At 36.2% G+C, this 260,580-nt stretch overlaps 28 protein-coding genes and 1 long non-coding RNA gene across 51 annotated transcripts; 17 read left to right on the top strand and 12 right to left on the bottom strand.

The window, feature by feature from the left end:
• The first annotated feature begins 17,777 nt into the window (after positions 1-17,777).
• Positions 17,778-27,164, top strand: LOC128679273 (pupal cuticle protein-like). The gene is made up of 2 exons (XM_053761396.2): positions 17,778-17,941; positions 26,138-27,164. Exons 1-2 carry the CDS (start codon positions 17,930-17,932, stop codon positions 26,879-26,881), a joined length of 756 nt encoding a protein of 251 aa, XP_053617371.1. The 5' UTR covers positions 17,778-17,929; the 3' UTR covers positions 26,882-27,164.
• Positions 27,165-28,614: 1,450 nt separating this feature from the next.
• On the top strand, positions 28,615-35,710 carry LOC128679272 (pickpocket protein 28-like). Of its 4 annotated transcripts, none has more exons than XM_053761392.2 (14): positions 28,615-28,973; positions 29,098-29,187; positions 29,744-29,877; positions 30,438-30,644; positions 30,931-31,051; positions 32,198-32,346; positions 32,724-32,836; positions 32,984-33,072; positions 33,493-33,677; positions 33,861-33,946; positions 34,036-34,110; positions 34,383-34,518; positions 35,021-35,112; positions 35,496-35,710. In XM_053761392.2, exons 1-14 carry the CDS (start codon positions 28,914-28,916, stop codon positions 35,621-35,623), a joined length of 1,665 nt encoding a protein of 554 aa, XP_053617367.1. In that variant the 5' UTR covers positions 28,615-28,913; the 3' UTR covers positions 35,624-35,710. The 4 variants fall into 4 exon arrangements, with proteins under 4 accessions (XP_053617367.1, XP_053617368.1, XP_053617370.1 ...); XM_053761393.2 differs by having other exon boundaries at positions 34,386-34,518; positions 35,496-35,709; XM_053761395.1 differs by having other exon boundaries at positions 35,428-35,559.
• Positions 35,711-36,233: 523 nt separating this feature from the next.
• MED31 (Mediator complex subunit 31) lies at positions 36,234-38,932 on the bottom strand. Its single transcript, XM_053761599.2, has 4 exons — positions 38,616-38,932; positions 37,854-37,943; positions 37,188-37,357; positions 36,234-36,483 (listed from the first exon to the last, which is right to left on the bottom strand). The coding sequence occupies exons 1-4, from the start codon at positions 38,629-38,631 to the stop codon at positions 36,340-36,342; spliced, it is 420 nt and encodes a 139-aa protein (XP_053617574.1). The 5' UTR covers positions 38,632-38,932; the 3' UTR covers positions 36,234-36,339.
• A 1,458-nt stretch (positions 38,933-40,390) lies between these two features.
• On the top strand, positions 40,391-41,762 carry Snap29 (Synaptosomal-associated protein 29kDa). Its single transcript, XM_053761548.2, has one exon. The coding sequence runs from the start codon at positions 40,669-40,671 to the stop codon at positions 41,485-41,487; it is 819 nt and encodes a 272-aa protein (XP_053617523.1). The 5' UTR covers positions 40,391-40,668; the 3' UTR covers positions 41,488-41,762.
• Positions 41,763-42,181: 419 nt separating this feature from the next.
• On the bottom strand, positions 42,182-43,844 carry LOC128679361 (zinc finger protein 26-like). The gene is made up of 2 exons (XM_053761537.2): positions 43,502-43,844; positions 42,182-43,416 (listed from the first exon to the last, which is right to left on the bottom strand). The coding sequence occupies exons 1-2, from the start codon at positions 43,655-43,657 to the stop codon at positions 42,325-42,327; spliced, it is 1,248 nt and encodes a 415-aa protein (XP_053617512.1). The 5' UTR covers positions 43,658-43,844; the 3' UTR covers positions 42,182-42,324.
• A 1,508-nt stretch (positions 43,845-45,352) lies between these two features.
• On the top strand, positions 45,353-50,494 carry eIF3c (eukaryotic translation initiation factor 3 subunit c). Its single transcript, XM_053761409.2, has 7 exons — positions 45,353-45,520; positions 45,819-45,935; positions 46,421-46,838; positions 47,415-47,794; positions 47,879-49,162; positions 49,445-49,738; positions 49,940-50,494. The coding sequence occupies exons 2-7, from the start codon at positions 45,843-45,845 to the stop codon at positions 50,111-50,113; spliced, it is 2,643 nt and encodes an 880-aa protein (XP_053617384.1). The 5' UTR covers positions 45,353-45,520; positions 45,819-45,842; the 3' UTR covers positions 50,114-50,494.
• Positions 50,495-52,632: 2,138 nt separating this feature from the next.
• On the top strand, positions 52,633-55,275 carry LOC128679300 (ubiquitin-conjugating enzyme E2 L3). The gene is made up of 4 exons (XM_053761435.2): positions 52,633-52,873; positions 53,379-53,474; positions 53,563-53,749; positions 53,957-55,275. The coding sequence occupies exons 1-4, from the start codon at positions 52,847-52,849 to the stop codon at positions 54,109-54,111; spliced, it is 465 nt and encodes a 154-aa protein (XP_053617410.1). The 5' UTR covers positions 52,633-52,846; the 3' UTR covers positions 54,112-55,275.
• On the bottom strand, positions 54,944-57,938 carry LOC128679299 (histone deacetylase 8-like). 2 transcript variants are annotated; one of them, XM_053761433.2, is made up of 8 exons: positions 57,879-57,938; positions 57,416-57,605; positions 57,193-57,334; positions 56,890-56,996; positions 56,612-56,804; positions 56,015-56,187; positions 55,325-55,525; positions 54,944-55,237 (listed from the first exon to the last, which is right to left on the bottom strand). In XM_053761433.2, exons 2-8 carry the CDS (start codon positions 57,597-57,599, stop codon positions 54,984-54,986), a joined length of 1,254 nt encoding a protein of 417 aa, XP_053617408.1. In that variant the 5' UTR covers positions 57,600-57,605; positions 57,879-57,938; the 3' UTR covers positions 54,944-54,983. The 2 variants fall into 2 exon arrangements, with proteins under 2 accessions (XP_053617408.1, XP_053617407.1); XM_053761432.2 differs by having other exon boundaries at positions 57,695-57,914.
• A 1,462-nt stretch (positions 57,939-59,400) lies between these two features.
• Positions 59,401-67,930, top strand: Set8 (SET domain containing 8). The gene is made up of 6 exons (XM_053761000.1): positions 59,401-59,775; positions 60,809-60,911; positions 61,135-61,558; positions 61,666-61,856; positions 62,192-62,404; positions 62,690-67,930. Exons 1-5 carry the CDS (start codon positions 59,766-59,768, stop codon positions 62,397-62,399), a joined length of 936 nt encoding a protein of 311 aa, XP_053616975.1. The 5' UTR covers positions 59,401-59,765; the 3' UTR covers positions 62,400-62,404; positions 62,690-67,930.
• Positions 67,931-68,317: 387 nt separating this feature from the next.
• On the bottom strand, positions 68,318-74,798 carry Ddx1 (Dead-box-1). The gene is made up of 13 exons (XM_053760999.1): positions 74,214-74,798; positions 73,747-73,864; positions 73,224-73,390; positions 72,810-72,941; positions 72,384-72,573; positions 71,930-72,117; positions 71,555-71,679; positions 70,887-71,024; positions 70,234-70,448; positions 69,803-69,918; positions 69,369-69,476; positions 68,877-69,011; positions 68,318-68,508 (listed from the first exon to the last, which is right to left on the bottom strand). The coding sequence occupies exons 1-13, from the start codon at positions 74,661-74,663 to the stop codon at positions 68,404-68,406; spliced, it is 2,187 nt and encodes a 728-aa protein (XP_053616974.1). The 5' UTR covers positions 74,664-74,798; the 3' UTR covers positions 68,318-68,403.
• A 102-nt stretch (positions 74,799-74,900) lies between these two features.
• Positions 74,901-75,671, top strand: LOC128679055 (uncharacterized protein). The gene has a single exon (XM_053761012.2). The coding sequence runs from the start codon at positions 75,012-75,014 to the stop codon at positions 75,600-75,602; it is 591 nt and encodes a 196-aa protein (XP_053616987.1). The 5' UTR covers positions 74,901-75,011; the 3' UTR covers positions 75,603-75,671.
• Positions 75,608-77,361, bottom strand: LOC128679053 (uncharacterized protein). The gene is made up of 6 exons (XM_053761009.2): positions 77,189-77,361; positions 77,072-77,109; positions 76,775-76,953; positions 76,409-76,602; positions 76,086-76,275; positions 75,608-75,870 (listed from the first exon to the last, which is right to left on the bottom strand). Exons 1-6 carry the CDS (start codon positions 77,225-77,227, stop codon positions 75,680-75,682), a joined length of 831 nt encoding a protein of 276 aa, XP_053616984.1. The 5' UTR covers positions 77,228-77,361; the 3' UTR covers positions 75,608-75,679.
• Positions 77,362-77,892: 531 nt separating this feature from the next.
• On the top strand, positions 77,893-90,888 carry Dna2 (DNA replication helicase/nuclease 2). Of its 2 annotated transcripts, XM_053761005.2 has the most exons (23): positions 77,893-78,051; positions 78,213-78,753; positions 78,979-79,145; positions 79,610-79,746; positions 80,217-80,427; positions 80,571-80,807; positions 81,219-81,348; positions 81,435-81,594; positions 82,013-82,128; positions 82,358-82,478; positions 82,971-83,159; positions 83,641-83,741; positions 84,092-84,209; positions 84,445-84,579; positions 85,066-85,232; positions 85,602-85,707; positions 85,869-86,004; positions 86,293-86,382; positions 86,921-87,024; positions 87,459-87,642; positions 88,450-88,608; positions 89,110-89,310; positions 89,755-90,888. In XM_053761005.2, the coding sequence occupies exons 1-23, from the start codon at positions 78,025-78,027 to the stop codon at positions 89,953-89,955; spliced, it is 3,738 nt and encodes a 1,245-aa protein (XP_053616980.1). In that variant the 5' UTR covers positions 77,893-78,024; the 3' UTR covers positions 89,956-90,888. The 2 variants fall into 2 exon arrangements, with proteins under 2 accessions (XP_053616980.1, XP_053616981.1); XM_053761006.1 differs by lacking the exon at positions 77,893-78,051 and having other exon boundaries at positions 78,561-78,701.
• Positions 88,510-91,234, bottom strand: LOC128679056 (uncharacterized). Its single transcript, XR_008405709.1, has 3 exons — positions 90,999-91,234; positions 89,097-89,337; positions 88,510-88,637 (listed from the first exon to the last, which is right to left on the bottom strand). It is a non-coding gene; the product is annotated as an uncharacterized LOC128679056 (long non-coding RNA).
• Positions 91,235-91,350: 116 nt separating this feature from the next.
• On the top strand, positions 91,351-98,591 carry cin (cinnamon). 2 transcript variants are annotated; one of them, XM_053761008.2, is made up of 10 exons: positions 91,351-91,551; positions 91,867-92,621; positions 93,544-93,698; positions 93,978-94,119; positions 94,568-94,647; positions 95,000-95,106; positions 95,591-95,750; positions 96,252-96,363; positions 96,960-97,165; positions 97,712-98,591. In XM_053761008.2, exons 2-10 carry the CDS (start codon positions 91,874-91,876, stop codon positions 97,850-97,852), a joined length of 1,851 nt encoding a protein of 616 aa, XP_053616983.1. In that variant the 5' UTR covers positions 91,351-91,551; positions 91,867-91,873; the 3' UTR covers positions 97,853-98,591. The 2 variants fall into 2 exon arrangements, with proteins under 2 accessions (XP_053616983.1, XP_053616982.1); XM_053761007.2 differs by lacking the exon at positions 91,351-91,551 and adding an exon at positions 91,575-91,645.
• Positions 98,592-98,766: 175 nt separating this feature from the next.
• On the bottom strand, positions 98,767-100,497 carry CHOp24. The gene is made up of 4 exons (XM_053761010.2): positions 100,236-100,497; positions 99,970-100,151; positions 99,574-99,720; positions 98,767-99,396 (listed from the first exon to the last, which is right to left on the bottom strand). The coding sequence occupies exons 1-4, from the start codon at positions 100,375-100,377 to the stop codon at positions 99,247-99,249; spliced, it is 621 nt and encodes a 206-aa protein (XP_053616985.1). The 5' UTR covers positions 100,378-100,497; the 3' UTR covers positions 98,767-99,246.
• A 2,380-nt stretch (positions 100,498-102,877) lies between these two features.
• On the top strand, positions 102,878-114,749 carry LOC128679306 (alpha-tocopherol transfer protein-like). The gene is made up of 5 exons (XM_053761444.2): positions 102,878-103,136; positions 110,041-110,200; positions 111,625-111,805; positions 113,345-113,536; positions 113,952-114,749. The coding sequence occupies exons 1-5, from the start codon at positions 102,989-102,991 to the stop codon at positions 114,192-114,194; spliced, it is 924 nt and encodes a 307-aa protein (XP_053617419.1). The 5' UTR covers positions 102,878-102,988; the 3' UTR covers positions 114,195-114,749.
• Positions 114,750-119,324: 4,575 nt separating this feature from the next.
• On the top strand, positions 119,325-137,031 carry LOC128679302 (citron rho-interacting kinase-like). Of its 2 annotated transcripts, XM_053761437.2 has the most exons (31): positions 119,325-119,676; positions 119,828-119,925; positions 120,183-120,338; positions 120,908-121,104; positions 121,746-121,920; positions 122,380-122,495; positions 122,616-122,796; positions 123,158-123,293; positions 123,437-123,536; positions 123,873-124,055; positions 124,509-124,752; positions 124,876-124,941; positions 125,262-125,522; positions 125,662-125,778; positions 126,582-126,734; positions 126,931-127,182; positions 127,482-127,550; positions 127,724-127,971; positions 128,367-128,523; positions 130,062-130,163; positions 130,610-130,777; positions 131,083-131,292; positions 131,803-131,919; positions 132,474-132,580; positions 132,894-132,953; positions 133,032-133,085; positions 133,166-133,222; positions 133,474-133,627; positions 133,868-134,069; positions 134,594-134,838; positions 135,103-137,031. In XM_053761437.2, the coding sequence occupies exons 1-31, from the start codon at positions 119,469-119,471 to the stop codon at positions 136,189-136,191; spliced, it is 5,682 nt and encodes a 1,893-aa protein (XP_053617412.1). In that variant the 5' UTR covers positions 119,325-119,468; the 3' UTR covers positions 136,192-137,031. The 2 variants fall into 2 exon arrangements, with proteins under 2 accessions (XP_053617412.1, XP_053617413.1); XM_053761438.2 differs by lacking the exon at positions 124,876-124,941.
• A 1,093-nt stretch (positions 137,032-138,124) lies between these two features.
• Set1 (SET domain containing 1) lies at positions 138,125-156,798 on the bottom strand. Of its 3 annotated transcripts, none has more exons than XM_053761401.1 (29): positions 156,563-156,798; positions 155,861-156,110; positions 155,441-155,632; positions 154,813-154,952; positions 154,001-154,141; positions 153,457-153,619; positions 152,022-152,129; positions 150,602-150,741; positions 150,123-150,280; positions 149,666-149,805; positions 149,192-149,350; positions 148,782-148,917; positions 148,191-148,312; positions 147,587-147,784; positions 147,164-147,373; positions 146,613-146,725; positions 146,220-146,337; positions 145,873-145,957; positions 145,372-145,502; positions 144,829-144,944; positions 144,167-144,404; positions 143,478-143,646; positions 143,072-143,195; positions 142,627-142,746; positions 141,722-141,890; positions 141,076-141,274; positions 140,577-140,683; positions 140,124-140,318; positions 138,125-139,510 (listed from the first exon to the last, which is right to left on the bottom strand). In XM_053761401.1, exons 1-29 carry the CDS (start codon positions 156,796-156,798, stop codon positions 139,337-139,339), a joined length of 4,551 nt encoding a protein of 1,516 aa, XP_053617376.1. In that variant the 3' UTR covers positions 138,125-139,336. The 3 variants fall into 3 exon arrangements, with proteins under 3 accessions (XP_053617376.1, XP_053617378.1, XP_053617379.1); XM_053761403.1 differs by having other exon boundaries at positions 154,813-154,949; XM_053761404.1 differs by lacking the exon at positions 152,022-152,129.
• Positions 156,799-158,878: 2,080 nt separating this feature from the next.
• LOC128679205 (cytochrome b-c1 complex subunit 6, mitochondrial-like) lies at positions 158,879-160,668 on the top strand. Its single transcript, XM_053761281.1, has 3 exons — positions 158,879-159,012; positions 159,114-159,217; positions 160,339-160,668. The coding sequence occupies exons 2-3, from the start codon at positions 159,119-159,121 to the stop codon at positions 160,510-160,512; spliced, it is 273 nt and encodes a 90-aa protein (XP_053617256.1). The 5' UTR covers positions 158,879-159,012; positions 159,114-159,118; the 3' UTR covers positions 160,513-160,668.
• A 112-nt stretch (positions 160,669-160,780) lies between these two features.
• On the bottom strand, positions 160,781-201,755 carry LOC128679199 (uncharacterized protein). 2 transcript variants are annotated; one of them, XM_053761269.2, is made up of 21 exons: positions 201,585-201,755; positions 201,166-201,471; positions 200,653-200,833; positions 200,251-200,351; positions 199,825-199,961; positions 173,245-173,471; positions 172,449-172,592; positions 171,663-172,032; positions 169,789-169,973; positions 169,258-169,445; positions 168,696-168,849; positions 168,048-168,210; positions 167,789-167,865; positions 167,465-167,633; positions 167,021-167,257; positions 166,464-166,681; positions 165,964-166,163; positions 164,942-165,054; positions 164,187-164,309; positions 163,417-163,541; positions 160,781-163,169 (listed from the first exon to the last, which is right to left on the bottom strand). In XM_053761269.2, exons 1-21 carry the CDS (start codon positions 201,586-201,588, stop codon positions 163,040-163,042), a joined length of 3,552 nt encoding a protein of 1,183 aa, XP_053617244.1. In that variant the 5' UTR covers positions 201,589-201,755; the 3' UTR covers positions 160,781-163,039. The 2 variants fall into 2 exon arrangements, with proteins under 2 accessions (XP_053617244.1, XP_053617243.1); XM_053761268.1 differs by lacking the exon at positions 201,585-201,755 and having other exon boundaries at positions 201,166-201,487.
• Positions 177,032-188,657, top strand: LOC128679203 (uncharacterized). The gene is made up of 5 exons (XM_053761278.2): positions 177,032-177,247; positions 181,663-181,817; positions 184,674-184,856; positions 186,247-186,406; positions 187,307-188,657. Exons 2-5 carry the CDS (start codon positions 181,769-181,771, stop codon positions 187,428-187,430), a joined length of 516 nt encoding a protein of 171 aa, XP_053617253.1. The 5' UTR covers positions 177,032-177,247; positions 181,663-181,768; the 3' UTR covers positions 187,431-188,657.
• Positions 181,812-184,093, bottom strand: LOC128679201 (uncharacterized). Its single transcript, XM_053761276.1, has 2 exons — positions 182,884-184,093; positions 181,812-182,777 (listed from the first exon to the last, which is right to left on the bottom strand). The coding sequence occupies exons 1-2, from the start codon at positions 184,083-184,085 to the stop codon at positions 182,006-182,008; spliced, it is 1,974 nt and encodes a 657-aa protein (XP_053617251.1). The 5' UTR covers positions 184,086-184,093; the 3' UTR covers positions 181,812-182,005.
• Positions 191,039-199,229, top strand: LOC128679204 (uncharacterized). Its single transcript, XM_053761280.2, has 3 exons — positions 191,039-191,388; positions 193,390-193,560; positions 197,586-199,229. Exons 1-3 carry the CDS (start codon positions 191,343-191,345, stop codon positions 197,834-197,836), a joined length of 468 nt encoding a protein of 155 aa, XP_053617255.1. The 5' UTR covers positions 191,039-191,342; the 3' UTR covers positions 197,837-199,229.
• Positions 201,756-201,978: 223 nt separating the features above from the next.
• On the top strand, positions 201,979-206,369 carry Nipsnap (nipsnap). The gene is made up of 6 exons (XM_053761277.2): positions 201,979-202,195; positions 202,283-202,465; positions 203,235-203,403; positions 203,634-203,767; positions 204,175-204,308; positions 204,889-206,369. The coding sequence occupies exons 1-6, from the start codon at positions 202,140-202,142 to the stop codon at positions 205,035-205,037; spliced, it is 825 nt and encodes a 274-aa protein (XP_053617252.2). The 5' UTR covers positions 201,979-202,139; the 3' UTR covers positions 205,038-206,369.
• Positions 206,370-206,463: 94 nt separating this feature from the next.
• Tao lies at positions 206,464-229,929 on the bottom strand. Of its 5 annotated transcripts, none has more exons than XM_053761272.1 (20): positions 229,628-229,929; positions 229,185-229,271; positions 225,126-225,368; positions 224,571-224,688; positions 221,711-221,974; positions 221,344-221,466; positions 220,650-220,899; positions 219,498-219,634; positions 219,065-219,150; positions 217,743-218,041; positions 217,108-217,220; positions 215,219-215,389; positions 214,584-214,795; positions 214,058-214,208; positions 213,827-213,939; positions 213,162-213,390; positions 212,803-212,937; positions 212,098-212,256; positions 211,379-211,497; positions 206,464-210,961 (listed from the first exon to the last, which is right to left on the bottom strand). In XM_053761272.1, exons 3-20 carry the CDS (start codon positions 225,347-225,349, stop codon positions 210,841-210,843), a joined length of 3,024 nt encoding a protein of 1,007 aa, XP_053617247.1. In that variant the 5' UTR covers positions 225,350-225,368; positions 229,185-229,271; positions 229,628-229,929; the 3' UTR covers positions 206,464-210,840. The 5 variants fall into 5 exon arrangements, with proteins under 5 accessions (XP_053617247.1, XP_053617246.1, XP_053617249.1 ...); XM_053761271.1 differs by having other exon boundaries at positions 225,126-225,355; XM_053761274.1 differs by having other exon boundaries at positions 217,743-217,996; positions 225,126-225,355.
• A 2,048-nt stretch (positions 229,930-231,977) lies between these two features.
• Positions 231,978-236,434, top strand: LOC128679049 (chromobox protein homolog 1-like). Of its 3 annotated transcripts, none has more exons than XM_053761002.1 (6): positions 231,978-232,095; positions 232,587-232,708; positions 233,060-233,183; positions 233,743-233,889; positions 234,148-234,317; positions 234,405-236,434. In XM_053761002.1, exons 2-5 carry the CDS (start codon positions 232,619-232,621, stop codon positions 234,312-234,314), a joined length of 528 nt encoding a protein of 175 aa, XP_053616977.1. In that variant the 5' UTR covers positions 231,978-232,095; positions 232,587-232,618; the 3' UTR covers positions 234,315-234,317; positions 234,405-236,434. The 3 variants fall into 3 exon arrangements, with proteins under 3 accessions (XP_053616977.1, XP_053616978.1, XP_053616979.1); XM_053761003.2 differs by having other exon boundaries at positions 232,002-232,095; positions 234,551-236,434; XM_053761004.1 differs by lacking the exon at positions 231,978-232,095 and adding an exon at positions 232,440-232,458.
• A 1,552-nt stretch (positions 236,435-237,986) lies between these two features.
• LOC128679048 (uncharacterized) lies at positions 237,987-243,399 on the bottom strand. The gene is made up of 2 exons (XM_053761001.2): positions 243,246-243,399; positions 237,987-241,949 (listed from the first exon to the last, which is right to left on the bottom strand). The coding sequence occupies exon 2, from the start codon at positions 241,947-241,949 to the stop codon at positions 238,449-238,451; it is 3,501 nt and encodes a 1,166-aa protein (XP_053616976.1). The 5' UTR covers positions 243,246-243,399; the 3' UTR covers positions 237,987-238,448.
• Positions 243,400-245,765: 2,366 nt separating this feature from the next.
• LOC128679383 (mucin-17-like) lies at positions 245,766-259,876 on the top strand. Of its 7 annotated transcripts, none has more exons than XM_053761573.2 (9): positions 245,993-246,107; positions 246,847-246,946; positions 248,185-248,232; positions 248,708-248,770; positions 250,202-250,337; positions 251,255-251,409; positions 251,802-252,072; positions 252,841-252,960; positions 253,609-259,876. In XM_053761573.2, the coding sequence occupies exons 4-9, from the start codon at positions 248,732-248,734 to the stop codon at positions 253,983-253,985; spliced, it is 1,098 nt and encodes a 365-aa protein (XP_053617548.1). In that variant the 5' UTR covers positions 245,993-246,107; positions 246,847-246,946; positions 248,185-248,232; positions 248,708-248,731; the 3' UTR covers positions 253,986-259,876. The 7 variants fall into 7 exon arrangements, with proteins under 7 accessions (XP_053617545.1, XP_053617543.1, XP_053617549.1 ...); XM_053761569.2 differs by having other exon boundaries at positions 248,683-248,770; XM_053761570.2 differs by lacking the exon at positions 246,847-246,946 and having other exon boundaries at positions 245,766-246,107; positions 248,683-248,770; positions 251,802-251,976.
• Positions 259,877-260,580: the final 704 nt, after the last annotated feature.

Here is a 260,580-nt window from a genome sequence, read left to right as displayed (position 1 = left end):
CCATGAGGTATGAGTATCAGATTATAACAATGTACACTAATAATAGCCACAACCTTACAATGTAAGGATTTACTGCGATGATAAGAAAATAAATTACCATTCAACCCCCTGATCCGTAAATAGTTTTATTATGGAACGTGTCATTGTAAAATAAAGAAAGAAGGTGAAACAAGCGTTATGTTTCAACTTGAAACATAACCCTTTTTTCCCGAGCAGTCATGTGAAGAGAGATTGTTCTAATACAGCACCTCGCCGGCAACCCTTCCTAGTGAGGTCAATGTCACGACACCACACAAATATAATTACCGCAGCGACTAACAATATCTTTAACTCAATTTCCGTTCTATTATTTAAATAACTTCTCATGAACAAATAGGGTGTGCACACAATGAGTCGCGAACAGACATTGGTGCCTAGAATAAATAGTTTATTCTCTTTTATTGGTATAGTTTTGAGTTGAATAATCACGTTATTTCTTTACATTCACTTTTTTTACAACATACAAACTGCTGGACAAAGGTCTCCCCATCCCCTTCCATGTCTCTCTATCTTGCGCAACGTCCGACCATGAATGTCCTCAGATCGTCGCTTCATCTTGTTCGTGGTCTTCCTCTGTTTCTGTAGTCACCATGTGGATGCCAATTGGTAGCTATAAAGGCCCAGCGGTCATGGTGCATTCGGCAGACGTACATTCACATATGTCATTTAAAATTAACTTGAAGAAGTGCATGTGATCTAATTATAAATTAGATCTAATATTATAAATGCGAAAATATGTCACACATTCACAGCTACACCGCTGTGCTGATTTTGATAAAATTTGGGATAGTGACCGGTCAAACATAAAGAACATAAAGAATTCGATCAAACATAAGAAGCTGATCGCGGGCGGAACTGCGGGCAACATCTAGTTTCTGAAAATATGATTTAAATTGAATGCTTTCTAATAGCTTCTTTTTGGTGTCCCATTACATGTGCATATAGCTTTACAAAACGAGTTCTCTAAAGTTGTGACTCGAGATGCGGATATGGCGTTACACATTAACTATTTAATGTTATGTCTACTATTACCTACAAGAAACCAGGAATAAATACTAATTTACTAAATTAGATTTTTCATATTACATTTTTTTGGCAAGTAGAAATGCCCAGTCTCTGTCTACCTCCATGGAAATCAGATGTGATATTATGTATGTATGTATGTACGTACTTTTATTTTACTTATGCGTTCTGGAGGTTTTTGGTATAAGATGTACCTTTTATAGTATTCTATATTTGTACACTAGAAGCGTAACAAACTAGTTACAATGAACTCCACCCAGAGATTAAAGCATGATTGAGTAAAATATTGATTAATAGTTGGTGATTGAGTAATAAACTTTTACTGGTGAAAAAATAGATTAACCATTTGGATTTAATTTTTGTTTACAATTTCAATTAGACATACATCATATTAATTACATTTTTAATAAATGCAATCAACCAATTGCTCAGTTAGCAAAGTACCTAATAGACGTACAATTATATCATAACCGCCAATAATGGTAAAGTTAACGTCATCCTTTAGTGTGTATACCTACTTTGAATTGGTTATTTTCTACCCTTCTAACGAATTTCGTTGAAACTGCACCCCAGTAGTTTTAACGTGGCTAATTCGCAATATGTAAGTTTTGCATTTATAAAAATAAATTCATAAAAATATGAATAAAATCTGCAGTTCTCAAGAGAAATAGAAAATATCATATATTTTTTCGAATATCTAGATAAGTAACTATAATGTAGGTTTCTGGCTAGTGACTAGACCACAGGAATAGACTCAAACAATAGCACTAATTGCCTGCCGCACCCAGCAGATATATTGTTGGACATGTCATTTGTAACGTAATCCGAAACCCCAGCCTCACTGAAACCACAGCCTCGTAAAGATACCGAATTATGTGATCGTTTCACCTAATTTTACTGCCGAATTGTGTTGTTTGAAACCAAAACATAACATCCGAAATCTACATTAGTTAAGTCTGGGCATTACATTAATTTAGACGTCTACTTATTATAATCAAAAGCTATAAACTACTATAGCGATGCGAGTGCTTACGTGCACGTACCGAAAGTGTTGATTACGTTACAATATTTATTTTCAATAAAATTAATAATATTTATTTTGAGATATTGGAAATGCAAATACACATTTTTGAATGTTTATTTTCTAATCAGTACATTATTTTATACTTTTACTAAACGTTAATATTTAAAAGTATACCAATATAAATGTGAGTCTAGTAGTAGTACTAATGCCTGTGTAGTACTTAGTAGTAGATTTAAATATTCTCAAGATTTTAACAACCTTAATAAAGATGAACTCTGTTTAATCTAGATGTGAACAATTAATATTTAACTTCAAAAAAAAATAAAAGAAACTTAGAAACCAGGCGTTAATGACCCTGACACCTCGCACTTGAGAAATCATAACTATTCAGTTGCGAAACCTTTTGTTTTGCTCCGCTCTCGTTATCTAAGTAATTTATTTATCTACGCGAACGTTTTATGTAAAATATGTTTGTTAATTTGACCCCCGTGGCGAAACTAACTCCGATTCTATAGCCATTTAAATATTGTTTATTTTTTACCTACTGTGTATTACTAGTGATTTCTGAAGTCGTCATCTCTATGGTTTTTTCATGCCGACGATGACCGACGTGGATATAAGAGCGCTACAATTATAAAACCATTGAAAAAACAAACTGAAACACAAAACAACCAGCAGTAGGGACACCCAAGTAGTCAAAGTCGCAGGAAGACGCTAGACGCTAGCCGCCATGCGTCAATAACCGCTTTCAATCAATTTATACGGAACCCAGTGAAAGAGGCACAAGTACTCCCATCTTGTGCCTGAGAAAATAATGATAATCTTTCGAGAAAGTCTTTAAATTTAAAATGTATCTTCGCATTAACAGAATTATGAAATATATCATTGGGCGGGTCCACCGAACTAAACACTAACATACGTTAATATTTGTGATGTTAAAGTACGCACGCACTAAACTTGCAAATTTATTTTTATCCTTATCTATCATCTCTTTTGACTACGAGCCGCGGTAACAATCGTGATCTATCTATCTCATAATGCTATATCTGATGCAGATTAGTGGCTTTAGTCGTGTAATTACCATATTACACGTCATGAATGGGACATGCACCAAGGCGAAAAAAACACTTTCTTGGTTATTTAGTATGTAACTACTAAAGTATTCATGAAAATTATTGAAAAATATGTATAAAATTAAAGTTATGGACTGAATAACAAAGCTATAATGTGAGTCTATAAACAAATTGTGATCAAGGTGTAAAAAATTGTTTGTTAAACATAAAATTCTATAAAATCATGAGAACTACCAAACACCTAGGACTATAAATAAGAAAAATATCTCCTGAAAGACAAGGTGCCAAGCACGTGATAACAATCTTAGTGTCGCCTAAGTATGCAATTAATACGAGCCTGAACTCCATTCGTATTCTCACAAAGAAAAGGGGATACAAATACTAGGCGCAAATCCATATTTAATACCAGATAGCAATACCAGAAGATTTACGCGACCAATTCCACCAATTCCACCAATTCACACGCGCCATACAGTTTCATTACATCTACTTAAGTAAAATCAATACAACCTCGTGAAGTGGCCCATTAGTCTCTAAACTACAAGTACAACTTACTTGGCAACAATACAATAGTTAAAATCAAATACTTAATTGCATTAACTAACGTAATATATATTTATCTATGCTATGATTATAAAGAGGTAAGCGTTTGTGAGTCTGTGGTTTGTATGTTTGAGGCGGGTAATCTCTGAAACTACTGAAACTATATCAAAAATTCCTTCAATTCAAGATTACTATAGGCCATATTTTATCTCAAAGTTCTCACGGGAGCGAAGCCCCGTGCATCGTCTAGTTGTGTTATATTTAGACGAGCTTGATGGCGTGAGGTTTAATGGGATGGGTGGTTAGCGCTTATAAATGGGAAAAAAAATCTTTAATTAATAATTAAATCTTTAACACTGCGCTTTATTTGACTCCCGACGAGACACAAAGACGTGGTTTAAGTTATAATTTTGACACGTACACGTACAGTATTTGTAAATCTGGGGCTCGTAAGTAGCTCCCCAAGAGTGTTTTCTAATTCAATTTCGAGGGTGTTTATTTTTTTTTATAAATCAAGTTCGTATGCGATCAGGTTTGTGGCGCATTAGATATCGCCACATGGTATGTTTGAATATTTAAATCGTGTTATTTAGCCACGATATTGTTTCGGCCATTGTATTCAAATAGTTCGATGTATTTCCTTGACAAGTAGCACTCAATACAAGGGCCGTGATTTTTAACAGCTGCAATCCTGTACTATTTGCTGTTTTAACACTATCAAGACATGACAATACGTGGCAATTATTTAAATAGTATGCCTAGTTATTGCGGATTCTGTTATTCTTCACTTCATCTATTGATAGGTAGGTTTGAGACCTACCAATATATACCAACTATCCCTCATTTATAAGATGCTTGCAATGACATGTTAGCAGTGAAGACTAAGTATTTTATCAGCTCAATGTTTACTTACAGTTATAAAACGATTATATTACTACGTCTTATAACCAACTAGCTTTTCTCACGTTAAAATCTCACGGGAACAGTTTTTTTTTCGAACCAAAAAGTACCCTATGTCCCAAGTATATATGTGTAAAATTTCAAGAAAATTGATTAAGTAGATAATGCATGAATAAACACTAAAATGCCTGTAGACTGGTGTCGAAAAAAATAGGCGCCCCAGAATGAGGAGCTAACCTTAGCCTAGTTTTTGACTCTGTCTACCCCGTAAATAATAACAACTGTAACTTTATCTATTGAGACACTGAATAAGCATTAACTGATCTAGGTCTGCCTTCTTGTCTCCTCTAAATAAGAGAGATATCAGGCCTAATGTGCTATTGAAACCAAATATGCCATAGAGAGAGTGACGAGGCATCGAAATCGTAGGACATACATATGTATGGATAAAAACATATTTATGCATACAAAAAGTAGGAATGATTTATTAATTTCACGAAAATTATGTCTCACGGTCTGTTTTTTTTTGTTTACGAATTATTGTACCTTATTAGGAAAATAATAAAATAATGCATTAAATTTAATTGTTTCGATGGCTGCCCATTAATCTCCTTTATGGAAATAAATTGCGCACATCACTTACCGCGTTCGATGGTCACAGACACAAATACATTATAGTGTCTTATTAAATTAATTTGCTATGGCTAAATTTGGTGGTTTGTTAAACCTCGTTTTATTTTCAGATACGAATTCCATTTTTAATGGTTAATGGGACCAGTAAACTTGGAAATATAATAGTGGCTGTAAATATTTACGTGTATGTTGGTTTTTACAAACAATCTCTGCACTTGGTTTGGCCCGCCCTTTAATTTAAATGGCGAGTAAAACTCTATTTCAAAAGATTATAAATAGTATCTCACCGTAACTAATATCATTGGAACGTTTATATTCATTTTAAAATTGCTGTACTTAGGAGAATAAATTCTTATTTTACAAATTAATAAATTACCTTGAAACTCATACAAAAAAATAAAAGCATACTTTAAGAAACTATATGTTTTATCACTATCGAACTTTCCAATAATGGGCATTAACATGACGAGACAAAACATACTTTAGCTTAAAGTACGCTTCGACTTTCTTATAAATGACCTGCTAATCTACTGTAACTCAATATGGAACTATTAATTAAAAATCGCTATCATTTATCTTAAAGATATATATTTTGACTCGCGTAGAACAAGTGTTTTGGTATTTTGATTAATTTCGATAATCTAGGTATTCGAGGTCAATATCATAGCAAATATAGTGTGTGCTTGGAATACATTAAGGATAATAATAATTTTGACATACGTTTTATATACTTTAGAATAGTAGGTGTTTGGGATTCCGTTGATCTAAAATCATGAAATTTGGCAACAGGCAATGTCTTACAGTACATTCTAAATGGATACCATTTTCAAAATGTTTAGTTGAAGTATTTCAACTAAAGTTAAAATTATATTCATTTAGAAAGATGCAAAATACAAAAATTTTGAAAAATAAAATTCGTATATTAATTATTTAAAATTAAACTTAAAATACTATGTTTCAACCCATTTTAAAATCGCATTCACTTAATAATTTCAGAAAAATAAGAAAAAGAAATGAAGCTTTCTATCAATTCGGTAGTCTTCAAGTAATATCATATAATTACGTATTAAAACCTTATTTCAATTCTAAGCACTAAATAAGACAGGTGTAATTACACGGTCATGTATCATACATGTTTATTTTGGCGTCATATATCTTTTCTGTAATAACGGGCGACCTTCGGCGCCCGGAGCGGACAGGGGCAAAATCTATAACGTTTTCAACTAATAGTTATGAATCTAAATTATTGATATCGAGTGGGACATAATGAACTAATATTTGTTGTTATAATGTCCATGTTTATTAATAGCTGTACTTTTAACATAGAAGTTTTACTACATTTAATACTAGCTTGCTCGCGGCTTCACCCGCGTTTGTTTCGTGCTTCGCCTCGTAACTTATTATTTTCAACATCTCTGGTTCTAAGCAACGTATCACTATGAAACATATACCAGATTTTTAATTAATGAAAACTGCATCGAATTCCATCCAATAGTTTTTGCGTGATGCAGCACAAACATGCAGATAGACAGACAAATATTCTAAAAACATGTTTTGGGTTCTATTAGTCCCATATATAATATATATTTGTTTTATATCTCCTTGTACAGACATAGCCCGCATACAGTTTTATCTTATATATTTCTGAATAATAGTTAATTTCAGTTCAAAGACAAGGTATGTGCATGAATTTTGTCACCGCTTACAAGTAGTAAGTATTACTTACTACAAGCAAACAGCCTCCCATACCATGTCGCTTGTCACACTTGCGCAAGGGTCAAATTATCCATCCGTCGTGTTAAATGAGGGTATTTTCTAATGTAAGTATTTTCATTTTATTTAAATACTCCGCTCGTACGTAAAATATTATCTCTTATTTTATCTTTATTTAGCTCATCATATTTTTGATGTTTTTTTCAAAATAAATTTCTTCTATTAAAACAAAAATGTTCTCTCCTCTAAGCGTTTTCCCGATTACTTCATCAGACGTCGGACACAATAATCATAATTTATTAATTATTATCATCATCTAAACCTCCCTCAGGAATCTTAATACACCCCCGTAGTCACGAAATATCACTAGTTTCCTTAGTGACATTTCGTGATTTTCGCTAAATTCCCTCCACCCACCTTTCAATCCTCACGTGATTAAAGGACGACCCCAAACAATAAAGATATGAATCTGCAAACATAATTGCTTCGCCGCTGTGTGTAGCTGACTAAGTGTTAAATCTTTTTAAATCTTGTTTATCGCTCGGACAATCAGATATAGCATTATTTACGGCCGCAGAACCAGCGACTTTAGGATTACTGCCGCCATCGGAATATCTTCTTGTTTACGCAGGACATGTACCTAATGCCTTATGATAGGATTGTCGGCCGCTGTGGCACAATGGTAAAATCACGTGTCTGAACCACGGTGTTCTGGGTTCGGTTCCCGATCATGTCAGGATAAAAAAATACATATTGTTGAGATTTATTTGGGTCTTATTAGTAGCTGCGTCCCAATTCACTCCTGTGAGAATATTCCAATAAAAAATACAAGTACACTGCTCAGAAACTATGCAACTTTGAACCGTTAAAAGAATTTTGGAAATCGGTTCAGCGGTTGCGACGATTACCCCCTAACCCCCCACCACACATATATTTCCTTTTAAAGATTATAGTTCAGATGTAAATCCCTTAAAAACTATTCAGAGGTTAAATAAAATAAATATATTGTTTTATGTGCCGTTAAACTGAGGCAGCCTTGATAATTTTAGTGGCGATATTAAAATATACCCAAATATGAACGAGATCGTCTGAGGCCAAATATGATTGCTCTCAGATAACAGATACACTTCCAAGCCCACATTATATTGCGAATACCGATCTTAATAACACAGTAGATCGATAAAATTACAACCTTAACTGATTAATTATTAAACTATAATTAAAATTACTGTTATTCCATAATTAAAATTAATGTTTGGAATTCCCTCGCCGCGTCGTTATTTCCCGAATTTTACTTGTAATCTTCAAGCAAGAGTGAATCCTGTTATTGCCTTATCTGATAAATAAATCGCTGATTAACATAATATCTTTTAACATGGAAGAAACTTGTATTGGAAATGGTACAGGAATCCAGGCCACGAGTACCATTTTCAATACAACTTTATTTTCCTCTCAGTCATTATCTCTTCTCCTTCTTTCCCGGTTTTGAGTCTGTGTCGCCGATAAGCCCAGGCAACTGGCCACTTGCTTGACGTCACCCCTCCTTGGGAAAGCTATTATTGCCTATTCGCTGCCTAGGTTGCATGTCTCTTAGTTGCCTCATTCGGCAACGAAGGGAGAATTTGGAATGGTCCTATTTTAAGAGGCGAAACCACACGCCACCAACACAATTTCCTAAGTGATTTTAGAATAGCTCGTTCATGTCTTTTGTATGAGATTCATGACTACCTTAAATTTATTATTATTCATCTGTAACTATTATATACTTTACTTTCATTTAATTAATATTTTTTTAGCTTTTCTTATGCTATCAATAACAAATACAGTAACACAATAGACTAGAAAACAACATTTTCTTAACCAAATTAATGATAACTACTTGAATTAATGACCATTATGAAATATTATATTAGGTTGTATAAATAGTTTCTATTGATTTAAAGTAGTTTGCCTCGGCTTTATTATTAAGTTAGTAGCTTTCGCCCGCGGCGTTGCTATATTCATCTATAGTATATAGCAACGCCGCGTATAGTGTAGTACTTACAGCTATATGCGAACTATATAACGCAAAACAATGGCAAAACGGAGTCAAGATAAAATATAATTGAATTTCTTTTTTTTTAACGACGAGCTCGATTGCCAGTAATTCATTGCTCGTACGATAGTGGTTAAACAAATTCGACAATAATCGTCGCGCGATGGGTGACCAAAATATGATAAATTGTACAACTAAAAAAATAATTGTTTCTAAGTTACTTATAAGTAAATAATATTCGCACTGTCATACACAGCTGACCCGGCGACCTTGCGACCAGTCACGTCAGTCTACAGGGAGCCAATTCTACTGACTTGAAGTCAACATCGTGTGTCAATATCAATAATCTTTCAATAGTAGTGCTTAATTACGCTATGGTCACGCCCTAAAATAGTACCACTCTATATAATCCCGTGATTGTCGCACGAGGCAATTAAGAGGCGATTAAGACAACAACAGCTTTCCCAAACAGGGTTGACGTCAAGCAGCCCGGTCGTAAAATCATAGACAAATCTTCAATAAGCAATGGTTTTTCTTACGCGAGCCTAGCGCTTTGCGTCATCACAGCTCTGAATGTAGCCGGTAACGCGAAGATAAGAGAGAGTAGTTCTAATTTACATGTAATACGAACTATTGAAAATCGATTAAGATACTATCATGAGCGAATGATAGCAGAATAGACACTCAGGTCTGGAGAATAGATTTTTAGACCTTTCTGCAAAGGCATGCGGCCGCGACTTGCCTTCTCCAACTAATTACGCACGTCAATCAATTTGGCGACCTGACAAACTTCCTACTTAACTATTTTTCTACAAATATTATAAATTTCATCCAAATTTATACTGTCATTTCTACTTAATTCATTTTCTTTTTATATCTATTTATGGATGCAGGCTTCCTCCATTTAACGTTAACGTTTCATTTATGAATCCTGTGGTTATAGAACCTGTATACCAAGACTTGAGTGGTATTCTTACACTTTATATGTTTACTACGTTTAGAATTCAGGTGGAGTAGGAAAGAAGTAGAAATATAAGAATAACAATACTCTTACAAGTTTCTAATAGGCCAACTATATCAATAATAAAATATTACAAGAAAAAAATATTTTCTTAGATGTATTTTAAAGACCTAGTTTTCGTAGACAAAAATTGCCATTTACACGAATTCTAAAAGCTGCAATATTTAGTCGACCTGAAAAATGATTGCAGTTACTCTATTACAAAATAAATCAGTGTCTATGAAAGTGCTAACAATAATATGGAACAGAATAAAAAATGCGATATAATTCATATAATATCAGAGGTACATGACAAATAATCACGATTATATCAAGAATGACACCTCATTCTTATCTACAAGTCGGCGGCTGTCAGTCACAGAGAACACGTCTCGTCAGTCACACGACCAGCACACCGCCACCTCCCACGGAACGACAACACCTGGAGATTGTACACAAAATCATTACCAATTACTGTTTCCTCGTTTCACTGAATGTATTACAGTCGTCGTAATATCAACAATAATTAATCTTTTGTGATGAAAACACGTGTAAAGTAAAAGTTTAATTTCGAACAATTAAGATGAGCCGCAAAAGATCCATCATTAATCTCCATGATAAATGAATTTAACATAATAATTAAAATAAAACTGTATCCTCGGGGCAACAGTCGATATTTTAATTCGCCTTGATCTTATATCGACACCTACATTTCAGGCGGGTCAACTTCTGTATAAATTAATGAGGAAACGAATATAAGCATCCATTATCATCATCATCAAAATATTGTTGATGCTTTTATAACAATATAATTCATAAAAACACATAAATTACAGTCAAAATTAGACAATCTACAAGTTCTATGTATAAATAAATCTGTATTTAAACTAAACTTCTCTAAATTAAACTATTATTATATATAATAATAATAGTTTAGTATAATATATTATTCTCTAAATAAAAACCAAAAGAATTATATATATATATATATATATATATATATATATATATATATATATATATATATATATATTATTCTCTAAATAAAAACCAAACAAAAACATAAAAACCATTCAAGATTACATGTTACAGATTATTTGTATCGAAACTAACAAGAATCTAAACAAGAAAGAGAACATGTAAATCCGATTGTTATTAACAAAGGTTCCCACACTAGGCTTAGCCTGTCTCGTGGATAACCTTATAATTAGAATTAACAACAAGAGTTAATGCGGACTAAAACGAACATGATGACAAGTTTGGCATATTTAAAATAGCATGCAATACAAATTTACGAGAAAAATAATATTTACAAGAAGTATCTTGTGAAATAAAAAGTATTTTATGAAAGCTTCAGTGGTGATGTAGGACCAATTTAATAACACGGTTTTAATTTTAAGTGTGGCTTTTGTAACAGTAAATTTAAGAATTTTACAGATCCTATTAAATTTATTATACATGAAGGGCGATGTTTCTTCATCATCACTTTTAGTACACTACGTTGAGCTCTCTCCCTCTTCAAGAAGAATACAGTCAAAGTCAACCTAATGTTGACTTTGACTGTATTCACTCAGGTTGATGTGCTCAGAATCATTATAAATTCACGCTTATTATCGTTGTATATATATATATATGCAATTCCATGCAAGGTAACTATAACATGCGATTGACTGTTTTATTATCATAACTTTTTTAAAATATTTTAACGTTAGCTGTCTTTCTGCAACATAATTAATTTGTCCATTGCGGTGGCTACCCGAGATGTGTATCGGACTCGTATTTACCTTAACTGGAAAGGGATTCCTTGGTAACCGAACCCGTCCACCAAATGATATTGACGCATGAATTGCTAACTAAACTGTAAGGGTTCCTGCAATACTGTACTTTACAGATTTTTACTAAATCAATTTCATTGCTCATAGAGACATCTCTGTATGAAATCTTTATATTCATAGTTAATGGCTGTAATCGTAGATAGGTACATCTAACATGAAAATTTCGAGATAAAAATTACTTTGTGCTCTATCCGTTAACGTACTAAATTTCATCGAAATCTGTCTAACAGAATTTGCGACAAACACCCTCACTTACGAATAGAAAATACGAGTAGATATAGTTGAAAACCCCTATCAGTCATCAAGAGTATACTCTATAATTATTAAAATTACGGCTTTTAAAATGCTAAGTTTCAACAATAGCGAAGAAAATAAATTTTGAAACTTAGGAAAAACTTCACTCTGGATTTTGTGATTACAGACTATAAATTGTGTAGTTCAATTGGGCGCCAGTACATACTCGTAGATAGGCATTCACCTTACACTCACACATCACCGTGTGTCGCCCGCCTAAGGTTAACCACAGAGCGATACAGATCACGAACTATATGTCATACTCGCATAACATAGTATCTACTTGATATATCCCTGACATTTACCAATATTCCTCCATGTATTAGGTAAATACAATAAGTCCCCGCGTCACGGTTGAAATTTTAACAAGGGCCAATTTTTCATGTCATAATAAATATGTTGCATGAGTCAAACTGGTTACGAAAACTCGTCCAGTTAAATACTACTGTTGATTTTAAGTAAATTATAAAAAGTATAAATTGACATAATACATTCACATAAATCCTTAATGACAAATATGGCTACTGATATATTTCTAAATAATCTGAAATTTCGCCCAATTTTATAATAACATTGTTGTATGATCTGTTTTTCTTAGTTTTCCTTTCATTACCGGACTGTAAGGAAAGAGCTGTTTGATTAATCATATTTGTAACTGGGGTTTGATCCCTATAATTAATCATGTCGATATTGTAATTTTTTTTAATGTAATTATTTTTTTTTAAATAAACGTAGGTTACTTATTTAAAAATGAAGTATTAATTTCGACAACGAATGAATGAAAACGAACGATGAGGTATGCTGTCGGAATATGTATATGTAGCTACTCAAGGTTGCCTACAATCAGTTTAAATATCGATTAAACCTTATTGCATTGATTACAATTCTGCTTTACTATGAACATTAGACACCAGCTACATGTAAAATGAGCAAGGAACATTGAAATTAAATCAATAATACGAATGCACTTTTTTCTTAGCATGGGGTTAAAAAGTTTAATAAAACGAGAACAGATTTATACTCTATTTATTTGCTTTATAGAAGTAGGTACTTATTAAACAAAATTACAATTCGGTTCAGTTATTTTAATTGCTTGTATAATACCATTTTTGGTCACTTACGAGTTTTACGGACAAAATGTACCATTTGTATAAGAATTAAGAATACTTTAAAGATATTGTAACTACTAATAAGATAATAAATGGAGATTAAATTATTGTGAGTATTCATTAATGTACTAACCACTCATAGCCACCATATTAAATCGTATTAAAAAAAAATAACTAAAACCCTGAATACTTCCATTTATGTAATTACAGGCGAGAGCAAAATTATAAATTACCAATAATTTAAAATAATTATGGGTAAGTATCAAGTTTTAATCAAGATATAAATAAAATTTGGGTAAGAGCTTAAAAATACGGTTAAAAAAGTGTTTCATGCTGATGTCGCAATGGAGGCTTAATAGCATGTTTCGAAAAAATATATGATTTAAACAACAATTATTGTAATTACTGAAGAAACAAAGTACCAATGTGAAAATTCCTTCCCATAGCGCTTCGGATCCTGGTCTTCGAGGACAGCAAAAAAGAAAAGTAGTATGACAAGGTGTGATCCTAAAAATTTAAGGCAGGAAAGTTTTTCGTAATCACTAAAAGGCAGGAATGGGAATTTCGAGAAGAGAAGATTCGGTTATGATTATCTCCTGGAACTCCAATATTACCTATTAGCTGTAAAGACAGGATATTTGTATTAATATCGGCTCCATATTGTCGTCGAAGAGTTTGGCAAACTTTGGCTGATGCGGTATACATTGCTGGTTTTTCGTTGCAGTAAATAAAAGCACTCATACTAACTACGCAATGTTCACGTATTCGTCTCGTCATTTGTGTGAGTTCGGCGACTGTGTTAACACCAACAACGTGTTAGATCGTTAGTAGATAAAACGATACTCGCTACAAAGTTGTTTTATTGATAAATTTGATCCAAAATAAAATAAATGTCAATTGATTTAGTAATAAAATATTAAAATAAGGGTTAAAAACTTCATTGAAAACTTAAAAGTTCCATATTAAATAAGGAAATAAAAACCAGCGCAATAGTTACTTTATGATCCTTTATCAATTTAAGAAATGATAAATGAATCTTCTGGTGATTCAGCAGGATAATGCCACATTAAATCGTAAGTATGTTTCCTCAAGGGTACGAAATAAAATGCATTTATCTTTACAGATGATGTGTCGATTTCTGTAAGGATCTCCACGTGTGGTCTACAAGTAGGCACCATAAATACGGGAGACGTACCCCCGTTTACCTATTCGATCGAACGTCACCCTGCACGGCTCCATTATCTTTACATAATTATACTTTGACATATAAATATTTTGGCGTATACTTTTTTGGTATAACGGTAATTTCTGAATATTATAATTTCTAACATGAGTCTGATTTACTTAACTAGTTGTGAATGTGCCTCATTCTGGCAGTGGCGGCTGTACCAATAGTCCAAGGGGTTTGCTACACATAGAGCTTTAGCTGTAACGCTTCGCACGGAACCTGCCAATATAAAAATAAAGTGGGCACATAGAAACTACTATTATTTTTTGTAAAATGTAGAAACGTTACTTTATAAAATGTGCAGAATGTTTGACACCTACGTCGTTTATATTTATAAATACTTGATTCAATCATTAACTAAAATATAAATTAACTTAATGTACATTAGGTTGTCATCGTAATGCGTCCGGATTTCCTCGATGCCCTCATTACGGGTGATTATTGGCAAAATTACGAAATACTCGAATTCTGATGGACTAAGCAAGGATTGTTGTGGCCGGTTCGGTATCAACTTTGTAAAAATATCGTTGGAATTGATTACGCTCCCACGCGAACGTGTCTGCAAAGGTGAGTACGAATACGTATGTATAATACTCGAATTATAATTGGGAGTAAAAGTTACAGAGTATAGTTAACAGACATATTCTTTTAAATTCTATTTTATTACATAACTAGTTATTGCTCGCTGCCCCGTATATTAACATATAAGTAATATATTTAGCAAACGGACGGAACGGTCTTAGTAAAAGACTTAGTAGTTCGGCGTTTGTACTATTTAAACTCTCAAATGAATTAAACATAAAAGCGCTTCTTACAGCTTATCATGGTTTAGTGGAATCAATACTTAGATATGGAATAATTTTTTGGGGAAATTCGACGGATAAGGATATAGCTTTTAAAATGCAAAAACGCTGTATTCGCGCAATGTTTATACTCCAAAGCACTGATAGTTGTCAGCCGTTTTTTAAAGAACATAAAATTCTTACACTTCCGTCACTTTACATACTTTGCAAACAAAATTCCAAATCAATATAAAATCTTCAATTTAAATCTATTTAAAAAGCACCTCAAGTCTTTATTAACTGATAAATGTTATTATACTTTAAATGATTTCTTTAATGATAAACTCGGATAGAATATAGTGGTAGTATACATTATAATTCTTTTTTTTTTGTTATTTGTAGTGGATATCATGCTCCTCTTTATTTATTTATATTTGTATACCTATATTCGGTAAAACATGTAGGTTTATTTCATTTTGACACCAATTTGTATATTTGTACTCATGTTTTTGGCAAATAAATGTTTTCTTTCTTTCTTTAAACCTATAAAATAATACCATATGATATAATAATCGGGAGAAAAACAAAGTGTTCTCTCCCTCATGAGGTGTAGGAGAGGAACATCAGAGGGCTGAGTGAAAGACATGATGAAACTATAAGTAAAATAATGTGGGTATTTATAATCACAGTAAAGTGATAGCAACTTACATTTTGGCGTTTTAATGACCACTAAATACTTATTTTTGGCTTAGGTCAAAATATTTACACCTTGAGACTTATTAGAAAATTATGATAACACCTAGCACCTAGTAACCTTTTAGCAATCATAATATTATAACAACGTTCAATATAATGCTCATTCAAAGGGTGTGTAAATAGTTTTGTAATGTATTTTATTGAGCTGTTCGCCCCGTACACATTACTCGCGCAACGACTTGCGCATAAGTAACATTTATATTTAAATAAATTAGCGATGTCTTTATCTGTAACAAGTAATAAACCGATAAAATGATAAGAAAATTATTACATTGTAATATGTACTTTGCGTTCAAAATTGTAAATAGATAGATTAAAACGTATAATTTGTGACTGAGCCATAACCTATACCTATGCATTGATTTCTATTTATTATTGATTAATAATAATTAATCCTATCTCTTACTAATACTACTAATTATATCCTTACATAAAAATACAATTTGTCCATCTGTCGCGTCTGTCTGTATAAACGCGATAAACTCAAAAACTACCGGACGGATTTTTGTACGGTTCCACCTTTAAATAGTGTAATATCTGAGAAAGGTTTAGGTATATAATTTATTATGGTTTTACCCGTGCGAAGCCGGGGCGGGCCGCTTGTAATATTAATAAATGCGAAAGTATGGATGTGAGGGAGAATATTTGTTACTTAACCAAGCGAAATGTAACTACTGAACGAATTTCGATGACATCATATTATAAACTTGCAGCGAATTATATCAAAGTAGGTAAAGTGGATGAGACATTATATTATAAACTTGCAGCGAATTATATCAAAGTAGGTAAAGTGGAATGGCACAAAGGATACCTGTTATCCTGAAATTTTATGTATATATGGATTGAGCAGCCACTTCAAATTTTAAAACAAAACTTACCGCCATTTAATACATGATAAAAGTCATTTTGTATCACATATATGGGTGTAAGTTTCCTTCTAAATTCTAAAATAGCCATCCATGTATCCATATCATCCATATCCATCCATAAGTACATGAAATTCTCAGTCTGGAGCCCGGGGCAGTACTAGTAAACAGGACACAGATTACAATTTTGGATATAAATAGTGTGAAAAAAAAGTTACTATGTTGTTAAAAAAATAATTAATATTTTAAACTTTCTTTTAAACCTATCTACTCAATAAAAAAAGATCTTATTTTACCCTTAATCTTATGGAATTTCGTTTCGAAATCGTCCATTTGCGTCATAAAAAAGTCTCATAAATCGAATATCAATCAAACATTACATATCATATATAACACAATTTCTCCTAAACATCATAAAGTCATAAATTTCATGAAAGCAAACGTGGAAGAAGACTATATCACTGCACTGTCACATAAACAACTATATATAAATAACGAACAATTAATTCCAATTAAAACAAATGGTAACACAAAATTTAATGGCATCACTGACACCTCGTAAATTTACATCGGCCGAGAACTGATTTATTGATCTCCTCGAAAAAGTAGAACACCTATGTTGCTATGCTATGATTATCTCGTATATAGTAACCATATACAATTTAGCGATATTACAATATGTAACTTTGAATTGAGAGATCACTGCTGAAACGGCGATTGACACTGAAAAATAAAATGCATCAATGATGCGTGCAAGTTGTAATAAAACCACATCAGCGTCACACGCTGCCACACAGCCGATTGCCATTGAAATGTTATGATATTTGCTTGTTTTATCAATGGCATGTCCCAAGACTTTCACGTTCGCGGCGGGTCCAAGCGCGCGCACCCCCTCTGCGCGCGCGCAGACGTATATAACCTAGCTCCCGCCCTCATTTCCACCAGACGCAAGTTGCACTTCAACATAGCGAATCCTGGAAGACACTTCAGTCTTCCATCAGCGCTATAAATCGATCTAACAAAAACAAATTTCATTCTTTTCTTCTCTTTCACTTTCGTGCTAACTTCTTTCCAAAATGAACTCCATGGTAAGTACTTTTCTTATAAAAATATCACATCATCTGAAGGGACAGTAACTTTTTCTTTGCATTTAAATTTTTCAAATTGATAAGAGTTATCGGTTTCGGTCGATCAAATGATACGTTGGAGATTTATGGAAATGTTACTGTGCCGTTCGTTTGATAAACGGTGCGCCCGCGCCGGTCATAGCTCTAGATAGCTTAATTTATTGTTGTTAAATCTGATATCGGTGAGCAGTACTTTGTGTCGAGCCCTGCCTTGCCCAACATCCTGAGCTCTGTGGGACACCTGACCTCTATAACGCATAACAACTCAGCAACAGTGGGTGTCTTTCACAATACTAAACACAATATGAATTTAATAGAACACGAGATTAGATCCGTAAAAGATATATTTTAATTTAATAACGTGTGTTGGCGCAGTCAGGTGTTCCGCGGCTGGAATGTGTAACAAACAGCAATTAAGGATATTTACATATTTCGGTGCTATGATTTAATAATTAAGCAATTGAAAATTATAGAGTGTGATATGCAAATTGAAAGATAATATCAGTTCTCTTTTTTTATTGTTTTTCGTTAAATCAATCAAAAAATTTGTACATAAGACTAAACATTATTTTATATGAAGAGAATACATTAGACATTAGATTTACCATACTTGTGCTTTGTGATATACTGGTCTAATCCAGTAATAAATGAACTGGACTTCAAATGTCCAGGTCATTGTCAGACGACGCACTGGCGATGTCTAACGACTTTGCGCTCTATTTAGCAAATTCCTAACATTTTGCTACTAATTATACAAAAAGGAAAAATGCAGTTGCCTCAGCCTTGCCACACTCACGGCGGAAATCCGCCGGAGTTAACGTTATATCAAGTCCTCAAACCCTAATTACTGCACGGGTTATGTCAATAAATAATAACAAATTAACGTTAAATGCAAATCAGTAGCGATTTTATAATACAACTTCAAATAAACAATTTTTAGGCTGTATTTTATCTCGTGTGCATTAGGATCAATGGCTCTTTGTTTGAATCTATGTGAAATTAAATAAGACTCTTACGAAAATTTGTGAAAATAGTTATTACATACAAAGTACAGTCTAAGTAAATAAAGATATAAATTTAAACCGGAGCAATTGTCAAATTTAGTTTACTCCGCGAAGTTCTTTTGTTTCAGCGACTTAATTAAATCTATCGATCGCTTTCCATTTGTACAACGAAAATATTTTTCCCGGTAATTTTTACAAACTAGATTTTAGTTTACGGTCGCGTGCTCTTTAGCATTCCCAACTTTTTTTATAACTACTAAAAACTTGTAACTATCTTTTATCACATTGCGTAAAATTCACGCCAAATTACGCATCACGTGGTTGTTTCGGTCACGACACACGGCCCTTCACTTGTTTCCATTTTATTTTACAACTAATTAGCATTCATCATCCATCTAGCTTTTACCCTCGGCTTCACCTGCGTGAATATGTTTTTTCATTCAGTTCATCTCTTAGCCTTCCTTCGTCCTCAATTACGTTTTAAAAGAACCCCTCCTGAATTTTTATATTGGTATTTAGTTAAGAAATATTTAAATTCTACACTCAAAAAGTACTTTCTGTCGTTGTTACGTGGTTTGTGTTTATATTTTTTACGTTGTTATTTACAACATAAATAAGTGTATCGTTTACTTCCTTAGAAGTTCATGTAAGTAAACAAATAAAATACATACTAGACGTGAATCGTTGGTTACGTGTTGTTAGTAGATTAACTCCATATAGGCACTTATAACTGGGGACAAAAAAGAAATTCTTAACACCACGTATTCAGAATATTATGTATGTTTTTCTTATCATATTGTGTCGTATTGTCTTATCATTCTATTGTATTGTCTTATACATTTACTTGCTTTTTCCATATTGTATGATTTAATTGAGTCAGATATATGACTATATACCTAGATATTCCTCAATTAGCAGAATTTATTTCAAAAATCGTAGATGTGCGTGTAAAAAATGATATGCAAAACTCATTGTTAACGCTGAAAGCCAATTGCGTGTTAATGACCTCGCGAAGCCGGAAAACTCGATATTAAAATGAAATGTAACGATTTGGTTTTTTTGCAATAACTATAAACCATTGCGGTTAAGGTCCGCGGCTACGAATCAGAGCACGAGCGCCGACCGCCCCATGTCAATGTCACTGAAAGTTGACTTGCCTCACCGGCGGGCTGTCCTTAGCCCTACGCATTGTGCTTTGTTTTACTTGTGTCTACGAACTAAACAAAGACGTGGACTGAGCGGATGGAATATCACCCTTACTAGAATCCCCACTTGATCAAAATCAAAATCAAATCATTTATTCAGAAATTAGGCCTTCACAGGCACTTTTTCACGTCATATTCTAAAATAAATGATGTTTACCAAAGCTACAAACTACTAGCATTTCGGAACGACCACTGCTGAGAAGAAATGCCGAAAGAAACTCATTCAGTGTTGGTCCCTATTATGCCAGAAGGGCCATATATATACCATTTTTAAAAAAATATAGGTCTCCCTAGGGAATGAGGCTTGAGGGTTTCTGTCTGGTTGACAAACATTTTTTTGTGCTGAAGTTCGATAGTAGGTACTATATCTTTAGCTAACTTATTCGTATAAAACCAGGCACTAGTGTTGTCAACCCATCTTCTTCGGTTTTTATGTTTCAATTTAAAATATTATTAATTTGAATTTGTGAAGATGTGGAGTAAAAGCATTATACCTATATATATAATTTAAATATTCTCGTTGCACATCAATCCAAATAGCATAAACCTCGTTGAAAGGCCACTAGCCGCAGGGAAATCTACTGGATCAGTTCATAAACTGAAATGATAATCACGTTGCTTCAAACCCAAAGGTCTCATAAGCTACTAGTTTTAATTAATTATTCATTAATTTAAACTATTTTTACTCTTATAGACGAGCCCGTAGCATGAACAGTCTTCCTTTCAACCCTTCACATGATTTAAAGTCTTCTGACCATCTCCATTTGATATTCAGTCTATAAAGGACAAACGAAATTCATTCCATCGATCGTCACACCTGTACAATCCATTCATCATGTACCTACCCACCAAAACCCTTCAATCATAATAATGAAATGATAATTAAATCTAGATTAGATCAGCTGGAATTATTGATTGGCCAACGCTAAGTCTCGGCTGAAGCCGTCGCTGTAATTACTGCCGCGGGACGGTCACAGTCGACTTGCTATAATTTTCGTTGGAACGTGAGAATATGCTGATAAATTGGTCCTTCTATATTTCATTTAGGTATATTCCTTAATTATTTGATTAGGTGTTAATTTTATGTAGTAGCTTATTTTATGTTATTTGGTTAGTATAGGTAACTCTTTATTTCATTATTTTTCAATGCATACTTTGATTTACTTCGTATATTTTAGGACTTTAGGATTTCTACATCGAAAAATCGATATGATTGCTCTAACTCAGTACAGTTGTGATTTTAAGAAACAAAACCTAAATTATTATTTACTGTTTCGTTAAACGATTTTTCATTTTCATTCTTAATTGTCTTCAAATCCATATAAATAACTAATGCCTTTCTTCCTCCGTTGACAAGTGACCTTCTCCGCATGCAAAGGTCGATCGTTATATCACGTCACCCACATCCTAACATAGCGCTGTCACCTATCTAGTAAGTTGTGCTCCATTTATGACTGCAATGTCAACCGGTGAATTAACCACATGTACCTATACCACATATCTTGCGAAAATAGAAATATGTATATACACATTTAAGTATTCTCATCTCAGCATTAATAAAATAACAATGTTAGGGGCTTTTATTTCTTTGCAGTATGTCATACCTTAGTACATACACTTTATGACATTCTAGATGTTACCCGCGGCTCCACTCGCGATAATCTATGCACTCTCCAACTATATCCATTCATAGCAAAAACTAAATCCAATGCATTTGATGATTGAATCCGGAGCATTAGATTTTGACGTGAAAGGAGGACTTAAACACACTTCACTAAAATACTACATCAAATCGGTGGATCCAATACATAGGTCTACCTCAAGAAATCCTAGTGGGTATAGACACATCAAACTGTTGTCTGCAACCACACGAAGCCCACTCTTCTTGTGTCATGAATGCATGACATAGGTCTTGATACGTACTAATTTTTATGGAGTCTTCTTTTCATTTTGCCAACTCGTCAAGTATTGTATGCTATCTTTTTGTAATTTAACAGTGACACTAATAGATTCAAGTAAATTTTGCTTCGTTTAGATACAGCAACAAATTGTTTACAGAAATTTGTTTGTGACAGCTTAGTAATGCTCTCATCACGACTTTACTTTAACTCTATGTAATAAGACATATCTACTACTTATTTAGTACAAGTCAAAGTTTATGGATTATTTTACCATAGCAGATAAATGGGATAATTATAGATTCAGTAATTTGAGTGCCCAGTGCAATTAAAAATTAAATATGTACGCTAAATCTTTTTCAAAGACGTCGGCCACCTTTGTCAACTATTGTTTTAACAGCTATTGTTTAAATTAATTATTATCAGTGTTATATTTATCGATACGTTCATCCCTAATTGATCAGATCACATCGTGATCAGTCAGTGAGGGCACGCCTAGCAGCCGTGTCCACGGTGTCGCCGGCCGCCGCTCACCCAGGCTTTTTGTCTGCATTCCTTCGCGCACCAATTTAGAAGGGCATACCCACTATTTGCCACAGTGCCCACGCGCATGCCCGAGGCACTTCAATCGATACCGATACCCTAATTATAATATGGAGCACTCCACTAGCGACACAAAATTCACTAAATTCAATCGATGCATTCTTATAATGGTAACAAGGTAGTCACTTGTTCATGACTCCACGCGTAGGCGAGTTGCATCAGCCATAATGTTTAAACTTCAGAAGGTCAGTATTAAATTAATCGCCAATAAAAATTCTGACTATCGAGCAGAAGTATACGAGGTAGGTTTTAACTTTTAAAATTTTAAATTATTGTTTCCTCAGTGGCAATACTCGACAATCAGGGGCAAAATCAATGTAATGAGGATGGAAGGTGTCAGCGGCGAGATGATTTACCGGGCTATTAACACTTACGTGTCGGTTTTATTCATAAAGAAATAAAATGTTGACTGGATATGTGTCATGTGGAAATAGCTGTGGGTTCAAGTAATTTATTTATTGATTGTTTTGTTCGCTTCACTTGTTTATTGTTTTTCTCCATGTAATGATATTTAATCCTGGTAATTTTGCTGATTTTCGTCATCTCCATCAAACAATATAAGTATTCATCATTTTTAACGTATGATCTTCAGCACAGACATTTTACGCAAATATAATTTCATGGACACTTGATATGGTCCTTACGACCACAATATCGTCGATTTGGAAAAAAATCTTGACTGACTTGACTCTTTCAGTCGCCACGCTGCTTAGTTTCGCTATAGCTAGGTACTTTCATTCCGTCTCACGCACTAGATTCCATAACAGTCGGGGAAAAAAAAAGTGGAACTGCACTAGTGGTTGACAATCGAGGGTAACCAGTCTCAGAATGTGACGGTGGGCAGGTCCGGAAGGTTCACTTCCTGCTCCGCGACCTTCAAGTGGCCTTCAGACCTTGGCGCCGTTCACTCAATGACCGACTTGCTTTATTCGGATGGATATCAATTTGCTGAAATTGGAAACCAGAGAATCGATTTGTTCTGTGCGTGATTGACGATTTACTGAGAGATACGAATAGATTTGACGTTAAATCGTTACAAGTTATTCTGTGGTATTTGTAACTTCCAATTCGAATTCTAAATGGGGATTTATTATACTATTTAGGTACAACTACAACAAAATATTTAATTATGCACTGCTTCTTCTCCATGCTTAGTTATTCTACTGGAAATCAATCTGCAAAATGTAAGAAAACAAAACGGCAAAATAGTTGTGCACAGTTGCATACCTACCTGCAATGAATAATAAGAACTACGATGAGCCGTCCGAAGGGCCGGCGAGGTGATCCGCCAAGCCCTGTCGGCCGGGCCCTGACACGGTTCAAGTCGCCGCAAATTCCGAGACCATGCACTCATCTCGCTGCGTCTCCATCAATTTACTGCGCTCCATTTTACGGCACTTCTTGAATATTCTAAAGAGTGCCATCACAATGTGAAAATAAAAAAGCAATTCAGAATCACTTGTGTCTAGTAATGGACCATTAACTCTTTTCGTTACATATGTAAGAATAGTTAGGAACCCTTTGAATATAATAAATATTGACGTTCTCTGCGAAAAATCTGTTACGGTTAAAATGATTGCCCATTACCGTCGCGTCAGCATGAATGAGAAATTTACCCAAACCCAAGTGTAACTACAATTTATGATCACTTCGTTAACATTTAAATAGCTTATAATGGTACATTTAATGCGATTTATATCATAATTCGATTAGGATTATCTACATAACTTCATAATCTAGTTAACGTAAGGCGTAAATTGTGAAATTAATTTGTAAATAAGAGTACTTACCTATATGAATTTTATGTGGAAGTGTAAACAAAACAAACCAATTAATTCAGACGTGTAGCTTAAAATACATTGAAAAGCTAAAATATGTAACATTAATGGAATTTGTACCAGTGTACATGACGAGTGTCGAAAACATTAATTAAAGACAAAGAGCTGTAGATGTGATGTCATCGGCCGACAGGTTTCTCCTTAACATTATGTCCTGTCCGTAAAAGGGCAGTTTCAGAATGGTTACATTGACAATGACTTTAACTGACCAGCCCTGCATTCTTTGTCTCTGTTGTCACTTGCTCCGCTAACTTACCGTTATTTTATCTACATAAACGAGACAATAAAGAATTTAAAGCGAAAATATTACAAGTCCTCATACCCATGCAAAACGTTTAGACTGACTTAAATCATATCTTTATTTGTAAATGATAATGGTATATACCATTTGCATCAGAATTAAGATAATATATAACAACATTTATTAAAGAACTTACAAAAGAGACAGGTCGCAACTACCTTGTATCAATAAATAGCTTGCTGCTTTAAATATTGTCTATAAGCGAATTAGTGTTATCATAAATAGTATTACAGTCGGTGCGGCTAAAGCAGTTTAGTGCCAAATACAACGGATCAGGGTGTAGATTCTGCTGACGTTATTATCGTGTCTCAATTGTAGTTCTTATTTACACGTAATAAGATCTAGTATTGAAACGCGATATTATCTCAACATTAGCAGAATCGACTCCCAGCCCACAACCAATGCAAACCAAACCTCGTGGGTGTCTGGACGACTTATTTGTGAAATACTCGTACATTTGCTAAAGTTAGCTCTTGTTAATGCATCTAATATTTTATCCATTTCTATATCCGTTGTCTATCAGTCTTGTCTATCAACGCGTATCAGAATTACGACTTTACAATTTGTTTTATATTTTATTGGTCATGTCGAATGAACCATTAAGAAACCAATTTCGCATTTAAATAACAATATTCGTTTAATGATTTTTATCGTTCACTTGCACTAGAAACGAGACAAATCATGTTATTTATACGCTGTTCATAATCTGATCTGCACACGACACGACAATTCTGTCTTACTCAATGTCGGTCAATGCTTACTTCTTACTTGCAATTGTCGTAGCACTAGCACAAAGTCCCGCCACCTGACTAAACGAGGGCGACTTATCATCGACAACTGGAATTATAAATATTGTATCGACTTGTAACAGCCATAATGAAGGGCTACGAACAAGAAACGCGGCAATTACTCGCAAATATTGTACCTTTACCAGCAATAACTATGAATATTATCTGGTTAGCGCGGGATATGCAAAACGTTGAATACAACTGGTTCTGTTAGATCAGATACAACTGAACACATTTTCTGATATATATCAGAGCGCCTTTGATAGCGAATTGCATATATATGCAATTCGCTATCAAAGGCAATTCTAACATGATACAACATTAACAACAGTTTCTAGATTCTGTGTTATGACACGGAATCTCGAAACTGTGCTAGTCGTCGAATTTAAAAAAATAATATCAATGCTTCTCTATATATATCAAGTCTTTCTCTGTCTGATATCAACCAAACGTCGTTGCGTCTTGCATACGAAAAAGTACGTGAAAACGAAAGATGAATGAACTTATTTGTTTGTTGCAGATCGTTGTAGCGTGTTTAGCGTTGGCGTGCGGCGCACACGCAAACGGCGGCTGGGCCGGCCCGCCCGCTAACATCGCGCTGTCGCAGGACGGTCGCAACATCCTCGACACGCCCGAGGTTGCGCAGGCGCGCGCCGCCCACCTCTCCGCCCTTCAGCAGGCCGCCCAGAACAACCCCAACCCACAAGACGACGGCTCCTACAACCCCGCTTGGGACAACGAGGAGTACTGGCAGCGCGCTGAACAGCCCAAGTGGAATGCCGCCCCCGCTCAACAGTGGAACGCCGCCCCCGCCCAACAATGGAACGCCGCCCCCGCCCAACAATGGAACGCCGCTCCCGCCTGGAACGCTGCCCCCGCCGCCCCCGCGTGGAACGCCGCCGGCCAAGCCCCCGCCCCCGTGGCTGAAACCCCTGAAGTAGCTCAGGCCCGTGCCGCTCACCTCGCCGCCTTGTCTGCCGCCAAATCTGCCGCTCCTGCGCAACAGCAGTGGAACGCTCCCGCCCAACAGCAGTGGAACGCTCCCGCCCAGCAGCAGCAATGGAGCGCGCCCGCCCAGCAATGGAACGGTGCTCCCTCATGGCAAGGCAACGCCGCCCACCAGGCCGCTAACATCAGACTGGCGCAGGACGGCTCCGGCATCCTGGACACGCCCGAGGTGGCGGCCGCGCGCGCCGCGCACCTGGCCGCGCACTCGCAGGCCGCACACGCCGCGCCCGCCCACGCGCCCCAACAGCACTGGTGAAGCTCTTCCTCTTCTTCCCCGCGGCCGGCTGGACGCAGCCCTAGCCCGTAGCTCGCGGTCGCGTCGGCCGCGTCTGTGCCATTACGCTCTAGGTCTACGTCTAGAAGGTTGTTTCTTCCTCCGATCTCCTCTTCTTTTAGGAACTTTTCAAAGTGCAAGTGCGTCAGCCTATTCTATCCTTGTGGCTTTTTGTTACTTTTATAAGGAAATTCTATTGAACGAACATTTTGTACATAATAATTGTATGTATGCGTAATAAACGAATTATATGAAACGGAAAACATTCCAGTGTTTGAGTTACTCACCCGACACATAAATAAAACAAGGCCATCTGGTAAAATGCGTTTAACAGAGATGGTTTTAGCTGATAATAAAATTGCAAAATAACGTGCGATAGCGTCGCTTGAATTAACTTGATTACTAAACAAATGTAAGCACAATGGTCTGATTAATTGGTTCTAGACTGGTAGACTTTTGAGACAGATTATATGTAAAGTCATAGGAACAAAACGAGCAGAACACTAAACTGATGATTTCCTTTATGTATTTATACCTAAAAAAATAGCCATTTATATAAATACATCATTTCCGCATTTTTCGATTTTGCGTTAAAAAACCAAGACAAATTAACGGGCTTATTAGTTTTGATTAACTACTGCGTTTCTTCAATATAATTCTGTCCCACAATTCGCTAAATAAGTATAGATAGGCATGATCCAAAAAACAATGGTTCTGTCCATCCTATATAAGATAAATTTGGATAAAAATGTTAATGTACAAATCCTGTTTGCATTAATCATGTTCATCAAAATACAGTAAATAACAGGATAGCGTTAATACAAACTAAATTGCAATTAATTTCCATATCTAGATTTTCATTGATGAATCAGAACCAAAAACCTCATTAAATACGTTATGATTAAATCAGATAATTTGTAAACAGTGAGTTAAATTAAAACGTGCATCAATTATGTTGTGGTGTGCATGACCATCGGCGTGCAGTCTCGCAACCGTGGCGTGACAATGGCGATAACGCTGCGATCTCCAGAATAGATACCGAACGGGGCAGGCACGGCGCAAAACATCGATAATGTAGAAATCAAACATTAGAACCTAAACTAGTCGTGTGAGGTGATTAAGGGACACATAGCCTAGGTAAATGATAAGCAACAATAACTTTTCCATATAGGGATTTCACAGCTCTCTCCCTCTTCCAAGCATCTATATTATACAGAGGTGTAGAATAGTTCCAGTAGTTATATATCATCCTTAGTCAGTGTTCTGATACCACATTGTAAAGACTGTTAAAATCAAAAAAACTCGCAAATTAGTGCAGCAGGCCATAAATATCGATGCAAATGCATTTTATATTTCAGGAAACAAATCGCATTAACATTAAAATTAATTTGATGATATGAACTTGCGATGAATATCAGTTTAGGCTTTAAACTGATGATAACTGGTACCTAAGCTCCAGATCTAGATAAAGCAAGGAACGTTGGCTCTAGACGTTTGGACTGGGAACTGGGAAAAATATATCCAGTGAATAACAACATTTTGTAAAATACGAGACACGAAGTCTGTTCTCTGTATATAGGCTGCGAAACATTTTGTGTGATGATTTTGATCTTTATAACATTAGCCATTATTTAATAGGTAAACAAAAAACTTTGCTACTGATTTCAACGAATGAAACACTTTTTATCTAATCACCAATGAATATCTAAAAAAAATTCAGTACTAATTGACATAATAATGTACTCGGCAACACTTCAAAGTTATTACTTTCAAGTGTCGCCGAACACATTGTGATTACGATAAATTGGAATAAAAAGTGACCCGAAAGCGTATAATTTTCCATGGAAAGCCAGCAGAGGCGGCGAATTGTCAATCCATCACTGAAAAGTCGCAATCAAACAATTACTGGGCAAACAGCAATAATGTGAAATTGGGTTAGCGATCGAGTTTACATTTTCGATCGGTTTGTTGGGACAATCGGTCTTTACGTGCGCACTATGACTCAGTCCTAATTATGGTCTATCCTCTCTTCGGTATGCCTACGAAAAAAAAGACCGCTGAAACTTTTCGCAAGGTTAGTAATTCTATTAAAAATGAAAATATGTTCAAAAATATATTCGTGATCCAATACATTCTATTAATCATTTTGGCTTGAGTAGACCAAAGAAAATGTATAATTTATGTTTGTGATTTCATAGCAAAATTATTGGACAACCAACCCCATCCGTGAGCCTCCTCCATGGTATGTTTGGGAATCTAAACTGCCAATACCTAGAAATAGGAGTGAAGTAAGTTCTCCCTGCCTGACTCAGCAGTTACTTTTTTTTAAAATTCCATCTTAAAGTAAAAAATCAGGAATGTTTGCAGAGGCCTGTATATAGGGTTGCCAACCTTGGTACCTATATAATATAGTATCCTACTATATAGGTGTCTATAGTATATAAAACAATATAGTATCAGCATTAATAAGCGCTCCTAAAAATAATATTTAAAGCTGAACACAATAAAAAATATTTATTAATGTATAATAATGTACGAGTATAATATTTTATTGATAGATACTATATTTTTTAATTAATTCCCGTTATATTTTATGTTTTTTTTTTGGCTATTGTTCGTAAAGAATAAACTCATAAACTATTGGTCCGCTTTTGGTGAAATTTGGCCTATAAATAGAGGAAACCTTCTGGATTAACATAGGCGAAGCCGGGGCGGCGGTCTCTAGTTCACTTCAAAGTTGGCAACTCTACCCATATAGATGGTTTTTGTCTAATAGTCACGGAGGTCAATGTTGCTAACAATTATGGATTTATTCGAAATACATATTTTATTTACTTATTATAGGAAAGACCTCCTCGGCATGCCAAAGAGGAATATAACTTGAAATCACTCGGCAACGATGTTAGGGAGTATCTATTGACTTCGACGCTGCACGGTCTTCGATATATTGGAGACAAAAAATTGACATGGTTCGAAAGGCAAGTATTTATGAGAAGTATACTTACAAAATGTAACAAAATGTAGCTAAAGAGTTAAATGCTATTAATACAGGGCGCGTAAAAGTGTGTTATTTAGTATGTAAATTATAAATAAACTATACAGTACAGATAAGGGCAGGAGCCCCTTATGCAGTTAATAGATACCGTCTCTTCGTGCAGTTATTATGTACGATTGTCATGAGATGTGTGGCACCAAACACAGGCCTTTTCCACTTCCCTCTATTCTAGAACTTAGTGAAATACGCAATACGATAATTTTTGACCTTACAAAAATACCTTTCATTATTATCTTCCTAATTGACAATATTTAACAATATTTTCTTTGTACATATACATATAATTCGGCCAAATGGTTATCGGATGGAAAATAAAGCTCGATACGATAGACAGAAGACTACTGTTCCGGATAGGCAATAGGCGTGGGTTCGATTACCGATCGGGTTCATATTTTTTTAACTCTCTAAACTTACATATTATGAGATTACCATAGACAGATAGAATCATTTAAACCAAGTGATGACTACAAAAAGGTTTCTCAGATTCTTTTGGCTGACTGCGTTCGGCTGCTCGCTGGTCTGCGCGGCATTCTTCATCCTAAACGTGTACGCCAAATGGCGATCATCGCCCATGATCGTGAGCATCAACCCGCGGAACATGCAGCTGGAGGAGCTGCCCTTCCCGGCCCTCACCATCTGCAACGTCAACCAGGCGAAGAAATCTGTGGCGCAAAGCTATTTGAAGCATGGGTATGATTGGTATTCGTTTGGAGTTCAGGCACATAATCTATTTTATTCACCAAAACATAAAACAAGCTAAATACCGAAGTCCTAAAGTGACCAAGGTGTTAAATAGCCTTTTGAAAAACAACTAGGTACGAACTCAGCCTGTTGCCAAAATCGCTTGGAAGTTAATAAATGATTTAGTTCTAACTAAATCATTTATTAACTTCCAAGCGATTTCGACTTTTAACTTGCAAGCTTTTCTTATATATTATATTTTCTCATAGGCACCTTGCTATAATTACATTTTTAGAGATTCAGTCGACAAGAAGCTACTACAAAGTCTATGTGTGCCGCAAACTGACGCTGATATATTTGAGGACGAGATCGCAGGGGGCGCAGACTGGGACCGCACCAGATCATTCCTTATAAATGTGAGTATGACATACCATGTTATTAGGTTACTATGTTATGAAAACTATCAGATAACCGTAAGACCCGAGACTTAGCAGGTTCTGATGAAACCATACTATTGAAGTGATCAGGCAGCTACCATATTTGCCCTCAACACGCAAAGATGAAGACATTAAGAAGAATAGGTAGACTAGGCTGAGAGATGACGTGACGATATCGATAAATTTTTACCGAAATGGCCAGAGTAAGAGCAATAAATGGAGACGAATGGAAGAAAAATGAGGACGTTTTTTTAGCAGTGGGACACAAAATCTACAGGTTAGACGGTGTGAGGGAGGGCCATTTATTGCAAAATTTGTATTAGTCAACACATTGCGAAAAGCTTAAAAAATATTGAAAACTGCCGGTATAAGTATTAAAGACTACCCTACTTTTATAAATAAAGCTGTCCTGTCGTAGGAAATTAGTGCAATAACTCTAGATGTCAAGTGGCCGGGGCGTCAACATCCGATGTCGAAAAGATCTCTCGCACTCCGAGTATAATAAATACGCCTGCGCAGGCGCCTAAGGAAAACTGGCTTTGCGCACACTGTAGACGCCAATAGCTATAGTTTCTAGTTGTGAAAGAAATGGTATAAATATATATAATAAGGTAAAATATGTATATGTTAATAGCTGTTACTATAAATAGGTGGAACTAGTATAGTAGGTAGTAGGTTTTTAGTGTTCCGTACCTAAAAGTTGCCAGACAAACCTCATTTACTAAGTTTTCGCAATCAAACCCATGGCGGCGCGAGGTACAGCAGATATCTCGTACAGTATATAGTTGAAATTTACACAAAGTATCTCCCTATATTCATTTTGTATAATAATTAATATTGACGTCCAAATCACATCATCATTTGGAATTCTGAACATTTCTGGAATTCAACATTACTGGAATTCCACATTTTTGGAATTCAACATAATGGTCCGGAAGGATCATATCGAGTGTGTTATTGGTAACACTGGTGTCAGATTTTATTTAAGTCGCCTAAAGGTATCTGACATGACTTTTACCCCGCCATTATATTGTAGGCACTTTATTTTTTATGTATATTGTACTTGTAGAATCATTGCTACTTCATCTACTTAATGAAATCAATGAGCATTGCACCTGATCCCAGGTAACCCAGCCGTGCACGGAGATGATCCCGCTCTGTAAGTGGAACTCGGAGATGAAGAGCTGCCAGGACCTGTTCAACGCGCAGCTGACCGACGAAGGCCTCTGCTGCACCTTCAACGTCGTGCATCGCGAGATGATGTTCCGTAACCCGTAAGATTATTTGTTATTTAGAATTTCGTCTGTCTGTAGGTTTCTTCGCGCATCACGCTAAAACTAATTTGATTTGGAATTTGATGCGGTTTTGACAATTATATAGGAGATGGTCTAACTTAAAATCTGGCACATGTTTCATTGCGTTACGTGGTATTGACAATAATTAGCGAAAACTAAATAAGTAAATTTGTCCAAGACGGAGAGCAAGAATAATCATAACAAAACCCAATCTTTATGGAGGTATGAAAAGAGCCCTTGAGCTGTGTCGAATCTTTCATAACCAGATGGGATCAAAGACTTTATCGTCCTTGTTCGTGACCAGTTGAGGTCCATATTTTTGAAGAAAATTAAACTCTTAGTCTTCTTTCCACCAGCAAATCCCTGAACGACCTGAACTTGACGTTTCCGCTGCCAGCGGTGGACTGGACTCCCGAAAATGGGTACCCGCCTAATTCTCCTGAAAATGGCTTTCCTTGGCGGCCGAAAGGTACTACTATTGTTAGAGAAGAGTATGAAAAACACAGCACCATCAACTATCGTTATATTTCCTATTTTAGCACATTTGTTCTATCTCGATTAATATTCTAATTCTATTACATATTCTAACTTAAACTGAAGTTTTGTTATTTGATAGGTGTGGGGACTAACCATGGCCTCTCTTTGGTACTGGATGCTAATATTGAAGAATACTATTGCTCCTCCACGAAGAGCACAGGATTTAAGGTACACGAAAACATATGATGATGCTGTATCTAGAAATATGTGCAGTAAAACTTTTAAAAATATAATAAAAACTAGCTTTTGCCCACCGTTGCACCATCCGTTGCTCGTGGGAATTTCAGGAAATCCCTTCTTAGTGCTCCCTCCCCTACACTCCCCAGGGAACCCACATGCCAAATTTCAGCTTCCTACGCCCAGTAGTTTCAGCTGTATGTTGTCTGTCAATCAGTCAGTCATTCAGTCACTCAGTAACGGAAGAGTTTTATATTTATTGATAAATTAATAAGATACATGCATTACTGTGAACGTTTGTCGGACGGTGACGGATTCCGGACGCTCTGAATTGCGACATTAGCGAATCCATGAACGAAAATAATAAATATTTCAGGATTTTAACATGGTAAATTGTTTTTACTTTTACAGATATTGCTCCACAATCCGACTGAAACACCCAAGATGGCGAACTTGGGCGAGATCTATGGGAGCGGCATCGAGGCGCGAGTGACCATCCAGCCGCGGATCCTGGACGCCTACGACGCCCTCAAGTCTATCGACGTCACCAAGCGCCTCTGTCTGTTCTCCAGCGAAAAGGAACTGGTATTTTACAGGTATTTCGAAACTAGTATATTGTCATCATCTTTTACGACACACGAAGTTTCCTCACGCGGTGTTCCTTCACCGGAAGCAAATGGTGGTCTATGACAACTACTATAGGTACATGAGGATGTCACTTATCCATTGCATTGATTACTCCGCTCCATTTTCTGTCTATATCAATATTAATCTTACAGGACGTACACTTTGAAGAACTGTGAAATGGAATGTGAAGCCCAAGGCATGTTGGATTTGTGCGACTGTGTTTATTATTATATGCCGAGTAAGTAAATTCTACTTATATCTCGCGATTTTTATCGAAATAGCGATGATTCTTCTCATTCTCATTTTTCCCTTTTTAATGTATTCCAGAGAACAAAACGACTCGCGTTTGTGGCAAAGCGGACGCAAAATGTTACAGCAACACTTCAATTATAACGCCTAAAAGTGAGTACCTACAACCATAGTTAAACGAATTCATGAAACGAACAAGAATTCTATCAGAACATGAACATTTTACTGCGAAATTATAAGCTGGCCATGCCAGAGAAGGTTGCTGTAGGCGGACTTGACGGATTGTTATGAAATTTGGTGCACGGGTAGAATATAACCTGGAATAACACATAGGGTACTTTTTATTCCGAAATTCCCACGGGATCGAAGCCCGGGACGCAGCTAGTAGTTGTTTGTAGTTTAGTTAGTTAAATATATGTTTAAAGCAGGACAGGAATGTGAAAAATGCCTGCCAGCGTGCACAGAGATCGCTTATTTCGAGCGCATGAGCACTGCGCCGCTGAACAAGGCGCTGGTGCAGGGTCTGGCCAAGCTGGTCGCCAAACCCATTGACTACTTCACGTGAGTACATTATATATATTCTGCCTCACGTCTTTATACCTTACGGGGTGGATAGAGCCAAGAGTTGCGGTACAAAGGCTTATTGGTGGAATTGAGATTAAATAGTGACAGATTGCTAGCCCATCGCAGGCGGGCAGAATCTCTCCCTTGATTGATTTTGTCAATTTGCGCGAGAAGAGAAACAGCTGTATTTTTATTTCGCTCCCAGACCAACATGGAAAACACGCACTTTAATAAAGCGGACCCTGCGATCAAACCACCCTGCGATCAAACCACAAATGAGAGAGAAATTGCAATGTGAAGTGAGAGAAAAGAGATAACACAAAAAATAATACAAAAAACTAAATGCTTCTTGGGTGAACAAGATTACCAAAACTATACTAATGTCGAATCATAGATAAAAGAATAATATATTATTTTATCTATGTGGCGAATCCTATTTACTGAGCCAAAACCATTGGACCGGTTATGATGGGTTATAATAATAATTTCTCGTTTTCAGGGAAAATATGCTCGTGGTTCACTTTTACTTCGAAGATGACACGTTCATGAGATTGACCAAAGGGGAGATATTCGGCCTAACTGAATTCCTGTGTAAGTATTCCTGTGTATGCCTCATAAGAAAGATCACGGCCGGGCCTTTATAAGGGGCTATTGGACAGTAGCCTAGAGACAACCATTTTCAGGGCTTTTGAAAGAATCATTATTTCTTACTTTAGACCCAAACCTAGCATAAAGTGACACATCAATGTTCAAAAGTTCACATCATCCACATTTCTTACTCACATCCTCACTCACATCCAAACTTTGGCATCTATAAATATTAGTTTAGATCTCCTCTGAAAAGAAAGTGAAAAAATGAAAGAGGTTTCACAATCTCATCTGAGCGTTTTTATTCTAATGTATTAGTTGCGACTTTTCTGCGAACTTTTCCGCGATGATGTGCAACCGGCGTGAGATAAGTTTTGTAACTCCAGCGAACACGGGCGGCCTGCTAGGCCTGTGCATGGGGTTCAGCGTGATGAGCGCGGTGGAGCTGCTCTACTTCATCACACTCCGCGCGCTCTGCATAGCACGCCACAGGCCACACCCCTTCACTAAATAAAGGACTGCTCAAATATCCAAGATTTTATTTGACCCCGACCCGAAAAGAGGAACTATAAGGGTCGTAAAAAGTAGAAAATAAATGAGGGCTAAAAAAATTCGTTCAAAATCCTTTGATGTACTCCTTATGGACAGATCTAGTGTATTTTGCTAACAATGGTATCGCATTTTATTAAATTTGCCTAAAGGCGTCTGATATTACTTTTATGACTACCCCCATCTGACTCCTCTTAGATGTTTCTCTAAACAAGCAACTTATTTGGAAGTATAAATGAGAATATATTTTTTAATTTGTTTAACTTTTATTAAAAACTTAATATCTACAGTATGTTACAATCAGTCTATGCACAAGATTCAGTGAGAACTATAATGACTGTCGGAGAATTTTCAAAATGTAAAAGACAACAGTTTTTACTATATAATAACGCTCCAAATGTGACCTGCACAAGAAGAGACTTAATAGTACTGTGGCGCCCTCATTTAATATATATATATATATATATATATATTATTTATATCAGGACAAATCACACAGATTTTATTGGTTTTAGATTTAATAATATATTTTAAATGAGGGCGCCATATATATATATATATATATATATATAAGAGACTTAATAGTATATACTATTAAGTCTCTTATATATGAGCGAAACGAAATATTAACTAAGTCTATAGTTTTCTCTATCTACATATTGTAACAAGAGAGGGTAGTATTTACGACTGCTGTCGTGGTGCGGCGTGCGGCGGCGCGGGGGGCGCGGGCGGCGCGGGCGCGTCGGGCGGCTGCAGGATGCGCGTGCGCCGCCGCGTGTAGTGCTGCCACAGCAGGATTGCTTGGTCGTCCATGAATTTGCATACCTGTATGCAGAATAAAATTGCATTTATGAACCAGCAAATCCATACTAATCAGGTAAATGCGTAAATCTGTCCGAGCATCATGCTTTCACGGCTAAACCGCTATGGCAGTTTTGATGTTTTTTTTTATCGATTTCGTTAATGCTACAAAAATTTTATGAGCTACATACACTCATAAAATTTTTGTCAGTTTATTTACGATTACTATTCGTAAATAGAAGAAACTGACAAAATAAACTTAAACCATACTACACTATTTGTCACAGTCACAGTTTACTACATGGATTTTGATAATCACTGTCATCCGTTAAATAATCTGTGATTATATTTTATCTAGTATAGCATAATTGTATTTTTTTTAATAAATATTATTCTAATGCTATTCTATTCAATGTCAATGATTATTATGAAGTGTGAGTGACAAAACATATTTTAGTTTAAAGAATGTATTAAATTTGTAAGATTAACAAGGTTACTGACTCAATGTCAAACATAGGCAACCGCGGGCAGCGTTGTGGGCAACAAATAATAGAAACATGAGGCAAAAAATAAATTTTGTATTGCAGTTAATACTCTTCTCCTGAGAGAATTTCCTGGTATTCTCTGGGCTAAACATTATGTGATCAACCAAATTTTATCAAAATTACTCCAGTAAATTTTATGTGTTTGGTAAAAATATAATAAACATATTCTACAAAAAAGTTTACCTGTGCTGAAACACACTCTCTCCTGAATGCCTCATGCTGCAGAAGCTCCAGGAAGTGCAAGCACATTGGATACTTAAGATATCGGGCATATTCTGGTTCCCTCCAATATTGTAAGTATCTGAGGTAGTTGACAAATGTCTGCTCCTTCAGGTAGCCACGTTGAGCCAAAACTGTAAAATCAAAATTTCAATTTTTCAAGTTTTATGCTATACTTTTGATCTTTTAGAATAGCTTATAATTTTACGGTTGACTTTCTGACGTCTTTATTAGGTTTTTCTTTGCTTTATGTTTGTCTCTAATAATATCATTAATTTTCAAACTATAAAATAATATAATTTAATATAATATAATAATAAAAAATTACTACAAGATTAGGTCCTCAATGCCTCTTGAATATTTTGACTGAATTTTGTTGTCTTATCACAAAAGACACACAACAATGATTATCTAGTAGGCAGGTACCTACTGAGGAGTAGGCAAATGGTTAATTTTAAAATGAAGTTATTCAAAAATTAGGCAAATGGTTAATTTTAAATTTAAGTTATTCAAAAATGTTTCTAAGTTCTCTATCTTTATATCATCAATGGCTTTCTAAGATTATGGTACCAAACTTATCAATTAGGAAAAAACTTATCAACTTTTTGCATCAGAAAGAATATAACTCACAGTGTATGTAGTTTGGGTTTGCCAGACACTGTACAAATTCCAGCTCCACTTGAAATCTTATTCGGTTCTGATCTTCTGTCTCGGGCATTACTGTAAAATAAACACTTTATTTAGTTCGCACTTTCATTACTTTGTTTGGTCTGACAACTAGGGATGCAGACAACCATACAAAATGGAGACAAAAAGTAAGGCAGCAGACACTCAAATGAGATAAACTTACATAAAATTTGTATTCAGTGTTGAAATAAAAATCAGTTACATGTAAATTATATTAATATTAAGATACACATTTGCTAATTGACTTTGTTGGAGAAAAGGCTGCAGTGAAGTTTGTAGCTCCGCTTCTTCTGCATTTGCTCTTTGAAAGTCAGCGATAGACTTAATTTTGAGTCAATTTTACATGACATCTATAAGTGATGTATATCCATGGATTTAGATGTAAGTACTTAGATGGAGTACCTACTAATTCCATATGTATATCATCCTAACTTGAATAACTGAATAAGCATGCATACCTATAAATGTACTAAGTTCAAAAATGTAGAAGGAAATAAGTTGGTAACTTACCCTGTTATTCATAAAAAAATTAATATGTACTGTAAGCTAAAATATGTTTTGTCATAATCGCACTTTATAATATTTACAATTTACAGAACAGAATAAACATATTTTAACTTAGAGTATGTTTTAACTTTTTTATGAATAACATGGTTTGACTTTACCGTACTCTAAGATTGGTAATGAACTATAGTATTTACATACCTTTACCAGCCATCATTTTTGGAGTTCAGTAGTAAATGTGTAGTTTAAATTTATTAAATTACCTATTTAAAACAGATACGCAATCGAAATTTCGAAGAACAACAGTCCATGAATAGGGACTATGTATTCATGTGTGCAAGGTACAAGTGTAATAGGAATACACCAGATTGTATCAATTTTGACTAAACTGTACGTCAACAATAGATGAAAATCAAAGAAAAAGGCCAATGAAATTATTAATCTCAACCTTAAACTCCAACCAACAACAAGCAACAACGAACGAAACCCGAAACGAACGAAGATATAAACATTGACACAATGACATTGACAACATTGGTGAGTACAACCCTTAGAATTGCCTTCAAGTATAACCCATGGAATTAGTAGGTCATCGTTGTAGTACAACCTGTACAACCCCAGTAGTACCTACTTACTTACATCCATAGTAGGTATTCTGTCCGTACAATGGAGTACCTACTAATTCCTGTGCAAAGCATGAATCAATACGAATGCTAATACTTAAGTGGTGTTCCAAGCAAAAGGGTACCTACTAGTACCTACCACTGAGCATACATAGTTTGACTTGTTTCCGAGATATTTGAGATGAAAAAGAAAAAAGTGGAAAATTGATTTTTTTTTTATTTTAATGCAACATGCAAAGGGCTACGTTTTCATAAAATAACCGTATCTATGTCATATACCCAACGTGAGAAAATTGTAATTGTATGTTTAGTATGTGGCGACCACGCCACATGCACTTACAACGTTGCAGATGTAAAAAGCCGACAAAACGCAACAATTAACAAGCCACACAAGTTATCCACAACATCTACAGACAGATACGGTCGACTCACTACCAGATCCTAACAAGCCTAGACCGCGCAGACAGTGCGTTTTCGATTGGAAGCATAATCACCTAGCTCCCGCTACAAGTAAATAGAATTCTAGCTATTACATTTTCAATTCAATGTACCTAATGTTCTTATATCTGTGAGTTAATTAAGCTAAAAGGGCGTTATTTTCTCTTGACTTGCAACACCCCGAGTTGTGTTTAGCGCAGCCGCACACGTTATGCCACATTTACACAAGTTTGAGAACTTTCTCCTAATTCAGTATCCCGTGCTTGTTTGGCGACCACAGCGGACGAGTAGGCCAACGCTGTATCTTTGTTGATGAGATTAGGTAGTATATTATTTGATCTTAGGTTTTTTCCGTTCTGACTCGGGAAACTTGACGTTAGATATTTTACCCTTCGGAAAAGCACATATATCAACAATGTAATGTTCTCATGGACGTATAAAATTTTTTTTTTAATACGTCCATGAATGTTCTAATATCTATAGGAAATATGAAGGAACATTTTGAATGAAAGAAGAGCATTCAGGTTTTCTGATTCCGTATTTGGAAACATATTAATTTCCAAAATCTGCTGGCAACATTCTTATGGCAAATGTAAGGATGCAAGTTTGTTGTAACATCGATAAATTTATATCGAGGTAACGAAATTATCGATAGTTCATAATATCGAATATTTATTTAAAATTAAATTAAAAAATAGGTAGTTCACTGAATATAAGTTCTCCTCTCTTGAATTTACAAAACATATACAGCAATACATCCTTCTGTTTGGAAGTAACTCCATAGCTTACTTCTTTTTATCTTATTATGAAATAATACGCAGTGATCAAAAATAAAATCAAGAATATCTATGTTTTCTTAGGATATGATATCGATATTATCATATATCGGTTATCGATATTAACATTTATCGGTTTGGCGATATATCATTGCGAACTTAGGCGGATGGAAGTAAAGTAGGTACCTACCTAGGTGGCTTGGTTTATCGGGTTTATTAGTCAGTTCAATCATCCTGCCTGTCATCCATCATCACCATCAATCAGTCAGAGGCGAAGTGAAAGAAAAAAGAAAAGAAATTCAATTACAAATACATGTGTAAAGTTATATGTATTATCCGTGTTATATTTTTATAGCTGCTGAATGTGTGACTCCTTTTAAAACGTGTTTATCTTTGTTGGATAATTGAGCAGAGGAAATGTCTGGACACAAAAGCACTATCAATGCCACCAATTTGTTCGAAGATGATGTGGACGACAATACCTTTGTCAACAGTTATAGATCAAGATTTCCTCCACCTCAGCCGACACCTTCATCAACAAGCTATGGAGGGCACATCGCGGAACTTGAACGTCAAAGACAAATGATGTTGCAGAAACAAAAGGAAATAGAACAACGTACACTTGACTCATCGTGTCGTAGCATAGGACTGCTGCGTGAATCAGAGCAAATTGGTATCGCGACGGCAGAAGAGCTTACTCGTCAACGAGAACAACTTCAAAATACCAATAAGAGGCTAGATGAGATTAACACTAACTTAAATTACAGCCAGAAACATTTGAACGGTATCAAGTCAGTATTTTACGGACTTAAAAACTATATATCTGGAAAAAGTGACAAAACACCTCCTCGTAGTCAAACTTCTCCTGACACTGGCAGCATAGGAGGTCCGAGCAGCAGTAGATTAACAGATACTTTAGATAATCTTCAGCCAGCTTCTGAGGCATATGAACAGCCTTCTCGTTTTGATTCCCATCCTTCAACAAGACTCCGAGGCCTGGATCAGCAAACAGTGTCACAGCCAGTGACAGACAGTCAGCGTGTGAATGAAATGCTTGATGCAAATTTGGATGAGATGGTAAATGCAATATCAAGACTCAAGGGTCTTGGCACTGCTTTGGGTGAAGAAATAGAGCAGCAGAATCATCTCATAGATACTATACACGATAAAGTTGAAGGCACTGACATAAAGATTGGAAAACAAAACAAACAGATGAATAAACTTCTTGGAAAATAAGACAGGTGCAATACCTACATACTTTTGTAACATTTCCATATATTTTGTTGATTACACTCAGGCAATATTAGAATTATATTAAATAAATGTACATATTGTAAAGTACTCTTTTAAAGTTTTATTTTTCTTTTTTTATGATATTAATAACGATTATAATTAATTAGTTATAATTTTAGCAGTGTTTGCCAGACTACCTTATCAAAATTATGACCTTGTGCTGTTATTGGTAAAATACACATACTATTTTGTATCTTAATAAAAATATGTATATTGCATGTTATATTTTTATTTCATTTAGTGAAAAACTAAATTATATATAAATAAAATAAATATATTAGGACAAATGACACAGATTGAGCTAGCCCCAAAGTAAGTTTGAGACTTGTGTTATGGCATACTAACTCAACGATACTATATTTTATAACAAATACATATATAAACGTCCAAGACCCAGATCAAGCATTTTCCATCATGACCCGACCAGGGATCGAACCCAGGACCTGTCGGTTCAGTGGCAAGAATTTTACCACTGCGCCACCGAGGTCGTCAAATCATAAGTAAAATTATACATCTAAATTTTTACTAATCCTAAGACAAATTAATCTTTTAAACCTAAAACACTGATTATATAAAATATGTATAGTTGATACTGTGTAGTAAGCTCATAGGTGATAGGACAATAATAGAACATTCATTTCAATTACTTTTTATTTGTTTACAAACTTACTGTTACACATTGGTGGACTCACAAAATATTCTATTTTCAGTAATGAATACAATATGCAACCCTACACTAATTCAATCAATGATCTCAAATATCACAAAATTGGATGTATTCTAATCAAAGAATACAGAATCGACTACAGTTTCTAGTATCATGTCATCAGTTTCAAGCACAATTTCATCAGCTGCGGCATCATGCAACTTCATGTGCTTTTGCATAACTCTTCTGTTTGTAAATTTCTTTTCGCATATACTGCAGCAAAGCTCCTTGCTGTTATGGGTCTCTTTGTGCACCTTCAAACCATGTGCTGTAGGGAACCCCTTGTTACAAGCTTCACATTTGAATGGCCTCTCAGAACTATGGGTATGTGCCAAATGAACCAGCAAAGAATGTTTGGTTGAGAATCTTCTCTCACATCCATCTCGGTCACATAAAAATGGCTTTGGTCTCTCCTGACCACTATGGGTAAGAATATGAATCTTCAAATATGCAGCTCTAGTGTAAGCCTTAGGACAATGTGGACAAGAGTATTTTTTTTCTCCTGTGTGACTTCTCATATGACATTTTAGAGTTGATTTTGCGGTGAACCTTTTACCACATGTAACACACACAAATAGTTTACTGTTACTGGAGTGTGCCAGTCTGAAATGCTCTTTCAAATATTGCCTAGACCTATAGGTTTTATTACAAAATCCACACTTGAATGGGGCAACATCTTGATGGGAAATTAAATGACGCTTCAAACCACTTGAAAGATGAAATTTTTTTCCACACTTAGGGCATAAGTGCCTCCTCACATTTGAATGTCTGGCCATGTGGTACTTCAGCCCATATATCCTGGTAAAAGATTTGGAACACAAACCACATGCATACTTCTTTTCACCTTCTTGTCTTGGAAGTTGTTCAGTAGCTGTAATCTCGGTAACTGGTGGCAATGGAGCCACTTCCTTATTGGAAGTTACACTAGGCTCAAAATCCAATGCTGGATTACTAAAGAGAGGAACATCATATTCATGATCTTGGTATACAACACTAATATCTATAGCATCTATATCAGGTTGCAAATTAACAGATGTCTGGATAGAAAGTATTTGTGTGAGTGCAGCATTTGCCTTCAAACAATCTAACTTGAAGTTATATGCTACCAAAGCAGTTGAAACACAAGAAGAGCACATTCCCTGAGGCCAATTTTCTTCATCATTGTTCTGAAAAGTAAAGATTAGAAGGTAAGAATATTCATTTTAGGTTTGACTTTAAACTAAAGAAACTAAAACAATTTTGTAAAAATACCTCCAAACAGTTTAAAAACACCAGAATGTCTATAAGCTTGATTTTATTCATATCATGTTCGACTAAATCTTGTATACATGTGAACATATTGGCATCGGATTCTACAAGGCAAGTACGACATATATTTTGAGGTAATATCAGACTGCTAAACTCCATGTTCCTTTATCGAGCTCTAGTTCATGAACCATTTTTGTACATTTTCAATTTATATCAAAACCATATTGCTCTCGGCTGAACATGTGAACATGAAAATCTCAATAAAACTTAAGATACTGAGAGCACTGAGGCATGAATTCATTGATAATAATGAAAAACACATTCGTACGACATTTTCTATCAAGACAATTTTTTTTTGTTTATTCCCTCGTTTTATTGAGGAGGCAAAGGGTTCCAACCCATACAGCCAAGTCCTTTGTGATTTTTTTTTTTAAATAAAAGTGGCTATAGTCCACTGAAGAATAAAGAAGGCATAAACCATGCCTATATTGGATATAAAACAGTTAAGGCTAGTCTTTAGTAATACAAAATTTTTGAAATATAAATTCTTAGAATATGTTAAGACCATGTAAATCATAATCAAATTATATATTTGACAACCATCTGAACCATCAAATCAACACATCACAACACCAACTAAGAACACACAGTAAAGTAGTAAAATTACACACTTTTCAAGTGCGTATGTTTGCTGGTTGCAGGCTCTCTCCCGCCAAGGCGAACTTTGTCTGCAGATCCAATCCAAAAAGCCTACGGCTTTGCCACTTTTCTCGTTTACTCGTACTTCTATTCTTTAGGTTTCGTAGCGATGGAAAGAAAGCAATAATTTTGTACCGTACCCATAGATTTAATGTAATGTTTTTATATATGTAACCGTATACTACAGTCAGAGAAAGTTATAGACCCCGTACTATTATAATATCATGAAGTTTTAGTTAGTTACACGATCTTCTGTAAATAATAAAAAAATTAAAACTTACTTTACCTATGCTAAAATAGCTAGCATGGAATAGGAAGTATTACCTAGGTACAGCACTGTATGTTAGAGGTACACAAAAGCTTTGCCGCCTTTTGCTAATGTCGAATAAAACATTTATTTTAGAGTGCTTTATTAATCCTTTCATTATGTAAGCATTTGTTTGTGAAAATATAAAAAACATGTTGCATATTCGGGTGCCGAAATATTGAGAAAAATCGTTTTCCATAAGATAGAAAACTTCGAAAACTATGGGATACTCCTCACGTTGTAAAATTTTCGAGCCAGTAAACGGTCGAAAAGAAGCTCGGAACACTTCACACGTGACACGTGTCTTCAGACTTATTAAGATATGGACTTCATACAGGTTAAATCTTCAGTCAAAATCAAGTTTATATTAGTTTATGACCACAGTTGACCAAATAATGCAGAACATAACCTGAAATAGTCTTATTATTTTCAGGATAATCCACTAAATCCATGCTTTTCCTTTAAACTCGCACCATGATTGCGTAGAAGGTATTTTTGGTCGTAAATCTGCAACAATATTGAAAATTGGCGCTTTTTGCCTCCATTGGCAATGTTTGTGTACCTTAGTTGTACCAGTAGTGCCATCTGCGCTGAGTTTTGCATAATATGCCCTATTAGTAGGTACTACGTAATACATAATGTTTTATCTCTTTTGTCAATGACACATATTATAAAGAGCTATGGTGACTAGAATTGCGAAGTATATGCATCTATAATAAGGAATTATGGAAAGAACAGAATAAGTACTAGGTAGGTACCTACTAAGTACTTACCAGTACTTACTAAATCCATGATAATATGATTACGAATGACAGTGACATTCACGACAGAAAAAAAGCCCAAAGTACAGAATAAAAATCTTTTTCCTTACCATTTTACGTGATTTTACGTGGGGAGTGTGTCGTAGGCAAAATTTGATTTTGCCCTGGATTTACAAATTTTCATATTGCTTTCATGAATAAAGAATTTGATTGTACTTTCCATAGTTCTATAAATATCTGTTTTTGTTACAAAAGGTATGTTATATTGTTTAATGGATTATATGAATTGTATAACCTTAAAATCGAAGGTAGCACGGCATTCTTTTCGATTTTTTCATCAACATCAACACTCACGATGATACCTAGTGAAAATATGTTTCTTTTTCATATTTAAGTTCATTTAAAGTTATCATTTTGTACATGATATCAATTTCTTATAATGACCAGAATCATAACCTGTGCATATGGAGTAAATAAGGGAATCTATTTTACTAATAAATATTTCAGCGTGTAATTGCTACAGCAATATTTCTAAATTTCGTATAATCAACAGGTAAAGTCGTGAAATAACGCAATCATGAGTAGATTCTTTGCTACGGGTACAGATTCTGAATCTGAGAGTGTCACTGATGAGGAGCCGATCGTTCGCACTCAGGCACCCGTCTATACAGTAAGTATTTAATTTATTAATTCAACAGTAGATGAAAACATTCACTGCAACTAGCTCTATTTAAACAATTTGGTTGTAATGTTCCTTTATGAAACATATATGAAAATTTAAACTCTCCACTCATAGCCTCAGCAGATATATATAATGTGGTCAACCCAAGGGCAGCACAAAAAATATACCCCTTAATTTTAAAGATTTGACTGTGATTTTTCAACTGAAACCTAGTTACTTAATTTTGACCTTCTTTTGGAATGTTTTTGTTGCCTAAGAGCTGCCCCTTGTATGATGTATTTATTGTGTTGAGCCCACATCTATTATAAAGATATTGTCCATGAAGTAATAATTTCATAATAAGTAAAGTTTCATCTGGAAAACATGACAGATTACAATTTCAATCAAGGAGGTAGAATTCCATTTCGGCAAATTTAAAACTTAAATAACTATCTTAAGTCATATAAGATTATACTCATGCTTTTTGTCAACAGTTTAGTGATGATGAAGAGGAGACAAAACGTGTTGTGCGTTCTATGAAAGAAAAGCGGTATGAAGAATTAGAAGGAATTATCCATTCATTGCGCAATCATCGCAAAATAAAAGACTTCTCATCAGCATTAGCTTCATTTGAAGAACTGCAGAAAGCATACACTCGTGCTTTACCAGTTGTTACCAAGGAAGAGAATGGAATTGCGCCAAGGTTCTTTATCAGAGCTCTTGTGGAACTTGATGACTGGGTAGTTGGAGCTTGGTCAGACAGAGATGGCAGGAAAACCCTGTCAAAAGGAAACAGCAAAGCATTGACATCTTTGCGTCAAAAACTAAGGAAGTACACAAAGGACTTTGAAGCTGAGATATCTAAGTTCCGTGAAGATCCTGATTTGCCTGATGATGATGATGAACACAAAGGTAAAGTAACCCAAATTAAAAAAATATATATTCAGAGATATGGTAAAGTAAACTAATCCAGATGTTACATATAATTTTTTAAAAGACCTTGTAAGTTTTTGTGCAACTGTTAAAATATTTGCCAAGTAAACCCAACTTCCCAACTATTATAAATGCAAAAGTAAGTTTGTTTATTTGTTACCTCTACATCATCATCTTCAGCCCTCCATGACCCACTGCTGGGCATAGGCCTCCTTCCGTTTATGCCAACCATCTCTGTCCTGAGCCATCCCCATCCAGTTGTTGCCAGCAATTTCCTTTACATCATCGACCCATCTAGCTGCCAGATGTCCTATGCTTCGTTTTACTCCACTCAGTTACAGCTTTACTCCACCTTCCATCATTGCATCCAGCCCAATTCCATTTTAATGTCACAACTCTGGAGACCACGTTTTGAACTCTTACCTCTACACGCATTTTCTACTCAACCAATCTTATTGAAATATTGCATATAATATTATTTAGATAATAATTTAATATTGAGATATATGATCTTTAGGATAAAGAGAAAAAATTGTGTGATTGGTTTATTTGCAGATACCTCATCCTCTGATGAGTCTGAAGAGGAAGACAAAGTAAAGGAGAAAGTGAGGCCACGCCCCGCTGAAATACGCGCGCGGCCGCCACCACAAGACGATGAATCCTCAGACTCGATGGACTGGGGCTCCAGCTCTTCTGAATCTAGTTCTGAGTCTGATTTCGAGGAACGCGGTGCTACAACTCTTAGGGAGAAATTCCTTAAGAGAAACACTGAAAGAGATGAAGATGAAGACCGGGATAAGAGAAAGGAGAAAAAACGTGCCGACAGGCAGGGAAGAGGCAAGGTCAGCAAGAAAGATCAAGCTGATGATGGTGGCGAATGGGAAACTGTCAGGAAAGGAGCAGCTACCTCTGACAAACCTAAGATGTTTGCTAAAGTATGTTTTGACTATATTTTGTTACAAATAATTATGTATTACTACTTGATAATATAATATTGACAATATTACAATATTTTACAGGATAGTGACATTGATACAGCTCTTGTAGTGAAAAAACTTGGCGAAATTAGCGCCGCTCGTGGCCGCAAACGTACAGACCGGCGCGCGCAGCTTGAACTTCTCCATGAGCTGAGAACGGTCGCCGCACAGCACAATCTTGGTGACGCTCTACAACTGAAACTGCGTGCTGCCACTGTTGCAGCCCTCTTTGACTACAACCCTAAAGTATCAGACGCCATGAAACCAGAATATTGGTCTAAACTTGTTGAGAATGTTGACCACATGGTCACTTTACTCTTGAGCCACGAAGACATGGTTTTAAGTGAACAAATCACTGAAGATAATGAGCAGCTTATCACCCCCCCGTACCGAGTTCGAGGATGTTTACTGACAGCTTTGGAGCGACTTGACGACGAGTTCACCAAACTTCTCAAAGAGTGTGATCCCCACTCTAATGAATATGTGGAGAGACTAAAGGACGAGGTTCGAGTTTCAGCGCTCATCGATCGTGTTTGTCAAGTTGTAGAACGAGATGGAACCCCTCAGGAAATCTGCCGCGCTTATCTACGTAAGATCGATCACTTGTACTACAAGTTTGATCCCCGCGCAGTGAAAAAGGATTTACCACCTGGCGAAGAAACCACTATTAAAAAGATGGAGCGTCTATGTAAATATATTTACGCCCATGATGAGTCCGACCGACTGAGGACTCGTGCCATTTTATCCCACATTTACCATCACGCTTTACACGACAACTGGTTCCAGGCTCGAGATCTCTTGCTCATGTCTCATCTCCAAGAGACCGTGCAGCATTCCGACCCTAGCACGCAGATATTGTACAATCGTACGATGGCGAACCTAGGCCTGTGCGCGTTCCGCCGCGGGAACGTGAAGGAAGCTCACGGTTGTTTAGCAGAGTTGATGATGACAGGAAAGCCTAAGGAGCTGCTGGCGCAAGGCTTGTTACCTCAGCGTCAGCACGAGAGGTCTAAGGAACAAGAGAAGATCGAGAAACAGCGTCAGATGCCGTTCCATATGCATATTAATTTGGAGTTGCTCGAGTGCGTGTATTTGGTGTCGGCTATGTTAATCGAGATCCCGTACATGGCGGCGCACGAGTTCGACGCGCGCCGACGCATGATCAGTAAGACTTTCTACCAGAACCTCCGCGCGAGCGAGCGGCAGGCTCTAGTGGGTCCGCCTGAGTCCATGCGCGAGCACGCGGTGGCGGCCGCGAGGGCCATGAGACGCGGCGACTGGCGCGCCTGCCTCAACTTCATTGTCAACGAGAAGATGAATGCTAAGGTGGGTCCTAATCACTTGGTGGGTACAAGTTTCATTGAGAGAGTAAAAATATGTTGTTATGCCTTTAGAATTTGCTTCACTTTTGGATTTATAACACTAGCGACTAATTATGCTGACGCATGTGTGTCCTGAAGTTGACGATTTTATTTCATCTGTTTTTAAAACTGTTGACTCAAGGTGCAAAATCGACATCCTCATTGAGTTTATTTCAATCTCGAACTTAACTTATTTTCAGTTTCCTCTTAGACGGTGTAAAAAAAACATAATATAATGACGTTTCAGGTATGGGATCTGATGGTGGGCGCCGACAACGTCCGCGCAATGCTGGGCCGACTCATCCGCGAGGAGTCCGTGCGCACGTACCTGTTCACGTACGCGCACGTGTACGCGTCGCTGTCCCTGCGCTCGCTGGCGGACATGTTTGAGTTGCCCCGGCAACGCGTCCACTCCCTCGTCTCCAAGATGATCATTAATGAAGAACTGCTAGCATCGCTCGACGACCCCAGCGAATGTGCTATCTTACATCGCTCAGAGCCAACAAGGATGCAAGCATTGGCGTTGCAGTTGGCTGATAAGGTAATATATTTGTCAGTTCCTATATTGGAATATTATTTCGTTATTAAATTGAAAATATACAATATGCTTATAGAAAAAAGGGGCTATTTAAAAAAAAGATCATTTTCCATCTTGGCATCATTGGCTAATTTTTATTGTAAAACTTTGCCATGTAAGTTATTAAAACAAAGAATTTTATTCATATCATGTATTTTTCTTTAGGTCGGCAACGTAGTTGATTCCAACGAGCGTATTTTCGAGAAGCAAGGCTCTTTCTTCCAGCGAGGAGGCGCGGGTCGCGGAGAGGGCCGGCAGCGGGGGGAGAGACCCCGCGAGGGCTGGAACCGGCGCACCAGGAACCGCCGTCGTGACGACGAACGCTCTCACGATGATTAAAATGATTTACTCTTTTTTCCCCCCTTCTACCATCTCGGTAGACCCTATTACAGTGACTTCGGTAAAGGCCTGAGCACACTAGATACGATGAGTGCACATAAAACATCTCGTGACAAAAATGCCAGTTCATTTATTACATGTACATTCGGTGTGCTCAGGCCTAAATTAACGGAGAAAATACAAACGTAAATACTACATAACTTTTCTTTCATACCCAGACCATCTGAAAATAATCAAGTAGTCATTCAATACATGTTTCATTAATATTCTTTTCTAAAAGGTAGTTAATCAATGCTGTATTTACACTTTTTATTGGATAATAAAATATTATGATTTGGTTTCCATTTTAAACTCAAGGTAATAAAAATCCTATATTTGTCACTTGTTATTTTCGTTAACCTTCTATGATGTTCCAATCGACATAATATCACATGAGCAGGGAATCTAACTTTGGAGTCAATTCAATGCACATTCAATTTACCATTTCGGTTTTTATACGTATGAGGACAACATTAAAATTCTTTATGCGACGTAATAAGTCCGACATTTCTTTATTCCGTCCTAGTAGGGAAAAAATATACCTATAATTTTTTTTATTTTTTTATTTTTTTATTTTTTTTTATAAATAAATAAATAAATATATTAGGACAAACCACACAGATTGAGCTAGCCCCAAAGTAAGTTCGAAACTTGTGTTATGGGATGCTAACTCAACGGTACTATATTTTATAACAAATACATATATAGATAAACATCCAAGACCCGGGCCAATCAGAAAAAGATCGTTTTCCATCATGACCCGACCGGGGATCGAACCCGGGACCTCTCGGTTCAGTGGCAAGAACTTTACCACTGCGCCACCGAGGTCGTCAAATAAATACCTATAATAAATTTAAAGTAGGTGTTTGTGTATGGAAAATGATCTTTTTCTGATTGGCTTGGGTCTTGTATGTTTATCTATATATGTATTAGTTATAAAATATAGTATCGTTGAGTTAGTATCCCATAACACAAGTCTCGAACTTTGGGGCTTGCTCAATCTGTGTGATTTGTCCTAATATATTTATTATTTAAAGTCTGTTATTATTAATCTAAGCTGTACAATAATACGATTTTTAGTAGTTTACAGCTTTGGTAAATGTAAATCAACTTAGGACATTTTTACTATTCATAGTTATGTACCTATATCTCAATTAAAATATTACTCTTGAAACAAACAACGCATGGGCATTCCAAATGCAATGAAAGCCAAACAAGACGTCATACATGACAATGGTGTTGTAGAGCAATAAATAGGTAGTTATTTTATCGATGTTTGAATGCAAATTTCCATTTGAAAGAAGAATAGAAAAACGTGTATTTGTTCAAACTTAAAGAACCTACATTAATTAATTTCTATACAATTTTCCTTCCATCTTATATTTCAAATGTATCGTCTTAACAAAAGAATCAATCACTGACAGCCAGCCAACCTTTTACATTCAGGGATATTCACACATGATCCTCAAAGTTTTTACCCGGGAAGATTAAATCCTTTAAGTTTCTTCCCGGTTCCTTTTCCCTTTCCTACCAAAATATTAGGAAGATTAAATGTGTTTGGGCATTGATTATATAAATTATACTATGATATACTTCGTAAAACCGGGCACAGGATAAGGAACGAGTAATACGAGTATATTAGTGTTCGTCCTGTTTCCCATATGTATTTCTGAATACACCTTTTTTATTTTATGAGCGAAACGAAAAATATTTATGTGTCTATAGTTTTTCTGTTTACAATGCACCCGAGATGAGCAGGATAGGGAGTATTACTGCACATTTATCCCGTCAGAGTACAGCACTGTATAAAAAACCAGGTACACAAAAGCTTTGCCGCCTTTTCCTATGTCGATTAAAACGTTTATTTTAGAGTACTTTATTAATCCTTTCATTATGTAAGCATTCGTTTGTGAAAATCTACAACAATGTAGCATATTCGGGTGCCGAAATATTATGAAAAACCAAGCTAAAAAAACTTCGAAAACTATGGGATACGCCTCACGCTGTAAAATTTTCAAGCCAGTAAACGGTCGAAAAGAAGTACGTGAACACTTATTAAAATATGGACTTCTTACACGTAAGATCTTCAGTCAAAATCAAGTTTATAACAGTTTATGACCACAGTTGACCAAATAATGCAGAACATAACCTAAAATAGTGCTATTATTTTCAGGATAATCCACTAAATCCTTCCTTTTTCCTTTAAACTCGCACCACGATTGCGTAGAAGGTATTTTTGGTCGTAAATCTGCAACAATATTGAAAATTTTTGCATTGCATCTATTGGCAATGTTTGTGTACTTTAGTTGTACCAGTAGCGCCATCTGCGCTGAGCTTTGCGTAATATGCCCTATTAGATTGTTTATAAATCTCATTATTTGTGTTACGCCCAACTCAGAATGCATCTTAACAAAAATCGATAGTCGACTATCGACTATACGTGTACGTAGGTACTTTCCATCCTCCAGTAGCACAACACTACAATACAATAGAGAAAGATCAGCAATTTTGTAATGGTGGTCGTTTTGACGGTGTTGAAGAATTTGCATTTTTTTCCTGCTAAATCCCATTCCTTTTACTAATCACAAGGCTGTGGAAAATAATTATGTTGTTTGTGATCTTTAAATAAGAAATTTGTGTAATTCTGTAAAGCAAATAGTTTCTTTTAGGTTGTCTTGACATTTTTTCCATACAATGGCTGCAACAAGGAGACTTCAAAAGGTAAGATATTTTATACGCTTAGCCAAATGCTTTATTATTCCGTTCATAGTAACCAACATAGTTAACCTATTCTGCATGCACCTGCATATGATATTGATCTAATCAATTTGTTTCCTTTAATGATTTTTTCCGTGTGATTAAAACGGCGACAAAAACTGTTACAGTTTTATGGCAGAATCGTTTATTTGTAAAACACGGATAAGTACAACTATTTACGAGGAATTAATTTGTTAAGTGTATTTATTTGGTTTATTTTAACTTTCAATTAATAGCTATATTCAACAAAAAAGTACCGGTATCACAAAAAATAATAAAACTCAAGAAGATGAGTCATATAATTATTTTGTCATAGAAAGATGAACTCAATTTTTTTCTTCAAGTTAGGATAGTTTATCTTATATATAATTTCTGTTTTGCAACCTGAGCACAAATTCTTTAAAAGAAAAATAGTGGTACATCTTAATGCAACATTTTTTTAAATGTTATCCTTTTTCTTTTTTTGCAGGAATTGAATGATATCCGACAATCAGGAATGAAGTCATTCAGGGACATCCAAGTGGATGAGTCTAATATACTTACATGGCAAGGATTGATTGTTCCAGTATGTGCAACTTTTATTTATTTGCTACAGCCTAATATTCGTAGCTACAGACAATATAGTATTCTAAATTATAATTACTATGTTACAGGATAACCCACCATACAATAAAGGAGCATTCAGAATTGAAATCAATTTTCCTGCAGAATATCCATTCAAGCCACCAAAAATTAGCTTCAAAACAAAGATCTACCACCCTAACATTGATGAAAAGGGACAGGTTTGCTTACCAATCATAAGTGCTGAAAATTGGAAGCCTGCAACTAAGACTGATCAAGGTATACCTACTTTAGTTTTATCATTTAAAAAATATTTGTGTGAAGTTATGTCCACAACAATATTTATAATCTATCATCATTGTGTCATCTATATCACTGATTAATAGCAGCTGCAGTAGCTGGATTTATTACAACTATTTGTATGATGAGAAAAAACTATTCCAAATGGCCTTATTTGTGTCTAACTACATGTACTTTATTTTTCAGTTATACAAGCATTAGTAGCTCTTGTCAATGATCCCGAACCAGAACATCCATTGCGAGCAGATCTTGCTGAAGAGTTTTTGAAAGATAGGAAGAAGTTTACCAAGAATGCTGAGGAATTCACCAAAAAGAATAGTGAAAAGCGGCCTACTGATTAAATAGATATTAGGATATAATTACTTATTCAAATGGATTTACAGTAGTTGGTAATTTTCCTATTGTCTCCCAGCTTGTGTTACAGTGTTTATATTTCATATCTTATTTCTACTTAAATTGCATTTATACTTATGTATGATCTTAATATTTGAATTAAAATTGACAACTGTTGTAAGTCCATTTTGTAATTGCCACTGCTCTGGTATAAGAACTGCTTTGTCTATCACCATACTGCTTGCAACAATAATGAGCACGGAATTAGTAACATTAGTTGTTGGCATGTGGTATCATGCTTGAGTTTATTTTTAATACCAATTTTTTTTACCTAGGGGGTGTCACATTGATTCGGAAATGAAAATCTATAAATCATATTAACTACAGTATTTTATCTTAAATAACTAGTGTGTGGGTTTAAATATTATAGATGTGATAAGGGATTCCTTTGTTTTTAAATCATATTTCCAAATAGCCTTTTCTCACTCAATGTTGTTATATCTGCCACATGTATATAGTTACTTGGCTGATGTTAATTTAACTTGGCTGAAGTGAAGTCAAAGGCCTAGAAATTGTTGGAGCCTTACAAAGAGAACTGTGCTCAATATTTAAAATCATGGAGCCATTTTTAGATCAAATTATATAACAGTTTGGTGGTGATTGGTAACCCTAATATGGATTAAATGATAATATTTTTATTTTTCTCTTTGTAAGTCAATGTGTTACTTGGTAACTGTATGCTGAACAGTTCAGTGAAAGAACTTAAAAATATATTTTTTTCAATTAAAATTTTGTTTCTATCTTTCAATTCAAGTAAACCAAGTACTTAGTAAATTACCATTATTCTATGTAACAAAATAATTTATTAATGTGTATGCCATTAGTCAATAAAATCATATACATCAGTAGAGGTAATATTATCATTACTATTATTTTTTTTAACTGTATAATTTCCTTGGTTTTGTGTAGATGCACTTGCTACAATCTTCATATCGATATCTTTTGCTAGATAATCTTTATATGTACTTGCATTTTCTTTCTTGGTTAAACCTTTACTAGAGTTCATATTAATCTTCAGCCTTTTAACCGCTGGTTCCTCACTTGTATGTCTTATTAAATATTTATTTATATTATCTGTAAATATAAACTTTGAATTACATACTTTATCTTTAGTTTTGTCACTATTATTTATAAAGTAGTGCATGTAAAATTAAACTTCACCTTTAATAGTTCTTATACAGTTATCCAGATAGTCATTTTTGTTGATATCCTTTACTAAGGTAGGTTCAGTATGCAGCATATATCCTGGTCTATACTCTGGCCAATATTTATGTTCAGGTATATTTTCATCTAATGATATATCAAGCACCAAAGCTGTTATAGATGTCCAAAGTCTTGCAGTGTTAGGATGGTCATATCCTCCTTGAAAACAAAAATAGAGTGCTCTCTTTTAACTCATAAGTTTTAACTTCCATATGTGAAAGTACTACTGCTTAGTAGAACAATAGGGATCAAGCCTGAGAGAGGCAGTGGGATACTGTGGCAAAAGACCCTAGGCTACAAAGTTTGCACCTCTTCCCATTATGGGCTGCATGCCTGTTTCCCTACTTGGTATTAAAAAAAAGGTATTTATCAAAAGTTATTGCAAAATATATACAATTACTTTTATTACGTTCTTAAAAACTGCTGAAATACTTTATACTAATAATAGAGAGAAAAAATTAGTAATTGTTTTTTTGTTTCCAATGAATAAACTCAACAACTAGGTACTGAGCTGATTTTGATGAAATTTGGCACAGAGAGATAGACAAAACATTCAGGTATAACATAAGCTACTTTTAAAATTACGGTTTTACCCAAGTAAAGCCGGGGCTGCGATGCTAGTCGCTTATAAGTAATATATGTATATACCTCCACCTAGTAGCATCGTAGGTTTTCTTTTATCCAATATCATCTGTACACAGGAACAATAGCCTTTAGATGTGAGTGAGGCTCCACCATGGGGGTCCCGTGCCAATGCATCTGCTCCACATTGCACAACAATAGCATCTGGGATAAATTTTGTACACACTTCATTTAATATCCTGAAAATAAATATTAGTATTACATTGAACAAGTACAAGTGTTATAATAAAAAGACAGCTTACACAGAGAACTACATTATGTCATGATGAGTCAGATTTGTCAAGGTCCTTCCAAGCAAATATTGGAATGTTTGTTACACTACCCTCTTTTTTCATATGAATCCTCACTATAAAAGATCTCTCACAGTACCTACTTATTGTTGTGAAAATAAATTGAATATTAGTTCAAACCTATACATTCTAAAGTAAAACATTTGTTGTTAACCATGAAAGTAATTTCTTAAAAGTCAAATTTATATTGCTGTAAGTAAACTCATAAAAATACATAGTAAGATTGTTTACTTCTTGTAAGATAAAATGGTGTTTGCAACTGTTTACATTTTCATTGACTTTCAAAATATATAAGTCAGAAAATATTACTTACGGTTTAAAAGCATACTGCATACTTTCATCCGAGTAAGTGCCATGTAGTGGAAAATTAGCAGAGTACCCTTTACCAGTGAGAGTCCCAACATCTTCTATACTCCCAGTGCCAGGATAGAAGCCCGGCTCAAATTTGTGAAATGATAGTGTAAACACTGTCTTGCTTAGTTCAAATGCATCTTGGACTCCATTGCCTATTGATAATTTATAACTACTATAATAACACTTATTTTAAACTATATTATTTTACAATAATACTAGTTATGTGTGTGAGGTTACCATGGTGGACATCTAGATCAATGTATAAAACTTTGGGAAACTTCTGCTTCAATGTATCTATTGCCAAAACAATATCATTTACATAGCAAAATCCATCAGCAGAAAATCTGTAATCATGAAATATATGGTAAAAGTAAAAAAAGAAGTAAAAACCAAATCTGTGTGACTAATAATAGTGATAAATTAATAAAATTTAGGTATAAAGTTGAATGTTTTGTTCCTATAAAATGGACTCTGAACATGATAAGATAAAAGGGCTAAATGTATATGTATAATTGAATTTAATGATGATACAGGTGTTACCTCTGTGCATGGTGCCATCCTCCACACCAATTAATAGCTATATCAGCTATACCCAAAATTAAACACTTGGCTGCTGTTATAGATGCTCCAGCTACAGTTGATACTAACTGTAGCATGTGAGACACAGGAGGGCAATCATATCCTTAAAAAAGAGTAAAAATCGAAGATTGAATATAATGCTAAGTAACAAAAAAAATCTATGACACAAATTGAAAGAAACTACCTATGCCAAACTCTTCATCCTGTGCATTGGTCATATATTCTTCATCAATATCCACAAAGGTCTTGAGGTGATCTAAGTATAAATCTGAATGAAATTTTCTAAGTTCATTGTACGATGCGGGTCTTGAACGGACTACCTTCATACTTTGGTGAAGACCATATGCTGTTATTAAATCGTGTACCATGGACGCCTAAAAATATAGTTGACAATTTAAGTTGTTTTACTTGCCAACTTTCCAGTGTCTTGAAGCAAAACTCTTTAAAACAAACTTTTACTTACACGACCTAAAACGGCGGGTAAACGGTCACATTCAGTTATTAAATTTTCGTCCCAAACGTAAGAACATTGTAACAAACTCATGGTAATTCTTATGTTTCCTTTATTATACAAACGCTGAATAAAGTAGGTAGGTAACTGGTTTTCTGTTTTGTAATAAAATGTAGTTATTTACCAATATATTTACCTTTTTCTCGTCTCAACAGTCGGTTATATTTCTGACATACACTTACTGTTGACAATGACAATCATTCCAACCAAAGACATTTTTTTTATTTTATTCCAACCCCCAAACTTCTAGCGTAAAATAGCTGAAAGTTCCCAAAACGAGAAATGCACCAAAAACATTGTCAAAAATTCTTCAGAAAATAATAAAGTATCTGTGATAGTTCTTCAAACCACATAGTATAGCTTAATAGTATAGAGATGCACGGTAACAATCAGAATAACAATTGTCGGATATTCCCATGTATTTAGTACTTCGTGGAGTACCTAGTACCTACTAATTCCATGGTGGATATTCCTGAATAAGGCATAATACGCAAAGCTCAGCGCAGATGGTACAACTAAGGTAGGTACAAAAACATTGCTAATGGAGGCAAAAGGCGTCAATTTTCATTATTGTTGCAGTTTTACGGCCAAAAATACTTCTACGCAATCGTGGTTTACGCAAAGTTTAAAGAAAAAAGGAAGGATTTAGTGGATTATTCTGAATAATAACACTATTTTAGGTTACGTTCCGCATATTTGGTCAACTATTGTCATAAACTGATATAAACTTGATTTTGACTGAAGATCTTACCTGTATGAAGTCCGTCCTTCACGTTTCAAGTGTTCCGAGCTTTTTTCGACCGTTAACTAGCTTGAAAATTTTACAGCGTGAGGAGTCTGTATCCCATAGTTTTCGAAGTTTTTTTATTACTTACGGAAAACGATTTTTCCCAATATATCGGCACCCGAATATATATGCTACATTGTTGTATATTTTCACAAACGAATGCTTACATAATGAAAGGATTAATAAAGTACTCTAAAAAAGCAAAAGGCGGCAAAGCTTTTGTGTACCTAACATACAGTGTTGTAGTTTGGCGGGATAAGTGTGCAGTAATACTCCCTATTTCCTAAAACCTTCGGTGTTTTTCCAAAAATATCAATTATTGGTGGGATAGTACTATCCATTATCTTCTCATAGTCTCATAACGAAACTTTGATCACGTGTTCTGTCGCACAATTATGGCAAACTAACGATAGGTTTTGTACAAAGTACTTACTAAATTCATGAACACCTTTTAAATTTCATCAAAATCATGCCAACGGTTCAAAAGTTATCGCGTTACTAAGAACACACATCCATACATACATACAAATAATGTTTTTGCCCCAAGTAGAATCGATAAGTTTTTTTTTTATATAGTATGGCTTTACTCAGAGAGTATTTAGCGTGAAACAAGTTCGGAGAATAAAACGCAGGAAACTATCTAGGTAGGACGCGTAAATGTGAGGTATTATTTTCTTTTTACAACGTGGCGCTTAGTGTCAGTTTAGTTCAGTTTAGTCAGTGTATAATTTGATCATACGGATGTTTGATCCGTATGATGTATATAACCCTCAACGCCTAGTGCCTTTTATAACATTGTTTTAAAAGTTATAATTCTAGTCGATGGTAAAATAATTTAAATTCATTGGTTGGCATTTAGAGCAAATAACCAATAAGAGATTTGTTAGAAAAGAAAAACAAGCGTCCATTTTCTACAGAAGTCACCATTCAGTTCAGTCAATCATGACATTTTATAGAATTGTGTGGAAATGTACTCAATTTTCTAATATCTAAATGTAATAGTGATTGAATATTACATATTCTGCGAAAAAACTATTTATAAGCATAGTTGCAATAGTTACTGACGCCGATTCGGTGCGTCACATGATAGTTTCTTACAATCCTAATATGACAAGGTCTATTACAAAACATAGGTAACTCGAGCCTTGCTAGTCAAGCTCGTTTTATTTGATCTGGTTAGACTACTTAGATGGTGTTCCATGGTTTTATTTCAGTGATCAACAAGTTCAAGTAGCAATGGTTCGAGGTTAGTATAGCTTATTTAAATAACTATACATAATGTCATGTTAGCGGTGGTATAATGGTATTCTGTCCTTTGTCTGCGGTGCGTACCCTCTTCAAATATTTTTATCAAAGTACTATTATAGTGCGGAAACAATTTTGGCACTGTTTATATATAATATAAATCTGAGCATAAGTAACATGTGACTCAGACCTCAGCAAAGTTTTCTAACCAGTTAGGTGCTTTTATTGATTGCATGTGTTTTATGAACAATGTTATATGGCGCAAAATAGCAGGTCTCTTTTTAAAACCTAAAATATAATTACTACTTATTACATAAAAAATGTAATATAATTTGACAAACACTTCTTTGATATGTCAAGGTATACAAATATGGCTTGTGTGCCAGCTACTAACAAGCCTGTATGTATGTGCTAGCTAGTAGAGCTCAAGTACCTTTAGTACTATTGGGATTAAAATAATAAATTCATGTCTGTAAAAATAAGCCTAGTTAAAACAGTAGAGAATAGATCTACTGAGTAGAGTAATCCCTCAAGTTCAGATATTCTTGGTCTCTCGACTTCTTTTTTTATAAATTTTATTTTTAATATAAGATATTGAAATAACTCACTATAATAATACTCTTTAAAATTTACAATATAGTAAAATGCTGAGTTATATTTTATAGAATTTGTTTATAACAATATGGAATATATAACAAATAGTTCATACAATTAATGATAAAGCAGAATACTTTTTTATACGGATAAAGATCATGGATGAATACATATAGATGTGGTGAGAATTTATTATTTATTCTCACATAGGTTAGTGTTTTTGTGCATTGTTAAGCAGATGGTCTAAACTTGTGTTTATTCATTTTCACTGAGCTGTACTAAATTGCAAGTTGTAGTGAAAATATCATATATATTTATCCACTTCTTAAACTTTTTTCTTGGTAATATAGAAAATATAAGACTTTGTTTAAGCCATATTTTTGCATCTAATTTGAGACAAAGTTTGAATGAAAATAACTTGAGAATAAAACTGGTTACAGCCAGTAGCTTGATGGCGGGTCAAGAGGGCGTGAAGACCCCACACCGCATTGAGCTCTGTGAGGAGAAGCCTGTCAGGGCTACACGCAATTATAGGAAGCGCAGGTAACTGCGGCCTGCTATGTTTATCAATTCCAATCTATAGCTTAATATTAGTATCATATATATTTTGTCCTTATACATGTAATCATATTATGGGTTATTCTTCTAACATTATTATATTATTATTTGTATTTCTGTAAATTTATACATTAACTATAAAACTATAATTTATCATTGAGAATTGATAAAATATATGGGTCATGTTAACAATATACAATGTTTGCAGGATTATAACCGCAGCAACACCAAAGACTGAAAATGCTGAATTGAAGCAGGAGCCTCCTGTAAAAAAAATTGAATTGAGATCGAAGCCTTTAAAGACAAGTAACGGAATTACAAATATGACGAATGGACACACGGCGCGCTCTCGTGCGGCTCGCGCTGCCGCCCGCGCGGCCGAGAGCCACAAACTGACTGAATATTTTAAAGAAGAGCTCAAGAGTCCTAAAGTAGAGCCCCCTCAGTCCCCCCCATCCATAGAAAAGACTGTGACAGTTGAACCAAAAGTGGTGAATGGAAACAGCAATCATAAACTGACTGAGTACTTTCCTGTTAGGCGTAGTGTAAGAAAAACTTCAAAATGTGTGATGGCTGAGAAGATGAGGGATTTGGAAAGAGCTATCAGAGAGCAGCGGGAGGATGGTTTGCAGGTGCGAATTATAAATGTTTATTCCTCAACAAGCTAATGAGGACTTGTTGGTTATATACCTCAATATTTTCAAGTTAAGTCAAAAGTAATATATTGTTTCTGTGTCAGGTGGCATATTTCGAGGGCAAAGGCCGGGGTGTTATCGCTACTCGGCCGTTCGGACGTGGCCAATTCGTGGTGGAGTACTCTGGAGAACTCGTGGGAGTGGCTGAAGCGAGGGAACGCGAGCACAAGTACGCACAAGATCCGAACGCTGGCTGCTATATGTACTACTTCAGACATGGAGACCAACAGTATTGGTGAGTTACGTAATCTGTTTTTATTCTTATAAATATTCTCTCTATAATGGTAAATGTTAAGTAATCAGGTTATTTTATTGCATTAATAACTAATAAAATATCTATTGTAATTTTACATATAAACTAACTGCTAGTTACTTGTGCTTGAGTTGATTTGTAAGTGAACCCTTAATTTCCCAAATACTAATATTTTTTATATATGTTCACTTTATATACATTCTTTGTATGACCCAATGGAGATAATGCTTTTGGCATGAAGCCAAAATGATATTTCGTGCCATAAAGTTTAATAAAATAAATAAATACCTACCTAAAAGCTTATGTTGTATCGACAGTATCGACGCGACATCAGAATCGGGTCGTCTCGGGCGGCTGGTGAACCACTCGCGGAACGGCAACCTGCTGACGAAGGCGGTGTGGGTGGACGGGCCGCGGCTGGTGCTGCTGGCGGCGCACGACATCCGCCCCGGCGAGGAGCTCACCTACGACTACGGCGACCGCTCCAAGGAGTCGCTGCAGCACCATCCCTGGCTCGCGCTCTGACCTGGGTAAGTCCACACCACAAACATAGACCTTATTTATATAGATCACTCCATATTCAACTGATTGCCAGGCACCTGCCGGCTAATAATAAAAATAAAAAAGGATAAATAACAGACTTAATAGCGAAGGTTATAAAAAAAAACCGTATGTTATAGTGGTAGTATATAGATTAGGATGAAGCATTTATTTTAACTGATGCAAAATAAGCATATTAAAGCAATTTCCATATTTCTGAAGAGTTGGCACAACCAACAAGTCTCTAAACTAACACATGTTGTCTCTTGTTTCAGGTGCACATCCAAAAATCTCAATTGGACTTCTAAGCATTATTTATTAATTTAGCCTTAGTTATTATGAAGTTGTTGCTAACATTTTGTTTGAGGTTGGACATATTTTGTATTGTTAAGTAGTGAGACAAGTGGCCTAACACTAGTTATGTGAACAGGGTGGAGAGTTCATAAAAAGAGTAAAACTGCCTTATGCCACTCGTAATAAGGATGACAGTCCGACGATTGCACCATTCGCCTTAGGTATCGTTAAGGTTGAAAGGACAAGAGCACTCCAGTTTTGTTTCTTGTCTTTGGAAACTATCTACATTTTCAATATTTATTAGCAAGAAATTATGACAAGAAACAAAATGGCCGCTCTGCGTTTTGTTATCTTGAATGTGGTATACGAGAGTTATTGTTTTTGTAGCAACTTTTGTATTTGTATGAGTATGAGCATGTAACTGTATTTGAATTTCAATGCAATGTTGCTGTAATGACGACCTGTTAAGGTGATATTCAAAGAAAGTAAACATTTAATTTGAAATTTGCGCGGTAGTTATATAAGTGTTGTCAAATCAAGCTTTCGTGCAAAAATCACGACTTAGTTGCAAGAAAACTAGCTCAATTTGGTACCATTTAGAAAGACCCTGTGAGAAAAGACAAAATCCTATTCCCGGATTAATCTGGATTATAACTATATAGCGAGGCCTGGTAAGACTAGCACAATACGAAGCCACAAACATTCACAAAGGCTAAGCCAGAGACGCTGATCACATGGTACAAATATTACAACCTACTGGTTGTATTATGACAAATTCCAACTACCTATGTTAAATGTCATTAGTTATGCCTAAATTACACATAGCAAGCAAAGGTCGCATTAAGTGTACAGTACATGGGTACATTTCAATAAAAAAGTATGTCGGTAAAACAGTATTCCTACATGTGAATCCAGTTCTGTTTTATCGATTGTGCTTGCGACCAAGGTACTAATTCTTTCATGATGAACTTGTTTAGTGTATTTTAAGACATTATTTATTGAAGAGGTAAAAACAAGACTTATTCCCGATCACGACACCAACTCGAATAGTTTTCGTTATTGATAGCTTTAGCTTTATGTTAAGTAATTTTGAAAAACGTGAGGTTGTAATTGTAAGTTGCTCACTGCGTAAACATGATAATTATGATTCCTAATAATTGATCCTAAATTTTGTTTTATTTGTTACATAGTTTCGTTTCTGATAAATAGAAAATTGTTTATGAAAATGACGCTTTAGACTCGTGCCGTAGTATTGAATAGATAAATTAATTACGAATAATAAATTTGCCCACCGAAAGTAGATAAAATCGGGTAGTTTCATATCATTCATTATTTTGATTTGAAGTAAGGCTTATTTAAATCTAATCTATGAATCGAATTAAATTTTGATTAAAGTTTAAAGCCTATTTAAAACAAGGGTAACACCAAACGTACAGTAAAATCGTGGGTGGGCAAAAACCTTGATTGACGTCCAAAGTTGTTGAAATAAGCGCCACTGACGGTAGTGGAGCCCTATAGTATAGATCTCCTTGCATTCTCATTGTATCGATTGAGCCGAGAGGAGTAGAGGTTAAAAGCGTATGTGTGATAGACTGTATCCCCAGGTAGAACTGCAAGGGCGAATATATTACAAGATATTGTAATGCGCGACCGGCCCTGGCGATATTATGCTTAATACCTTTGTTATTTAGGGTTAATTTTGTGAGGACATGATGGTCATCTTGATATTCAAGACAGATACATTTAGTTTGCAAAGACATTTCATCATAACGATGGAACGAATGTACTAACTTCAAGCTAACAGAAACTGGGTATGATGATTCCAACGCGAAGTCAACTTCGCGTTTAATAAGTATCGCGATGGTACGAATGTTTAGTACATTCGAGTCAAACTTCTTCAAGTTAAATTGATTTACTAAATTAAAGAAACACAGATGCAACGAACGGCTCTCACATAGCCTAAATCCTGCAAAGGAAAGAGACAAATAGACTTCACTGGCGCTGTGTGAATATAGCGTTCATGTAATTAGTAGGTACGAAGTACTTATTAAATCCATGATAGCATTACATTTCTTGATAATCATGTTCGATGTATAAATAGTTTCGCATTTTGTCAATGGGCTGGAGCGTATATTTTGGTATATGTCAAAGTAGAATGGTTTTTTACGGTAATATAATTTTGTATGTAAACATATAAAAAATAAATTATAGAATAAGCTGGTGGGGTTAGCCGTGTTCACCAAAAGAGTAATTATTAATTTCTAATTGACGTTGTTATTGTATGTGTAGATGTGAGCCAGTCGTTAATTACGTAATGATTTTTTAAAATCTATGTGAAGAATAATATTTTAAATTTGTTTCTATTTTAATTTGAATTGATTACTATTATTAATCAATATAAAAATTCTTACAAATGAATTAGAATGATTTATAAAAGTTCAGATTTTTTTTTCAAGAACAATGACTGGTGAACTTCGCGTGTAATTTATTGTACCGATTGTGCACTTGTTTGTAACTTTCTACTTAATTGTACTGTAGATTCATGTGGCTGGGTTCCAATTTATCGGCAAAACATTCATTTTGTTTTATTAAACTATATGTATTTGCATTTCGAAAATAATAATATAATTGTAATTTATGGCAATTGACATAACTAAGAATTTATACTTATAATTAGTATTATTTTGTTATATGAATGAGAAAGAATCCAGCTTCATTATTGCGCTTTAAATAGTATTGCTTTGGTAGTTCCTACACCTACGACGCCTCGTGTGGTATCCTAACCTTCCTAACCTACTAAATCTATTACGGAGTGGCATCGCCACATAGGCTAGTATTTAATACAGTTCCACTGTGTAGGAGTACTTATACGGTCGTTGTTGTTACGTACTGTAATATTTTGGCCACAGTTGAGAACATTTTGCCTGCAGATTTATTTATGCAGAATTTTTGGCTCGCTTCTGTTCCATCAATTCTTGTGAGCGTTACGTAAAGTGTGTGATTGAGACCGGGCGGGAATACGACATTAATTCGCGTTAATATCAGTTATGGTTTATGCCGAGTTTACACCTGGGATTTAACTTATCTCTCTCTCTCTCTTATCACGCGTCACATAGCAAGTACATTGTTACTCTTTTATTAATATTTTTCCTTTAGGCTTTTCTGGGCCTGAAGGCCTACCACGAAATATATAAACACATACCACGTAACTAACGTCCACATGCTAACTCTTTTCCCATGTACGCATCGTGTAAGTTAAAACGTGTGGACGCAATGACGTGCTACGTGATTTATGTTTTATGCTAGCTAATAATCAGGAGTATTCTACTCTACCATTCTTCATGACACGACATGAATTTAGTGCAAAATAATAAAAGCAAATGTACCGATGTGGCCGAGCCATTACATGTACAAAATAGTATAAATTATGATTATATTTTAATATAGAATAATATATTTCTACAATATAGGTTTTGCATTTCATGAACTAAACAATTTAAATGGTATTCATGTTTTGTTTTATAGGTACATCATGTTATTTGATTTATAAATTGTGACTGTGTGCACTGTAGTTAGATTGTGCATTTACTGTTAATTTCCAAAGCAAATCCATTAGGTTTAGAAATATTTTTTGAAAGAATGGTGTCGGGAATTGCAGGAAATGCTTAATTGTTTTGTTTATTTTGTTTATATGTAGCACACGACTACACTGTGATTATTCAGTGCTTATTTAGTCAGATTATATAATGGTCCTAAAAGACCGACCCTAATATTTAGATTAGTCAGTACATAAAATTGTTAGGTACGTAATAAATACAATTTGCAATAAAAATGGTCGAGTGTCTATAATATAGACAAAATAGACAGTGAGAGTTAAAAGTTAACTATTATAGTGCGCACAAATCACTGCAAGTGATGTAGTTAAAATTAACTGGGATAGCGCTGAACGGCGCTTAGACTGTTGACAATGTTTTCACTTAAATGTAATAAGCTTAACTAGTAGACTAGATAAATCAAATACTTATTATTAAATGAATAATCTACTAGCTGTATGTTCACGTGTCACTTTGCACCAATGATGTTTAGAATTTATTTGTTTATGAATCATTAGATCTGCAGTGGGAGTCTGTAAGTTTTTTATTTATATTTCTTAGAAGATTCAACGCACGTCAATGTTAAAAACTATGGAAAACAACGGAGGGCATCGTGCTAAATCGACCACGTCAAGGCTCCTTCCAAAATACTATAATGACAAGATAACGACTTATCATTAGTAGAATTGTCTTCTAATTTATGTCTACCGAAATCTTGCCACTATGGAATGTTTTGCAGTGAGATACGAGCATCCAATCACATTCGATAGTTGTTGTCGCGGTCACGCTGCGATTGGTTGACTGTGTCTTGAGTGCAAAAATATTTGATAGTGAAAAGTGAATTGGAAACCATCACATCATTTTGTCGCTATAATATTACAGACTTTCTCGGCTGGTGTTAACCGAAGTTCAGAGATTAGTCTTATTTAACCTTTGAGTTTTTTCAACCTGATTTCTGAGCTTTGTTAGACATCTATCCTTAGGTTTTTGTTTGAGATGAATCAGCATTTTATCTTGGTAAAATAAAATCCAGTGGAGTTTTGTCTCGAACAAAATAGGGTAGTTATACAGATTTTGTTGAACAATATTGCGGTTAATATAATTCTAGGACATAATTTGTAAGATAAAGGTAATTTTGAATTTGATTGACCAAGATCATCTTTGATATCTATTTTATGCTAAACAAACATGTTGCTAATTTGCTACATGAACACTCTAACAGCTTTACTTTGTACTTTTTTATTTCGAATTGTAGACTAAAGTAACTTAAAAATTTTAGCCCTTTTATGGTCACAGATATATCCTTACCTTGATCTGTTGCAATTTATTGATTCTGTTTTAAAACGGTCAATAATTTCAAAAAAGGAAACAATATTTTTATAAAACCATCATAATTTTTTCATCAGATATTTTTAGAATTAAGACTTGAAAAATCCATAAAGAATAGAGGATGACAGTTGTTTGGAACTATTTGTAATACTTACACATATTTTAATGGCTATTTTCCTACATAGCAAAAGTTTTGAGACTTAATAATTTATTTTAAAAACGCGGGCCGTCTTGCACTGCCCTAAATATTAATATAAACAGTAGAATTGAGAATGAGTGAAAATAAAAATAATAATTTTATTTTTTGTTTTACTATATAGGTATACATTATACCTGCTACCCCTCATGCTGAGACATTCAACAAAAATGAAGTAAAAAGCTGGGAATGACAACTTGCTAAAATAATATGTAAGTCGATTGTATTGTGATATGTAGTAGTTATAGGTGAATATTTTTAGGGTTATTTTCTTGCTAGGGTTTAGTTCTATTGAGAAAAAAGTACCATTACTTCTACCGTAGGACTATTCAATCGAACAGAACAGATGGGAACAAAGGTAACGTACACCGCAATACACAAGCCAAGCGAGCATGTGCTCCCACATGGCTAACATAACCTTTCATACATTTCGGTAAGCAAACTATGATAATTAACTTATCGCATGAAGGGACAATAAAAACAATACAACATTCTCAGACTTATATAATTTATTAAATTATGTTAGTATTGCATACATTATGTAAGTAAAAGATCAAGGGGGACTATTCAGTGTAGATCACGCTATGGTGGCATTATGATGCATTTTGAGATAGCATAATTGCGCCTGCGACTCTAGTTCCTGTAGCGACCGGACTACGGGCGCCATTTGACTCACGTGATCCTAGAAAAAAATATTTTGAACATAAACAAAAATGTATTTGATTACTTGCTTATTATAGGCTCAATCATCGTAGAGGTTGTGATCAACATGAAATAACTTTATTTAATACTTTGTTTTGAGATAAAATATAGCCTATTGCAATCTTTGATAATGTACCTTTCTAATGGTGAAATAATTTTTGAAATCGTTTCGGTAGTTTTGGAGATTACCCACCTCAAACATACAAACTACAAACGCTTACCTCTTTATAATAATAGTATAGATTTTAACATTGGACATTGTGGGTTACCAAACAGTGTGACGTACGTTTTGGAAAATTGGCATTTCGTCGCTTGTGATCAGTAAATACCAGATCAAATAAGAGTTACCTGGTATCCAGTGCCAATCTGCTTCCTCTTCTCTCCGTATACCACCTTCCCGTCGAACTCGTTGCTGGGCACCTTCATGTCGCTCTCCACTTGCTGAATAGTGATGTTCAGGTGGTCTTCGATGTCGGCCAAGTACTGGAAATTATAACTATTACTAGAGAATACCATGTCCACGTTTGTTATCAATACTATAATGTGTTGATTACGAACGAATGATGAATTAAAAATCTAAAACTTGGGAATGTACGTTTTCTTTGCTGTTTCTCGCTTTTTTAATTTTTTCCCAGTTTGCATTTTGATTAGTGTTAAGTGGGTACATAATTTATTCATAAATACATTTATTTATTAATTTATTGTAAATAATGTATCGTTTAAATAAATAATCTAGACAGGAACTCATTAGTGCGATTTCAAGTATTTATTTCTTAAAACAACACCTACACTTAACACTCGCATATGCAACAATGAAAATGCGAACCGGGCTTATCTTACCTGTGGTTCGTTGTACCACATGCAGCAGCCTTTGGGCCGGTCGTCGATGAGGTTGGTGTTCCAGCAGTTGCGACCTCGGGAGGAACACCACTCGCCGTGGTACCACACCTTGATATAGTAATTACTAAATAAGCTTTATTTATCACTAGATGTTGCCCGGGGCTTCGCTCCCGTGGTAATTTTGAGATAAAATATTACCTATAACAATCTTGGATAATGTACCTTTTTAATGATTGAAGAATTTTTGAAATTGTTTCGGTAGTTTCGGAGATTACCCGCCTCAAACATACAAACTCATAAAAGGTTAACTATCATCTGACCGGATAATTGGTCTAGATCGAATTCGGTCAGTTTTCATTCGAGTCTGGATTTTTTATATAATAGGCACCACCAAATGTGAAGACAAATTAAAAAACAGTATATCATCTTGTTACCTTCTCTGGCACCGTGGACACGAGCGAGATGGCTAGACCCATGCGCTCGGCGCGACCGACGCGGCCGATCCTGTGCACGTAGTTGGACTTCTCATCAGGTAGGGTCATGTTGATCACTGAGGACAAAAACATTTGAATATCCGAAGATATTTTAAGTACCTACGTACTTATAAATCATATAGTGCATATTTAATTAGTATTGTATACAGATTTGATTTTTTCTGAGTTGGTTTCTAATTCAATATATCATAAAATGTGACGTTTTTGTTCTCTTATATATACTTGCCTGTATAACTACATCAACTAAGACGTGATGATTACATCGCTTCGTCACAAAATGCCTCCGTCGAAAAATGTTCCGTGGTTGCATGGTCGCATATATCATTCGCAGGTTTGCATGACTATTATAAAAAAATATTAAGTCTACTCACTGAAAGGCAGTCCGGATATATCAATGCCCCTGGCGGCGACGTCGGTGCAGATGAGGAACTTGACCTGACTCTGCTTGAACTTCTCCAAGTTGCCCTTCCTCTCCTGCGGCTTGCGGTCGCCGTGGAGGCACACGCACGTGTACTCGTTGCCGTAGGACTTCAGGTAGCGCTCCAAGTTGTCGCAGTCCAGTTTGGTGCGGCAGAAGATTATTGCCCTGGAAAATGTAGATTCTAGTAGTAAAAAAATTGCTGAGAAACATATGGAATATTAGTATGCCATGTTTCTCAGCCATGATTTTTTTTAACAGGTAACCAGTGTCGATCTTTACTGCACGGACATGTTTTTTTTGTCCCGCGATGTAACAAAGAACTTACCAACTACAATAAAAGCTTGTGTCAAAAAAATATTTTTTATTTAAACTTAATTTCCTTGTAAAATATACAACATACATTGAACCAGAACATAGTTTGTAATATCATGTAGGTACTTACATCGTCGACCCATCTACCCGACCGTCGATGATATAAAGGAAATTGCTGACAACAACTGGATGGGGATGGCCCAGGACAGAGATGGTTGGCGGAGACGGAAGGAGCCTATGCCCAGCAGTGGGTCACGGAGGGCTGCAGATGGTGATGATGTAGGTACTTACCTATCCATCTTGTGTTCCCTGATGGCCCGGAGACAGTACTCCCCTTTGAGAATCTTGATCGCCTCAGACAAGGTCTCTGGCGTGGTGTTGCCACTTCGGATATTGTCTTTGGCGTGCACGCTGTCTGTCTGCACGTGTCTGAAACATAACTATAACTGAAAAAGTGCTAACAGTAAGGGGTTGTCGTATGGTTCGTGAAGTGTCCTTCGTAATATCTAAACATAACTGACACGAACTTCACTGTATAGTCAACAGCACATCAAGCAAGAACCTTTATGGCGCGGTAATAGTGGCCAGTTTGCAATGAATTTGGGTAGGTAGGTTGATGCGCTGTTAACTGTACGTCTATACGACAACGATTGACGAATCAAGGAAAACGACGTGTCGATATTTTTATCAAATTGACGAATAATGGAAACTGGCTATTTAACGAAAATGACGAAAAAATTTAAATTTAATGTAAAAGTACCTGTGTCGGTCTAATTTGTGGTTGTTCCGAAATGCCAGTAGTTTGTGCGATATTTTGAGAAATACAATTTATTTTAAAATTTAACGGAATAAAGTAGTTCCTAATCGGAATAAAATTGCCTAATTTCTGAATTGTATTTTTCGGCAACGCGTCACGTCTATCCAATGGAGCAATGAAGCCGGGCCGTAACAAGCCATACTTGCGCAGAGTCTCCCAGCTCCTGTCCCGCTGCGGGTCCACCATCACGACCACGTGGTGCACGGTCTCAGGCACCGCGTCCTCGCCCTTCAGGTCCACCCACGTGGGGAAATGCATCAGCTTCTCCTGGAAATATATACGGAGTTACCAAGATATTTCATAAAAAATACAATTGTTATTTGTTTTTTTTTCCTCATATATGAGCATGAACTCAGATATTCCGATTCAGATTAGAAAAGAAACCAGCTTTTTTATTGGTTTTCTCTTCTGTCTGGCAGCTTGCACATAGTATGGTAAAATTTTGTATGTTAATTTTGAATGCAGTAAGCGAACAAAATAAATATATGAAATTAAAAAATAAATTAAAACAACTGACCGCCATCTTTTTGACCTCGAACGCGTGCAACGTGGCCGAACAGACGACCATCTGCAGCCGGCGGCCGTCGGACGTGATCTTGGGTATCTGGCGGTGAAGGCGCTCCACCAGCTCGCCGTAGCCCGCCTTCAGCAGCCCGTCCGCCTCGTCCAGCACGAAGAAACGGCAGTGCGTCAGAGCTAGGTACCCTGACGATATAAATATATTGTAAGAAGTATTTTTTTCTATAGTAAATCTTGTGATTAGTTTGGCTATGAGCAGATAATACTAACCCAACATGTATTGAACTCCAAAAATTGAGAGAAAAGATTTTTATTTGTAATGAATAAACTCAAAAACTAGTGGGCCGATGTTGACAAACTTGGCAGAGTAATAACATAGGCTACTTTTTTATTATGGTTTAATCCGAGCGAAGCCAGGACAGACTAGTAAATTATACCATGACCCAACCCACCTCCTTGAATAAGGTCCTCTAACCGGCCAGGAGTACCAACAACTATATCAATGCCAGCATTGAGTTGATTGATCTGGTCCTTCACATTGACTCCGCCAACCACTAGCAGCTCCCGCACTTTAGGATTTTCCAAATACTTCTTAAATTTAGTGATCTGATTGCAAGTCTGTTCTGCCAACTCTCGCGAAGGCTGGAGAAAAAATGAATGTGAGTGAAGAAAGAAAAATTTATGTATAAAACTTAGTTTTTTCTTAAGTGTCCTGCAAACAATCTTCGCAGTTTCAGTTGTTTAATTTTTTTGAAAATATTAGTCCAAACATATTATGTATTTTAAAGTAAAATATTTATTAACCATGAAAGTAATTTCCTAAAAAGTTTTAATAAAGGAGTGTTTTGATTTTACTATGAACATACAAAGAAGTTTACCTCAATGATGATAGCCTGTGGGGCGTTATTGACAGGTTTGCTCTCTGCCATTGCACCCGCTGCCACGACATTGTTTTTCAAAAACTCTTTTGGCACTTGTTTCACTGCTACATATTCTGCAGGTGGTGTGTACTGTAAAAAAAATAAATGTCAACAAAAGAATTTGGGATGATCTAATATATAAAATTCTTGTGTCACAGTTTTAGTTTACATTTACATACATAACTATTTTTTATACCCTAAGGGTTATCCAATCCAGGTTACACAAGCGAAGCCGGGATGGCCCTCTGATATAGTTGTATTCTTATGATTATAAGTGACAGTATTGTGTGTACATCAGGTGTTGGTGAGTAGTTGCCGTACTTTGCTGCAGTACATAATAAATACTATTTAAAAAATCATGTTTTGTTCAACCTTGAAGGGCATAGCACCAAAGTTAAAGCTCATTTCTGCATTCTTCAACACTACTGCTGGGAAGTAGCAATCAGATTTCCGTGACTGATCCAGTTTGAAGGCCACTCCCAGATCTTCTCCATTTTTTGTGTATCTTATTTCACCATTGTTCAGATTAAGCAGGCAACCTAAAATTGAATTGATAAAAAAAAATTAATTGTTATTAAAGTTCTTTAGTTCTTCACTTCTTAACTCAGGCTTTAGAATTATGAATAAGGTTCAAAATGTTTTTTGGGCATTATTTACAAAACATGACTAATAGAGGAAAACCAAACAACAGGTATTCACCTATTCTTTGCTATTCATTCCTTTTTCACAATCCATCCAGATTGTGTTAGAGAAATTATGAATGGTAAAAGAGTCAAATGATAAAGCTAAATGGAAGAACTTAACATAATGTGCCAATCCCATATGAGTGAGAAAAAGTGCAAGGAGAAGATTTACAAAACAACTTTTTTAAAAAGTTATCTTCAAGTTATCTTACCAATAACATCATTAATTCCAAAAGCACTGCCATAATCATCAAACTGCTTGGCATTTGATTTCTTGCCTGTGCCACCAAAGCCAAACCCCAGTCTGTCTGTACCAAGATCAAGCCTTGCCTGAAATAAGTCAAAACATCTGTTCATTTATTGCTATTGTTATAGAAAAACTGACTTTAAAAGTGAACAATTAACAAGAGTGATGTGACTTTAGACAGTGAATTTACTACAGCATTTTCAACAAATTTACTACAGCATTTTCAACAAATTTACTACAGCACTTTCCTTTGTCTTATTTTATTTTAAATCCTAATTTAGATCTATTGTATAACTTTTATTTAAGTAACATGAATAAAAATGTAAAACAAAGAGCTTCAAAGGTCAATAAATAAATGTTAACTAGTTCAATGGGCAGCAATAATTACAATCACTATTGAGTGTAGTAATAGTAGTAATGAGGTGGACTTACTGCCTGTGTAGACCATCCCACACGGCACAGTCCTTCATCAGTGACTGTAGCTTCATAATAATAGGCCCCTTTCGTGTGAACTCCTTTAGTGGCTCGACAGCCATGCCAGCCCTGCGGATCGCGAGACTGGCAGCGTAAACCATCCGGCGTAACCGCCAGCGCGTCTGTCCGATCGAAAAACGACATCGTCCACTCTGATGAAGTTGTTTGTATCACTTTACTTGTCTTCCCCTCTTGTATATCTTTCAATGTCTCCCACACTATCTGTAATATCGGCAAACAGAAAGCACCGGTCTTTCCACTGCCCGTCTCAGCAGCCATCAGGACGTCTCCTCCGCCGAGGATTAGAGGTATAGCTTCAGCTTGGACATCCGTGGGCAGTGTCCAGTCCATTTCTTCAATGGCTTTCCCCAGTTCTGGCAATACACCGAACTCTTCAAAAGCGGTCATATTGTAATATGCTAAATTAATTCTATAAATACCAACTAGAAATAGAAAAAATATCGCCTAAATCACTCAAGGCAGCCGCAACCGGTATGTTCAACAACAATCATATCATCGACCGACAACCATGACGGGACGACGACAGACAGAGACCGATTAAAAAAAAATTGACATTGACAATTCCAGTGTACAATGTTGCCCTAGAATATATTTTTTTTTTCATATCATATCGTGCATCATTGGTTATATATGGAAAAACATTGTCTATTGTCTGTCAACTACTAATTAACCTAAAAATTGGTTTCTAATTTTCTATTTCTATTACCTATATAAAACAAATAACAACGAAATGCAATGGAGCAAATATTTCAAGAAACTGAATTGAAGCCACCCAAAAAGCTATCACCTTTTGGTAAAACTTTAATATATGTTACGGGTGGTTTAGCCGCTGGTGTTAGCATTGTTTGTATCCCATTTGTATCGCCTGCCTTGAGGAAAATTTGTTTACCTTATGTGCCTGCTACTACTGAACAATTAGCTGGAGTTACTAAAGCTTTATCGGGTCGAAGCGGCAGGTTATTAGACGTAGGCTCAGGAGATGGTAGGATTGTTTTTACAGCTGCGAAATTGGGCTTCAAAGCTGAAGGGGTTGAACTTAATCCATGGTTAGTATACTATTCAAGAATAGCAGCTCTATTAACTCCTCAATATCGTGATACTAAGTTTTATAGGAGAAACTTGTGGAAATTTGACTTGAAGCCTTATGAGAACATAGTCATATTTGGAGTTGAACAGATGATGAATGAATTTGAAAAGAAATTGCTTAAAGAGACAAGCAGTGGAACAGTGGTGGTTGCATGTAGATTTCCTCTTCCCAATATGATACCAATAGAAACAATAGGACATGGAATTGACACTGTATGGAAATATGTAGTAAAAAGATAGCAAGGTTATCATTTTGTAAAAATAATTTAATCTTAGTAATAATAGTAGTTACATATTGTACACACAAAATGTTTTATTTAAAATCTCCCACTTCTCTTCCTGCCTGTGTATTTTGTGTCAGGTTTTGTGTTTTTGCCTTGTTTTCTTCTTCTTTCTTTTTTCTCTAGCAACCAGGCTCTTGTATTTTTAAGAGGTTTACCACGCGCATTCTTAGTTGCTTCTCGTCTGGCATATTTCACTTGAAGACTATCATCTGATTCATCAGTACCTAAAGTACAGCTTGATTATTTACAGATTTAGACAAAAACCAATATAGTAACTAAAATTAATTCAATCCCAATCATTTTAAATACTCTTAAAATGTTAATTAATTAGTAGATATGGACTTATTATGTCCTTATACCTGAAGTATCGACAACATTTAGACATTATAGATAATATTAAGAATCCTAAACTTAAATTTTGTTAAAAAGTATATATTACCTAAAGCTTGTGGCAATGGGCTTGCACCACCAGTCATGAGTACCAAGTAGAATTTCTTGGCCTTGGCTGAATTTGGATAATCTATGACTACACCTCCATAAAAACCCGCTTTCATTGCTTGCCCTGTGAGCAATTCTATCTGACTTTCATTTTCAGGGTAAAACTGAAACACTGCTCTAGCTGATCTTGACTGTAACAGAAAAAAAAAATTTCACTAATTCCTATTCTATAAAATATAAACTAATCATGAACTATTCTTATAAAAACCAATGACCCAGGATTATTCTTAAATTTAACTAGGATTTCAATTGATAACTTCTCACCAATGCAGCATACAAAGTGCTGAAAAATGTGTGCAGTCTTTTGACAGGTTTATGTGATTTCTTGTCGGCATTGAATAGCCACTGGAGGGCAGAGACTGAAACCGCTCCATCAAAACAGCCAGCTCTAAATGGCACTCCCTCTCCCATGTCAGCTAGCACCAGATCTCCTTCTGTTTCACGTTCCACAGCAACATCTTTGAAAAACAATTTAACATAAGTATACAGATACTCAGTATTTCAAGAATTCAATCATTTAGTGGTTCAAAATTCATTCCTGTCATAGAATAAAAATTAAATAAATAACTTTAAAATGGGCAAATGTAAAATTAAGGAATGTTGGCTGTAGACACAGTTCGTGTTAGACACCTAGCATAGCTGGAGAAATGTCCATTCCAATCCATAAGTGTCCATTTTCTTCAAGTACTGCTCCTGAAAGCCCAGATCCACATCCAACATCTAAGAGAAGGCAAGGAGAATCTTCAGGTAATAAGAGCAGTTCTAAGCATCTTTCTGTCATCTGTGCTTGAATGTCAATGATCCTTGAGCTGCAATGTAAGAAAATTATAATACTTAGTTTAATTTTCCCACATGTAGGTATGCAGAAATAGCATAATGATAAATTTGTTATTTTATAATTATTTGTGGTAGTTTTGGACTACTTACTTTTGAGTATATTTTCTGGCTTCATCTTCATTATAAAACTGAAAAATGATTGTAGTAGTAATTATTTTGTTGGCAAAAATAGTATCAAAAAGTAACTGGAAATAAATATATGTTTACCACTTCTGGCGGTGCTTGATGCTCCGGTCTTTTGGACATGTTCTTATTTTAGTATTTTTTAGCTCCGCAAGTAATAGAACGGGTAGATAGGTAATTAATTAGGTATACTACTAACTGAAAGTTATCCAAACATAGGTACCTAACCTAAAAACAAATGTGTTTATGACAGTGACAGCTCTTTTGATGTTTTTTTTTTTCAAAGTTACTTATCTAGATAGTATAGAATGGGTAGGTAGGTAGGTAATTAATTAGGTATACTACTAACTGAAAGTTATCCAAACATAGGTACCTAACCTAAAAACAATATAAATGTGTTTATGATAGTGACAGCTCTTTTGATGTTTTTTTTTCAGTTTCTTATCAAGGAACCAAATTCCTAATTCTCGGGTGGACAAAGCATTGGCTTTGTGTGCTTCTATTCGACCGTTTATCTGCTCGAAAATTTTACAGCGTCAGGCGTATTCTATAGTTTTCGAAGTTTTTTATCTTATGGAGAACGATTTTTCCCAATATTTCGGCACCCGAATATGCTACATTGTTGTATATTTTCACAAACTAATGTTTACATAATGAAAGGATTAATAAAGTACTCTAAAATAAACGTAATCGACATAGCAAAAGGCGGCAAAGCTAACATACAGTGTTGTACTCTGGCGGGATAAATGTGCAGTAATACTCCCTATTTGTGCGGAGAAGCCAATACTATGGAAAAAAAAGTAAATTGAATTGTCAACTTTGACAGTGACGCAACTGGCGATATGCGCGGGAGGCTGAATGTTTTGTTTTGGTGTAGATGAACCAATCTTTGTGTGTTTTAATATTTTTATCAAATTAGAATGCCTAAAGTACTTAGTTTAAAAAAGGTAAGGACAATTTTTTGTTTAATCTATTTATAAAACAAAAATGAATAAGTTTTAGGTCCGAGAGCTTATGCCAGTCATTTACCCTTTCTAGATCTATGAATTTACCAATAGGTACTATAACTTAGTTATATATAAAATAAATTGTAATATGTATGTTTCAGACGCAGACACAGTCAACTAATCAGAAACAGAAATCTATTACACAGTTTTTTATAAAAAATAATTCCATCCCCTTGTTACAAAAACCGTCCCAACCCGCACAAAGCTCTGGTGTAACCACAAAACGGAAGGCTACTTCGCCTGTTCAAGTAGACACCTCAGAAGTTTTGGCTGGTTCATGCTGTAGTGGTACACCAAACAATGTTTCAATTAAAGATAAACCAACTTCAGAACCAGTATTCAAGAAAGCCAAGATACAAACCTCACCTTTTAAAGTCAATGGCCAGTTATGTAAGAAACAGAATAATGAAAATGAAATTGATAATTATACTAAGTCAATATCAGACATAGAGAAATCGGGAGGACATGTAAAAATAAGATCACCGCTCAGTCCTAAGAAGTTACAAAATGGAAATTGTATATATAATTCTGTTAATGATGAAGTAAATGGAAATCATGATAGTGTTTTTACACCTAAGAAACAAATAATTGTAAGTGAGCATTTCAGCCCCAGTGGTACATCAAAGAGAAGTCCTTTGGATGGTAAAGTGTAATTAATATGTATTATTTTTAGAATATATTGATGTAAAACAAAATTATGATCCTGTTCCAAATTGCTGTGGAAATCCAATGTAATAATGTTTAAATATTACTTGTTTACAGCCAAAAAAAATAAATCTGTCCAAAATCATTGCAAATTCAAATGGTATTGACTGTACCCACTTTCCATACAAGATACATATAACAAATATGAGATTTTAATTACAGCACTTTGCCGGTCTCCCCACATTAGGAAATTACTAACACCAGAGAAGTTGAGCCAAGTAGAGCTATCTCCATCAAAGTCTGGGTCCACAGTAAAGTCGCTAGAGTTCTATGAACAAGATGTTGGGGATATGTTTGGTGAAGAATGGGACATGGGTGATGTTGATGTGGTTTGTATTTGATAATCAGTTTTTTCCTTTGCAGAAATAAAAAATATCTAAAAATTGGTCAAGAAAATCATCAATATAGATATCTACATTGCAAATTTACTGGGTGTGGTGTATGGATAGATCCATACACCTATTCTGATGATGGAATGATTCTCATTCCATATTCACACTGGTATGTTGCAAAAGGCAAGTTACATAGCCCTGGCAGCTGATAGGCTACAATAGCATTTTCATGTAGGACTGATCTTGGGGCAGGTGGCTGATTTCATAAAATCACACCCAAATCTCATAGTATAAAGTTTATTTTTCATGCCGAATCATGGCTTTGCTATATCAAAGCCCATAATGGATGCATGATTGAGAGGAAGATGACACAGAAACATATTTTTTCTATCTCTGAAATATGTACATGTATCTTAAAATAGAAAGTTTTTAATGAATTAAATTTATTAAATATTTCATAGGATATACAAGAGGACTTAGATCTTACCATGATTCAGCGCTGTGAAGTTATATCTGTGCAACGTCATGCTACCAGATTGGAATTAAGGTTGAAAAATACCAATAATAACAGAGGCACCTGTTATGTTGAAGGCATATGGTGAGCTTTATTTAAAGTTGTAGCAAAATGTACATTATACTATAACTATACAATCTAATAATAATTTTACTTTATACTTATATTTAAGACTGGTTTTGGTTGCACACTGTGTCTATCATTATAAATGGTAACAATTTGATGAAAGTAAAATTTGAATGAAAATATTATCCTACAAAATAGACCATTTGTGTTATGAAAGCTTTCATTTGTAAAAGTGTTCACAGTGGAGTAGTGGACTAAAATTTAATATGTAAATAGGTTTATACAAACCATGAAATATATATACAGATGCAAACTAAACTATATAAATTTCTGTGGGAATTTTTGGGAAAATATCTCTTTGAGCTACCCTATATTTCCCGAAGAATGAATTCCCTGAATGTTTAACAACAGCTTCCATACTCACTTCACTCAGATTTGGTTTGGTATAGTTTTATCACAGTTTTATAGTATATTGATTATGATTTTAGGATCGACACCCCACTATTTCCAGGGGAAATAATCAGCATAATGGCTACTCGAGATTCTTCAAATCAGTTTTATATAGGCAACTCCTCAGGTCTCCTAGTGTTGCGACCTGATCACCTCATATCAAGCACGAGTGTTGTGGGCGGAGTGTTCTGTAGACGGAAAGCAATCTTACAGGAACGGTGGAGGGGCATAGACTCTGCCAACACAGCTGTACGTTTTGAACTTTCTATAATGTTTTAATTATTAATTTATGTAACTTTTATTGTTAAAAATACTACCAGTAAACACACAATAGGCGGACTTATGCTACAAGCATTCAGCTATATTTTAATCCAAAATATCCCACTTGACAGATGACAATTGGTATACTAATCCATGAACTGGTACAAAAAGCACTCACCCAACTAATAATGAATGTAAAACAACTGACTGCTGAAGCAGATTTGATCATCAAGGCGTCTCTGCAAAGGCTATATGATGCGGGATTAACCGAGGAGGAAGCGCGAAGTAATATACAGATATACATTGGTCCTTTATCTGAATTTATGGTGAATTATGTCAGTCCTACTCCTCCTACTGTTGTTCAAAAGGTAATTTATAATTTTTATGATGGTATTTTATAATTTTTTTCTTTTAAGAGAAGATATTTATTTTATTATTAGGTAAAGAAACCATAATTATTACTCAGATACAGGCTGTTATAAAGAAAAATAAATATGGGCTCTGTGTCCATTTGGGTGGCAACACTGGCTGTTTATCTACCAATGTTGACCATTTGATTTGGTATTGCAATGACAAAAAAATGGATCATCGTAAATCTGTTTTCTACTCTATAGAAAGATACCATACTCCTTTATTTATTCAAAACTTATTGCACGAAATTACAAAAAAATATGTACAAATGGTGGACTTAACGCCATATGGCATTCTCTATCCACAATACGAACAAATAGAGATAGCATATTTGTTAGAGCACGTTCCAATTATTGTTTTTATTTTAGCAAACAAAAGACAAATGGAATGGCCACATAGATAAAGTTTTAGATATAGAAGAAAACTTATGCTGTCCTCAATTGGGATTGAAAGGGAAAATTGACGCAACATTGCAAGTCACGATTCACGATAGGAAAGGTATTAGAACAATTTCATGTAATCTATGTTTCTGATTGTTTATTATTCTGATTCTGACAGCTTATGTATTATGTATTTTAAAATAGGTCGAGAAAAGGCAATAGTTCCTCTAGAGCTGAAAAGTGGAAAAGCGTCCGTGTCGGCGGAACATCGCGGGCAACTGGTGCTGTACGGCATGATGCTGAGTGTGCAGGAGGCGCGGGACCCCACCACCGCGCTGCAGCGAGGGCTGCTGCTGTACCTCAAGTAAGTGTCTGCTAGAGTCACAACTCCGTGTCGGCACAGCATCCGGGCTACTGGTGCGGTACGGTATGATGCTGAGTGTGCAGGCGGTCCGGGACTAATTGAGTGTATTCGATCAAACATGAATTTGTGGTCCAAGAAAACTCATTGTTTCTGTGCTTCAGTTGTAATGCGAGAAACTATAGTATAGAATGTATATATATAGTAAAGAATACATAAAGTAACATGTATTGCGCCTTCTTGTAAAAACTCGCAGGTGATAAGGGACTAAAGATTTTGCGCACTTGAACCGTTTCTATTCGTGTATTTCTAGTTATGTTGATTTCTTTTATGAGTGGTGTCTAGTTCTCTTGGCTTCAAATATACATATATTTTAACGGTATTGTTTGATTTCGATAAAGTATATTGAAATTTTTACCAGAGAACGCGTGGAACTACGTGAAGTAAGTTGCGGGCACCCAGAACGGCGCGACCTGATAATGTTGAGAAACCAACTTGTGCAACATTTGGCTGCTTCGCCGCTAGATGGCGACGTTGGTAAGGAGCCCAGTGGCGCCCTAATTTTAAATTATATAATCCATACTATGAAAAATAATATAAATGAAAATATAAAAAGTCTGTTTGTCGTACTTTCACGACTTAAACAACTGGGGCGACCTTGATGAAATTAGGAATGGTATAGCTTATGGCCCTAGGTCACGAGGAGTAAACCTACCTATAGTAACTTATCCTGTTTATAACATAAGAAAAAAAATATTTCTTGCAGAGAAAATAGCTGATATTGAAGAAGCATCAGCTCTGCTCCAGCAAAAGTTACCAGATCCTATACATCATGAGAACGCGTGCACCAAATGTCCGTACCTCACTCTCTGCTCGTTACATTTATGGTGAGAAACTGCGAGAAACGATACTTATTTCTTATTTGCAACATTTCCACTTAACCTGCGTGATTTTGGATCAAGTTGTCTGAGCTACTTTAAATGTAATGATTTAGTATTGAAATTGTAGACTTCCTGTGCTCTTACCTCGCTTGCTGAAAAACTCTTACCTCGTATTTCGAACATATAGCGTTAAAAATAGTTTTATCACCACATCACGCAGATTAATCTAGCGGTTAGTTGTGTCAGATTATGATATTTTATCAGAAAGTGGTGAAGATTATAAAACCTTCATATTATAAAACTAAAGTCCTCTGCGTCCGCGTCTGTCTGTTCGCGATACATTGAAAAACTACTGCACGAATTTCCATGCGGTTTCATCAATAGAATAGTATTATTCCTGCGTTTAGGTGTATAGTTTTTATTATGTTTTTGCCCGAGCGGTTTTTAATCTGAATGGGCCCTAGTACACTCATAACTTAAATACATCCCCTCTTTAAGGCATTGCGACGGCCCATCCGTACCTGAAACACATCCGCTATCAAAACTACGCGACGTATCCCTAGGTCACCTGTCACAAGAGCACATTAAGTACTTCCAGCGTTGGACCGCATTGCTGAAGATAGAGGAGAAATCTCAACAATCCACTGCACCTTTACATTCTCTGTGGACTGACAGTGCTGCGAAGAGGTATGCCTGCGTTATAACTGCTAGTTATTGCTCGCGACTTGGTATGTGCATAAAAACTCTGTTTCAAGACCAAAAGGCATTACACTACACGTTTTGATTCCCATAAAAAATTGCAAATCATGCTATATAATTGTCATTTGAGTGGTTTTCTTATGTACATATCACACATGGTTATGCGAAAGCGTGTGTTCTATTCCCGCACATTATTGTTTTTAGAATGGTCAAAATCTTTTGATCGTGCTGACTCAAACATTTTATTCTTTCACAACTAAAAAATACCTTAGACCATAGTGTTTGATACCATGGAATTAGTAGGTACTTACTAGATAATTTAAGCGTTCCTCCAAAAAGAAAAAAGTTTTGACGAACAGCCAATAATAGTCCATAATTATTGCATGTTTACCTTTTGTTTACGTATGTAACTTTAAAAACGATATATATAACGTTTTGTGAGCTCTATTGCAATTACATTTACAAACAGGGCTATGCGAGGCAGCTGCGCTCCGAATCTAACATTGAAGTCTGTAGTTGGATCAGATGACAGATATTTACATATTTTTGAAAAAAGCCAAGACAATGCAGGTAAAAGTAACTTTCGTTGACTTTAAAATATACGATTTTAATAAATATTTTGTAAATGGTGAAATACAATTTTAGATAATCTTCATAATTTCGAATTCAAGGGCGATTTTGGCACAACTTATTGAAAGAAAAAAAAACAATAAAAACGAAAGTTACTATTTGAATTCGGAATTTGAATTGAAAGCAATAACAGGATTGCATGGAGCAAAGAAATCCGGTTTCTGTATGAAATACAGACATCTAATTTCTTCATCCATCGGATCCAGCAAGCTATCGGAAACGGAAATGTTAAATTTCTAATCGAAAATAAAATTTATAGTTTAATTTTTTTTATGTTTTTCTTATTTTAGACAGCAAAGGTCCTCAAGAAGGAGAGTTTTCAATAGTGAGTCGCGACAAACGCCCGTGGATTGCCGCTGGTGTCGTAACTGTAGCTAAAGTGAACGAAATACACATACTGTTGGAGAGGTAACGAATACCTACTTATGAAAAAGAAAAATATATAAAAAACGTCCATCATCATGTTTTAATGAAATAATATAGCTAGCCACATAATATTGTTAATCCCAAGAAAATACATGAGGGTGCTGTCTTCTATTGGCTGGGCTGGCAACATTGCATATTAATCAAACAAACTTTTTTGGTATTGTAATGGCAAAAAAAATCGTTAATAATCCACTTATTAAGAAATCATACTTTCCAGAGACCTAAGCCGTCGTCTGCCCAAATCTACAATGTTCCACATAGACACATACGAATCCTACGCCACCGCCGTCCACAACCTCACTAACTTAGGAGTTCTCATGGAGGACAGCGATCGAGCTCTGAGATTAAGAAAGTGAGTATATTTCGTAAAAAAAAATCATGAGTCCCAGAGAGCGTTAGTCGAAAAATAAAGTTCATTGTGAAATGAGCTTTAAAGCTTAGTCTGTAGATATAAATTACATTAACAACATAAAAGCCGTACGCGAGCTAAGGAGAGTAGTTGGGCTAATTTGTTGCCAATGCAAATTCTGTCTTAAACGGACGCTTTAAAGATTATTTTTGTAGGGTAAACCATAAGCCAACATAAGGTAAAGTTTTTCTTTCACTTCAAATTGGTCAATGGATTAAAGTTATTTTTGTATAGTTTATGCTACTATCCTTACAGTTAATATTATACAAGTTTAACGTCTAGTTCTTAACCGATTTTGCATTGCGGAGAAGAATATAGGGTATCTTTCATCCCGGAAAAATGTACCCATTGTAAAATCACGCGGGCGAACACGCGAGCAAAAGCTAGTAATTTATAATTGCCGACAACAAATCGTAACCACATATACAGGTTGATCATAGACAAGGAAGAGCCGCAATTCGACAAGAAACTGCCACGCGACGTCGGCCGCCTCGGCTCCAAGCTGATGAGGAGCCTCAACATCCAGCAGCAGAGAGCGGTGCTCAAAGCTTTGGCCGCTCAGGATTATGCACTTTTGCAAGGGTTGCCTGGCACCGGTTGGTATTCAATCAACGAATATAACATTAATTAAGTAATATGTATTATATAATTAAGTAATATATATATATATATTTTCAAAATTTTCTCGACTTGAACACATCCTTATCCTTACATATTCTGTCAAAAAACAAACAAAAGTCCTCTGCCACATCTGTCTGTCTGTTCGCAATAAACTCAAAAACTACTACACGGATTTTTATGCGGGTTTCACCAGTAGATAATGTGGTAGTAGGAAGGTTTAGATGTATAATTTGTTATATTTTTTACCCGAGCGAAGTCGGGACGGGGCGCTAGTCTTTACAAATAATATTTATTATAACATCGACTCCTTCCGGTTCCGGTAACTTATTTTTTTCTAATTCCAGGAAAAACCCAAACCATAAGCGTGCTCATACAGATGCTCGTCGGTCTGAAGCTTCGTGTGCTGGTCACCGCTCATACTCACTCAGCTGTCGATAATGTATTATGCAGGTACGAGTACATGGTTTCTTTCTTAGATAAGTATTTTTATTATGCAATATTAGGCCTTTCAAATTAATATTGTATTGCAATAAAGATATACACTGCAATAAGGTAAGATACTAATATTTGCAAAGTTTCAATAATAATAAGAAATTTATTTATTTTTTCAGGCTACCAGAGTCGATGTCAGTGATGCGATTAGGTGCCGAAGGGCGAGTGGCCGACAACGTCGCTCGTCGCTGCGAACAACGACTCGCGGACCACTGCCGGACTACAACTGAATTGGAAACGTTATATAACTCTATGGTAACACACTCGATAAGTACTCCTACCTCTAGCATGAATATTTGCGAAAACTTATAGCGATTGTCAGATGTCACGTCACTAATCTGATGAATTAAATTGACATTTAATTATCGTCTAAGAATATAATTGAATGTCCATTTAATTAATCAGTTTTATTAATTACGCGATTTTAGCTATTATTATACAATTAGAGCTATTTCATTAATACGTATCGAGTGTGTTATTGATAACATTGGTACTACTAACACTGCTGCAATATAAATAACCAATGAAAGTTTTTAATCACAGGAAGTGGTGGGTGTGACATGTTTGGGGGCGGCGCACGCGCTGCTGACGCGAACGACATTCGACGTCTGCATCGTGGACGAAGCAACACAGGTATTAGCTGTTATTAGCTGTTGTCAATGGCTCTACCCGGATAAAAAATATCTTTACTCCGAATTTCGCGGATCAATATCTTCGGTTTGAGATTTTTACAGATAAAATAATGTATTTATCCCATATGCTATACCCATACTCTCTACCCAGATAGAGTCAAAAGTTGCGAAACTCAAAGGCTACATTGAACTGATATTAAATTGTGTTGGATTAAATAGGTTCTAGTATATTTAGCCGTTTCATAGGCTAAATATACTAGAACCTATTTAATCCATATTTAGCCTATGAAACTTTTTCCCATGATCAACTTTTACACTCTGCTTCTAGACCATGCAGACCTGCTCATAGAACATGGAAGACTTCGAGTTTATTTCACCGCTTGTAGATAAAGTATCTGATAGCCTATATGTAACATATCAATCAGTCACCGTTAATAATATAACTAGCTAGTTAGTTTATCTGTCAGATTAAAATATAATAGTGGTGAAACAGGCCCTTAAACTTTGCACAAGTAAATTCAGAGTATTTGTATTATTAGGTTCTGCAGTGTACAGTGCTCCGGCCACTGTTTGCCGCGAAGCGATTCGTGCTTGTGGGCGACCCCGAACAACTGCCGCCCGTCGTCAGGAGTCGAGCTGCTAGGTAAATGTCGACTTTACTCCTATAATAATAAAATTTATTTTCATGAGCTAATAAAGTAATGTCTCGTTTTGGAGGTCAAGAGTGCCAAGACCCATTGAGCCAGGAGAGTAATAAAAAAAACAATATAATAATGTGTACTTGACGTTAGGAATTTGCGATGCATATCAGTTTATATGGCGTGTGGTTCCGTCCTAGAATAGGATCACTCCCTATCCTCCCGTGGATGTCGAACGAGGCGAATAAGGGACACACAGTCTATGCAGCTGACAGGCAACAATAACATTCCCGTGGAATCCTCCACGGGAATGTTATTGTCGTCAGGCCGGCGGCCGCTTGTAAAATCACCGGGAATATAGATAACACATGATAGTAAACCCCCAGATGACCCCAAACACAGGTGTGCTTTTGTAGTTATCAAAATTAATTATTTACAGACGTCTAGGTATGGAAGAAAGTTTGTTCCACCGTCTCATGAGAGAAGAAGCGACCTCTACGCTACAACTACAATATAGAATGAACCAAGCACTAGTAGACGTCGCTAATAAAGTCGCGTATAACTCACGTCTCAAATGCGCAGATGAGAAGATCGCGCAAGCTAAACTGAACCTTGATATACAGGTAATAAGAGTTACTATATACACTTTTACTTCTAGATAATTGTACCTGTATTTATTGGCCATATCCAAATTACTTTCAGTTACAATATGGATTAAGGCCATCGATATTCGTTCTTGATTATGTAATAATTATGCTGGATCTTTTTACTCCTTATTTTACCAAAATTACTTGTGGCATTAAACTAGTTCCTTTTGATCCATATAATCCGGAAATAGGAAATACACATTTTTAATTAAGGCGATTACTCTCTGCCCACTAGCGCAACCTCACATTTTTATTAATTTCTTATGAACAAATATTTTAACATTATGCCACGCTAGATAAAGCATTTTAGTAGGAAGTATTATAGCTTTCCATTGCATTTATTTGTTTATTTTATTTCGGAAAAATAAACAATTACATAATAGAGCTTAAGTATAATATACATAGTTGTAATAATCATAATTATTAGGCAACCCACAGCGTTTTTCTCAGCTTAACAAGTTCCATTTAGCAGTGATGTTGCCACTAGAGGTAAAGTAATTAAAATATATTTATGATTATGTGGGTACTTATCAATTTTTTGTTCCATTTCCATTGACCACATTGTATTATAAGAAACTAGAATACTTTTTACTTTCTAAAATTCTTTATTCTTTGTGTATCTGTTAAAATATATTTTTTAATTTTAGCTAATATGTGAGGTGGCGCTAGTGTGCTCGGAGTTTTCGCACTCATTGTGTGAGGAATAGGTCTTGAGGAATAAATTTTTCGCATGGATACCATTCCTAATCATAATGATTTATCTCTACATTTCCTTCTGCACAGAAAATATCATGGAAATCAGAATGGCTGACACAAGCGTGCAGTGTAGAACCTAAAATGGCGGTAGTGTTCCTCGATGTGACAGCCACAGAGAGCAGTAAGAAGTGTACCAATGATACCGAGGCTTGTGTGGTGCTGGCTTTAGCCGAAGCGTTGATACAGGTTAGTGATGCACCAGTGAGACCTGATTTCTGAAAAATATGCTAACAATACATAACTACATAGTTTTTATAAAGTCACATAAAGTTTGGTTTTACACGACCACGCTAATAGTAACGTTGTTAAAACCAAGGTTCGTGCTAAGTACCGTTAATATATATTAGTTACGTGTTCAAAGCGCGAATGTTTAGCACTAAAAACTTATTCGTTTTCTCAGTTTGAATAAATCTTATTAATATTATAAATGCGAAAGTTTGTGAGTGTATGTTTGTGTCTCTCACACAAAATCTACTGATTGTTATGAAATTTGGTACATGGGTAAAATATAACCTGAAATATTCCGAAATTTCCACGAGAGCGAAACCCCGGGGGCGCAGTTAGTTATAATAAATTTTGCCAAAACTTTCACGGTAAAACATTTTATGGAATACTGATACATTAATTTCATTCCCTATTCTGCTCAACAAAAGTTTAGGAAAATGTTCATTTACCATATCTGTACAGGGTGGCGTGAGCAGCTCAGACATAGGCGTCATAGCTCCGTACCGCGAGCAAGCGGCGCGGCTGCGGAGGGCGCTGGCGCGGGCGCGGGCGCGGCTGTCGGCGCCCGCCAGCACTGTGGACCAGTTCCAGGGCAGGGACAAGCCCGTTATCCTCTACTCCTGCACCAGGACCGATGTCACTGATCACCACTCTAAACTTAGGGTTAGTTACTCCTTGTTATAGGACTCCCTGTGAACAAAACAACATTTGAAAGTTGAGACACACCATTGTCTAACACGGACAGATGCCGACGCGAATGTACGAACATTGCATACTTAGTACGAGTGCTTTTATTTATAGCAATAAAAAGCCAGCATTGTATGCCGAATCCGCCAATTTTGGCGAACAGAGTTCCGCGTGTAGTGTGGAACTTGCATTGCGTGCCAGAAAGATTGACAGAATCACTTCACAGTCGTGACACACTTTATTTAAGGGTGGTCTAGATTAATATAGTTAAATAACGTATTCTTTTTTTTATTTAACTATAGGTACTAATTTTATAGTAAAACCACATACTTGTGCTGTTGATTTTTATTGAAAAGATTGATTTCATTAAATTATTGGTATTATAAATCTTCGACTAGATAAAGTTTATTTATATTTTAGGAGGGCGAAGTCTTAAACGACCAGCGTCGTTTAGCCGTCAGCGTGACTCGAGCCAAGCACAAGTTCATCGTTATCGGAAACTCAAAGGCCCTGAAGAGATATGCCCCACTACAAAGACTTATAGAAGTCAGCGTACAAGTGCCTTTGAGTAAAGAAATCGTTAGTGAAATTGAGGGTAGATACAAAAAATTCGTCACGTAATATTCTTTTTTGAAAGGATAAACTCCTAAAAACGTGTAGCTGCCCTTGTAAAAAGATATCGCTCTGTCCCGATTTTCCTCATGTATTTTCATACACTATTCTCTTTCTTATATGAAACGTTGATCAAATGGTACTTCGCCTCAGATGATGTATTGCCACATGTATTTCCAAATGCTAAATTGACTTTTTCAGCGGTTTCTAAAGTAATCGCTTTTTAACAGCTTCGTCCAGCCTAAATAAAATTTTCCAAAAGTCTTTGATGTATGACGTCTTTGAATTTACACTGTGATAGTATTTTCAATTTTCTAATTTATTCATAAAATGATTTGTCTGGTTGTTTTTTACGCTTCTAAAAACATGGCTTGCATTGATTTGGTTCTTCTGTATAATCTAATATTCTTTGTAACTTTCATAATTTTGAACTATGGTGAGAGCGGAAGGAGACAGGTGATTATTAAAATTTTATATTTTATTTTCTATGTCTCCTTCTTCGCACATGAAATTATTAGTGGAAAGCCAGCGCGTCCATTCCAAACTATATTGTATTATACAAGCCTTTGTAAAATAAATATTTATTAACCGACTGCCCAGACATAAGTGAAACGCGTGTATTTTTTAATTTGATTAGTATCATCATAAGTACCTATTTATTAACATTAGCATTAGATTCAATTTGTTTTTATGTTGATAACACCAATCGTGAAATTCGAATAAGTAGGTAAGTACAATAAATGTTTTTTTACTACTAGTTTAATACTTCTTGATTAGGTATTTTAAGTTGAATGGAAGAAATTATGTGATTTTATTTTTTAGTTTGAAATAGAAATTGTTTTTTTTTTTCTAACGTTTACATTTTAAAGAAGAGTATAATCGTGTTTGATATTATAATTTATTTCGAATATTGTAAAATTTTGAACGTAATAAACTAATGTAATTAAGATTTTATTTTATTATTTTTTGTAGAACATTTAATCTTTTATATTCTTTATACATAGTACCTATATAAATATGGTTATTTGAACTTGTATTATAAAACATACAACCTTCCTGCAAAGAGTTGCTTAAATTTCAATTTATCCACAGATATAAGAACATGATAGGTTATTATTGTATATGTATACAAGAACATTATATTGAAGTAATATTCTTATAATCTGTGATTTAACCTTGTATATATGTATAGAGGTCAGTGGATTTAACTCACAGATATATGAACATCAATGTGATGTTCATATATCTGTGATTTAACTATGGGATCTCTTTGGAATTAGTAGGTACTCCGGGGATCTCTCAATAGACGCATAGACAAACTTCAACTAAAAATAACTGTAGGTACCATGAATGAAGTTATAGGTAGGTACAACTGATCTGTCAAACGTTGTACCTAGACGTCAGTGTCACACAGTTAATACTTCAGAAATCGTTTGTATTTTGCCGGCGCGACTGCACAGCAACTTGTTTATCAATTTTCGTTATTTTTACCACGTTGTTTTTATCAGTGACGTAAAAAGGCCTTCGTAATTAGCCAATTCTCGGCGCGAGCGCGTATAGGACGGTTGTGTTATTCAGGTGCATCACACGCAACATCGCGAATACGTAAGTGCATTTTATGTGGGTACTTCTCTCTGAGTTATCTATTGTTTATTACTAACATAATTTTCTGAATTTATTTAATCAGTAGACTGAGTATGTAAGTACTTTATATATTTATTCTTTCCTCAACGAAATAACTGAACCGATTTGACCTAAACTACATAATGATGTTACATCAATCAATGTCCTCAAACTAGTTATCTTATACTTACTATAAGTTAAACAAGTTTCTTATCTACTGCACAGTCTACTGCAAAAATTATTGTTAAATATCATTAATTTTTAAACATTTTAATTATTAACATTTTCTCATCACAGGCTGAATATGGTGAAAGGTGTAGCCATCATCACAGTCAGTGATACTTGTTTCAAAGATAATTCAAAAGATGCCTCCGGACCATGTCTGGCGGAGTTGGCCCGAGAATTATTTCCAAAAGCAAACCTACACACTATTATCATCCCGGATGAAAAAGAAATCATAGAGAAAGAACTCAAATACTTCTGTGATTCGAATTTGGATTTGGTGTTGACTACAGGTGGAACAGGGTTGAGTTTTAGGGATGTCACTCCTGAAGCAACAAAAGCTGTTATACACAGAGAAGTTCCAGCTATTCCTATAGCCATTACAGTAGAAAGTTTGAAGAAAACACCTATGGCTATGTTGTCCAGATCTGTCTGTGGAGTCAGAGACAAGACTTTAATTATCAATTTTCCTGGAAGCAAGAAGGCTGTGATAGAATGTTTTGAAGTGGTTCGCTCTGTGTTACCTCATGCTATATCTTTAATTAATAATGAGTTAGCAGAGGTGAGGACAATTCATGATTCTTTACAGTTTGGTCATTCATGTCCAAATTTAAGCTCAGTAGATGTTTCAAAAGTAGCTTTAAGGCCCCGCGAGTCACCGTTCCCTATGCTGGAGATGGCTGAAGCTTGGAAGATAGTGGATAGTGTGATGTCTCAATGGAAAGAGAGATTAGAAATAATACCAATAGAGGATGGTGTTGGCAGAGTAGTCGCTCAATCATTGCATGCTAAAGAGCCCATGCCACCATTTCCTGCTTCTATGAAAGATGGTAAGTGGTTTTTTTTAGTTACTGTACAGAAAAGCAACTACTATTACATATTAAAAAAACATATACTTATCCATATAAATTAAAGAGATAATAGAAATTTATCTTCAGGACACAACTAGCATTCTCTATTCAAATTAGGCATTATTATTCTGAGAAATATATAGTCATAATATGTTTAGCTAGACTGAGTGCAGATTGCCATAATTGTTAATATGATTATATAATTGGATTGATACTTTTTTACGTGGGTCCTAGTAGCAGCCACATAATATATATAATATTTGTTCTTTTCTGTACTTTCATTAAACTGAAACACTGTAATTTATACTGCATCATGTAATTCGTTACGCGTAGTTGCGTCGTCGTGTAATCATCCACAATTTAAAAAACTTGCTTCTACTGTCGTCTTGTCGTCTACAAAATAGTTATCTGTTTTTCGGTGAATATCTATACTGAAAAAATAAACTAGCAAGATCATACAATTTGCTGCATGTATTTAGTTAATGATAAATTTTGAAGGCATTATCCGTAATATAAAAATAGATTGCAAAAATAGATAATAACAGAAACTGAAGTAGGTAGAATAAGAAATAGTGGATAATGGTAATGATAACATATCTTTCACATGTTAACTTTTTGAGACAACTCCGTTTGATGTGTTGCACTGAAGCCGGGCCCATAAAGAATTATTTAGTAAACATTATGACGACCTCTGTGGCTGTGGTCATCATGCCAGATTTCAGGTTCGAACCCCAATCATAATAAGATGGAAAATGATCTTCTTCAGATTGACCTCTGTCTTGGATATTTATCTATATAGGTATAAGTTATAAAAATATATTATCGTTGAGCGTACTTCACACTTGATCAATCTGTGAGATTTGTCCATGTAGGTACCTATATTTATTTGATGCAACGTTAGGTTACGCGTGCATGAGTATGGACGGCGCAGGAGTGCGGCAGGTGCGCAGTGCGCTGGGCGCAGGTGACGCACCCACCGCGCCGCTGCTCTCGGGGCAGTGCGCACGCGTCAACACCGGCGCGGCGTTGCCTGCGGGCGCCGACTGCGTCGTACAGGTACACTATTAATGCCGGCTATACAGTTCGCCGAACTTTGGCTAATCCGACATACATTGCTAGCCATGATGCCGAATTAATAACCATTCATTGAGGCAAAAAAGCTTTCACACAAACTAGGCAATGTTCATTCATTCCCGTCGGCATCAGTCTGAGTTCGTCGATAGAGTGTAGCTTAAGCTAAATGCGATTAATAAAAATAATCGGGATCCACTCGTCAAAAGCAGGACTAAATTTAAAAAAAACTTATTTAGTGGTAATAATAAGATCGTTGTGCAGGTAGAAGACACGAGACTAGTATCGGCAACGGAGGACGGGCAAACTGAGTTAGAGGTGGAGATGTTGGTGGCGCCGACGCCGCAGCAAGACGTGCGGCCCGTCGGCTTTGATATACCGATGGGGACTGTGCTGGCTAATAAAGGTCGCTATCACTACATACCTACATTATATAATGTTTACATGTGTATATAATTTTAACGAGAATGCTAACGAAAGTATAGTAAGATAACAAAGGACCCAAAGCGAAGAGAGAAAAACATATCAGTATTTTCGCATAAATTACCCCATATTCTTCTCTGTAATTCCAACTACATGTATTTATGCAATATTTAAAGAAGATTGGTTAAGCACATAAGAGAAGAAGAGGTAATAAAAATAAACAAAATTATCTTTTTTCGCAGTTATAATATTAGTTAGGAAGTTAGGATTAGGATAATTCGGTAATTGCTTAATTATTTAAATAGCTATAGCATGTCCTAGTGCTGGGTAAAGACTTCCCAACTATCTTTCCCTGTATCCCTGTCCCTGTTCTTTTCCATCTATCTCCTGTCGAAATCCCTAAGTTCATCAGAAAATACATTTTTTTACAGGAGACGTTCTTGACTCTGCTTTGATTGGACTTCTCGCTGGCGCTGGATATCAGAACGTTGCCGTTCGAGCTCACCCCAAGGTTCGTGTAGAAAACTAAATAAATATAAACACACTTTTTTCTAATATAATATCAACAATAGTTGGTTGACTGGAAGTAATCCCTTTACACTTATTAGCCTTCATTTCTAGGCCCTTTCTGCTAAGGAGTCTGCGCTGTTTAGTCTCGCCAGCCCAGCTCCTTCAGGAAGCGAAGCACCGTCGACGGTTTTTAGGCAGGACTCCCTCTTGGTCCCTGGGTGTCCCATGAACTCTTCTCTTATTGTCTTGTTGACGATATTTTTTTTTGTATATTTTTTATGCAATAGTTAAGTTTAAGATATAGTTTACAAACATGAACGGTCGCGTCATTCAAGGCTTTTGTTTCTCTATAGGTGGCGCTACTTTCCACTGGTAACGAACTACAAGAGCCATCTGAATCGAAACTTCGGCCGGCGCATATCCGCGACTCCAACAGGACTATGTTGAAGACTTTGCTCAGGTAAGTTTGTTTTGGGCTGTCCCAAAACCTTCATCGACTCGAATCGATTAGATAAGTACACCCTAACTAGTATTATAAAGGCGAAAGTAAGTTTGATTATTTGATTGTTTGTTACCTCTTCACGCTTATCCACTCGACCAATCTTCTTGATTGATGATTTTTTTTTGACGTACAGATTTTTGATGCGAAACGTACGTTTTTTGATGTCCGTCGACATAGGGTACTTTTGTCCGGAATTTCCCACGGGAGTGAAGCCCCGGTGGCGCAGCTAAGACATTATAGAAATACAAATGGATAAATACATAGCTCATATTTTATTATGTAACTCTCCAGCTCTTCAACTATCTCTACACCAAAAACCTAATTCCAATGCTCCGTTTCAACATGAAAAAGGGACAAACATATTTTCACATTTATATTAGTACGGATGGTCCATTGAGTGTATCAATTCACAGGATAGATAAATATTAGAATGTTTTATCAGAGAACACGGCTACGATAGCATTGATTGCGGCATCGCCCGCGACACTCCCGACGCGCTGGTGGCGGCCGTCTCCGAGGCGCTGCGGCGCGCGGACGTGCTGGTGTGTACTGGCGGAGTCTCCATGGGGGAGAGGGACCTGCTCAAACCTGTGCTGCTGAAGGTAAGCCTTGTTTATGATATCAATACATTAATAATGCCAGTGGGCTGTCTGTACGATGTACATATAAGACATTAAAGATAACTAATTATAGGAGGGGACTAATAGAAGCCATTATTTTTAAATTCTTGTTTGTCTGTCTGTCTGTATGTTTGTTCGCGAATCACGCAAAATTGACTGGATGAAATTTGATGCTGTTTTTAAATTTGTAAAGCGGAAGCCTAACTTAAATTCTGGCATAGGTTTCATCGCGATACTTTGCTTAACGAAACAAACGCGGCAAAGCCGCGTGCTAGTACAATATAAAAACTATAGTGTAGTTAATTGATAAGTGTTTTCGTAAATAACATCAAGCTATGCAAAGTTATTGCAAAATTGCCGCTATTGCCGTTGTATAGAGTTCTATGTGGGGTAACTTGGAGGTGCTCGTGACTGTTGTTAAAATTTGAAGATTCTTCTGAAACTCTTCCAAAGATTAAGTTAACATTTACACATTATTTCCAGGACTTTGGTGCCACACTCCACTTCGGGCGCGTGCGCATGAAACCAGGCAAACCCACTACATTCGCCACCTGTCAGTTCGAGGGCAAGACCAAGTATATTTTTGCTTTACCTGGTAATTTATTTTTGATTATATTCAATGGTAATTTGATGAAATTTGGAATTGATATAGAAGAAGAAGAAATCGGAAATAGGCTTAGAGGAGAAAGAGATAGTTAATGACCTGAGGTCAAATATAGGTTACCGTGGGCGAATCTTCAGGTAGTATTACATACGTATTACGTAGTTTGACATGAATAAAGTAAAAAAATATTTTAAATCCTATAAATTTTTGGCAAAAGCTTATATTTTTGTTACTTCACTTAGATTTACACATAGGTTAGTTTCATCCCAAAAGTTCCGGTTCCCGTAGACATAAAAAGTAGTGAATTGCGTTTTATAAAGTAGATGGCGCTGCTGTGCACAAAAACGTGATGCCAGTTCCACATTATCGCGGAACAGTTCGCTGAACTTTGACGGATTCGGCATACATTGGCGGGTTTTTCATAACGGCAAATAAAAGCATTCATCAACCGTGAAATGTTCCTGAATTCGCGTCGGCATATCTGAGTTCGACGACAGAGCATAAGTATTTTTTGTTGAATAATCGCTCGAGTAACACCGCGTTTAGCAGTCAGTTTAGAATAAATTCTTGGACATGGACACATCCAGGTAACCCAGTGTCAGCGTACGTGTGCAGCCTGGTGTTCGTGGTGCGCGCGCTGCGCGTGAGCGCGGGGCGCGCGGCGGAGTGGGCGCGCCTGCGCGTGCGGCTGGCGCGCGCTGCGGCGCTGGACGCGCGTCCGCAGTACGCGCGCGCCGCGCTGCGCGCCGTCGTCGGCGACGACCTGCCCGCCGCCATCGTGCTGGGCGACCAGGTATCGACATTTTTATTTTATTTTCATCATTTTTTTTGATGACCGCCGTAGCCGTTGGACTAATTCAACCTGTGTCATTTGTCCCTATATATTTATTTATTTCAAAATTCGTAACCGATGCTGAATAGTCATTATACTGAAGCTCAAAAATCTGAAGTAGATTCGGAGTGTCTAACAAGCAATGGAGCGATAAAATCGAGACGTGCCATAATTGCTAAGCTGAAATTGTGGCAATGGTCAACGGTGGGCTAAATTGGCCACTTTTTGGGTACCTAAGGACCGGAAAAGTAAAGATGGCAGGACGACCTCAACTATTTTTTGAACGAATGACCGAACCTTGCTTTGGACCAAGATGGGTGGAAAAATACGGGGGTGACTTTTGCCCAAAAAACGTCATAAAAAAGTTAAGAAAAATTTTAATTTTATGACGTTGATAATTTCTATTTATATATATAAATAGTTAGAGAAATTTCCCGTAGGGTGCATTTCCCGTCGCGAACGAAGCCGTGGGTATAAACTGTAGTATAAAATAAAATATCGTTTCAGTGCAGCAGTCGTTTGCTGAGCGCGTGCGGCACCCAAGTGCTGCTGGAGCTGGCGGGGCGCACGGACTCAACGCCGCGGCTGCCCGCCGGCACCGTCCTCTCCGCGCTCGTGGTCGGCCGCCTGGACCTGGCCTACAACTAGCGCGGCACCTTTATCCCCAACCAGTGTAGCCGGTCGATAGTCGACAGACACAGATAGGATCGATAGTCTAATCGTCGTCAATGTTCGTTTCGTACTATCAATTGCAATTTACCTATAGTATTGCTCCTAAATAGCTATCGATAGTATAGCCTTTTTCGATTAAAACTATCGGCAAGGGTATCTCTAAAACCAATCATTGTGATTGAAATCTCACTTCGCTGCAGTATACTTGTGCTGCTTTGTCGCAGAAAATGGTATAGTTTCGACGTATGTCAGTGTCAAAACTTATGGAAAACAACGGCGCATTAAGCGCAACGCGCTACGTTGATACAACGGAGCAATGGAGCCAGGCCCTTACACGTGATAAACATTATGCTCGTGCACTGTCATACTTATTATATATAGTCTAGGGACTCATGATAAATATACAAAGTATCTTTATGATATGTTTTTCTTCATCCCAGTAAATAGTGAACGTTATCGTCAGTGAGACGGCGATTTGAAAAGCATATAATGCTTTCTTCAAGCTATGAATGTGTTTAAAAAATTGAAATTATATTCGCAGAGCGATAATAAATCTCATTCACTTAAAATCATTATCTTATATTCATATTCTAGTGAAAAAAGTTTATCATTATAATGTATAATTTTCTTCCATAAATAAAATATAGTATATTTTAGTACTTCATGAAGGCTGTTTTGTAGTATATTTGTTGTTAATAAATGTGAATCTAAATGTCTTCCATCTCGTCATTAGCATTATTAGCTGCATTTAGTGTAGCTGTAATAATAGATTCCTATCTCTGTATTAAGCATAGACCATAATTATTGAAATCTCAATAAATTATTTTGTTGTTATATATCTCTAATAATTGAATAGAATGTGTTGATTGAATTATAAAAATAATATGCAATTTTATAAACATCGTTAATTTATTACAATTTGTAACCACTAGCATACACCATACACTCATGCCCACTCCCTTCAGATCGGAGAGGAAGTACTAATTCTGGCCTCCAAAATTATAATACTTTATAAATTACATTAGTGACACATACATAAATCTATGAGACATTGCGCTATTGACAGTTATGTACCATACAAAAATTCAATTCTTAACAAAACTATTGTGTAAGTTTAAATAATACAGTTGTCACAATGTTTGCACAAGTGTTGCATTTACATTTTATAATTGTGAAATAAATAGATATGAAATGGGAGCAAGATATTATAATTTTAAAGACTGGTTGTATTTCTTAACACAAAGAGATCTATTCATAGCAAAATCAAATTGTACAACCTAGTTAAGAAACAACCACTGTCACTCTGTTTTATACAAATATTGATCTCATTTGTACAGTCTGATGATTATAATATAGTATATAGAACAATGTTACACTACACGTTGGACTTCGAAAAACCTCTTAAGATAGTACACTTGTCCCAGGGTCATGACAAGGAGTACTCCCGCCTCAAATATAGACCACAAGACTACTTTGGAGTTTGTGCTTTCATTGATTGAGCGATGGATGCGATCTCTGACCTGGAAATAACACAAGATTTATTATTTCATTACTGAACATAAACCCTTGAAATTATTCTGAGTCAAATTTTCATTTACAAACAGTAATTATAATAATAAAGTTTGATTTTAGAGATTTTGGTAAAATGGCTGGAAGTTGTTAGCTGAACATGTATTTTGTTAGATCCGGTGAATTACCTGCATATATTCCTGCTCATGCTTGACTATCTTGAGAGTGGAGGCTAGCTCCTTGATCATGTCCTCCAGCTTGTTGTGGTCCACCTCACTGCCTTTCTGCTCTTCCTTGTTTGGAACATCTCCCATCTCCAAGTTGAACATTACCACCTGGATTCAAATTGCATTTCATAAAGTCGGTGAGTAAAATAGAGAGGCCTTAATTTCATGTAATATTTGAATTATATATTAATTCTTAATGCTACAAATGACAAGTCTTAAGCCTGATTTTACCAATATATTCTTAGGTCAGGCATCCAAAACACATTTGTCACTTGGATCTATGGCGGACTTTATGGGATAAAAATAGAAATGCATTAAGTTTGTGTCTGTATTTCATAGAAACGAGAGAATGCTAACCTTTGGTGTCATAGTAGACATCTTATTGCTGAAGCAGTAGGTGTATCGTCCTGATGTAGGTGCCGAGAATGTGTACATGCCGGATGATTCTCTCTCACCACGATATAGTTCTGAACCATCTGGAGCAGTTATAGTCACGTCTATGTCTAGGAATCCACCTTCTGCTATCTCGAAAGTTAAACCTGAAAAATTAAGAAAAAAATAAAATATTAAATGTTTAAGTAATCCGTGATGTAGTGAAGTGTTTTGGTTTCTCAAATACTAACCCATTTTAGTATTTGCTTCTACTTTTTCGAAAAAGCACTCTTCAGCGTGAGCGTCGACTGTGATAGTGTAACATTTGGCTGTACTAAATGAGATGGCAATTACGAATGCCACAAGCCACGAGTTTTGCCAAGAATACTTCATTGTGTATTTATTTATATAATTCGAAATAATATTAAATTAGGGATATTACTAAAAATAAAAGATTGTTTTTCGTTTTGGTCCGGCCTGCAGATCAGTCGGAGCCACGTAATGACAACTGTCTGAAATTTGATAGATGATAAATTGACAGTGACACATCTTAAAAAAAAAACTAAAAATGACGCTGGTATTCTCATTTCTATTTTTTCATTTGAAGTTTGTGAATGGGTTATTTACACACTTTTGCTTTTGCTATTAGCTAATAGATGGCGTTGGTTCATATTTATAAGAATAAGGAACCATGTGTACAAGCGGTAATCCTTTTTAAAAATAGAACCGGTGAAAAGGTAATATAATACCTATGCATAAATCCATACCTATTATAGCTTTTGTCCGGCCACTGTACCCCCGCATACTAGCGCCATCACAGTTTTATATTTTTTTACCTACAAAATGACAACAACAATATCAGTATTCCCTCCCAATAATGACGAGAAGGATGGAGTTCCGAACTGAATAATATGAAACCATATCCAATCTTGAAAATTTTGAGGAGCAGAAAAGCGTAGGTACAGACAGCTGAACTGTCCTGCCCCTAGCTCAATAATTTATATTAGGCTTCTGATTTAAACACGGTGGACATAAAAAAGATTTAATTTAAAATAATCCAATAATTCAATCCTGAAAAGAGAGAGTTACCTATTTTTGACACAATAAGTTTATGGATTGTTTGTTTTGTACTTATGCATATTTGAGGAAGTAGGTACCTACCTACTTCCTCAATCCACTTGTACCTAAGTATCTAACTGAGCACCTTATTTACTGAAACGTATTTACTTAATAAATGTTTCTTTAAACAAATATACCTAGGTACAATGCGGACAATTTAAAAGGTCGACAAATATAGAACATCATTTTTATTTACTGCGTAATGGATTGTATGTAGCCCCATATCGTGCCAATATTATTTAATGAATTATTAAAAAAAGAGAGATGACTCACTCTAGATGGCGATTCATAAAAGATTTATCAAATGCATCTGGGCGAATTAAATGCCAGCTCTGTCGCCGAACTTAGACACATGCCGACGCGAATGCTTTTGAACATTGCGTGGGTGCTTTGTTTACCGCAATAAAAAAAACAGCAATGTACATGTACCGAATCCGCCAAAGTTTGGCAAACTGTTCGACGACAGTGTGGAGCCGGAATAATAAAACGATCCGGAATAGCAACAAAGAATGAACTAAACATGGACATTATAAAATAATATATTTTTTTATACGCCCATGATGCTAAAGATAACATCAATGTCGTGTCGACACCCTGAAGAGCTCAAGATGATTCAGTCGTTCTAATCTAATTTATAATTTGTCATTGACAAGTCACAGCGTGGCTATCGTGTCAGTGTTACTCATCACTACAGACAGATATGATAAGAGCCGTAGTAATAGTAACTAGTGCATTTAATCGACACCAGACAATGCAACAAAATCAATCAGATCAATATTATAAATGCGAAAGTTTGTGAGCATGTATGTTGATTGCATGCGTGAATTTACTGGACGGATTGTTATGAAATTTTGTACACGGGTACACATGTTTCCCGAAATTCGCACGGGAGCGAAGCCCCAGGACGTAGCTAGTTAATTACCTATTATATAAAAATGCCTAAGTATAGGACGTAATCAGATAAGTAGGTGCAAATGAATAAAGAAAAATATTTTCATTAAATACATGAGTTTTCTGTGCTCTTTCTGTTTGGTTCTCATTATTGCCCTCGGTATTGTATTGTTTATAGGATTGCAATCACATAATTACCTAAGTATTTAGAATATTTGTAAATGTTGAAGACATATGATTAGTTACCTTAAATTTCCAGGTAAATTTTAAAGTTTAAGACTCGTCATAAATATGTAACGAACCTAAGGTACACATCCGCGAATAATAAATAATAGTTTTTAAAATAATTTTAATTACTTAAATCTGCCTTATGTATATAGGGACGGATGCGGAGTAGGTACCTTCTTAGGAAGTATATTTTATCAAAATTATTATGTATCTCTAATCCAGGTCACATCCATAGCGTTAATGAAAATAGGTACTTTTTTAAAATGAATCAAGAACTAAGAAAGATAGAGTTGATCGCTCTGAAGTATTATGGCTGTATCGCAGTATGGACAGAAGTTTTCGCCAGTCAACCATCGTGACAGTGCCCAGGGCGATGGATATAAAGGGGCGCGGAATGAGCCTAATTTTTTATGTAGCGAAACATGGCTGCCCTAAAAACCTAGAATTATAGATAGGCTGAACAAAAATGGCGTTTAGGCGTAATCACGTTGGTTTTTGTGAATGAGCTATTTTTATTCACATAAAACACGACCTACCTCGGTTACAGACAAGGGCGCCGTGTAGACATTTTACCTAGAGCATTCGTGGTGCTTAAACCGACACCGTTAACCGTCCTTACCTTTTCTAATGATCGCATGTTTATAAAAGAGGTTGAACGTGATTCGCGCGCAGTTGTATCCTTTCCCAGACCGAGTCGATACGCAGACGCGTTATTTTTTTTCATTTGAAACAGTTCGCTGCATCGACGTTATAGTGTAGTGCAGCAATGGCCTTCCTCCAGGGTCCCTCGGTGAAGCAGGCGGAGATGATGAAGCAGGACCTGGGGGAGCAGCCGGGAGATCTGGAGAGGTGCATACGCGACCTCAGGAGCATGCTGGCCGCTTCGCCGTATCTACCTGATCCGGAGGACGTAGGTAAGGTTATCAAGGGTCGCTGGATTTTAGGTATCACTTAATTATTTTTCTTTAAGCAATACTTCGAACATTAATAAACCCAACAAATTATTATGAATGAATTTAACATAAACATCTATAACGATCGAAGTAGATTTTGATTTTTGAAAATAAGGTCAATTTATAAAAATCTGTAAACAAATAATTTATTTAATTCAGGTCATTCCACTATCGCATCATCAAATACCTAAGCAGTTGTGCTAGTTCAAGTAACTTCATCTTGTTAGATACAGGTATATTTAGATACACTAGGCCATAGATGACTATACATGTGCATTCCTTAGCCGTCATGCGTTTATTGCAGGCTTGGTGCATGTCTCACGGCTCCACATCCACCTGGGTATCGATTCTGACCTGAAGTCAAAATCGTGTCTCAATAGATTTTTAATATTAGTTGGTTTATAGGTGCTATAAAAAAATCATTGAGTCACGATTACGGATTGGCATTAACAGAATCGACACCCCGGTCGAGCGCGACTCAGCAATACGTGATTTATCAGCAAAACCGCTTTAACACATTAATTCAATATTAAACATAAATACGTAACGCTTTTACGTGAAGAGGTAATCCTACCTTTTATAAAATAACAAATATTTGTAACACATTGTGCTGGCTTGACGCTGTCAAGAGGACCTGCGTGCCAATGGTTTGACCACTACGGATGCCGAAGACCACGCGAAATGGAGAAAAATGTAGGAAAGCGGACTCAGGGCTCCTTCGCCTGTCGGCTGTGAAAGAAACCAGGAACACGCGCTCAGATGAGAGATATTTGAAACATATTTATTGACTACAAGATGTTGCCCGGGGCTTCGCTTCGTGCAATAGCAATCTTTGATAATGAACTTTTCAAATGGAGAAAGAATTTTTGAAATCTGTTCGGTAGTTTCGAAAATTACCCGCCTCAAACATACAAACTCACAAACGCTTACCTCTTTATAATAATAGTACGGCCCGGCTTCGTTCGGGTAAAATCATAATAAAATTATACATTATACAAAGATCTTCCTAGCTTCCTCTACATTTCAACCATTAATTCATTCTTTAATTTATACGCAGAGCTAAATAAAACAATTGATTGTGCCATGTGATTTTTTGTTTATGATACTTTATACCTACTCGGTTTCACGTGGAATAATTCAATAGAGGTCAATATTAAAAGGTCTTCACCATTAACGTCGGCAGCACGAGGGTTGCGCGTTGGAGTTATCTTTCTATCTTGACATAGCAGCCGGGATCAATGATAAGTATACAGGTACCTGTTTGAACACATTTTGCCATAATTTACTCCGGATCTCGCACAGACTATCGGACAGTATCGATACCAGGCTTATTTCAGGGAAGACCCACTCTTTTATATGGACTATTACACAATCATGTAAAACAGTAGATTAACTTGTTACTTTGCCCATATTTATTGTTTTTGTGTTCTACCACTTAGTGGCCAGTGTTACTAATGAAATGAAAATAGTAAAAACAAAGCAAATATGTTATTTAATACTCGTTAGTTATTAGTTACTAATTTTCAAGATTTCAGTCCTTCAACAGCAAACACACTGGAACATTGCATCTCCTAAAATTTCACGTTAAAAAGACATCAACGTCCCGGAAAATTTTACATTTTAGCAGATGGTTCTTTTCTCAACCGGCTAACATACTTATAGATTAAAATTTACGGTTTATGTCCCTGTGGCTATTACAGCTTATATATGATTTGAATTTCCTGTTTTAATATAATATATTGATCTAATCACAAGGCCTCATTAACATAGCAACATACGATAGTATATACAAATTTTACCATACATATTGCTGGTTTTTTTGGCGTTTGATCGAATATAATATTATGGAGATTTGCGATTCAATGACCATTGGTGGGCCACCTGTTTACGGGTATAGGACCCGGATGACAGTAAGAATGTGGTTAGATGACACCTGGTCTGACTGAAACCGGTACCAATCACAGACGATAAAACAATGTTGTAAAAGTTGAACCAATGCCATAAATTTTAATTTGATGTAAATATTATAATGTACCATTTTACCGTAGCGTAGTGGGATCTATAAAAGTAGGTATAGATAACTGGCCCCAGGCCTCGCCAATTTGTTATGATTGATGATGCGCCCTTCCATGGCCGCTCAAATATTTTCAGTTCGTCAGCACATTTGTAAGCACAGTTTTGGTATTTTGCCGCAGTTCAGTTCAGTATATGAAGTAATATCATCCTTGTATGACCTTTACGTAATTCATAGAGTTAAAGCTAGATCAATAGCCTGCGAGGACCGATTCCAGCGTCGCCTGGTCCCCGCCCTATGCGGCACTATCAGCCTAAGGCTATCTAAACAGTTTCTCAATAACTACTTGGAATCGAACCGGTTTCACACAAATTAAGTATATTACTTACTTTAGGTTATGTACCACCTGTATAGCTTCTTGAATCCAACACGTGTTTACATTTGATTTTAAGGAAAATAGACCGAATACAAGCTGAACTTTGATTTCCGGAGTTGTCGCCACCCAATTGATTGGCGGGTCCAAATCGTCGCTTGTTTGCCTTGAACAAATCGATATTAGTTCCTCGACCAGTTTTGTACATTACATTCCTTTTAGAGTTAGATAATATAACATAACATTAAGATTATTTCATAATGGTATTGAAAAAAATAGAAAACAAACTAAGTTGTGCTGTACGTACGCAGTATGTTTTTATTTAACTTTGAGCTTAATTATCATAACCTATATCACGTGCTATATAATACAATTTTAAATTAAAATAAAAGATGCGATTACATAAAAGCTTTGTCTTGCCTAAAATAATGCCTTAAAATTACTTAAGTAAGTTTGTACCGTGTTTTGTTGTTGTAATATGTCCATATTATTCTTATCTGTTCTTCAGTTAGCACGGACCTACAGTAGGACCTGCTGCTGCTACTAGTTAAGTAAGTACTAAAGAAACAAATAGGTGTAGTAGACCATGACACTTAAAAATGTAATTAGACAGAAAAATATTTTGTTTTTTCTTTATTAAATTAGCAATTAAAAATTGGAAAGGATTTTCAATGATATCTATTTCAATCGTGTATTTAAATTGCCATTACCGAATACTGCGGAAGGAACAATGGCCGAAACTTGGCCCGCTGCCGCTACCGGCTACGGCTAGCCTTCGAAATAACTATAGATTACTAACGATGTGAGAATTATAACTACTATTAGCCAAATACTTAATATTAATCATGGAGTGATCAACATTTCATAGTCAGCTATGATTATTGTTTTGGTTGTGTGACCATATTTTATAACTTTATCTTTATATAATCACATGAATATATGGAACTATTTTGATGGCTAGTTTGTACAGATCAAACTTATAGCCCACCATCAACAATTAAAATGACCTGGCCAAAACTTTCTATATCGAAATCATCAATATTTGAATTGACAGACTTGACGAATTTTTTAACAACGATTTTTTAATGTATCATTGACTTAGGATACCCAGTAGACTCTATTCATCAGTTTATAAAGTTTATAAGCGGAATAGTTCGTGTTAAGGTTATATTCCCTTTCGAAACGTTATTCAAACTTGCAAGTTGTTTAGGATTTCAATTCCAGTCGTGGTCTGTTTCGCAACCTCGGCGGTAACCCTATGCACGTCGCTATTTATATTCTGAGCCAGGGACATTTTCGCAAACCAACCTCAACTTATCCTTTTCTTAATTTAGTGTATCATGTAATTACTTTTTAAAAGTGTGAATTGAATTACTTTTCCGCCGGTGATCGTCAAACGTCAGAAATTGAAATAATCTTGTTATAGATATGTATACGTAGCATGCCACGTTCTGACTATGTACGTCACAGTATGTTTTCTTGTCGTGTCTTCCATAAAAGACCAGTAATAATTACTAACCGTGGTTTTTTGAGATAACTAAATTACAACGTACGAAATCTATTTTTGGCAAAACTGAATAAAATTATAATTGGAGGTCGAGTATAGTTGCGGTATAAGCGGGTACCAGGAAATGTGGAATTAGAATCTGTGAGTTATCATCATCAAGATAGAAGTTTCCTTACGAGACGTATTACGAAATCATTTGGCAAATTATTTAACGACTAAATAGGAATCAATGTTATTTTATTTATAATTTATGCACACAACACAACATGACAGTGTAAATATGAAACTTACAAATAGGACTCTAAGCACTTCCAGTAGACCCGCGAAAGAAAAATAGAAAAATGAGTAATTTAACTGTCATTAAAGAGGTTTTATATGCATTTTAAAAGTAATTAATTTACAAAGATAATCAATATGGTGTTTGTTCCTTTAGATTTTCTGTCGCCTTAAACGGCGAACGCAATGGAGTCAGACCCTGACCGGTTCGTGTCCATTCACGTCTACATGGAAACCAGGCTCTAATCTGAAGGATTATTGGACAGCACCATTTCCTAGTAGAGTATCAAAACAACTCATTTATCATGCAAAAATAACTTTTTTTTCTCTAATTGGTTCGGTATTTGAATTTATTTAGCTGGTTAGGTAGGTATGATGTATATAAATGCAAATTTATAACCGCTAACTTTAAATTTAACGCGTTTGTATGTCTATACATCAAACGGATATTTGAATCCATGTACATTTAGTTTTGAGATGTAACATTGTTCTGTTTGTTTGATGATTTGTTCGAAATTGTTATTTCTTAGCCATGATTCATCATCTTGGGAGATTTTCAGTTTTATATTTTCTTATTTGTACGAACTAGCATACAAACTTTAACAGGTACAAATAAGCATGATTGCCTAGAAAATACACAATAAATAAAAAATACAAATAAGAAAACAAATTATGAAGACGAATGTCGGGATCTAGCTTCTTCATTGGGCTAACAACCAAAACCTTAGACCACTTTTTGGTCATATCGAAAGAACTCATTTTTTAATGTAAACATTTATATGCAAGTATTAGGGGTAATAATAGGGCTCTCAAACTGTGTCAGTGTCACTATCACACGGCCCACGTCACAGCGAACGTTTAACGCATTGTAAATCGTAATTTAGGTAATTATGTGACATTCGACACGTAACAACTGCATGCACCTTGACCAACATGGCGTAATGTAACCAAATCGCAAAACAAAAGTGCATACAATCGTTGATGACAACGGTTGGTATGACCGGCCCTCCATTGTCCATTGGGCCCTAACCCTAGAAACCTTAGTGCTACGCGTTACCACGTAAATGCAAAGCAAAGCTTCCTGTGACAGCAGCATGCAATAAGCCTAACCGTGCCATTCTAATGATAAAAAATAAATACATATTATACATAAGTACATATCTGGGACGTGAAAATGTAGATTCCATTCTATCAATTAGTTTTGCAAAACTAAACGCAACTATCTAGCCTGTAACCTATACTGGAACTGTGCTTCAATGTAACATTAGTATATTTGCCAGAACGTCTCATAGCAGAAACGTCTTTTTTTAATTTATATATTGAAAAATATTAGTTAATCTAACGTCCCATACGTTAGATTAATTATTATTATCTTTACAATAGAGGCGCTATAAGTAAATTGTATCGTTGTCAATACAATTACGAGTTCTCATATCATAATGGATAGTTTTCACGAAAACACGTGCTTTTTTCCGGCACTTCCCAAACGTTTTTGATGAATATTTAAAATCAGTATTATACATATGTAGAAGATATTTTTTGCGAAGAATTCTCATGGCGCTACTAAACCTAACTGTCACGAGATTTCACATAAATTATTAGTATATAAGTACCATAATGAAATTTCTTTCCGTAAAAGTAAGAAAAATACACGAATATCTGCCTAGTTTAATTGGGATATATTGAGAAAACGACATGTACAATGAACCTTTTTTAAAATAAGCGTACTCATCCACTTCGATCCAATTAATTCCAATTAAAAAAAATCCTATATATATATTCTCATCGTATGAAATTTATCAAAAAGGTGATTGAAAACATCTCGTGAAAATTAACACATTACTCATATATGGTTGCTAGAGCTAATCATATAATGTTGCTAGGGGCTTGAGTAGTTATGAATTAGATTATTTAGTTTTTGTATTGCTTATATTCTTGTACCTCTTTTAAAATAATTAATTTTAATTTTTATCATATAGATTAAAATCTAAGCAGGTTCCTGATTATGACTGCAATTTTCAGTTTGTTTTGTTTTAATTATAATGAATAATATTATAGTTATTGAATATGTCGTCAGGTGGTTAAAAATTATACCTACCTAGTAACATATCATATCCAGGTGACTTGCTGTAAGTATTTTAGAATTATAATAATTGTTCTAATTACACCTTATGTAATGTAAAAAATGGGTACAGCACGCGAACGTTGACGCCGACGCGACGGTGATTGACGCAGATTTGAATAGTTATTTAGGTACGATTTATACGTGCTTATAGTAGAAACCGTCTATCACATTTCACAAGTGTATTAGCACAAATATCCCTGTATATCAAAATTATAAAATTACGTATTAATCATAACTGAAGCTTTGGGATGAAAATTTTTGATTTTTCCTATTAATTATTTAATTTTCTTATCATCATGAATATATGTTTTACTAACAAATAGGTATTTATATTTAGTCGTCTATATATTACATATAACGTCATCCTCCTTAGGTATAATTGGGTTTGGGTTTACCTGTTATAAAACGAGACTTCAAAATTAAAAAAATATCAAAGTTTATTTTTTGAGCAGTACGGGAACAAGAACACGCTCAGATGAGAGATCTATACCTATATACGTTCCACAATCTGTAATCTAAAGGTTACGTTAACATTTACCAAAATTAATTGTAGCCTCATTTCTTCCCCAGATCAGAAGTTCCTGGAGCTGTACGTGCGCGGCTGCCGCATGGATATGGACCGCGCGCGCTCCAAGCTGGAATCCTTCTACCTCTGTCGCTCGCGCTACAGAGACCTGTACGAGCACAGGTCGCTCAACGAGCCACCACTCCATGACTCCTGCAAGTTCCTGTAAGAATCACATTATGATGTCTTTGCTAAATTTGGTGTCATAATAAACCCAATATAACAATTATAGCAAACCTTTTTCTCGTCTAAAAGTAAACTAAAAATTTAAATAAAAAGCTAGATACGAATTTAGTCGTTAGCGAGTTACGTTCGTTCGGGGTGAAAAATCTACTTAAAACATTTAAAAAATTCGAATGATTCATAAGCAATTTGGAAATAGCAAAATATAATCATGTGAGCAGACCTAGCTAACAAGTTTTCATGGCTTCCAGACCAGTATGCTAAGTGTGCAAGGAAGGTGCACCTTGCACCCGCAGAACTACGGCCTATTTAATAAATTAAATTAGAAGAATAATCTAATTCTATTCTAAAAAAGTGTTTGTACGAGTATGTTGTGTTACAAAAATAACATATGTTTGACACAAGCATGAAAGCTTATTGTCTTTTTTAATGCGTGACAAAAAATCATGTCCGTATCATGTCCGAGCATAAACCTTTGAGGAATTCCGTTGTTGGCGGCCGTTCCTGTACACCATCAGGTCAAGCTTATCAATAGTATAATGCATTGTCATCCAAATGAAACGTGTGTATGTAATATTCGCTCAATCGGTTGAAGAGATCTGCTCCAAAATTGAGTTACAAGACTCCATCAGATGAACATGCAAACATTGCAAGTTAAATAAAAGCTTGGAAAGTAAGTAGATATATATATTACAACATATATTACAACTGTAAATGTTTGAGCTTTCCAAATAAACCTTTGTTTCGGTTTGTGATTTACGTATTAAACCACAAATAAACATTAATAACTACTCTGAGAAATACACGTATACAGATTAGACAGAAGTACGTGCCGCATTCAAGATCCCAAACAAACAAAGGCAATCAAACGGTCGTAAACATCAAAATGTTTGCATAAGTTTCATTGTTTTAGGCGTAATTTAGATCGCTTGTCTGTACGTGTTTCGGGTAAATTCGATATACTCATACTGTCAGAATAGTAATTTCTTCCTTGTTCATTCAGCTGAGGGATAGTGCTTGACGTGACGGCAAATTATAGTGGAACGGTTGTGGTGTAGGTCAAGTTACACGATGCCCGCGCGTCGCATATGTCGCATACATCCTTCATACTATCAGGTGAAAACCTAAGAGGATACAGTGCCGTAGATAATACTTATATTAATATATTTACATTACATATACATTTATATAAAGGTATCATAAAACAGCACAGTGCAACTAAAAGGTGCATCTAAAATAAAAATTTCTCAAAAATATAACTACTCTCGTCTTTTCTGTGCTTATATACTTTGATTTCAATATTATATGTTCCAATAAGAAAACTCAGTAACAAAAGATTCTGTAAGAAAAGAACACTGGCAAAAGGTCTTCTGAAATCAAATTAGGTAATTTTATTGTTTTCTCAGGGACATAGTACCGCTCCCTAAAGTGACAGACGAGGGGTACCGAGTGACGATCATGCGCGTGCGCCCCAACTACCCCGAGAGCTCGGCCGACATCGCCGATGTGGCCAGGGCTATCCTTCTGGTCAGCGACGCCAGGATACACGACGAAACCCTCATCGCTGGCGACGTCTTCATTTGGGAGGTTTGTGAGAACTATATTGTGGGAAATTACGGAAAGAATTGATACGGTTTCTCTGCTAGACAGCATTATGCAAACAGCTTATATTTATAAGGAAACCAGACCCGTGTTCACCTAGGATCCCAATTTTTCTCATTCATTCAAGGCAGTTATAAGAAAGTTACTTTAAATGACTTAAATTTCTTTTAGGGCATCGTTTATTTTGCTGTTCTTTGCGTCTCTACGGCAATATTATGATATTGCTACATGCTTGGTTTTTTTTTGCAACTTGGCTAAGTTTGTCATCAAGTTCACCCGATATTTTGTTCTAATAAATAATATGAAGAAAAAGAAGAAAAAAAACAACAAACAATACAAAAAATAACCTTGTCATTGTAGAGGTGCAGGTAGATTCCACTAACTGATACATGGCTCACTTGTTTTTTTATTGGTCTGATCATCATTTTTTAACATATTAATTAGTACAAAATAAGTTAGATCCTAAAACTAAGTACATCCTTGTACGGAATTGCCTATCTAATGTACGTGTAGATACAATGTTGGACTTAAACTATATAGAGTGGAGCAAAAATAACATATACAAATGTACAAATCTATTAGCACATTATCCACATCCTTGTCTTGATTCTTGATAAAATGATGCGTAACACGTAAACCGTATTTGTCAAGTCTTAATAACCAAAAATATGATCGTTGCTAATTTCTTATAGACATCGAAGGTAACACGGACGGCAATGAAGTTGCTAATGTAGTGGATACATTGACATAAATTGGTCTCCAAATTTGTTTTGTTTACAAAAAATGATAAAGATATGTATGATACGTAATGCAAATCTCATGAATAATTAATTTGTTGACATTGACGTCACACTTGCTCATATTACTATATACCTTTGTACAACCTGCTTTTTTTTAGCCCGTCCGGCTTCTTTTTGATCACAGTTTTTGATAAAACCATAATAAAGTTTACACTTAAACTATCTATTGGTGAAAACCGTATAAAATCCGTTCGGTAGTTTTTTAGTTTATCGTGCTTATACGGACAGATAAATAAGAGATATAATAAGATAGAAATTAAAAATTAAGAAAACTTATGCTTGATTAAAGGACAATTTTGCCATCAAATGAATAAATAGATTTAAATATTTTAATAACATATATATAAAATTTAGATAATAATATATAGATATTTAATAATATATAGATAAAAATAATATATATATATAAAATTTATACATAATAATATATAGATAAAAATATTTTACTTTACTTTATTATCAATTAGCTGCGCCCCGGGTCTTCGCTCCCGTGGGAATTTCGGGATAAATAGAAGAAGATAAGAAGATATTTTCCTCTAGGTTATTCTACCGGTGTACAAAATTTCATAACAATCCGTCCAGTAGATTTTGCGTGAAAAAGTAACAAACATACGCACATTACATCCTTACAGACTTTCGCATTTATAATATTAGTAGGATTCAGTCAGATACGAAGTCTACCGAATCAACCTAATTTAAGGATGACGACAGTAATTTGTATCAGGTGACACACGTGCGAGCATCTCTAGTGGCGCGCGTGATGGCGGCGACCAACGCCGTGCGGCGCAGCATCCACCTGGCGCACGCGGCCTACCCGCAGCGCATGAAGAGGATCCACGTGGTGGGCGCGCGGCCCTTCCTCGCCTCCTCGCTGCAGCTCATAAGGTCTTGCGTCAACGAGAAGATCAGGTCACGGGTAAATACCATGTTTATAAATAGCGAGTTTTTGTTATTTATTTATTGAGTTGATCGTTACATCATAAATGCTAATGTACTTCGATAAAAAAGCGATCATAACATAGCAAAAAAATAAATAATCTAGTATTTACCACGTGCCATGCCGGCCACACGGTGCGGGTTGTGGCGATGTCGTCACAAATATAATTGCCTTCGATCTCCTGCAATGGGCCGCACCGTACCTTGTAACTGGTTAGACGCCAACGGGAACTATTTCATTTCGTAGGCATTAACGTTGCACCACTCCATTTTATTTTAAAGGTGCACTTGCTTTAACGCGCTAAGCTAAATGAAACGTTAAACAACTAAAGATCCATCAATTTTTATAGCTACCCATGTACTAATTTTAATTGGTTATGATTTTCTTGTTTCAGTATTACATTCATTCACAAGTCGAGGAATTGTTGGAGCACATTCCTGCGAGAGTATTGCCGGCAGAATGGGGCGGAGAGGAAGAATCTATTGAAGTACTCGCAAAAAAATGGATAAATCGAGTGGACGAGCTCCGAGACTACCTCAGAAACCTCAGCGTTCTATGCAATACAGCACCAGCTCCAATATTGGATAATGATATTTACGGCACAGTAGGCGCATTTAGAAAACTCGATATCGATTAAGTTAACTACGCCCAACACTAGAAGATGCTACAACCAAACAGCACACAGCTCTTGTTGTAGCGGGGGTTGATGTTATATATCCTCCTTATAGACCGGAGGGATGCATGTTACACTGAAGTTGATAAGATAAGGAATGACACACGATGGGCGTACCAAAGATTGCACAACACTAATAAATGTCATTCAAATCTGTGATGTTACTTACGAACGGAAAGCAAATTAGAAGCTCATAACCCAGCAGATACAGTGATTGGGAGAGGAGAATTTCGCTTAATTTAAAATAAGAAGGAAAACTAGATAGTAAGTCTCATTAGAGGAATGTTGCGTAGATGCTATAAGCAGCTGATTTTTAATAAAATGATTAAGTGTGAATGCGAAGTGGGTGTCGATATGTTTAATGAACATTTTACGTAGGTAGAAATAAGTTTACAGCGTCCGGTTATTTGTGTAATAGCGATACCAATTACGTGGTGCAAGAAGATACCTATTTGAGTTTACTGTATCTAGGTATAAGTAATTTAATATGAACTATAAGGAAATATAAATTTAACAAAATTTTCTGTATTTTAATTGACTTGAATCCCATAATTAGTGGCCAAATCTCAAAAATATATACATATATATTCATTTGAAAAAAAAATTATCAGTTCAATAGCAAGATACTATCTTACTATTGAACTGGTATTTTTTTTTAAATTTATTTATCATAGAATCAACAGCACTTGAACAAAATTACATTTTATCTTACAGGGTTAATCTTAATGCCAATTACAGATTCTTGTTTTGTAAATTAAAAAGTTATAAAAGGCTTAGAACAGAAAGGAAAGAAAACAATAGACAAACATGCATGTTGCCTAGTGTGGGACCAATTATATAAGCAATGTAGCAAAGTTTTGTTTATTTAATAAATATCATTTCATTTTATTTCAAACAGGGACGCATCACGTTATGTGTGTAATGGGTATACTAATCAATTAGACCAATGAAATTATCTGTTACGTAGGATGGAAGAAATAAGTTTTTTAAATGCCGCTTTGGAATGAAAGAAAATGTTTACAGATGATGATATATTATTATAATTATCTGAAGTGCGTAAAATAGTTGAATGACTTGCGTAACTACAGTGGCAGATAGGAACATAGAAAAGATTGGTTTTTCTTGTGCGTTTTACGGGTGTTCTAAATTGTAAGAATAAAGTTACCAATTCTTGTGAGTCAATGTTATTGTTGCAAACATTATGCATGAATAGCATTTGAAGAAGCTCACGCCTGTCTGATAAGGCTATCAAGCCATGATGTTTGCAGGAATCCTCATAAGCAGACTGTTGTATTGTGGATCTGGTGCGATAATTTAAAGCATTGACGAACTTCCTTTGAATCTTTTCTATTTCTTGAATATAACACCAATAACTAGGACTCCGCACAATACAACAATACTCCAGAATACTTCGTACATAAGAGAAATATAACACTTTAATGCACTCAATATCAGAAAAAGGACGACTGGTACGCAAAACAAAGCCTAGATTCTTATAAGCTTTAGATTCTTATAATTTGATTAGTCTTATTAGAAAATAAATAAGGGCGATGTGTCCTGTCAGCCGACAACACGAGTGTTTATCAATAAATAAATTTATTTGGTGTTGCAATTTCATAAAATAGATCGTTAAAAATGCGTTTTCTACTCTTTATAGACAAACCAAATACATGCCTATTTAAATTATATGTAAGTAGGTGTATACCACAATTCCCAAAAAGACGTTAAAATACCACTAAGATACCTAACTTACTTATTACACTAATTTACCTAATTACGTAAATTTATTTTTTTGTGAAGCTGAAACATAGAGGAAATAATTAAGTAGTTATTTTTACTTCATTTTTAATTAAGTATTTAAAATAACTTAAAAAAGCTTAGTTAGTACTCTTTCAAAGTATACAAAACTGTGCATGGAGTTAGAGAACTAATATCAGTCAGATTATATTCGACTGAGGTAGTTCCCTACATTGATAAGATATCACGCTTCTTGTGGACTGTATCACTACACCACTCTTACTCTTACCTCTTCAATGGAAGATGATCCTATAAAATACTCACTGGAATAGTTTCTTACAGACGTTACATATTGAGCAAGCCCCTTGCCGACAAAATATGATTAATCAAAGCTTAAAAACATCCTATTAAAACGTTATAAATTACAACTACGTACGTCAGAATGACGAGAACGTTTTTTGTCAGTATAAAAACTGACGCAATTTTCCATTATCAAAAAATATGTTTATAGAGAACACCGTTCATTAATAAAATTTATTCAGAAAAAATTTGCTCAGAAACCGTAATTAGATTATAGATAGACTACCTTTTTTTAGTAGTGTTTATAATTTTATACTTTCCGGATCTCAACACAACAATAAAAAACTGCTTATACAATTCGTTACCATAAGTTGATTAATTACGTCCCTACCTATGATTACGTTCTTATTCATAGTCGTATTTCTTATGGCTGAGGGTCGTGGTCATTATGTGGAATGAAATACACACAACATCTTTCTTGGCATTATTAATGGAGTGGTTTGCCATTGCCTTCTCCATGTCACACACAAGTTAATAATAATCAACCAGGTTTCCTCACGATGTTGTCCTTCACCGGAAGCAAGTGGTGGTCTATGAAAACTACATGAGTCAGATTAGTATACAAACTCATGTGACACTTAGTAGGATTTGAACCTGGGACCTTTCGATCCACAGGTGGGCGTCTTAACTTTTACACCACCACCACCATAATTACGTTACCTATGAGTTTTTATTGGTTTTAACTATGGTTGTTCCTGATAAGGTGTATTATACACCAAACTTAGAGCAAGAGCATTGTCTCATTCGAGCGATTAGCGTTTTCATACGATAGACACAGAACAGTAAAGTGTCGAATATGGCCGTTATACATAAAAATATGGGTCTTATTTCAAAAAGTAGTAATCTACTAGTAGCCAACATGTACGCGTTGGAGAAAATAATTCTGACTGATTATATGACGTGTCTACCTAAATTGTGTGAATATCCCATGACTATCCCTGGCATATTCACTTATCTATATAAGTAAGTAGGTATGTAGTACACACACAATACCTTTTTCATATCTCTGAAAGCGGGTAGATCTATTTAAAATTCTGACGTACACTCCATTTATCTATTTATACATTACATTTATGTTGATGTTAGATATTATGTTAACAGCTTAATAACATGCAAGTGGAACCGAAACGAGACCAATCTCGTGACGCAGACGTTGTCGAAAACTACTCCGTGTCCTCGGTTTTTTATACACTTTGTTATAATAAAAACATTCATAACAAAAACAAGTTATAGTTAGTTAAGTACTCCAGAATATTCCGACACCGCTCTCTGATATTACAAAAACGATTAAAAGACAAATGAAATGTAACGCACGTTTAGAACCGGCGCAAGGGTCATGCTTTTAGAAGCGCCTTTCTTCAATGTAGCATTGTTGTTAGTTTTTTCTTTGCCGTATTTGTCCTTATATGTAACCAGTAATAAGGATACGATAAGACTAAATGGAACAAATAAGACTTTTTGCCTAGCGGTGGTTCAATAAATAGCTAAATAATAAATATATCAATGTCGCTTTTAATAAATCGCAGATGTCTTGGATAAATGAGTTCAGAGATTGGTTTAAATTTAGCCAAATTATATTTTTCTAAACAAAGAATAATCTGTTTACTTACTATTTATTATTTTCGTAAAATTTTAGGCTACATTTTTAAATCTAGCGAAACCGAGCTGGTACATTAGAATTTATTTATTATGCTACAACCAAATTAATTATTGTCGTTTCCGTAATATCAATTAACTCATCCGCGGCCAATATTTCAATGTATAAGTTTTTGCACTATAGATAGGTACAATCAATATTCTATATTGCTAAAAATAACTAGCAGCATGATTACCTACATTTTTTTACAGAAATAATATTACGTAAATATCTAAACAACAGTATAATTGGCAAATCAAATCAGCCCATCGTTGCCTGAATCAATAAGGGGTTATTCTGCTAACGTTAGGTAAGTCATAGTCGTATACCACACCGTCGCCGAACTCTGACAAATTTTGACGCTATGCGTGAACATTGCGTAGTTAGTTTGAATGCTTTTATTTACTAAAATGAAAAACCAGCAATGTATGTGGAGCGACACAATAAAACACGTAAAACACCAGCTTGAGAAGGAAGTGCTGTCGGTCCGTCGAACTTAGCAGGAGTTTGACCTTATTGCGTTGTTTTGTTACATAAAATTACTTTGTTTTGTCGACATAATAATACCTACAGCAATTAGTAGACAAGGATGGAAACTTTTCATGAGAACCATATAAGGAAAAATTCCACACAGGATTTCGATTAAGTGTTAATGAAACTCTGATGTAATTTAGTTTTATACATATTTTTTTATAAAACTAACCTATGTTTCTGTATCTGTGTCAAAAATTTTATCAAAAATTGTCCAGTAGTTCTTGAGTTTATTGATTACGAAGAAAAATACGAATCTTTTTTCTTTTTATAACTTTAGGATGGTATCTATGGATATAATACTTAGCCTTATTAGTAGGTAACTGAACACATATAATTAGTACGGGTAGTAAACATTTTTTTATAAGTAAACACCAGCTGTATTGGTATTAATTAGTTATTTACCTATCGACCTAATTCAACATTCCGAGCAAAAATAGTTTTAGTTTTTTTCTTATCATTACTCCCAATTTACTTTTCTTTATTTTTTGTATGTTTAACACTTTCGCTGTCGAGCATCCACGACTGTTAAATAGTACGAGCTCTCTTAAAATTGTTTAAAAAAAATACACTATTGTTTCCAGCGCCATCTAGTGTCTAATAGAACATTTGCATCTAAATATTATTTTCAACGCCATCTAGTGTTACATAGAATATCTTTTAATTGTTGCAATAAAGGAACCCGTGCACTATCCTGTATCTTCAAGCGTGCAGCCCTAATTATGAAGCAGGTTATGGCCGATTTGAGAATACCATTTTTGATATATTTAAGTATGGTAACCCTATTTTTGTATTTATATAGTAACACTTATAACACTAATGTCAAACAAACAATTCAATTTTCAAAATAACGGTTTAAATACGAGGCGGTCGTTCGTATTGTTTCACATACGTAAAAATTAAATAAAAACAAACCAAAAGCATGGATAGACCAGATAATCATTAATTTTTAGTTCATAATATAGTGAAATACAATGGAGCCTTCAAAAGAAGCTATAGCAGTGCGCGTCACGCGATTAAACCGCCAAATCCTTGGCAAGGTGATTGGGGCCACAAGTAAACTGAATAAAAGGATTTTAGATCGCGAGACTTTACTGGATGCTCTCACGGTTCTTTATGATGATTGCAACGATGATCCAGTCAAGAAAAGCGATGAATTGGTCAGGTCTTTTGTCGATAAATGTAAGTTTGTCATGTTTACATTTGCTTGATATCAACAAAGAACTTCCTTATCCTGCTTTATTAAATATTTTTATAATGGCTGAGCTTGAGTTGATTTTCCTATTACTAATAATCAAAGTTAAAAGATTAACTATTACTATAACAATTTCAGACCGTAGCACGCTGGCTGATCTACGGCGTACGCGTGTATGTTTGTCTGATTTTGATATCCTTCAGTCTATTGGCCGTGGACACTTTGGAGAAGTACATGTAAGTAAGTTATAGACTCTCCCACATAAAGCACTACTACAACAAAATTCAGCATAAAAATATTTTCAGATTCATTCATTCTTCATAAAGTAAATGTATTTGTCATTTATAGGTATATTGCTCAACAAACTATAATGATAAATATTTTTTACATCGTAAATCTGAAGTAAAATTTTAGAACAGTTTGCACATATAATCACAAATGCACAAAAATAATGTTATATATTAAAAAGATAGAAAACATTTAAATATTCCAGATGGTGCGGGAAAAAGAAACTGGTGATGTTTATGCAATGAAGACATTGCGCAAGGAGCAGTCCCGCAAGCACAGGGCTGGAGCAGCTGAGGATGAACGAGATGTACTGGCTAATGCCAACAGTCCATGGATACCTCGACTACAGTACGCTTTTCAGGTGATATGTTATATAAATTTTAAATATAATATTATGATTTCATAACTTTGCTGGTCATTCAATAGTTACAATACAAAACCTATTTTTGTACAAAAAACAAAACATGTAGATACAAATATAAAAATTAAATTATATGACATGATAATTATCATGTCACCAAATAATAACTAGTCAAAAATTATACTTTTCAATGTGTAAAATATGTAAGTTTGTATACCAATCTGACCTATGTATAGTAGTTTATCAACTATCACTTGCTTCCGGTGAAGGAAAACATTGTGAGGAAATCTGCACTTTTGTTGATTTAACAATCAAGTTAACACTTGTGTGTAAAATGTAGAAGGCAATTGCAAACTACGAGAAAGTCTAGTGTATGTTTTCCACACTATGAACCCAACCCTCAGCTATGAGTAATTATGAATATGTAGAGAAAGACTCCTTATAGATACTACAACTAGAACAAGTTTTGAAGCAAAACTATGACTGAAACTAGATATTAAGTATTAATTAAGACACTTGAATAATGAACCTTTTGGATGTTGAAATATAAAAATGCAAGTATGGTCCAGGACAACAGCCACCTGTACCTGGTGATGGAGCTGTGCGCAGGCGGCGCGCTGGCGGGGCTGCTGGCGCGGCGCGGGGCTCCGCTGGCCGAGCGCGACGCCGCCTTCTACGTGGCCGAGGTCGCGCACGCGCTCAAGGCGCTCCACGCCATGGGATACGTGCACAGGGATGTCAATCCTAACAACATTTTGCTGGACCGGTATGTGTTAGCTATTCAAATTCTATTCTAATTGAAAATTGTTTATTGAACTTACTATAATAGATGTCAATTATTTACACCAAAAATTTACTTGAAACTATTACTTAAGATGAATACTTGAATTTTCAATATTAAATTGTTGGAAGATAGTTCGCATCTTTGGCATCAAATTGTGCACTATTTATAAAAATTAGTTCTTCAAAAGTCAGAATGATGTAGATCAAAGTAGAGATTACACTGTGACACCATTTCAATCCCTTTCTGCTGAAGAAGAAACTGGGTTAACCATTAATGTATAGATGAGAGAGAAAGAATCATTTCTTTTCCACACCATCGCCATATATTGTCGGTATTAAAGGTTTACCCTTTAATACCGACAATATAAGGTGTTAAAAATATTTATGTTTTATATTATGTTTTTGTACTAATTACAAAGGTATCTGAAATTAATTAGAAAGGTATCTGATATGTAAAGAAAGTAGATATGTGAACTCTTTATTGAACTATTTACAAAGGAGTCATAAGGTATTCAGTCATAAATTTGCGGAAAGTCGTGACTTATCGCAAATGCAATTTCTTCCAGCCAACCTTTGAGTGGAAAAAGAAGTGTACGAAGTGTATTTATTGTATAATACTGGTAGTTGCGGGCACGTGAAGCTGGGCGACCTGGGGTCGTGCGGGCGGCTGAGCGGCGAGGGCGGCGGCGCGGGCGGCGTCACGCCAGACTACGTGGCGCCCGAGCTGCTGGCGCCCGACTGTCGCGGGTCGCACGCCGGCTGTCTGCTGTACTGCCGCGGCGTCCTCTCCGCCTCCATTGTGGGTTCGCACGGCTATGTAGCTGGAAATATTGTTATGTCATTGAAATTGTTGTGTGCACACTACAATACTACAATAACAACCCACTACAATACTAGGCCCACGCTAAGCACGAAGCTTGTATTGCGAATCCACTGGACACAAAGAAAAGGATGTAATTGAACCAAAACCGCAGATATAGTTAGTAAAATAAGTATAAAGGTATAATTTTTCCCTTTATGTCTTCAAGTGGCTTGCGAGCTACTGCAGTCTATGTTCGAAAAAGAACCACCAAACAGTGCCACTTGGAAAAAACAATAATGTTGTCAGGCAAACAAATTTTCAAGAAGATCTCTTACTTTCACAAATTCTATACTATCCGTCTAGTAATCGTCTTCAAGTTTTTCTGAATGGACCATATTTTTATCATAGTGTTCATCTAACATGACATACTTATAACATTGTTGTCTGTTCGTACAGTCAGCGGTGGACTACTGGTCGCTGGGCGTGGTCGCGTTCGAGCTGGTGACGCTACGGCGACCCTTCTCGTCCGGGGATGACGACTCTGTTACGCAGGTGCTCAACAATATACAGAAGTAAGTAAATGCTTAAATAATTTATTCAGAGATTAGACCTTCACAGGCACTTTCTCACAGACAAATTTTTCTCACAATTTTTTTTTTGTCTCCATTATTCCATAATTCCACTGTGTTCAGATACGAGCGCGACCCCGATTCCACGCCGCCATTCGAACCCTTGCCCGCGGGCCCTTCGGCCGAATGGCGCTCCCTAGTGGCGGGGCTGCTGCGAGTGCAGCCAGCCCAGCGGTACACCTACCTCGACACCCTGCGGCACCCCGCGCTGCAGCATACGGCCCCCATCAACATTCGCGACCAGGTATTTAGGGGTGGAGATTTACAATTTCACATCCAGGGAGATATCCCTTAGTAATGATAGATGGAATGGAGACATGTGATTCCCGCCTTAATATTGAGTCTTTCCATATTCTCTACTGGGCTTCGGAGTTTCACAGCCAGGAATGTAACTGGAAACACATAATCAACTCAATCATCAAACTGCAATATCAGTACACTAAAGAATGAAATGTTACACACGAGTTGAGAACAGTACTTTCTTCCAAGTATTACATAGAGTTTTTAAATTTTACCACCCCTGTTTCAATTTTTCAGCCAGCATTTGTGTTTTTGTTTTTTTTTTTTTTTCATTTATTGATGCATAAAAAAAATGTGATCGTTAGGTGCCGCCGTGGGTGCCGTGTGTGCGGGGCCCAGAGGACGCGGCGTACCTGCCCCGGGCGCCGCGTGAGCCGCGCGCCCCCGACGCCGCGCCCTTCCGCGCCCGCCCGCCCTTTGCTGGGCAACTGCCCTTTATTGGTAAGATTTCTATAATGTTTACTGCTTTATATAGCAAACACCGCCTGTTTACTAAATTTAAATTATATTTAGAAGCTTTCTTGTTGATCATAGTTACAACAAAACAGGTGAACAAAAAGAAGTGAATGCCAACATTTTTGCAGGATACTCGTATGTGGCTCCTGAAGAGAGTGAAGAGTCTACGATGAGCAGCGGCTTCAATGCGTCGCACGACTGCACGGCCATCGACATGGCTACTTTCAAGTTAGTTCTAAAGTTGTAATTGCAGTGATTCCTTTTTTAGGGTGCTTTACTTCAATTGGAAACAGGAACCCTTGTATTTATTGGTTTGTATGTCTTTTTAGAGGCATGAAGTAAAAACTTATATAGATAGTAACATTTTAGATAATAACATGTGTTTTGTAAACTTTTTAACCATGTACTTTGATACAGAAAAAAAAAGTAAAAAAATATTAATGGTAAGTTTCTTCTCAGCAGTGGTAATGTAGTTTATAGAGTGATGAGATAATCTCAAAAATTAAAAATGTGACCTGGATTACATAGTGTCGACTGAAGCAAAAGCATATGATTTTGACTCAGGTCTGCCGAGAAGCTGGCAGCGATGCGAGGCCGCGAAGTGGTCTCCCTGCAGCACAAGCTGGCGACGGCCGAGGCGGCGGCGGCCGACGCGGTCTCTCGTGCGCGCCGCGACGCCGACGCCGAGGCCGAGCGCACGCGCGCCCGGCTGCAGGCCGAGATCACTGCGCTCACGCTGCAACTCAGGTTAGTTCACGAGGGCCCGTGGTGCCGTTGCAGTAACAGTAAGGCTAATGCCGCTACACATTAGTGCAGTGCAGTTTGGACGCGAACTTTGCTGATTCGGTATACATTGCTGGTTTTTCATTACGGTAAAAAGAAGCTGTCATTGTACTATCTGTCTATGTTCGGTGATAGTGTGTAGTCGGCATAAAGTTTAAAATAGCAGACCTTCGACTGCGTTAGGGTTTTGTTAAGTATGTCAAACATGCTTTAGCAATTTATATCAACTAAACGTTTTCGTGCTTGTAAATCCGGAGTAAACCCTTGCGGCTCATTGTCCGCAACAGTTCACGTTTATCTTGTTTTCGTTTAGATGTGAATAAAAATTAAATGCATACTTTGAACTTCAGATTATAGTTTCCTATTGTTTTTAGAGACGAGACGAGACTTCAGATTATAGTTTCCTATTGTTTTTAGACGTCTAGAACGCCAAGTAGAAGTGGAAAAGGAAGAGCGCATGGCTCTCCAGCGCACCAACCAAGAGCTGAACTCTCGTATAAGCGAGCGCAATAACGCGGCTTTAGCCGAAATGGAGCGAGAGAGAGACGTGTTGAAGGAGGAAGTGGGGCGGATGGAGAGTCAGATACAACAGCTGCATGCGGAGTGTGCGCGTGCGCAGACTGCGGCTGATGCGGCCAAAATGACCCAGCAGCATTATAAGGTATGACGTCGTGTCTTATTTCAGAAATTACATACATACAAAAACAAACTAATGCAATGCTTTCAATTTTACTTTTTTTTTGGGTCAACCAATATGTACTAATACGTTTACCTATACATATAGGATATTATTACACAAGTGCATGATTTGCGACATAGAAGGCTAACAGAAATCAACGTGCGTCCGATTGTGAGTGAATTCTGGTTGAAATTTATACTTGACACCCAATCACCATTCATAGTAGATAGATACCTAAATAATAAGAATAAATAAATTTAGTAGACTGATAGTACAGTAGATATTAGTAGAGCTACTCACCTTCGTGCATGCGATTTTTATTGAAATTACAGTATACTACATAACTTATCTTCATCTCATCACAATTAGTAATAAAAACAAACATAGACTTCTGAGAAAACGATATTTGTATATTTTATCCTTTTAAATAGTATATTTGAATATATTCAAATATATTGTGTTCCTGTAATGTATGGTCAAATTTTTATCAGGATACAATAGCAAAAGAGCGAGCGTTACGTCGACAAACCCTTAGCGGTGGGGACGAAACCCGCGAGGTGGCGGCGCGCCTCGCCTCGGCCGAGGCGGCTGTAGCCAGGGAGACGCGAGGCAAGGCCGAGGCCGAGGCGCGGCTGGTCGGCCTCGACGCGGACAACACTACGCTGCGCGCGGAGAACGAAGCGCTCAAGGTTGACAACGCCACGCTCCAGAGAGATCTGGATGCTACGAGGAAAGAGCTGTTGGAGTATAAGGTTTGTGTAATACCTCGAATATCGAAATAGCTATTGCCCACGGTTTCGCCCGCGTTAATTTCTCACAGGAACAGTATAAAATTTTCAAACATTTTTTGTTGCTTTTAGATTCATTTGTTGTTATGTTATTTTTGCGCAGAATTCCTATTTGGAGAAGCAGCGAGTGGTTGACACGTCTTCGGAACAACTGAAAATCGCTCAACAAGATTTGGCTCAGGAGCGGGTTCGCGTCACTGCGCTCAACGCTCAGGTTCAGGTGAGACTTAAAATGAGAAATTAGCTTGTGCACTTATAACTGCGCACGTATTATGTAACGTAGAAAAGTGTTAGATAAATGGATAACAATAAATAGACAACACTCAATGGGCCACATTAAGCATGAATTGCAGATTCAATGTAGACAAATATTTGTGAACACAGGTAAATATATTATTTGATTTTGCCCACGTTGGGGGTTGAACCCATGACCTCTAGATAGTGGACGGGCTTGGTGATTAATACACCGCGGAGGTCATGTCATGATATGTTATCTATACAGAGTGGCTGCGCAACTGACAGGGTGGAGTGAGCGATTGTTGAACACTAAAATATGCAAAAAATTATAACAATATTTCATTGGTTTTGATGGTATTAGGTACCATTAAAAGATGGTATTTTAAAATTCGTCTATACTTCTGCATGTTCTCGGTTCGATTTCGATGCTCGGGACATTGACCTTGCCCAAATTCGCCGCTATTAACTCTGCACAAAGGTCAATTCAGGGTAAATGATATGAGGTGTGTACATAGATAACATACATTCTTGATCTGCGCTTAAGAAGTCGGTAGTCATAAGTATTTTTTTGTTGCTGAGTTATACTAACTAATATTATAAATGAGATAGCTTATCTACTCAACCAGTCTTTTTGAAATTGTGCAAACATTTAGTCGAAGAAGGAGAAGGACATACTTTTTATCCCGGAAACATAACTATGCCCGTGGGAAATTCACGCAGACAAAATCCAGTGTGCTATATATCATCCTAAGTTTAGTAAATAATGTAAAACTTAATACGAAACAGGAATTAGAACGCAGTATTGAGGAGGCGGCGCGGCGGGAGACATCGCTGGAGGAGCAGTGCGCGCGCACGGAGGCGCGGCTGCTGCGTCGCCTGGACGATGCGCAGGCGCAGGCCGCCGCTGCGCTGCAGGACCACGACCGACATCGGGAGAAGGTCAATATTTTGTTTTTATTTATACCGCCATTTTTATTTTAGTCATAAGTTTATTTTTATATATCTCACAATATTACAATATTAAAACCACAGAGGTTGTGTACACTTGGTATCAAGGTTAAACTAAATGTTATTAATATAATTTGTGTTTAAGGCTTTACATATTGTTCAGAGTACCATCCTTTTGAAATCACAGGTGAAAACACTAGAGCAACTAGTTCGCCGTCTGGAAAGCGAAGTGAGCGCTCTAGAGCGGCGGGTGTGCCCCGAGTGTGTGTCGCGAACGAGCGCCGAGCGCGAGCACACGCCGCGAACCAAGCACGAGCGGGACAAGATGGCGGCGGACGGGTACAGCGACACGGAGAGTGTGGACGACGGGCCGCACGTCGCTAACGCTCAGCTGACTGTACTCAAAGAACAGCTTGAAAGGGCAGAGGCTACATTGCAGGTTAGTGCGATTGCTGTCTAACAAAAATTGCATGTGGGCGCCTTAAAACTCATATCCTCCCGATAATGTCGTACGAGGTAACTAAGGGACACGTAGTCTTGATAGCTAACAGGACAACAACAATAGCATTCCCACGGACGGTTGACTTCAGGTAGACCAGGAAACACGGGAAGTTGAGTGAATTTATTTTTTTTCTACTGGAAAAAAAAATGAAATGTAGTAAAATTTTGCTTTTCGTGTAAGTATTTTTTTATGAATTTAGTTTTATTGTTTTTTCTCAAACTGGAAATAACTTACAGGCTCGCGCCGATGAGATTGCTTCTCTGAAACAAGAGGCTCGAAGTGCTAATTTAGCAAGATGGAGAAAAGTAAGTTCATATAATTTTAACGAATTTTAATATGTCTTTTATTAACATAGTGCTAATGCTAGTCTTATTAATCGAGATTAAAAGTCTGCACTTGCCATTTTATTTGTAATCACTTTGACCTGCCTTAAATTGAGCTTATTTACCAGTGTCAGAAATCGAAAATATTTTTTAAGGAGAAAGAATACAACGAACTGTCTCTAGAAGCAAAATCATCAGCGCGAGAATTGAAGCGACTAGAAGAGCGTCTCTCAGCAGTGTTGGAAGCTAAGAAGACTGCCGAGCAGAAAGCGTTGGAGCTGCAGAAAGAGATAGCGACACTGCGGCCGGAACATGAGCGAGCGAGCAAGGAAGCGACGCGGCTGCGGGAACAGATGGATAAGATGCAGAAGACGCTCGCTACTGCGCAGGCTGAAGTGGACCGGTGAGAAAAAAAAACATTAATTTATTAAAAAGCTTGTCAAGTTCAATGAACCTTTACCTTGTAGTAGAATTCCAAAACGTCATTTTTCTATCCAATCACTAAAAATATGGAAGGTGAAAACACATAGATGAATTCTTTATTGCACCATTAACAGAAAAAACATAAGTCAAAAGTAGGTCTTTAAACATAAATGGCGGACTTATCGCAAAAGCAATTTCTTTTAGCCACCCGACATGGGTAAAAAACTGAAAACGGGTAAAAACCTGAAAACGCGTAAAAACCTGAAAACGGGTAAAAACTTGAAAACGGGTAAAAACCGGAAAACGGGTAAAAATCTGAATGAGAACATAGTACCTACATGGGTGGCAGTAATATTTTTTTCTTCTAAATCGTAGTTCCCGAAACGACATCCGCAAGCTGAAGAGCGAATTGACATACAGCGAGAGACGTCGCCTGCACGCGGAGGAGCAAGAGGAGCTGTCGAGCCGCGAGCGCGCGCTCGTGAGGGAGGAGCTGCAGCAGCTGAGGGCCCGGGCTGACGACCTGGAACAGGTACTACTGTTAAGGGGCTACGTACCCACACTAGGTAGTGTCACGAACACATTTTTATCAATTTATTTTATTGATTTATTATTAGCGAAAACTATTCCTATGGTTGGCCATAGTGACATAGAAAAGGAACTGGTATACTGCTTTCTGATTGGTTTGGGTGAAGTTTGATGAAATAAATACACTCATACTTTGAAGAAACTTGCTCATGATAACGTAACAATTCTAGCTATCGAACACACAACTATTTCGGTGAGGAGAAAAGTCTTACAAAAACAAATGTATTAATCTCCCTAGTAGTTAGAGCTGTATTTTATTTATATAAAAAATGTAGTTAAATTAATAGCATTGTTTATGTATTGTAAACAATAGTTTGATTGAACAATAGGTACATTCGTTTACTTACATACCAAGCCCTCAAGAATGTAAAGCAATACCTTTACAAATGCTTCGTAAATAATGGCAGTGTATATAACTATTGAGCATCTGCTCTATACCACCTAATAAAGTAGAAATGTGTGTGCGCAATCCCATTTTTACGATGTGCATACCAAAAAATGATGAGAATGATCTGTACTGAAAATAGCTCTCTCTTAACTTAGTAAAAATATAGAAATATTGCGACGATTTAATGTTCCCTTAGTTTAGTGCAACTTGGTAATGTGCAGTCAGCCCGTAAAAACTAATACCGCTGTAGATTAACAATAGTCAACATGTTTATAATAGCAAAAAAATAACAGAACAATCAACAAACAGTGACATCAGGCTGAGTTCTCCGCATCGCAACACTATGCAACAATTATAATTGTTTATATATCGCGACTACAGCATGTTTATATTGCGAGAGAATTGTTTTTATTGCAGTATTAAACATCATTGTCTTACTTTCACGTGTTTAACTGCAGTACATTCTCGCCAATCGAGATGTGAGCTTCCGATGAATTTGTGTGAGACCTTATTTTCGCTCGCCAACTCAGTTACTATAAAGAGTTTGTAACGTTCGCGTGTCTAAGACAAGAGTACTCCGCGTTTATTTTTCGTGTCAATGACAGGGGTGAAATTTGGGACGAATTCGTTATACCACAGGCGCGAGAGACTCCGACTGTGGTTTCAGAGGTTGGCTGGGTGTGTTCAATGTGCGTTCGTATGTTTAGTGTACGCGGGGGATATAGTGGTATATGCGATGATGAGTAGGAACACGGTGGTGAATCAGAAGCGTTTGGGGTCGGGGAAGGAGTCGCCGGTGTGGGTGATAGTGGCGCGAGCGCGCCAGAAGCCGGCGCCGCTGCCGAAGCCGGCGCACCTGCGCTGGGCGCCGGGCTCCGCCCCCGCGCGCTGCACGCACCCCTGGGCGCGCCGCATCCGGTTCGCGCTGGTCGCCGACCTGCTGCAGGGCCGCTGCAACTCCGCCAATAGAGTCATGATCGCTTTGGACTCGCACTTCGCGACGGTTATTATGATTCATTTTGTGATTCTTGAGTTTTCTCGAGAAGTTTAAAGAAGTCTCATGGAATTAATGTGGTTTATATATTTTTGTTCAGAATAACAAGGCGTTGCAAGAGGCCTGTAGTCTGCTGGAAGAGCAGCTCACCGACTTGGAGAAATTGGCTGATCATCATGAACTGAAAAATAAAGATCTTGAGGTATAGAAATTCATCTACTACATTCTTATTGAGTTAACTTTTAAAAGTTGTACCAGTATATACTTCCGTCTGATGCACAAAATTTAAAGGAAGGAATACGATTTTGAGGAAGGAATGTATTCTTCATGGGTAAGGATCTTTCCACGATGTGGAATGTAATACACAAGACTTTATTGGCAATATCAATGGAGAGGTTTAACATTGCCTTCTCTACTTCACACATTAGATGACTTATTTTCAACGCCCCACGATGTTTTCCTTTACCGGAAGCAAGTTGTGGTCGATGAAATCTACTTTACACGAGTCATGTCGGTATACAAATTCATGATTTCAGGTTCTCAGACGTCTTCGCCACAGGAGCACTACCGCTTTAAATTATTGATTAAATCAGGTCAAAATAGTTAGAATGTCGAGTTCAATGCTTCAATCCTATTAAACAATTCCAGAGCGAACTGCAGCGACTCCGCAGCGATTTAACGCTAAGTCGCTCGAAGCTAGCGGAAGCGGAGCGGCAGTCGTCGCAGGCGGCGGGCGAGCTGAACAACGTCGCGCGACAACACGAGGAGGCGCGCGACGAGGCTGCGCATGCGCACTGTCAAATCAAACTGCTGCAGGTAACGTTACGCTGACGTCCGTATTTGTTTATCTAACTAGCTATTGCCAACTGCTTGAATTTTTCACGGGAACAGGTCATTTCGCTTAGTCATTCGTTCATTCGAATATTAGTTCGTGTTTCCGTCAATGTCAAAGATTGTAAAGTGCGATAATGACAAAAAACTACTTTAGCTTAAAGTATGCTTTAACTTTTTAATAAATAAATAAATGGTAAAACTATATTCTACATGTATACATAGGATCTGTAATTTTTCCTTTAGATAACTAAACTCACTTCTGAATTCACCAATTTGTTTATGCCCAGGAACGATTGCAAAATCGCGAACAGCGCGTGTCGGAGCTGGAAGCTCGATACGCGGAGTTAGAGAGCTCCCACTTGGCGCGTGAAGCTGCACTGAGCGCGGCGGCGCGGCGCGTGCGCGAACTGCAGGAGGAGGCGGCCACGCTGCGTACTACCGCGCACCAGCACCACGCCGCTGCGTTGCAGCTGCAGGCCTCGCTGGCTGAGACACAGGTACTAGTGCACTGTATCATACTGTTTTTATTTTTATTTATTCTCTTGTTGTTGACCATAGATTACCCATGTCATTCTCTACATAAAATCATTGCTGGGTTTTGACGTAAAAGACACTCATATAAACATTTATAAACACAGTGTGTGTTTTAAATATTAGTACGAATTTTATTTCTATTTATCTGACTTTTGGATCTTATGCACCAATTATAATATTATAAGGGCTAAAAGAGGTCCTTCTCATATAAGAATTTTTACTTAGACAAGTACAATCTCTTCCAATGTAAAAAAGAAATACAATTTCAGAATTTAGAAAGTACATATCATGTGTGGCATACGCAGTCGCAATCATAGGTGGGTTTACTCCCAGTTGTTTCCAAACAGTCCGGCACAAACCTAGTAGGGTTTGCGCCCGACTTTGGGAAGAGACTGGGAGTAAACCCATCTGTGGTATCAATGCATCACATCTGCGACTATTTTTGGCCTTAAACAATAAAATGTAATGTTCAGGAGGAGTTGTCGTGCGCCCGCGAGTCCGCGGCGGCGGCGGCGGCGTGGTGGCGCACGCGCGAGACCAAGGCCGACGCCACGCTGCGACAGCAGGCCAAGCTCATCGACTTCCTGCAGGTTTGCCTAGCCCCGTCGTGTTATTAGTGCCGTTCAATACCAGAAATAGTACTACTGCTTAGTGTCGCTAGTACCATTGATGAATGCATCTAGAAACCAATACTATATGTCCTTTATTTGCTTGTAAGCTTAATAGCATCTTTAATATTATATACTATTTTAGGTCCTTAAATATGTTGGTATCCTCGTTTGAATTTTATTTTTATCACGTTATACAATCTTATGGCGGCTACACACTAATGCCAAACTCGGACAGATGTACGCGAATGCACAAACTGCGTAGTTTGTATGAGATATTTTATTTCCAGCAATGAATCCGACAAAGTTCGACAAACTGCCCCACTCGTAATGTAATAACTGGTATAAAAAAATAATGTTTAGACACTACAAAGCCAAAAATAACATTCCTTGCCTTTTTAATAATTACGCAAATATTTAGGTAATAAAATAAAAATTTTTCATCAATCAATCATATGTCGATTCTCATGTTGACAAACGTGGTGTATTCTAACTATAGCCGAATTTAAAATAAAATAGAAGCACGATATCCCCAGGCGAAGGTGGAGGAGGCGACGCGCAAGAAGTGTTCGCTGAGCAACAAGCTGTTCGGGCGCTCGGGGCGGCGCTCGCCCGCGTCGCCGCCGCTGCGCCGCGCCAACCGGTGCGGAACGTCATTCTATAACGAGTCACACATTCCACATTCCAAATTCTTTATCCAACTTTGGATCATATGTTTGTTTTATTTCTTATATCTCATGAACTTCTGCAATTATAAACTCCCTATAAACTATAAATTTGTAAAATATCTATAAATTTGGAGTCCTCTGACAGACGTCAAATAGTATGAAAATAATAAATCTGTCTGTGTTGCTCTCCTGTCGATCGAATGTTCATCTTGCTGTGATATCAAGTTATATTTTACAAAGTATATTTTTCTCAAATAATGTATATGCAATGCTTTGGTCTTTTCACAGAGAGTTGCGTGAGGAGGTCGAAAAATTGCGATCGAAATTGTCAGCACTGAACGGAGAAGAGTAAGTATAACAAATACAGATAATTCGTTTTTATAAATTAAATTTGGCAATATTTTTACTATATTTTTGTTCATACAGTTGTCCGCCAACGCCAAAAAGAGAAAAACCGAAACAGAAACGCAGTATTAATGGGTATGTTTTTTTATATATGTATATCTATGTACCAAATTGCTTTTAAATTATTTCTACTCAATTATATTAATTTTTCGTAGACGTAGGAGCAATGAGTTTGCAAATGGTGATGGAGACGACTTCGTTACAATTGTGTGGTATGTAAAAAATTTAATTAAGTTAACCTAAATTAAGTTTTATATAGCTTACGTAACCTTCCTCATGATCATGACCCATTTAGAAAGAACACTTGGTGGTTTATGAATTTATCGCGATCAGTCGTTTTACATAACCCGTAAAGAGCTAACGAACTCACATTCGAATTAATAATATTAGTTGGGATAATGGTTAGTTACGTAGTGAAATTACACTTCAATAATTCATTTTAGTGATTGTTATGTGTCGGCAGGTCGGACGGCGGTCGCGAGCAAATGCGTGCGTCCTTGTCTGACGGCAACATCTCGCTTCACTCTCTCAACACCAGCGGCAGGACTTTCAAGGGCAGACTACTGTCCACGCAGGCCCCTCATCTCTCGCACGGGGACTCCAACAGAGCCTTCATGGTGAGTGTCTGTGACGTCAAAACATCTCTCTTCACTCGAACTTCAGATACACAACAGCACAATCTGTCTCCAACGGAGCCTGATATGTAACACGGCCTTATATCTTTATATAAATCATTGCTTGCATTACTCATGTTGTGTGCCATAGACTTTTATATAAACTAATTTACTTATCGGAAGGGAAGGAAAGGTTTATTACCAAAACAGTAAAAATAATATATTCGTGTTCTATACCCGCAGGTAAAGTTAGAAGAGTCTCCGCGTGACAACGAAGTGGCCGTTGTATGCAAATCCGTTACGGCCCGCGCGGATTGGATCGCCAAGCTGAATGTTGTCTCCCCGTCTAAAGAATTGGGCGCGGGCTACGTGGGCCGTACGCTGTGTTCACTCCGCGTCCCGCCCAACACCGCGTTATATCTTGCTGAAGACGCAGTCTTGATTGGTATGTAATTATCAAAGTTTGTTTTTCTTACAAGTCTTATTATTTAAACAATCTTGAAATATATGGAAATTAGTAGTTAATAATTCTTTAATTTAAGTATAGGTTTGAACCAATATTTCATTTATTTTCAAAGAAATTCAACTTACTGTAAAGGTTGTTTATATATGTCGTGATTTTAGATTTTATGGAAATAAGTATTAGTTTTTGAAGTTATTTATTTAGGCGTGTGGACTCTTTTGTCTTTCTCTTTGTCTCATCTACGTTTATTTGTGTTCACAAACTATTTCGTCGTATTGAAAAAAAATTTTACCTAACTGCCATGGGAAGGGTATTGTTTTTCGCGCGTATCTTATTTAAAAAGTAATATAATTCTTTATTACCTCATATCTCCAAAATCACTGATCGAATTTATATTCGTACATTTATCTTAGTTGCCATAGTGCTTTTAGGTGACGTAAAAAACAAATATAGCGGCTGTGCAACGCCATTTTCTTTTTCGAATACTACAATATAATTGTTCGCAGGTGGTCCGGACGGCCTGCACTCTCTCCGCGGCCCCATCCAGCTGTGCGGGCCGACTGAGCCCGAGCGTGCGCTGGCGGCGCTGGCGCTGTGCGGCGCGCGCGTGGCCGTGAGCGGCGCCGCGGGGCTGCGGCACGCGGCGCTGCGGCCGCTGGCGTCCGCCGCGCGCCGCGACCCGCAGCTGCGCGCCGCCGTCGCGCTGCAGCCGGTGTCGCTGCCCGACAACACCGCGCCGCATCGACTAGTGGTTTGTTCAAACAGTTCAGCTTCTTTGAATGATTACGCTTTTTCTACATTAGAGGTATAGTAACTTTGTAATATGTGCTTTGTGTTTTACTGTGTCCCAAGAACACAAGTCAATGCATCTAGATGTATTAGATGTTTTGTTGTCGTTTTTACAAATGGAGTGGTCCTATTCTAAATAGATACCAATTTCAGTATATTGAACAAAAATTTTGTAATTTTCAACTTATTTGCATACTTCAAACGACATGATTTTGTTTACCGCCAGGCCCTGACCGGAGACGACAAAGAGGCGGCGGTGGCGGTGGCGGCGGCGGCGTGCGGACGCCGCGTGTTCGTGCTGCGCGCGGCGGACGCGGAGCTGCGTGCGGCGCGCGCGCTCACTGTGGACCGCGCGCCGCACGCGCTCCTGCTCACCGCGCGCGCGCTCTACGTCGCCGGCGACAAGCCTCTCAAGATCCCCCTCCCCGCCGGCGCACTCGAGGCCTTCGCCATGGACGAACCCATCATAGCTGCCGCCGCCCGAAAACATTCACCGCCCAAGGAAATATTACTGATCCGAGAAAACCCCCTCGAAATACTCCTTTGCTACTCGGAGCTGGGCGTGTTCCTCGACGAGAACGGCAAGCGCACGCGTCACGAGGACCCCAAGTGGAGCGCGGCCGTGCACGCCTGGGCGTTTGTACATCCCTTCTTGTACGTGATCGGGGAGGACAGGGTCACCATCGTCTACCTCACGGAGGAGGTCTACAGGTCCCCGCCCTGCACCTGTGACACCACATCTCTAGCCTCCACCGCGTCCGACTGCTATCTGCCCCAAATATTCAACTTGAAAATAAATGAACCCTATTTGCTCGGTACGGCGCCGAACGGAGTGATAATCCGATCAAAAGACGGTGAAAAATATAATGTCTCCATTCTGGAAGGGATGGCCGCGTTCAGAAGTGTCGGCGCATCCATAGAATCCTTATCGACGAATTCAGACATTAAAGGATCTTCGACAGATTTGGCGCAGTCCATGACGGATCTAAGCGACAGACGGGCGCCGCAAGATGTCTCACAGGAGAGCATCGAGGAGACGACAGGATTTCTTGCCGATATTAGAAAGAGAGCGCAACAACTTCGCAACAAAAATCGCAAAGAGCACACTTCACAAGTGTCTTCGGACGACGTTATAAAAAAGATTTTGATGACTGAAGTAGGGATTAAGCGCATGTCAAACGGAAGGAAATCTCCTGAAACTTCGTCGGAATTCGACTCTGACTCCACTGAAGCGGACGAGCATAGGTCGGCCTCTACCAAAGACACGGCGGAAGTGTGCGCGGAGATGTTTACGCGACAAGTGCGCTTCGAATAACAGCTTTGTTCAGGCTACGAACGATGCAAACATAATAATTAGCCTAATTTCTGTGCCCACAATATTTATCATACAAGCCGTAGATTGCCGCGATAATGACAATGAAAGGCGCCAAATACATGTATGCGCGAATCGCGACGCGAAAAAGAGAGCGAGAGGTTTTGAAAATTTAACAAAAGTTTTATCTAGGCACACCCCTTATTACAAAAGATTCACAATTCGGTTGTCAATTTACATTGGCAAACTGGGGCTATTCATTTCTTTAGATTGATTTCCCAAACTAGAAATAGAGAATGCGAACGGAAGGCCTGAAATCATCTTCGGTTATCGCGGTGTTCGCGAGCGACTCGCGCAAGAATCTATTTGGCGCTTTATACTTCAGTATCTTGCCTGTTATTAATAAGAATTTTATGACATATTCGACTGCGAATGTTTATTAATTGCTCAATTATTGTGTAATTTCCATTGACAAAATACAATGTAATTATTCGTAGTACTACGTTTTATGTACTTACAATACATTCTTATAAAGTGTTCTTAAATATAAAGTTTCATGATGTTTCATATTTTATATACCAGTAAATTTTACCATCTAATATGGGCCATTTACCTTGTAAGCTGTGCTTGTAAGTATTGTTATGTTGTAATGATTACAACACTTTTACTGTGATTTGATACTTAATTTTGTGTTTAGATTTAGTTTAGTTGATAGACGTATTTATTTTAGTTATTATTTAGGTGCAAAGTCGGGCACATTGTCACTATTAATAGTGCAGATAACATAAGTGATGTTTTTAAGTTGTATGACATGTTAAGATTTATTATATTTTCTGATGCAAATTATGTTTTATTTCTACTTTGAAGCAAAAACATAGAAGATTCCACACATCAACAAAGAAAATAAATACACCGCGGAATTGGGGGTTTGAAAATCTTTTTTGTTTAAATATTTCTGCCAATTTTTGCGGGGGGAATATCATACTAGAGATACACTTCCATACTAATATTATAAAAACTAAAGCTTTGACCACTAAACCGCTGGACCTATTAGCGCACATATAGGGTATAGCGCATAGCGTAACATAGGGTATAGCGCATAGCGTAACATATAGGGTATAGCGCATAGCGTAACATATAGGGTAAAAAAAATCTGAAAATGGACAACTATCTTCCTCCCGATGAGATACTGTTTCCCAGTAACAATAATTAATACAAACAACTAGTACTTTAATCTTTACGGATTAAAGATGTAAGTGAAGAGTACCTTGTTATAAATGTACTACTACCCGTGTACTAAATTTCATAAGAATCCATACAATAGATTTGACTATGTATGTAATTGGATTAAAAGTGCTTGTAGCACATTTGGAGCTCGTCAACAATAGGATGCATCGTAACCAGTAAAGTGCGCCACGCTAACGGCTGTAATTTTTTCTATAGGACTAAAAAGTACATGTCATTTCGCTACTTAGGCTGTATCTCGTTTTCGCAGAGTACTCGCGTCTTTGATTTCAAATCAAAAAATGTACTACTCTGTGTTTCAAATTTAACTACAACGATTTCGTTGCTATACAGTATACACGTGTATTGTGCTGAAAATACTATATACTAATCCCCCAAAGTTTTCGAGGGACATAAAAGAAAGTTTTTTGATGTATTGCGACACAATATTTTGGAAACTGGAACAGGTGTTCCAGCTTTTCGCTTGCACTCGTAGGTGCGAGCCCTATAGACCTTATAAAATAGTAATGACGCCATAACCAAACACACGTTTTTCGGCAGGTGATTATTTTCTGTTCATTTATATGACGTCAGTTGCCATGAGGGGGAGAAAGTTAGTATGAAAAATACAAGATATATTTTTGTTTCAAATATTCGAGTTGAATATATCCAATGTGAACACAAACTATATACACAGAAATAAGAGAAAATGTCAAAATTGTTGGAATTTTTATTTACAAACTTATACATTTTACATTACATTATATGAAATGAAGTGTGATTAGGAAGTCCGCAACAGACTTAATTTATAACATTCTCCATCACAATTTCGCGACGTCATGTCCGAATGGAAACAAAATGATCGCCAATATGGACTTCATAACAAGGCATGTACTTGAGACGTGTACTACATAGTCTGACGTAGCAGCAGAGATCTTTTTATTCACAAATAATGTACAACACAAATAATTATACAGCACGTTTCTCTGATAACCTACGTCTAATCTATCATATTTAGACTCAGTCAAAACAGTATATTACAATACATGGATCGTTTATTATTATACGATGCTCTGGGCATACATTAAATACAAAGAGATAAAACACCTTCAGATTCACACATCACACAAATTATTACTTTATACAAGATTACATAAATTTGAGGCAGTTTATTCTGCTTTGACAAGCGTAGATTCGGTGCGCATACTCTTAAGACGCTAATGTCATACGCAATCAGTCCATCGTACAGAGCATTACAAGATTTTTCCATCGATTCGATTTCTTTTATAATAATGAATTGAGGTATTAGAAAGTTTCGTTTTATTTATTTCATCAATGAGATAGAGGAACACAATAGTCGAAATCAAAGTGTTTGCAACCAAAAGTGTAAAAACGGGCATTATTAAAAGAAAGCAAATCTGAAACGGCTAATTTCGACATTACAAAATAAATGATGATCGGTTTTATTGTCTTCAAAGCATATTTCATCAGCTTTGGCTACAGCCAATAGTTTTAAAAAGCAATCACTCGTTCGTTCACGACACCTAAATAGTTGGAATAAAGCCATAATATGCAACTTTTATCCTGACAGCACTAGATTATAAAAGCATTTGAGTTGTGTCAATTACTTATAGTAGAAAGTGTCGTTGCATAATTTAAATTTTCGCAATCCGTTAGTGGGATTCAAGGCCATGATTTCTAATCAATTACAGGAATATGTATCTTGATGATTATGTAATATATTACAAACAGTATAGTTATGACTTCGAGATCCCCTTAGGAGTCAATTATGGTGATTTTTAGATCAGCTGGAGCAATTTTGTTTTTAACAACATTAAAGGCCATAGAAAGCATAGTATGCAACAAATCACAACGGAATTCGAACCGTTTTTCCATTTCAATAGAGACTAAATTCGTAAACACGTTAATTGAGGAAACCGCGACACTGCGGCGCGCCACACAAACACGGAATCTTCTCGTCTTCGAGCGGGAACTTGTAATCGTACGTGATCTCCTCGTCCACTCCTATTGGCTGCTTCGAGTATATCACAATTTTCTTCTGAGACTCTATTGTTATGATCTTCGCGTAGCAGTTTGGCTGCAATAGAAGATATATTTTGAAATGACTCACACGTAGACAGAGAAAGCATATCTTCATAGCCACTCTTCATATAATAGTCCGCATTTCGCTCATACAAGAAAAAGAAATGCATATTAGAAATACACGAGAAGAAAAAGGACAGAACGCTAATAATTTTGTCTCAGTGTAGTTGATTTTATAATGCCCAATTTGCCGCTTCTCCTTCTAAGTAAGTATTCAATCTCATTTGGCTACACTAGCTCGTTGTTGCTCGTTTAGTTTTTAAACAAGTTAATTATTATTTAATTTTATTATTATTATTAAACAACCTTATTCCTAAACAAGTTAAAAAACATATTTTACCTAAAAAACCAATCGGTTGATCGGTTTATTAGGTAAAATGTGTTTCGTAAAATTTGAATTTGCTTCGTATGATTTCGTAAAATTTGCTATTTTTGTTACTTATAATTATTGTTTGTTTTAATTAATTATAAATAATTTAATGAATAAATGGCCTAATCTTTTGATCGCATTGACTTAAAAGTTTGACTTGGCGGCTGAAAGAGACAGTATCATCGAGTGGGCCCAGGTTACGCAAAATATCACGAAATATAATCGTATGAGCACTCACATTGCAGCTGTGGTTGATGAACCTCGCCAAATTCCCACATTTGGTCGCGTCTATGATGGTGTCGAGGTCGATGCGGAACAGATAGGAGCTGCCGATGCCGGTCGCCTCGTACTGCGCCTCTCGCACGTCCGCCACGATCGGCCGGATCATCTGGCCCACATACTCGATCACCATCTCGTCCGCTGCTATTGGCTCCTGAAGATAGAGTAAAGAAATAATATCATCATAAGGTAGGCACCCTCGGTGCAGCAGTCAGTTTCCTCCACTTGTCCATGTCTGATGTTAACCGACCTATTATATTCCTCTTCCTGTGAAACGCACATCATCTATCTCTTCCCCCACTTCTTTTTCGCAACAAAAGTCACCGCCAGCTTTTCTTCTAAGCCGGTTAACAAACTTATAAAATATAATATTATATAAAAATATGATTAGTCGATGTGTATGTTTGTTTACCTGCGCGAAGAGACCCCAGTCGTGGATGCCGGACTTGGCGAACTTGAGCTGCTTCTTCCTGAACTTGAGCTGGTTGAACTTCAGCAGGTCCGAGTCCGTGTCCGTGCCTGCCAGGTTCAATATTATCTGATTATTATTTGCAAATAATGTAAAAGTAAAAAAAAACAATCGACAAATAAATAATCTTTATGTATAAAGATTAACAATACGAGTGATGAAAACGCACGCTGAATATTTACATAATATTGACATTTTGTTTGAAAACTACATCAGCGCTCCTAAATTGTATTATGATTTTAATATAATAAATTAATAATATAATAATGTATATATTTTAATATAATGTATGATTTAATATATAATTAAATTTAATTGTATTATTGATTCTATCAGAAAATTCTGAAACGGGCCCTAAATATTGTATTTTCTTTCTTGTCTTTGATATTTGATTAAATGGTTTTTCAAATTAATTTAATAGAAATCAGCGTTGTGTCCTTACCAAAGGCGGTGAGCAATCTCCTCTGGTTGGATCGGGCTTCCCTGGACAGCAGCTGCATCTTCTTGGCCTTGTCGTCGTTGGCTGCGGAGCCCAGCGGCTGCGCGGCGGCGGTGCGACCGTGGTGGTACTTGTACTTGGCCTTCAGCCGCGCGTCCATTTTGTAGTAGCCCTCCGTTCGCGCCGCGCCACTCGAGTGCGCCTGCGCATTATTGGACAACGGTAAATACGTCATGTTATCATCTACTTTAAGAGGCGAAGGCTGTTGTGGATGGAGTTAATTCCATTCAAACACAAAAAAAAATTAAACGACGCTAGCGTGCCTAAATGAGATAGAAGATTTTCACACACAAAAAAACATACAAGAAAGTCGCTCGTACAACAGACACACGAGAAGAAACGGAACAGACCGCTAATATTTTTCGTCCATCTTGTGTTGTCATATGTTCATCATTAGACGCAAACCGACAGAGCATAGGGTCCACTCGGGACGTCATAGAATAGTAATATTCTAGTCTTACAAGTTCCATATCAATTATTATTTTTGACATTTACACAGAGTATCAAATTTGACTATTACTTAAAAACGAGCAACCAACCTAGAAATCTTCATGAACATGATTATTAGACATGAAATCGAGGTACCGACCTGCAAATCATCGTAAACATGATTGTGCCGCTTGGACTTCTTCCTGGGCGGCGCGTAGCAGACGTCGGTGGGCGGGTGCTCCACCCAGTGCGTGTCATTGAGCCAGTAGCCCTGCGCGTCCTCCGCCAGCAGCGACTCGTACGCGCGCCGCAGGAACTCCACGTCCTCTCTGGGGACCACATGGTGGGACTGTTTCACCACTCCTTGATACTGTACTGTTGACACTTATACCAATGCTACGTGCCACGCTACTTTATTATTTTGGACAATATGGTAAGAATTGACGTCCTTGGAGAAAAGGCTGCGGTGAAGTTTGTTGCGCCGCTTCTTCTTCACCTGCGCTTTGGAAGCCGGCAGTAGACTTAATTTAAGTAATTTTTTTACGTCAATAAGTGATGTATATATCATACTAAATTGAATAAAGAATTTTGAATTTGAATAGATTGCTTCACCGCTTGTTGATAGTGTAGTGTTCATATTTTATACCAATGTTCTACATAATTATTTTTTATTTGTATTCTTTTTTTATGTTTTGAATACGATTGTAAATTGTTTTATGAGATGGTTGATTATGTGATAGACTTTATTCTATACCCTATCTAACATTTGTGAAACATATATTGAACTAAATGTGGTAAAACAGACCTTCAAGAATGAGACACGAGAGACACAGAACTGATATTCTGTTAATCATCAGCTGTAAACCGATGGAGCATAGGGTTCACTCGGAACGTCATAGAATAACAGTAAACTTAACTTTTACATGTCACACTTTTAACAAACTACATGATAGAAAATTTATGCAAATAAATATTGATACGATGATTATTTATACTGGTTGATTAAAATGTGTGTGTGGCAAGACGAGATTTATTATTGCCTTATATGGCTGTGTGTGGTATTACCTGTCGATGCCCCGGGTGAGGAACTCGTACATGACCTGCATCTCGCTCATGATGTCCCGCGGCTTGAACACCACGCGCGAGTGCGCGGGCGCAGGCGCCGCGGACGACGACTCGAACAACCTGCAATTATTGCACATTTAACTAGTGTTCTGTTGGAACTTTCTTCATTATCACACTATCATAATTCATACAAAATTAAAAAAAAAGAACGAATGTTTTGCCTTTTGGCATTTTACATAGTTCTTGAAAAAATAATACTAATTTTAAACACAGAATTGATCATGTTGGTGTCCCATTTGTGCTGTTGCAGACTCGATTATAAATATAGCCGGTGAAACACGTGACTTTTCTTTTAACACTACCGAACATTGTAAATAATGTTAAAGTTTTTACAAATAAAAAATTTATTGTTTTTTCTTTGAAAACAACAATGCGCTGAACTCACTTGTTCTGTATCTCCGCGAGTTTCTTTGTCTCGTATTTTCTCTTGTACGGCCGCTTGGTCTCCTTCTTGGGCTTGCCGATTTCTGTTTGAGACTCGCTTTCCGGTTCCGCCATCCATGTGTATCCTATAACGAATTAGATTTAGATTTTATTTTCAAACTGAATTTTTTACTTGTAACTAAGTCTACTGCCGATTTTCAAAGTGCGCGTGAAGAAGTCGCGCAACAAACTTCACAGGACCCTTTAGTCCAAAGACGTATTTATTTTTGTCTAGCCTGTCGATGTGTCCCACTGCTGGGCAAAGGCTTCCCCTTCCATTTTCCACAAATCTCTGTCGAGGGCAGCCTGTTACCGCAGGAACAAATAAAATAAATATCGATTCGAATGTTTTCTATTATAATATTTACCGTGATCGTGCTGCAGATGGTTGGTGTTGGGCGTCTCGGGGCGGGGGTCGGGGGGTGGCCGGCAGTAGCAGTGGTCGAGCGCCACCTGCGACGCCTGCGACGCCTGCGACATCTGCGACGCCTGCGACACCGGCGACGACGGCTCCGACGCTGCTTCCGTGCTGTGGCTCTGGTGATCATTACTCAATTGTTACCAAAACCTGAATAGCTAGCCATACAGACACAGATATCTATCCGATAGACGCCTAATGGAAGAAACCGTGCGTGTATAAAACATTGATTTGCCCGCCGCATGCACAGAGGCTAGTGAATCGGAATGTTCGATGTTGTAGAGCATAATAACCAGCACTTCATTTGCTACCATCACTCAATGAGGGCTAACACAAGTGAATTTAAATATAAAAGAACACCGTGGCGTTGCAACTTGTGCACCGCTACAATTAAAGGTGCTCAGACGTAACGTAAAGTGCTTATTTCGTTTTCCTTTTGAACCCCTTATCCCACTCGTCTGCTTCAGCCCACCACATAAATTTTGTTGGAGAAATAGCGTCAGGCCTTTTTGCATCGTGGTAAACCCGCAACAGTCTCCAAAATACCATTTTGGACTCCGAGGCATCGCAGTAACAGACACTCTTAGATGAAAGAGTGAGAAAGAGGATATCAAAAGTGCCTATAAATGAATTACTCACTTCTTTAACTCCGTTAAGGCTGAGCGGAGCATCAGCCGCGCTGTCGCTGCCGGACACGATCCGCTTCCGCTTTTCGCTCCGCTTCCGCGACCGCCTGTCTTTGCGGCGAGTGTCTTCTTCGTCGGACGTGATCTCTCCTTCTTCCACTTCTTCTGGTTTCTCTCTCTTCTCGGGAGATTTGAGGTGGTTTTTAACGGGGCTTGTGCGGGATTCCTCGGATTTGCTCTCCGGTAGACTACTGTGGAATCACATGAACAATATATCAAACTTTTCCGTAGTTAACTGACCGACAACGCACAGCCGTTCTACTGGGCATTCAAAGCTGAAATGTTCCTTAAGAACTTCAGGATATCCTTAGTAATTCTTCACCTTTTTCTTGTCAAAAGTTACTCTGCTATTACGAAAGCAGAATCCTTTTTTAGCCATTTGAACTAGATGAAATTGTCCTAGAATGGACTGTCTGATTTGGCGTTGACTTCCCCAATCAGAAAATAAAGAAATTTACCTCTTCTCTTCACCTAGTCAACCAATCTTTTTGAAATTTCTCTGTATGTATGAGAATATGGAGAAGTATATAGACTACCTTTAATTCCGGGAAAAAGTACTGTCCCCCGTGAGAAATACAATGAGCGAAACGGCCAGCAACGTATAGGTCTACTCACGTATCAGGAGGTTTATCCGGCTGCGGCCGCGAGTTCGTCTCCATAGTCTTCCTCTGCTCCTCCAGGAACTCCCTCTCGATCTGTTCCATGTATTCCGTGTTCCTTCTTCGCCTTTCCTGAGTACACAAATATTTTTTAGTAAGATACGAAAATAGTAGCAATTGACAATAATACTAGACCTTGCTCTACAATTCTACTCTCTGAAATAACCGTAGACAATTCTATAAATTCGCGATTCCTTCTCGTAAAAATATTATTTATAGTTTTTTTTTGTATAATACGCCGCTTTTTCTTCAACCGCGTTTTGAGTAGGGAGTAGTTTTAAGTTTTTTTTTTTTTTACCAGAGGAAGAGATCGACCGGAGAAATGGGTGGACGACATCATAAAACATGTCAGTCATAACTGGCTCAGACAGGGAGTCAGACAGGGAGGAAGATGGAGCAGGCCTGTCCGAAGACAGACGAAGAAATAGCTGTAATGAAGCTGATGATGAAGTGATGTAAAGCATCAAAATGAATTTAAGTTAAGAGACAGGCTATGTACTTGATATTCCCGCTCCTCCTCGGAGTCCGAGTACACGCGGTCGAAGAGGTCCCGCGGCTGCTCCGGAGACAAGATGGGAGACCCCAGGCGGGACTCCGTCCAGGGCTCCGCCTCCGGGATTGGGGTTTTCTCTGGAACACACCAGAAAATTCAAATTATCCATACTTCCATACCAATATCATAAAGAAAAAGATTTGTATTTTTGTTTATCATGAATAAACTCAAAAATTACTAGATCGGTTTTTATGAAATTTACCATAGAGATAAGACAAAACCTTCAGGAGTAACACAGGCTACTTTTAAAATTATGGTTTTATCCAAGCGAAGCCGGTGCGGACCACCGCTGAGAAGTGTGTTTGTCACAGTGCAAAGTTATCAATTCCATATAAACGTATAAATATGTTTACGGAACTTGGCTAACAATGTACTATTTCGTGATACATTTTATATTAGTACAAGAAACACTTGCTATTTCATAATAATTAGTTGGGTGAGCATTACCTCGCAACCTCGACTGCTCCTCTTCGCTGTCGGAGGACGAGGAGTACACCCTCCGTAGCCTCTCCTTGTTCGACACCACCTTGAACTGAAACACAATTACATCAATTAATTACCCACATAATTACAAGCCATTTACGACATTAATCAACCTAGTGTGCAGGTTTTGCCGGAAGCAGGTGGTGGTGGATGTAAACTACACTATACATGAGTCAGATTGGTATACAAACTTACAAGTAGGACTGGAACCTGGGACCTTTAGATCCACAGGCGGGCGTCTTATCCATTACACCACCACCGCTTGATATTCATACAAACACATTAGCGAAGAAAGAAGTAAGAGTATATACCTCGGACTCATCGATTTCGGTGTCGTCCTCAGTATCGGAGTAGATCCGCGGCGCCGCGCCCTTGCGCTCCGACTCCGACTCCGATGACGACGACCGACTCGACGACGATGAGGATGACCTGAAAATAAACACGTATTAAAGAAAGAAATAATTATTTATTTGTGAAACATGATGTTTTATATTTCACAAATAAATAATTATTTCTTTACATAAACATTGTTTTGCAGATGGAATACAGCATATGTGACGCACTTTGTATGAGATGAGTCAGGAAGTCATATGGAAATCTTCTATCTCATGTTACCCCCTCGTCTTTAGTTTTCTCTGTCTTAGTGTTGATAACTAACTTGTGTCATACAATGAGAACACAAAAGCAATATCTCAGAAACACACCTGGAGTCAGTGGAGTCGCTGCGGCGGCGCCGCGACAGGTAGGAGCCGGTGGTGCGGCTGCGAGGGCTGGCCCCCACTTCTTTCTCGGAGTCCGAGTGCTGCACCATCTCCTCCTGAGGACACATGTTTGGTAATACAACTATTTCTTTTTTTTGTGGCCTGACAGTCTACTCTATGTAGACTGATAAGACACGATGGTTAGACTCTTTAAATTAGATACTTTACATACATTATTATGTCTTACGTCTACCTTAAGCTACTACTATACAACACGTCTCCATCATTACACTACCAATCACTTTGCGTCTTTCACTTTGCGGCATTTATCAAATACCACATTACCACAAAGTATCGCAGATCATAATTTGCTTTGTGGAGCTCTAGGCTCCACATAGCGCCAGTTGGAGCTCAATGAAAGTATTGGTCATTTTGAAAGAGAAAAAGTGCTTGTAAATGATAAACGCTTTGTTTTTTTAAAATATTTAATTATTAATGATTTCATTAATTTAGCCATGAGGAATACGACCAAAAGAAGAATAAAAATGATTTACCTGATCGCTAAGCCGCTTGGAGGAGTCATCGTCCATGAGCACGGGCGAGGGTATCTTCCGCTTCCGCCGGAAGCTGGGCATCTTGGGGATGGCGGCGCGGAGCCCCAGGCCTATGCCCGACCCGTACCCGCCCAGCTCCAATCCGAGGTCGCGAGTCTCCATTATGGATTTTATCGAATCCACCGCCTCTTCCTTCTTGTTCGAGATGTCCTGAAATTAAAAATACAGACCATGTTATACCTATGTGTATAGTATACTAGCCGCACTTGAATTTCGGAATAAAAAGTACCCTTAGTAAATTTTAACAATCCGTCCAGTAGATTATGCGGGAAAGAGTAACAAACATACAGACATACATCCTCACAAACATTCTCGCATTTATAATAATACTAGGATATTATTATTTTCAGTTATTTATTTAACCTGTAATGGCCCGCTTTCCTCCTTAGGTTTGGTCTGTCTCATCTTGCGGCTCTGCTCGTCCCACCACACCTCGAAACTCTTGAAGGCAGTGTTTTCTATCATTTTCTTATTGAAGTCCTTTTTTAGAATCAGCTTCAGCTCCGCCGTCACTCGCTCGATCACACGGTTGATAGTTGAGTAGTATGGATTGTCATGCTCCTACACAAAAATAAATATTCAAAGTTATAAGGATGCGACAAATTAGGAATTGGTCAGTCCTAAAATCACAGACGAATCGACGTGTATGCGACTACTTGCCAATAGATGGCGGTAGATATTGTAAAACTTATGTTAGATTCCTATAAGCGACTTGAATAAAATCTGACACCAGTATTAGCAATAACACACTGGTTAAGAAAGATCAAATCGAATTTTCCAATTTTTGTGATTTATTTTATGATTTAATTAACCATCCCTCCGGAACCATCAGACCAGATCTAATTTCCCGTTGTGTTTTGAATATTCGGTTTATTATCTCAAACTAATGTGTATGAATTCCCATTAATTCTCACTCATGAAATGAATAATAAGAGAGAGGGAGAGGCTATAACAAAGTGGAGCTAACATTGTCCATGGGCACGGGCGCGGCGGTGAGATGCGGCGCCACCACGTGGTGCGGCAGCAGCGGCGGGAAGCCCGCGCTGTACGCCAGCATCTCCGGCGCGCCGTAGCCGGGCGGCGGGTAGGCTGAGGGTAACATACCATTATTTTATTTATTTCCTAGCTGTTTACCCGCGACTTCATCAGCGTAGTATATAATTACGTCTGAGAGCATATTTTTTTTTTTGTGACTTTCACCTCTTTCGGCCCCTATTATAGTATTTTGAGTGGTTTTTTTTATTATAAGTTTATATTATATTCCTATGTTTTAACGGGGGTCTTTAGCTACATGTTTCCCAAATTTCATCAAAATGGGTCCAGCCGTTTAGCCGTGAAAGCGTAACAGACAGACTTTCGCATTTATAATATTAAGTAGGTAAGTATAGAATTTGGGTTATTATCTAAATACAACGGTACATATGACCACACTTGCACGTAGCCCTTAGAGTGTACTTTATTAAGCAAATTTTTATGCCCAGTTGATTTTACCGAAAAAACCTCTTGATGAAGTTGAAAATCAGAATACAGAAATTAAATATACAAAACCAATACTTACCAGTGGGCGGCCACGCCGGTATTGGTTGGTAATAGGGCTGTTGGGGCGCCGCAGCCAAGGGCGGGTAGTAGTAGGGCTCAGCCGGGACTTGTTCTTCAATCTTCGTGTCGTTAGGCGACAGTGACGACAGCGACATCTGTGAAATAAAATTGTATTACCACAGCTTTTCCATTTATTTTACCGTGTAGCATAAATTTCTTTTACATAAATATACCAAACTAACTCATGCTTCCGGTAAAATTTTATTAAGTTATCTTTTACAGGTTATAGGTATCTTCACAAATACTTATCAGCAACATGCTTCGTCATTACAGAAATTCGTCCGGAATACGCTTTGTCAAATCTTTACAGAGGAAAAACATATTAACAAGCTTCGTCAAAAAAAAAATAAAAAAAGTGAAATATCTGACCTGGTCATCATGTAGGTTGTCGAGGTCGCTGGCGCGGCGCGGCTGCTCCCCCGTCAGCAGCTCGTCCTCCGACGACGAGATGTCTGACCCGATCTTGTCTATGGCCGGCAGATTTCTGTTCATACTCGACAGCTTCCTGCGCTCTTCCTGTTTCGCCTTCTATTGGGACAACGTGGAAACATAACGATAAGAGTACAATGTAGTTATAGATAAAGGCAAGTCTGCCAGTGTATGTCCACCTTTAGATGCCAGTAGGCCGACCTGATCTTGTTTATGGCCGGCAGATTTGTATTCAGATTTGATAGCTTCCTACGCTCTTTCTGTTTCGTTTACCATTGGAACAAGGTGGAAACATAACGGTACGTAATAAAAATATATAACGTATGAGTATATCAATGTTGACCACTCGATTTGATTTGCCTCCCGTTTTCTACTCTTTATAGACAAACTGTATGTAGGAATTGAAAATCTTGCCTTATCCTTGGTGTACTGTAAGACTTCAATATAGAATTCCCTTGAGAGGTACGGGGACGGGGTGGTGGACAGCGGCTCGGGGTTGATTTCCTTGTTCCTTTCTATTGATATTATGCTCTCTCTGTCGTCGCTGATGGATTCTGTGAAAAAGAACAAAAACTTGATGGAACTGGCCTATCTTAAAGATTAGAAGAAAAAATATGCATCACCAGCGCCAGCGGTGCCATCCCACGCCATGCGCTAGAGCATCTAGCAAAGATCTCTATATACTTGATCTCTATATCACAGGGTAAACTCCACATAAATATGACAAACAATATGTACTTTGAGGAACTTTATTAGAGATTAGATAATACATAAATGTTCGGGTTACAATACTTGACCATTTGAACGTAAAGATAAGAGAAAGAGGTAGTAACGCGAAGATATAGTTTGTCGCTAAAATAAGTAATATAACCTTCGTCATCGGAAGGCGGTTGGTGAGCGTCCAGGTCCGGGATCCTGCTGGGCAGTCGCTCGTCATCGTCCTCTTCCGAAGACATGCCCAGCGCTAGGAAGGGCGGAGCCAGCCCACCCCCTGTACCGGATCCAGCGCCTTTCAGCAGCATCGCTATTCTGTAAATATATGCATAAGTCAGTCCTTTAAGGTACTTGCAATATAATAGAAAATAGTTTATACGTCACTATAAATACCTATTAAGAGGAACAGGGGCCAAAAAAGACCTAATTACTCAAAACAAAAAACCCAGCTACCGGCACGTATCACTGCATACAGATCCAAGGAAATGGTATGTCAGTGTGAAAGTCATAGCACATTACATGTGCCAGCTAAGCTACTTGCCTTGCTTGCGTGTATGTTTCCGCTCATATACTATTGTTATATGCCGTTGACCATATTCCGTTAGCCTCAGAAACATATAGTATGTTTTCACATACCTAGTGTCGAGATCCACATTCTTATGTTCGTCGCTGGGCGGCGGCGGTTTGGGCTCTGGCTCCACCTCGCCATCCTCGGGCGGCTGCGGCGCCCCCTCGGCCGCCGCCTCGGCCTCCGCCCCACTCTCCGGCGGCGCTTCCTGCGTCAACCAATGTACCTTGCTAATACGGATTCAAAATTCAAATTAAATTTATTGATAGCTCGCTTTGCAAAATACGAATATTTTCCCATTATCTAATCTAAATATTATTATGGTACAGGTTTTATTATAAGAAATTGTCTGGCATTATGGTAGGTAGATTTGAACTTTCAACTTCATAATTTTATTTTTATCTTCCATGTTGTTCTAGTAGCGAAAGAAAAATTTGTAAGGCAGGAAGAGAAAAGCAGACAATTTTTTTTTTATTGACAGCCCTTTCCTTTGATTGACTTTTACAATCTACCCTTGTAGGGCTATAACTAAACTAGACATTAATTTCATAAGCGATATGCTAGCACTATTGACTATTGAAATAAAGATGTAATATTGTTTTTTATAAATTTATTGTTAACAATAGAAAACTCGCTTTGTTCTCAATTCCTTTTGCATTAATTTGTGACTGCAACTCCGTAGAATTAAAATACCTAGGAATTTTATTCACACCATGGCTCACTTCTAGGATTCCAAGCACTAACATGCAACAACTTAAGAAGCAATCAAGGAAAATGAAACATGCAAATAAGGTGACGTCATGCAATTTTTTTCATAATTTCACCATCACGTAGAAATGTATATAATTTTGATTAATAGATTTTTTTAAAATTCCTTTTTTTCTTTACCATTAAACCAAAACAGTTCAGTGTTGAATCTAAAAGCGAAATAACATTCGGTATTATATATTCGGTGATATTATTTAAGAATTATGGTGCAAACCTATGTTTATGTATCTACAAACATGCTTTGTCTATTTATTTATAAAAAAATAAGTGCTTTTTAAATTTGCTAACACTACCACCATATACTACTGTAGGGCTCATTTTATTATTGGTCAATATTAGCCGGGATGTTATAGAATACAATATAAGCTTCAGTGTGGCAGAAAATAAACCATCAGAATAATTTAATATATTGAATATTCAAACTATTAACACACATAATATAATATATAATAACAAATACACATATTTTTTTTACTAGAAATACATATATTCGTAATATATTAGCCCCCTAGAATAGTCCCTGGATATTTTGAATATTCAAAAATGCGATTTTACAAGTATACATTAATCGTCGATATCGACCGCATATAATTCTTTTTTCAGTTTCTCATAACAGTGAAACCGAATTCCTTGCCACACAGAGCAACTACAAGTTTTCTATACCAGTGACCTATATTTCCCAGTGACCGAATAGGTCGTGCCGTGCAATGTGAGGCCGACCTTATCTTTTTCCGTGCGCTCGCCGGGCTCGGGCGAGTGTCGGTCGCGCGGCGGCGCAGACAGCGCGGCGCCGCTCCACGCTGGTGTCGCGCTCGGCCGCCGCTCCAGCTTTATTACAGTCACCGATATCAAAACTATCTCCGCTTGCTTTCGTATCATGTATGGCCACCTTATACGACACGCCAAGGTCAAAGCTCCGAGAGGGAAAAGACAAGAAGGGTATTCGTGGATCAGTTGAAAGAAAATGTAAGTGTCGTATATGGTGGAAAATTTTATGCCAGAGGATGTCTTTCTCTCTGCTTCTGCTTCGCCCACAAGAACGAAGTTCTTTAATGCTTGATTGAATGCATAAATACATAGAGTACTACCACGTTTACAAGTTACATCGGCAATATTCGGCGGCGCAGAATAGCGCGTCTTACCGCCGAATCAAACCGAATATAAACTCAATAAAATAACGAGCATATTACTAGGACATAAGTCTTAAAATCCAACAAAATTCAATGATTTGTGCGTACGACGCGACGGCGCGGACTCCAGACATGGCGCGTACGCGTTAGTCAATAGCGGATAGCTCTGTTCGCGGGTAAACATGGCGCGCTCTGATTAGCTAATATATTATCGAGCCGTATAAAAATTAGACTTCTGCGCAGGTATATCGGTGTAACTTATAAAAGTGGTAGACCTGTACATATGGCAATGTTATGGCAGTTAATATTAGGTAATGGTAAATAAAACATCTGACAACTTTCCATTGCTTTGTTAAATACTGGCTTTACTGCAGTTTGCGAGATATTGATTCATTATTTTTTTTCTATCACCCAATATTAAAATTTCAAAATGACATGAAAAATTCACACCAATTAGTAAATATGTTCAAAAAAGGGCATGTGAATAGATGTGATGTAAAACAGCGATGATATTATTCAAGAGGATGTTAATGTCATGTAAATGAATTTCGAATTTGGCAAGCACAGGTCATAAATGTACAAAATGCAAATAAAGTGGAGGAATCATCAAGAAACCCTTCAGTACAGACAACGCACAGCCAAAACAAATGGGCGTATTTCAACTGACTAAAAGAGGTTCCAAAATTTCAACTTCCAAAATAATAGTTTTACAGAAAAACAAGGCAAACAGATGTGTTATCTATTTGCCCGCACTGCATAATTTTTCTATAAATTGTTTCTTCAAAACAAAAATGACCTGAAATTAATAAAGACTACTCAACTCAAGAAGAACAAGAATACTAAACAACATAATTTTTCAGTATACTGTTAGACAATGTACCTAAACTATTGGCCAGTTTATAATAGTAAAATTGCTTCATGGTTTAGAAGTTAAACCTATTTTTAATTCAGCTGACAGATTCTTCATATATGTACATCCACTTATCGATCTATCTAGAGAGAAGATACATGGATATAAAACTTACATGGGGATGATGATGTGGGGCGGTGTGCGGTGGGACGTGCGGGCGCGGCGTGGAGGGGGTGGCGGGGATGTGCTGCCGCCACTCCCCCCACCACACGCCGCCCGCGCCCGCCGCGCCGGGGTGCGGGCCCACTCCCACTCCCACGCCGTAGCTGTAGCTGTACCTGCCAGGAAACGTTCACATCACCTACTGATTCCACATCTGGTACCGAGCTAAAGTTGACACAGGTTGAATCCCGAAATGCAGTAGGAATAAAAATATTTATTTACGTGAAACGTAAATAGCGCTTGTGACGCGATAAACAGACCTAACTATCCTAATCCTGATTTATATCATAAATATGAAAGTAAGATTATATGTTTGTTCTCTTCACGTTTTATCTGCTTCCAATCTTCTTCGAATGTTGCATACGTGTTTTAAGTACGGAGAAGAACATAGGGTACCTTACATCTCGAAAGGCTAGTAAAATATATATATATTATAAATTGTCTTGCGTTTTTTTAAATTTCGTTCGTTGTTATTGTATATGTTAGTAAATACTCACCCCGGAGCTGGGGCGTAGGGATAAGACTCGTAGGGCAAGGGTCCCGCGAGAGTGTAGGGCACCTCGGGCACGTGACTCGACGTCGGGTACGTAGGCGCGTCGTTAGCCTCGCTCGTGCCGCGCGCATAGCGCTCCCGATATCTTCAAATATTATAAAGATCCCGTCTATATTCCTTAATGTTAGGAATGTATTATTAACACTCTCTAATGAACTACTTGATAAGCTCATTTTTGTCGTATTTAAATTTAATGATAAAATGTAACTCTGAATATACAATTAAATAGTATTGTGCGAATTGTGTGACTCGGTAATAAAAATAAAAGTATTTCTATATAAGATAATAGTCATGCTATTTTAAGATAATCAATATACCTTCGTCGACACTTCCTCTTGCATCGTCCGCTTGGAAATCAAATCAAATATTAAACCTATCTTAAAGGTCAAAACAAAAATTCATCAATTTCATACAAAAATGGTTTGCCAAGTAATTGTAATTCCACTAAAGGGCGTTTTTCACATAATTGTATATAATAATAAATAACAAACTGATTTGTATTTTGAAGACATGGATCCTTGGACTTAATAAAATAATAAATTATTGGATGTTAATTATTGTGACACTGTATCAGACATTAAACAAATATTTACTACGCACTAAGTTTTTGCACACATATTTTTTTTTTAGATGCGCGCATTGTCCAAAAAATTACAATTTCGGAAATAAAATTTATTGCACGATAAAAAGTTGTCGTGGAGACGAGCGACGTGAAGGTAATATATGGCGCGACATTAATAATATAAGCGTGTATACCTATCTCTGTCTCTATCCTTGTCCCTGTCCCTCTCGCTGCGGCTGCGATGCCTGTGCCGGTACTCGCGCTCCTCGTCCGACCACCGCGTGTTGCTGTCGCTGTGATCCACATCTTTGTAGGGTTGGCGGTACGGCTCCTGCTATATTTATAAAGAATAAGAACAAATTTACTTTTTCACTTAATGTAAATAAATATGTGACATACCATGTGTATAGGTACCCGAAAGCAATTTAAATAAAAAACAAAAATACATACATAAAGACTATCCATAAGTTACCTTTACATATGGAATTCCACATACCAATGACCCACTTCAGCTTCTCGCAGGTATGTATGTTATGTACATGTATATTTATAAAATTCCTCAGAAAAACTATTCAACATTGAAAATCAGCAATATACACCATGCTGAGAGATACCTTTTTGTACCACATTTAATGTCTTGAAATTTTAATTAACATGTCGTCCATTTCCAGCAATTCATTTTATGCTATGGTTTAATATATTTCAATTTATTTTTTAAATAAAAAAATAAAGTGAGATGTTGATCCTGTAGGGCTTATTATTTATTTGGGAAATTTAAACATAAGTTAGTATGAACATATACTGGCTTAGTGGACAAATTACCTTATTATCCACCAGTTTGGTCTCCTCCAGCCGCTTGCTAAGAGCTGGGTCCACCTTGGCAATGCGGGAGTCTTCTACAACTGGTGGCTTTGCAACCTGCACTACCTGTGGCAGGGGCTTTCTTTCCATTGTTTTATCTTCAAACAACTCCTGGCATTTCTTACCAAATGGATCATGGAAGACTTCTAGCACCTACAACAATATTTACTAATATAGTGCCAAATATAAAATAAATACACAGCAGCAGCTTCTTCTTCTATTATTATTCATGTAGTTTATAAAACAGAAATTCAAGAAGAACAGTGGTTTCCATCTAGCATTCAATATTGATGTCAACTTCTAGTTCCAATCACTTAGTGTACCATATAAATCTTATGGATTTTTTAATTATAGATACCTGATTTTTTTAATTATACATACCTGACCCATAACTGATTTTCCATTATACTTCTCAATGCATAGTTTTGAATGTTTTACATCTTGAAATACAATTCTCGCAAAACCCAAGTGTCTGTTTGTTAAAGGATGATAAAATATTCTCAATTCCTCATAAGGACCAATTTTGTTCATCATGTCCACCAAAAATGCTTTGTCTATGTTATCATTGAGATTTCCAATAGTTATTTCAAGCTGGGGAGGGATTCCAACATAATTTTTATCAATTTTGAATCTGAAATAGAAAAAACTTTTCAAACTTCCCACCATATTGATATGTCAATAACTTGTTCAGTTGGCAGCACTGTCACAAAGCACTAGTAAAAACAAAATAATGGACATACATAACCAAATTACAACAATTTTTCTATTATTTCATCACAGAGAAGAAAATGTAGCAGCAATGCAAGTTTATAAATGTTAATAGGTATTGTATATTACACAAACCCCAACATAAATGAAACAAGCAAAGTAAAAAACCACAATGCAATAAACAATTTGAGAATAGGTTGAACAGAAATTTGAGCAAATTCCTAATTACAAGGTTTTATAAAACATTTGCAATAAAAAAAGGTTACATTTGTGTAATTTGACACAAACTGAACATATTATTAATAACATACTATTGAAGTTGAAATATCAATGAATATTATGAATGTCCTAATAAAATAGAATAAGCAGATATACTTAGGAACTGGTAAGTCAGCTGGCTCTATCTTATTCCAGATCCTTGGGATCTGTGACCGAGGGTCTCTACATTGCACCGGAGGATAGCTGGCATCCCCAGGCACACATCCATCGTATCGATACAATTTTGTTGCCCCTTTGACAAGGAATGGGTCCATGAGCAACTTGTAGTTTTTAGGCGCTTTGTGAAGCACTGCATTGTGCCCAGGAGTTTTATGCTCCATTCCTCCATTCATTCTGAAACATAAAAAGCAAAAAATACTCAGAAGACATAACCTCAACTTGTGAGTAATACTTATTTATCTTTTTTATGGAATGTTTGTACTTAAAGACAACATGTGATAATTATTTAAAACTACCAAAAAATATGAAATTCCTTTTACAACAAACCTGAAATATTAGTAGTACAATATGTTAGTCAATTTTGTAAAGACTAGCTTTATGTCCATTATACAGTAAATACAATTCAGTAACATATTGGAATAGAGGAAATCGTTTGATGTAGTTAACAATGTACACGGTTATATTATTTTTCACAGAACTATTACTACGATAAAGATTAATAAAATTATTTTCTTTTACAAGCTCTCTCCATGGTGACGATCACTATGAACTATACTTATACAGAAATAAATACTCACTTTGCTTATATAGAATGATAGTTAAAATTTAAAATAATCATTAAATAGATTACTTAACCATTTTAGGGATATATTTAATTTTATATATTTTTTCTAATATCTAACAAGTAACTCTCTTGACTACTTGCACAATGTTTATAATAAAGTACGGTATTTCGTTTTTTTTTGCCAAAGGTTTCTTACATAGAAATTGCTGTACTTTATGAACATTGTTAGATCTGTCATGTTGGCATCGTGTATAATGTCATATTTAGTGTTGCCATCGTAATTGTAAAAAATACTATTCTCAAGGCTCATTATGCTAAGTTTACAAGGCTTTAGTAGTACGTTTGCTTGATTGACGCTTGATTGTTTAACATGATAACGGAAAACAATGGAAGTGTGAAGTAGTAGGCGTGGCAGGTAGATAGGTACTCATGTCAACATATTATATTGTAACGCAAAGAATCGACATCATTAGCGCCTTAGTCGTAATAATTTATTCCTTGATCGTACCCTTCCAATGAGTGAAGTCGAACGTCTTGCGTCGTTGTTTGTTTTAGTTAGTTTGACCACGAATATGCCTTCTAGTTGATCGAAATGTATCGAACCCGCCAAAGTTTTGCAAACTGTTCGAGCAAAGTGTGGAGCCGGCATAAAGGAATTTACTTTGCATTCAAAAGATAACATTCAGCTTGACCATTCAAATTCAAAATTCTTTATTCAATTAAGGATGATATACATCACTTAATGGCGGCAAAAAATTACTTCCACCGCAGCCTTTTCTCCAAGGACGTCAAAAGCTGAAGTATGGTACCATTTTGTATGTAAAATTTTCAAGCTTCGTTCAAATTTAGGCGAATCCCGCGTGCGACGCGGGACGCAAATCAGTGCGATTCGCTCGCTCGCTTAATCTCCCAAACTGAGGCGAATCCCGCGCGTCATTATATTTTTTTTATTTGATTTCTCAATAGGAAAACATATCTTTTGCCATCGAAGCTGAGGTTTTGTTGTTATTAGCATTCACTGAAGAAGAATCTCAAGATGTGAGGAAGAAAATGGGTTCATGAGCTCAACGCTTAACATTTGAAGATTATCACAATTTAATACCCATATTATAGTTACTTAATTACTTTTAGTAAAAATAATAAGTTCAAGTTCAACAGCATTTCGAAAAATCAGTCGTTCGTTATCCCGTGTATCTTTCGCTGCAGATCGTGCGACTATTCGCGTCAATTTGAACACGTCCATACAGGTTATCTGACGCAATCAGCGCGAGCGAATCGCGTCCCGTGTCCCGCGCGGGAACGAAGCTTTAGTTCCACTTTAATTAATTTCTATTATTTATGGTCAAGCTATACATGTACATAGTATGAAGGCTTATTTTAACTTTGCAGTCTGTTTGTCGACTGTTAGAAACCAATGAGTATGACGATTTTAAGTCGACTTCTGCGATACAACCAGCGTTGCCAGATTTTTGGGCAAAGCGGGATTTTGATTTGAACCTTTGAACCATTATATTAATTAGTAAAAAAGGGGAATTATTTCATCAAACGCGTGACATAATAGAAAAAAAAAACGCAAATTTTAAAACAATTTGAAAGTAAAATTTTATTTGTTTGTTTATGTTTGTTTCACTTGCAATATGTTGCTTTGCATAAAGATGAAGTCAGTCATAGCAAACGAGGCATACACTGACAGTTTCGTATGCACTGCACACTCACTGAATTCCTACTAAGTAAGGTTTTTTCAAAGAGTAAAGGTTTTTTAATCTATGCAACATTTTTATCTGCTGTCAGTCGCTCGTTGCATCATCGGTTTTAGGATTTGGTAAAAGATTCTAAAATATAATGTTTTAGTGATTGTTACACAATATCTTAAGTGTTCAATAGTTTCAAATACATTTTGTGAAACAGTGTATTTGGTTTCAGAAACCATGTCCAAGCCAACCGATAAAATTATTCCTGTAGTCAAGGCTGAGGAGGAGGAGGCCGCCGAGGAGGAAGATCTGGTAGACCCTCAGCAGGAACTAAGGGTACGTATTTTAATTGTTTTTTTAAACCAATTATCACAATACAATAGTCGATTGTTAAAATCGTTTCATTTAGGTATTGCACGCAACTAAAAATATAACCTCTAGCAAGATAATAAATTTGTACTTCACTCCTTAGATTAAGAAGAGAACTTCTCTCATAGTATTATCACAACTTATTAACATGTCTCATAATCTTTCGAAGTACTTGTACTCTGTAAATATTGTTTCTTCAATGAAGTAAGTATTATCTGTAAGTATTATCTTTATACTGTTTCCCATGTGGGCCTACTCAATGATGTGGAATTTACCAGTAGTTGCCTTTTATTTCCATCACCATAATAAGCTGTATAATTTTAATCAGTCACTGAGCATCCGCTGCTTCAAATATGCTAGGTATTCATTTTCGTCCCAAAATATTTTTTAAAACAATTTTCATTTCTAGAGCTAAGATTGTCTAGATACAAACCTAACTCTCAAGATGCCACAGCAAGATGGACAGGACTTTTTGGGAAAAGATTGCATATGTGTCCATCTCTATCCATACATGGTTTTTTGTTCTTTCTAGGCTGGAAAAAGATAAATCAGTACCTTACAGCTCCTTCAAATATTAAAAAAAATATTCTTCACAATCTATTTCTATGTTTATAAAGTATAATATAATGCCATTTTATTTTAGTAAGCCATGCAATTTTTTAAAATATTTGATCACCCTTGTATTGTAATTTGATAATTTGTACTCATGTTTTTTCATAGGAGTCCTAACATGTAAACAATCTTCAATTATGAGTTTAAACCTATACATTCTAAAGTAAAACATAAAAATAATTTCCTAAAAAACCTATTTTTATTCATAATGCACTTGTAAGATAAAATAAGTACTTTGTATTTAGTGAGATTATTATTGCTTAGTACTGTACAGAATGTAAGTCTCCTCCATTTCTCCCTGTCTGATGTTAACCATCACATTTTTTCTTTGGTGTTCACCTATTTCTTTTTCCATTATTTTAAAATCCATAACCCTTTCAACATTATAATTTGGTATGTTGTTTGTAGCTCAACATTTCACTGTAGTTAATAATATAGAATTAATTTTTCATAACATATTTTAATTTCACTTTTAGGATGCGTGTGCTCAGAAACAGGATGCTCAAGCTCAGTGGGGGGTTTACCAAGAATGTAATGATCGTGTAAATTCCCGATCCAACACTGCAGAGACCTGTGAACAGGAACTCATTGACTATCTGTATGTCCTAGACCATTGTGTTGGTAAGGAAATCTTTAAAAAGCTAAAGTAAAGTTGACAACAATTTCAAAAGTAGTGTTATTTTATTGTCATCATGATGTGAAGGGTCTAGGTCTATTTATTAGTTTATTTCTTTAAGTAAAAGTGTGAGAATTGACAGATGTTGTTGTTACAGTTTATTTGTAAATAAAAATAATCACAGTTACAACTGTTGTTTTTTTCTCAAAAAGTTTTAATTTTAATTAATTTCACAAACATTTCAATTATTATGACTATAATAAATAGGGTGTTTGAGAATGGTCCATAAAGTGAAAGAAATATTTCATACTCATTATATATTTCATTAAAGCAAATATAAAATTTGGAAAACATACAGGTACATAAATGCCGATAATATTTTTAAAATTTCAACAATACAAAAATAAACCAAATGGCACTCTCGTTTTACACACAAACTAAAATAATAAGCCACAGACAAACTTTTAAACAAATAACAACAACTAGTCTACTAGTGTGAAGAGGGTAAATTTCCACTCTGGTAGATAGGCCGTACCAAAAACGTAATTCAAGCTATGACTCTCCCAACCAACCAAGAAAAGTTTGGTGCAGAAAGATCACACTTAGAATGTTCTCTTGGATCACAATAGTCAAATAGGATAAAACATGCAATCATGACACGATTGCACTTTTATCAGGAATTAGGCAATCGCTTGCATCATTTTGCGATTTCTTATAATAATTATGATAAAGGAATGTGCAGTTAAAAAAATACTTAAGAGACCCAAAATTTGGAAAAAATATCACAGGTAGACTGACGATACAAGCAGTCCAATAAGAGCCAAATACTTTAAATGTTCTTTAAACATTTACCTCTATAATAAAACTCAATAGATTTTCTTGCAGATATGATACTTTTATCAACATGATGTGCAAACATTAGAATTCGTTAAAAATTTATTAAACATAATACCAAATTAAAAAATAGGGGAAAAACTACGAAGTGTAGTTTTCTAAGGTGGGTTTCTGGATTTATTTAACGCCATTACATTGAAATGTATTTTTAAAGCATTATGATGTTGATGTCTGGCTCCTTATTCACACAAATGGTTTTTAAATATCGTGTTTTATTGCATCTTATGTCTAATATTCAGATTACAACATAATCGTAGTATTTACATAATCTTAAAGATTAGAGACTATATTTTGGAAAATTGACAATAATCTATTTATCTATGGACCATAATTTTAATTGGCCTACCAGCCCCAGACTTGAAAAAATTGTATTGAATGCATGTATGAAAGAGATATATTTTTAAAAATTGGATATTTCCAAAACTATTTATGTCAATATAAAATGTGCTGTAACTCATTTACATAAGCGTTACTATTTGCTGTAAATAATAACACCATTAAATTATAGCAGTATGATACATCTTTAGTAATTAAATACTTCTTAAATATCATCCTACTTCTATATTAGCGTCTAGTATTGAAAAAGTTGAGGCACTAACATTTTGAAGCCATATTGTTACTATATGGATGGCTCTAATCCCTCGATTGCGAAGATTCGAGACACAATGCATAAACTGGCAATTGGCGACGGGGAAAGTATAAGTACCTTTACTACTCTTATATTTATATATGGGTTATGCATTACAGGAATGCTGTATACGTCACAAATAAAACGTAAAAAAAAATTTACGACCTCATGTAATAAAAACTACAAAGAAATTGTATGTCAAGAACTGAAGATTACAAAATGGAACTGCGTTTTATTGTAAAAGTAATAACGAGATCACAATATTTGCATTTCGTTGACTCAGCTACCATGTTGAATAGTCTAGAACATCAGATGATTTGTCAGTTCAAATTATGTTTAAATATTTTAAAAAATCGTATTTAAGCCCAGAACAAAGTATAGATTCATCAACTAGGGCATAACATATACCCTAGTGAATCTCTGGATGGGAACGGAACTATTAATACACATTAGGTAATAAAACGTTTCCATCTGTTCATAAACTTACATTATAGACTAATTAGTCCACTGAAGGTTCGCTTCACATGCCGAAAGTCCTGGGTTCAAATCTTAGCATCTCCAAAAAGATCAAATTGAAATCAACAAAATGCTAATTTATTGCTTATCTATCTATATAATTACATATAGTTAATAAAGTTTCATGACATAGCTGTAAAAAATAATAGTCGTACATAAAAACGATTGTCGGATTTTTATTAGTATTAGTGTAGAACGCTGCCGATCTTCCATACAAATGTAATTTGAAATATATATGCAGCTTCGGGAGCTAGGACAGGGCCGCGGCTTGCAGTGTCAGCCTGACGGTTATCTCGGTAATGTCAAAGTTGGACAACGATAAAGATCTGGCCCAGTGATGAGGTCGCTGCTGTTTAATTTTCAAAGAATATTATATTATAAAATTATGAAAGTTTTGATTTTGATCACCGTACCAGATGTCGTTGTGAGTTTTATTAACAATACCATACCAATTTCCAAACCACGCCTAGGTTGAATCTTTATTAGAACATCGGTATATATAAGTGAGTACAGTGGGTGGTAACTAACTGGCGCCGACCTGCAGCACGTTGAAGCAGATCTCGCAGACGCGCTGCGGCTTGTTGAGCCCAAACTTGATGATCGGCACGTCCTGGTTCGAGCATTTGTTGCACAGCATACGGCCACAGTGGCGACTGACCAAATAAACAATATATTTATATCCTTTCTTCCATAATCATATTTTGAATGAGAAATGATATTATAAATGAGACAGTCTTGACTTGTCTATCGCACTTTCACGGCTAAGTACTGTGGCAAATTTGATGAAATTTGAAATAATAAGTAAGAATATTACACAGGAAGGTAATTTTTAATTTAATACGTAAGGATAGTCTTTTCGTCTTAGCAACAGCTAGTTGGCAAACAGTGTGTGGTGCCTACCAGTGGTGTTTCCTCATGGTGAGCGTGAACTTGGTGCCGCACTCCTGGCACAGCTCGCTCTCGGCCCACGGCGCCTCCGCCCGCAGCGCGTCCAGCAGACGGTGCAGCAGCTGCTTCGTCGCCACCTGATTGTTGGTAACACTTTGTCACAACTTGAGCTGTGGCGCCACTGTCGCATTCTCTCTCATCTGTGCATTTTCCCTGGGGGGCTACCATGAAACAAAACACGTAGCACGTCATTCTTCACGTTCTCTTTTTACATGATGATGAGATATGAGAATGTGGATGTTAGTAACGTGCTACGTGTTTGGATGTTTCGAAGTTGGCCTTATGATTGCTTCCTCAGTCGCCAAGATTGTGGTTCGCAGAGCGTTTCGACCGCTGCGGCTGTGCGGTCAGTACAATCAGTAAATTTTCTTGAGGAAGGAATCATTTCCAAAATTAATAATCCATAAAATTGACATTACTGCAGTACAGAGCAATTAATGTAAAGTCATATAGAAAAACTCATTCTTGTCTTTGTTAAAATTTTAAAATTTGTAATGACAGAATTCGAAACGCTCTGCGAACTTTACTACGAATTATTTAAATTTTGTTTTGTCGTCGGCCCAAAATTTATTTACTCCTTACAGAGCTGACAAGCCTAGAATATATCAAAAGTTGCGAAATTGGTGGACAAATCTGTCATTATATCATCAGCCATTTTAATGTGATGGGTTACATCAATCATCAGGCCAATAAATAACTAAAGTTAATAAATTAATACATACCTGGTAATTGAAAATGGAGATGCCTTCCTTGTTTTCCTGCGCGAGACACGCGCCAGCTCTGACCAGAACCCGACACATGGCCCCCTGCCCGTTCATGTACGCGAGCAGCAGCGGAGTATTACCCTGGTTGAAACAAAAAAGGGTAACCGCATAAATTATCTTTCAGTTTTTCCTGAAGATCGCAGTCAACTTTCTATCATTGTAGATAATGCTCTTATCATTATGTCCGCCCTTTATACCATATTGATAAATAAAGTTTGAACAAGTAAATAATCATCTCATTCATAACCAGTTAATAAACACAATCCAAAATCGTTTTATCCAGCATTTAATGTAAGAATTTTTTAACGAAAATATATTTCAAATGTTCGACAGCTTTTTATAAATGATATAATAATGATACTAATATTTTAAAGAGAAAAGATTTGTAGTTTTGTTTATTTTGAATAAACCCAAAAACTACTGGATCGATTTTGTTGAAATTTGGCACAAACATGGACAAAACGTTCAGGAATAACATAGGCTACGGGACAAGCCGCTAGTTAATAGTATAACGGATAAATAAGTACTTTTTATATATTTTTATTATACACTAGCGCTTATTGTCTGCGTTTTTACGCGATAAAAGATAGCCTATATTATTTGACGGTAGACCTTTTGAATCAAAATCAGTTCAGTAGATTTCGAGTTTGTTCGTTACCAACACAGATCTAAACCTTTTTGTTTGTATATAGTATTGATAGAACGAAAATTACCTGTAAATCTGTCCTGTTTATGGGATAATCTGGCATATATTCTAGGAATATTTCGCATATTGTGGCCGCATTGTCCTTCTTGCACCAACACAGTTCATGCAATGGATTGCGTCCTGCATAAAACAAAAGAATAAATATTATAGATTTTGAACGGTGTAAATTTCGATCTCGAGTGTGGATCGATATTGAATGTCATCGTCACTGTTATCTGACAGGTGTCAAGGGCGGTGTTGATATCGTACGAAATTTGCATCTGTTTAGGGAAATTAAATTTAAATATCATCTAGGATACTTATTTAAAGCAGTTTTCGTTATGCTGAATTTATTTATTTGTTACAAAAGATGGTTTCTGTTTCGAGAGAAATGAAGATCATTTGGTCGTTGTTTATGTCGGGAGTTTGCTGTTGAACTGTAATACTGTAAGAAAACTATAGGAGATCGATATCACATCTTCCTTTTCGCTCATACAAGAGATTCCTCTAGGAGAAACGGGACAAAGCGCTAATATTTTGAGTACCCATTCGTGTGCCGGTATTTACAAGGGGTATACTATATATGACTGTAATGTAGGTAGATTATTTTGCTATGTTAGCTTTGTCTGCAGTCAGTCTTGAATAAACGTAGCTACCGTAAACTCGTGTCTCATTGCGTCCCATGTACCTACGGTATAATGACATGCCGGGTTTTTATGCCGTATTGAACTCGTTCTATTTCACGTGGTTACGTTAACTTTTTGTTTACATTTTTCAATTTATTGAAATGTATTATAGTTCCCTTCCACAATGTAGTCACAGTCTATCATGAAGATTTTGGTGGCCACCGTTTTCTCTAAGAAACAATAGAAATTGGTAAAAATGTGTGGTGGCGCTAGTGTGCAGTTATGTATCGCTTTAAGGGTAGCAGATGCCGCGTCGATTTCACTATCATCGCGTCGCCCATATCTATATGATTATTAGTAAGGGTGTCTGTGATCATACAAGACCTTTGAGTGTCACTTTCACCTGTTTCCAGCCGAAGTATACCTTTGAGGTTAGTAGCGGCTGCGTCGATGTCGGTGTCGGCGAGCAGCGCGCGCGCGACGGCCGCGTGGCCGTCACGCGCGGCCGCGTGCAGCGCGCTGTCGCCGGCCGCGTCCGCCGCGCCGCAGTCCGCGCCGCCGCCCGCCAGCGCCGACACGATCGCCGCGTGACCCGCCGCCGCCGCCACGTGCAGCGCGGTGCGTCTGCGCACACACACCGATCGATTTCACAGTTCATGTTTTAAATCGCGTGAAATGCGCCATTCACCTGCCACTGATTTTCCAAAAACATAACGTCACGTGACAATGACGTCATCACGCAATATTCACCACGTACGTACTGTCATGACCGTCTGCTTTTTGACAAAATATTCGAATTTATTTTACATCATTCAATTTACGTCGATCTTGAACGCGCGAATTTGCTTCAACTACTCTCGTCATATCAGATGTTTGGATTTTATCTTATAGGAAATATAAAAATTCATTAGTAATAATTCTTACTTATGCGCATCCCGGTCATTAGGCCTCGCCCCAGCTAACAGTAAAGTCCTCAGCAACACTTCGCTTCCGGAGGCGGCCGCCAGGTGCAGCGGCGGCGCTAGCGTCGCGTCCTGAACCCGCGAGTTCACGTCCACTTCCACCGAAAGCAGGAACATTACGCTCTCCATGTCGGATGTTTGGATCGCAACGTGAAGGAAATTGCGGCCCTTGCGGTCCACCTGCATACAAAAAGAAAATATTTTCTTATCAAAGTTATAATTAGTAATTCTAAGATACAAGCAAAAGACCTTATAGCGTCGGTTATTAAACACCTCAACATAGGCAACTTTAATTGGGTGCTGGCAAAACTGTCATTTTTTAATTTGACACATATCATTAGAATATATATTTTTTTAATATTTGCTCTGGGTGCTCATGTGGAGTAACATTTTTGAAAACCTACATTTCGTTTAGATATTCTAACAGTTTATTGCATTTTGAACCTTTCTACAAACGAAATTAAATTAAAAATTAATTTTATAGTTAATTAAATTAATTAAGTTAAATTTTTATCTAACCTGTTCCGCGGCCGACGGATTCTTCTCCAGTATAGACTGAGCAGCCTTATTATTCCTTGCAGTCAAAGCCGCCGCGAATGGAGATATGCCCCTATTGTCCCTAGCGGAGAGGTCAATGCCCGGATGCGATAGAAGCATGGATATGATTCCTGCGTGTTGGTTTTCTATCGCTATGTGTAGTGGCGTCTTGCCTTCTGCGTCTTTTGAATTTATGTTCGCGCCGTGTTCTAGAAGAGTCTGGAAATAAAAAAATATGCTATTATAAAGGACTCTGTATTTTTTTAAAATTTTGTTAGGGATCACTCGTATGTCTGTCTGTCACACTGTTTTCTCCGAATCTACTGGACAGACACTACGAAAATCAGGTAAAATTTGTAAAATGATGTAATTCTATTACCCAAACACAGACGTGCAGAGTATAGCTATATATGGGTGACACAACACCTGTATGACGGCGGTGAGCCCCCACTGACAGCAGAGATGCAGCGGCGAGTGTCTCTCTGCGACCGCGTCCCCGCCCCCCCCGTCCGCCGCCGCCCGCCGCGGGGACTCCACGTCGCAGCCCGAGCGGATCAGAAACGTGGCTAGCACCTCCTTGTTCTCGTCTATAGCTCTGAGAACAATTATTGTCGTTAATTTAAATGCGCTCCGTCATCAGTCATCCGGCGATAGGCTGAGAGGACACACAGGAACATGCAAATTAAAAGTAGTAAAACGAAAGAAAAATAAATAAACAAATTCTATATAAGTAAACAAAAACAATCGTACTTGTGTAATAGAGTCTGCAAGCATCCGTCCGGGCCAGGCCCCCAACAGTCTGCATCTGCACCGTTCCTTACCAAAATCTGAAAAAAGAGAGTGTATTAATTAAATAAAAATGTTAGAAAACTTATTAAGGTTTTACCATTTGTGATAGAAAAGCAGGTTTTAGATACATTTTTCTATAATGTAATACATAACGCCGTTCGGGTCCAAGCGGCGCACGCTCCCCACATTATATACCAGTAATGTACAGTGCAACACTAACGCTGGCCACTTCCTCCTGGCCGGAGTCGAGCGCGGCCCACAGCGGGGGCACGCCGTTCGCGTCCAAGCGGCTCATGTCCACTCCGCGAACGCACAAAGCCTCCACCACTAATCCCAGTCGGCAGTGTATCGCCAGTTGTAGAGGAGTTTCGCCCGCTTCCGTTCTGGAAAATAAAAATAAATATAGGTGCAATCGAGATATCATAAACAAAACACCATTAGTTCATATCCATATTTAATAAAAAGTATTATCGCATTCGCTGTAAAAGAATATAAAAGTTAAATTTGGAACAATTAAAAGTCAAAATGTTAAATTCCTTTGTTCATACTTGAAAATAACACATAGGCCATTGCATATGAAAATGAAAATGCATGACTCAGGCCGCTAAAAATTTATTATATTTTTAGAAAGTTTGAATTTTAAAGTTAAATTTGGAACAATAAAAAGTCAAAATGTTAAATTCCTTTGTTCATACTTGAAAATAACACATAGGCCATTGCATATCAAAATGAAAATGCATGACTCAGGCCGCTAAAAATTTATTATATTTTTAGAAAGTTTGAATTTTAGCGTTCGCTGTGTTCTATCTTTAAAAATGTTGTTTTGTTTTTCATTTCTTAACGAATAAATATAGCAAGAACCACTTACAAGGCGTTCATATCAGCGCCATGATCGAGCAGATATATGGCAGTCTTGGAGTCCTCCTCGACGATGGCCTGGTGGAGTAGTGTGAAGCCCTTCCCGTTGCGGACGTTAGGGTCCGCGCCGCACTCCACCAGCGGGGCTATCAGGTGCTTGTGGCCTGGATAAGTGTCGGGGTGATAGCAAATAGGTTGACATTCTACTAATAACAGGTATTTCGCAAGTCACATTGAATAATAAATAATAAAAAAGAATTTTTTATTAAGCCAATGATAAAAACAATTAACTTACTAAGATTGAGAGCTAACAATAGTGAGTACTCCCTACCACGGCCCAATTCCTGACTATCTACGAATTAGTGCAGTTAGTGAAGACTTATACTGTAAGTTTCTCAGTAGAGTACTGTAATAGTTGTCATATAGTCTAATAAGTGTCCAACGTGTTATTCTCCTTTTCACTGGCTGCCGACGTTTTATGCAAATTGTGAGAACTCAAGTCCAAATTAGATTAAATGAACGAGGTGAGTATTAAATATTGAGATCGGCGAGAATCAAGACATTAAACTAACCCTCAGAGAGAGCCAAGCTAACTGGCGTATCGCCCTCCGAATTCTTCAGATTGAGGTTAGGCAGTAGGGGCGCATTGGATCTGTCAGCCGAAGGAAAGTCGCCCTTCTCGACCAATCGCCGGTGGTTCAGGATGGCCATGACTGCCCCCTCGTGGTTGTTGTATACAGCCAGGTGGAGGGGGGTTTGTCTGTGATCAATTAAACAAATACTTATTCCATATAATAAGAAGGTTTAAAAGAAGAAATTCACGTTATTTTCTGAGTGAGATACAACTACCCTCACCTGTACCTGTGTACAGGTCTTCCTGTTCTCCGTAAGTAGTCTGTATACTGGGGCGGGCGCCTTGCTCCATCAATGCATGGTGAGACAGCGGCGCAAGCCATGTGTATAAAACCGTAAGGATTTCACTAGGTTTTTTGAGTGAGATATGATAATCCTCGCATGTAATACTCTTATCATCTTCTTATGTAAGCGGCCTTGAGTCAACAACTATATAATAAGTAAATTAGTGGTTTTGTCAGTGCATTCACCTATACACAGTGTCTTCTTGTTCTCCGTAAGCGGTCTGTATGTTGGGGCGGGCGCCTTGCTCCAGCAAAGCAGTAGTGAGCCGCGCTAGACCGTTGGCGCAAGCTGTGTGCAGTGCTGTAAGACCGGCTTCATTTGTGTGGTTCACTTCGCCGTTCAGGTGCGTTGTTAAAAATACTGCAGAATCCTACAAAATAAAACTATATTTAGTACAAAAAATCCAATATCATATATACGAGTAGAATAAAAGTATCTTGACTGCTGATGCAGTTTTTACTGTTATTTAGACAATTTATTCTCGAAGGTTTATACATGTACAAAAGACCGTGTACGAAATCCGGCCAGGTCGCTAGCAAAAAATATATAAACGGACTTCGAACTGCTTGACAGCGAGAAAATAGATGCTCCGATGATACTAATTATACAAATACAAAAACAGAACGCAGAAAAATATCTTTGAAAACCAGTAAATATCTGCGTTCGGAACCGAACCGGCTTGCCAACTATGACGCCATAGAGGTCAAAACGAGAATCTCACGATACTTCCCGCGATAATACTGCATATTGCAACAGTGTTACCAGTCATTTACAGAAGTGGCCATAATCCTAACTAATATTATTAATGTGAAAGTCCTTCCACTTCGTCGTAACGAACGGAGTGACTGATTGACGTGATTCATAATTTATTTCCTAACTAGCTTTTGCCCGCGGCTTCGCCCGCGTTAATTTCCTACGGGAACAGTTATTTTTCCGAGATGACATAGGGTTCCTTTCGTACCCTATGTCCTTCTCCATACTTTAAACTACATGTATGCAAAATTTCAAAAAGATTGGTTGAGTCGATAGAGCTTGAAGAGTTGACAAATAAAACAAACTTACATTCGCATTTATAACATTAGTTAGGATTGGTAACTGCTATTTCAGAATATAAACAAAACTCCACAACAAAAATCAATAAAAGTTCCCTTAACTAATTCCCGGTCCATCATCAGACGTAAAGCATCGGAGTCTAAAAATATAAAAAAAACATTCAACAAAAGGCATCGTTTAAAACAAATAACCTCTTACAAATAAGTTTAAATCTTATATTGAGGTCATATTGAGTGATCATCAACTAGAGTGGAGGTTTCCTCAAGATGTATTCCTACATCTGAAGCAAATGGTGGTCGACGGAAGCTACTTTAGTATAGCTAAGCTAAGCTATACTAAATTCATATGGCACATGTAGGATTCGAACTTGAGACCTTTCGGTCAACAAGCCGGCGTCACCGCTTCTTATACTAAAACAAGTTTCTACAAAATGTTAATCTACAAAAATGTCAATGCGATTTCGAGGAGCAGTCACCATGCAATATTCCACGTACTGCGACCTTCATAACGGGTTCTAAACTTTGAAAGCAAAAAGCCAAGTCTCTTGATCTGCGCCTTGCAACACCTGCCTATTCTTATCTGTATACAGCGCTCCACAGATAAATAAGTGTAATACAACGTAAGCGCCGCCGTAATGTCTACGATATTGTCACGCTTGGCGAGCTATCAATCGTGCGCAATGAGAAAACACACTATAGTTTACTTTTCCTAAAATGACAGTATAAAAATACTGCCGGAAACGAAAACTCTTCATTAAAAAAACAAAATTGACACTATATTTTGCTTAGTGTATTATTTATAATGATTTTTTATAACGAAATTGTTCATAACTATTTATTATATAATGGGATCGGAACTTGGCATAATTTCATACACCAGTCATAACAAATCGTTACATTACAGACATCAAATAAAAACAATTACGTACCTACATATATTGTTAGTCGATTTATTTCTTAATAGATATGAATTGTTTCATAATTTTATAATTTGTTAAAAAATATACCTCGAACCATCCAAGCGCCAGAATGTGAAGAAGGCTATCGCCAGACGTAGAATACAGAGGGTTCGGATGGCAGCCTTTCCCTAGTAATTTAGAGGCGAATCCCCTCTCTATTATATTTTCAGTCTTATCTTCCACTGGATCTTCAGCAAACGCATTCTTATTCGTCACCGGTGTGTCAAAGGGATTGGAGCCGTTCATTACTAAAGTCTCACTCGACGATATCGAAGCCCGTCTGTCGTCTACGAGAGCGTAGTACAGGGGCGGGTGTTCGTCTGATAGCGTCCGTAAATTCGTGTCCAAATTGTCTTGTTTCAGTAGTAAGTCAAATATCCTTTGGTTTCTCGCTATTACTGCTTGGTGGAGAGGTGTGCTGTGGAAAATGGTCAAGTTAGATAGTCATTTTCAGCAGTATACATTCTAGGGACATTTTGAAGAGATATATTAAAGAACCAGCTGCGCCTTGAGGCTTTTATTTTGAATTTCGGGATAAAAATTATCCTATGTGTTATTCCAGGTTATATTATACCAGGGTACCAAATTTGATAACAATTCATCTCAAAGTAGATTTTGTGTGAAAGAGAGAGAATACACACATACATACTCACAAACTTCCCCATTTATAATTTGAGTAGGATCATCATCATAATTTTCACTCCTTTCATTATTGGACATCTTTTTTCATGCCCAGCTCTATGTCAATCTTTTCCTTGTCGTAGTCTATCTCCACACAGCCATACCATAAGTACACACAATGATGATAAAAGATAATTTGGCGACAAAACTTACAATCCTTTTCTGTTCTGTCGGTTGATGTCGGCTCCTTTCTCGACCATTGTTTCAGCTATCTCCGCCATTTGGTCCATTGTGTCTTCATCACAAGAGCTGGCTGTTAGAGCTGCTATCAGGTGCAGTGCAGTATCGCCTTCTTCTCTGTTAAAACAAATATATACATTGTCAAATTAATCACATTTCAGCAAAATAATAAATTTAATTTTATAAATTGGTATAGACATCGTACATAGTATATATTACGGTATATATAACAGTTTAGGATATCTATTACGAAACAATAATAAATACCAGTATTATACATCATCATTAAATTTGCAAAAAATGCAAGTAATGCGATGAGCATTACAAGGATTTTTCAACACGCAATATAAAAAGTGAAATTTTGAACTAACATAAGCAATGTGGTGAATGAGGTAAGTTTATATGCTTGTGTATAAAAAAGTAATAAATATTGTGGTCTATAGCCGAGGCTGTGACCTTGACTGGCGGATACGTGTTCACTCAGAGCGAAACTGAGCCTCGATTTAATATAAAATGATATTAAATGGTTGGATAATATTAAATGGTTAAAGTTTAATTCACCCTAAGCGATAAAACAGTTTATAGTGCTGTTTATATACTTACTTGAGATTTTATCCACCTTATTATATATATTTTTAAATTTATTTATCCAGGATATCACTTAGATTCGGTATTTTTACTTTCGTAAACCCTTTGGAACGATCAGTCTACTTTTCTCATCTGATGATATGCAAAAAAAAAAATCTATCTTCTTAAGTATCTAACTCACTTGGTCAGTAAGTTAGGGTCAGCTCCATTTTCGACTAGGAACTTTGCTGAAAAGGCGTCTCTCGCATCTACAGCTCGATGCAGGAGCGTGCGGCCTCTGGGGCCGCGCGCATCGGCGTCTGCGCAGTGCTGCAGCAGCGTCGTCGCAATGGACGCGCTGCGCCCGCGCAGTGCCAGCTCTAGAGGTAACTCTCCTCTTGATGACATAGCGTTTACTATGTCTGTAAGCTGTAACAATAGGGACATGTTGCTAAACTATGTATTAAAAATCAAGCTTGTTGTCCGATCTCAAAAGTATTAAAGTCGAGTAGAAGACATTACAAATAAATAAATAAGAGTACATTTTTATTTGAAAAAAATGTTTCTCAATCAATTTCTCGACAAATTCTAATTTCGGTTCAGGATAACAGGAAATGTAGGCTTATGGGCACTTATGACAGAATAAAGCATATCGCACCAACCCCAGACAAATAGGATAAGGTAAGGAAGATAATGATGTTACACATTGCTTGCATGTGGAAGTTTCTTGGTGCGTGCAAATTCAGGTTTATATAATCTGCGCCACGCAAGCCCACGCAAATCTAAGTCAGGCGTATCACGCAAAGGAAGAAGCAATTAATATCATTATAGATGCTATGTATCGTAAAGGATTTGACAAATTAGCACACCTACTGTATAAATATGGTGTACATAGACTGGTGGCCTGTGTGATTTTCAAGGATCAATACGAAAACCAACGAAACTACAGAGATGTTTCTCCGCTTTTCCGTGTGGACCTTCAGACAGGGTCTTCCTCGTTTTTCGTTGTGCGACCATTGGAACTAATGTCATCCTAGAGGACACCGAACGAGACATCCATGGAGTAAGGAAATGTCCATACATTATGGATTAGATATACACGGATTAGATTAGAACAGGAGTTACGCCAACCTTTTCGTTTGGTTGACAAAAAAGAATGGAGGCATATGCTCTTTCAGCAGTGGACAGAAAAGGGCTGATGATGATATATCTTGGTAACATTACTTTTCTGCCCTTTGCAAAGTACAATTATGTTTCCTAACTAGATGTTTCTTTCTATCGCAGCAAACACGCGTAAAATCAATATTGCAACGATTGATGTGCATCGAACGCCGATAGGTCGTTTCGAATGCGCGGCACATTCGCGCAAGCAATGTAACTAATGAATTACAATAGTCCACTTTCTCGTTACACAATACATTGTATCAGTTTTGTATAGGTCCGATATATTTCGGAAGCTCGCCCCAAGTACGTGAAGTACGCAAAGGAAACTCGAAGTGTGGACTGAATACTCATTATGTTATGTCGTGGTCAACAAATGATTAATGGGATCTTCCCGCTGAATGCATGCTTTTAAGCATAAAACGATATTTTTATCTCATCCAATAAGTAGCTCTTTGCGGTATCTAGTATATTATCAGTTTTAAACGAGGTTTCCTAGTACTCTAACTTATTATTACCTAGATAGGATAGTAATTATACCTATTGTGATGTGAATTAGTCACAAAAAACTTACGAATTATAAGAAAATAAATAGTTTTAATCCAAAATACAAATATGGATGTCTATAATCGATTTTGCTTTTCTAACTACTTCGAGAGTAACGAATATTAACTCTATTAAATAATCAACAATCATTAAATAATCGGATGGAAAGTGGAAGGGAGCTTAAAATGTTAAATACAAAATTGGAACAAAGAAACTGTTGTAGAAACAAACACCTGGTGGAACTGGAACTAATTATAAAGATTGTAGCGATATTGATAAATACCGAGCTGTAGTAAGTATAGGTTATTTTACGCAGCAAGTGAGATATAATATTTGTCATTGAAAATTATATTCAAGATAAGCCTTGGTGTGCAGCAGTTGCATTATATGATTTAAATTTTGCATAGATAAATAGTATTCGTTTTACCTATTTTAGACAGCTACTCTAGTAATTAATTTACTTACGCCTCAGAATACCTTATTGTCTATAACTTGCACTGACAACAATTTCGCGTGTTACATCTAGGTCAGCTGTGGTCAGTACGAACAACTATGTAATGAACTATTTTTTCTCTAATGCGATTGGTAAACTAAAACAAAATATACAAAAATAATTTCTTTACATCCGTCGAGGAACGTTAGTGGAATACAAACAACAGCAATTTAATCCAACCAAATTCATTGCAAATCTATTGATACTTTGAGGATGATAACGTTCATACAATCAGATATGTCGCAGAGTACCGAACGCATCGAGGGGCCTTATTTCTATGTACTATAAGGGCAGGAGTCATAAAATGCTATTATATATAATAGCTTTTATGACTCAGTACCATTTTGGGGAACAGAGGACGAAAGACGGCTGACCTCCAACCTAGCCTCTAGTAAACGGAAGTTACCGATTTTTCATAACATTTTGTCCAAACCAACGTGTTCAGACAGAGATAAAATTACAGCACAAACTTATGATACGCAAAATTATTAGAAACTAGCAACACCCCGGTGCTTCGCTACCGTGGGAATTTCGGGATAAAAAGTATGTGTTATTCCAGGTAATTTTCTATCCGTGTACCAAATTTCATAACAATCGGTCCAGTAGATAATGCGTGAAGAGGTAACAAACAAACTTACTTTCTCATTTATAATATTAGTTGGAATAAATTGTAATAAAAGCAAGGAACAAGAAAGTCACCAGTTACTCAAACTTTTTTGTTATCGCTAGCGCATAATTTTTATAATTCGTAAGTAATTATTTTAACCTCAATAATGGATTCAACTGTACATTAATTGCGTAATTATCCATAACCTTACTTACAACTAGCGCCCAGTCCCGGCTACGTTCAGGTAAAACCATAATAAATTATACACCTGAACCTTCCTCTTCAATCAGAGTGATTCTCAAAAATCTATTTTTAAAAAAAAACCGCATTAAAATCCGTTGCGTAGCACACACAGACAGCGGGAAGCGACTTAGTTTTATATTATGTAGTGATTATGAATTAGGGTAACAACTCTAAAGTTTCATCATCATCATGGGGTGTCATCTTCAAATTGAAGTTTGGAGGTTAGTATATGGAAACCCTCTAAAGTTTAAAGGTTTCATACTAACTTATGCTCCTAAATAAAGTAGTTACTGAAGTACTTACTTAAAATAACCCGCATAAAGAACATTCAATACAGTGATGCTACGACAAGTTAGCTCACTTCAGAGGTTGCTCAAATTGAGCAACATTTTCGCATGTCAACTCACCTTGACTGTGCATAGAGTTTATTGAGTGTAAAAAAGCCAACAGATATTATGTATGCTCTTGACCTACAAACTACATGTAGTTTAGAGCGAGACGTAATCAAATAGCAGATTATTTACGCTATAGTAGCAACTGCGGATAGGAATTTATGGAAGAGGCCATTGTCATTGCCATGGACATAACTCTATGTCGCCCTAGAGTATATGGATGTGGGTCAGATAAGACGTAGAGGAGGGGGCATTAATGGCATAACCATGCCAAACAAGAATTGCAAAATAATCTGTTAATAATGTAAGCTGGAAAAATTTATTATATTATTTAACTTCTTTACATGTTTATTACATGTAAATTACTTTACACGGTTCTACTTCACTACATATATATAGTCGCGTTCCGCTGTCTGTCCCTAGCAGGCACGTTAAGTTTACTGTGTTAACACTTGTGTGATTACTTTATGTGATGACTCAGTACGTGCAAAATCATCTCGAGACGCACTTGCAATTCTTTTGGAACATGTCATACAAGTGTTACCTACAATAACTTTATATCCTTCCATGACGGCATACTGGCAAGACGAACTATGAGCGAAGTCAGTAATACACAGGGCCGGCCGTAAGGCGCACGCTTTGACGTGCACTATTTGTTATCAGTGTACACGTGCGAAATTATACGACTACGTTATGATAAAATACATCATCGATTAATTTGTGATTGTGTTTACTGATGTTTCTTTGTGATATTTGTTTAATGGTGAGTGTCAATATGCGAGCGAATTTTGTGCTTTTGACCGGATTAGCGCCGATGTGAATTTTAAAATAAAACATAGATATATCTGAGTATGAAATTTTCATCTATAACAGTGACACGTTGAATATATCACATCTACATGATCTTATCGATAATTCGGCGTTATAAGCGTTGTATAGTAAGTAAAATGTCAAAGGTATGGTATAGTAAAAAAGCGAATTCCAGTAAAACAGGTTGCCCGGTGATTTACGCGACTCTACTTATTTATCAGATAATATCATATTAACAAATAGTTTGCTAAAAATAAAACTTTTTATGTTATGAATACAAACTGCTGTCTCCTACCGAGACTGTCTCGACGTGTGTGGTGTTATTTGCAATGTAAGTACATCATAGTTCGGACTCCGGGTTCGGGGCCTCAGAGCCGAGAGTACATCTTGAGAGACGCGAGGATGATCTAGACATATTGTAGATTAACCAGAATCTATTTTTCCAAAGTTATGACTAAAAATAGAAAAAAAACGAAATTCGAGGTCTACGCACAATTAAGAACAATGCGCGTTCCGCGAGATCACGTAGATTTTGTCTGCGGTTCGGTTGGCACAGTTCGGTTTCGTCACAACGGCCCGCGCCTGCTGTGACGTAAACCAAAACTTGACCAGGTTGACTTTGTGTAATTTGACCTTCTTCATCTTATTACTTATTGGCTTGTTTAGCGGCTCTTAACTAAAAAACAAACGTTCAATTGTTACTCTGTTGTCAACCTTGTACGACTGAGGTGCTATACAATCAACGGCCGACCTGCTGTCCTGACCCACGTCCTGCATTATGGAGGACTTGAACGAAGCCGAGACACAGCGATCAGCGTGCTCACATACTGGTTGAATACCATCCTTAGACTACTACTTAGATTACTACTGTTGAGCCAGTGTTGGCCAACAAATTTCGCACGGATAGTCAATGATAAACAATTAACATATTCTCGTTAACATTGTAAAAAATCCCCTTAGTACTTCTTCTTCTAGCTTCTTCCGTTGTGGACCGGGAGATCACTCTGATGAAACTATTTGGGGGTGACCTCAGAACTACATGTACACAACAACATCCCTACTGCCTGACAATATAATATTCGCACAAAATTCAAAGTATTATAGTCATGTTTGAATTACTAGTAGTCATGTATGAATTACTATGAATGTGCAAATGCATTGCAGTAACCCGCGGCTAAAAGAGGTCACACGTATAAACAGGCTGTTTTAGCTTTGCTAATAAATTGCTATGGAGACAAATACTTAGCTGATATGATTTAGCGGTTATTGAATGAATAGAATGAATTTGTAATATAGTTGGATTGCATATTTTATTAATTGGAAATAAATCCAGAATTAGGACAGTGGGGTCAAGTCTGTCTGATCAGCAAAAAATAATGTTGATGTGAATTTTATGATTTCAACTTTTAATTTAAACTTATACTAATAACTAATTACATCCGACACCTTTAGAATTAATTTATTATTAGCTAAAGGAAATCCAAGGAACTTTTGGATCAGCTTATAATCAAATCACAGAAATCTGTTTGATAGAATTTGAATCGATATTACGAAACATGTCAGTAAGCTACGTTTCTTTAACCTTAACCCGCCAGTAACATTAAAAATGGTTACGCTACGAAACCTGTTAAGGCTTTACTGAATAGAATATCGTAATATAACTTAAAGCTACTAGCTTATTCTTTACAGGGGAGAGATTTATAAAACTAGCTGTCATCCCCTACACTAGCGTAACATAGAGGTTTTTACATGGTTTTAATTCTTAATTCACTTGCAATTTATGTATTTCTTCAGGTGGAGGTGACTCAATTTTATAGCAGACACCTTCCACAAATTGTATCGTCCTCTTAACTCTAATGGAGGCAGAAATTAAAACGCACTTAAGATATATTTACTGTGATGCATAACCAAAACAAGATCAGCATTACAATAGCGCCCTAATGCGCTGATTTCATCCGACGATGATGATATAAGCATAGGCGAAGGCTAAGACTAAATCAGTGAGGAGGTTAACGTAAGCGTTATACATAGGCAATAGGCATATTCATTACAGGTGTTGTTTTATTAACTGTAATCGCATATTTTAAACAGCTTATAGAGCGCAGATTATATTTTTAATTCATATCAAGTGTGCAATTACTAACACTTTTAAGTCACCTAAAGGCTTCTGACGTGACTATATACTTACAGGATATCTAGTGACAGTCGTCGCAAACACATTAAATAGTGAAGACAATGACAGACACCAGACAATGTTCTAGTTGGCACTAATAGGTTGAAGGTGTAAGTCTAATTCTACTAATAGCTGACATTGTCTAATATTGCAATGATATAGGTAGTATTGGCTACTGCGAATCATGTCTTTTTTGTGTTCTTACAGAGTTACTACCAAATGAAAGTATTCCTAAAATCCTACATTCCGGACTGTAGGTTCCACTGCTAATTTCCACTAATGGGTCTAGCAGGATTTTCGAATACTCCTGGATCCACTGCATTAACTGCACATAATAGCCTACTACTACTGCTAGATCCGATGCTTGTTCCAAGCAAAATCTGGGTTTTGATGAAATTTTGTACCCAGGCAGACTATAAATAATTTAGAACAGTATATTTTTTCCCGACATTTCTACGGGAGCGCGAAACCCCGAAACGCAACTAGTAGATAACGGACATAATCATAAAATGCCGCTCTTATATACAACTTGCTTTTATGTAAGTAATATTTTCTAAGGACATAATTTCTAAGTAAACTGTGAGGTTGCAGTCGAAAAGGACTAGAATCTAGATTAAAACTGGTAATCAGTGTATGTGTCACAGCAATCGTTAAAGTAAATTAAGCTAATTCATTTCCGATATTACAATAGCAGTAAGGATCATTGAATACTTGCGACAGAGACTGGGGAAAATTACATGAATATTTATTATTCATATTTTAAAAATAGTTTCAAGACAGTCATTCATAGCTTTATTTGTTTGTTTGGTTTTAGAATTTTGTGTACTTACCTACATTTAAAACGGCAACAAAGGTGCACGGAAGGTCAAGAGGTGACTTGTCCACATAAAATGTGGTGTTCTATGCGTAGTCAGCTTGCTAATATGAAAACGTGAAAGTTTGTGAGAAAGGATGGATATTTCTTACTCATTACTCAAAAACTATGAGACTAATTGCGAACATAAACGGTTTAACACAGTAATAATGTTGGTTTATAAATAATACAGCTTTAAGTTATTATACTAGAATATTTACAAATCTTACATGAGGATCAATGACATTAAACTAAAATAGAGCACAAATTATCTATGAGATAACGTATGTATATGTTAAAAACAACAATCACAAAATTGGGTCAAATAAAACACTTACGATTCATTGACCTTTTCTCTATTTAAATCAATTAAGTTCTACGAGTATCAATACACTTAGTATTATTTTTAAAAGCTGGACTTGCCGTGGTATGTACTTCTGGGAAAAAAGTACTGTGTACCTTTCATCGGAATAATCGTCCAGCAGATTTTGCGTGGTTGAGTTACAAACATCCACACATTCTCAATCACATCCAAACTATCGCTATTATAGTAGGAGAATATTCATCTCTTAGCATCAGCCTACACATCAACCCACCGCTGTGCATTGACACGTATCACTAAATGGACATAATTATATTTCAATGTCACAGACAATGTCATAGCACTTATAAAAAACTCCCGTGAGAACAATGGTCAGTTTCGGGACATATTCCGGGATTAAAGGTTTGTCATTCTATCCCCTATGCCTTTCTACGTACTTAACTATGTGTACGTATTTCAAAATATTGGTTGAGTAGATGAAACGTGATATATCAAATGACAAATTGAGTGCATTGCTTACCTACCTATGCGGAACAGTCGCCTTCACATACATATACTTGACCTCAACATTCCACTAACATAATTAACTCGTACACAAATCATTTGAGACTGCCATTATTTTCCTTTTATACAGGAGTAATATGTGGATATGGCTGGAGTGGAGAGTCACTTACTTTCAGCCAATGGCGGAGCTGCGGGAGACAGCTAGTTCATAATCATATTTACATATGTAAAAGTATGATAGTTATCTTTCTTTCCCGTCAAAACAGTGTAATTGAATGAATGTGACTATTTGTTTGGACATAGTTGGATGGCTGGAGAGTGACGTAGTACTCTTTGCCGAATTTGTGGATGTGTAGTATGAAATACGAGTTAATGTTATTTATATACAACTTACTAAGCCGATAAAACCAGTGGTTTAACACCACATTTGTTATTTGTTTACAAGTATTACTGACTGTAACTTGTAGACTTATATTATTATTATGCAAATTATCTTTGTTTTCCTCTTGATTTCAGACATTGGCGCCAATGCAGAGTGAGTCGGACCTTAGTAAATGCGAAAATGAAAAACTGCTGTCAAAATTATTTTTAGTTAATTTAGACAAATAAATAAGCTAAGAATATGGAATTATGCACGTGGGCTGTGATGTTAATAGTCTCATTAACTTCAGGTAAGTGAAGACGAAGTTAAATTTGTTCAATTAAGTTTTAACAACTTGTTCCAGTACAGAGCAAGCTAAAAATTGACGTTTGATCATAACCTCTGCCAATTCACTGCCATCGCTTGACTAAGGAATGGTGAGAAACAGAAGAGAATTGGCATATATATTTGTAATTTAGAGTTGAAATCAGGCCAATATCAATATTCCGCTTGTCTGACCACTCCACTAAACAAATCATACAAAATGACAGAAAACAAAGCCATGGGCGCTACAACTGCGACTAATCTATACCCTGGCGTTGGATCTCTGAAGTCATAGCACAAAGAATCGAATCTTCTTCCCTTCTCCACGCACAGAGAGCCCGGCTCTCCAGCTATATACATCGGCTCATTACTATCACATTTCGCAGCACCATTTTCGTTAAATATATACTTGGATACTAGCCTTGCGAGCATCCCCTCAGTTCGGTTGGACTTCGGTTTTAATTTCTCTCGAATATAACTTTGCTTATATATTGCTTCCAATTTATCAACATCCAGTGGCCTGATCACTTTATTTGTTATGTTCTTAGGCTCCGGATATTTGTTTCTATTGCGAAACAAAAATGTACTGATACGTATACCGAGCTGCAGTATATAGTCTTTATTTGTAAAATCTGCAGTCTTATTAGATGACATTTTGTCCGTAACATCTTGATGAGAAATCAATCCACAGTAAAATAGACATCCGAGTGAAAAAGGCGCACCTGGTGCGAAGTTGCAAACTACTCTAATATCACCGTTGAGTTTGTTACCATAAGCGCAGCCAATTTTGTATGTATTGGCCCATAATAACTGAACTGTCGGGTAGGTTGTAGACTGAATATGGCCACAAGTTACATCTGTGGAGTCTATCTTGTCCAAGGCAGTCAAAAACCAAGTATAAATGCATCCTATGATAGCCGGTAGGTAACATTCCTGTCGCGGCACACTGTAAATATAAATGCATTAATTAAAGGTCAGTACTGTTAACATGAAACATTATCGTGTAGTACTACTAGATATCTGTAGTACAATACAGTAATTACAAAGCGTACCAATCTGAATATTCATGTGAACCTTTGCAGCAATGGATAGCGTACTTCGTGCACTCTAACGGCGACACATAGCTACCGTCGAGGGCAGAGCACGGAGCTGGCCCAGGTAGACACTGATACAACCACACACTTGACATCTTTTCTAAATCGAAGTCGTAAATAACTTGCTTCATATTAGCAGCAGGAGGAAGGTCCTTATATTCTTCTGATTCACCACTAGCAATACGATTTCGCATAGAGTTCACAGTATTGACTAGTGCCACTTGTTGTGCTGTAGTTGGCGTGTGGACACTATAAAATTCTCCACATATTTTGGCGTAGGTATTATCTTCAAACAAACAGAGAGTGTGGTCACCGTAGCAGGGTGACACAGAACACCATTTGTTGAAGTTTTCTACTGGGACATCCAAAGATTTGAGGCGTTGCTTTTGTACTCTTCCCATGTCAATAACATTTTTAAGTAAGGTTCTGTGAAGGGTGAAAACGTCCTCAACTGATTCTCTAGAAAATTCTCCGTACAATACTGGGAGATCCCAACAAGGAAATTTTTCTGGGACATACCAAATGTTACTTGTCAATTTCTTTGGATCAATACTGCTTGTTATATTACTGAGTGACATTTCTTGTACAGCCGGACTTAAGTTAAAAAAATCAATATATTGCATTGGGGTTTCGGTTAAAGTTAACTTTTTCGTAACACCTGGCTGTATTTGGGTTGCACACTTCTGCATTCCACCCTGTTGCCGAATTCGTGTCTCCTCTTCCAAGTACGCATATTCGTATTCTTGAAAAATATTATATGGTGTGGATGGAGTAGACTTAGTAGTATAGTTCATAGTAGTCGATTCAGGCAATTCAGTACTATTAGTTTCAACAGATGTCCTTTCTATGAGCGGTATTGGCTCTGATTCCGTAACAAACTTTTTAGATAACACATAGAACTTAACGTCGTCATATTGATAATATTCTTCGTTATTATCAGATTTGACTGATTTTTGCTTTTTCTTATGATTACGAGATCGACGTTCTGTGAAGTTTAAACTCGTTAAATTCGCGTCGACTTCATTAGATAGCGAATCTTCCTCATCGTCAATAAACATATCTTCCGCAGTTTTATCTTCCATAGCTAAATATTCTTCGGATATACAATAACATTTTATAATGAATATTAATATTAGAAGTAATTTAAAATAGGCGTTCATTCTTATACAATGCGTGACTTACTAGATTCTGAAATTTCTGTACAACTTTTGAATACATGCATGTATCTAATATTGACTAATTTACGAACAAAGAGTACAAGTTTTGATTCCAAGAACCCGTACTCTAACCTGCGTGGGTGTCGATTTAAAAACATTAGTGACTCACGTCAGAGTTGCCATATATTTCTACAATAATATATATTATTTACATTATTCTGTATCATTGACCGGAGTTATCTTCCGATTAATTGTTTAACGACTATCCTATAGACATCCGGAAGGGTCACGCACGAGTAAACTATTATTTTATCATCATTGACAATTTTCAAAGTTCAATGATAAATCTAATAGAACAGTCACATTGGTCTGTTCGTCATCAGAACTTCCAACCGAAACCCTCAAACACATCTCTGTAGTCTTTTCTTTAAATATCAGAAATGGGGCGATATTATTATGAAAAAAAAAGATGTTTCACTTATACACACCTCTTTTAGACGGTATTAAAATAAATTTAAACAGTCAATCACGTCCCACGAATAAATATAGATAGATATAAGACTGAGTAATGACATCATATTATGATTCCAGGACTTCCCGTGGCGTCGCCACTGCAGTGTTACCAGTGCCACATTAACCCACCGGTGGGACAGACCTACAACACGACCAAGAACCTGTGTGCACACTTCGACTACTCGGACAAGTTTATTGTTGAGTGCCCATACTCCACGATGTGCATGAAACATGAATTCCATCTGGATATACTGAATGGCAGTAAGTACACCTGCTGCAAAACATTATCCAGTAGAGTCCCCGATAAGTCCGCCTTTATGCTCATATGTTTGAGAACCTTGTAATATCTTATGACTTCTTTGTAAATAGTGCAATAAAGAGTTTATTTATCTATCTAGAGGTCTCTAGTTTCTTTACTAAAATTGATGTCGGTGGAGCAGCCTCTCAAGTTCTATCTTTTACCATCGATTTTCAACAAAAATAAAATAAAAATGTTAAGTGTTAAATAATTCAACTTCTTCAGACATGATTTAATATGAAAAACCTATGATGACAAGGTCTGACTCAATACTACAAATAAACATGATCATCCTAATAAATGATTCAAAATCACAACTCGGAATCGGAATATACAATCCTGTAGATATTATGAGTCATTTTTACAATGACGCTACGCTGTAAACAAGAGAAGCCCTGATAGTGACTCATCCTTTCTCATCATAAACAAACCCTTTTACTAAAAAGCTAAAAATAGGCTGTACGACTTTTTGCATCTATACATACAATGCGCGCATTTATCCTTCACGGGGCAGACAGAGCCAAGAGATGCGAAACTCGAAGGCCGCATTTTGCTGTCAGGCTTGTTGGTGAAATTGAGATTCAATAGTGATAGGGTAGGTTGCTATGCTAGCCTATCGCCTATGAGAAAAATCTCTTAGACTTTTCCCTTGGTCTCAGCTAGTTATTTTCATGTTGAATAGTAGATATGTATACTATTATGTAAACTATAGATCGCACAAAAAAATGCGTTCGTGCTATAATTAAGGCGTATCCATTGGATTCATGTAAACCCTTGAAAAAATTTAAATATACTAACGCTTACATCTTTATACATATTAGAAGCAGAAATATTTGCAAAAAGACACCCAATACTGTTTAGGAAAGCTAATGAGAACAGAAGGTATTAATCTAGAGATCCAACTAAACTGTATTATCCAATTACCCACTCAACATTATATCAAAAAAAATGTTGTTATGGTTATAAAAATATTCAACAAGATTCCAAAATTCATACGCGAATTGCCATTAAATCATTTTAAAAGACAATTAAATAAATGTTTTTACATAATCAAAGATTTTTTGGATTGCAATGACATTAATTAACATACATGTAGATTGTAAGTGACATTTTATCTTAATTTAATCTGAGTCATTTTATAGTTTTTTGAATATGCCATTATTAACATTTGCATATTGTTGAGAACGGCTTAATAGGCTTGTTCTAAACCATTATGTGGATATTGTATTAACCTACCCTATTTAAGCAAATAAAAATGATTTGATTTGATTTGATTATCAGATACTTTATCAGCAAGCGGTGAAACAGGCCCCTATGATTTTGTTATTTTAAAAACACCTTTAATAATTCCAGAAACAATAACCAACGTGGTGCGGGACTGCGCGCAACAGAAGCACGAGTACCATGACTACCACAACGGCCAGTGGTCACCAAAGATGGAAGTCTTGGAGCCCTACCACGAGGGTTGCCAGAACGTCGACGATAAGGGAGAGAGGACCACGTCATTCAACAGGTGACGTAGTGACTCTAAGTTGTTTGTCAGAACAGTGCATCATATCATTTAAAGGATCAGTTGGAGGATCCCTACTAGGATGGCTGCCAGAACGACGACGACAAGGGAGAAAACCACGTCTTTCAAGTGGTGTGTTAATAGTAAAAGGTTTACTCAACCTTAGTAATTTGAAGAGAACCTTCTGACGAGATATGACTAGAAATAGCGAGTTTTGGATAGAAAATACTTTTTACAGATATATCTCATGAATTTGCATGGCAAATGGTGAGTGAAGAAAGTAATTAGAGAGTAACAACAAACAAACATATGCAACATATCATGAGTCGAGATATTTATTAGAAAAATACTTGCTACCGACTACCGCAATGGTCCATTGACGTCTCTATTGTCATTTACCGTACTTATTTGAATACAATTACTAATTAAAATGGTGAGGCCACAGATGGCTTTCGACTAACATGTTTCGAAAGTTTCAGCCATTCATCACTAGGTAGAAGACGAAGAATATTCATGAATTATTTACTGATAAGATGCTTTTACTCCAAATATCCATACCTCTTGCATATTTCTAATATTTCTAATGTACGTTGATTCACATCCACATCTGAATTCGTCGACAATATACACTATAGAAATGCTTCTAGCATACCACGGTCAAGGAAGTGAAGAGAATAATTTTTTCAAACATTTTTTTGCCATTGCAATACTAAATTGAGTTGTTGATAAAAATCCTGTGTTACTAGCAAACAGCAGACAGTGCCTTCATTTAATTTCTTGACATACACTTGATGTTGTTTTTACATACCTCTAAATTGTCTTTTGCATGCTATTTTGTATCGTGAATTTGTGTTTGTAGCTACAAATAAAGATTTATTTAAATACATTATGTGCACATTGCAGATACTGCTACTGCCGCAGCAATCTATGCAACACATCAGCGAACACGAACCACGAGGGATATACTGATATCATGGGAGTAATCGTCGTGTTCAACCTGATGAAGTACATCAACAGTCTTAGATAATGTGCTAAGTAAAACAGACTATATTACATTTTAAAAGAAAAAAAAGTTAAAATAATATTTAATCAGTAAAATATACAGGTATTTTTTTCACTGCACAAATTTTACAAGATCTATAAAATGTGATTTTTTTTTGTTCTCCCATACAAATTGGTTGATCGGACTTGAAGTATGGAAAGACGAAATATTACGTTCTTCTTTCAGTTTAAAATTCTTTTGGAAGTTGTTGCTTTCCATGTACGTGGCGTCTGAACAGAGCAGTCTATATTTACATGGGATGTGACGACGTGAGTGGAGTTAAATGTGATATCAAGTGAAAAGTTCCTCCGAGAGGAGTTATTTTAGTGTTTATAGAGCATAGATAAATATAGTGATTTAGTTCTCTGTACATAATTTTTTTCATTGACCATCTATTAGAACTCCAGTCTGGCTGCAACCACGGCGACTGCAAGGTTCTTGAAACGTCAGCAACATTAAATAAAAAAAGGTTCATGCTAAGTCCCGTTAATATATTATGCACATATATGTAGTTATGCATCCATCAAAATGTCACATTCAATCAAATAGGTAAGCAATGGTTTACTAAAGCTTACTTTTGTTAACGTTTCATTCGGTAGAAGCTGTGGGTAGAAGTGATAATAACTGAAATTAGGCTCTTGCCACTTCTACATAGTCTAACGTTACCAAAAGTGCAACAAAACGCGAGAAAATCAAGGAATTTATTTTATATACAAAACATTCCACTAAGATAATTTCATAAAAAATAGTGTATAAGATTTTATATAATATGTATATGTTGTTAAAATGTGTAGTGTTGTGAGTTCAGCACATTGTGACAATAGTTATAAGATTTAGGGTAAATTACACAACTTGCTGATAATGTATCTAATGTATCTGATAGAACAGATAAGAGTTAAAAATTGTGTTTCACAAATGTTAGATAATATATACATCAGGGAGATTTTTATCTGTTAGGTTACAATATGATATTTTATCAGAAAGTGGTGAAACACGTTTATAGTTAGTATTCCAGGACTGTGATGTGACATAATAATGTATAAAATTGAAGTGATGTTAAAATATAATATTAATTTATGCAATTATGGTAATATTGCACAAATAATAATTTATTTTATCGTGGACCAACTACGGTAAATAAATGACCATATTTTTGTGAAAAAAAAAATCATCAGATAAATATAATAAAAGCAAAAAAATTTTGTTAGTTTGAATGATCTCTTGAACACCCCAATGAAAAACCAAAGGATGTCAAAGGTTTATGCTACTAGCTGAGCCACACAGTTTCAATCATCTTTGCAGGGGCTTTTTAGTACATTCAGACCGCACGATCACATCCCATAGGATGATTTAACCAATATATACAGTTAAAGAAACATTTCGCAATGTTGTGTCATTTTCTACTTCACCACAGCATTTGTCATTACATTACAAAACTAGCCGCACATAACACAAAAAAGTACGTTTCGTGAGGGTAATTTCGTTAAAAAAATTCACGTGTCTTGATATAAGTTTTCTGATATAAACAAGTAGGCTGTCAGTATGATCCTGATAAATGTGATAAATTTTGTGTACAAATAGGATACGTCACCAATTTTTATTATTTCAAAAGGATGTCATTAGGCGCTATATAATTCAGGAATAATATTTCCGAACATCAACTGTGAGCGAAACACAAGAGTTATAATTGAGTGAATCTTTTAAATCCAATGTAACGACAACCATTTGGTGTCCATTAGTAACCTAATGGCTACTCTAATGGATGGCAAGCGGTGATACCACATTATGTATTATTGTAATATATGTAGGAGAGTACTCTTTTTTGTCTGCATAGTATGTAGAAAGAAAATATTTTTCTTATGAAATGTCAAATTTCAAAAAGGTCTCCGCATTCTTAAAACTAAAAAGGTGTACATTAGTATAATGTCCACTTATTTATGGCGATTACTCCGCGATATAGGAACACCTCACCGTAAATACGATGATAAGAATAGCTTATGCATACTAATGTTATAATTGTGATAGTCTATCTATCTGTGTGGCTGTTACACGTTACTTACTGGACTGATTTTGTTGAAAGGAATAGAGAGTTATAGTTTAAGATTTAAGCTCAAACATAGGCTACGGTAAAAAACCAAAGGCCAAAATACGCTGTAGTGCAGAGTATAAGGCACAAGATACTTTTCGCCGCGGACAAAACAACGGGCAACAACTAGTTGAGAAATAATTAAGAAGTGCTGTAAGATGACTGTACGAGGTCGTGACTTGCCATCATACACAAGACATACAAGGCATCAGCAAATGAGTAACGTAATATATTGGGCGTGAAAATCATTTTGCCATTCATCAATTTGACCCCTCTTGCCACAATGCGCGACCGCTTCTATTATAGCTCTACCTCGGGGCCAGAGGGCGCTGTGTAGCAACTTCTATTGACTGCTATAGCAGTTATAATGTTGATACACCTGATTTAAGTTTTAAGAATGTATGAATTAAACCAATTTTGCTTTCTAAAAACACACATGGTAGTTTTACAAGTTATAAATCGCCTGCTCAACCATTGTCAATTTGAAGAACAAAAATAATAATTGTTGAAAAAATAAAAAATATTGGATTGTGTAGTACTAAATGCAACTGCCTTCTTGTTCTAAAAGATAACAGAAGTTTATCTCAATATTGCGATAACACCATTCTTTCATCAAGATTGTGAATAATAATTAATTTGTTAGAGACAGTAAGTAACACGTATTTATCCTTTACGAGGAAGACAGAGCCAAAACTCGCGAAACTACCTCGAAGAATTTCAACGATTACATAGTATTTCTGTTCCTAGGTAAAGAAAAGCAGATGTATGTTTTCTATAATAAACAGATCTATGAACAGAAAGTTTAAAATAGCTCAATCATCTCGCTAAGTGGAGAAATTGAGTCAGTCCTATTGTAAACATTAATCAGGAGCAATACTTTTGTTAGTCTGATTGGATATGTAAGTATAAAAGCTATTTAATTATTCATATACCTTTTCCTAATATTGGCTTTTCAACCCAAAACAAACTTTAACAATTGCAATATAAGATGAGATGGAAATTAGACACAGAGAGAGAAAAAAAGAGATTTTTCTCTCGAAATTTTCATAGGCTTGTAGCATAAAGACAATAGAGACAACAAACTACAGTCTACAGCCTAGAAAGAAAAGCGGAGTCTTTATTAGAATAATTTAGTGAAAACAAGAAGTGGAGAAGGACATTATACACTATTAACTTCAAATTGTCATGCTTCCCGTGGGACAGTAATGAACGCAAGAGTTAATATGAATAGGTGAGTTCAAACAACCTTGTCACAATATACCTATGTCGATTCTGCTAATTGCACAGTTATAAATTAAATGAATGAGGATAAACTACAAATAAACTAGAAACATATAATTTACAAATAGACTCAGGCATTGAACATTTAATGCGATAAGAGAATCTACGCAATGGTATGCCAAAAATTCGCAGGTAAAAGTAGACGGAACAAAAAAAAAAACAAAGAAGTTCCTCTCTTTATAAGAAACGTCATGATGAAAGAATGAATGATACGAACAGCCGTCAAATCAAAAGTGGTCAGTATCGCGCCGGCGCTAGTCCCGGTCGAGTGAATCAGTCCACAGACTCGGGAGTTAGAGCCTTATTTAACCGATATTCGGACGTGTACCGTTTCGCCACTGAGCTTCCTTCCTGTGAATCACGAACCGACCGCAGTAGCCAACGCTTTCAGTTTCCTATCGCACATGGAGGCAATACCGCGGCTGTGTAACGATTAATTAAACACAAATGTTAATTTTTAAATCGAATAGTTTTCATAAAACAATTTAGTCGGCAGCCGGAGGAATTTCAAGTGGAGTTTCATTTATAATATGGATAAAACATTGTTTTTGTTGGCGTTAACGTTGTTTTATAACTGTAAGTGTTATTATTTTTACAAATTTTACAATCAACATGTTATAAATAACTGAAATTCCTCGGTACAATGCACCAGTGAAACAAGTGGTTTACAATGTAAACATTAAAATATTTTTATTCCCTTTTTATCACCAAACAACTCGTTTAGTTATCGACATTTGTTTGACCTCCTTATTTTACGTCGTCTGTAATGATATTAACTGCAGTAAATAAGTGTAAATGTAATGTGACGGAGGAATATTAAAAGCTACAAAGTTCCAAGATGTTTTATACATGTTTTATACCACTACAGCTAGTAGAACCCGATGTTGATAACACCTTAGAACCTTGTCATTATAATTAGTGATGTGGACCATAGTTATAACATTATAATGCTTGAATAGAATACAAATAAACAGCAGTTACAACTAATATTGTTATTTCCGACAACATTACTAAAAATATAATAATAATAATAACAACAAGATTGGTTCAAATTTCATTATAAGGCGCTAAAAACGAATGCCATCATAATAGAAAACACATGGCTAATATTTAATCAGTATTGTGGGTGTGATGAAGGTTAATCAAATCAAAATGTATTAATTATAGAATATATCTTGAAATATAATATTATGTAGTAGTGAATGAAATTTAATAATTTATACCAACCTAGGTACTTTAGCTAAACTACACAGTCTAGTATTATTAAAATGCATAGAAACGTCTTTTTGTCCAATCATCTGATATCTTTTCATCAACCAGGCACCCAGCAGTGCATTTTGCAAACGTAACGTAATAATATTATCAACCAACAGAACAGAAAATAATGCATAAGGAGCCAGGCGAGAATTTCATAACTTTCCGTTGCAACATAAATCTTCGCTTCACTTAATTATATGGGAGACAGTAATGCTAAAAGGTCACGGTCTATATGTATACGATACGAAACATGTGGGCCTTTTAGAAATTCAAAATTAATTCAGATAACTGCAATATACATGATGTATGTTTATTTTTTCAATTCTTTTTAATCAGCGTTTAAGTACGAAACCCTCTTTCCATTACTTGATGATTTTCGAAGTATTTACCGTTGGGATTTAGATATAGCTATTATCTAGCTTATGTGCATTTTCAAACTTTGGAGCGATAAAAATTAAGACTCTTCACTTAGCAACCAGCTTATTGTCACGTTTAATTGAGCTAAAACATTTTAATCGTTAAACTTCTTGAAAGTAAAATTCTAGCACCCACTGATTGATATTTATTATCAGCCATTAATTAAAACAGTTAATTCTTATTAACCCTGAACTCTTTAAAACGAGCATAGCTTACATAAATGTGGTTTAGTATGTGGGCTTATAAATGTCACTGCAGTGCTATTTTTGTTGCTACCCACACTCATTGTTTTTGGGAAGTCATAAGAGCCCAAGTACGTATGTCACGTACATTGTTTTACGATGACATTCTCAAAACAATGCGGTGTTTGTATCAAGCAAGTCACATCCTTCGCGAAGGGCCATGGCCTCTGAGGCCCGATTATAATTTGATTGATGTTTTAACATGGTATCATACTCTGAATCAAGACCAAACTAAAAAATATATGAAGCCAAAACCTTATTTCAATATTTTTCTTCAAGTGTTATAAGCTAAAACAGGTCCCTCCGGAACGATCGGTCTACGTGTTAGAATTTCTTTTGAATTTTTGACCAACATTAGTTACTGCACACCCGGCATAGATACATACATAATCGAAGTGCAAAAAAAATGACCTGACCAAGGTGCATGTGGTCAATTGACAATCCAACCAAGGCGCGCTGCCCGACGTATTAAAATAATTTCGTCAAGTTATTCCGATGTTTTCCTTTAATTATGTTTTCAATTACTCTACATAATAAGTTAGCTTGGTATACAAATTCATGTGGCACGAGTATTCGTACTTGGATCTTTCGGTAGGACTATCATGGCTACAGTAGAAGATTGCAAGTTTACACTTATGGTCTAATTTAAAGTTTTTTTCAGCATCAGAAGCAGTGAAGTGCTACTTCTGCGAGCCACTTGCGTCCAACTACCAAGACATACGGTACACGAAGCCGTGTGAGAAGTTCGACAAAAGTGACTTGTATGTCGTAGACTGCGATTCGTCGACCATGTGCTTCAAGACGCAGGTTGATTTCGACTTCGGGAATGGAGGTGAGTTGCAGCAAACAATTTCATTCAGAGCATTAATAAATGAATGAATTATTTTTTATTTTATTTATAAAGACTCATTTTGATAGTAGCGCTTATAAACTAGATTAGTAAACAATAATTAAAATTAAGCACTAAAGTGGCCATTCCTACAACACAAATTTGCCCAATATTAAAGAAACAATATTTTCCCGCTCCCCGCAATTATAGAATAGATTTTTATGGTATACCCAGTACAGTGTACCCAGTAGGGTAGAGAAAGCAAAACGATATAGGATATAGTGTGGCCCGCATGAGGGACAAAAAGTACAATCTATAATCTGTATTTCAGAAGCATATATTCTTAGTCTTAGCTAAGGAGGTGATCGTATTGATGCAATCATTATTTGCAAATATTGTTTCTATATTAGCAAATAATGATTGCATCAATACGATCACCTCCTTAGCTTCTGATAACAAAATTCTTGTGTCTATAAATGATGAACATAAGGTTGAATTCGAGAATTATACTATTTTTACTGAAAATTTTTGGGATATCCCAAAAGTGTAGACGGAACTAAATCGCTAGTAAAATAAACGCGCATTAATATCCATTAATAAATATGTAAACATATATTAAACTGCGAAAAATACTTACGTAGTAGTTTCTTTATCATGTACACATTACTTCCACGCCCACGGGAATTTAGATAAAAAGTTTGTGCAAATTGATACTCTGTTCCATAAAATTTATTGACGTTGGCGTATTTTTATCGTTTCGACACAAATGGCACTTGACGTTGAACCTAACGTCCAAAGCACAGCGCCCAAATTTCGACAAATAAAGCGTTGTCATGTGAAAGAATACTCTTGTACCAATGCACTTTAAACGCGCCTCGAAAAAGCGCTCGTGCGGACTTGTCCTTAGTTTCCATTTTGGGCAAAAAAGTTTCTCATCTATCGTCTCTTTTCATTCTATCAGTACTTCAGTACTTTTATAAATTTTGAGGGAAGCGGTCCACTCCAGCGGTCTCTCGAGATACAATGGCAGTAGTCGTGAAAGTTATATCATAAGTCCGCACTTAATAAAATTTTTGCAATGCAGACATAAATCAATAAAATTATCACGACAGATTACAAATAACCATAAAAGCAGCAATGTGTTTACGTCGACGCTGAAGTGTGATCGGGGGGAAGGCATCGACCTCGTGACCTGAACGTCACCAAGAAGCCGCCCGCAGGATCCGACAGACGTACTCACAGAATTGTGGACGTACTAATTACAATCGACTGGCGTTAGCAAAAAGTGCTTGAGGAATAATACTTCGAACCACATGTGGCTAGTACTTCATATTTGACATGATTATAACTATAGTTTATGTCAATATTATCCGCCTTTCCGACTTATCATGATGAATTACTTTTTTGAGGATTTTGGATACCAATACTACAAATTATAAATAGAGATGTGAACCACAAAATATTAATATGTACAGTCTGCCACAGAGAAATCTGAAACCCTAAGAGATGATGTTCAGATCGCGGTGGAGTCAGATTTCTCTGTGGCAGTCTGTACAGTCTTCAGCACGTTGACCTACCCAAATTAATTGCAAATACGCCCCAATTACCGCGGTTTAAAGATTCATGCAGAGTAACTTGACATGCTGTCCGTCTACTGTAAATTGTTTTGTGCAATTCTAAAACTATAGTCCACGTGATACGAGGGCTGCTATTTATGTATCCGGAACTGGCCAATAATTCTAGAATATTTAAAAAGTAATTACAACATTTGAAAATAGAACTCTTCGGCTAGAGAATAAATATTTTTCATGTCCCTGTCATTTGTTTTTTTCAATTGGCGCCAATTTTGAAAATAGCTTGTCTTCATTGCCATGGATTTAACTCGTGAACATTTTCGCGCGATGATTTATTATGATTTTCGGCGTGGATTAACTCAAAAACAGTGCATCGAACAACTGATTTTAACTTTTGGAGATGAAGCACCATCGAAAACCACTGTGTATTATTGGTTTAAGGAATTTCAACGTGGACGGTCTATGCTCACGGATGAAATTAAGGAGGGTCGTCCTAAATCGGTAGTGGTACAACAAAATATTGATGCTGTGCGACAATTAGTAATGCAAGATCGTCATGTTACATACCGCGAGATAGAGGCGTCTCTGGGCATTAGTATGACGAGTATACACGCGATATTACACGAACATTTAATTGTTAAAAAAATTTGTTCGCGTTGGATTCCGCACAACTTGAGCGTAGATCAAAAACAGGCTCGTGTCGACTGGTGTAAGAAAATGATAAAAAAATACAACCGTGGCACGTCAAAAGCTGTTTATAATATCTACACAGGTGACGAAACCTGGATCTATGCTTATGATCCTGAAACTAAACAGCAGTCAACGGTGTGGGTCTTTCAAGATGAACCGAATCCAACAAAAGTTGTTCGTGCGAGAAGCACTTTAAAGCAAATGGTCGCTTGTTTTTTTGGTATCAACGGACATGTAGCTACAGTGCCACTAGAGAATAGTAGGACTGTTAATTCTGAATGGTACACCACCATTTGTTTGCCAGAAGTCTTTGAAAAAATACGAAAGAACAACCCACAACGCAGAATCATACTTCATCACGACAATGCTAGCTGCCACAAGTCGGCTGAAACAAATAATTTTTTGGAGGGTCAAAAGATTGAATTGACGGGTCATCCGCCGTACAGCCCCGACCTGGCACCCAATGATTTTTATTTATTTCCAAACATTAAAAATAAATTACGTGGTCAACGTTTTTCGAGCCGCGAAGAGGCCGTTGATGCGTTCAAAACACACGTTTTGGACATACCTCAATCAGAATGGAAAAAGTGCTTTGAAAATTGGTTTCATCGTATGCAGAAGTGCATAGATCATCGCGGAGAATACTTCGAGAAACAATAAAACCATATGTAATAATATATGTTTGTTTAATTTTGTTATTCCGGATACATAAATAGCAGCCTATGTATCTCCAAGAAATTTCATAATAAATAGATTCACACTAATGTACCACTCACTATAAAAGGGTTATAACATGTGTGCCGCCACATTTATGGCGAATGGCGCGCCCATATTGCCAAATACTAAATAGCACTTGACATGCACTTGTAAGGGAAAATGGGTCGTCAACCAGTCGATAAAATTTATGACTAATGTATTTTTATTGGAAACCATGATTTACCATTTTGATGTCAATAATAAGAAACAAAACTGAATAGAAATATTTAATCGGAGATGCCGGATGCGTTTCTTGAATCAGCGTATGACGCATAAATTATCAGCTGTAGACTGCTAAATGGAAGTGCATGCTGCGGCATGTGGCAAACCATAACCCGCACGTGGTATGGGATACGCGGGGAATCTAAAGACAAGACTCCATTCATGGAATTATAGCATTCTTAAGTTCAACAATCGAGAATCCAATTGCCTTGGACAATGCTTTGAACAGAGGGATTTGGAATGTATGGCCCTTTGTTTTAGTTTAAGCCAAGCAGTTTGTAAGACCTTTGTCTTTTTTCAGCAATAAATGGGACCACACAGGTTGAAAAAAATGTTCATTATAAATTTCCTTAAACATCAGAAAAATAGGTCTTTGTAAATGTATTCTATACAATGAACTGACACAAAATTAATTATGCTAACGAGTTTGGAGGGCAGGCAGACAGAGGTGTGGTGGTTTAGTGGCACTGTTCGACAAATTAGAATTTTAGTTTCTTTTGTCATGTCATGTTTTTAACTGATTGAATAAAAGACTGCAATATGAAATAAAGTGACCTATAAAATAATATTACGGAAGTGTAATTCCGTTTTCATTTAAGACTTTTCATATAAAATGTGATGATTATATTTTTTAATCAAATATTATTTAACCTTATTTCTAACTGTATCTTTTCCAATTAGAGCGACAGCTTATCCTTCTGCAACAAAAGAATAACTACACATCAAGCAAAACTTAATTTCCTTACCAAATATTTAATGAAAAACATAATTTCTATTACATTTTAGTGACAACGACATACCAGCGCGGCTGCGCCGCTCAGACATTGAGCGGGGACCAAAGAAACATCGGAGGGAAGTGGACCCATGTGACCAGGATATACGAAGTTTACGAAGAAGGGTGCAAAATAGAAAAAGATAGTGAGAGACTGACCACTAGCACACACTGCTACTGTCGTGGAGACTATTGCAACGGTGCGGCCAAAAATAGGCAATATACAATTTTAGCTGTAATTAGTTTAATAATTATGATTATATAAATAATGTCTAAATGTATTTTGTGTATAGAAATATCACGCTACTATTTTGGTCAAGCTTTATAGCAAATCTTTGAAATGTGTTGTAGTTATAGCCCATGACGAGATGATATTTTCAAATTATAACGGCTAACGTAATCCGAACCATTTACTTATTTTTTAATTCCGGTAACTGAACTGTACATAAAATGCATATGTTGCTGGTATCTTAAGCTGAACAAATATTACTAAAAGTGAGGTAATATACACGCTGTGGATTTAAATGAAGGCCAAGCTGGCTATACGAGTAAACTTGTATTATATAGGTTGGAGTGAACTCCTTACAATTCTGGTCGTTACATAATATTCAATTTGTATGCATAATCCGACGTAAGAAAAATACAAAGTACCAACAACGAATGAAAATTTACGAATACTATTTAGTTATTTGCTTCTCATATAAATATTCAGTGATTCTATTTACTATGAAATGGATATTCAATATGAATTGCAATTTGGTAATAATAATCGTTTGACAAAAAATATTTATTTAGCATTTATTATATTTAAAAGATTTAAATCTAGAGGAAACAGAATGTGTCTTGTTAGAAGTTTCTTTGTGATGTCTAATTCAGTTTTAACTTTGCTTGAGCATATGGGTGCCAATGGTCTGGCAATTAAGGAATACGAAAGTCCGTGCGAAATGGAGAAGAAAAAATAGGAAAGTCTGGAAAGAAACCGGGAAACCTCTCGATCTGAGAGAGAAACTTTTAAAAGCTTTTTCTTCAATAAGAGATATAAAGAGCTTTCTTGTGGTGCTTTAGTATTACGCATGGTTACTAGTCATAGATTAATGTGTAAATTTTGATAAACATTTTATGTACTTACAGAATTTGTGAATAATATATCTATAATATCTTTAAAATAGTAGCTAGTTTTCACGTATGAGTCCTCTCAGAATAAATAGGCAATTTTTTAATAGTTTATGTCATTATCGATATTAAGTTTCTCATATATCCATGGGCGGTACCCACGGATATATATAAGAAACTTAATGCAAAAAAGAATGAGAAATTCATTTTTTCCAAAATATAATTTAGATTAAACACACATACTTTGGTAAAAGTTATTCATAAGTTTCTCAGTACAAAGAGTAAGACCATTTTAGAAAGTATTCTAATATATTACGTATTTATTCTCGTATTTACAAAAATTACACTTTCTTTTCAGTCGGGTAAAAATATAACCAGTAGATTATATTTTTAGAAAGTGTAATTTTTGTAAATACGAGTATTAATAGATTCTAAAATACCTATATATAGCGTATATAGTTAATATAATTGTAAGAATAAAATCATTCCTACTAACCTGTATATATTTACTTTATGCATTACATATTAAAATTATTTCGCTCTTATACTTATTTTATTTCAAAATGAACAAAATTAAGTCTTCAAATATATACATATATCAAAATTGTACATCGTTCATTTACCACATAAACATTCTGTGACTCGTTAAAATCCGTAACAGATACAAAAATATCGCTAAAACTTCGTTTGTTAGTGATATTTTATATATAGCAATCCCTGGTCGGCACATCAATGAAAATAGGAGCCATTATTTCAAATAACGGCTCAAAGCAATTCCTCGCATGAATATAATATAATCATCAGTCAGTAGCACTTCAGAAAAACAAAAAAAAAAGACGCTCAATGGCTGAAACCTGGAACACGCTGAGATGAGAGAGAGAGTGTAGTACTAACATTAGATATTTTTGATCGCGACTGTCGCGATTGATGTCGCGCAACGACTGCAACGTCTTGTTCTCCAGGCGCGGTTAATGCCACCAGATGACAGTATTCATAAAAGTCGTGTCAGATACATTTAGGCGACTTAAATAAAATCGGACCCCAGACCGCCATGTTACCAACATGGCCAAAAAGTATACATTGATATATTATGATCGAGATAGTGTCAGCGCCAGGCACATAGCATGCAGCAGTACTCACGTTCGCGTGGTTCTCCACAAGACAGAGGAACACGACGTCCTCGCGCAGCAGCCGCACGGCGCCGTGCAGCGGCTGCGACGTCTTGCTCTTCAACATGCGGTAGAGCAGAGCTGACGACATGTGAGCGAAGTCTTCACCTGTGGACAAGTACTAAATTAGTTTCTGCGGTCTGTCCCAGCTTAGCTCGGGTAATAACATAATAAATTATACACCCGAACACAATAAGGATGTAAGTTTATAATACAGTCTACAAAGAGCCTTTTTTGAGAGAACTTTATTTTGTGCCTAACCACAACTACTGGTGGTCACTACCCTCAGCTATGAGAATATGTTAATTTATATAAAAAAAATATAATCTAATGTCACTAATAAATTATGTTGTTTGGTTCCTTTATACATAGCCAATACATAAAAATAAAGGTAAACCTGTAAGATCATCCCAATGAGCAGATATAAGTCCAGAGCAGTGCTCCTTGAGAGCAGAAGCACCAATCTCATCTGCAGCTGAATAAAATTTCACACAGGATCTGTGGAAAACAAATTGTAATATTGATGTAAAATTGTATTCTTAGCAGCTGAAAGAGATATCAATAATTTGTTGTAGTATGTATCTTCTCAACCATATGTCAAAGCTCTTTAAATTCTTGAATGCATGTATTCATCTAAATATCTGGGTTCACTATAATAATAAAATATTAATTAAAACTCCAAAATTAAAATGTTTATTATTTACATGGAAGCCAGGCTTCTGGCATCATAGCTGAATTCTATTCTAACTATGAACACAAGTCCATGACATAAAGAGAATTGCAATAATAAGCCGCTTACCTGACTCCAACTGAGGCTATCAGAGCCTGTTCACATTTCCCAACCAAACCATGCAGTTTGAAGCCGGCCGCAAACTTCATGAGTTGCAATGCAAACTGATCGCCTCTAGACAAGTCAACAACATCTGAGTACAACCACTTGAGTAAGGCAGCACCAACATCATCAGGAAGATTGGACCAGTCTGTTAGGAATAGGAAAAGATGAATAGGTAATAAAACACTAGTAAGTTTATATACACTGAGGCAGTTTATTAACTTTCTGGGGTGTAGACCTTGTAATGTCCTTTATCTTCTATGAATATGGACTCTAATTTCCTAATTAATTTCAGATCTATGTACTGAATATATTTTGTTTAATGTACAATAAAATATTTTTATAAATGTATGATTTTTTTAAAAATTTTACTCTGTTAATAATGCTCGGTATATATCCTTATAGTACCGAGTATTATTATTAATAGAATTAATATTAGAAAACTCTAATGTGAACAAATGAATAAGCCACTCAACTTACCTAGCTCCTCAAGATTCTTCAAAGCTTCCTCATTCCAATCATCAGAGCGAGCATTCAAAACAAACTTGTGGCCGGGCATTGACTTGCTCTGAAGCTTGATAGTAATATCAGAATAGGTGTCGCGCCCGTACAGCGTCGTCACAGTCATCAGCAATCGAGCCACAAAGCTCGTCTCACTGAGGTCGCCGGCTGAAGCTGCGACAAGTGTGTACTTCCGTTCCACTTCTGCACAGTGACTTTGAAGTTTGCTGTACTCCTCCTTCAGCAGCGCCAAATGCTGCTGAAGCTTCGTCACCTCAGTAGAAGCTGCACAAAATGACATAATACAAATTTTACACTCACAACACTATTAACAACACCGCCCACTAACAGTAAATGCAGGGCACAAAAACTTTCGATTACTAGTTATATCTACTCACCCATGACGACGATTCGAGGTTACAGTTTTCAAGAAAAACTACACCTTGAATAGGTCGTCGTTTTTACGGGATACAAAATAAAATAGATCTTGCTTATAATTAAAATGATTGTTGAAAATAATCGAAACGAATCCAGAGATTAATTTGACATTTGTCACAAAGACAATGATAAAAAGTGACAGCTACGCAAACAACAAATGACATTCCATTATTTTTGTTCACGCACGCCCTAAATTTTATGAAAAATGAAATGTATTTGTTTAACGTTCCATTGCCTTAATAACCAATTCAAATATTTAAATCAATTTCAGGATCCAAGAAATAGACGGTTGGAAATCAAAATGGAACGTTGTAAAGTTTCACTTTTTTTAAGGTCACCGACAACAGATGGCGTTAAAATTGACTGACCAAAAAATTGTTTTCAATTTTCAAGATAACCTTCAATCAAGTGATTTTGTCAAATTGATAACAAATAACAAGTGTTTATTATCAGTGTATTCATTTTATTTGTATTGTAATAAAAATCAGCGACGTGTCTTACGGTCGGCAGTAAACATGAATTCTCTGAACAGATCCTTAAATTTATTTACCTACGTACCAAAAAATGCAAGGTATTTTTGTTTATTCTATTTATTATTTTTTGTGTACCAATAAATTTTATTTGGAACATTCCGTTAATGCTAAATATATTTTTGTAGATTAATTTGCTCTACAAGTGTGCGTCTAAATGCTGATGATGGCTGGCTATCAAAATTACTCGTTCGAAAAATAGAGCCGACGAAGGAATCCCACAGCCGTATGCTCAGCGACAAGGAAATTGTCTACGCACTTCACACGCACAACATAAGACCAGATTCAGTTGACAAATATTTGAAAAACTAGTACGTAATTATGTAATTTATTCTAATAAAATTGATTTCAATGTGAATTTCAACTAGCGGCCGGCGTACGACGACGCTGTGTATTATGCAACACTCTGTAAATAGAACAAAATTACACAGCAAGATAACAACTGTTTACAACTCTCATATGGACGGCCGATAAACTTTGAACCCAAAAAATAAAATATTAAATTAGAATCCTTCAGATCCTGGAAGTAGATTCTAGGCCTTCTTCACTGCATAAATATATTCAAACATTTACTGTAATAGAAGTTGTCCTCCAGTTATAAGTAGGTTTGTCCCAAAAGGATTTATGGGTTGATTTGTGGGGATGAGAGAAGTTACTTTAGTTTAAGTTTGAAGAAGAAACCAACCTCCACCTCGAAGTTGAGTGCCCCACATACACTGCAGCCAGGAGAGCTATAATGAGCTCAGAAGCTCTATCAGAAGAAGACTTAAAAGAACTTACAGTTGAACAGTTACTCAGTTTCTGTAAAGATACAGGTAGGGTATAGAGGACTGCCACCAACTTAGGGTTATCATTATCATGTAATGGGGTGCAGCCCCATTAGGGGTTTTAGGGAACTGGGTGAAATAGTCCCAGTATGAGAGGACTGATTACAAATCTGGTGCTTTCACTGGCATCACCAAACATAAATAATAATAAATACTTAATATAATTATATTAATAACTTTAGTTTAATTTGTAGAAAAATAAATAAATTAAACACTTAAATTAAAGTAAAAGTAAAAAAAATTGTCTTTGCAGCAAAAATTCAGTGGAGTTTGTACACTCTCAGAAAGCTGAATTAGGATGTGAGCTAGTAGGATCATGGACAGTGTCGGTTGGAGACATGGATCAGGCTCTACATCTCTGGCGCTATGTTGGAGGTTTCGAGAAAATTGACAAAGCCAAAGTTATATTCAGGGAAAACCCTGTGAGTATGTTTTATTTGTATATCAGTTAAAATTGATTTGTTATGTATTAAGTTCAATCTTAGAAATATGAAAAATTTTAAAATATTTATATGGCTATGTACCAGCACATTTTTGTTTAATCACTATGGATTGGGCAAAAAAATATAATCTACCCAGCCTGGAAATAAATTCTAGAGCTTATAAAAAAGAAATGATTTTGCTGTACTGAGTGTTTTACACTACATTTCAGGACTACCGTGCATTAGAGGTGGAGCGCGGAGGCCTCGTCCGTTCACGGCACTTACAGTATCTGCTTGCCTTCAGCTTTTGGCCTAACGGGGAGCCCCGGTCCCCACACAACATTTACGAGATTAGGTCTTACAGGTAAGCTGGCACAAGTATTATATAAATTTGCAGGTCTTTCGCCGATTATATTAGCTTATAAGATAGAGAAGATTGGCATAAAGGCCTATGCTCAGCATTGGGTCAAAAAGGAATGAGGATGATGATGATTCAGTAACGACAAAGGCTCTTGAGAAGAAGTGGTTTACTAAAGATAGTGGACTCATGATAGCTCAACAGACTTTGGAGAGACTGTTTATTTCTAAGAAAAATATTATTTTATCTCATGATTAGCTTTATGTGGGATGTAGTTCAAAGAACTAGTGGCTGATGATTCTGAACATTCCTGCCTATCCTCATGGGAAACAGCCATGATAATATGTGATGTTCCTTGGTTGAAGATACCAAATTGTATTTTCAATACTATTCTATTCAATATTACTTTTCAGTCTCAAGCCAGGCACCATGATCGAGTGGGGCAACAACTGGGCGCGCGGGCTCACGTACCGCCGGGCGCAGAACGAGGCGTTTGCCGGGTACTTCTCGCAGATCGGTCGACTGTACAACGTGCATCACATTTGGTGTGAGTAGTTTATTTCTCGTTATCATTTTATATTTATACCCTCGCAAACCTGGCTTTTCTATAGCTATAGGTGTTTCTCAGAGCGTTTCGATCGCTGCGGTCACGCTGTCATTATTTTTTTAAAATATATTAACAAAGACAAGAATTAGTTTTATTATCTGCCTTTATATTAATCTGTTCTGTGGATTTTGGAAATTATTTCTTCCGCGGCCGCAGCGGTCGAAATGCTCTTTGCGGATAATCCACTTATAGGAGCTAAAATCTTCGTTTATGAACTTCTCGTTTGTACAAGAGTGTAAAATAAAATCTCATACAAAAGTAAAATGTTCTAGAGCAATAAGGTTAAATCTTGGTTTATAACTGTTTGGCCAGTAATATAATTGGCCAAGCAGCCAGCCATAGAACACATCCACGAATGTTATAACGTTTATTTATAAATATTTAAGTTCGGACAATATGAATCCATTGCGTTAGTAATCTTAAAAATTAGATAATTATATTACTTCGTTTAACTCACTTATAAGTGGCCAGTGTACGGATCCAGTTGTAAGTAGGAATGAATGAGAAATGTAATGTGCAGGCTACAAGAACCTGCAGGCGCGGCGCGAGACTCGCGAGAGCACCTGGCGCAACCCGGGCTGGGACGAGTGTGTGGCCTACACCGTGCCGCTCATACGGGAGATGCACTGCCGCATTCTGGAGCCCACCGAGTTCTCACCCACTCAGTAGAGGAGACTTCGTGGCTATCTGTACGTTGAGGTCCACAATCATCCTGTTTCAAATTTGTCCGTCGGCTAAAAAAAATATCTTTCCCCAAAATGAGTAATATTTCTCGAAATGTTTATGGTCTAAAAATGCTCCCTGGACCTCAACCTATTTGCCTATGTAGGCCATACCTTGCGATATGTACATAGCCGCCCCCAACTGTGTTTGCTTGAAAGTATAACACAAACTATATCTCTTCATTGTTTTTACGTGCTTTTATTTGAAGAAGTAATTTTAATATATATTTTATTGTATACACTTTGCTAACCAACATCTACTTTATTGTATCAGATGAAACATTAGTTATATTCAACCTATAAACATTTCTTATTTATGCCAAGCCATCCTTAGAGAATGACATATATATCGCAAGGATTTGTAATTAATATTTAAGTGTAGGTAGGTGTAATTAGATTGAAATACGAAATGATTCGGCGGTGTGAGATTTTAAATTGAGGTAAGTAAGTATTGGAAGAAGTGGAAGAAAAGGTAAAAATATTTCTGGTCATCTAATCTAATTGCACCTACATACTAACGCATTATTTTGTTATTATTGATGAAAAGACGTCTTCAAAGAAAGTTATTAGTAGTAAGGTATCTCTATCGACGTGCATTCATCGGATAATATTATATGGTGTCATTAACATATATAAAACATAATATACCTATTTAAGGTTCGCCAGCTTTAGACATGTATAAACATTTTTATCAGACGATATATACACGCGCATTTGTTGTAATATAATTGGATAAATTAACATGCAGTTCTAGCATCATAATGTAATATAGTCTGCATATCATTATGTTTGACGCATTTTATTTTGGCCATTTCTTAGTCAATAAGTCAAGCTTTTTTAAACTTAAATTTTGACACTGTCGCTATAGAAATGTAAATAAGCAATAAATGTATTAAAACTAATGCAATTGTTACAGCATAAAGAATAATGCTTTTTTACGTAATAAGTTCAGTTAACTCAGTGTTACTGAGGATTGTATAAATGAATTTGATAACAAACTTGCAGTCATGTATCAATTACATAGGTTCTAACGCACGCACAATGTCCTAGTATCTACACATAATTCATACTTTAGAATGTAAGTAAAGCTTTCATTTTTAATTTTTATTTGTAAAGCATTTAAGCACATCATTATTATACAGATCAAAATATTTTACAAATCATCGTTTCAAAGTAGAATAAGGTCTGCTGTATTTACACTGTAATGTATTTGTTATATTTTTTGTTCATATTTTTGTTATGTAGAAAATATAAGTAGATTTTTTTAAAGCTCTAAAAAGTAGTTTTATTTTAGTCATGTGACATAATTTACATAATGGGTAAAACAATGATCCTAGTGCAATTTGTAAACACTACGAAATGACAACACAGTATTCATTCTATTTTATTTATTTTCAGTTTGATTTTTTCATTAATAAGATTATATTACAATATAATAATTATGATAATATTATTAAAACTACAAGTCGATTGTGTTATTTAAATATATAACAAAAAATAAAAGAAAACAACAACGGTGCACTGAGCGGGCCGCTAACAGTCGCAAATAATAATAAAAACGTCGGCGCTGGCGGCCGCGCACCTTGTCATACCTCTGTCACAATATTGCTAACTACTTATCGGTGATAAACGACTATACAATGGTAAAATATAAAAATCATTTAGTACAATGTAATGTACATAATACGTGATCTCTAACTACGAGTTTGGTACTTCTATATCGTAATAATTATTTTGCCGGTCGAAAAGTTTGAAGGGTGAACTAACTAGACTGCTAAATGGTGGGAGTTGGGAGTTTCGCCTACGCACTACTCGCGCCTGGCCGCTGCAGTCGTACGCGTGTCGATAATAAATTAATTTACAATAAATATCCTCCATAATACTTTGTAGTAGAAGATCTAACGAACTAGATGACTGCGGCGGTGGGCAGAGACTAATAGCGAGCGAAATACTACGCGCCTAACGTTAAGTACCGACCATTATTGCATGCAAGCGAACGTACAGCTCACATATTCAATTCCATAGTGCCTCGGTTCCAGGTATTGCTATCTTTGTAGAGCGCAGCGATGCTCGTTAATTAAGCAGTGTCAAAATCGCGTTAGACGTGTCCAGAATGTTATTTCTAGATACAGTTTCAAGAAATTTATAGTTACTGTTTTTCGCTTCATTATTATGCGGCATCAGATCTATGAAAGATTGTGAAGAAATAAAAACGCTTTTATTTAAATATAAATAACCATAGACAATGATCATCGCTCGCTCTCCGCACATTGGGGCCTGAAATGTATGTACAGTGACAGGATGACGAGTCGAGTTAGGCTGTGTCTAGAAATTATTGTCATTTATTTGGTCAGTTAGGAGGAAATCATGGAGCTACTTCAACGTCGCGAAGCACAATGACATCAAACGTTATCACTACGCAATCGATTGACATTATGTACCGATATCTATGAAAAATAACTACAATTTTGACCAACTTCACATTTTACAACTAATCTTTAGATCATGAAACCGCGATATTCTGTCTGAATATCGCGTACTCGACACTATACGATCACATTATGTGATGCTTACAAGCAATGTGATATTGGAAGATAAAATTAATTTAAAAAATACCATAAACTAAATTTGGATATTTATGACTATTTTCGGCGTTAAATTAAATAACATATATATAATAGTCTATACATGACTGGTAAGCTTATTTGACAACACAAATAGTGTATTAGGACTCTAAAAAGTAAAGAAAAATAGCACATAGTAGTAGACCTCAAATTCGAACAGAGGTCTCGCCGCACTTCTAATTTACACGAATAACGCACCTTACAAAATGTAACAAACTATGTATAATAGTTAATTATATATTATTGTTCTTTATATACAAAACGCCGCGCCCCACGCGACACCGTAATTTAAGGCAAATTGTGTTCTTGCTAATACATACACATACGATACTATATATAATTTATTATATTTACAAAATATAATTGGCAGTCGGTCACACAATAACAGCACCTGCATTTTTTTGTAACAATTTATTAAGCATGCTCCACGAGAAAAAACACAGTTTCAATTCGTGTGATAAACTTTTAACAATCAATATATGAACGAAATTCTAGGCCAAACAAATACAGTCCAATTCGTAACTAAAATAAATTTACACACGAAACCATTTTTCCTAAAGTAAAAACTAATGATATGAATTAGAATTTTGACTATCTACTGTGTAATGCTGAGTGGCGGAGCGGCGGCGCGGGGCGCTGTATGAGCATACTTCTGCGCTACTCTCGATACCTTACAATATCATTTTCACGACTCCGTATTTTCAAATTTCAATTTTTCAATCTTGTTCCGACAGAGTATCAAGATGAAAAATTAGCTAAAATCACTAAACTTATGATAAACTACATATTATACAAGAGTAGATCAAGAATACTAGTTTTTATTTAAGCCTTTAGTTATAATCATGCCTCTACTGGCTCCTGTTCTGCCATTTTTTTACTGCTGTTTTATTTTACTTTTTTTAAGGATGGACGGCCTAACATTCTTGTTTGCTTACACTAATTTCACTCTCTAACTGATCTTTTGTTCACAAGTTTTCAATATTTGAATGATGATGCAATGAATACTTTATTGCTGACAGAACAGGGCCACACTCGAGTTAAATAACTAGGTAATAGAAAAGCGTCCCATTCTCACATCCACGACCACACTATCAACACGACCTTTGAATTCCACGTTAGCATACAAATATATTTGCAACAATATGTCTCTGGGATTTCATGAAGTTTAAAGCGTGTTTGTGATAAATTAAAATAAGATTCGAACATACTAATTATTGAAAAGTAATGCCCAAAACGATTGCATTTTAAATAAGTTACAAAAGCGGAAACACCAGACACACATTGAAGTTTGTTCAAGCAGTGGACCGACTTACTTTAATTACAGTACCTGGTACCAGTACCACTCACAATCGGCCCGACCGCACATTATAAATTATTATGGAGTGCAATAAACTTAGTAGTGTAGAATAGGAAATGCCCCCCCCGCTCTTCAATACTGACGCACGATTGGAAGACAACAAAATATCTTAATTACAAAAACAAATACCTGCAAGCTCTCGCCCGATTGTATTTCTACATTTCTAGAACCTTTAATCTTTATTGACATCTAGAACATCTTTATGAAAGAATAATTATAATAATTTTGTCGCTTCAAATTAGGACTTTTTGTGAACTATATTTAAATTAAAGTTTATGTCATAAATTAGTGGTTCTTTTACCGCCAAGACTGGTACCACGGGAGGGCTGTACAGTCTCAGTACTCAGAAATAATTGGAAATATAAATCGAATGCTGTTGCCAAACACTAATATAATGGATTGTTTATTTTATATGTAACCTACTAAATATAATTTGTTGAAAACTTATATAAAAATATATGTTCATATACACACGCTGTAGCTTCAATGGTTGGCAAGATACTACAAGGCATGCATAGGTGCAATTAAGAAATATAATTATATACTGTTTTTTCTTACTTTTATTTTTCCAGAGTAGCACAATTTTAGCTAGAATTTAACATGTTGAGAATGTAAAATAGTTAGCAAATTTCATTGAATAAATTCTCTGAATATTCAGTTTCAAATTCACTGATTGCCATTGTTACTGAGCACGGAATACAGAAAACATCGAAGTGTCATAAGACTAACTTACTTACAGTACAGGTGTCGCCAAATGCACACGTCCAACGGTAAAATAAAATAGTGCACTATATACAAGTAAACATTAGATTTGATTGGTAGCATATATTTAACCCAAAATCGCCCTAATCAAAAAAGACTGCTAAGCTAAAATACGCCTTCACTCTGTACAAAACTTTACTTTGCTATAGCTAACAAAGTATGATATACTCCACGCTAGACGGCGGTAGTAATAAAGCAAAAAGAAACATTAGCTAATTAATAAAAATTTATGATTTTTGAGGTAAACTATATTCTCCTGTGGTATGAAACACCTCCATTCTTAAGATTTCTTATCCTACTATAATTTTTGGACTTTGATGTCAGCGATTATTCGCTAATATTGACACAGTAGCCACGCCTACTTCACATTTCCATGTTTTCTGTGATCCGTGTTATTAAGGTCCTTATCAATTTAACATTTTTAGAAACTTATGTATGTGCACTAAAATATTGGGAGACGTGTATTGGACCCTTAGCATTCGGATTTCCCTTTCAGAATCTTGAAATTTGTTAATTTGTCGAACCCATATTGGCGATTTAGCCCAACATATCCTTGGATTTTTTAATATGATTAAAATAAACATTTAGATAGTAATATTTCGCTGATGAAAAATACTACTCGGTCACAATATGTCTTGTACGATGATACGTCGTCAATTTGCGACAAAAACTGGTATGACATAACAAACGCATCAATGTTTTGTAACAGTACCAAATAATGCGACTACATACTCACTAGCAATGTGTCGAGAAAGGGATGCACAGTAATAGAAAAGGAAGTCCTAAATATTCCATTGTAAACCTCTCTAATTGCGCGACAGATTGCGCCACGGCTAGATACTCTTACATTGTTATTCAAGTCAAATTGTCATTACAATATACAAGTCCCGTTATTATTTTTCTGCGACAAGTTTCGTAATGAAAATTAGGGTTAACTCATGCGAGATTACTAGTATGCTTGTAGTGATGAGTGAGAGAGCAGGCAACAGCATAAGAAGAGTGCGTCACTACAGGGAGCCGGCGGGGAAGCTGGCGGAGGAGTTGCTGTGGGCCAGCGACAGCATCGACCCGGACAGCGATTGTTCCTCTTCTCCGTACTCCCGGCTGCCCTCGGCGATCGCCATCGCGCTGTAAACAAATGTCAGGCTAGATTATGTTGCTTTTCAAGATGTTTTGAAATATTGCTCAACATTTGTTGTTTTTGTTACATCACTTCAATAATTCAGACTATATTTTATAATAAGTAAGTAAGAAAGAAAGAATACATTTATTTGCCAAAAACATGAGTACAAATAGACAAATTGATGTCAAAATGAATTAGACCTACACGTTTTACCGAATATAGGTATGCAAATATAAATAAATAAAGAGGAGCATGTTATCCACTACAAATCCAAAACAAAAAAAGAATTATAATGTACACTAGCCCTAAATTCTATCAGAGTCTATCATTAAATTCTCAAGTTTGTAATTAAACGTATTTTATGTGCATAGGTAATAACAATCAACAGTATAACTGGATATGCGGTGGATTGTTACAGTTACCTGAAGCCGAGCCTGGCGCTCTCGGCGTCGAAGTGGTCGAGCTCGCGCTGGTGACGCTCGTGCAGCGCGCGCGTGCGCTCCGCGCGCTCCGACACGAACTGCGCCGACTCCGACTCCATCTGCAACACGCATCTTAGTCTAGCTCGTGACACAAAATTGAAATTGATGAGATGAACTTCGATCGCGTCGCCCCAAAGCTTCCGTGACACCGTTTAAACTAGTTTCTTTCAGCATTTCTTCTCAGCAGTGTTCGTTCCGAAATGTGTCAGTAGTTTATAGCTGTGTGAGAAATTACTATCGAAATCCCTACTAATATTATAAATGCAAAAGTGAGTTTGTTACCTCTTCGCGCGATTGTTATGAAATTTGGTACACGGGTAGAAAATAACTTGGAATAACACATAGTATATAAGTATATATATATATATATATATATACCTTTTGACTATGTACATTATGTACTTTTATATATTATTAGAAAGAAAAAAAAAACATTGTAAGAAACAATAATGGTAAGCCGATCTGGCATGATAGGGACCAACACTGTTCAAATGAGTTTCTTTCGGTATTTCTTCTCAGCAGTGGTCGTTCCGAAATGCCAGTAGTTTGTAGCTTGTGAGAAATAACTATAAATTTAAAGATTGACGAGAAAAAGTGCCTGTGAAGGTCTAATTTCTGAATAAATGATTAGAATTAGAATTAGAATTAGTGTGTGTGACCTTCTGGTCGAGCAGCGCGCGGCGCACGGCGACGCGCTCCTCCAGCTCGCGGCGCTCGCGGCTGCGCTGCGCCTCCGCCTGCATCTTGCTCTTGCTCTGGTACGCCGTCAGCATGTCCAGCTCGTGCTCCAGCTGCATCTTCAGCTGCTGGCACTCCATCTGACGAATGTATTTCATATTCTATACATAGTATAAAACGTCGCTTAGCTCCGTCTATTTGTCCCTATATTTGAGATTTTTAAATTTACACAACGAATTTCGATGCGAGTTTCTTCAATAGATACGAGGGATTTATTAAAAGGGTTTAGGTGTAAAATTTGTTATGATTCTACGCTAGCTAAATACGTAATGTTTATCACGAGATCGGACCAAATGGAAAGTATGGAGAGGTCGTTTCCCAACAATGAAACTGACGACTCGTAATAATAATAGAAATATATCATCGATTAATTAAGAAACAAAGATAAATCTTTGCTATTTTATTAAATACTAAGCCGTTTCAATGACTTGTGACCTAAAAACGTTAAAAAAATCTATAAATTCAGCATGGCTGGTGCTCGAATGATACAAGTCGCGGGTCACGAAGCTCTCCTGAATACTAGCGCATTCGCGACAGTCTTCATGTCCGTAACCAGACACGTCTTGCGTAAACTGACAAATGTCTAGATAAAACAAAACTCCAGGTCCTGCAGACAGTGTACCCACCATCTGACTCTCGTCCAGACGCACGGTCTGCTTCTGCAGCATGTCGGAGATGCTCTGGTCGTACTGTTCTCCCAGCAGCACCAGCTTGCGCCGCTTCTCGTCCTTCAGTGTCTTTATCACTTCCTTTTGCTGTTCCTGTGCATATAGCGAAAACATCAGTCTACGATCTCCAGATTTGATGCCTGAAAAGCTTACTAAAAAAAATAAATTGCGTGCATTTTTACAAAATCAGGGAGACATCAGCCCGAAAGCAACTTTTCTTTACTAACATAAAAATATTTTTTTAACAAACAACATTTTTTGGTCATTGCAATACCAAATAAAATGTATGTGTGACACATACAAATATGGCTCATTACCTTGGCTGTCATCTGCAGTATCTGCGCTTTGAGCGCCTTGTACTGCCGCGTTTGGATCTTGCACGTCTCGCGAAACTGCTTGCGTATCTGCATTTCTTTTTGCTTGAGACTCTTGGGCTGCTGCTTGAGCTGCAGCGCGTGCTTCTTCCGCAGCTCGTGCTCCGCGCGCTGCATGTACTCGCGCTGGTTGGCGAGCTCCGTCGCGTGCTGGTTCGACAGCTGCTCCTCTCTGCAATACCATACAGCCGCTTTTTACTAAGTTACATTTCACAGTCCACATCTTTTCTTCTTTTCCAATGTGTTAATTGATAATACTTGAATCAGATTTTATTCAAGTAAAGGCATCTGACGTCATTTTACAACTACCTACCTCATCTAGTGGCAAGTAAACGCATACACAGTAATGAATTTAAACCGTCAACCAGTGTGCAAGTTTAGTCCCGAAGCAAGTGTCGGTCTATGAAAACTACTATACACGAGTCATTCCACATGAGGCGTGAGGTCCCACCCTAGATAAGACCATAGAATATTCTCCGTAGATGTAGTAGGACGCGACTAAGAGACATCTTGGCAGCTAATAGACTACAATGGAATGCTATTGCAAGAGTGAGTTATTTAATGTAATTTAATGGCTAGTGATGATGACTAATTTAGATATAAGTTACCTAAGCGCATGCACTCCTTTCTGCTGACGATACTCGAGTTCCTGCGTCTTCTCGTGATGCCGGAGCAGCATCGCGTGCGCTTGTTCTAACTGTTGCTGTCGCTTGTTTAGTTCCTGGAATATCACAACAATATAGTAATTCTCCGAAGACATCACTTAATATGCTCTTTGTACAATCAAGTTATTACAAACAAATAAATGAATCAATAAGGCCCTTCTGTATACCACTCACCTCCCTACACAGCTCCTGCTGCTTGTGGTGCGCGGCCAGCATGCGGCGCCGCCGGAACCGCCGCAGCTCCAGCTCGAGGTACTCCCGCTGCGAGCGCAGCAGTCGAGCTTCTTCTGCCGCTTCCGCTTGCTTCAAGTTGTCTTTCTGCGATCTGAAATTGTTTCGTCATCGTGATCGCAGATGTATCTACCAACTTTGATTTGAAAAACTGTATACTCGAATGGTAGCAAAAAATCCTCAACATATGCCAACGGAGCGATTATCAATTGGAAAACAAAAGAAATGAGAAGATTTTACAAACACATAAGACATCACAAAGATTTGAGCTAGTATATATTTTTAGGCATCTAAGATAATCTATAATAGGTGCCTACAAATGATAGATATCTTTGCCAGATGTAGCGTCTAAGTCTACGCGTAGTGTGTCCATACTGAACTCCTTTTTCCATTGATTATTGAGCTTCCGAAGTTTTTGCGGTCCTGCTCTTATTTATTTCAATATTTAAACTCTAGATTGCATACTCACTGTAACGTGGCGTCTCTCTGCCGTTTCGGCGTGGCGTCGTCCATACTCAGTTCCTTTTTCCATCGCTCCTTGTTGGCCTTATATTCGCGCTTGCGATGAGCTTCGAAGTTTTTGCGGTCCTGCTCTTGCTTCGCGGTGATGTCCTTTATCAGCTTCTTCTCCGCCGCCGCGGTCTGCTTCTGCTTCCGCTCTAGTTCTTGCGCGTGTTTCGTCTGCAATTATCAACATCAATGTACATAAATCCCTTACTGGCAGACAACGTACAGTTACTACTGGAAGAACAAAGCTGAAATTCGGTTTGTAGTTTCCTTGGGGGTAGCAGCACTAAAAATTTCTACAGGAATATGGATTTAGGAGCGTATGAAGAGCGAGTAAAAGCGATACGATAAAATAATTTCAGATCATTTTGGGGCTAGCACTATATTAGATATAACTTTAATTAAACGTTGCAGATACTATCATGAATTTTAATATGAGTAAATCAAGAGGCGCAAGAACCCGGCTAACATCCAGAAGAGCTCGCTACTTTTTTATTATTATTTATTTACGCATTCGATAAGAAAGATCTACGATTAAATTAGTTTTAGGTGACTTTTTCAATAGCCTATATCTATATACACCGTAATGACCCTCACCTGTAGCCTTTCCAGTTCGCGTGAGAGCTGCAACAACAGTGCATCGTATTCCCGATCGAGCTGCAGTTTGTGTGCGTCCATGTCCGCTTTGCATCGCTCTTCCAATTTCAGCAAAGCAGCTTGATGTTCACGCCGCATTCGCTTGTACCCGGACATTTGTTCGTGCATCTCCTAAAAGAAAAAAAGTAATCTTGTGTATATCACGCGAGAAAGATTAATATTAATTTTTAATGCATTAGGAACAGAGATGGTCCAGTATTTTCCCTATTTCTACCTCAAGTAATCAAATTTTGACAAAGTCTAGCGCACATCAAACTTGATGAGGAAGTACTACACTATGATTAGGAAGCATTTATGACGGTAATTAAAAGTAAAAAATATCGAACAAAAATCGAACAGACTTTTCTGGTCGAAACAAAAAATATATACAATCAGAATTTGCAAAATTAACAAGTAATACGAGGGCTGCTATTTATGTATCCGGAACTGGCCAATAATTCTAGAATATTTAAAAAGTAATTACAACATTTGAAAATAGAACTCTTCGGCTAGAGAATAAATATTTTTCATGTCCCTGTCATTTATTTTTTTTAATTGGCGCCAATTTTGAAAATAGCTTGTCTTCATTGCCATGGATTTAACTCGTGAACATTTTCGCGCGATGATTTATTATGATTTTCGGCGTGGATTAACTCAAAAACAGTGCATCGAACAACTGATTTTAACTTTTGGAGATGAAGCACCATCGAAAACCACTGTGTATTATTGGTTTAAGGAATTTCAACGTGGACGGTCTATGCTCACGGATGAAATTAAGGAGGGTCGTCCTAAATCGGTAGTGGTACAACAAAATATTGATGCTGTGCGACAATTAGTAATGCAAGATCGTCATGTTACATACCGCGAGATAGAGGCGTCTCTGGGCATTAGTATGACGAGTATACACGCGATATTACACGAACATTTAATTGTTAAAAAAATTTGTTCGCGTTGGATTCCGCACAATTTGAGCGTAGATCAAAAACAGGCTCGTGTCGACTGGTGTAAGAAAATGATAAAAAAATACAACCGTGGCACGTCAAAAGCTGTTTATAATATCTACACAGGTGACGAAACCTGGATCTATGCTTATGACCCTGAAACTAAACAGCAGTCAACGGTGTGGGTCTTTCAAGATGAACCGAATCCAACAAAAGTTGTTCGTGCGAGAAGCACTTTAAAGCAAATGGTCGCTTGTTTTTTTGGTATCAACGGACATGTAGCTACAGTGCCAGTAGAGAATAGTAGGACGGTTAATTCTGAATGGTACACCACCATTTGTTTGCCAGAAGTCTTTGAAAAAATACGAAAGAACAACCCACAACGCAGAATCATACTTCATCACGACAATGCTAGCTGCCACAAGTCGGCTGAAACAAATAATTTTTTGGAGGGTCAAAAGATTGAATTGACGGGTCATCCGCCGTACAGCCCCGACCTGGCACCCAATGATTTTTATTTATTTCCAAACATTAAAAATAAATTACGTGGTCAACGTTTTTCGAGCCGCGAAGAGGCCGTTGATGCGTTCAAAACACACGTTTTGGACATACCTCAATCAGAATGGAAAAAGTGCTTTGAAAATTGGTTTCATCGTATGCAGAAGTGCATAGATCATCGCGGAGAATACTTCGAGAAACAATAAAACCATATGTAATAATATATGTTTGTTTAATTTTGTTATTCCGGATACATAAATAGCAGCCTATGTACTTGATCTGACAATCCAATTGTGAACTTTCAATAGTCATTATGAAATGCCATTTCTAAGTTAAATTTATTCAACAGCAGCGACACTTCTAACCATGCAAAGTAATACTGGCACAGTAAATTCATTAAGTCTCACTCACCTGATTGTGCTCTTTCTGTTGCTTGGTGACAATGCTAGTTGTTCGTATCGTCGCAAAATTATTTGCTCCGTGTTCAGAGACTAAAGACATCGCCGCTGCGTTATTGCTTATACCTGTAAAATTACGATACGAAACACGATTTACATATCTCATCAATTTAGTTTCGTTACTTAATTTGTACGTGACTTTCCAGTCAGACATTTTTTATTAAGCTATATTAGGTCTCTAATCCACTCAGATAAAACTTATTTTGATTATAATAACGGCTATCATGCAATACATATCTTTATAGAATAAATAACTTGTATCTCTTGAAGCCCAAAAATAAGCTTATGAGAACTTCCAAGCTATGCTACTAATAGAGTATTTGACTGGATGGATATGTGATTTGGTTAAATCTTACCTATTTTTGGAAAAAATATCATCAAGTTTAAATTTGATATAAAAGCCCCCAAAACGCTATGATATGACGTCACTTCTTATTATTCTTATTCAAATAGTCAAAGCCTACTTTTCAGTTCTAATATATTTTGTTTCGTTCTGTCAATGTCAAATATTGTATAGTGCGACACAGACAAACCTTTGTTAAATAAAATAATTAAATGTTTAATACATTTAAAGAAAAATTAACTCACTTCTATGAGTCTGCCGTCCATGTGTATTCCTATTATCGTCCCCGCTATCCTGCCACGTGGAAGGCGCGTTGACATATTCGCGGAAGTCGTTCGCCTGCCGTTCCCTCTCACGCTCCCTCTGGGCCTCTCGAATCGCGTCTCTATTAGCGTAGTCGTCTCCGTAGTCGTCGCAAAGGGAGTCCCGATTCGCATATTCCCGCAGCGCGTCCCGATTCACGTAATCATCGTGAACTGGCAAAGGACTTTCGCTCTGTCTGGGTACGAAACAGCAACATGAGTAAAACTTGCGTTTGCGACTTCTGAAAGTAATGGGTGCGTGACATGCATGACGGTGCTAACTACTTACTATCTACATACAACTAGATACATATAAAGCATTTTATTACATACTAAAATATATACTGGTACTGAAAAATATAATTTTACTGGTTATAGCTCGGTGGAAAGCTTATTGTATTTATTTAGCAGAAATAGCAGGCATTATTCAACATCTTTGTCTTTATCGTTTATCGTCTGCTGGGTAGACATAAGCCAGAGTTGCGAAAGTCGAAAGCCATGTTTTGCTGTATTAGTGGAATTGAGATTAAATATATGGTGATAATCCAAATAATTACGGCAGTTGATACAAATAACTGTGCTCACAGAGATATTTTGTACAAATTTCTACGATTCTGGAAATAAAAATTGTACAACAATAGGATAGCAATCCAACCGGGCCCGGTTACGTATGTAGAATGTGAGTGCACTATATAGCTACGATCTTTTATAAATATAACATATACATACATCATGCAATAGCGTTACCAACCACCATTATAATTTTAATTCGTAAGCTTCGATATAACTAAGCTATATACGGAAAATTAGAAAAATGATTATTATATGTCATGACTGCTCATGATTATGGGGACCTAGTAGTAAAAACATTACAAATCATCAATACTAATATTATAAATGCGAAAGTATGTCTGTCTGTTCCACTTTCACGGCTAAACCGCTGGATCAATTTTGATGAAATTTGGTATGCCTGTAGACCCCCGTTCAAGCATAGACTACTTTTTTCAAAACTCAACCCTCAAATGGGGTATGGTATGAAAATTATGTTTTGTTTCAAATAAACGCGGGCGAAGCCACGAGCAAAAGCTAGTCCAAAAGAAATTATTCACAGAAATTATTCTCTAAATCTAGAGTATAAAATTGACGTTCTTACAAAAGTCAAATTGACATCAAATAAAATAAATATGATAAGGACACAAATAAATTCTAGTCTATTACAAAAATGTTTTTTTTTCACTTGAATACAAATATACAATAGTACCAACCTGGAGGTATGCGACGTATGCTGGTGGTTGTGATGCTGGTACTGCTGCTGCGGCGGCTGGTGTTGGTTGTGGTGGTTGGCATTGATCTGTGAAACAAATACATTATTTTTATATTATGTTTATCAAGAGTGTTTTTCTAACACTAGTGTCGGATTTCATGCAAGTCGCTAAAGGCATCTAAAATGACCTTTATAAGTATATACCGCGATCTAGTGGCAAGTTGTCGCATACACACTAGTCAATTAGTCAACTAGTGTGCAGATCTCCTTATGTTTTTCTTTACTGGAAGGGAGGGAGGAGCGGGGGGAAGAGGCAGAGAGAGGGGAACGGGGGGAAGAGGGAGAGAGGCCGTATACATAAAAATGTTATAAATGCGAAAAACTTTATATCGGTCACGCTACCACGACCTAGCTGTATATATATATATACAGACCGGGAGAGGCCTGCGCCGCAAGCTGCCGGAAGACGAGCTCTGGCTGGAGGCGCCGGCGGCGCTGTGCTCGGACGTGGCCGAGTTCGACTTGGAGCTGTCGCCGCCCGAACGCTCCTCTGCCGTTTCCTCGCTGTCACCTGCGACAAATGCAAATACACGCTTCACTAACAATGCCACAAAATATTATTCCGCAACGGGTGACAATGGCCTCTCCTGAGGCAGGTTTAGGTGTATGATTCACTAATTAATATGATTGTATCTAATATGATAATCATACAAACTATTGGTGAAAACCATGTACAAATCCGTCCGGTACTTTTTAATTTAACATGTTCACAGAGGCAACAGGGAGTAATCTTTTTCTCAACTTTGTCACAGATCCAATGTTTAAAATAAGATTTTTTATAAAATGTTATTGTTAACACAGACGTTTTTTTTGTAGACAAATTTATAAGCATGTATGCATTCAACATATGATAATAAAATCCGCTGTCTTTCTGTCCTATGTATGCTTAAATCATTAAAACTACGCAAAGGTTTTTTTTAATAGTGTGATTCCTAAGATTTAGGCACAACAATTTAGACACAAATTTTCACTAACAATGCCACAAAATATTATTCCGCAACGGGTGACAATGGCCTCTCCTGAGGCAGGTTTAGGTGTATGATTCACTAATTAATATGATTGTATCTAATATGATAATCATACAAACTATTGGTGAAAACCATGCACAAATCCGTCCGGTACTTTTTAATTTAACATGTTCACAGAGGCAACAGGGAGTAATCTTTTTCTCAACTTTGTCACAGATCCAATGTTTAAAATAAGATTTTTTATAAAATGTTATTGTTAACACAGACGTTTTTTTTGTAGACAAATTTATAAGCATGTATGCATTCAACATATGATAATAAAATCCGCTGTCTTTCTGTCCTATGTATGCTTAAATCATTAAAACTACGCAAAGGTTTTTTTTAATAGTGTGATTCCTAAGATTTAGGCATATAATTGGTTATGGTTTTACGAGCGAAGCTGAGACGGGTCGATACTCTATAAAATGTAACTATTATATAATAGTAAAAGTTCTAACTCATTATTTTAATATATACTAACAATTAGAATGGCATAATCGAGGACGAAGAAGAACTCACCAATAGCACTTTCATTGTCCGCATCAACCATGAGTATCTTCTTCATCTTCCTATAGTTGAGATTGTCTAAATCTCTGACCGCCGCCTTAGTCCTCTGGATGAGGTCCACCAATACGTGAGGAGATCGCGGCCGAGTGATGAACGGGTGGGACAGGAGCTTGGTCGACGACGGGCGCTCTTGAGGATTCTTCTGTAGGCAAGCCTCGACGAAGTAACGGAACGTATCAGTCCATTCTGGCGCCTGTAAATACTAATTTTTAGACTGTAATCAAAATAAAATTAAAAAGAATTAAAACATTTTGATACAAAATGATAATTAAATTAATAGGTACAGCGCCCGCAAGTCAAGCTACTGTGGATTCAACTCTATGCAGTGATAATAACGATCATTTGGCTTGATGTGTTATTATGTAAGGTATGACTTTTTGTATTACGACAGCGCCATCTAGTTATTTAGATTGTTACTAAATGGCTTGTAATTCCATTTATTGAAATCTGGCGAGGAAACCACTTTTTATCAACACTAGATGGGGTTGGCGTCCAAATTCTACTGATATTATAAATGCGAAAGTTTGTATGGGTATGAATGTTTGTTACTCTTTCGCGCGATATCTATGGACGGGTTGTAATGAAATTAGTTTTTGATTTATTGGGATATTCGTTGATTATCCTTGTAATAAGAACATATACTCACTTGTAATGTCGGAGAGTCATTCTGTGCTATGTGGTAAAGCGCAGACATCGCGTTCATATTGAAATATGGCGGCTTCCGCTCGGCTAGCTCAATACAAGTAATACCTAGCGACCACACATCCACCTGAAATATCATTTTTTTTTGTTTATGACATTCACAGGGACGCGACAAGTGACATAAGAAAACAGGATTATTTAAAGTAAAGATTTATTTGGTCAATTTCTTAGTCGGTGTGGCCAAAATACACACAGATGAGCCATGAAACTATTCGCGAGACACTTGATACACCTATGTATGAGATTTACACATGTTTTACAAAAAAAATATCTTGATAACACTATAAATAAATATGTATACTCTAACATACCTTCCCATCATACTGCCCTTCATCCATAGCCAATATAACTTCAGGCGCCATCCAATACGGCGTCCCCACGAAACTATTCGCGGGACACTTGATACTAGCGCTGCCGAAGTCAGCCAGCTTCACTGTCCCGTTCTCCGTGAGGAGAATATTCCCCGCTTTGATGTCCCGGTGGATGCGGCCAAGGCTGTGGAGGTAGGAGAGCCCGCAAACAACGCCTTCACATATCGCGGCTATTTCTTCCTCGCGCAGTGGCCGTTTGTGGACCTACAATAATTATGATTTAATCAAGATTATATTATACAACAGGTTTGAAAAAGAGTCAAGTATAAACAGTGACCCAAATGATTAATAAAATAAAATTAAACAAAATTGTGGTATCTTAGGTTGTACCGCTAGTTGAATGATATATTGCAACTTGGTATAATGTTTTAATTTTGTTTCAGAAGAACTATCAGGCATATCATGCTGTAAAATTTCAAACCCCAACTACTAGTTACTATACTATAAAAAAGATAACAATTACAATTTATTAAATACAAACAATTCTTATATAGAACATAATTTGTTACAAAAATTACAATCATAAACAATAAAGAGATTCCAGCACGTCACCGCTCGGATGGATTCCAAGAAGGCTGGCAGCAGTAACGCTGCCAGCCTACTTGATAAACCCTCTGAACCTCTGATAGAGGTGTAACCCTCTGACCGCTATGGCAATCCTCTGTGCCAAGTAACTGCCCGCCCTTGGATCGCCCGTTACCACACGGAGTCGCGATGAAATCTCAGTTAAAAATTAAATGATAACTGTATAATGATATTGAGAATATCTATAAAGAAGTTAAATTAAAAGGCAACCAAATAAACAACGTCCCTGAAGAGGTGCATAATGAAATAATTAGCATCGCCGCGCGTGCGGCGGAAAGCCGCGCGAAATAATCGAGTGCACCGCTTGACCTCAAACATGATCTCTAAATTTTATTAGTATTATCATTAGAATGGATAAATAATCAGCAGTAATATTGATCGTACATTTTTACGATTATCGCCATTGATATTATTATTATAATGTAAGTTAATTGCATTTAAAATATATTACTGTACTGTATAATAGTACTGTACGACCTACCTGTACACCAAATGAAAGCTATAAAGAACTATGAACTATGAATTTGTTAACTCTTAGATAGAAGGGCGGGGAATATAATAATATAGGGTACTTTACCCTTTTTTACGTATATTAATTGGTAATGATTTATTAGTGTTGTAGTTCTTTTGCCAATTAATGATAATTGGGCTATAAAGTCCGATAAAATAAAAAAATAAAAATGTTGCATTTGTAATAGTGTTATAACTACTTGTGATAACTCCAGTAAGACTAACAACTTGTTTCTTTGAAATCTCATTTCACGAAGGGCACTTCAAATAACTGAAATTGAATTTTAAAACAGGAAATGCAGTCAACATTGCTGGAAGCTCATTTATAAACATTAGTATAAAATGAATGAAAACTAAAACGTTACAATTTTTTTTCTTAGGATGTGTATTAAAGATTATTTTTCTTTCCATAGTAATATTATATGCGCCAATAGTCTATCTGTTATGCTTTCACGGCACGATTTTGATGAAATTTGGAATTTAATGAACCGACATCATTTAATGTCAAACATAGGATTTTCGATTCGAGGCTGTGACGCCGCGAAGCCCGGAATCAGCGTCAAAAATAATGTCGTTTTAATGCAGTGTAGTATTTTTTTTTCACAGACTATTTGTGTATTGTTCTCGTTTGTGTTCAGTTCTGTCCTTATAGCTTTGTGTGAAAAGCGTAAGAGTTACTGAGTGTGATGTGATATGCCTTGTTTTCCAAAACAAAACAATACATCACGTTGCAATATATAATTCAAAGATAATTTCAGATGATTCAGTAGTATCATACGTCATAGCAACATTTAATTTGTGAGGTATTTTTTCACAGAAATTGAAGATAATTATGACCTCATAATATATCATGTGGGTTTCGTGTTTAGGATGCAACTTAGTCATTGGTTCAGGGTATGCAAGAAACTTTATAGGTACTTATTGGGTAAAGTTAAATTCTCATTCCCTTGACTAAATACAATAGATATCGTCATTCGTTGTGGTATTTCTTTGCTGCAATGACTAGAAACCTAAATACATGTACTTTATATTAATACATATAATAAAAAGTAATAAAAAATATATGAAACGAATTCATGAAAAAGTACTTACTTAAACAAAGACATATAAACTTGAAAGAAATTCGGAAAGATGTGATATAACTTGCTACTTAGCTTATGCTGAATTACATAAATTGGACACAAACATCGAAGTTCATTAATCAGATGGTGTAGTTATGTGCATCACGAATAACAGAGGGAACCGCGGCCTGATATAGGTACAGTCGGTATGTAACAACCGCACCTTAAATACGAGGTCTATTTTAGGTGCGGTAATAGCGGTGAATTTTGGATAGCTCGAGGTGCTGTCGGCTGTACACACACTAGTGCGTCATGTGCACGTGACCTCTCATGGTTTGGGCCTTTGAAGTGCTGATCCGGAGAAAACCAATTGGTGAAAAAAGTCATCATTAATATAGTAACCTATCCATTTATTGACTCGGCTTTGTTTTTGATTTCGCCATTTATGTTCACTGTGAGGCGTGCCTGTGAACAATGTATGAGATCTCTCACACATCGAGGCTCTAATAAAAGTACTTATAGCGGGCAGCTTTACTCCTGGCTTCCTTACCACCTTAGTAGGCGGTTAACGGTGGTCCATTAAACCATTGAAATCTAATTTTGTGTGTGAACAATGTTTCATTAAAAAACAACAAATAACTTACCTCTATGATATCGGATGCAGACCCAACACAATACTCCATAACCAGCCATGCTGTATGTTCTCTTTTGTAGCATCCTTTATACTCTATGGTGTTTGGGTGTTCCAGTTGCTTGAGGAATCTGGTAGAAATATAAAAAAAATGTATTTAAAAATTATAGAGGTTAATGTATTACATTTGAAGTAATCAGTTAAAAAAATCAGTTTTAGTGTATAAGGTGTGAGTGGTTTGACAATCTTTGACTTGAAATAAACATCTGGGATATGTTTTTGTTGAGATCAACCAAAACTTCTTAATACATCGAACACCTATGCAATGTCAGTGCTCCCAAATCCCAATCATAATCAAGAACATTTTAATACAGTTTCCACAACCACTACATTAGCGTCAGTTAGGAAACAAAAATACATATAGTGTTTCCTGTACCTAAATAAGTATCATTGGGTAATTCATATTAACTTCTAAATTCCAAACAATAATTTCTACTGTTCAATATAACTACTGTTTATAACAGAACATAAGAACCACGCACGCATGCTTCAATGACTTTGTACTCACTTAATTTCCTTCAAAATATCTTGCCACTTCTCCTCGCTCTGCTTGCCCAAGTACGACATCTTTTTGATGGCCACAATCTCTTTGTTGAGATTGCAGCGAGCGTAGTACACCGCACCGAAGGATCCATGGCCGATCTCTCGCAGATCCTCAAAGATCTTCTCTGGGTCATGTTTGCTAAATAGCTCAGCGATGTCTGGGTCCTTCAGGCTGCCGGGCCTTGGCATTTTGATCTAAAAAAATGAACTGTTAAATTTGATCTCAACTATAATAACAATTTTACTTTCGACAACCTAGTGATGTGACGATTTTACTTTTGTAATTTGGTTTCATAAATGTATCAATACAGCTAATGTGAATATGTGGAATCTGAAGTTAAGATGTGGTGGTCGAAAGGAGGGCCAAAGATGAAGAAGAAGAATATGCAACAATAGTCGAGGATCATTTTAATGGGACAAGTAGAGAGAAGTAAATGGGTGAGTCCTTTTCCCAGCAGTGGGATAAAATAGGATAAATAAAAAATACATACGAGGGCTGCTATTTATGTATCCGGAACTGGCCAATAATTCTAGAATATTTAAAAAGTAATTACAACATTTGAAAATAGAACTCTTCGGCTAGAGAATAAATATTTTTCATGTCCCTGTCATTTGTTTTTTTCAATTGGCGCCAATTTTGAAAATAGCTTGTCTTCATTGCCATGGATTTAACTCGTGAACATTTTCGCGCGATGATTTATTATGATTTTCGGCGTGGATTAACTCAAAAACAGTGCATCGAACAACTGATTTTAACTTTTGGAGATGAAGCACCATCGAAAACCACTGTGTATTATTGGTTTAAGGAATTTCAACGTGGACGGTCTATGCTCACGGATGAAATTAAGGAGGGTCGTCCTAAATCGGTAGTGGTACAACAAAATATTGATGCTGTGCGACAATTAGTAATGCAAGATCGTCATGTTACATACCGCGAGATAGAGGCGTCTCTGGGCATTAGTATAACGAGTATACACGCGATATTACACGAACATTTAATTGTTAAAAAAATTTGTTCGCGTTGGATTCCGCACAACTTGAGCGTAGATCAAAAACAGGCTCGTGTCGACTGGTGTAAGAAAATGATAAAAAAATACAACCGTGGCACGTCAAAAGCTGTTTATAATATCTACACAGGTGACGAAACCTGGATCTATGCTTATGACCCTGAAACTAAACAGCAGTCAACGGTGTGGGTCTTTCAAGATGAACCGAATCCAACAAAAGTTGTTCGTGCGAGAAGCACTTTAAAGCAAATGGTCGCTTGTTTTTTTGGTATCAACGGACATGTAGCTACAGTGCCACTAGAGAATAGTAGGACGGTTAATTCTGAATGGTACACCACCATTTGTTTGCCAGAAGTCTTTGAAAAAATACGAAAGAACAACCCACAACGCAGAATCATACTTCATCACGACAATGCTAGCTGCCACAAGTCGGCTGAAACAAATAATTTTTTGGAGGGTCAAAAGATTGAATTGACGGGTCATCCGCCGTACAGCCCCGACCTGGCACCCAATGATTTTTATTTATTTCCAAACATTAAAAATAAATTACGTGGTCAACGTTTTTCGAGCCGCGAAGAGGCCGTTGATGCGTTCAAAACACACGTTTTGGACATACCTCAATCAGAATGGAAAAAGTGCTTTGAAAATTGGTTTCATCGTATGCAGAAGTGCATAGATCATCGCGGAGAATACTTCGAGAAACAATAAAACCATATGTAATAATATATGTTTGTTTAATTTTGTTATTCCGGATACATAAATAGCAGCCCTCGTATGTCAATTGTTTGTTGCCATAAAAAGACTTTATTTCTTAGACTAATAAGCATACTAGAGATTAATAAGCAGAGTCTGAGGAATTTTTTTTCTTAAGATGCAACACTATGTGTTATAAAAAACGAGTTGTTTCACAATGTTTATTTACCATTTTTCAAATTTATTGCTATAGTTACAGGATGTGCTGTAAGTTTTCATTCCCCTGTAAAATCAATAAATAGCTATTTCTTTTGATCGTATATTCATAGCCAAATAGACCATAAACAAGAAGGTTATAGTATAAATTTTAACTTGATACTGTTACACGTTCTGGAAAAAAAAGTGCCTTGACAGATAAATAAACAGACAACAGAATTAAGTGACCTTAGTACAGAACTGTTAAAAATCTTCCTTTTCTTCCTCTACCCATACAAAATCAGACTTTCGTATTTATTTTTATTTGTTATTATTTATCATAGTATGGATTCCTAGCTAAGTATTCTGAAGCCCCATTTACATAGCAAAACAGTAGATTAAACTCTCTATTACTCTTCAATTTCTAATTATCCTGAGACAATGAATTGGTAGTGATAATTGTTTTTAAAAACAGTTAAATTTAAACTCTATTCTTAAGATAACAAAGGCGTAAGTTCCGACATGCAAGACGCAGCTGACGACCTTGCACATGTCAATTATATTCACAGCATGATTGTATCTTAAGAGATCTTAAACAATAATAATGTAAGTGCTATCTTTCCTTGTTGGCCATCACTAAATAGGTAACTTATTATTTTTTTATTCTTAGTGTACAACCTTTTATGATTTAATAATATATTTAAGTATCTTGTTAATTTTTGATTATAATTATAAAGGAACAAATCAGAATTCAATTACAACATTTTTAAATGAAAATAGCCTTATTCAAAAAAAGGAAACCTTTGTTTAATATTATTTATGTTCACAGAAAGCAATTTTTATAAGACAGGGTATCTATATGATGAACTAGCAGCGCCCCGGAGCTTTGCTCCTGTGGGAATTTCGGGATAAAAGTACCCTATGTGTTATTCCAGGAAATATTCTACATGTGTACCATATTCCATAACAATCTGTCTAGTAATATTTTGTGTGAAAGAGTAACAAAACAAAACATACACACATATACCCTTACAAAATTTCGCATTTATAATATTAATAGAATGGTGGTAATATTATTTATTTATTTTGACCAAATTTAACCATTATAGAAAACATATATTCAACAGGTTAACCCTTTTTATGTTGTGTTTTTATTCAAAGACATTATTGTTATTGGTTATTTTGAAGATATTTAAATAATAGTTATTGGTAATAAACTCAATCCAGAATTTAAAATGCTGACAGAAAACCTAATTTAGGTTGTATACAGTTCAATCAGTATCTTTTCTTGTTCAATGCCTGTGCTTTATTCTCTTTAAAGATCATTATAATAATGGAAGAAGAAAGAAACCCATTTGCTAGGACGGTGCAGATATTACAAAGGAAGAAACAAAATCAAAATTGACAACTGTCTTCCACAAAATTAAGTAATAGTGGGCCTATTGAGGCTCTTAGCCTCTTGATGATGAGCAATCAATATAATCTTTTATATTACTAAAATAAGCAAATGACGTGAGTGTCTAAGGTGTGTAAGATTTTACACACAGTGGAGCAGAGTCGTACTGCAGACTAATTAAGGTGCTTCTGTAGTCTTTAACCATAGCTGGCACCATAAGTCTCCATTTTATCTTTATCCGTGACTATATTCAGGATTTAATGACTCTCTGTTATTCTATTAATCCAGGTTGCATTTTACATTTATATCTTAGGATGTAATTTTGTACATGTTGGTTGGTCATGATATTTACTCTTAGCAATTAATAATAGTTTGATTAGGTGGGTACTACTAGTTACATGTATCTGAATAACTGGCTACATAGGTACCTGCCATGTGCAAAAGGAAAGGTTGCACCTACTTACCAGAAATTACAGGTAAATATTTTCTATTTATTAACATGCAATTATGATAAAATGAATACCACTATTTTTTAAAAATAAGACAGCACAGCAATGCATTGAGTAATTAAAGAGTTTACCTTGCCAGAACTAATGTGTTGTTGGTTGCATAAATAAGAGCAATTTCGAAAAAATATTTTGGAATCATTAAATTTTCTTGAACTTGGATCAAACCAATCAATGACAGAAATATCTTGTATATATTTTTGTAAGCTTATAACATGCATACATACTGCTAGCGCCAGCTGTAAGCCGGCAGCGTCCGTCAGTTATGTAGAATGCTCCCGTCACCCCGGGCCATCCTCTGCGGCACCCGCTATCTGCAACAATCGGAAATGGAACCGATAACACCACCCGTGGCCAAATTTATTCTAGGGCCACTCCCGTCAGGGATAACATATGAAAGTTGATATTACATCCGAACTTTAACTGATTAAAAACCTAAACCGTTATCAGTAGAAACTACCACTATTTAATTTAATTAATGCAAGCTCCCGATAAACGGTGCCGCAACCCACCTCGGAACGAACAACGTGAACCACACTTTATGACAAGATACGATTATGATTTCGGATACATATGGATATGTCTCACGACCAATACTAACGACAAGCATCGGTTAGAGATCCATAAAAAGGCTAAAAAATGAAAATATTGCAAAATACTTGGCACTTACACACAATATTTCGCCTCAAAATGGCGTTGGGGTATCGTGCGCACTGATAGTTTTTTGTTTCATAGGACACAACATTTATGTCTATCCATCACATTCAAAAATCACTTCACAATTACGATTACACTATATTTATTTTATATCCTTGAAATAAAGAAACATATTAAGATTTCTAGAGAAAATTATTTACAACTTTCTCGTTCACAGACACAGAGAGACGACATCAGACATCATACCACAGACATTTTTTTTTGGTTTAGTTTATCCATATGGAAAGGCAAAGGGATCTAAGCATGCCACAGACAAAGTCGACTTTCGTTTATTTATTTTCAATTTTTAACCCCTGACGCGAAAAGAGTGAGGCAAGGGGTTAAAAAGGTGAGGCAAGACATGCTATGTACGTGGCACCGTAGCTCATCAACGGGTGAACCAATTTGGATGCGGTTTCTTGATTTGATAGCTAATTTTTATGCGGTGGTTCTTAAGTAGATATGTTTGATCAAAATCGGTACAGCCGTTCAAAAGTTGTAGCGAAATTAATACCTATTGAAAGCCGGAGCTTTTTTAATAGGGAGTATTACTGCACATTTATCCCACCAGAGTACAGCACTGTATATTAGGTACACAAAAGCTTTGCCGCCCTTTGCTAGGTCGATATATAAAACCTTTATTTTAGAGTACATTATTAATCCTTTCATTATGTAAGCATTCGTTTGTGAAAATATACAACAATGTAGCATATTTGAGTGCTGAAATATTAGGAAAAATCGTTTTCCATAAGATAAAAAAAACTTCAAAAACTGTGGAATACGCCTCACGCTGTAAAATTTTCGAGCCAGTAAACGATCGAAAAGAAGCTCGGAACACTTCACACGCGAAGACTTATTAAAATATGGACTTCATACAGGTAAGATCTTCAGACAAAATCAAGTTTATATCAGTTTATATAACCACAGTTGACCAAATAATACAGAACATAACCTAAAATAGTGTTATTATTTTCAGGATAATACACTAAATCCTTCTTTTTTCCTTTAAACTCGCACCACTATTGCGTAGAAGGTATTTTTGGTCGTAAATCTTCAACAATATTGAAAATTGGCGCTTTTTGCCTCCATTGGCAATATTTGTGTACCTTAGTTGTACCAGTAGCGCCATATGCGCTGAGCTTTGCGTAATATGCCCTATATTTGTCTAACGAATACGTACTTGTCAATAGTCAAGTAGCGCGCGCTATGTACACTCAACAACACATCAAGTTATGATGCATGAACCTCTGTGGCGAGGCGATGTAATAGCAGCTAGTATAACTTTCTTCTAATTACTAATAATTATTTCAATGCAATGTTTTTATATCTGTAGTGTATATATACAAAAAAGTTAAAACGTAAAATATGTTTCGTCACTGTCGCACTTTATAATATTTGATATTGACCGAGAAAGACAAAATGTATTTCAGTTGTTCTAAATATTTATGCATAACAGTGCAATCTTAAGGAAAGAGGAAATCAAATAAAATCAAATTATTTATTGCAGGAAGCAACGTGTGCGGCGTCGGTTTAGATTTAGAAAGAGCCCCGCGCGACGGTCTTAACATTTCATAGAAAGAAAAGCATTCACGTTTCTGAATTCAGATTCCTGATTAGGATTCCGAATTTGGATACCTAATAGCTATACGTCTGGGTGTGCGGGGCGGCGCATTAATAAAAAGTTAAAGCGAATGCATGTTTTGTCTCCGTGACAAAACATAGTATTTTAATTTTAGCTAACCCCTTATCCAAAATCTTTAATTTTAGCTATATTAATGGAATTAGTAGGTACTGTTGTACGTAGTTACAATATTCCGTAAACACATCAAAGAGTTTACTTTATTGCGGCAAATTGAGGGCAATACATTGAATTATTTTTAGTTTCATATTTATATTTTATATATATTTTTTCCATGGCTTCCATGTAATTTATCTTTATTCCTTTTTTTACATTTTTCCCTAAGTCAGTACTTATATGTTTAATCCTATTGTTTGTTTCTGTTTCCGTACATATTAACTTGTTTATTTTGCTACCTTACTTACTTTTGTACTTGGTTCCAGCTGAAAATCAGCGCCTTGGCTCGATACCATGGCACCATGCTGAGCTGGTCGCCATTTCGGCTTACATATTGTATTCGATCTATATTCGTTACTCTTTTGTAGGTTTGGATTTTTATATGTTTGCCGAATAAATGATTTCTTTCTTTAGTACTTACTAAATCCATGGCTATATATTAAATCGGGGCAGAACTAAACAATATTGAACTACTTTTTTTAGTTTATGGCTCAGCTTCACTCACTACCATATTCTTATCTATACCCTGTCACTACTTACTTCACTCACTCACTCACTCACTTGTCGACTCGTAGGAAACGTCGTTTGGTGCTTTGCTTTTTCGTGCCGGTGTTTTGATTTCTGGGTTTCTGTTCTAATTTTTGAAGGTAATAATATTAATTAAAAGTACTAGTAGGTAATTTTGGTATTTTTCCATGATTTCGATATAGTGGCTTATGATATTCTTTAGCATTCTAAACAAACAATTTTTGAAAGCTCGTTTTACTTCTACCTAGTTATTCAAAATGGCGGGATAGGTTACTATCAATACATTCATAATACAATAATGGTAGGTACCTACCTACATACCAAATCATTTTTGAACCTAGGGATAGCTACGTACATTTTAAGTCATTATTGTTTTGTTCAGATAATGTTCTGCTTTGAAACATTATTAAATTGCCAAATAACCATATTAGTATGGCTGTAAGGTTATTTTTAGTTGCTTTAGCAATTAAACAATTACATAGGTATAATATTTACCTACAGAAATACTTGTCGTCAAAGTTCATGCGTGAAACTTCCTAGTTACAGGACATCGTTCGTGGAGCTCCCATGGCGAAAGTCAATGTATAATATTTTGTTTGTAATTTTTCAGTTGTTAATAAATATTATAAAGAAAAAGGAAGGATGGCTGATAAGAAAAAGGAAGGAGAACCTGAGGGTGAAGAGGAATTCTCTGTAGAAAAAGTCCTGGATCGTCGCATCCGCAATGGGAAGGTAAGAAATATAAGCCAATCTCATCAAAGGAGCAACAAAATTAGAACGCATTATTATGCTTTCTACTTTCTGGGTATTTCTCAAAATATGCCTGAAAATTGACTTTTCTGTGTCCCAAGTTTAAACTAAACTATTCCTATATACTGACGCTCAACATCTGTGCATCCATATCCATCCCAAATTTATTCCAGTTTTTTTTTTAATCGGCCAATAGGTTCCTACTGTAAAAATAAGAGTTCTATCTATAATTTTCATATGAATATAAAATTGGTTTGTGAACTTCTTTACTAATGCAGTATGTTGAAGATTCAACATATCAATTATTATTTTATTTTAACCCTATGGCTCTAGGTTGAATACTTCTTGAAGTGGAAAGGCTATAGTGATGAAGACAATACTTGGGAGCCAGAGGAGAACCTGGACTGTCCAGAGCTCATATCAGCATTTGAAGAAGCTAGGAAAAAGAAAGAGTCTGGTGAGTCAATATTGTTGAATTTTTGTAGAGTGTGACTCTTCCAAATTTCTTGTATTAGCTATTTGTCTCCTTCTACTAGGCAAAAGGCTTCATAATAATATATCCAGAATATACATTAATTTCACTTAGGAATTAGGAAACAATTATTAATGCCTGATAATTGCTTGAAATTCTGAAAGTGAAATTGCAAATATAAAGTCTCTAGGATACAGCTTAATGAATATGTGGTGAAGCCTATTTAAGATTTAAAACACATATATCATCAGGTCATATTGGACCGTATCCTATGAGCTGGTTAATGTTTCCTATGAATTCCTTCAACATTCTCATCAGTAAGAATGCTCCATTTATGTTCAGATGTCAGGATTTCTCAAGCCAGGAGGTTAAAGCTGTTATAAAATGCACCAGCAAAGATGAGACCTGACTTAAATATGGTTTGCCCATGCATGAGCTAAATGATCTATAAAATGTCTACTGCACAAGCAAATTCATCAGGTCTCATTTTAAGTAACACATTGTACTTTTGATATGGTTTTGAGTCAAGCTTTTTTAATTCCAGAGGGAAAAGTCAGCAAAACAGACAAGGATGCAAAGAAACGGAAATCCTCAGCTGCCACACCAGATCTCAAAGGTGCTAAAAAGAGCAAAAGTGATGAGAAGAAGCCTTCTGGTTTCGACCGTGGTTTGGAGCCAGAGAAAATTATTGGTATGTTATTTTATACAGCATACTGGGGGTTATTTACAATACAGTAACTATAATTCAATATATTCATTTATTCCATTATACATACAAAGAGGTAAGATAATGTACTGATAAAGGACTTGCCCAAGGTATAATATGTTACTAATTGGTATCTAAGTATTTGTAACACCCTGGACCAACCATCTTTGAAAATGTCTAGCTGTGTGTATATCTATCATGCATACTTATATTGCAATCATAAAATCTCATTGCTGTTTTCAGGTGCTACTGACAGCAGCGGAGAGCTCATGTTTCTCATGAAGTGGCAGGGCACAGATGAAGCTGACCTGGTGCATGCAAAACAGGCAAATGTCAGATGCCCACAAGTTGTCATTCAGTTTTATGAAGAAAGGCTAACATGGCACACGCCATCTGGAAATGAAGATTAGTTGGTAAGTTGTCTAATGCTAACTGCACTGCCCTTTGACTAAATACCACTATGCATAATAAATTTTACATATGTATTTGTTTTTTTCCAGATTAATATCTTCAGGATTCTTCTTATTGGTTAAATAAAAGTATATTTAAGTTAATTTACAGTAACTGTTGTTACTAAATATGTAGGAACTATCAATGACAGATGCAATAGTCTTACAGATAATTGTTTTTTTTTCATTATCTTCAGGGTACAGCAATGCCTGATGTTGGAGTAGTAACGGTGATAAGGCAACCTCATTTGTTTAATCATTTGACAGTGTGTGAGATGCAGAAATTTGCTGCACTGATCTGTGTATGGACTGATTTTAAATTTGTGTGCAGTTTTCTGTCCAGACACTGTTCTTTCGGAATAGTGATATCTGGGGGCCTACCATCAAATATTACACAATGATTCAAATGCAGGGCAGTTCAGTTTAGGAACCTAAAATTATTCGCGTTATTGGGGAATTATCTTAACAAAGTCGCATTTGAATCGTAAGGACAATGCGCACATTTTTGTTACTTAAAATTAAAATGTATTAATAATATCTTACTGTTACATGACTATAGTAAATACAAAACAATAAAATAAAATATTTAAATTTTAATAACTAGACTAAAAATTTGTGGGTCATAACATCTAAAGACAAAGTTCGGAACATAAAAACCGTACCACGAAAGAGTTTCCGTGGCAAAATTAGGAACTATCAATAACAGACTACATCGTTGTTTTCAGCGACAGTAGCGCCAGGACTGTGGGACTTCTTTCGTGGAAACCTATCTGAAATAGTAACTTTTTTTGAATTGTCAATTTTGACAGTTAAGCGATCCAGTTTACATTCTCAATGCACATCATGGTATGGAATTGTATGCAAAATGAGTGAATGAAATCAAATTGGCGTATTGTTTTGGTCACTACCTATAATGGATCGTTGATGGTACGAATTAGCGATGCAGATCAGTTTAGGTCCTGAACTGAATCGCATTAAGAGATGATGGTAAGCCCCCTGGTCATTGTCAGTAAATCCATTATTGATTTGGACAATGGAATTACTAAGAATGACCGGAAATATCGATAAGTTTAATGTGATTTTATATTTAAGAGTAGATTATGTATTGGTAAAACAAATCAAAATTTTAAGTTTTGATTGAAAACTATAATTGTCTTGAAAATGCAAGAAAAGATACATTTTTGTGTCAATTTCTAAAAATTGACAATAAATTTGATTTCTAACAAGATTTATTTTGTGAACACTATAGACTTTATTATTATATAATTACTATATACTTGAATTTAAGTATGCCTCTTAAAATATGTTGTGACATAAATATAAAACTAGTATTGTTTCATGAATCGTTTAGTAAATTTATGCAAGAATACGATTTTGTGATTGTCACATAATACACTATACTACATGTGGGAGGTATTTATGTAATGCAGTTTGAAAATAATTGGAGAAGCCTTCAAATAGCTTAATTTTCTTCCCACTGTCAAGACTTCTTGTAATTGTATTTTTCTAGTTATTGATTTAATTACGGCTGATAAGTGAAAAATGAGAAATCAGTTTGATAAGTTAAATAATGTAAGGTTTAATTAGTACCAGTAAAATATACTGGATTCGAATAAGTTTTTTTATTGGGTCATATTTGAAAATTGGCCTCATTTTCACCAAATTAAATTAAGAACAATTTTCTCTTGTATTTTCTTTAAAAAAATTTACTGTCGAGCGCATGTCAAGTTACCCGCATGAATGTTCATACCGCCGTAATAGCGGTGAATTTACAATGAATTTGGTTGGGTTGTTGTGCTGTTGACTGTACCTATATTCTCAATCCGTATATATATAGGTCCTGAATGTTTTATTATTCAAATACATTGTATGAAATTGTGTAATAAAACTAACGATACGAACGATTTACGCATATGTTATCCGTAACATAATCCGTAACACAAAACACGTAAATGTGTTCGTGTAGCTTCTGCATTTTTTGCAGGAGATCATTCCACATTTATTATTTTTTTGATATTAAAATCTGTAAGAATAAATTTGGATGTAGGATAAATTGTACAGGCAATAAAAAAATGCCACAACAATGCGTTTTCTTTGAATCAACAATAAAGTAAATTTACCCAATTTCCAATCAAATATAGAAATAGTACTCGTAGCAGTAGTTAGTTTTTTTTTTTCAAATAACATAAATATTTATTTAATTAATATTAAACCGGTTAAAGTCGGAAGTGCGATTACAATATAGGTTTAGATTCAGTCTGTCGCGGATGTTTCAACGAAGATTTACTTAGATGATATTTATTTTGATTACTATTCGATATTATTAGAAACACCAGTGCAAAAAATACTGTAATGTTTTTAAAGAAAAAAATAAAATTTTTAAACATTTAAACCAAGCGTCCATTTTAAATGATCTTCAAGATGGATTTTAGTGGACGTAGGGGATAATGTAACCATAGAAATTAGAATACCTAACTTGACGTTACGATCTCGATGAGAGTAATATCCGAAAAACAAAACTGACAGGTATGGTGATGACTTCTTAATAAAAGTTGTTTCAAAATGTTTGTTTAATACATTGGTTGAGTTTATTTTTATAGTAACTAACTTTAAATCTTTATAGTAACTAACTTTAAAGCGACATTGTTCCAATCTATGAATTATCATACATTTTTTTTAAATTACTGAATGTGAGTGCTTGCGTATTTTTTGACTTACAATAACACCAAAATTCTAATAAGAAAAATTGTCCCATCACGCAGCCATAATCAAAGAATATAAACGAGGTAATCACGTGAGAAACCTTGAATGAAGTAACAACAGTGTGTTCTCTTACTAGGCACAGTCAGTCATTTCTAAGGAAAACGACCACACCGCACGGCGCCTGAACTAAAAGTGGTTAGGAGAGAGTCGTTACTATCACAGGAGTAGGGAATTGAAACTGATTCCTTACTCCTATGTTAAACACTGGTGGGGGTGACAACAGGTTACATTTTAGAGTACCATTTTGTAACATGTCCTGCAATTTTACTAACTATACGGTAGCTATAATCACAAATACTATAAAGTCCCTATGTTTGTTCTTCACCAAGCAGTGGCTTGGCAATGATTTTAACGTTACTCCTAAAATACCTAATAGAATACTAAGACATTTATGAATTATTTAGAAAAGGTGGAGAAAGTTAATGAAAACTTAGTTATGGTCATGGCACATGTGCACATGGCATTTATTTACCGAAATGGCAAACTGCTCCATTAATACAGGGTAGTTTTTTATTCACTGCACCAATATGCACGTACGTACGTACATCAACTTCCAAAAGAAATAAATCCCAACTTTATGCGAAAGTAAATTTGTTTGTTACCTCTTCACGTATTATCTACTGGACCGATTGTTATGAAATTTACACGTTTAATGATTGAACATACTTTATAAACTACAATATGTATTGTCTCTGTCATTTTTAAATATCATTAAGTGCGATAGTGCATGTTGTGCATGCAAAACGTGTTTTAGCTTAAAGTGTGTTTTAACTAATATGAATAACGGAGTATAAATCTTCTATTACTCAGGCAACTATTCCTAACTCTCGTGGTGCGCATTGTAGTTGTATGTACATGATTATATCTTAATAAACTCAAAATCAAAAATATTTATTGCGATAACTGTGTAGTTACAAAGTATAAGTAGTGTAGCGGGAGCCAGGTGATTATGCTCGACCTCCACAAAGGGAAGATCTTCCCGCCAGGCTAAGTGTTGCGCCTGGAGAACCGCACGGCTCCGACGGTGTTATGTAGGAGGTTGTATTTATTCTTCCAATCGAAAACGCACTGTCTGCGCGGTCTAGGCTTGTTAGCTTCTGGCAGTAAGTCGACCGTAGTGCCGTAGAGTCGTGGATCACTTGTATGGCTAGTTATTCGTCGCGTTTTGTCGGCTTTTGACTTCTGCGGCGTTGTGCATGTGGCGTGGTAGATGTCGCCACAGTAGGTACAACGACATATAGTTCTACAGTTTGCGCTTTCAGGCATGCAAAAATTATAGGATAAAATTATTCATAGGTATTGATAAAAATACTTAGCTGACCTTATGTCGAGTTAATCAAATGTTATGTTACTATGGTAGTGCATATTTACTTCAACAGATTTGTTCTCAAGAATGACATCTAATAAAGCTTTATTTTCGCTTTTTTGGTGAACTTTTATGTTATTACAAGATATACTTGAAAAATAAAGATTAAGCGCTACCAGATGTGCTGGTATGAAATTCTTATCATGGAGTAGGCTACGACAAAAACTGTTTCTGATACTTTTCTCCTGATCTTCAACAGATTCGAGCGATTTGTATACGTTATTAAAAGCTTGGGAAAACAAACTATAGATTAGTGGGAAATAGGTCTTGATATCCTCCTGTAAATAAATAATGCACACCTTCCCAAATTCACACGCTGCATTATTTAGCATTTCTTTTAAATCACCTTCCTTTATATTCTTCAAAATTTTTAACAAGGCGGTGAAAAGTTTCATTTCTGTGAGTAAAACGTAATTTTCAGAAATAGTCAATACCGCGCTGGATTCGTCGTGCAACTGTGAAAATAATTTCTCAGGAATGACCATTCCTTTCTGAATTGCCTTTACCAAACTTCGGCGTAGGAATAACTGTAGCCGCGGGATTAATGTTTTGTGACATGGCTTTTGAGAACATTTAATGAATGGCGTACATATCGTGGCGAATTTCTCATTTAGAATCTCTTCTGTGCTGCTAGTTAATAAAAATGTACTTAGCAACTCAATCTTAACATTTTTATGCAAAATTAGCTCATGTTTATCATTCAATTCTTCAATATATTCTAGCAAAAGTTTAGTTACAAATTTTGGACACATTGTATCTATAATGTTTCTCGCCGAAATGAGAATTTCTTTGATTGATCGTGTATATTTTAGCCTGTCGTCACCACTGGTAGAAGGCAACATTTTCTTTAAAAACATGTAGCTTCTTTCTGCGTATTGTGCTCTAACTATGACGGGGACTTCCTCGACTTTACCCAATACATCGTAAACTGCACTATCTTCTTCAAACGATAGACTGTCAACAATCGTTGTTAAAAATTTACAAAGTTGTTCAATTTTTTCATTGTCCTTTTCTTTACAGAGAAGTATAAAAGTGAGTTTAAATATAACTGCTCGAATACTCGCGTTTTTAGTTTTCTTCCATGTGTTGTCGAAGATATTGATGATATTTTCATGTGGTATCTTTGTTACAGCTAAACGTAAACCATGTTTTTGTAATGAAACCGGAGCATTAAATAATCTGGGTATATATTCCAATGTTTTTAGCTGGCTCAAGTTGTAGAATATTGCGAGAACGGACGGAAGTGCGTATTGGAGGTAGTCTCCTTTCGCATACAGTAATATAGAATCGGGAGGAGGTTGCGGCCGGGCGGTGTGCATGTTCTTAGCAATATTCCTTTGGATACTGATTGTGGAAGTATCTGCGTTTTCCCAATTTATTTCAGATCCTTCAGGAGCATATTGTTGAACAAAATCTAATAATTGATCACGTGGCAGAAGAGCAAATAGGCCACGTACCGGTGCTTTCGATCCATCATATTCTTTTAACATACTGATATATTTTTCCGCCCAATCTTTAGCTAACGTGTGACGCCAAAAAATTCTCATTTTTCTCAATAACCGACATAAAGAAACTTTGTCATTACGAGATAATTTGAGTATTTCACTTTCATTTCTTTTTAATAATCCAGGGTCGTGCTTCAAGGCATTTACACAAACTTCTTCCGAGGGATTCAGAATCACAGATTCTTCAAACATATATTTTTTCCACGATTTGTTTACATTATACAACGTGGAAAGATCAGTTTTCCAATCATTGTTTTTATGTTTTATTTGAATACACTCCTTGATGATGTTAAGGATGCTTGGATAATCAGCTAGGTTTTTCTGCCAGTCTTTTAAAGTTATCAAAATATCATACAACAAATCTATTTTATCTTTAAATTTCTTCTCGTCTTGAACTTTACAAGCGTTATATTTTTTTGTAGTGTAGTTGAATAAGTATATGAATAATTTGTCTTTTTCAGTTTGATCCATTTGATAACCGTATGCTTTCAAAGAATTGAATTCGAATTTTTTCTCAACGATTTCCGGGATATTTTCATTTCTAATAATATAATATACTATAATTGCTTCAATTATGATGTCTGGAATATCTATTGAATCTTTATAAACTTCCATACCTTTGAATATTTCATGTAAAATACCCCATGTACTTTCGTCATATTTATGAATAGGTATTTTGGATTGAAGGAAATCACGGACGAAATCTTCTTTATCTATTAACTTGTCATTAATATGTTTGTTTTTAAAATATTGTAGTATAGTTTTCCTATATACTGTATTACAGCCGGCAAAATCCAAGAGTGTTTTCAACATTGAGTTTCTCTCGTATTGCCGGGTTTCTTTTCGAATAGATTCTTTTATAAAAGCAAAAGCTTCGTCAAAAGGTGCAAATTTAAACCAAATGTAGTCGTTTTCTATATACGGTTTACACAACGAAAATAGTCTTGCCATTTTATTTACTTCCATATCTTCGGATGCGCCTATATCGATTGTACTGGTATGAATTTTATCAATAAATACTTCTTTGACAAATCTGAGTTGTTGATCTGTAGGCATTCGATATATAAAATGTTGCATAGAATCAGAATTAAAAATATAATATGTATCGTAGTATCTGTTGGTACGTGTGCATACTTCTGCCATTTTATATAAAACATCCTTTACATCCTCAGGCTTTAAACATTTTGCAAATGTTGGTCTGTGTATAATGCCTAAATATATTTTCAGTTTGTCGATCACTCTTTGAGCATTATTTTTCATGATTATTGCTGTGCCTTTATCTCCAAGACTCGGAATATCACGCCAATCGGTTTCTTCAATTAAATCCATGAATTGATCAGTATCTTTGTACAATATAAATAATGTGGACAGTAACGCTTGTCTGTGATTTTTCGTGTCCTTGTGTTTCATCAAAATTTTCCATATTGACGTAGACTTTTCGCTTAAGCGTTTGAAAAGATGAATTTCAATATCTTTCGCATGCTTTTCGACCTCTCGTTCCACGAAAGGTATTGAACAATTATGTAACCATTTCAGTGCAGTCTTGATGTTGTATTCGTTAGAGTAAAAAGCTTCTACTCGGCTTTCGTCTTTTAAATGCAATCTTATATGTTTCAGCAGTTTGTTTGCAGCTTTGGCTGTCATTTTGGGTAACAATTGAGTTTTTAAATACTCGGGGTTTATAATGTTTGCATATTTGTTATCGTTGATGATCCAAGTACTCTGTTTGATGGTTCTAGATACATACAGCATGTCTTCATCTGTCAATGCATTCAATATAAACCTGAGGTCTTGTTTCGCACAAGCAATATCTATATTCATTAGTTTTTCGATGTCTTCGCCTCGAATGTGTTCTGAAATGATCGGCGTCTCGGCGTCCATGGCATTCTGCACACATTCATTGTACAGCATTCTTTTCTGCCCCAAGTTAATTGGTATATCAGGATCTTTGTATTCAGACATCTAGAACGAAATATAAAAAAATTAGAATTATATTTATTTGGACGAATTAGAAAATCAAATTATGTTAATAATGTTTCTGTATAATTCTGTTTAGCATACTTATAGTTTAGATGAATTAACACACTAGATGGAACATAAATATTGCCGGAATAACAGTATAATAATAACAATAATAATGACAAGTACTTTCGTACCTTCACAAGGACATGCCTATCTAGATACTTCTTAGATTGACCTGGATCTTGAATGCTTAGGTATATACTTATATATGGCTCGAGGTGTGGTGGTGTTGATGTTTGAGCCCTAGGTAGGTATATCTATTCCAAATTTCAACAACATCCGCCCAGCGGTTTAGCCGTGAAACCAGAACAGACTTTAGAATGGATGTTTTTTTTGTAAAATTCTCGTTGAGTTACCTAGTAAAAATCCCATCACTTGGCCTCGAAGGTACTCAGGTTGTGTATGTAATATTTATTTATAGGTATTATCCATTTTAAATAATCTGTATTGTAAATGCGAAAAGTCTATCGCTCTGTTGGATGAATTTTCTGAGCGTTTTGACCGCCGTCATTACCCTTCTTCAAATTTCAATAAGATAAGAAACTTTGTACTACCCTAATTTAGAAATAATAATCTGTGTTGGGGGTAGTGTAAAATTTAAATAACATTTGATTTTTAAGATTTTAGAATGGTTCTTTATTTTGAAGGAGGATAATGACGGCGTTCAAAACGCTCGAAAAATTCACAGATAAGAACAATGTAAAATGTTCAAATGTTCAAATGTTCTTTTAAGTGTGCTATCAATCGCTGGATTAATTTTAGATAGACTCGAGGACAAACATGTGTTATTTTTTTCTTTAAAAATAACCACACAGTACCCAATAACCATTAACATGTTCTTAGCTGTTTAAGATCAGGACATTGTACAGTTGGTATAACTCGATAACCTGGATGTTTTGGAATTTAGGGAAAATAAAATAGACTTGGTACGTAGGTACATATCTAAACCATTGGTATCGAATTTCGCGCCACGGATACGGCACACATTTTACACGGTGTTATCAATTTAGCAAGTGTTTTTATTACTATTATACCTAAAACTATATCTACAATCTACATACATCATAAAGAAATTGTTAAGTTTTAGTAGTAATATCTAATTTTCATGGAATTAGTAGGTAAACGGAGTACCTACCTACTGATTCCAAGCTAATTTTACCACCGGCAGCATAAACGTATGACGTAAGCTTAATCTGACGCATAACTAGGATATAAAAAGCATTAAGTAGAAATTACCTTGATTTTCGTTGTTGTTCCTCTATTAGTTAGTTGACAAATATCTTTACAATTATGATTTATAGCAATTTTGAGCTAAAACTATCCGAAAAACCTGCGGGCGATAACGATTTAACACTACAATATGTATGAATCAACAACAGCCAGCCTGGCCAGCCAAGCCAAGGTCGCCGAATGAATTGAAGTAAAACGCTATGCCGCATTGTCATAGGAATTTGAGTCGTATCATGTCTACGTTACAAAGCACAGATTTGATTTCGAAGTAGAATAGATAAGAATGAATGATACTCGAATGACTGTTCGATCTGCTGCCATGGATTTAGTAAGTAGTAGTACCAAACTCCAACCGGAGTAGTTACTGAGTAATTTTCAATATTTTTGAAGATTTATGACTAAAATACCTACTTCGCAATCGTGTTGGGAGTTTAAAATAAAAAAGAAGGGATTTAGTCGATTATTGAATAGGCTTCAAAACACAAAATGTAAAAATACAAGACTAATTTGCGAAATGATTCAAGTCCATTTTAAAACACAACACCTTTATTTTTGAGATCACATTGTACTATTTGTTTCTTTAGCAGTTCTTTGTCATAGTACACTTTTAAGACTTCAGTTTTAGACCATAAGAAAACTGAGAAAACTGAAGGGCGGTTAACTAGTCCTGAATATAAATATAACAACACCAAAATAATGACAATAATAAAATGAATGAAAATAATAACACCATTTTAGGTTATGTTCTGCATTATTTGGTCAACTATGGTGATAAACTGATAAATTTTGACTGAAAGCCGTATGTATGATGTCCATATTTGCATAAGTCGTCAGGTGTGAAGTGTTCTGAGCATATTTTTGACCATTTACTGGCTCGAAAATTTTGCAGCGTGTAGCGGCTTCCCATAGTTTTCGAAGTTTTTTATCTTTTGGAAAACAATGTTTACCAATATTTCGGCACCCGAATTTATATTTTCACAAACGAATGCTTACATAATGAAAATATGAATAAAGTACTCTAACATAAACGTTTTCATCAACTTAGGAAAATTGATAAACAAAAGCATTGGCTTTTGTTTATCAACCAAACAGTGCTGCAGTCTGGCGGGATAAATGCGCAGTAATATTTCCTATTCCATGCCTGTTGCCAATACAACATATTTTTATTTTATTTAACTTACAATGTATGTAGGTATGTATGTATGTATGTTTGTTCGGGTGGAATCTTGCTACTCAATTTGAAGCAGATATCTTCAACCGATTGAACTGAAATTTTGTATATACACAATATACGATAAGCTGTGTGACGTAATTCCAAATTCCGATATGGCGAAATAGTTATTTTTAATGCATTTCTACAATATGAGTATCAAATGAAAGTGCTTGTTGTATTATGTTGATATTTCAGAATCTATTCATCCAATTTATGTGCTGTAAAGGACAAAAATTATCTTCGTGAAATTATGTCGCTCTCACTCTGTGTCACTGGGTTACAGAGAGCATCAGATATGCTCTCTGTAACCCAGTGCCCCTGGTACTTAAAACGGGTCACTGTTTTCAGTGGTACGCCGTGAAGAGCTACAGGTGGGAAATTGTAATCCTTATTTTATCATTTAAAAACTACAATCTCGCTCTTTATCAGCTTTCTGAGGCCTCTGATTTATGGGCTCAGCAGCACCCTGTCATCAGCGTAACTGATGTTGTTATATGAAATGTTGTCAATATAGCAGCCGATTCCGCTACTGCTGAGCTCCAATCAGACTATTTATGTATAGGTTGAATAGTGCAGGAGAAGACAGGCCTCCCTGCCTCACCCCGCACTCCAATCCGTACGCCTCAGAAAAAGCTCCAGTCCATCTCACCTGATTCTGTTGATTATCGTACCAATACTGAAACAGACTTACTAAATCTCTGAAAAAGTCTGTTTCGGTAGCCAGCTTCGTCCATAGTACTTCATATTCAAAAATATCAAAGGTGCTAGATAGATCTAGGAAATAGCCTATGAGAGGAGTATTTTGCTTAGTGTAGTAACGAACGACATGCCTAAGACAAGTATAGCGCTTTCTGTCGTTAGCCCCGGTCTGAAACCAAATTGTGCATCATACAGATGAATCCTGTAACTTTCTCTCAAGCAAGCCGTCCATCACTTTCGCTGTAGTTGTAGCCAGTGATATAAAATTTGTTTGTCTCTTTCCAAAATTTCGAAAAAATCTTTGATTCATGGCATGACGCCAGAATTTCCATTTTAATTTTTTATTCGTTGTCCTGACACCACTTTAGTTTATGTTTAAAATCTTTTTTACTTTTTAACATATTTTAATAATAGATTCCACTTCTGGGCTTTCCGTGTAAGATCCATAACTGAAAACAAAGTCGGGCAGCGCTGTGAAGTGGTATACATATTTATTCCACCCAAAACATTTGAATAGGCGTACCCTATTCAAAATTTATTTTATTGTTATTAAAATTTATATACCTATATATATTGTGGATATATCCAAAAATACTATGTTTGGTCTAAAAAGAGTTGTCAATCCTACTTATCGCTTAATCAACAAAAAGAAAAAATTATGACTTATCTTTCGGATTGCGTTGCTACGTTACTAGAGTGTTTGAATTTGCCAAGAGCAATACATTATGTATTGTAAAACGTTTTACTAAAATAAAGACTACACGGGCCTTGTAAATTGTCTCGATTCAAGCCGAAATATACAAAAACATGAGTAATAACCCTCCTTTGCCTGATGATGATTATGATACCAAAGATTTCGTTTGGAACCTCACTTATGCTTTTGGAACTATATTCATAATTGGACCGTTACTGGTGGGGAAGGTGCCATATATCGTAGTTCCCGAAGCCGACCGTGCGTATGTATAAATTTTAATTCGATTATTACCAACCCAATCAATGCGCATGCCTATATGTACATAGGTAGGTGTATCTTATCAATACTATAGGCACTATACTGCCCTGCTAAGCGCAAAAGCGGTATGTAAAAATATCGAAAATAGGATTTTTACACCATTGGATAGCTTAGACAAATACCTACGCATCTAATGAACTAAGCCTTTTGGCGGTATTTTGTTTAAAACATATGAAATAAAAAGCGGCCAAGTGCGAGTCGGACTTCCCATGAAGGGTTCCGTAGCCGCAAGTAACATAACATAAAAGTTGTGTTGTTGTTGTTTTAAGAATTTAGTTATTGATAAGTAAACATTATAAAAGGTACCCAAATGATATTGCGGTTTACGAGTTATGACGTATAAAAAAGAAACTACTTATTAGATCTCGTTCAAACCAATTTTCGGTGGTTTACATAGTAATGTGCATCATATATATTTTTATTGAGTTTTATCATTCTCTTATTTTAGAAGTTACAGGAGGGAGGGGAGGGGACACATTTTACCACTTTGGAAGTGTCTCTTAGTTTAGAAAAAAAAATATATTAGATACCTCAATATCATTTTGGAAGACCTATCCACACGTATGGGCTTGAGTTGTAAGTATGGGGACCCCAAAATTTATTATTATTTTTTTGTATTTTTGTGTAAAATCTTAATGCGGTTCACAGAATACATCTACTTACCAAGTTTCAATTTCTTATAGTTTCGGAAAAAAGTGGCTGTGACCTACAGATGGACAGACAGACAAACATGACAAATCTAGATGGGTTCCGTTTTTGTCATTTGGCTACGGAAAACGTTAAGTTTTCTCTGTCAGATTTCCCAAAAATTGCTAGGGATGTTGGAGGTATATCAATATTACGTACCTAGCTAATCAGCCGCACCTATATTATATCTGATTACCGCCAAACATTTTTTAAAATTCGATAGCATTTAATTACTAAAACTGAAAGCAATTCGAAAATCGAAAAAACGTTTTTTTTTAAATACAATTTTATGTTATTATAATCTGAATAAATTAAAGTCTTGAGAAATATTACCGATTGTTTTTTTTTTCTTTGATATAGAAAATTCATATTTTTGTATAGAAACTTGTACGAGATGGGCTAAACCAAAGGCGGTAAATAAAAATTTAATCCTTTATCTACTTAGCCAATTTCAGTATGTCATGAAAAATGTACTTCGACTTATATTTTTATTATTCTACCCGTGTACCAAATTTCTTAACAATCGGTCCAGTAGATTTTGCGTGAAAGAGTAACAAACAAACATACATACATACACACATTCTCACAAACTTTCGCATTTATAATATTAGTAGGAAGTAGGATTATTCACTAATCATCTGCCTAATCATGACGATGACAACGTCGTTATGACGTTATCATATTGTGTTGGGAGATATTCGGTAATGGGATGTCGAGGAAATACCTAGCGAAAAAAATGGAAAAATGAAATGTACTATTAGGCAACAATGCGTTACAAGCAAATATTTATCGAATGTGTTATTGACAACACTGGTCAGGATTTATTAAAGTCTAAGGCGTCACTCCACCTACCACACCTACATGTAGCGTTTCCTTCTCCGGAAGCAAGTCGGGTCTATGAAAACTACTATATACTTACTTATTATGAGTCAGATTTAGAAAATTCAGCTGTGACTTTACAATAGGCCGCCTGCCTGACGTCAGTCCTCTTGGAAATCATTACACATAGTTACTAACTAAATATAGGTTGTTTATTTATTTAGATAATAACTAACTTCATTATTACTGCCGACGTGGGTTCTGGAAGAATCTCCTTAGCACTTAGGCTTGCAATTTATTTTTCCCTTCGGCGATTCTCATCCTGTGAACACTGAGCATAAAGCGTAGCTATTTCCATGCCTTCAGTTAAGCCTAGGAAAAACTAATTCGGCCTCAAATCTTTAGGATTATTTAATCAATGCCATGATTACATAAATAACTGAATAGGTTTTTTAATTCTATGCGTTTTAGGGGAAAAAATCAAAGTAAATTTTTAATACGTTAATTTGTTGCAGTTTGTACAGAATCTGCATAATGCAAACAGCTTTAATCATGTGGATAGTGTGAGTATAGTAATTCTACATTGTTCTCTATGGTGATTGAGTATGATGATGTAATGGTGCGAACACCTGCTGGTAAGTATAAGTTATGTAACAGTTTATCTTCTGTTACAATTTATTAAAAGAACGTTTACCTTTAAAAAAAAAACATTTCTTGTTTTTCTTTTAAGGCCAGCCTCAATTACGATTTTTTGAAAACGTTCTGTCTTTAAAGTGATATGTGAACCATAGGATTGAAATATTGAAGCAGGAAATATTTATGTTTAAATTATAACCAATCTCCGTGATCCCATCACCAGATCTGGACGTAGTGGCTATGGTAGTATAGTACCTACCCTTTCACATAGAAAAATACTTTTCCAAGTATGTAGCCGTTTTCGCGTAATCAAGTATATGTATATATATATATAGGAGCCGCAGGAGAAAACTATATATATATTTGCATTGTTATAGATGGGTCACCGTGTATTGTTCACAGTGCCATCCCATATCTGGTCCTATAATGTCGAATACAACCCTCACTTGGATCAGTTATGCTTGGGTACGTATTTACGGCATGATTATAAAAGCTCACTTCAACCCTAGTGGCCAGCACCTCTGAGGTGCCTCTGTGATTTCGCAAACTTAGTATGTGAATTTGGATGTATGAAAGGACATAGAATAAGTGGGTGGAGCCGCGGTGAAAAAAGTAGTAAGTAAATACGTTATTATATATTAGCTGACGCCCGTGACTTAGTTCGCGTGGCCGAACAATTGTTGGTACCTAAGGAGTCAAAATTAAAAGTTATGAGGTTTCAAAAATACGACGAAATGTTTCGAGAAAAGGTAGGTAGTGCCCTTGCTCTTCGCTTGGTCGTCTTGTCGGGAGCAGTGCCGTGCACCCTGATTAGAGATATTAAAAAAATATAGTTCTAGCTCTTGCTCGCGGCTTCGCCCGCATTAATTTTTCGGGTTGAAAGTCTCTATGTCCTTCTCCTTACTTCAAACTACAAGTATGCAAAATTTCAAGAACATTGGTTGAGTTGATAGAGCGTGAAGAGGTAACAAACAAACAAACTTACTTTTGCATTTATAATATTATAGTTAGGATATATAATATTTGGTGTCTTTCCTTCGGGCGCCAATATAAAAATACCTGAAGAATTACTCACCCTGGAGTGGAGATAGCCACATAAAGGGATAAGTACAGTTTCACCGGCGCCACTCCCAGTGAGAATCTCGGCTTCAATTAAATTCTTATACTTCAACTTTTGTTAAGGTGTCATTTCTTTATTTACTGTAGTTTAGCTGGCCCATCATGGGTCTGCATCAGGTGTTCTAGATGTTCGATTTTTATTCCTCAACAGAAAATGCTCATCAGATTGAACAACTTTTGTTAGGGCGTCATTTATATATTTCCTATATTATAGCTGGACCATCATGGGTCTGCATCAGGTGTTCTAGATGTTCGATTTTTATTCCTCAACAGAAAATGCTCATCAGATTGAACAACTTTTGTTAGAGCGTCATTTATATATTTCCTATAGTATAGCTGGACCATCATGGGTCTGCATCAGGTGTTCTAGATCTTCGATTTTTATACCTCAACAGAAAATGCTCATCAGAGTGAACAATTTCTGTTAAGCGTCATTTTTATATTTCCTATAGTTTAGATGGACCATCATGGTTCTCCATCAGGTGTTTCAGTTTTCAAAATAATTTATACCCTATATGTTGCCCATGCTTAATACCTATATAACAAAAACGTTTCATTCGATTCCGTCCAATACTTTCAGAGATAAACGTGGTCACTCATACCGATAGACAGACAAGAAAATATTTCTGCTTTCTATTATTCTTTTTAAGTGTCCCTCTATCCATTTCAGTCAAAATTACTATAGGTATAGTATAGATTTGGTTGGTATATAATCCATGACTTTTTGCTTTTTGGAAGTAGTTTTCTTTTTTACTTCTTTTTATTTTATTTTTTCAGGGTAACAGTGAATCAGTCCAAGGTATAACTCTACCTACCACCACCAGCACCACCTCCACCACCACAACCACCGAATATCCTATTAGCACTACTACTAGCACCACAACGACTACCGAATCCAGCCTAGTCCTACACAGTAAGTGTTATCCCACAAAAAACATTTTCATGTAAAAATGTTGCCATGACGAGTCTAGTTTGCTTCACAAACTCAACACAACTTTAGTCAAAATGTATGAAAAAGTGGTTAGATCTCTTTGGCTCGTCTTGGCAGGCGACTCCTTGCCCTCAGATTATTTATTGATCGATTACTCGTAAGCCTGTAAAGGCTACAAAGTAATGATTACTCATCTTTACAATCTTTTTAGGGTTCCGTAGCCAAATGGCAAAAACGGAACCCTTATAGATTCGTCATGTCTGTCTGTCTGTCCGTCCGTCCGTCCGTATGTCACAGCCACTTTTTTCCGAAACTAGAAGAACTATGTTGTTGAAACTTGGTAAGTAGATGTATTATGTGAACCGTATTAAGAGTTTATACAAAAAAAAAACAATAAATTTTGGGGTTCCCATACTTAGAACTGAAACTCAATTTTTTTTATCAACCCCATACGTGTGGATAGGTCTTCCAAAATGATATTGAGGTATCTAATATATATTTTTTTCTAAACTGAATAGTGAGTGAAACTGAGAATAGCGAGTGATACTTCCAAAGTGGTAAAATGTGTCCCCCCCCCTCCTGTAATTTCTAAAATAAGAGAATGATAAAACTCGAAAAAAAAAACTATGTAAACTTCCACCGAAAATTGGTTTGAAGGACATCTAGTAAGTTAATCGCAATTTACTTTTCATTCAATCAACGCAAATATAAAAATATACAAAAATCGATGGACATCTTTTTGTTATGTTACTTGCTGCTACGGAACCCTTCATGGGCGAGTCCGACGCGCACTTGGCCGCTTTTTTATTTTTTGTTTCACCTGTCTGTAATCTAATCTTGCAAGTTCACCAATTTCCGCTTGTCTTGTACTATAAAACATGTTAATTATTTTTTTACAGATTTTGTTCAAAATAAAAATCAGGCGTTAAGACTTAAGATGCAAAAATCTTATCTGACCAGTTTCGAATTTGAAATTAAAACACCATGCACATTGCTACATATAATCATAACAGAAGACAATAGCATATCAACATCAACCGGGAAATCAGTTCAAGTGAGTATTTTAAAATATACTTACATTTTTCATTATTTCTGACAATTTTAGGCACCTGTTCGACCGCTACCACCGCCCCGCGCCCTCGCAGATGGCAATACGAGACTATAGCATATGGCAATCGTAGAATATAGACAAGAAAAGTTTTAAAGCGCCGTTTTCACTGGAGCGAATTAGAAGACGGACGGGAAGTCTTTTTATTTTCGCGTGTGTTATTGCTAAAACTGGAGTCAGATTTCGTTAATGTCTCCTAAAGGCATCTGACATGACTACGACTATTTACTGATATTTCGTTGCAAGTGGCAAGTATAGTGTTGGTAGGAGAGCGGCGTAAAAACTTTGTTATTGTGCAAGTTGGCCTAGTATTAATATATGCAATATATCTTTTCCAGTTTTATTTGAGAAGATTTTTTCTAACAACATTTGAATTTGATAATGGAAATAGCATTAGTCCACCTAAAATGTCACAAAATATTGAACCAGCATTTGAAGTTAACACCTATAGAAGATTTGTAATAAATTGTAACAAACAGGGTGAAGTGAGTTTCACTTACATACATTCAAATGGTACGAGATATTTCATGGATAAGGGCGGTAAAGGCATTCATTGCAAGTATATTACGATAATAAAACCTAACAATTGGGTGATGTGGAATTTTTATGGTAAATAATGAAATGTTAATTGATTGTACAATGTATATAGTTATCTCAAGGTAATGATGAGAGTGAACAGTCAACTTTGACATTTACTTTAATCTGCGCTCCGCTGACGTTTCGGAAAAATGGCGTACTTTGCGTTTTTCTACGCATGTCAAAGTTGATTGGTACTCTCGCACTTACTCTTGGTATCTCCCACTTTTAGTTACTGTATTTTTATGGTATTCGATAGGGTACCATCGTAAGGATTAAATCTCTGATAAGTAAAGGTTAATTTAACAAAACGGATACCAAGAAAATCGGACAAACATAGTTACTATCTAAGTCATAGGTAAAAGAATAATATATAGGTATATCTAAGTAGTTGTATCACAAGATGAAAAAACATACAACAAAGAGAATCGTGAAAGTGTCCGTTTGTGTCTGTTTGAACATTTTTTTTGTAAATTAGCGTCATTTTCGAAGTGAGACTTTGGAAATTTTAGATTTGAATTTGTACTTAGTAAATTATGTTAGTAAACAATAATAATGCATTAATTGGATTTGAGTAAAAGTTATAAATAAGATAATTTTGAAAAAGACGCCATTTTATTTGTTTTTTAAAATGCTTTTGTTTGTATGCTATTATCAATATCTTTCAAAACTTTACAAGTTATGAATAAAATCGGGATGAATATTCAATACTCCTGCAAAACTCGCTATGTTGCCCGGCAATTCTCTTTCAAACAGCTCTATGTTACTTTAATTATTTATTTAATTTGCTTACGATTACAGGAGGAGTTACACATATTGATGACTTATCACTCTTGAAGAGCATGGTAATTGAGGAACTGCTGGAATACTTTGAAAGTAGCGCAACCGAAGCAGTAGATGTATATATTAACGACAACAATAGTAAGTTATGTATCTGAACTTGAAGTACAGTCTGTCAAGAAAGTGAACACAATGGATTTTTAACGAACTACATTTTCTTGCCATTGCAATATCAAATAGTCAAGATTGGTTGATAAACACCGAATGTTGCCAGCCAACAGGAGTCAGCGTCCTCATTTACTTTCATCACTTTCTTGACAGACTTGTATACCTATAGTTACTTAAAGTTATGGCGGATTTAAAAGTGTCGATACTGCGAGAAAAAGCCTTGAATTAAATTTAGAAAAAGTGACTCGTTTTGGTGTAAGTATTATTTTTAGGAAAGGGAAAGTCCCCTTGTACTTAATCACTTTGACTTTTCTGTTTTTTCAAGTTTTCATTAGTTTTTAGCCCAGTTATAATTAAGAGTTCTAGGAAAATGTTAGGGTGGATCAAATCTTGCTCGTTAGTTTTTAATCGAGCTTATTAATTATTGTTCATCGATACATTTAATTACGTAATTAGGTATTTAACAAATAAAAAAGCAGCTAAATGTTATTAGTATTTTTTATACAAATATTGTAGGTGCACAGTTTCCGCGCACAAAAATGGAACACTTGATTACCGAGAGATTTTCTAGTCCAATTTTCCCGTTACCTGTTCATTAATTTTACTTATATTTGTTTCCAGGTACAGGTAAAGAAATTCGTACAGGTACAGAAATAGCAACGGGGACAGCAACAGTAACAGGAATAGGTACAGGTAGTGGAACAGCAATTGGAACAGAAAGAGACAAAGAAAACGAAAGAGAAAAAGGACAAGGAACAGAAATAGAAACAGAAAAAGTAACAGAAAAAGAAACAGAAAAAGAAACAGAAAAAGAAACAGAAAAAGAAACAGAAAAAGAAACAGAAAAAGAAACTGAAAAAGAAACTGAAAAAGAAACAGAAAAAGAAACAGAAAAAGAAACAGAAAAAGAAACTGAAAAAGAAACAGGTACAGATATACCTACAAGTACAGTTACATTGGAGACAATAAACGATAATGTATTGTTTTACACGGAGTGACGAAAATGCAGTCGATGACTTGGTGTCCTGTGACTTTTGAGGGGTATTCCAGTCGCGAATTAGAATACGACAATCAGCCGGACACCTTCTTATTATGAACTCAGATATATTATTTACGAAAAGTTGAAGAAGAAACTATTGGTAATTAATATATTTTATTTAAGTATTTGTATGTTAATAAAAAAATACTTTAAGCTAAAAATATGTTTTGTCTCTTTGTGTCAATTTCAAATATTGTAAAGTACGATAATGACAAAACTTATTTTAGTTTAAAGTATGTTTTAACTTTTTATACCTTAAAAGTTGTTTTTATCTGTAACAGTATTTTGCAAACTAAGCTTTATAGACAACTCGTCCTTTCACTAATCCGGTTGCTAAGAATTCCAACAAGTGCTGGTTCAATTGTGCGTAGGACTGCATTCGAAGGTAGGTGCTGACTGGTGCCAACAGACTGCTGATGCCAATCTATCTACGTCTAAAGTACAGGAAAGTGCATGTCAATTCAACCTACTCCAATCTCTATGCGTCGGCAATAGACATTTTGCAGTGAATTTCGGTTAATGTGTTGTTGAGTGTACTTTTACTTATTCCATGGTTAAGGTATATTTTAAACTAGGTAGGTACTTAACATAATAAATGGGTGTTGAACACAATAAAGACATGCCGCAAACAAAACTTAGGCATTTCTGGCTATTATGTTTCATTAGTTGGTTAATCCACAACGCCTGACTGACACCCTTGTCTGACATTGTGTTGATGTTGTATAGAAGGAAATTGAGGAATTGTGCGCAATTCCCATTAAAATTTTGCTTTTTTCAGCTGTATTTTTTACTGGCTGTATTTTTACTGGCTGGCTACCCGTAGCTCCGTCTGCGGTAACTATTTATGGTCTCCTGTTATTAAATATGTCTATTTCATCAAAATCGGTCTAGTGGCTTAGTGTGATAAACAGACTTTTGCATTTAGAGTATTAAGCATGGAGTTTTTATTCAAGGAATTGATAGATTACTTAGAAAATCTATTTGAAATAATTGTATAGATTATCTTAACTACTTAGTAATTAATTTCATATCTGTCCTATCAAATATGAGGTATTAATTTCCTGTGAATTGTATAAAATGGCTTCTTAACACTATTTTAATAACGCTGTCTTTTATCAAACCCAGTTGCAGTTTGTTGAAATGCGATTCTTTTTTCGAAATTTGACGCTCAAGGTATAACTTTACAGCTTTTCTTAATTTAAAATCTATGTCCAAATTAATGAACTCGTAGAGTGTAGGTCTACAATTCTACCACCTTGTGACCACTACGGTTGTCGACTGGTCTCTAGATAGTGGCATTTGAATATAGTAGCTATTCCTCGGGTTACTGCCAACTTGACAGACTTTTAATAACTGTAATCAATTAGCTTATCAATTGTGTTAATCGAAATACTACCTATTAAGTTTGACACCGTTTCGAAGGGCACATGAGACATTTATTAATGGATGTTATTATAACAACTTATCTAAGCAAAGAACATGCATTAGGTGTGTTGCCTGTGTGTCAAGCGGAAGTAATTGTATAATAATTTGGGTAAAAAATATAATGCATATTTCTACAAACACGATAATCAAATGTCACTTAAATTGATTAGTTATAATAATTACTATTTTTTGTTGCCTGATTAGAACTCTTTAACTCTAAAATTGTGATGTCACGTGATAGGATATTATGTATATACAATATATATATATATATGTTTTTGATTACATTTCTATATATATTCCCCAATGACAAAGAAAATTGCCCTATTGAAGGTCGTCCCTATCATCCCTAGCACAGACGAGAACTGCGATCCATTATACACACACATACATGTAAATACTACTCGTATCCTACTAATATCATAAATGCGAAAGTTTGTGATGATGTTTGTGTGTATCTGGACGTGTTATGAAATTTGGTAAATATGATTTTTGCTGGGCTGCATTTTTCTCGACCTTCAATAGGTCAAATGGTTGAAAAATATAAATAGGACACCCAATCCCAACTAATATTATAAATGGGAAAGCAAGTTTGTTTGTTTGTTAACTCTTCACGCATTGTCTACTGGACCGATTGTTATAAAATTTGGTACACGGGTAGAATATAACCTGGAATAACACATAGGGTACTTTTTATCCCGAAATTCCAACCGGAGCGAAGCCCCGGTGTGGAGCTAATCTATTTCATAAATTTATTTCTGATGTGTATTCACAGACATTCAATATTTACAAGATAAATGTGTGTTTATTAAATATATCCTCAGTACCAGGTAGTGTATCGAGTGTTTCAATGTTACAATTGGAAACTTTACAATTACATTTTGTAACAACATTTTGATAATGATCTCAGGGTTATGTCTAATTTTATTACCAAAATTTTGAGAATCATATTAGATTCAACGTTATCTATAAATCTAATCTTTACAATATTTCCTAAAATATGTTACATAGCATCTAGGTATTTTTAAAGCTTATAAATTTAATATAAGTTAAATTAGAAAATGATTAATTTAGGATAATAATTATATTTTGTAAGCGATACGGAAATATTTTAGTCGATATTTACATTAACTAAAACATCTTTAACCGTAATGTTAAAATATTCTAACAGATCTGTTTTACCTGTGTTATTTAAACAAAAAGTATTACTCCAATGTCAATGACGTGTCAGTGTGCGAACGCAATAAGAACATCCACACAATGCAAATATTCTTAGACAATACTTCTAATTGGTTCCGCATTTCTGATGTCTGATTTATTTATATAGATGTAAACCAATTAACATTTTAACATCAACCTAACTGACATTGACAGCACATCAACCTAAACAAAATCATTGCGAATTACCCCTATTACCATTTCATAGAGCTCCATAGATGGTAACTTGATGTGCAGTTGACTGTAAGAGGACCACGCCAAATCCTTTCGTGGATAAATTTAAAAGTCGAGTTTTACGCGATCCATTTACCATTTACCCGAAGTCCAGGGACTTCGGGGCTTCGCATCTCCGAATGTATCCGGGAACACGGGAGGATGAGAGCGAGAGAAAAGTACTTAATATATTTTCGTAATGCGCATACGCATTCAGTGTGCACCGGCCTTTAGCTTTAATGCTGTCGTTTCAGATATTCGGTTCACTGAATTCATGTTTTCGCACAGATTACTTACTTTCAAACTGCGTAAAATTTTGAAAATCCAATTTCGAGATGGAAGGGATTTAGCCCAAAATATCTCTCTTTCACTGGGATCCACTCTCTGGATCAAAATTCGACCTCACTTATGTCGATTAGAATAAGTGAGGTCGAATTTTAGAGATCCAATGGACACTAAACTGATTACTGTGATTTAATTTATAGGCATTTCTGTAGCGTGTGCCGCGGTCTAATGCCCATGATTCTGCAACCAATTAAAATTAGTATAATTATACCAATTAGTCAAAATCGATGTTATCAAAATTCACATTCGCTTCCTCTTCTAATTTTGTAGCCAAATATTGCTCATCGATTGATGATATATATGCCATATGACCGTTGTAAATGGATTGAAATAATATATACCTAGAGGATTTATGCTTTATTATATGCTGTAATGTGGCTATAATATTATTATTATTTTTTAGATTACAATAGATAAATAGTTAATTACAAAATGTTAAACATGTTCATGATAGCTATGTGTTCTATATTTTAAACTAGATTTTGTCCGAGGCTTCGCCTGCGTAAATTTATGTGCGAAAGCGGAACAGACATGATTTTCATACAAATTTTCACCCCATTATAGAAATTTGGGGGTTGATTTTGAAAATTCCATCAAAATCGGTCCAGTGGTTCAGCCGTGCGCTTTCACGGCAAAGAGTCAGACAGACAGATTTTCGCATTTATAATATTAGTATGGAATAAATTCGTTTATGTAGGTAGGTATGGTTGAATGAATGCATTAATATCGGTTGTTAGTAATCAACAAAAATCTTGCTCAATAGACAATACGCAAGTTACGATGATAGATAACTATAGGTATATACAAGTAGGTACTTAGGTAAGTACTGGTGGACCACACCCACCTGTCCTTACTTAGGTACAGTCGAGTACATACGTGCTTTCTATCACTAAAATATAAATTAAAGAGACGAATAAAATTATAGCAATATGTCGGCCATTAATCAACCTTCCTCACCAGTCAAAAAAATCCTCAAAATCCGTTGGGTAGATTTAAAGGACAGACAAACAGATAGCCGGAAGCGACTTCGTTTTATACTATGTAATGGTAATGATTGTATTCTATCAAATGTAACTATGGGTCCGCCTGAAATAAATGATTACTATATAAAAAAAAAAAATAAATCAAAAGATATACGTACGTATAGTACAAAAAGCTGCGCCCCAGGGAAGTTGCATCTCCATGTAAATTTCGGAATAAAAAGTACCCTATGTGTTATTAGGTTATTTCTAGTATAGTCTATACTATTTCTAGTTACAACCAGGTTATATTCTACTCGTGTATCAAATTTAATAATAATTGGTCGATTTTGCGTGAAATAGTAACAGACATCTGTATGTTTATTACTCTTTCACGCAAAATGCGAAAGTTTGTGAGGATGTACCTATGGTGCATGTACACACATACGTGCTCACAAACTTTCACATAATATTGGGATTACTTCTTGAAAATACTTAAAAGAGTAAACGTCAAGCTAAATAAGTTGATACATAAATTAGTGTGATTGCATTTATTCATTAAATCTTTCAAACTGTCAAGATATCGATGAAAATTGTAACTTTAATCGAACGTTTAATGATACCTCTAGTTATGGTGCGTGTAACGTAAATATATTACTTAAATTCTCATTTAATCGGCCAATTTGTTCTATAAGTTATTCAATGAATACTCGTGGCAATTTTCATTATTATCGTTTTTTAATAGAGAGAGCCCCTAGGTTTTAATTTTGAGTCGTGCGTTGTCAAAACATCATATAACTTTTATTAAGTTTAAATGCCCAAATTGTAATTGAATACACTCTGCAGTGAGGGAATCGGTCGGTTTCTCATTTTACATGCCTTTCGGCAAAAAAAACTGTTGCCAGATATGAAATTTTAACAGTGTTGGGTACGGTTCTTAGGAAATCTAATAAAAAGAGAAACTACACACTACACACCATACTTTGAGTCTGAATTCAAATAACTTTGTGTTGGACTGTACTTTGACTTCTTTATATAAAACACAAAGCATTGTTGTATTGTAGTTATTGGCACAAACGTTATCGAAGTTGCGCTTACGCAACTCAGCGACAGTCCACTTTCGCAGCTATCCTTGTTACCTGGCCTAGCAACTGGGGCCGATCTCCTCGGTTATGTATTAGGTATAAATAATGTTACGGCTAAACCCCGAAGTGTGGCTGCGCCATTTAGCAAAAGTAGCAAATTAAAAAAAAAACATTTGGCTTCCAGTCCCATAAAGTCCTAATGTCGCAAACAACACCCCATAATTATTTTTCAATAATATCTCCTATGTACAGACATATCCCACTTACAATTTTATTATATGTATAGATAGATAAATCATTTTTACATACATTGCTTATTAGTAAAGTACGGCAAAAGCCGGTAGTCCGGTAGCTGGTAGTATGATATGACGGACATGGGTTCGCCGCTGGTATTGCATCAAATGCACTTGCTGCATGCTGCGTGTTACCCCACAATAAATTACTAAATGGACCCTTGTCTGGTAACCTCGTTTTACCGTAAGGCGGCCCGCACCTTCGCTACCGTCAACTTCACTTTTAGTTTAAATTCATTGGGAATTATAACAAATTTTTATATAGTTATGTAAATGTATACTTTAGTTAAGTTACATTCCAAAATTAATTTTTAATATTTTAATTTAATTTAATTAATTTGTAATATACAAGGATACTGATTTGTAACATGTGTATGTTTTATATTTTATAAGTACATAAATGGGGTATAAGGAAAAGACATTGTATATTTTTAAAATAGTACTACATTATTATCTATAATAGCACTACATTCTTTTCTTTTTTTTTTCGCTATAGTAGCCTTTTAGTTGCGTTTATAGAATACTAAATAAAAAAAAAAAAAAAAAAAAAAAAAAAAAAAAAAAAAAAAAAAAAAAAAAAAAAAAAAAAAAAAAAAAAAAAAAAAAAATACTAAAAACTCTAGGTACTAAAAGGCTACAAGTATAGTAAGGTATAGTAATGTTTTTTCGTCTTCTTTTTTATTCTACTCTTCCTACTCTTCGCACGGTTTTCGGCTTCCATAATTGTCAGAGCTTTGGCACGCATATCCTCCTTGTCGTCATCAAGCCAGCAATTATAGGGTTTGTTCCTGAAGCGTGTGCGATTCTACGATGGTTTGTCCGGCCTAAGAATATCCGATACAGATATTGGGGCAAGAACGCGGCGCTGGGCGTGGTCGCCCTCTTACTACGAACAGACTTCAAATCTAACGCACTGGACTGATCATAATAATGAGGACATAGGTTGAAAAACCTAGTGTACCACAGATTGATACGTCGTCGTTAGGAGAGGAACGATGATTTTACTGATTTTTTCT

The sequence above is a fragment of the Plodia interpunctella genome, chromosome 21 (assembly GCF_027563975.2).
Source record: "Plodia interpunctella isolate USDA-ARS_2022_Savannah chromosome 21, ilPloInte3.2, whole genome shotgun sequence".
NCBI classification, from domain to species: domain Eukaryota; kingdom Metazoa; phylum Arthropoda; class Insecta; order Lepidoptera; family Pyralidae; genus Plodia; species Plodia interpunctella.
The sequence above is the reverse complement of the archived record's forward strand: the minus strand, read 5'-3'. Positions and strand labels throughout refer to the sequence as shown.

Bases quoted from the DNA above. Each gene is read 5' to 3' on its own strand.
- Nipsnap (XM_053761277.2), top strand. From the start codon at position 202,140: ATGAATTCTCTGAACAGATCCTTAAATTTATTTACCTACGTACCAAAA. The intron at 203,404-203,633 runs GTGAGTATGTTT...ACTACATTTCAG, and splicing joins TTATATTCAGGGAAAACCCT to GACTACCGTGCATTAGAGGT. The intron at 203,768-204,174 runs GTAAGCTGGCAC...ATTACTTTTCAG, and splicing joins TACGAGATTAGGTCTTACAG to TCTCAAGCCAGGCACCATGA.
- MED31 (XM_053761599.2), bottom strand. The intron at 37,358-37,853 runs GTGAGTTATATT...TTGATTTTACAG, and splicing joins AAACCCAAACTACATACACT to TTTTGGCTCAACGTGGCTAC. The intron at 36,484-37,187 runs GTAAACTTTTTT...TTCTGCATACAG, and splicing joins GAGAGTGTGTTTCAGCACAG to GTATGCAAATTCATGGACGA.
- LOC128679201 (XM_053761276.1), bottom strand. From the start codon at position 184,085: ATGAACGCCTATTTTAAATTACTTCTAATATTAATATTCATTATAAAA. The intron at 182,778-182,883 runs GTACGCTTTGTA...TTATATTTACAG, and splicing joins TCACATGAATATTCAGATTG to TGTGCCGCGACAGGAATGTT.
- LOC128679199 (XM_053761268.1), bottom strand. From the start codon at position 201,487: ATGTCATTTTGTGCAGCTTCTACTGAGGTGACGAAGCTTCAGCAGCAT. The intron at 200,834-201,165 runs GTAAGTTGAGTG...TATTCCTAACAG, and splicing joins GAAGAATCTTGAGGAGCTAG to ACTGGTCCAATCTTCCTGAT. The intron at 173,472-199,824 runs GTGAGTACTGCT...CTATTGTTACAG, and splicing joins TTGTGGAGAACCACGCGAAC to CTTACAGACATAGTAAACGC.
- LOC128679272 (XM_053761392.2), top strand. From the start codon at position 28,914: ATGGTCTATCCTCTCTTCGGTATGCCTACGAAAAAAAAGACCGCTGAA. The intron at 32,837-32,983 runs GTACTACTATTG...GTTATTTGATAG, and splicing joins CTTTCCTTGGCGGCCGAAAG to GTGTGGGGACTAACCATGGC. The intron at 34,519-35,020 runs GTGAGTACATTA...TCTCGTTTTCAG, and splicing joins AAACCCATTGACTACTTCAC to GGAAAATATGCTCGTGGTTC.
- cin (XM_053761007.2), top strand. The intron at 95,751-96,251 runs GTAAGCCTTGTT...CATTATTTCCAG, and splicing joins TCAAACCTGTGCTGCTGAAG to GACTTTGGTGCCACACTCCA. The intron at 96,364-96,959 runs GTAATTTATTTT...GGACACATCCAG, and splicing joins GTATATTTTTGCTTTACCTG to GTAACCCAGTGTCAGCGTAC.
- LOC128679203 (XM_053761278.2), top strand. From the start codon at position 181,769: ATGGAATTATGCACGTGGGCTGTGATGTTAATAGTCTCATTAACTTCA. The intron at 181,818-184,673 runs GTAAGTGAAGAC...TTATGATTCCAG, and splicing joins AATAGTCTCATTAACTTCAG to GACTTCCCGTGGCGTCGCCA. The intron at 186,407-187,306 runs GTGACGTAGTGA...TGCACATTGCAG, and splicing joins AGGACCACGTCATTCAACAG to ATACTGCTACTGCCGCAGCA.
- LOC128679055 (XM_053761012.2), top strand. From the start codon at position 75,012: ATGGAGCAAATATTTCAAGAAACTGAATTGAAGCCACCCAAAAAGCTA.
- LOC128679205 (XM_053761281.1), top strand. From the start codon at position 159,119: ATGTCCAAGCCAACCGATAAAATTATTCCTGTAGTCAAGGCTGAGGAG. The intron at 159,218-160,338 runs GTACGTATTTTA...TTTCACTTTTAG, and splicing joins ACCCTCAGCAGGAACTAAGG to GATGCGTGTGCTCAGAAACA.
- Dna2 (XM_053761005.2), top strand. From the start codon at position 78,025: ATGCCTAAAGTACTTAGTTTAAAAAAG. The intron at 83,160-83,640 runs GTATGCCTGCGT...ATTTACAAACAG, and splicing joins ACTGACAGTGCTGCGAAGAG to GGCTATGCGAGGCAGCTGCG. The intron at 84,580-85,065 runs GTGAGTATATTT...CCACATATACAG, and splicing joins CGAGCTCTGAGATTAAGAAA to GTTGATCATAGACAAGGAAG.
- LOC128679383 (XM_053761568.2), top strand. From the start codon at position 245,959: ATGAGTAATAACCCTCCTTTGCCTGATGATGATTATGATACCAAAGAT. The intron at 246,108-248,184 runs GTATGTATAAAT...AATTTGTTGCAG, and splicing joins GTTCCCGAAGCCGACCGTGC to TTTGTACAGAATCTGCATAA. The intron at 252,073-252,840 runs GTAAATAATGAA...TTACGATTACAG, and splicing joins GGTGATGTGGAATTTTTATG to GAGGAGTTACACATATTGAT.
- LOC128679048 (XM_053761001.2), bottom strand. From the start codon at position 241,949: ATGTCTGAATACAAAGATCCTGATATACCAATTAACTTGGGGCAGAAA.
- LOC128679204 (XM_053761280.2), top strand. From the start codon at position 191,343: ATGGATAAAACATTGTTTTTGTTGGCGTTAACGTTGTTTTATAACT. The intron at 191,389-193,389 runs GTAAGTGTTATT...AGTTTTTTTCAG, and splicing joins GTTAACGTTGTTTTATAACT to CATCAGAAGCAGTGAAGTGC. The intron at 193,561-197,585 runs GTGAGTTGCAGC...ATTACATTTTAG, and splicing joins TTTCGACTTCGGGAATGGAG to TGACAACGACATACCAGCGC.
- LOC128679049 (XM_053761002.1), top strand. From the start codon at position 232,619: ATGGCTGATAAGAAAAAGGAAGGAGAACCTGAGGGTGAAGAGGAATTC. The intron at 232,709-233,059 runs GTAAGAAATATA...CTATGGCTCTAG, and splicing joins GTCGCATCCGCAATGGGAAG to GTTGAATACTTCTTGAAGTG. The intron at 233,184-233,742 runs GTGAGTCAATAT...TTTTAATTCCAG, and splicing joins TAGGAAAAAGAAAGAGTCTG to AGGGAAAAGTCAGCAAAACA.
- LOC128679299 (XM_053761432.2), bottom strand. From the start codon at position 57,775: ATGAGTTTGTTACAATGTTCTTACGTTTGGGACGAAAATTTAATAACT. The intron at 57,606-57,694 runs GTAAGTAAAAGT...CTATATTTTTAG, and splicing joins TACCCGCCGTTTTAGGTCGT to GCGTCCATGGTACACGATTT. The intron at 56,188-56,611 runs GTAAGTAATATT...ATTTATTTTCAG, and splicing joins ATGCAGTATGCTTTTAAACC to GATATTAAATGAAGTGTGTA.
- LOC128679053 (XM_053761009.2), bottom strand. From the start codon at position 77,227: ATGTCCAAAAGACCGGAGCATCAAGCACCGCCAGAAGTG. The intron at 76,603-76,774 runs GTGTCTAACACG...TGTTTTTCAAAG, and splicing joins CATTTCTCCAGCTATGCTAG to ATGTTGCTGTGGAACGTGAA. The intron at 75,871-76,085 runs GTAATATATACT...GCTGTACTTTAG, and splicing joins CCCATTGCCACAAGCTTTAG to GTACTGATGAATCAGATGAT.
- CHOp24 (XM_053761010.2), bottom strand. From the start codon at position 100,377: ATGAAGTATTCTTGGCAAAACTCGTGGCTTGTGGCATTCGTAATTGCC. The intron at 100,152-100,235 runs GTTAGTATTTGA...TTAATTTTTCAG, and splicing joins AGAAGCAAATACTAAAATGG to GTTTAACTTTCGAGATAGCA. The intron at 99,721-99,969 runs GTTAGCATTCTC...ATTTGAATCCAG, and splicing joins TGTCTACTATGACACCAAAG to GTGGTAATGTTCAACTTGGA.
- eIF3c (XM_053761409.2), top strand. From the start codon at position 45,843: ATGAGTAGATTCTTTGCTACGGGTACAGATTCTGAATCTGAGAGTGTC. The intron at 45,936-46,420 runs GTAAGTATTTAA...TTTTGTCAACAG, and splicing joins CTCAGGCACCCGTCTATACA to TTTAGTGATGATGAAGAGGA. The intron at 49,739-49,939 runs GTAATATATTTG...ATTTTTCTTTAG, and splicing joins CGTTGCAGTTGGCTGATAAG to GTCGGCAACGTAGTTGATTC.
- Snap29 (XM_053761548.2), top strand. From the start codon at position 40,669: ATGTCTGGACACAAAAGCACTATCAATGCCACCAATTTGTTCGAAGAT.
- LOC128679300 (XM_053761435.2), top strand. From the start codon at position 52,847: ATGGCTGCAACAAGGAGACTTCAAAAG. The intron at 52,874-53,378 runs GTAAGATATTTT...CTTTTTTTGCAG, and splicing joins CAACAAGGAGACTTCAAAAG to GAATTGAATGATATCCGACA. The intron at 53,475-53,562 runs GTATGTGCAACT...ACTATGTTACAG, and splicing joins GGCAAGGATTGATTGTTCCA to GATAACCCACCATACAATAA.
- LOC128679361 (XM_053761537.2), bottom strand. From the start codon at position 43,657: ATGGAGTTTAGCAGTCTGATATTACCTCAAAATATATGTCGTACTTGC. The intron at 43,417-43,501 runs GTATTTTTACAA...TTTACTTTTCAG, and splicing joins TGTTTTTAAACTGTTTGGAG to AACAATGATGAAGAAAATTG.
- Set1 (XM_053761401.1), bottom strand. From the start codon at position 156,798: ATGAATGGAGGAATGGAGCATAAAACTCCTGGGCACAATGCAGTGCTT. The intron at 152,130-153,456 runs GTAAGTTTTATA...ACTGTAATAAAG, and splicing joins CCCCACATCATCATCCCCAT to CTGGAGCGGCGGCCGAGCGC. The intron at 150,281-150,601 runs GTATGTGAAAAC...ATATATTTACAG, and splicing joins AATGTGGATCTCGACACTAG to AATAGCGATGCTGCTGAAAG.
- Set8 (XM_053761000.1), top strand. The intron at 61,559-61,665 runs GTGCGAATTATA...TTTCTGTGTCAG, and splicing joins AGCGGGAGGATGGTTTGCAG to GTGGCATATTTCGAGGGCAA. The intron at 61,857-62,191 runs GTGAGTTACGTA...TTGTATCGACAG, and splicing joins CATGGAGACCAACAGTATTG to TATCGACGCGACATCAGAAT.
- Tao (XM_053761272.1), bottom strand. From the start codon at position 225,349: ATGCCAAGGCCCGGCAGCCTGAAGGACCCAGACATCGCTGAGCTATTT. The intron at 213,940-214,057 runs GTGAGTGGTATA...GTGATATTCCAG, and splicing joins AGCAGGAGCTGTGTAGGGAG to GAACTAAACAAGCGACAGCA. The intron at 213,391-213,826 runs GTAACTTATATC...ATGGTATTGCAG, and splicing joins AAAGGAGTGCATGCGCTTAG to AGAGGAGCAGCTGTCGAACC.
- Ddx1 (XM_053760999.1), bottom strand. From the start codon at position 74,663: ATGACCGCTTTTGAAGAGTTCGGTGTATTGCCAGAACTGGGGAAAGCC. The intron at 69,477-69,802 runs GTAACAAGATGA...TACTATATCAAG, and splicing joins TGTCCACGGTGCCAGAGAAG to GTGTGGTACCACGGCGAGTG. The intron at 69,012-69,368 runs GTAAGATAAGCC...TATAATTTCCAG, and splicing joins TGTGGTACAACGAACCACAG to TACTTGGCCGACATCGAAGA.
- LOC128679302 (XM_053761437.2), top strand. From the start codon at position 119,469: ATGGAGCCTTCAAAAGAAGCTATAGCAGTGCGCGTCACGCGATTAAAC. The intron at 120,339-120,907 runs GTGATATGTTAT...AGTATGGTCCAG, and splicing joins GACTACAGTACGCTTTTCAG to GACAACAGCCACCTGTACCT. The intron at 124,753-124,875 runs GTATGACGTCGT...CTATACATATAG, and splicing joins TGACCCAGCAGCATTATAAG to GATATTATTACACAAGTGCA.
- LOC128679306 (XM_053761444.2), top strand. From the start codon at position 102,989: ATGGCCTTCCTCCAGGGTCCCTCGGTGAAGCAGGCGGAGATGATGAAG. The intron at 103,137-110,040 runs GTAAGGTTATCA...TTTCTTCCCCAG, and splicing joins ACCTGATCCGGAGGACGTAG to ATCAGAAGTTCCTGGAGCTG. The intron at 110,201-111,624 runs GTAAGAATCACA...TTGTTTTCTCAG, and splicing joins CATGACTCCTGCAAGTTCCT to GGACATAGTACCGCTCCCTA.